General features: G+C 40.5%; 1 protein-coding gene across 2 annotated transcripts; it reads right to left on the minus strand.

Annotated features, from left to right (window-relative positions):
• Nucleotides 1-20118: 20118 nt before the first annotated feature.
• Nucleotides 20119-237013, minus strand: LOC120531752 (activin receptor type-1C). 2 transcript variants are annotated; one of them, XM_039757442.1, is made up of 9 exons: nucleotides 236841-237013; nucleotides 161892-162116; nucleotides 80768-81013; nucleotides 71550-71780; nucleotides 54606-54773; nucleotides 46601-46757; nucleotides 40394-40518; nucleotides 35300-35430; nucleotides 20119-20467 (listed from the first exon to the last, which is right to left on the minus strand). In XM_039757442.1, exons 1-9 carry the CDS (start codon nucleotides 236914-236916, stop codon nucleotides 20321-20323), a joined length of 1506 nt encoding a protein of 501 aa, XP_039613376.1. In that variant the 5' UTR covers nucleotides 236917-237013; the 3' UTR covers nucleotides 20119-20320. The 2 variants fall into 2 exon arrangements, with proteins under 2 accessions (XP_039613376.1, XP_039613377.1); XM_039757443.1 differs by lacking the exon at nucleotides 35300-35430.
• Between the last annotated feature and the right edge of the window lie 11136 nt (nucleotides 237014-248149).

Below are 248149 nucleotides of genomic sequence, written 5' to 3' on the forward strand. Positions count from 1 at the left end.
AGACAGAAAGATATGGAAGAAGATGATCTGCTGTGGCAACATGTAACGGGAGCAGCCGAAAGAAGAAGCTATACAATAATAAACTGTATTGCATTGTATTTTCAAGGCCACTCCCTGCTTCTGACTCTTAGGGCTCACACCATAGAAGTTTGAAAAGAATTCATCTATCAAGCCTTGAGGTGGTGTATGCAAACGCACTGCTTAACTGTTTGCTAAAAACATCCTTAATTCTGCATGTGAACGACGCACACCTAAACTCTGTTGAGCAGAAGGACAGTACATTGAAGGGCACTTCTTTTGAAAATAAGAAAAGTGCAGCTGAGAGATAGACAAATACTTTATTTAAAATATAATTTGAACAAACATTTCATACAATACACATTACATAACAGAAATAGGTGAAGATATCAAAATATACCATAACACTTTTTAAAGTAATAAATATAGATTTCACAGTATAGCAATTTTTTGTTGTCACAGACATAACATAAGATAACATTCTCCAACCCACTTAATCCAACTGAGGGGCGCAGGGGGCCGGTGTCTACTCTTACAGCACTGTCACACTCAAGCTCTGTATATACATAAATGAAGCAGCAGTTATTGGTTTCCATCACAAGATATAAAAAATATATATGCTTTTTAACAATGAAAATTGCGTGGTATAATGTTGGTCACTTTAGGGTTTTTCATTTTTCAGCCAGCATTTTACACTTTCCATGTGAAACGTTTCCATTTTTCACAATGCAGAGCGGACCTTGGTTCAGCAAGTGTTGTACACACACATGGAGTCTTAAAGCTCTAGTAGCACCACAGTTATGTTACAACTAGAAAGAACAAAGGCAACTATGATCACTTAGGAGTGACCAGCTACGAAAAGGTGGAGAAAGTAAATTTCACAACATAATTCTGAATCGCTCAGTTTCACTCGACCCGCTCCCAAGAATCAGCCATTCCCGTCCATGGATTGTCATTTTCAACTGTGTGTTTCGTAGAAATAGACTGAAGTTTGAGACTGAAAAAAGTAGGCATTAGAAAAACCTTACTGGTTAAAACTCCTAAAATTAATACAGTACCTATCAGAATCAAGCAAAATATACTCTTGAGTATAGAACCAGGCGAAAAACAAGCAAACAAAAAAAAAATGTACACTGAGTTTAAAGAGAAAAGTGAAGGAGGATTAGTGTGATACCAAGGAATAAGTTGGAATGAAACAATCCTCCCCAAAAGCAAAGCTGCTGATTGGCTACATGGTCATAACTAAGTTACATATTTGCAACGAAATATTAGGAAACACTTTAAACTTACAACATACAGATTCATGCCTTTGAGATATGCGGGAGCAAACAGAGGAGTCTAACAGTTAAGGAGTGGGACTGTAAGTCAGCATTGTAAGTTTAGCCGCTGTGATCCTAAGCAAGTCACTCACCCGCCTTGTGCAGCCACTGTGAAGGGCACATGTTAAAGATTGTACGAGGCAGATCTCTCTGTGTACAAAAATACTGCATAAAATAAAAGGCATTTGTTTATTTGTTAGCTTACTCATCAACTTTAAACTGGGCCAGTAGTAGCGATGGACTGGAATCTTTTCCAAAGTTGGTTCCTGCCTTGTGCCCACTGGTGCTGTGATAGAATCCATCCAAACTAAGGGCACAGTAAACAGAGGGGTGATTGTGATCTAACATTCAGAAAAGTTCAAGTGGAGACCCCTCCACTCTTCAGTCTATAGAACGAATATCAATGCGATCAAGGCGGACCACACCTCTACTAGATTAAGAAATTGAGTACAATTTGAAACACATCAGGATGAGGACTAAGAAGCAGAGAGAAACAGAGAATACCAGCACTTGTGTGTTTCCTCTTCAGGCCTGTTTATATCATTTTAGTATTTTGCCATATGTAATTTGGGCCCAATGTGCTACAGTGAAAAAAAGTTTAAATTATTGTTTATAGCAACTCCTGGATGAAGTTCATGAAAAACACCATAAATGTATTATGTGCTCTTTGATTGTATTTTGTACAATAAATTTGAACTATAAATATAAATAGAAAAAACATTTCATTTTAACACAGTACTTCCCAGTGCTCAATTAAAAAAAATACATTTGGCATATACTATAAAGGCCATGTCACATTACTTGACCTTTCCAGCAATTTTCAGTCGCAAACTTAATTTATGCAATCTTAGCCGGTTGTGTAATGTGACATGCGCAGTGACTCAGTCAAGTCATTGGTCAAGAGTCCTGTCTTCAATTCAAAAAGTCATTCCCATTAAGCTTTAACATTCCTATTTATGATGTCTACTGAATGTTGTTTAAATTCAATTTAACAATAAATTAGCAAAAAAGCATGCATTTTGTACATTTTGAACATTCGACTGGATAACTGCAACACAAGTAAATTGAGATTTTTTGTCTCCCTATGGATGTTTTCACATCGTTTGTACAGCATTGGTCACTACTGGCTTCTATGATGCCATAAGTGTTCTTCTGTACATTTGTGTGAAACATGAGATTAAAAAGTTGTCTCATCCCTCTTTACAAAATACATGGGGTAAGCAGCATATAAAAAATGTGTGGTGGCTTCCTTTAAGTCAATGTCACATTACATGACTTCAGCTTGCTTAAATGAAATGACTGTAAACCACAGGCCATGTCAAATGACATGACTTTATGATGACTTTTCAGCACAATCATGTTCACCCCTTTTTATGACGTTCAGCAGAGTGCTGTCTGATGGAGCTGGTGCTGTACAAAGGGTCAAAATGTATGACAAGCTCTGACCACAATCTCGGCCCTTTATTTTCATTTTCCATTCTGTTGTTGTATGTAAATCACAAGACATCAGACAGATGAGCTTCTCTTCTGTCTGTGAGGTCCAAAGGCCATGTGTTCCTTGGTCCTTGTTGGTGCATTATATGTATTGTACATCTGGAAGAGCATCTCATGCTCTCACAACCTGTTCCGATGACTAATCAAACCTATTTGATGTTGTTGCAGCGAGTCACTGGGCAGGTCACTTTTCCCAACTGATGTCGACTCTTAAATAAGATTATGTAAATGTAGACTACACTTGAAAATCTCTGGAAAAGTTTATGTAATATGGACTTTAATTTGTAGGGATGGGCACTGTGTTTGCTACCAATGAGCGCTCACCCGGAAGTACAATTCATATAAAGCAGCAGCACTGCAAAATCAATATCACAAACAGAATGGAAGATCTTCTGTCTGGGATCACGTGTTTAACATACCATGATGGAAAGGAAGTAGAGAAAAAAAGGTCTGAGATTGCAGCTGAACTTGCTGTACCTGTAATTCCTTCACACGGACGCTGGGTTGGTCGGACAGCTTGGCTGTCGGAATAAAGGGGAAAACTTGTGATGCTTTTGAAATGTTAAAACAGTGCTAGAAAGTCATCATGGAGTTGTCTAATCTGACATGCCCTGCGATATTTAGTCGTGTAATGTGACATGTTCCAATGTCAAGATCAACAACTCAGTTGCCAAGTTTGACACCCCGACTGAAGTCGTGTAATATGACATCAGCTTAAGTAATAAAAATCAATAACTTCAGTATTGGTAAAAACTGTCCAATATGTTAAGACTGGACAATACGAGCTGTTGTGTGAACGCCAGGGATATTGTAAAAATTCAGGTATGTTCCACTTATAGTTTGGCATCCTTTTTTTTTTGTATAATCGATTGAAGCAAACACAAAGGCTTAAAACATTTTTAGGCTCAGCACCATTAGGAGGATGTCATTATTATAGGATGAGTTTCAGTAAAGCAGCTGTGTAGGTTATGAAAATGTTCACATCTGCATAGTGTTTTTGGTCAGATGAGTTAACAGTTTAAACTCCACGGTTGTAGTAAATGAACAGGGCTTTTTACGTTAATTTATCATTTTAAGAAACACGTACAGTATGTACAATTGCTCAGTATTTAATTTCCCAGCATACTACATAACTGAACACTAAAGTCTGTGTGTCCAGTCCCTGCGAGCAAACTGATTGGTCAGTTTGACTTTGGTGAAACAATAGAAAGTGGAAGTGCCAGTGTGAGGACCACAAGGCACAGGAGGCACACTGAGAGTCATCTTTGAAGATGGGAAGTAAAATAGCAGACAGGAAGTGGACAAGGCGCCTCAAGATGATGGAGTCTGAGAAGAAGCTTTATGGTCCAGAGAGATTCAGACAGACAAAATTACAGAGGAAAGGCTCTGAAGGTACACATAGGGTCTGACATATCAAATAACTGTATGTTTACTCTATTACCTGTTTTTAACAAGTAACTAGTGCTGTTGTAAACCACCTTCCCATGAGCTCCCCATACTTTTGTTTAGTAAATGTTCAGCAAAAGTTTGAACTTCAGTTGTATTCATATATCTTTCATATTCCTAAATCTTTAATACTGTATATGGTAAAGTGAAATACACCTTGTCCAATTTGCACTACGTGATGCCCTATGCAGCCTCAGTGCTCCCACTGACCTTGAATTGAGTACATGAGTTAGAAAATAGATGGAGAAGGAGTGTACTACAACATATTATAACAAATGGATCCATTTTATAAAACTGTTGTTTCTTTTACAGTGTGCTGAGTCCCCATCTATTCAAGCAACATTAGGCACACACTAAGAACCAACCCTGGAAGGGATAAGCGCCCAGTGTAGGGCATGTACCCCCAGTTTAGAACAGCAGACCTCACGTTTTGTCCTGGAAGCCCCCTGTAGCTGCTGGTTTTTGTTCAAACACGTATCACAGTCAGTTTGTCAATCCGCTCTAATTGATCTCATTGTTTAATTAGCCAGTCTTCTCTTATTCTGCTTTCAGAGACACATGGCACTGTGAAATTTTAAAAAACATTACTTAAATTTATATTCATAAGAAATGTAAAAAATCTATTAATTTCTATTATAGCCTTGAACACTTAACACTCTCTTTTGTCATTTTCCTATTGATTAATCTATTTTCGGAGGTGTTTCTTAACCTAATTGTATCCTAACAGTGACAATTACCAACAAGAAGAGCAGACACTTGGACAGACAACAAGGCTGCAGCTACTTGTGTCATACCCCACTATTGCCCTCATTAGTAAATAAAGGCTTAAATAACCTGAACACTGCAAAGGCAGACTGGAAATCATATCATGGTGTGGCATCAAGCCCAGCCGGGACGCCCAGGAGGACCGGAGGAGGGCTTGTACCTCCTCCAGACCGCGAGGGGGCGACCGCCCTGGTTATGTTGGGGGCCACGGGTAAAGGGCTTGGAAGCCCAGCCCTGTAGGGACACGTGGCCACCGCCAGGCGGCGCCCTGGTGCCTGTAGAAGTCTGGAGCCCAGCACTTCCGCCACACCAGGAAGTGCTGGGGGGAAGAAGACAGGGGACACCCGGAGGGCTTCCGGGTGCACAGCCGGCATTTCCGCCACACTGGGGCGTGTCTTCGGAGGAATGCCGGGAAGCAGCTGGAGCCCATCCGGGTTCCTATTTAAGGGGCCGCCTCCCTTCAGTCGAGAGCGGAAGTCGGGTGGAAGAGGACGGAGCTGGAGAGAGGACGGAGGCGGCCAAGAGAGAGGCACAAGGACTGTGAGGCCTGGACATTTGGGGGAACGGTGCTGGAGGCACTGGGACGTGCACTGACTTCATTATTGTAAATATTGTATAATAAATGGTGTGTGGTGGAACTTATGATGTCCGTCTGTGTGTGCCCGGGTCCGAGTCCACAATAGTGAAAATTTTAAAATCCAGTATACATAAATGCTTGCTACATTCCAATAAGAATATTGCAAATCCAGTTTTGTAATTTCTAGATTGACACCAGAAACACGAAGACTGGGAAATAACCATTTGCTTAATTAAGGTAGGAGTTTCATTTAAAAAAAATAAAAATCACTAGCTACCAAACCTTGGAACCACTGAATTTGACTCATAAATCAGCCAACATGCACATGCTTTTGGATGTGAAACAAAAACAGGGTACCAGTGGAAAAGCCCACATGGATGATGGGAAATGTGCAAACTCCATGCAGATAGTCACTGGGTCAATAAATGAACACACATCTCTGGAAATGAGGGACAGCAGTGCTAACAACTGTGTTATCATGCCACTAGAATTATAGGTTGTTGTAAATTTATTTCAATTTACAATGTAACTGCGATAGCAATTTACAGGAATATGTAACTGATGTTCCAAATGTATTGATACTTACAGCACAGACAGCTTAATGATACAAAGACACAGATATGGGCATACGCAACAAAACGTAAGATCAGACTGGAGCTTACTATATTATTTATCTTGACTTTTCGAAAACATTTGATAAGGTGCCACAAGAGAGGTTGGGCATCAAACTAAAAGAAGTTGGAGTTAATTTTGAAGATGGATGCAGAATGGGCTCAGAAATAGGAAGCAGAGGGTGATGGCACGAGGAACCTCATCAGAACTGGCTGTATACAGGCTTGGGCAGATTTGTCAGTCAGTCATTATCCAAGCCACTATATCGTAACACAGGGTCATGGGGGTCCACTGGAGGCAATCCCAGCCAACACAGGGTGCAAGGCAGGAACAAATCCCCAGGCAGGGCGCCAGCTCACTCAAGGGCACACAGAGACACACACAGACACACCCACACACTAAGCACACACTGGGGACAATTTAGGATCGCCAATGCACCTAACCTGCATGTCTTTGGACTGTGGGAGGAAACCCATGCAGACATGGGGAGAACATGCAAACTCCACGCCGGGTGGACTCAGGAAGCAAACCCATCTCTCCTTACTGTGAGGCAGCAGCACTACCACTGCGCCACCGTGCCACACATTGGGCAGATTTGTGACAGGTGAAATTTAATGTACGTAGGAAGTAAAAATGTTAGGTGTGAATATACAATAGGAGGTCTGAAAATTGAAGTACACCGATGAGAAATGCAGCACAGTGATGCAGTGGCTCACAGTAAGAAGACCAGGGTTCATGTCACAGGTACTCCCTAAGTAGAGTTTGCATGTTCTAGTGTGTGTGGTTGTGTGTGTGTGTGTGTGTTCACCCTATGATGGACTGGCTTCCTGTCCAGGATTTGTTACTGCCTTGGATAGCCTCCAGCACCCCCCGTGACCGTGATCTGGATTAAATGAGTTCAAAAATGGCATGATCTTATGAGAAGGATTTAGGAGTCGTAGTGAACACATCACTATGAACTGTCAGACAGTGTTCAGCTGCCATTAAGAAGGTGAACAGAATGTTTGGTTATATAGCGCCCTGATGTGTAGATTACAAGTTCAAGTTTTATAACTCATTGGTGAGGTCTCCCCTGGAGTTCTGTGTGCTGTTTTTGTCTCCAGTCTTGAAAAAATGCTGAGACGATCGACTGGGCTCATTCTAGGACTGCAGGGGATGAATTATGAAGAAAGATTAAAAGAGGTGAGTCTTTTCAGTTTGAGCAAAATAAGATTAAGAGAAGACATGATTGAAGCGTTTAAAATTATGAAGGAACTGGTAGGTAAGACTTGAGGGTCCTTTAAAACTCAACTTGTTGTTATTTTAGAAGAGTTAAATGCATAGGACTAATAAAGTTTTGTTGGGCTGAATGGCCTGTTCTCGTCTAGATTGTTCTAATGTTCTGTTCCAAACTGAATAATATCGAAAATTACTTCAAAGAAAAGGTCAGTTGCTCAAAATGTTGAATTCAGTTCACCATAGCTACAGTAGCCACAAAGGGCATATGCAGTGTTTATCTAAGACGAATGCTTAGGACACTTAGGATGACGCTTTCCTTGATGCAAATATTGTTTGTTTTAATTACAACAGCATCAATTCAGAATTTTTTGTTTTTAATAATTTCATCTTAATGACCATTTTACTAAAAAGTAAATGTAAAATAAAAAATGGCCGCGATTCACTTTGTATAAATGTACAATACGATGCGACTAAAGCCCAGCGTTATGTTAATGTAATGCTGATGTTTATTCAGAAGCATATCACTGAAAATCAAAGAGTGTAATTCTTTCTTTCACAGTATAGCTGCATTAGTGTTTAACTTTCCTTTTGTTCTTTTGCATTTTCAACTATTCAGGTCTCACCACATGGACATTTATGGAGCCAATATGAAGGGGACAGAAACATTCTGAATAGGTAAAAGTCCAATGACTGACAGGCTAATCACGGAGCAAAAAAGTGTATTATGAAAAAATAACAAACTTGCAGAACTTATGGAAAACATAGCAAGTCAATATATACAATATATACATCATATTTTCACAACAGTTCCACCTAATTCAAATTATTATTAATAAGTTCTATTACACAACTAACTCAGCTATACAATGCACTAAGGTTTCATATCAAACAAGTAATTCTTGTTTGTTCATTGCAGAGAACGACCCTAATGCTATTTATATTTATATAACTTGTTCATCGGAGCTCTTTGTTTCTAAGGCAAACTAAGTGCTTGTGCTACAAAATCATTTCACAATCCGATTATTCTTAACCAGATTAAAATAACTCAGAGAGTGATTTGCGGACAAAAATAATACTCAAAACAATTTGTGGTGTTTTAATATTCTGCATTTTTGCTACTCAGTTGCTAATTTTTTTTCCCACACCCAAAAGTAACTAAAGCTTGATTAAACAGTATAGTTCATTACGCTTTCTACCACGTGTAAAAATAACACAGCATTTTCAAACTCACTTAGTCCCATTCAGGCTTGGACTGCATCGGCTGAAAGGAAGGAATAAGTCGTGGATAAGGCAGGGCCCACATACGCTAATCTTTCATGAAACTTTTTATCTGAAATGGGCTGCACATAAATAAAAATCAACAGTGAACATGACAGAGACGGCACATAGCATGGCACTGAAGTTGCACGGTAGGACCCCCAATGCAGCACTATAATTAAAGGTCAGTTTCTAATGATTAACATTGCAAGTGATAGGAGAATGCCTGGTAAAGACCCTATGACCATTAGTCAGACAGACCCCTTCAAATAAGGGACCTAGGCACGTGAAGTGAGGCTTCAGTATGATGCTTTAGAATGGCTTCATTAAGACTCGGTAGAAGTGGCATATTACTCTAAACCAGTGACTCCACTTAACGCCAAAAAATTTCCAAGCACTACGTCATGTTTCAGCCTTTACAGAAAGTCTCTCTTTTTTAAACAATTTTTTTTACAGTTACAGTTAACATTTAACCTCTGCAGTGTAACTATACATTTTTGATCGAGTTTTTAAATTTAAATTGAAGAAATGCTGCTGTCATTGCAGACCCCTGCACTGGCTCATCTTAACTGTCTTTCGGACAAATTGCAGACATGAGAGCTATCAAAGGGTGAGCGTAAAGGATCTGATGGCTACCTACATCTAATATCTGAGAATGTAAGAGGCTCTGAGCAATGTAAAGTGGGATAAATTAAATATTCTTGCACTCATCTGTTGGGACAGCAATCAGCACCTAAGGAGCCCAGTTACACCCTATTGGAGAAGTAGCTGGTCCTAAGATAAAAAAGGTGAAGAAAAAGTAAGATGGAAAGGATTCAGACTTGGCCTGACACCATGTAATGAGAAATGTTCATTAGTTGCTATAAGTTGTATGAACTGTTAAATTTTATGGGGACTCATGGCAAGTTCAGATACTGTGACATTGGGTACTGTGAAAAACTGGCTTACTTACTGGCTCCTATTTCAGATGCTGGACGGGTTTCATCAGACAGAGTGGAAAACGCAGTAGGAGGACCAGAGATTTATGTGAATGAGCAATGGTGGAAAAGGGAGCAGAGTACAATATAAAACTAAAAGTGTGATGCAGACATTGAAATGCAGACTGAATCTGTCCACATTATTACCCCTGGAGATAAGTTACAACATCTGAGCTGAGACAGCAACAGAAATGATTCGCTGTGTACCAATATCTCCGTGATGAATCATTCTGAATGCTGGTGACGTCAAAAAAGGAAAAGGACATCTATCAGTATGTTCCATTCAAGGACACTACAAGCCTGACCTGCTCTGTTTAAATGTTAATGACCTGTGGTACAATCTGAGCAGGTCTGACCTTTTTATTTATATTTACAATAAAAAAAATTGTATTATATATTGTAATGGCGCTGACAAGGGGACGAGTCACCAAAATATGAGCTGGCATTACATTACCAGTCGCAGGGGTGCCTATACTGTATATACAGTATGGCAAGTTTTTTCTAACTAGCGCAGCAAAAAAGGTGAGCAGTCCTTTTAAGGATAGTGAGCCACCTCAAAGGGTCATGTAAAGAGCAGAGAATCTATCCATTGCAGCGATCTGCTCCGGTGCTACAATACGTACAGTATAGATATAAAGTAAATAGAAAGAAAATAAATGTAGATATAAAATGAAACATCAAAACAACATAAAATACAAGGACAATATAAAAAATCCCAAATGCCTCTCTGAACAAATCTTTAAGTTGAACAATTCAATAGATTCTGCTAATCTCACCTACAGCAATGGACTGGAATCCCCATGTGTCTTTAGCCTGGTGTGACTAACAAGAAGGAGATCTAACTGAGCGGATCTCAAAGAACATCCTGGGGTGTAATGCTGAAGGAGGTTCATGATATGCTGGGTGGCTTGACCATGCAGAGCTTACTAAATAACTGGGGAGATGTGAGTCCACTTGAGAGAATGTGCTAAAAGCCTGGCAGCTCAACATTTCTCTATTTTTTTATTTTTCCTTTGGGGACAAATAAAGTATTTATCTATCCATCTGAAATCAGAGATTTTAAAAGACTTAAGGTACCTGGTTGTAGATAGTGAGGCTGATAAAAGAAACAGAGGGCGTCAGCTGAGCAAAGGTGGTTGTGTTTTATGTGTGTCCTCATGTTGATCTTATCTGATCATTTAACGGTGATATTTTTGAAGTAATGTAAGCAAATAGCCTTATCTGTTTCTGGTTTTCCTTCATCATTTAGTTTGAAACTGAAATTAGTGCAAACTGTAGAAGTCATTTTGGCTTTGAAACAATAGCCATCTCCAGTCTTACTTCTTTGCATTATCATACCTAAAGTCACTAACATTGCAGTGTAGGACTGTACAGTATAGTAGGACTGAAGAAGTACCTAAGAAAGTTTTTGTTAAACAGTATGGTACCAGCATTTTGTGAATTTTGGTAGCAGAAGTAAATGGTAGTTTTGAGGCACCTTACACTGTTGTTTATTTGAGCAATCAGAATTCCAAGGGAAAAACATCTAGCTTGAGTCACTAAGGAGGACAATCCCCCCAACCCATTCTTTGAATGTATATCTACTATAGAATAAAATAAAGTGGTTTGTGAGTGTGTCCAGTCTCTCAGGGAAATATGATTGGTCAGTTTGGCTTTATGAAGAAATATGAGTGTGAGCCACACGAGAAGGAGAAAAGGAATAGGAGGCCCACTAAGAGACGGGAAGTAGAAAACTAGGCAGCAAGCGAGAAAGGCGCTCGACAGTAAAGGCAGAATCGGAGAAGGCGGCTTTACGGGAATGCGCTCGAGGGAGACAGCACCAGTGAAGAGAGGTTCAGACACATGCGAATACAGAGGAAAGGAGCTGGAGGTATTATGGCTAGTATTTATATAAATGTGCTAGAGATACCAAGGTTTAAGGTTTGTATAGTATGTTGTAGCAGGGAGGTCCACAACTGCGCCGAAGAGCAGGAAGGTGTGCGTGTTTGTAGGCTCGAGAAACAAAGCAGCTGTGTTGGAGTTATTTGATATTTGCTTTGATATCGGTAATGAGGTCCGAAAGCTGGTATCGATACCGAAGTCAACATTTTAGCACCAGTCCAACACTACTGCAAGAATGTTACCCAAAAAAATTAATTTCTCTGAATTTTTGGAGGCTGTTGCTGCCCTTCTGGGTCAGTGTCACCTTATGGGTTATTTAGTGTTAATCGTTGGTTACACATGTGTTCTTTATACCTCTACTCATTGTTGAAATCAGCTTTTTACTGTCTACTGCTTGATTATATTTTACCAATGCATGGTGGTCTGATTTCAATGTTCAAATAATGCTACCCACAAAAATGGCAGTAACACACAAACACTGGTGGTGCCGTCCCATCTGGTAAACATACTGTAGCATCGTCCCCAACACCATATTGATCATCTGGCTCCTTTAAGACAGAGTGGTGGCTCTGAGGCTAATGATCTGCCGAAAGGGATTCTACTCTTTTGGGGCCTTGCGCAAGGCCCTTAACCTGCGATTGCACTAAGGGCACTGTACAATGGCTGACCCTACACTCTGTCCCCAAGGGGTATGCGAAAAATAACTAATTCCAAATACAAGAAATTGTACAAGGCGAGTAAATAACAAAAATAAGCAGGAATTACTTGTATAGTGATTAAGCAAAAGGATACGTGCTTGACATTGTTTTTATGCTTTCCCTTGCCACGGTTTTATGGCTGTCATTGCTTTTATACAGGGTGAGTCAAAATTATGTTAACAATAATGGATTATTTTAGTCTCGACCACACCTTTCCAGGTTGATGGATAGGTCATGGTGGACCATTGCAATGGCTTTCACATTCCCCTGATTTAACACCCTGTGATTTCTGGTTATGGGGTAAAATAAAGGAGCAAGTGTATAGCAGGAAAGTTTGTGATATTAATGACCTGAAGGACAGAATACGGACTGTGGTATCTATTATTCCCCACGAAATGTGTGTCCAGGCATTAAATGGTACTGTTGCTCGTTGGATTTTGTGTGTTGAAAATGATGGCGAACAGGTTGAGACCTTCCCGTAAATCATCTTGCACATATGAAGTATGTTTTCTGAACACATTGTTTCCGCCATTCAAATGTTAACATAATTTTGACTCACCCTGTAATATTCTATTTTTATTTTTGAGTTGGCACGGTTTTATGGTGTACAAGACTCCCATTTCCTCCTGCATCTTTAATATTCCTGTAAATACCACAATTATGCTGGTTCAAGCGAAGTATAAGGAAGTGTAAACAAGTGCTACTGAGGACCCTGAACTGAAGTTCTGACAAAGAGATTTATAAAAAAAGCAGCAGGGATTGTTAACTGCAAGGAGATCCAAACTTCAGAAACCCACAGAACCGACACTGACAAATTATTTAAACAATAAATGGGGTCTAAACAATGGGATGGTTTCCATAGTGTACAGATCTGCAGTGTACTCAATCAGTTTCACTGCTGTCAACAAATAAAATGTTTAGTCATATTTATGTGATGATCTATTGATTAATCTGAGTTGTTTGTCACCAAATGGCAAACAAATGTATTAAGATAAAAAACCTTAGAGCTATGGCCATTTTAATATACTACTTACGGAGATGTAGTGTTAATATTTTATAGTGCAAAAAATTCTACATTGGTATTACCTACACTATGGAAAACTAAAAACTTGACATGTGAGTACTATTAAATCTGACCGCTTTTTAAATTATTAAATTTATTACAGCAGCTTTGACATCAGCCTGTGGCAATAGTATTTTTTCAACAGTGCTATAACACCAAGCAATTTAAAGTCAGGCATCTCAAGTAAATGCTTTTTTTTGCTCATTTCTTTGACAGCACAAGAAAAAAATTAATGCAATTATCTATCGAAGTATTTTGTATAAATGGACTAAACAATTAGCAGCCTGCAGGCTGGCTGCAAGGCAGACTTGGCTCCTTGGGGTGCACAAGCAGGCATTGCCCCTCAAATAAAATGTGCCACTCACTCAGTTTTGGGTGAAAGGATTTTTGAACATTTGCTTGTACTAGTTTACACAGCATGTATTCAGTGCAGCGCAAGTGTGTCAGAACTTTTCTTTTTTTTTTAATTTTCTTGCTTTATAGTCATTTTAGTGTGTGTTCAGACCACAGACCAAAGTGTATGTGTGTGTGTGTTTATGTATTTATTTATCTCTCTATCTATTTATGTATTTATTTATTTAAACAGCTTCTGTAAAAAGCCAATTTCCTCCTCAGAACAAATAAAGTTCTATCTTTCTATCTATCTATCTATCTGGTTTAACTTTCTATTTTATATAGCACTTTTGTATTTTTTATTTAATGGACGTTATATAGCACTGTTGTATTTTTTATTTAATGTAACATCATCCATATCTGTTTACTGCTGAAGGCCTGTGGGCTGGGGAGTCCTCTACAGCGCATCTTCAACCTGAGCCTGGAACAGGGGAGAGTCCCGAGGCTTTGGAAAACATTTTGTATCACTCCAGTCCCAAAGGTATCTCGTCCTAGTGAGCTGAATGATATCAGGCCTGTCGCTCTGACGTCACATGTGATGAAGACCATGGAGTGGCTGCTGCTTCACCACCTGAGGCCACAGGTCCACCACGCCCTCGACCCTCTGCAGTTCATATACCAGGAGAAGATGGGAGCGGAGGATGCCATCATCTATATGCTACACCAATCCCTCTCCTACTTGGACAGAGGCAGTGGTGCTGTAAGAATTATGTTTCTGAACTTCTCTAGCGCCTTCAACACCATTCAACCTCTGCTCCTTAGGGACAAGCTGACAGAGATGGAAGTAGATTCGTACCTGGTGGCATAGATAGTGGACTATCTTACAGACAGACCTCAGCATGTGCGTCTTGGGAACTGTAGATCTGACATTGTGGTCAGCAACACAGGAGTGCCGCAGGGGACTGTACTTTCTCTGGTCCTGTTCAGCCTATATACATTGGACTTCCAATACAACTCGGAGACCTGCCATGTGCAAAAGTTCGCTGATGACACTGCTATTGTGGGCTGCATCAGGAGTGGGCAGGAGGAGGAGTATAGGAAACTAATCAAGGACTTTGTTAACTGGTGCGACTCAAACCACTTACACCTGAACACCAGCAAAACCAAGGAACTGGTGGTGGATTTTAGGAGGCCCAGGCCCCTCATGGACCCCATGATCATCATAGGTGACTGTGTGCAGAGGGTACAGACCTATAAATACCTGGGAGTGCAGACTGGATGATAAATTGGACTGGTCTGCCAATACTGATGCTCTGTGTAAACAAGGACAGAGCCGACTGTACTTCCTTAGAAGACTGGCGTCCTTCAACATCTGCAATAAGATGCTGCAGATGTTCTATCAGACGGTTGTGGCGAGCACCCTCTTCTATGCGGTGGTGTGCTGGGGAGGCAGCATTAAGAAGAGGGACGCCTCACGCCTGGACAAACTGGTGAGGAAGGCAGGCTCTATTGTAGGCATGGAGCTGGACAGTTTGACATCTGTGGTAGAGCGACGGGCGCTGAGCAGGTTCCTGTCAATCATGGAGAATCCACTGCATCCACTGAACAGGATCATCTCCAGGCAGAGGAGCAGCTTCAGCGACAGACTGCTGTCACCGTCCTGCTCCACCGACAGACTGAGGAGATCGTTCCTCCCCCACACTATGCGACTCTTCAATTCCACCCATGGGGTAAATGTTAACATTATACAAAGTTATTGTCTGTTTTTACCTGCATTTTTATTACTCTTTAATTTAATGTTGTTCTTGTATCAGTATGCTGCTGCTGGAGTATCTGAATTTCCCCTTGGGATGAATAAAGTATCTATCTATCTATCTATCTATCTATCTATCTATCTATCTATCTATCTATCTATCTTCAGTATCTATCTATCAATTCACACAGATTTTGATCCATATTTCAATGCTGCATGATGGAATAAAAATTAAATTTGTTTAGTTTTGGCAAAACTTACATTTATATAGGTCCTACTGGTGTCTTTATATTCATTTTGAGTCTGTATTGTTTGTTCCGTAAGTGAATAATACTTGTAGATAGCCCCCGTATCGCATGTTTATTTTGTACTAATATTTATAAGCACTGACCTGAGAGGACAATGAGGCATAAAAGGAACTGCATTGAGCAGTGCGACTGGAAATGAACGAGAAGACAAACAGCCCAGAAAAGGGAGTGATCGCCCTGAGAAAGTGTTAAGTAGAGCAACGGGAGTCTATGGAGGTTGACATTGGAAGTTAATCTGGGTCCCTTTCTGAAAAGAGCTAATAAATGGCACTTCAAAAGAAGATTAAGCACTGCTTACGTCTGTGTGCCATTCGTTTATCCACCACACCTTGGGTGGTTTCAGTACATTGACTCAGTTATGTTTGGTAAACTTTGGAATATGTCGAAGGTATTGTACACACATTTTGTTGTGTTTGAGCACAGGCTATTAATAGCATAATGAAATATTATTTAAATAAGGAATCTGATTGACTTTATAATATCATACCAAATCAAATTTGAGTATGGTGTATTCATTGTTACTGCATAGTTTATTGTAATTAAAAGTAAAGTTCCCCCTGTGTAGTTATAATGGCTCCATTTCGACCAAAATATCCCCACCATCCTCAGAATTTCTGATACTGTCTGGCAGATGTTTCCACTGGTGCTGGCCCTGTCCCAAGCCATTCTCCAACACATTTTTTTAGTTATATTAAAATTATGTAGAAACATCAAGCATCTTTAAAATAAGGTATGTGCAGAGAGTTTAAAAGGGGCATGCAAGGCATGAAAGATAATTTATATAATGAAATTATATTATTCACTTGCCCCTTCAGTTATAAATCCAGCACGTAGAAATGAGGGAGTGAGAAGGCTCCCCTTTCAAAACAAGAGGTACAAAAGTGGCACTACAGGGGCATGTCCCTCCAGCCACATCCACACCTCCACATGTCTTCTGTAAATTTTGCTCCATCAAAATATCTATCTACTGTATAATAAAACACTAAGGTTTGTGGGTCCAGTCCAGAATAATCTGTTTGGTCTGAGCTAACCTTTGGTGATGTAAGTGTGAGACGTACAAGAAGGAGTAAAGACGCACAATGAGAGAGTCACCTTCAAGGAGGGAAAGTATAAAACTGAACAGGAGACGAAAAATAATGACAGAGTCTGAGAAGCGGGCTTTGCGGGAACACGCTCAACAAAGGGAGCGAGAAGTTCAGGCCCGTGTAACTACAGAGGAAAGGCACTAAAAAGGTACACACAGGGCAAGAGATAGTAAATATTTTTAAATCATTCTATTACCTATCTTCATCAGGCGCCATGGCTAGTTGGACATAAAAGCACAATTGGGTTAAGTCTGTGTTGTCTGATGATTCATTAGTGACTACAGTGATATGATCAGCCTGACTGACAACATCTATCACCTGATTTTTGATATTCTCTGCCAAGACAAGCAACAGTTGTAGCTGACAGACATATCTGTTTTGGGAATTCAAGAACTGTATTCATCAATCTATCATAAGCAAGTTCAAAGAAAATGTGTATAACTCGTTCTTCCATTGTTTCAGCACCAGGGAATGCTTTGTTGTGCTTCACCGGTATCTTAGAGCGGAGTTCTTGTTCGTGTTGAGTTAGTAAATGGCGGTGATTGTAGTTTGATTTCAAGGCCTCTGATTTGTTGCAGTGGTCCTCAGACTGTGCTGGATAATACTCATTGAAGGTGGTATATTTCTAAAGATAGTGGGACCTTACATTGTGCTATTTTCTGATAGTGGCTTCATTTATTACAGATCAGAGAGGTTGGCTGAGCATTTCAGAATGATGGCATTACAAAGGCATATTGTTTGGTCCATTTATCTTTTAAAGAATGTTTCTAGTTGTGGAATTTCCTCCTAAGATATTTTGGTAGATAGTTTTGCTAGCTAACTTGCCTGCTAACTGCTTGATGATTCCTCATTATGAGGAAGTATATATTTCACAAGTTTGAACTGATTTAACATGTTTATGATAAGAATGAGTGGGTGACTGGATGACAGTGCACAGGAGTGAAGAAGGAGTATGGCTGTTGAAGTGTGTAGCTCAGCCAAGCCTAAACAGAATTTGATTGGTGAGTATTTGGTCCCAGGTCAAATCTGTATGATGACCCTTGTTGCATAACCTGATAATTCGCGATGAGCCAGAGCTCATTCTTGTCAGCTATCACAGGTCAGGAAGTCTAAGCAGACAAGGAAAGAACAATCAAAATCTGCCTTTTTGTGGAAATCTCCCTTACAGTACTTATGATAACAGTCCAAAAATGCAGCATTCAATGTCAAGTGTGACATATATAGAATGAGAGAGTCTCTCCTTGGAAAGAATGGCTTGCTTTCTCCACATGAATGGAGAATGGCTGCCCTTAGTGGAGAGGTATCTGAGAAGGACAGTGAGGATCACAGAGGAGAACCAGTTGACTGGTGGAAAAGATTCGGTGTAGCATTCTACACTGATGAAGTAAAAGTTTTTAGGTAAATAAAATTACAATAAATTTGCCACCATTGTAAACAATGCTCCTGAATGGTGGGAAATGGCCAAAACCATAATTAGCAAATACAAGTAATGAAAACCAGGGTGATGGAAACCATGGTTGATTAGTTCTTGGAAGAACTAATGATTGACAGGGGTCTGGTTAAAGGGGTCTCCTGATGTTAATCTGCCTCCAGCCCTGCAAGCAGGTCCTCCAATTTACAGGGAAATCCTAAGGATTGGTGGTAGGATTGGCACTCCAGCCGCTGTTCCAGTGTGGTGTTGAGGTGTCACCTGCTGCACTTGGGTCCCAATCCAGGTGGTTCGTCGTGTGGTGGGTGCATGCTCCCAATCTGCTGTATGTGTTCTGAACACTTCATTTAAGGTAAAGGCTGAGAGAACATAAAACAAGTAGAAGAAGCAAGTATGACAAGATTAGGGGGTTCAAGAAGACCAGTGCATTAAAACCAGTCAAAGTGGTTCTCTTAAGGGTCCCTCTAAGGACTCCCTTCTGCAGGTGTACTGAACATGCCTCACTGTCTATAGAAAAGGGGTTGAGATTATCCCCCAGTACACACAATCTTGTAGACCTCAGAATAAATTGTGCGTCTCTAGAGTTCATCTCTGGGTTTGGGTTTGCTTCTGTTGTCATTGCAGGAAGGATGTTCACTTGCAGGTCATCTTTATGTGCGGCTTATATTTTATATGGACTGCATATTACTTAAACTTTAAGGAAAACCCCTTATAAACCAAGTTTGAGTGTGCCAACTCCTCAGAGAAGCCATGCCTGTCCAAATTAAAGCTCATAACTAACATCTGCCATTATGAGGGTCAATGAAGTGTGCCACTGGCTCACGGGTACAGGCCTTTTTTTTGCACATATAGTACACAGCTTTTGAAATAAGGCACCTTAATGGGACTTTGTGTGCCTGCGCTGGAAAAAGCAAATTCAGCAATGTGAAGGATGGTCGAATGGATAGACCCAGCATGGAGAAGAAAACAAAAATATTCACCCAAATGGAGTTCTCTTATATACCAAGAATTGTTCAAACACTGTAGCCCACAGCCGGAAAGTTTGAATAAAGCATTAAAGTTAATGGTAAGTTGCGTGGTGGTGTTTTAGTGCTCATGCCATGTGCTATTCGAAGGCTGCTACATAAAACAGGGACTAACGGCTGGAGAAGGCTCACAGAGTTATAGGAGTACTGAAGAGCTGCTGACTCCAGGATGAAGGCATGGGGTGGTTCTGTTTGCTCTGAATACCATTATTTCCTGCATTTTCTTTCACATCTTTCATGTATGCTGGTTTTATTTGTTTTTTTATGCTTTTTAGGAAATGTATTACAAAGAAAACAATTGGCAGACACAATGGCAACCAAGATCACAATATTATTTACAACTGAAGCACTGGCAGGTGAAGTGGATTGCTTAGGGTCAAACAGCGAGGCAGATGCAGGGATTGTACCGGTAATTCTTCTTAGCCAACACATCACACTATCTGCCTATTTGTTGAAATATTTCACTTTCAGCATTACTATTAGCATCTTAAGGATTAGTAACACAGAAATAGGATTTGGCTTCTAACAGGAACAAGCAGATGGTTTGACTATGCCTTTAACTCCAGCTTAATTTCTGTTATGTAAACAATTTCTTGAAAATAAGTAATATACACTTTTGGAATAGTATAAATATAAAAAAATGATAAAATGTTAGAAAATGGTTAATTTCAAAGTATGCCTTAGAATGAACTGTGACTTTAAGGCATACGGTATTACAATTGACAACCCATTCTGTTTTGTGTCTTGCAGACAGACAGAACTTTGGTTATAAAATAAAATATCCACAAATTCTATAATAACAAAAAGACAGGCTAAGTCATTTGTCTCCACGTTACCTTTTGAAGAACAATGTTCCGGAATAAAGAAGAAGTTGTGCAGTTTAATACTATTATCCTGTACAATCAGACATGTCGGTGGGTTACCCAGTAACAATAAAATTACAATCCAACAGCTGCGTTGCCTAATAGTTGGGCAATCGCAGTTTTAATAGATTTGAGCTTTGGGCACTTAAATACAGTTGAGGTAGCATAAATAATCAATACTTAAAAGTCATTTTGTTTATCAGACGTGCAGAGCTCCATTCTGCAGTCTGACATCTTTTGTCACACTTAGCTGGGAGGTCGTCTTCTTGATGCGGAGTGCTGTGAGCCTCGCTGCTGCATTTGAATACCAACATTCTCGCATTATTTTTCCCATCACCCGCAATGCCTAGAAAGTAAAAAAAGAAAAATATATTTACTTATCAGAATTTATTTCTGACTTGTGACTGATATATTTCGGAATAAACAATAGATGAATAGATGAAAGACTTAAAACGCTTTAGCTAAAAAAATCTTAAAATATATAATTTGGCTCAATCTATGTGAAGTCAACAGATTCCAACCAACTAACCATTTCCAATTTGCTTCAAACTAATGCACTAAATTTTAGGCTGGTATTTTCTCTAGTTTCTGAGATATGGAGGCATTAAAAAGGGAGCATTTCACTAATTTTACTTCTCAAAACATGACAATGACATGACAATGTTTCTTAAGTAATAACTTTTAAACTACTGTATTAGTAATGCTAGATGCATTAAATTGCTTTAGATGTCTTTAACTTCTTTAACTGGTCCACAGTTGCCAATTTATGCCTTGCTGAAAATTGTATAAAAATTTCTTTTGTGCTTTTAGAGCAACTTTGGCCCTGCATATTTCCATGCTAAACCCCACCAGGGGCCTCATGTATAAACGGTGCGTATGCACAAAAATGTTGCGCAAGCCCACTTCCACGCTCACATCGCAATGCATAAAACCTAAACTTGGGGTAAAGCCGCGCACATTTTCACGCCAGCTAAATGCTTGCTGCATGAAAGTTCTCCGTTCGGTTTTCCAAACTGGCGGCACCCAGCATCAGAGCAGTTATTTTGTTCCAGTGTGGTTTCCCTTTAGTTTTTAGATTCACATCCCTGACACGGCTTTATCAAATACACTGAAATCAACCGCATATTGTTTATTAGTTTATGGCATCTGATTGTAATTAACCTGTAACAATATAATGGCCCACGGACTGGCCAAACTATTCCAAATACCATAGCTGCTTTAGCGTTGTTTCTGTCAATGCACCACTCAGAGTATCCCACTGTATCTGAGTGTGGAATCACAGCTCTATAGCAGCTGAACGGAAAGGGAATTATCGGTAGCATCAAGCATGCGCTGCCTCAGCCATGCTGTCTATTTGAACTTCACCCATACGACAAATGCTTCAGAGCCTTTCCTGTATGGACCTCGCGGTTCAGAAACAGTTTCATCTCAAGAACTATAAACACACTCAATTAGTCCATTCAATGCTCCTTGTGGGACTGTTTGTACTTATTAGTATAATCACCTCACTGTAAACTTGTGAGCCACTTTATAAAGCGCGTATTTACATATGATGACGATATCATTTTTAAGATGAAATGCAATAAAATATGTTTATTACATTATACAGATAACTTCTTTTTTATTTCGGGCACTGTGTGACTTTGTGAACTTGAGCTTTCGAGTTTCTCCGACACTTTATGTAACTCAATCAACTTCCTTTTGTTGTTTATGCAACAGTTAAAACCAACAAATAGTACATTTTTCCTTGACTCCACTTGGCATTTGCTGAAATTCTTCTACTTCCTTGGTGCTTTTGCCATTGCCTTTTCACAGAACGCTGAGCTTAAGGGCTATTTATATTGATTTGCATATTCAAAGATGCGTAATTCTTTGAGGAGTTTGGGAGTGGTGGCAGGCACGTGCATGTGCATTACTTTTCACACTGACCGGGATTTATGTAATGGAAGAATGTGGAAGTTGGGAACGCACAGATTTATGCATCTATGAATTATTATGAATTTTTTTGTGCGTACTCACATTTCCGCTTTTGTCCATACAACATATTTTAGTGTGAATTCTACGCACGGTGTTATGCATGAGGCCCCAGATCTTTCACATTTTGGTACGTGTTACTCGTGTTATAGTTATTCTTTAGCAGCTAGGTGCCCATCTGAAAAGAATTTTTTGATTAATGAAGAAAATTTAATGTCTATATTTCAAATGTATACAGTGGAACCTCGGTTTACGACCAAAAAGTTCGCCAAACTTTTGCATCTGTTCACGACCACAGACTCGGTATACGAACAAGCCAGTTTCCCTTTCGGTTTGTGTGCGCCGATGATTTCCGCAAGTGTTCAGTCTCTCCCTATGCATTCCCTGTGCAGAGAGAGAGAAAGAGACATACACACACAGACAGACGTGTGCACGCGAGAGAGACACACACACAAAGACGCACGCGCTCACGAGAGACACACACACACACACACAATGGCACGCGAGAGAGACACACACACGCGAGAGAGAGACAGACAAACACACACACACACACACACGCATGCGCGAGAGAGAGAGACAGCTGGACGCATAAGGCTTGCTTTTAAAGAGACAGATCCGAGCATTGTTTTAATCTTGTATTTAAAGAAGACTTTTTTCTATTGGATTTTAACCTCCACTTCACTTCTGTTTACAACGATCAGTTCGTAGCGTGCATTGTTGCAATGTTACTTTTCTTGGTTGTTTATTAAATTACGGATTTTTGAAATGTTAATTTTCTTTTCCTGTGCTTAAAACTCATTAAAAAAGTGTTTTTACCAAGTGGTTCGTAGAGCTACAGCACGAATTCTTGCAGTGTTAGTTTTCTCTGTTGTTCAAGGTTTTCTCAGTGTTATTCAGTGTTTTTACATTTAGTTACTATTACATTGTGCATTCTATGGTATAATCTATACTAATAAAAGGCAAAGCCCTCACTGACTGACTGACTCACTCACTCACTCATCACTAATTCTCCAACTTCCCGTGTAGGTAGAAGGCTGAAATTTGGTACTTATTTCGGTGGTATGATGCCACTGTCGGCCGCCATATTGAACTTTTCAACGGTCTTTGTTACTTATGGGCCCATCTTCAAGAAATTTGTGCAGCGGGTTCCCAACGCTAACTGAATCCTACTTACGTACATATATATGTCCATAGCCTGCAGCTCGGTCACGTGTGAGGCGTTGGGTCCCCATCCCAACACCTCCCGTTGTCGGCTGCCTGCCTATATAAGGCCGTCTGTCGCTCCAGTCTCTACATTCCCTTCCTTGCTTCGCTTCCTTGATTCATGGTACCATGCTGATAACTACAGCCTTTTTATTTAATCCACGGCTTCTCCGCTGTTTTATTGTTCATTTATTACCATTATAGTTATTGTGTAGGAATTTTAGACTTAATTTACATTGTTCAGGTACCCATTTCCTTTATCATTCCAACCGTACCCCCATTAACATGTCTATCGAGGTGATCACCATCGATCAAAAAACTGTCACTTACCGAGTGGTTTCCATGCCCAGAGATGACACCTACCTTTTCCATTCTCTGTGTTACATATTGCACGGCCATATCAGGCTCACTCTGGAGGAACATTATGTCTTATGTATTGAATGACTGGGACAGGTCCAACGTGTGCACTGATGACAGTACAGGAGATAATTATTCTACACAGGAGCACTAGAAGAGTGAAATGCTTAAGCCCTTCACCTATGCATCTGCATGTGAGTTGATGGCTGCCGGTGAATTGTTTGGTTGTCGCTTTCAAGTGTACCGAAATGGCCAAATATTTTACACCTTTTGACAACCGCCAATGTCTCTTAAACATCTTAGATTGACAGGTGACGATTTCAGTAGTGGACACTTTGATGTTTATGGGTGTTTAAACTCTCAAAAGCTGGATGTGAAGTTATCGATGAAACCAGTTGTATACTTTCAATGCTTGACAGATGCCGAATGTCTCTTCAACACAAGTCCTACAAATACTGTCGTAATTGAAACAAACCATGAAACTCAAACCGATTATGACAGCAGCAATCCAAGCTGTGAGATTTGAGACAAGATTACTGTTCACATGGCCAACTGTACATTGCATGCTCAAGAGTAAGCTCAGCGCACAGCTTGGTCATATTACAACCGGAGGGCCGAACTTACAATGTGGTATACAAAGAGATCCTTAACAAATAATTATTGGTATATTTTCCCTCAGTTTAAAAAGGTTTAATTTTCTTCTTAATAAAAATTTTAAGGCAGTACTTCGCCGCTGCGAAGCACAGGTATTTTGCTAGTTAACTATATATGTGGTTAAACATCTTTAAAAAAATATATTTACATACAGTTTGTATGGTCTGGAACGGATTAATTGTATTTACATTCAATCCTATGGGGGAAATTAGTTCGGTTCACGACCAAATCGGTTTACGACCAGAGTTTTGGAACGAATTATGGTCATGAACCGAGGTTCCACTGTATTGGTCATGTATGACAAAGTCATGTCATTTTCTAACATTTTCCGCATTCGACTTATACGACCAACGTTATAAAATACCAGAAATTATACAGTAAAATCAAGTCCCGGCTTATCTGTGGGAGAACCTATCCACGAGTATATATACGGTAATTCTATTCTATTCCCTGTCTTCGACAGGTACCATAGCCAGTTGTATTCTAAGTAGTATGTGTTTGTACCTTGGACCACTCATTAGGCTTCCGAGGTGCCACTATGTGAGCGAGAAGGAAGAAGGGATGAGAGCCGATCTCGGACGATCTGGCCGTGATGTCTGGAGGCAGCCAAGATGAAGGTCGGCCGAAAGGAGCATGTGGCTACTGAGTCTCCGCCAGCTACTTGAGCAATTGGTGAGCCAGGGCGCAGGACAATTAGGTGGATAGAGATTGGAACAAGTTAGACTGCATTTTAACCTTGGATTTTAATGTATTTATTTATTGATTATTTTTTATTCTCACTTTTCACTGGATTTTCTGGATTTATTTATGTGCTTTATTTTTCAGCACTGCACCATTGGCACTTTTGTTGGTTTTACTTGTGTTTTGACTTTGCTTTTAATAAAGGCACTTGAGCACTTTTTCCATCATCCTCTGGCATCATCAGTGTATTGTCCTCAAGTCGGCTTATCTTGGTCGTAACTACTGACGGTGTTGGTTCCACAGACTCCCATGTTGGAAGAGGGAGTCTTTGGGGGTCCGGCATTGTCACACAATATGCATTTGAAATAGAAGTGTGAAATGATTGCTTCCATTTTTATTGACTCAGAAATCAAACAATTCGATTTTTTTCAGACGGGCAGCTAGTTGGTAAAGAAGAACGATGATATGAGTAACACCAATCAAAATCTAAAAGATCTGATGTGGTTTAGGGTGGAGATATGGAGGGCCAAATTTTCTCTAAATCATGGAAGAATTTTTGGTAACACATATGTTTAGGTACTGCAAAAATGCATTTGTTGCTCCTTAAGTCTTATGTAATGAGACCTTAACAAAGGCTTCTTCTGGTGCTAATGACACTTACACAGCACCAGTAAAGTGGATATTCATCTGCGCAATGTGCAATGTGCAAACTTCACTTTGGAGCAGTCAGAGGTAGCTTAAATGAGACATGTGTCTCTTGATATTGCATAGTTCTATATAAGACTTGTGAATCCTTTAATTTCATCAGCATATCAAATGCCACACGTCACAAAGATAAATAACCACTTATCTGATGCCTTATAACCATAATGAAGACTAACAGAAGCCTTAGTTAAGGTCTTGTTACATAAGACTAAATGAGGAACAAATGCACTTTGCAGTACCTAAACTAATGTGTTACCACATTTTTGATGCACTTTTTAGCAAGCCATGAATTGGCTAATATGTAACTATGGACCTACCATTTTAGAAGATAAAGACATCTAATATTAAAGAACCTCAGATAATGTCATGCATCTAGCATTAACTGCTTAAAAGATGTGACTTATGGAATAATTTTTAGAAGCACTTATTTTTAAAGTAAAGTAAAGAGCACATCCCCTTTTTAAAGCCTCCATATCTCAGAATTTAAATGAAGATTCAAGCCTAAAATTTTGTACACTAGTTTTTGGGTACAATGAAATTATTTTCAGAAAGTATGATGCCAATCAGAATAAAGAAATTGGTAACAGTGAGTAGGAAGACCAGCAAGTAGATGGATTGATGACATCATAGGACTGATAGGAGAAAGAAAACATCCATCCATCCATCCATTATCCAACCTGCTATGTCCTAACTACAGGGTCACAGGGGTCTGCTGGAACCAATTCAAACCAACACAGGGTGTATGGCAGGAAACAAACCCCGGGCAGGGCGCACACACACACACACACACCCACCCACACACACACACGCGCACACACACAAACTCACCAAGCACACACTAGGGACAATTTAGAATCACCAATGCACCTAACCTGCATGTCTTTGGACTGTGGGAGGAAACCCACGCAGACACGGGGAGAACATGCAAACTCCACGCTGGAAGGACCCTGGGAAGCGATCCAGGGTCTCCTAACTGCGAGGCAGCAGTGCTACCCACTGCGCCACCGTGCCGCCCAAAAGAAAACAGATAGCAATAAAAATGGCTAAAGAAAGAAGATGATTCTTGAAGCCATCTGGAAAAGAATGAAAAGCACCATTGGCCTTCACGGTGCCTAGATGGACTACACAGGATCTCTGGATCTGGATGAAGCAAATCAGGGACAGTCAGTTGGGAACATTTTCTAAGATCTGTTGATCTGATGCAGATTGACTCATTTAGGCACACTCCTTGGCCACATCCATACATTTTAATGCAAGGTCACGGATAGCCAGACTTAAATGTGGTAATTTCAAACATGATACAGAAGCCAGTCATGGATGGCACATCATCTCATTTAAATGTACACACAGTCCCAGACACATTCTCCCCAAGTCAATTCAGATCCACTAGTTAAGCTAGCAGACGTGTCTCTGGGATGTAAGAGTAAACCAAGAGCTCCTGGAGAAAAAAACTCAAGTACATGGGGAGAACACGTGATGCCAACACAAATATCAATAGACGGTGAACCCAAGACTGTTGAGTGGTGAAGCAGCAGCATTAATGTGTTACTGTTGTCCATTATAATAAATAAAAATCCTGTATGCATTGAACGTCAAAGTCATTTAACAGTTATAAGTGCATCCATCAATCCACTTTCAGATCTTACTTGTGCTGTACGCTGTCACAAAAAATTGTAGCAAAGCCCCCAGAGCATCAGGCACAAGACTGCAACCTACCCTGAATGGTCATCCTTAGACACACATCTACACCACTTCACGGCCATCCAATCAGACTTGTTCGAGGTATGCAAATCAGGAGGTATTCTGAGTCAAGAAAGGAAGTCACCATAACCATTGGTACAACCACTGGCACAACATGTAAATTCCAGAAAGTAAACGCCCTAAGCTAGGAGAACAGCCTTGTAAGGCAGCCTGCTATTTCCCAAGTCTCCATGCAACCCACAACTGTATTGACCCACTAAAGCTAATCCGTGTGCTAATTTACTGTACATGAGAAAATCCACATTCAACAATCGCTATTTCACACAGTCTGTGAAGAGTGCCTTTGGCATTATATTGACAACCTCAAGGACCTTCATATTATTGAACAACTGCTCTTGATGTGATGAACAGTCTTAAGGTTGTTTTCTATTACTTAGACACCTACAGCAAAAAAAACAAGTAATTATTTCTAAAGCAATTCCCAAGATAGATCCGCTGATGCAACAGGTCGTTAACCTTCTGCAAATCCCTTCATTCCTTTGTGCATATCCGATTAAATGAGAAGTGAAATGAAAGGTCTTTTTGTAAGTGACTGTGCCGTGTTGGAGGCCACTCATTCATAATTGAGAAGTTACAAAAAAAACTGATTTTGAAAAGTGCTAAGGAATTTCTTCAGAAATGTAAAGATATGCTTGAATAAAGAACAAGTTCAGTCTCCTCAGCAGCACAAAGGAACAAACAAACCAAAGGATGGTGTTAATATTTCTGTGTGGGCTTCACTCTGATCGTAACACATTGCCATTTGTTTTGTTCAGAGAACTGCATCCAGCAAACCACAAAGGAATCCTTGAGGCATTGTGCAATGACAAAAAGAAACTCAATTATTTTCATTGGCTCCATAATTGAGAGCTCTTGCACCTATGACTGTCCCCTCCTTCCACGTTCTTCAACATAACTGATTCAAAGCCAACCGTGTAAGTAAAACTCAGTGTTATTTTCTGTAATGTTTAAAGGATGACAGCTTCATGTAATCTCTTATCATCCATCAATCTATTTACCTTTTATGCTCTTTATGAGTTAATGGAGCAGAAATGAGAAAAAATGGAAGTGGCTTACAGTAAATTCCTGTTTCCTAATGAGTGAAGTTTAAATCTCCAGCTCAGTGTGTTATTTAAGCAGAGTTTAAAAAATGACACAAACATCTGTGGAACACACAACCTGAACCTACTCACTTTTGACTTCAAGCCTTGTAATCCAAGTGCTGTGAAGTAGTGAAGCTGACTTTTTTTGACAATTAAATTGCTTTAGAATTCAACTATTCCATATTTTACTTTATTAAATAAAGTACTTTACAAAGACTGCACAATCTTTTAATTCCAAGGACATGAATTCAAATCCTAGCCCAGTCGCTATCAGGTTAACTCCAATTTCTCCTCATGACCCACAGACGTGCATTGTATCGGTCATCGACTCTTTATTAACTGACCTCATGCAACTGAGTGCATCGAGTGTGCCTCTGATGTGAATGCAATGGTTTCCGGTGTTTCTGGAAAGTGCTCCGTGACCTTGCCTTGGAAAAAGCAAGCTGAGGAAATGAAAGGTTGGATGCTGGTTTTCATGTGAGCTTCAAGATATTGCTAAGTAACATATAGCTTTCATGTCTCCAGCAAGGATAAGCAGAGTATGTAATTATAGTATACATTTTATATACTGTATACACTCACCTAAAGGATTATTAGGAACACCATACTAATACGGTGTTTGACCTCCTTTCGCCTTCAGAACTGCCTTAATTCTACGTGGCATTGATTCAACAAGGTGCTGAAAGCATTCTTTAGAAATGTTGGCCCATATTGATAGGATAGCATCTTGCAGTTGATGGAGATTTGTGGGATGCACATCCAGGGCACGAAGCTCCCGTTCCACCACATCCCAAAGATGCTCTATTGGGTTGAGATCTGGTGACTGTGGGGGCCATTTTAGTACAGTGAACTCATTGCCATGTTCAAGAAACCAATTTGAAATGATTCGAGCTTTGTTACATGGTGCATTATCCTGCTGGAAGTAGCCATCAGAGGATGGGTACATGGTGGTCATGAAGGGATGGACATAGTCAGAAACAATGCTCAGGTAGCCCGTGGCATTTAAACGATGCCCAATTGGCACTAAGGGGCCTAAAGTGTGCCAAGAAAACATCCCCACACCATTACACCACCACCACCAGCCTGCACAGTGGTAACAAGGCATGATGGATCCATGTTCTCATTCTGTTTACACCAAATTCTGACTCTACCATTTGAATGTCTCAACAGAAATCGAGACTCATCAGACCAGGCAACATTTTTCCTGTCTTCAACTGTCCAATTTTGGTGAGCTCGTGCAAATTGTAGCCTCTTTTTCCTATTTGTAGTGGAGATGAGTGGTACCGGTGGGGTCTTCTGCTGTTGTAGCCCATCCGCCTCAAGGTTGTGCGTGTTGTGGCTTCACAAATGCTTTGCTGCATACCTCGGTTGTAACGAGTGGTTATTTCAGTCAAAGTTGCTCTATCAGCTTGAATCAGTCGGCCCATTCTCCTCTGACCTCTAGCATCAACAAGGCATTTTCCCACAGGACTGCCGCATACTGGATGTTTTTCCCTTTTCACACCATTCTTTGTAAACCCTAGAAATGGTTGTGCGTGAAAATCCCAGTAACTAAGCAGATTGTGAAATACTCAGACCGGCCCGTCTGGCACCAACAACCATGCCACGCTCAAAATTGCTTAAATCACCTTTCTTTCCCATTCTGACATTCAGTTTGGAGTTCAGGAGATTGTCTTGACCAGGACCACACTCCTAAATGCATTGTAGTGACTGCAATGTGATTGGTTGATTAGATAATTGCATTATTGATAAATTGTACAGGTGTTCCTAATAATCCTTTAGGTGAGTGTATATACACTGCTCACAAAAATTAAAGGAACACTTTAAAGAAACACATTAGATACATCAGATCTCAATATGAAGTTGGATATCTATACAAATAACGACAGGGCAATGTCTTAGGAACAAAAGGATGCCAAGTCTTTTAATGGAAATAAAAGTTTTCTGCCTACAGAGGGCTCAATTGTGTAGACACCCTAAAATCAGAGTGAAATGAAGATGTGGCAGGCTAGTCCATTTTTTCAAAAACTTAATTTCTGCTACTCAAAATGCTTTTCAGTATCTTGTGTGGCCCCCACGAGCTTGTATGCATGCTTGACAACGTCGGGGCATGCTCCTAATGAGACGACGGATGGTGTCTTGTGGCATTTCCTCCCAGATCTGTATGAGGGCATCCCTGAGCTGTTGTACAGTCTGAGGAGCAACCTGGCGCCTAATGGACCGAAACATAATGTCCCACAGATGTTCTATTGGGTTTAAGTCAGGGGATCGTGAAGGCCATTCAATTGTTTCAATTCCTTCATCCTCCAGGTACTGCCTGCATACTCTTGCCACATGAGGCCGGGCATTGTCGTGCATTAGGAGGAAACCAGGACCTACTGCACCAGCGTAGGGTCTGACAATGGGTTCAAGGATTTCATCTCGATACCTTATGGCAGTCAGAGCACCATTTCCTACGCAGTAGATGTCTGTGCGTCCCTCCATGGATATGCCTCCCCAGACCATCACTGACCCACCACCAAACCTGTCATGTTGAACGACGTTGCAGGCAGCATATCGTTCTCCTTGTCTTCTCCAGACTCTTTCACGCCTATCACAGCTGCTCAGGGTGAACCTGCTCTCATCTGTAAAAGTACAGGGCCAGTGGCGGACTTGCCAATTCTGGTGTTCTTGAGCAAATGCCAGTCGAGCTCCACGGTGCTGGGCAGTGAGCACAGGGCCCACTACAGGATGTCGGGCCCTCAGGCCATCTTCATGAAGTCTGTTCCTGATTGTTTGGGTAGAGACATTCACACCAGTGGCCCTCTGGAGGTCATTCTGTAGGGCACGAGCAGTGCTCAGCCTGTTCCGCCTTGCACAAAGGAGCAGGTATCGGTCCTGCTGATGGGTTGAGGACCTTCTACGGCCCTGTCCAGCTCTCCGAGAATAACAGCCAGTCTCCTGAAATCTCCTCCATGTTCTGGAGATTGTGCTGGGAGACACATTAAACCTTCTTGCTGCAGCACGTGTGGATGTGCCATCCTGGAGAAGTTGGACAACCTGTGCAACTTCTGTAGGGTTAAGGAATCGCCTCATACTGCCAGTAGAGATGATTACTCAAGCCAAATCTAGCACGAGTGGAAAACCAGCCAAAAAAGATCAAGAGGGAGAAACTTGAAATGACCTCCACATGTAAAACCAGTCCTGTTTTGAGGGTTTTCTAATTGTTGCCACTTTAGTGCACCTGTCGTTAAGTCCATGAACACCAATACAGCTGAAAGTGATTAACAATGACCTCAGCTGCTTAACCAACCAGAAAATTATCAGACAGGTTTAATTGATTTGATGCCAGGCCCAATAAAAAAAGTGTTCCTTTAATTTTTTTGAGCAGTACACATTGTGATAGACGGCCAGGGATCTTGCCCTACCAGGAGGCCTGGAGAAGCAGGAGACTGGGAGAGGGGCAATTCTTTCCCTGGAATTCAAGAGAGCAGCCTTCCTGGATTGCATGGAAGCTCAACCCTGTGGGGGCCCGTTGCCATTGCCAGGGGCGCCTGGATGGTTCCAGAGCCATGGAATGCAGCACTTCTGCCACACCAGGAAGTTCTGCCGTAACAGGACCCAGGTACACCTGGAGTGCTCCCAGTTGCCCATGCAGCACTTCAGCCAAGCACCAGGAAGGCCATCAGAGAGCACCTAGAGCACATCTGGATGCAATATAAATGGGGCCACCTCACTCCATTCAGACAGCCAGAGTCAGGTGGCAGAAGAAGAAGAGAAGGAGAAAGAAAAATAAAAGTAAAGTAAAAAGGAACTGAGTTATTGTTGATGTTTGGTGCACTGTGTTATGTGTAGAAGAAAAGGAGAAAGAAAAGTGTGTGCTTTTGGACATTGTGTGTCCTGGTGTCTGTCTGTAATCGGGCTGATCTTCCACAACATATATAATGAAGAATTTGCGTTTAAAGCACTCTTATTCAATGATCAAATGTTTTCTAACATAAATATACAAATAAATAAATGTTAAAAATGGATCATTTGGTAAGTCTTTAGGTGCTGCAAAAAATGCAACTATTACTCATTTATTGTTATGTAGTACTAGGGTGTTGTACTGTGTTAGCCATTATGGATGTAGTGAGAAGTCAAGCAAAATGACACCTTCTATTGGCTAACTAGAAAGATTGCAATATACAAGCTTTCGAGGCAACTCAGGCCCCTTCTTCAGGCAAGATGTAATACAGAAACTGGAGTTATTTGTGCTTTTATAGACACTAGGACAGATACAGCATTGGAAAACCTTTAGGTAAAACATCTTAGATGTAAAAAATGAATACAGTGATCCCTCGCTATATGGCGCTTCGACTTTCGCAGCTTCACTCCATTGCGGATTTTAAATGTAAGCATATCTAAATATATATCACGCATTTTTCACTGGTTCGCGGATTTCTGCGGACAATGGGTCTATTAATTTAAAGTACATGCTTCCTCAGTTTGTTTTCCCAGTTGATTTCATACAAGGGACGCTATTGGAGGATGGCTTAGAAGCTACCCAATCAGAGCATGCATTACGTATTAAATAAAACTCCTCAATGATATACGATGTGCTTCCCGAGCGGTGCTTGATTGTTTGCTTTTCTCTGTCTCTCTCTGACATTCTCTGCGCCTGACGGAGGGAGTGTGAGCAGAGGGGCTGTTTGCCTAGAAGATACGGACGATATTCTAAAAAATGCTGAAAGACTACCTTCACATTGCTCCCTTCTTTGTGGCTGCTTTATCGCGGTGTGCATACTTAAAAGCCCAACAGCACGTATTGATTTTTTGATTGTTTGCTTTTCTGTCACACTCTCTCTCTCTCTCTTTGAAATTCTCTGCTCCTGACGGCGCTCCTTTGAAGAGAAGATATGTTTGCATTCTTTTAATTGTGAGAAAGAACTGTCATCTGTCTTGTCATGGAGCACAGTTTAAACTTGTGACTAAAGGGTGTTATTTCATGTCTAGAGGGCTCTAATAATGTTAACAGTGTGGGAGAGTTTATAAGGGCTTAAAATATATAAAAATAACCATACAAACATATGGTTTCTACTTCGCGGATTTTCACCTATCGCGGGGGGTTCTGGAACGCAACCCCCGCGATCAAGGAGGGATTACTGTAGAGCTCTCCAGGCTAAGATTCATTTAGCAAGAGAGGAGAACAATGTATAGTCAAGATCTTTGGATAAGATAACTGTCCAACAAAGTCTTCTGAAGTTTCTGATGAGTTGTTCAATACAATATGGGCCTGTAGACAGGTTGTCTGGGACAGTCTGAGAGATGAAGTTGCCCATAAGGGTTAGGGGTAGGGTTAGTGCTTATGGGCATCTTCAGAACACAGCAAGAGAGAAAAGAATGGAAGTTAAACTTATGCTAAAATTTAACACATTACATCATGGTTTAAATAGAGATAAGAGTTTTATGGCCAGATATGAGCATTGTTTGCATCTCTCAAACTGACACATACAGCCTGTCTAAAGACCCACACTGTATTGAAAAACTCATCAGAAACTTCAACAGACTTTGTTGGACAGTTATCTTATCCAAAGATCTTTACTATACATTGTTCTCCTCTCTTACTAAATTAATCTTAGCTTGAAGAGATGTATTAATTTTGTACATCTTAAGAAGTCTCACTTAAAGGTTTTCCAATGCTGTATCTGTCCTTGTGTCTAGATAAACACAGGGAACTCCAGTTTCTGTATTACATCTTGCCTGAAGAAGAGGCCTGAACTTCCTCAAAAGCTTACATATTGCAATCTTTTTTTTATTTAGCCAATAAAAGGTGTAATTTTGCTTGACTCGTCACATTCATTTACTGTTATGTAACAGGACCTTAACAAAGGTGTATTTGGTCTTTGTGGCACTTATAAAATATCAGTAGATGGGTTATTCATCTCTGTGCTGTGTGGCATATTGGCATGATGGCAAAATTACTTGTTAAGCTGAAGGATTCAAAGGTCTTATACTAAATATGTAACATCAAGAGAAATGTGTCTCAGTTAAGCCACCTCAGACCACTCCAAAGTGACGTTTTGTTAGCAGGTCACATTGAAGAGATGAACAAACACTTTAAGGATGCTTATGTTATGAAGACCCAAATAACCCTTTATTAATGTCTTGTTACGTTATAGTAAATGAGTAACAGATGCAATTTTGCAGTATCTAAACTAACGTGTTACCAATAGTTTTATTACAATTGTTACCAGCCTCAGGCCAAGGCGAACATGGGCCAGGTAAAAAGCACCATTACTACAGGGTGAAGACGTGACGGTAAGGTGCCAAAAGCATAAAAGAAGCAGTGAGCAGTAAGGAAACTCTGACCATATTTACAGTAATGTCCTTTTTTTAAAAACATTTTAACATTTCTAGCCCATGACACAATAGAGGGTTTTAATTAGCCAGAGTTTATCCTAGTAGTATCAGGAATAAAGCTTACTCCCTGGGCTGGCCATCACAGGGCATAACAGGCTAGCAACACAACCTCCATGTGCTTAAGGTATAGGAGAACAAATACAAACTCCACACAGACAGTAATCAGTCTGGGAACTGAACTCGATTCTCTAAAGCTGTGAGACAGCAGCAGTTACCACTGCACCGCCATATCAACTTTCCAAAATATAAAGTCATTCAATTTACAAGCCCTTTAAACATACATGTGCAAAAAACCTGGTCTGTATGTGTAATACACCAATGAAAAGAATCACAATATGAAAAACCTCATGGGTCTGGTCTGTTCACGACTGACTTACTTCACAACTCTGCCACTGGTTTGGAATGTTTGGCCTCAGTTTCTGATCACAAACCACAACTCTCATGTCTTCAATTGAAGGGTCAGAAGGCACCAGGTCGGAGTAAGGCAGTTGATACTCATTATGGACACCTTGGAGGAGAATCAGAATTGCATCATGAATATGTTATGAACACATGTGAACTCTACACAGCTCCATCAATTTAAATCTGCTTTTTTGTTCTTTCCACAGACATTAAATAAACTAATGAGCCAAAGCCTTCTTCCCAACCAATCATCCTCATTTCCCTATGCAAACCTAATAAGTAAAAATGACTTTGGTTTACAGCACATCACATTCAAACAACATTCAAGAGAATGAAAATAAAAAATGGCTGTTTCTTTTGTACCAAAAAATTTTGTGTTTTGGCATACATTCAACTCACTTTTAAACTTAGCAGCAGTATCATTTTACACAAACAAGTGGTCACCACAAAAGAGGACCAACTATAGCAGTGCCATAATGTAAATCTCCTATTTAATTGTAGATATGAACTAGTAACAAGTTGATGTGCTTCTTCATGCATTCCCTTACATTTCAAAGTGGGATTTTACTGATAAACAAGGAATGACACATAGGTGATTCTGAATGGTCACAGAACACCATTCTTGGGGATTGCCAACTCCAGAGGCCTCATGAATAACACCTTGCATAGAATCCACAGTAAAACATGGAATATGGACAAAACTAGAAATGTGCGTACGCTCAAAAAAATTCTGATTATAAAACTGTGCGTAAGCAAAGTTCTACACACTTTCCCTTTATAAATCACAATCAACATGAATTGTAACGTATGTGGAAGCACCTACAGCCCCACCCCGACGCAAATCAATATAAATAGCCCCTTCCATTCAGTGTTTTGTTAAAAGACCATAGCAAAAAGAATTTTAGTGAATGTGAATTGGAGATCCTGCTGGAGGGAAGGAAAACACATTATTTGGTGGTTTAAGCATTGGTGTAAGCAACAAAAGGAAACTGGAGTGTCACAGCAAGGCAGATGCACTCAAAAGTTCAAGTTCAGAAAGTTGCACAGTGCCCAAAATAAAAAAGAAGTGGTCAGATATCAAAGTCGAAGTGAAAAGATGAGTTGCAGCCCACCATCTAAGTGTTAGCACCACTGGTAGCAGAATTCCAGGGCTCACACCATTTGAGCAGTGAGCTGCTGCAATTATGACACTTAGAGCCAGTGTTTTACCACCACCCAAGCCTGAAAGTGGAGGTCATTATAATGTCGGCCTCAGTCAGTCAGTGGGGTGAGAAGCTACGTGTTCCGCGGATACCCACTGTCACCTAAGTAATTGTGGTATATGGTTACATCTTAAAGATAACTAATAATTAATAAACTAACCATTTTGACCAAAGGGGTAATATTAAATGCCTTATCTTACGAAGAAGCCAACAATCATACACAACACCATTTTCAAGTTTGTTCCTAGCAGTACTGTTTCTGAGAATGAATGAATCAAGAGTTGATGCAGGTCATCCCGCCACAACATTAATGAGACGCATTTTCTCATCACAGATAATTTGCACATTAACAGACTGGAAATGCTTTCAATTTACATAAGCAAATTCTTTCTCTGAAGGCGCCTTTATGGCAATGTGTATACAGTTGACTGCTTCAAATACAGGACATTGCTGTTAATTGTTCTTTGATGTTTGCCCGATCAACGATAGTGTAAGGAAATCTTACATATCTGAATAACAAGTGGATAATACCATCCCATACAGTTGGCATGGCGCCACTCAGCAATGACTGAAAAATATCCGATCGGTCAGCCATTTTACGATGAAAAGCTCCTGTGGAGAGCCCGAGAGTGGACAGAACTAGCAAAGGAGCAGGTAGAGCACAATTCCTCAAAGTCTGCCTTTGTAAAGCTGGCGCCAGTTCAGCACACAGCATCAAGAGGGTAGCTCGTGGAAATCTAAATTGACTTAGAAGCCAGACATCATCATTGGACAAGAAATAAGTATGATCTCTAAATATGCACTTTCTTCTTCCATTTGCAATGTCTTCTAAAACACTAAAGCAGCCATGGTAGTTGGAATAGTTTGGCCATTCTGTGCACCATTATGTTGTTACATTTCAATTACAATCAAGTGCCTTAAATTTGTAAACAATATGCAATTAATTTCTGTGCTTTTGATAAAGCCTACAACTTGGGTGTGAATCCAGAAAAGAAAGGGAAACCACTCAGAAACAGCAGCACTGCTCTGACGCTGAGTGCCGCCCATTTACAAAACCGAGCAGAAACGTGTACATGCATGGTCTGGGGCTGCCAAGTTACGCCAAGTTTAGTTTTTATACATTTGGTGTGAGCACCCAATCTCACTGAGATTGCACAGGTGGTGTACCAGCTGAATGGGGGGAAAGGCTGCAGGGATCTGTGGTATCCAGGGTGAACGTCTCCAGGCTGGTGGTAAGGCTGTCCTCTTGGCATTGTAAGCAATCTTTGCTTCCATTTGGGAGACTGGCATCATCCCAACTGACTGGAAAACAGGATTTGTCATCCCTATCTGGAATGGGAAGAGTGATCCTCTGCATTGTGGCAACTACAGGGGGATAACACTACTCTCAGTGCTGGGTAAGGTCCTTGCTAGGGTCATCCTCAACAGGATCCGTGATCACTTGCTCACCAATCAGCGACCGGAACAGTCTAGTTTTACACCTAAGAAGTCCACCATCGACCGCATCCTGGCACTGAGGGTTCCCATGGAACGTAAACGCGAATATCTGCGTTTTTCCCAGTTGATTCTGGGGTTCGTCAGGGGTGTGTTCTTGCTCCTACTCTGTTCAATGCTTGTATGGACAGGGTGTTGGGCAAGATCGTGGGATCCAGCGGCTGTGGGACATCTGTTGGTGAAGAAAGATTCACGGATCTTGACTTTGCCGACAATGCTGTGATCTTCGCGGAATCAATGGAGGCTCTGATCGGGGTGCTCGAGAGACTCAAGGAGTGAGTGAGTGCCCTGGATAAAAACCAAGATCCAGGCCTTTAATGACCTCTTGGGCACAGCCATCAGCAGTGTGTCTGTTTGTGGACAGAGTGTTGACCTTGTTGAGAGGTTTACTTACCTTGGCAGTGACATTCATGTCTCTAGTGACTCTTCCTATGAAGTCAGTAGATGGATTCCGAGAGCATGGGGGGTCATGAGGTCGCTGGAAGGGGGTGTGTGGCGCTCCTGATATCTATGTAAAAGGACGAAGGTCCAAGTCTTTAGAGTCCTGGTGCTTCCTGTCTTGCTATATGATTGCGAGTCATGGACTCAACCCAGTGACCTAAGACTGGACTCCTTTAGTACTGTGTCTCACAGGAAAATCCTTGGGTACTGTTGGTTTGTCTTTGTGTCGAATGAGCGGTTGCTCATGGTGTCCCAAATGAGGCACATTACCTGCATTGTGAGGGAGCAACAGTTACGGCACTACGGCTATGTGGCGCATTTCCCCAAGGGTGATCCGGCTCGTAGATCCTCATTGTTGGAGACCCGAGTGGCTGGACCAGGCCAAGGGGTCGCCCACATAACACCTGGCTGCGGCGGATAGAGGGTCATTTCCGGAGAGTGGGACTGGACCGTGCGTCTGCCTGGGGGTTGCAAACCGGGATCCTGAGTTGTTTCGTCGTGTAGTAGGTGTGGCAACACACTGTACCAGTGCATGCTCCCCAATTTGACTTGACTTGATGTGAACATGCAACATTTTTGTTGTATCATTTATACATGAGGCCCCAGATGTGTAAAGAATATGGCACTGAAGCCAGAATGCACATCTTTATGCAAAGAGCTGCAAAGAGTTGTGGATATCTTGAACAAACTACTGAACCATGCAACTGAAGCAGAAACGTTGACAATGTTTTAAGAAGAATCTGGATGAAATATTGGGGCAGTTTGGCTATTAGCTAAACAAACATCTTGATCTACTGAATAGTCTCCTCTCATTTGTCTAATTTTTTTTATTCTTATGTATTATATGTTCACATTCTAGAAGATCACAGTATATCTGATCAATAAGAGGCAATGACAAATCTTTGGCAACATGATTTTAGTGAATTAAGATTGTCATGACAGCTATAAGCACAGCAATAGGATACTGTGGATTTTGTCTTAATTAATATCTTCCTTACAAGACCCAGTGTGGTATACAAATGAAACATTTATTGATCTTCTATAATGAAGCCTTATCTTTTATCATGAGGAAAAGTCAACACATTCAAGAAAGGCATGATTTATTTGTTTGACATACAAAGCACCTATATCTGTAGTGTTAATTTCCAGGAATGTGTGCTCCTCTTTTCTTTCTGTAACAGTGTGACTATAAAAAAGAAATTAAAGACAGCTACAATCAAGAATTTCTCATAAAAGAATGAAAGATCTCCATGGATTTCTTGCAGGAACTCTGCTAGTCCCTCTTGGCTAAAAGTATGAAGTTGATCAGTGACGCTAAATGGTGTATGAGAATGTGAAGATGTGTTGTGAGAGAATAATTTAGAGGTAACAATAGTTAAGTTATTTTGGTTTGCAGTATACATTGAAATATGTAGGCATTTGTTTTAGAAATGTCATGAAGAGAACTACTGAAACAGTTAAGTGAAAAAGACAAGGATGTACCAGGAGAAGGTTGATATCATACACAAAATGTATTAATATGATTAAGAGATCAGCAACATAATTTATGTCACTAACTGGGAGGACAGAAATAACCATAAAAGATAATCTAATGTATTTGTACAAGTAGTTTCAGAAAATAGATGGATAAATGAGTGATTATTGCAAACAACAAAGGAAAAACATGTTGTCAACATGAGGCAACAGAAATGAATGCCACCCCAGGTACTGCAGCTTAGCTGTACATCATACTCCGTAAATGAACACTAATACTGTAATATATTTTTCTACATCAGTCCTTGCTCTGTTAATTGTATGCCTTTAGTTTCACAAGAGGTAAACATGATTTACTAACCAAGAGTACACTATTTAATAAATGTAATGCAAATAGGCAAAGCATCTCAGAACAAAATGACTTTTCCTCCTTTATTAAATGATAATGTTCATAAGTACCTCGAATGGAACATCTTTGCGCCAGCTCCCAGTAAACAAGTCCCAGAGAGTAGATGTCAGCACGTTTAAATGATTCAAAGTTGTTCATATTGATTGAATCATCAAGGATTTCTGGGGCCATGTACCTAAAAATCAATAAACCTGTTAGCGTAATAACATTTGCAATGTACGCGATGACACATCCTGCTCTGACATTCTTTGCCCTAGCACAAACTGGCCATGCCACAGATTAATGAGAAATAATATTTTTTTTTTCTTCTTTTTGAAATTTCTGTAAGAGTCAGGATTATAGAATATATTTGTATGAAGAACAGCAAAGATTCTTCAAAACTCTGATTTTGCTGTCTATAAATATCTCTTGTTATATTTTCATATTTTAATTTACTGACATTTTAATCAATAGTGTTGACTTTTACAGTTTATATATTATCAGCACCTGCTTTGTTGTAAATAACAAATTACAAATGGAGGAGAATTAAAAGAATAAACTTGTTTTAGCCAACAGCTACAGCTTTTATGACATTTTCAACAGAACATTTTTTATTCTTTAGATGAGTTGCAGTACCTAAGAGTTTTCTATTAAACCCACACTGAAATAATTATAATCAAGGTTACCAAGACCAGGTTTGCCCTTAGCTTTTCAATTTGTCATCTTCAGGAGTCAAACATTAGCAGCCTCGCCAATGAGTAGACATGCAAGCAGTCTAACTGGCTAAACTAAAGAAGACCCCTGCAGGCTGGGCAGTTAACGACATTATTAACTTTGGAGGAGAACATTCTGTTTCTTACGTTGGTATAACCAAGACCTGGAATTGAACCCTTATCCCCATAGCCCTGCTGAGGACTCAACACTCAAGTAACCCAACAACTAAAGAGCTAAAGAAAGCATCCTGTAACCTGGACAGCAAGCCAGGGTAGCCTGGTCCTTAAAAAAAAATTATAGCCCAAGGACAGCTTAAAAATAGCGAATTGACCCCCAAAAATAGCCCAATGCCTGTGGTAGACAAAATGGCAGACTGGAAAGCAAGGGGAAGGGGGATGTCCAAATGAGGGGGTCAGGTACATGCCATCATAGCCCGAGGTCATCTTAGGGATATTTCAGAGTGATGCAAGGGGTATATATAATCACACAACAGGAGGGAGGAAGGGACCCCACAGTGATTTTGCAACATATACAGCTGTGAATAGCAGGGGATGGGTGCCAGATGGATTATAAACATTGTAAAAATGCATTGTGGGGGTATTTGGGGGTGAACCCGCGCAGTTTTTAAAAAAAGCAGCCCCAAAAACAAAAAATGTAGCCCTAAAAAGCCCATTTTTTCCCATGGATGATAATCAAAAATAAGCAAATTCGTTGAAAAAACAGCGGACCTGGCGACAATGCTGAGCTGGCATCACTGTCATCTGTGAGAGCAGCACCATTACTGCTCTGTAAAATTCACTGTCTGAACTGTTCCACAGCATTCTACCTCACACAACAATGTGAGAGCAATGGGTTTAGACCTTCAAATCAAATCAAATCAAATAAAATAGCCTTTTATTGTCAATTCACTATATGTGCAGGATAATCGAAATGTTTCTCTCTCAACTTCGTAGTACAATAAAATATAAAACGTATAAAGTATAACATATAAGATAAATTACATCAAAACTTGTAAAGTAGACCTGTGTACAATGTGCAATAGTCATTAGTGCAAAAGCCAATTACAGTAAAAAAAAATGAGAAGGTGCACTATAGAGTAGCTTATGAGATGTACAAAAAGACAGACAGCTAGCAGCAGATGTAATATTGATTCCTTATATAATACCAGCTGAGGCAGGGTACTTGGTAGATAGTGACTTATGTTATGGTCCAGGGGCAGGGGGACAAGAGGGTAAGGTAATGGACAGAGTTCAGCCTCCTGACAGCTTGGTGAATGAAGCTGTTAGACAGTCTTGTGAAGCAGGCCCAGAGGCTCCGGTGCCTTTTCCTGAGGGGAGGAGGCTAAAAAGGGACTGAAAGGGGTGGGAGGAGTCACCAGCAATGCTGATGGCTCTACGGGTGTGGAAAATGTCCTTGAGGGAGGGCAGTGGGGCACCAATGATCTTACTGGCCACATCCACTATGCATTGCAGGAACTTCCTACAGGAGGCAGTGTAGCTGCCATACCACACAGAGATGCAGTTAGTGAGGCTGCTCTTGATTGTACCCCGGAAGCTTGATGGGGGGGTGGAACTTGTGCTCTCCTCAGATTATGTAGAAAGTAGAGGCAGGTTTGAACTTTCTTGGCCAGTGATGTGGTGTTATCTGACCAGGAGAGGTCCTCTGAGATGTACATCCCCAGGAACTTGGTGCTACTCAGCCTTTCCACAGCTACACTATCGATGGTCAGTGGAGGGTACTGTGAATGACCTCTCCTGAAATCGACCACAATCTCTTTGGTCTTTCCCACGTTCAGGAAGAGATTGTAGTCTTTACACCACTGGACCAGTTGGCTCACCTCGTTCCTGTAATTGGTTTCGTCATTGTTGGTGATGAGGCCGACCACAGTTTTATCGTCCGCAAACTTGACAATGTGATTGGAACTGTAGATTGATAAGCAGTCGTGGGTCAGCAGGATGAAGAGCAACAGGCTAAGCACACACCCATGTGGGGCCCCTGTGCTCAACATGATGGTCTTAGAGGTGTTATTGCCGACTTGCACATTTTGTGGCCTCCCTGTAAAAAGTCCAACACCCAGTTGCATAGAAATGAGTCCCAAATGGCTGAGTTTTTGTATTAGCTGCTGGGGAATGATTGTTTTGAATGCTGGACTAAAATCTAAGAACAACATTCGCACATAAGAGTTCTTTGAGTTCAGGTGGGTGAGGGCTGGATGGAGGGCAGCAGAAATGGCATCCTCTATGGACCTGTTTGACCTTTATGCAAACTGAAATGGGTCATGGGAGGGGGGAAGAATGGACTTAATGCTCTGCATAACCAGGAAGTCAGTACTACGGGCCGATAGTCATTATAGCTAGATGGGAGGGGCTTCTTAGGGACAGGAATTATGGTTGTGACTTTAAAACATGTGGGAACAACAGCTTGATCCAGGGAGATGTTGAAGATGTCAGCAAGGACATCCTTGATCTCCTCAGCACAATCCTTCAAAGGAATAACAGGTATGTTGTCTTGTCCGGCTGCCTTCCATGAGTTGATCCTAGAAAGGGTTCTCTTCATGCTGGCTGGGGCCAGACGTATGGCCTGCTCGCCTGTGGGGGGGAATGGTTTTCTGTGCTTGTGTGCTCTTTTGTGTCGCAAACCAGCCAAAGAAGTCATTTAGGCAGTTGAGCAGTGTGATGTCACCTTCACACGTCTGTGGTGGGGGTCTGTAATTAGTGAGAGTTTGGATGCCACGCCAGAGAGACTAGACTGTGCACCTCTCAAAAAAGCAGTACAGCAAGAAAATATCTGGACACTTGCTGTACTGCTTTTTTGCTTCCCTAATGCCACATGACAGGTTGACTCTGGCTGTTGCTAGTTGTGCAGTGTCACTGGCCCTAAAGGCTGCCTCACGGATCCTCAGAAGCCTGTGGACCTCTCATGTCAGCCATGGCTTCTGGTTAGCACGAACAGTGATCTTTTTGTAATGGGTGACATCATCAGTACATTTTGCAATGTATGCTGTAACCACCTCAGTGTACTCCTCAATGTCTGTGTGGTCATTGTAAGTGGCTGCTTGTTTGAAAATGTCCCAGTGGATTCTTAACTTGAGAATAAACTCCAGCCTTATCACGGACTAAACCCACCGCCAGGCTAGCTGGAGTGTAAACTGGCTTAGGAATTGAACAATGCTACAACATATCAGGTGATGCGGTTAAAAGACCACCAGGTATTTCATAATAAGCCCTTATTAGTAATATCCCTTGGTTTTGTAACAAAATGCTCCTTTGAAGGAGTGCTACAAAACCACAATACAGATTTATAGGAAAGTATCCAGTAAGAAGGAACCTGATGACAAAACTCTACTCGACCAGAAGAAAACAAAATGCGAACAATTGAATAAAATGTCCAAGCTCTCATTATTTAGCACAACAACTGATCAAACAGTAAGTGAGATAAACCACAGACCGCTTCCATAATGTTCTTAACAGATATTTTGTAACTTTCTTGCTCTGTCTCAACATAAATTGTATAATTATTAATCTTTATAATGAATTTTTAAGTTGTAAATTTTACATTACAGTATCTCATCTCCTTGAAAGCACTACATTTTTTTACACTTCTCTTTATTACGCACAGATCACCATTAATCTGTCAACACTTCCTGATATTAAAATAATTCTAAGTGCTGCTAAAATGTTAAGCCAAACAACATCAAATAAGCTTCTGTTCGGTTTTACTCTTTTTGTTTCACTGCAGGTACAGATTTGTGTGTTTTTAGCCTGACAGGGAAAAATATTAAGTTTCAGGAAGTTATCCACTGTAAACAATGTGTCTGTTTCAGAAATTAAACTCAGGTACCAGGAGCTCAAGGCATTTGTGAGAAAATTATAGACTGGAGAGACCACCATTGCCACTTCAGTGGTGCTTGCCGTTTGTAAGGAAAGCAGTGCCAGCACATTAGCAGCTTTGTAACTGGCTGAAAACATCTGATCTCCTATTGTTGGGTTTCTGTTGTTACTCCCTTTAACCAATCAGCTTTAAAATTAGCTTATGACATCACTGACTCAAAACTCCCAGAAATTCTAGTGATTAAAGTTACTCATAAAAGCACTGTGATTTAGAGTCTGATTTCAAGTGTAGAGGAACCATTCATTAAGTCTGTGTTGGTGTTATCTGGGTGTTCATTTTCCTTGTTTCACTCAAGAGTAATATATTCCTGGTTAATCATTGATGTTCTCATTCATCTTTAGTTTAAGGATATAGACTAGCCTTTCTGATTCTGAAGATGTTAGTTATTTATAATCAAGTGATTGTGGCAATGAATAGACTCATCGTTTCAATCCAAAAAATGTATCCTTTTACAATCTTTTAAGGAAGCCATTCAGAACAGTGGTTCAGTAGTTAGCCCTGACGTTTCATTGATCCAGTCTCCTGGGCTTACATTTGACCATAGTATTTGTGTTGTTTGTACATTCTCCTCATGTCTGCATGGGTCTGTATTTCATTTTCTTCCCTAACCACTCAAGGACATTCTTATTAAGTTTAATGTTTATTCTAATTGGCCTCATGGGAGGCTCAGTGTGATTGTGTGCATAAGTGGGCCTTGGGATTGAATGGCGACCTGGTTTACGTTTAGTGCTGCCAGGGTTAGGTTGTCACATTAGGCTTAATAAGGCATCAAACTTAGTAGCTCTTTTCCAAAAATTGTAACGCCTAATTCAGATCAAGAAAATACAAAGACTACTGGAGTGACAAAATGTCATCACTGACTCATTTCTTGGGAAGTTTTATCCATCCATCCATCCATCCATCCATTATCCAACCCACTATATCCTAACTAAAGGGTCACGGGGGTCTGCTGGAGCCAATTCCAGCCAACACAGGGTGCAAGACTGGAAACAAACCCCGGGCAGGGCGCCAGCCCACCGCATGGGAAGTTTTACAATCAATCAAATCAAAAAATTAAAAAGGTTAACTTCTGTACAAAGTATTCCATGAGTAAGGACTTGTAAACCACTATACCTTCATCCACATCCGGTTAACTGGTAAAACTTGCGAATGAACACCATGAACTCCACAGCCCACGTTCACACAAAAAAATAAAGAAAATGTTTGCTAAGACATGAAAAAAAGGAAAAATGGAAACTTCTTGTCTTTGGTAAGTATCTAGGTTGCATTTGTGAAGGTTTCTATCTGTTATCACAGATGCTAGGACCTGCGTTTGACCTGTGTACATAACGGTAAGAAAAACTATATGTCCTTAATGCGTATCTCCCTAACAGTTCATGTTTCTTTCTAGCTGTCTAACTTCAGTCTAAGAGCTATACTGTTGTCACACAAAGTTAACATTAAGAACATTCAATTACCTTTAACTTAATCTCACATTATCTGTGTTAAGACTGCATTATAGTCAAGTTCAGAACTTTTACTATTAACATGATCTTAAAGGATTTGATTCTCACACTGTGCTTAAATAAACATATTAAAATGATGTGACATGGCCAAGTAGGCCATCTGTCAGAGGAAAACCCAAAAGGTTTGGTTATCAGTGCTTCAAGACAAACTGCAATGCATGAACTTACCTCTTGGTTCCCACTCTTTGATTGGATGGTATATCGATTGTATTTGCAACTGAATCATGTTTAACTGCAAGGCCTAAATCTGCAATTGCACAGGTTCCATTCTTTTTTACCAGGATATTTTTTGACTTTATGTCTCTATGAGCAATAGCTGGCTTTCCTGTTAAATAAAAGAAAAGTCATAAAGTAAACTTCTTTTCAAATGGACAAATACAGCATTTAATGCAGCCAAGTGTTCCTCTATAAATTTGACACTATAAGCAATAAGCAGCAATTTTAGTTATAATTAGATTTTTACTGTAATATCGATATTTATATATGTATACTAGGGAAACACACAAACCTATGGATTTGGCGCTAACGATGGCTCTCAAATTAACGGCGACAGAAGGACCTTAAAGAAGTGGTCAAGGCATAATCTTGTGAACCTAATCATGACACTTGATGCTCAGCAGTTGTTTCCAGTCTTTCTTTTTCCTTCTTCCTATTTTTTGTCACAGTCAATTGTCAATAAATATAATATGTATACACAGAGCTGGCGCCACCTGGTGAATTAGGCATTCACCAACGGCGCAGATCATAAGGGATGGAAAAACCCAGCTGCACAGGCTAGCCACCGAACAGTCAGTTGGCGCACTAATAAGCTTGGTCTAGGGGGCAAAAGAGCTTAGCACCGGCACTGCTGACACATGATTCACAATTCTGAACATGTATGTGTGGTGTCCTGGGGGATTATCAATAGATGGGTGTATGGTGACTGTGCTTGTGTTACAATAAACTTTTCTTCCCACCAGTAAAGTGACCACCAAGTTGTCAAGGCTGTAAAATGTTTTGCATTTTCAGAACATACAGTATCAGGCTATATTCAGGATTATATTCTGCTTGTCTGTGTATGTCAGTGTCCAGTCTGCTTATTCTTTCCTGGTCTTCATCTCTTAACAGCCCACTGCAATGTGCTTGATGTTCAGAAAATGCCATTGCTCTTCTTCTTCTTCTGTATCGGTGTTCTTCATAACATGAGTGCCTTCTGTGATTTGATTGACTCTCAGTAGATTTTGCTTGACTTCTTTTTTTCTTTCCGCTATGTCCTTTTGTTTGCCAATCAATTAACCATAATAAACCCACAAGCACAAAGGTCACTTTCTCAAAGTTGCTGACAACTTAAATGTCTTGAATTTCAAGAATGTATCCAGTCATAAGCTATCGATCAAGACCAAGATCTTGGTTCTAGCCCTGATGTTTCATGAGTAACTGCATGATAGACAAACAAACCTCAGCTTCTTATCTTTATATATAATGCACTACTGTGGCTGTCTGTTTGTCTGTCCAGGAATTTTAAATCACCTGCAGCTCGCAAACCGTTTGACCTATTGACCTGACATTTGGTACACACATACTACGTGACATCTACTATCCACTTTCAGGGTGATGATTGACCTTCAAAGTTATTCCTCTTTTTATTTTTATATTATTTCATTGTAGAATCAACACTCGGCAGCAGCCAGCCGGGTGGCCGTGTGGCGCATCCATACGGGCGCCATTCTCATCCCTACCACCTTTGCCGTCACTTCCCCTACCTCTTCATATCTTAAATCATTCTTGAGGCAGATTGAAGACTTAAATGCCAGCTTAAGTGAAAAATTGAGGAAAATGTACTAAGCAATTGCAACACAAACACTGACTTAATCAGTTTTAATGCGGAAAGATGCCAACAAAAGAAGAGAAGAAGCGGGCCGTTAGGGTGGAGAAAAGGAGAGCTGCTCAGGAAGCAGCAGGTGCATCAACCTCTGAGCAAACAAATGATAAACGTACAAAGAATTAATATGAAAACAATAAATGCTCAAGTCAAGTGTATTGCACCGTTACTGATATATATGGTATTACTGGTATATGTAATTATTAATATATATATATGTAAAATGCATTACTACACATTTTTTCTGATGTGCCATCTGATGAAAAGATAAATACAATGCATATGTCTGTGATATATGCGATTTGGTATGAGATTCACATTTTTGATACGCCATCTATTAGAATGACAAATACAATGCATTTTATTACTACAAATGCTTGTAATGTGCCATCTTTTAGGCACAGGCAGAGGCACAGTAAACCAACAGACACACAGATGCACAGACACTTATCCTTTTATTAAGGTGGATTATACAGATAACCTGCATGGTTACAGTAAATGAAAAACATTTATTGTATGAAGGAGGTTAAAGAGTTGTGGTTCAAAAGAGTAAAGGAAATACTTTACTATTATAATAACATCTACTAAATGAAATTTGATTTAGTGAAACTCATACAAGTGAAACACCAATACAAAAATGCAGCAAAAGGACAACAGTGATTGTAATTCCCAACAGACTGCAAATGACCAATTTAACACAACACCATGATAGAAAAAGCATAAAAATTCAATAAAGGATTAACAGAAAACATTCATTTTTCTCTTGGTTGGAGTTTAAACTGGCAGACAGGAGAGAGCTTTGGATAGGACACCAATTCATTTTAGGACCCTCTAATGCAGACAATTATTTAGGGTCAGTCTCTAATCACACATCAACTCACAAAGACATGGGGAGGACATGTAAGTTCGACAAAGACAATGACCATGTTCAGGATGCAAACCCACCAGGATGGATAAAATTATTTAGTTAACTGTCTTGCCTCACTACACCCTTAATCGCCCCGCCACATGCCGTTTGTCTTACATTTAACTGTTGTCCAGCAATTACCTTGCACTCCTCTGACACTGTTCAGTCTAACTTCAGACTTCTAGTAAGGCCTCAGTCATGTTCAGATATCTAGTCTTATGTTTTTCTTGTGTTTTTGGCCATAAGAACTAGACCAGAATCATGCCACCTGTTTGTAGTGTTTTTCCAAGTGTGCCCTGACACAACTGTGTAAGTATAGTGAGTGGATCTGTCGTTAGCAAACTTGTTTCAGTATTTTGTTTAAACATATTTGTCTTTTTCTGTACTAAATTAAACCAATATTTTCAACACACAACACATTTAAGACTTTTGGCCTTGATCTGTATGACCAAATTATATTGAGACTCCCTGGTATTTAGAGGGTTTCTTGGCAGAAGCCTACTTTTGGTCAGATTGCCTGCTTTTGCAGACACGCTGAGTTAGGGATATAAAAATGGCTTGAAGAATGCCAATTTCAACAAATTAACTAGCAGTTGGTCAGATACATTTAATATAACTTGGCAGTGTTTTTGACATTTTTTCAACATTTATAGCTCCCATCAGACTCTTAACTCTGCTACTAGCTCATTCCCCAGCTCATAATTTACTTTTTTTCCCATATGTGAGTTCTTCTTTTTACTTGGTCTCTCTTGTCTATTTCATCTTTTGTCATCTCTAAAGGGCATGGATGCTTTTTCAGTTTGTACTCTGAACTACCTATGCATACATTTGTCTGCCTCTTCATCATTTTCTTGTAACATTTTTCATTACAGGGTTGTGAAGAATGAGGCCATCCCAGCAGAAACAGGCACAAGGCCAAAACCAACTGTAGATAGAATGGCAATATGCTACATGCACACGGCAGCTAAAGCCCCCATTTTTTCAGCAATATTCAGTCAGGGGCCTCATTTGTACAATCTTAGCAAGGTGGGACAGTTGTGTAGTTTGACAACCCCAGCGACTCAGTAAGAGTAGTCTGCGACTCACATGTACTTATTAAGTCATAGGGGCAGGCGTGTGAGTTAATGCGCAAAAGCTGATAACAAAATGCATTTACCCAGAAGTGCAATGCATACAAGGAATAAAGAACATGTGTGTTCTGGGCTGTGCAAACAGAAGAGAGGCTTGTCTGCCTCATGTCTCATGTTTGACGGCCTATGACAAAATGGAAAAAAAAGCTTAAAAGAGTGCAGAGAGATCACCGCTGAACTCACCAGGCAGTACCTGGAAGTCATTCGTAAAGGCACTTTCAATTAATTGGCTGTCAGTGTGCAGAAACCTCTTGATACTTTGGGAATTTTAAGCTGTGCTAGCTAGAGTCATGCAATTCATCATCCACGGTGATTCCTAGATGTGAAATCTGTCATCCTCGGGATGATGAGATCCAGCAACTGTAGTCATCAAGTTTGATATTCTCTGCAGTGTGTTGACAGCTTAAAAGTGAATCATATGTTTGGCTCATGTCTGTTCAAATAAATTTTGCAAGTGAATCAAATCAAAAATGAGTGTGTACAGGTACTGTATCATTTCTGAACGTGCCCCACAGGCATAAAATGAATAAAAACAAATTGGACAGACAGATTCAATCTATTAGATCACCAGGATCAGTAACAGCATGTGGGCTACTGTGATACTCAATATCATTTTCAGTGCAGGCCATCTGCAAATTTGTCAGCTCATGATGGCAAGGAAGGAGAAAAATCATAACTGTTGCTTTGTGTGCCGAGTCTATATGTAGAAACTTGTGGACAACGGGAGAAGCCAGGATTGGTAGGAGCAAGATATGTAAACGTATGATGCAAAACATTGGCAACTTCAGAATGTAGATGGGAACAGATGGTCTTCCTGCTTCCATAAGAGATGCCCCCTCGGTCTCAGCCTTTAAATCCCGGCTAAAGACTCACTACTTCAGTTTAGCATATCCTGACTAGAGCTGCTGATTAACTGTACATACTGCATCTCTGTTGTTAGTCATTAGCACTATAACATAAGTAACATGATAATTATATTTGAATACTAACCCTCACCTATTCTGTTTCTTTTCTCGGTACCCAAATGTGGCCATTGGTGCCACGGCCCACCTGCCAAGTTGTTTGCCTGCCAAAGGTAAAGTCATCCCTGATGGAGGATCACAGGAATCATGGGAAAGAGGGGTCCTTTCATCGGAGCAATGTTTCAGCCGTGGCATGGCCAAATGGAGATGCAGCTAGATGGATGAGGTCTCCAGGACTCTAAAAATATCCAAACCTAATTATGTCATATCATCTACTGTTAAACCGTAATTCTAAAATTTTTATTATGCTGTCTTAAGGAATTGTTCTGTTGTGTATATTGTATTGTATTGACCCCCTACTTTTGACACCTACTGCACGCCCAACCTACCTGGAAAGGGGTCTCTCTTTGAACTGCCTTTCCCGAGGTTTCTTCCATTTTCCTACAAGGTTTTTATTGGGAGTTTTTCCTTGTCTTCTCAGAGAGTCAAGGCTGGGGGGCTGTCAAAAGGCAGGGCCTGTTAAAGCCAATTGCGGCACTTCCTGTGTGATTTTGGGCTATACAAAAATAAACTGTATTGTATTGTATTGTAACATTAGATACTTATGAAGATATCTGCTTGCAAGACTCTCACAGAGAAAAATATAGGCATTAGGTGGGGCATTTCATTACAAAATACACATCAATTGGACAGTATTGGCTTATTAAGTCAGCCACCTCACTTCTTTCCAGTAGGTATTACAGTTCCTACCATGTTGGTACTCTAATCCATCGCAATTTTCAAATCAGAGATACGTCGACAGTTGCATAAACAGTAGTCTCACTGAAGCCAGGTGAATAATATATAAATCTGGAGACAACCAACAATTAAACGGCTCATGGTGTGTCACATTTCTAAATCAATCCAATGCTTCATAAAGGTGGCACTCAAAGTAGGGGCAGAGATTTTGAACTGTAAAACTAAGACGTGCTCTCATTGACCTGGTCCAACAAACAGCAAGCTTCTGATTACGATTGTCTGCAGTCAAAAAGTCTCCTAAGAAAACCCTATATATGTGTGCAGAGAGCATATTGAACGATTTAAAAAAAAACATAACCTAATTTAAGGGAGTGAGAAGTCAAGTTAAATGACATATTTTATTGGCTAACTAAAAAGATTACAATATGTAAGCTTTTGAGGCAACTCCTCGATGTAATAAGATGTACTTTACATCTTGCCTGAAGAAGGTTACCCGTGTTGCCTCGAAAGCTTGCACACTGTAATCTTTTTAGTTAGCCAATAAAAGGTGTTATTTTGCTTGACTTCTCACTACATTCATAATGTCTAACATACTACAACACCCTAGTACTAATGCAAGGGAGAAACCTTTCTGTAGCATCAGATTATACATTGGAATTTGAAGGCATCAAAGGACGAACAGTAAATGGGAATGATATGTTCTCAAAGGTACTGTGCATGCTTTCTGTTGTTTAGCTACAACAACAATATGGGAGTCGATGTAAGCTTAAAAGAACTGGCAACTTTATTTATGAAAACAGGAACTGCATATATGCATTCAGAGTAAATGTTGTGTCACACTTCATCAAAAGGACTGCTGTTAAGAGAGCATGAAAAGCCACAGGAGATGCAGCTTTCAGTACTCTATACACATAAATCAACAAATATGCCTAACAACACCAGTAGATGCGGCGGTGAGGCTTCACAACATCCTCCGTCTGACTACATGTCTAAATAAATAACTAAAGAAAGTTAACATTACTGTCTAATTGTAAATGCAAACATGCCATGACAAAATAACTGCAGCGTTTTAACACGTTGTATATCCATAGGCACAATGTTTATCTAAACATGACTTAAATGGTTAAAATGGCAAAAAAGATATCATAGCAGACAGAGGCACAAACATATGGAGCCCAGTAGCTGCAGTGGGCTGGTCTATGTTGTGAGTGTGTCTGTCTCCACTGTCTCTGCTCTCATTACTACTTGCAAATTACTTATTAAGCTTCAGTTACCTTGTTCTACTGAGCTCCTGAATGGATAACTGCAGTATCAGCTTTATATTTTCTCTCAGTGTCAAGTCTTTTATTCAGTCTCTTTTGCTCTCTCTCTGAAGCCCCGGCAGCAGTTTAAAACACACAGACTGGAGGAATCAGGTGTAGGTGTTTTAGGAAGAAGCCCTGAGGGTGTAGCCTTTGCAGCGCAAGATTTTTACTACACACTTAATAGGATTTAACAATCATGTCTGGCCCCGCAAGACTAGATAAGCAGGCATGACATTTCTAGACAATTCCAATTTAAGCCCTTAAAAACAGTCACATGCACGCCATGTATGTCTTTACATCTAAATTTGATAAGAAGAGTTCTGATTCCTTGCGTTTTATGCTGATCATCTGTCACATTTGAAAGAAAAAAATTGGATTTGATCTGTGGAGTGAATGTAGCCTTGGAGCCATGCCCATACTCACTCCTACTAAGCATTTGAAAGTCATCATTTAACATAACCTGTGTGTATTTGGGATTTGAGAGCCCAGGGAGGATCTCACTTAGATATTGGGAATTTGTGCAAACTCCACTGTGATTGCTGTGATGTAGCAGTGGTCCCAGCTGTGGGAGCCAGTTGGCCAACTGCATAATTGTTATGCCTTTTTCCTAATTTTAAAGGCTTTTAAAATGGTGAACGGAATGGTATGGTGGTGTAATGTTTGGCATTGCTTGTCTAAAGAAATGGGTTCAGATATTGACTCAGACAACAACTGCGTGTGTGTACTGGGTAACACAAAATTAATCCACATCCCAAACTTGTTCACATTAAGTGGTGACTGGTGTGTGAAGATGAGTTTTGGATCATGTCCGGAGGTTAGTTCCTGCTATGTGACAAATACTGATGACATAGACTGCCTCTTTCTACAATACTTCATTAGGATAAAAACAGTGGAAATCGAGTGGTGAACTAATATGTTAATTATTCTACAACCCCATTGGGACTGTGGTAAGCACACACCTTTCCCAACGCCTACAGTAAATCAAGTTGATTCATTTAAACTTTACATGTCTTGTACTGTCTTCATTTAAATATGGCTAAAAGAGCATTTAGAAATCACTGCTTTCTGTTTGCATTTGTATTTTTCATTCTGCTCCAACTTATTTATGCAAAGCAGAGAACTGCATGTAAGAGTACAACCCCATTTCCAATGTTACAATTCTGTTTCCCATCTCAAGGCAAACCAACAGAAAGTTCCTCGTAAACTCACATTTTACTTTCAATATTCTTTGTGTACATTTCTTATCAGCAAAAAGTGTAACCAAAACTCACCTTGAGTGCCAATAATCTCCATGTGGAGGTGTGAAAGACCACTAGCAATGGACACGGCCAGTGTGATCATCGCTTCCACAGACACAGAATACTGATTTAGGTAGTCAAACAGTGAGCCATGTTCATGGTATTCCGATACAAGCCAAAGCTGTGTCCAGCTTCCATTGTCTGAAATATAATGGGATCAAATTAATACATTATTGTTTTAAAGTTACTTGGGCATAACTAGACCTCAACTCATCTAGGTAATCTTGGATAAAAAAATGTATATTTGAGCTGTAATAAATATGGATTCTTGATGTTGAACACAGTACAAAATATTACTAGGAATTACAACTGTTGTCTTAATAAAGGTAGTGTATTACTAACTTTAGGCTCAGAGTTCTTTAAGATTTTCCACAGCTCATTTAAACTATGTTCATGATAATATACTTTTGGTGAATGAATGAAAAGTTCTTTGTGGAAAGAGTGAGCGAGCAACCAGACTCACTAATAAACATGGATAACAAAATGGATCATTTAACATCTGGGGCCTCATTTATAAAACTTTTATCAGATATGAGTGTTAAAATATGGACATGCCGAAAAAAATGTGAAAATGAACACGCCAAAAAAAATCAGATTTATAAAACCTGACATAAGCACATTTTCACTCAATTTACCAGTTATGAATTACAATCAGCTTGTAATTATGCATAAGTGAATGCACCTAAAACATCTTTTTATGGAGCATGCTAATACATCATACCTCATACATACATAGACTCTATGCCTGGTAAAGCAGCCTCCACTGTGACGCACTGAAACCCTGCCATTTGTGCTCCACAACTGGGAGTGCAGGATCATGCACTGGATTATTGTACCTCTCCTCTGCCCTCTGAGGGTCCAGGAAAGGTATGAGGTGCCATTGTTGAGTGGGTAGTCACTATCAACTGGTGTATCAAGTAATCATGTAATGACATGATTTCTGTTACAATGAATATTGCAGACCAGATGAAGCACTAACTGTTACCTTACCAACAAGTCATTCATCACACACACTACCACTACATCTGCCAAAACTACTTTGCTTCAAAATATATGAATCATGGGTTGACCCAGGCCACAAAGACACAACACTTGCCAACCACATCATGGCATCACCGATGACTTGTAGATTAATGGAATATAGCTACTTACAGATAACAAAAGCAGCTTCGTTCTTGCTAGGTGCCCTTGTTGCCATATGAGTTCAGTCAATTGCTCTGATTACATTAGAAGAACCAGACACAGCTACAAATTGCCTTTTTACGTTGCTAAAAATTATGTGCACACAGACACCGTATGCAAACTGAATGTAGTGCTTCGCCGGTCGGTTAATAGCTTTCTGCACAGTAGACATAATGTAGTGAAGCTTGGCCAGAGAAGTGTCAACAACTAGCCGATATAAACTGGCTAAAAATCAAAAAAGCATTGGCCCTATTAAAATGGAACTGAATTACATGTGTCTGTACATTATATTCATCCTTTTTGAGGTGTAATATGTTTGTCACATCAATGCACATTCTAATAACAGCTAGGTGATAGGAATTATTATGCGCGTGAGTCGTCATTTAGCTGGTCTGGCTACATTTCCCTGCTTAATCAAGGGAGTCATCATTTCCCATTGTTTTGTCTTGGTAGAGACCTATGTGATTCTACTGTTCCCTTTTATATTCTTTATTGTGTAGACTTTATCATAATGCTTCAAATCGCCTAGACTTATCCCTCTTTATAAGGTATTGTACTTTAGCACTTCTCCCCACCTTCCCTTCTACATCTGTAACCTCAGGCAATTAGAGTAAGAGCATGAGCAGGAGTTGTTACAAATTCTAATAATGTATTATTGGCAATATTCATAGAATAGTAATAATGAAGCAAAGTACATGTGAATACTGACAACCATAGAACCTGATACATGCTAGTTGTGTAGTTTCAAGTGTTGTTGAGAATGGACTCGCTCTCTCTTCAAAGTAAACACTTGAGATGGGCAAGCAGAATAGACTTACTTGCAAAACTGCATAAAGCCATCTCAGTTCAATGAAGTGAGCGCCCTTCAATGGGTGAATCTTACATTTATTACAATTCTTATCAGTATCTGTTTTTCATCATAATCTAACTCCAAAAATACAATCCTTCAATCGTAAGATGTATACGTATCACCCATATTTTCTCATGCTTTATCAGAAATAAATGCTTTTCTGCCCTATTACTTTGCCACCATTATTTTTAAAATGTAAACATACTAAATCAATTCTTATGTTCCTCACCTAGGGCTGGTATATAATGGTGACTTTCCATGTATTAAGAAAAATAAAATATACATTCATGAGTCTTTAATGGTTTGACTCTTTCATAACCTAAGGCTAGCTTGTACAATATGTTACATTAATACAAGGTTTTAAATCCTCTATACAGGTGACACACAAACTTGTAATTAATCAAATGTCTCTGCTCAAGTCATCATTTCTGGCCAGTTTTCTTTAGGACAGGTCATATGCCTTTCTCAATATGGCTGCTGGGTTGTACTCCTCATTGCGTTCTCTTCATGGCCATGGTGTGAAAGAGAGAGATAAGAGACAGAGAGAGGGAGGGGTAAAGCGACCGACTTTATATATTCCTGTCCAAATCCTTAGACCAATAAGGCATTGTGGTACAGAATGGCCTCCGATTCAAAGCCAATCCCAAACAGCCATTCTTCCGACCAATGGGTACACACACCGGCTTTTTTGCCCCTACCCTCAGTTAATGAATACCATTTGTTTAACTGAAGTTTCATAGCCTTCTTGTGGGGGATGCCTCATAGAATGTCCTACACAGAAATCCCCCTTGCTAAACCAGTATGAGGCACCCCCCAAAAAACACTGCAATAAAATTTACATCCTGAGTTAGTCCTAAAGTTGGTTGGTCAGGGGTTGGTTAATTAGATATGTGAAAGTACAATAAGAAACACTAATATTACAATTGGCATGCCCAGCTTACAAATAAAGACATACAAAATATTTATCAACTTATATTCAAAATATCACTCCACAACACCTATTTTTTCCTAAATGTAGTGTATCCAGGTGTGGCGGAAGTGCTGCAGACCACGGCTCCTGAACTTACCAGGAGGCCACAGGCCTCCGCAGGGTTGAGCTTCTAAGCTCCAGTCCCGTGGCCCTGATGTAAACCAGGGAGGCTGCCCTCTCGTGTCCCAGGGGAGATATTGTTGGTGATATTCAACCTGGCCGCCAACAGCTATGTTTCAAACAAATGATACCAGCGGATCCATTGGCAAGAAAGAAGCTGGAGGAGGTAAGCCAAACTCTGCCATCCTTGTTGCCAAATTGTTAACGGCAGTTAACACACGTGTAATGCTTACCTGCCTTTTTATTAACATCCACACCAACAACAAATACCTCTGTTTTCCTCCTACAACCCCTCACATTCGTTTCTGCACAGACATCATATCTGCAATGTTAGAAAACTGGAAATCATCTCAAATGATGACAGTTGCCCATCACACACAGAACTAAGCTTCAGTAAATTAAGAAGGATAGTCGCTTTGAAAACTCACAAAAAATGCTCCAGAAATTCATTTCTCCCTGGTGCCATACATCTTTTTAATATGGAACATCAGAGTCAACAATTTAAAAAAAAAAAATTTTATGTATCATGTATCCATTTTAAGGTAAGTAGGTTTTAACAAATACTGTTTTTCTCAGTTGACATACACAATTTTTAGAATATCTGTGTAAGTTTTTAACCTGTTTCCTCTGTTTGTTATAGTTCATTCTTTCTATTATTGGATGTTTTCTTGTGTAAATGTGACAAACAAAAAAACTGTGAGACTTAAACCTTTCTCTATCCTGGTTTGATCCAATTTGTCCTCTTCTCTCAAGACAGTTGCATAAAGCCTTCAGTTTCTTGGCCGTCTGTAACATGGAAAAGCCTTCATTTTGCAAAATATCAATAGACGGATGTGTTCCTTGAGAAAGCAGTTTTATTTTGGCCATTTTCATACCCAGGACTGAACTTTAGGAATGCCAATACCTTGTGACCCAAGAAAAGACAATTTACTTGCATCATTGAACAGAATAAGAGGTTTCTGCTGTGCAAAAACAATCAAAAAGGTTTCCTGTAATAACCAATTAGCATTTAAACATGATTAATTAAGGATGAGTTGAGAGAATTTAACTTTAGGACATTGGACTAATGGCTACTGAAAATGGTGCTTTGCAGCCATACATGAAAAATAAATTATACATCTGTCATTACAAGCACTAATAGCCATTTGCAACATTTAAAATGTCTTGGCTAAAACAGTAATATTTCAGAGTGATTCCAAACATTTGAATTCCAGTAAATATATAACACATATTCATACAGTATAGGCAAGTTATATGATTATTTTTAAACAGTTGGGGCACACAGGGCCATCTCAACAACATCATAGGTCCCTGGGCAAAGAAGTGTCAGAAGCCCCTGTTTTGATAGCAAAACAGAAACATATATACAGCGGTATCAGTGACATCGTGGGCCCCCATACTGCTGGGGCTCGCAGCCGGTGCCCCTTTGTGCCCATACAATAAGACAGCCCTGGGAGCAAATGCAGTTTAAGTGCTGTGCTCAGGACGACTGTTAAATGGGCTTAGTTTAATAAGCAGTCTCACTGTGACTGAACAAACTGTTTCAAACAAATAAAACTGGAACCATCAAAGCTTTGCATAGCTTGTGATTCTCAATGAATTTAACACTAGAAATCCTTAAGCCTACAAAAAAACTTTCATTCCTGGCCCACCTTAAATCCCTTCACACCTCTCCATCAGCATCTTTTGTTTTGTAAATCAGTCGGTCCTGCCTTTGTCCAGTTTGATAGCAGTCATAGGACATCGTATCTTTGATTGCCGGTACAACAAATAGTTCTGAGCAGGTATCTGCCACAGCACTGCTCTTGTGAAAAGAATGGACATTAATGCCACCAACTTAGAGAGGGACAGGCAAGTTTGTTGTACCACGTGAACGTCACTGAGAGAATAAAACTGAATAAAATTCACACTGAGCGTTATAGACTCAGATCAAATGTGTGTTTTTATTATATTTTAGAAATAATAATAATAATAATAATAGCAACTCACTACTCAAAAGATGGACTGCCCGGCCTCGAACCAGGGACCTTTGGGTTATAAGGCAGCAGATCTGCACCTTCCAAGAATGCCTGTAAACTCCCTGTCGATCGACAATTGAGTCTAGGTTTTAACTCATTGACAGCCACATGTAAATCGAATGCTTTTTTTTTTCATTGATTATATTCTTGAATAAAAACACACGTTTATTTGATATTTGGACTAAAGTCTTCACACATTATACACTTCACGTCATTATTACTATAACATGGAAAACGTTTCTGCACTAGGTACGTGTTCAGTATTTCCTGAATCTCTTGCATTTCCATCCATCCTACACTTACCCAGATCTTTGTAGGCATGGAGCACACATGAAATGCATGTATTCCAAATAATGATATACTGTATTATTTTCCTGACAACTCCTGTGTGCCTCACTTCACATGCAGATAAGGTGCATTGGCTTGAGCTGGGAGACCATTTGTCCAAGTTGAGTTCCGTCAGTAAGGGGGATGGGACAGCAGGTTTACTTGCTGCTTGTGCTGATCGACACATTTACAAAACAAAAGATGCTAATGGAGTGGTGTGAAAGGGTTTAAGGTGGGCCGGGATTACGAGTTTTTTCGTAGGCTTCAGGAACTTTAGGCTTCAAGTCCCCCCATTTTCCAGCATTGGTAAATTTTTGTAATTATTTTATTTTCCAAATATTGTGTTCGTAACTGCAGCTTGTAAGCATTTGAGTAAGTTCATGAGGTGATGCTTTGGGAGGCAATGATTTAAGAAGTGCTGTGGGATTTCTGCATTCTACGATGATAACATAATTGCTCTGGCACTTCGGTCTTTGTTTCTTTTTCACGTGCTCTTGTCAGCCTTTTAGAAAAAAAACTGAATGAGATATTGAGGTAGCTTTGCTCTTAGCTAAATAAACTGGCTTGATGGGCTGAATGGTCTCCTCTCATTTGTTAAATTTTTTTATGTTCTGGGTCTCCCCTCCTGGGGTGGTCACTTGAGATTGGGCTTAATCTACAGTCTGTTGCACAGCACAGCAGATTCTGATAAAGAAGCGATGCAGAAGAGATAGGGGGCCGGCAAACAGTATTTTGTTTAGGGCCACAGTATGGCTAGGACTAGCATAGTCTTGGCCACTTTGCCCCACTGCCAAATATTCCAAGTACATACCACTGGACCTTTCTTGTGTGCTTTATCCTCATGTTTTCATTACATTCTTCAGTTCCTTCCATCCCCACTCCTGAAAATATGACCTAAAGTGAGGGAGGTGGGAGGGAGGGATCATGATTCAATGCTCATGCAAACTGGAAAAACAACTTTCTCCCAAAATGTCAACGTTATCTGAGCCTACATCCTCTCACCATACAACGTACACACTCCTTACCAATCCTTCCTTTCAATGTCAATTTCCACCCTCCTTGGTGAAACTTGACAAAATTCACCTTATCATTCCCGTTGCAGCCTTTTCTAATTTTAAAAGCTCTAATATTATGCACATCCTAAACTTCACTAGTCTTGGGTGATAACACAATATCAATAATCATTTAAGGTTAAACTCATCAATAATGACGATTGTTTGGTTAATCATTTTCAGTGAAGTGTTTAGACCATTGTCTCTCTTAATCCCACTTCATGTTGGTTTTGCACAGAACTAACTTGAGTCTCACCTTAGCACAAAAACTGAGTACTTCTTTGAAGCAACTTTGGTAGTGAGTACACACACTTCCACACACAAGCTTCACACTCCTGGATTTGGAAATTTTCTGTCATTCTTCTCTGCAGAGCTACACAAAGACATTCCCAGAGTTGAGCCTAAGCCACTCTTGTGTTGTCTTTGCTTTGTGCTTAGGGTCATTGTCCTGTTGGAAGGTGGACCTTTGGCCCAGTCAGGATGTCTGTGTACGTTGCTCTATTCAGCTTTCCCTTAATCCTGACTAGTCTCCCAGTCCCTGCTGCTGAAAAACAACACCACAGCATGATACCGCCACCATCATGCTGCACTGTTGGAAGAGTATTGCGCAGGTCACAAGCGGGGCCTGGTTTACTCTAGATGTGAAGCTTACTTCAATCTTGGTTTAATCAGATCAGAGAATCTTGATGGATCTGTGTCTTTCCTAATCCTGTTCAATCAACTGAATGGGCCTCCAAACAAGGCGTAGAAACATCTTCAGGGATTCACCTGAACCAAGTTTCAAGTGACATAACAAAGGGCCATAATACTTGTATCAATGTGATATTTCCATTTTGTAATTTTAATTGTTTTCAAAAAATTCCTAAAATCCTATTTTTGCTTTGTCATTTTGGGGTATTGAGAGTTGTTTGATGGGGGAAAAATCAATTTAAAACCAAAAGACCAACGTTTTTTCATCACTGATCACTTCTGGTGTCTGTCCGCCTGGACCTGCCTCTGTGATGGTGCAGGTCGGCCCCACGGTACCGGGTCCTCCCTGGGAGCTTCTTGAACCTGCTACCACTGATAACATACCCAAGGGATGAGGCAAATGAGGACATTCACTCTAAGCAAGGGGAGGGTGCAAAAATGAACATAGTACTTTTATTAAAGTCATCAAATAAATAGTGTTCAAAAACAAAGTGCAGTGCTCACAACTCAATAAATAATCCTTTAAAATGGTAACTCGTCCATGAGTTAAAAATCAAGACTTAAAATAAGAATAAAAACCACCAACACAGTCATCGGGGCAACGTTCCTTTTCCTCTTGGATGAGCCTAGCACATCTCCCTCTCACCCACTGGTCACTAAGCTGGTGGAGACAGTAGCAGCCACAGTCCTCACCAAACCTGCCCAACATCTTGACTGATCTCAAATGGCATTGGTGAGAATGCATGGAGTTGATTGTACTCTTGTTGTCATTATCACTCCCCGGCGTACCTTTGATCTATGCAGCGGACTCGGCCTTGATCACACCCATTTCTCCAGACCATCAGTGGGGAAAAACCAATACTAGAGTGCTGATACTTCACTCTATTCAGGGCCTACAATCATGTTGCCTCTCACACAATAGCTGGCTCATCTGCATCTCCTCCTGATGCTGTTCTCCTGGCTTTGTTCTTTCTTTTCTTTCTCTCCTTTTTTGTTCTCTAATTCTTCCCCTTCCATCCTATGCAGGCTACTTTATCCTCTGCTCCCTACATGGGTACAGGGAGCTACTTCTTCCGCTGCATCACTGAGGTGCTTGACTGATCCACCCACCTAGGCACATGTATGCGGTGTGATCAGCCAGCTCCCCAATTAACCGCAGAGTTGTTATTGCAACTGAGAGGGCATGGCAGATGCTTGCTGACAACCTACCACAAGTGTTACCTGGTAGGTAACCATCCAAATGATCGGATTGTGATTCAGACCTTTGTATATAATACTCTAATTTTCACCCTACTGTTTATATACTGTTTATGACACTTCATAACAAAGTATCACTATAAACTCTATATGACTATCATATTACTTTTCCTTGTTGGAACTTTTTGATTCATTGTGCATTGTCTTACACTATACTTTAATCAAAAATCTTCTTTCTAGCCTACATAAAGCATTATTTACTATGCAAGATACCATAATAACTATTATTATCATTCAAATTATTTATGGACATTATTGTTCAGCCCTTAGGAACACCTCACAGACATTCTTCCTTGCACATCTCATGGTTGCTATCACATTCTAACTGCCAGCTAAAGAGCACAGTTATGGTCTATGTTATTTTATCTGTAACAATTTGGTTTCTAACACTGTACCCAAGTAGACCACATCAGGATTAGAACACCTTTCACGATGTATCTAAAAGAAAAGGTTTTTTTTGGTGTGCAATCAGTAAAAGTATTCAGTCAAAGAAGGATGATCGTAACATGATGGTCATATATAGATAAGAGCAGTTGTAATGCTTTTAAGGCAAAAATAGTAATGCATGTTACCAATTATTACTGTTTCAAGAAGCAACAAAAGTAAAATATTGGTGAGAAGAAGACTTTATTTTTCATGTGCAAGACTGGCTATTGGTGATAAGAAAATGTTATTTTTCATGTACGATACTGGCTGCACTTGACAAGCTTTCTTCTATTGAGAGCTGCTGTTAACTGAGTCATTGTTTAGCCAATGTACGAGATGCTCAGATTCAACTCACTTCTTATTGTAATTCTGCCAATACCATATTACGCTTTGCATTGCTCATTTGGGATAAATGCCTAGTCATTAAAACATGGTAATGGATTGAATATTAAATTTTACAATCACAGAAGCTTACAGATGAGAAACGAGAAACTATTGATAGTGTATCTTCTACAGTTAGCTATGGATGATTAAGGGGTTTGTGTTCCTGTCATGTTAAATGACAAAGATGTCAGTGCTGGTTGTGGAAGAATAATTTTAGGGTAACATAGCATTCATCATAAAGAAATAGTATAAAGGTTTAATACAAGTCAGAAATCAGTTCAGGCATATCAGGAAACTAGATAAAGTTAAAGAGAACAACAGAAAAAAATGTAATACACAAAATGTGCTGAAAGAAGACTAAGAGATCAGATGTCCTGTATTCAACAAGACTGGACAATTGTCATATAGACAGAAATTTTAAGGGTGGTGGCCCAACTCAAAGAATAACAAGAAAAATAAGAAAATAGACTTTTACAATTTTATATAGATCATTTGGGTGTAATGAACCAACCAGAGTAAATGAATGCTTTGATTGACACTGTTACGAAAATTCAATCTTCTCTATATATATAAAATTCAACGTCTGTCTGTCCACTTTTCACTGTTTTTTTTCTATAATTTGCTTGAACATTGCAGTTGATTTTGTAACATCTCTCATTGAGCTAAGTATCATAGATCACTTGCAGCAGTGATTTATAAGCATGAAGCAAAGAGAGAGGCTGCGGGCCAAGGGGAGGGGGAGGCATAAAATTAATCAATTGGTGTTCAAATTATTTGACACTCTGTCTTGGGCATATACTGTTTTAGAACACAACAATTCAGTTTTATCCTACAGAATTTTTAAATTCCATTAATCTTCCTGGCATGCCACCCCACAACTTGAAAGTAGGAGCACCGATTATCCTTTAGAGAAACCTGAGTCCACCCAAACTTTGTAATGGTACCCATCTCCATGTCTGTCAGCTTCAGAACAATATCATAGAGGCAATAATCATCACAGAATGTGGCATTGGCGAGAGGGTTTTAATCCCTCGCATTCCTCTCATCATGACGGATGTGTCCTTTCTATTCAAGAGATTACAGTTCCCAGTGAAGCTTTGCTTTGCAATGTCAATTAACAAGGCACTGAAGTTGGCAGGGGCTGATCATAGCTCACCATGCTTCTCGCATGGTCAGCTTTACTTCACTTTCTCCCAGGTTAGTTCCTCAAGAAACCTATATGTCTTTGCCCTTGATAACTAAGCCAAAAATATTTTATATCAAGAGGCCCTCGGATAGGAAACCTATCAATATACTATTCTACAATAATAGATAGCAATAATAAAAATCCTAGGGTACTTTTTAGAGCAGTGGCTAAATTAACAAATGGGAATTCAGATCAACAGTGCAAAATACCAACAGATATTAGCAGTACAGACTTTATGAACTTCTTCAATGAGAAAATTAAAAATATAAGATCCCAGATCTCAGCATTACAGTACAAACCAAATACTAGCTTAGCAGACCCTGCCGCACATTGCATTCAGGACTTTAATAATTTTAATCCTGTAACTCACCAGGAAGTCTTAACTTTAATTACTAAAATGAAGCCCACTACTTGTTCCCTAGTTCCAGTGCCAACAAAACTAGTAAAAAGTGCAATGGATGTTCTTGCAGCGCCTATTTTAACCATTATCAATAGTTCATTACTGCATGGCACCGTACCTGATGCACTAAAAGTGTCAGTCATTAAACCTTTACTTAAAAAGTCAGACCTAGACCCACACATACTAAATAACTATAGGCCTATTTCAAATTTACCATTTCTCTCTAAAATACTAGAGAAAGTAGTCGCCAGTCAGCTTCAGTCACACCTTACGCGTTACAATTTATTTGAGAAATTCCAGTCTGGCTTTCGCACTGGTCATAGTACAGAAACGGCACTAACACGGGTTGTAAATGACATTCTGATATCCTCTGATGAAGGAAACTCCACTGTAATTATGTTGTTGGACTTAAGTGCAGCATTTGACACCATTGACCATTCTATTTTACTGCACAGGCTAGAAAGCGATGTTGGGCTTACAGGCCCGTGCTCGCTTGGTTCAGTTCTTATTTATCAAATCGATTCCAGTATGTACAGAAATGTGCTGACAGTACTCCATCATTATACACAGAAGTTCAATATGGTGTCCGCAGGGCTCAGTACTGGGACCTTTACTGTTTTCACTTTACATGCTTCCACTGGGATCTCTCATTAGGAAACATAATGTTAATTTTCACTGTATGCAGATGACACCCAGTTATACCTTTCATTTAAATCAAATGAAGTTTCTCCGATGTTGTCTTTAATTAGTTGTGTTAGTGAATTAAAGGAATGGATGAATGAGAACTACTTGTCTTTAAATACAGATAAAACAGAGATGTTAATTGTTGGAGGGAATGACGCTGATCACAGCAATATTTTGTCGCCATTTAACTCAGTTGGAATCCCAATTAATTTTACTGAATCAGCCCGCAATCTAGGAGTTATCTTTGACTCTAGCATGTCATTTAAAGCGCATATTACAAAGTCGTCCAAAACATGTTTTTCCATCTTAAAAATGTTAGGAAATTAAGGGCTTTCTAAATAAACAGGATTGTGAGAAATTAATTCATGCATTTATCTCTAGTAGGATTGACTACTGCAATGCGGTGTTCACTGGCTGTTCAAACTGTTCTCTATACAGCCTCCAGTTAATCCCAAAATGCGCTGCAAGAATTATTACAAGAACAAGAAAATATGAACACATAACCCCAGTTCTTAAATCTTACACTGGCTCCCAGTTAAGTTTAGGGCAGATTTCAAAATCCTCCTTTTAACATATAAAGCATTAAATGGCCAAGGTCCGCTTACTTGTCTGAACTTATCATGACTTACAAACCTGAGCACATTAAGATCTCAAGATGCCGGTCTGCTTAGGATTCCAAGGATTAATAAAATAACAGTGGGAGGTCGAGCTTTTAGTTACAGGGCCCCTAAACTGTGGAATGGTCTTCCTGCTTCCATAAGAGATGCCCCTTCAGTCTCAGCCTTTAAATCCCGGCTGAAGACTCACTACTTCAGTTTAGCATATCCTGACTAGAGCTGCTGATTAACTGTACATACTGCATCTCTGTTGTTAGTCATTAGCACTATAACATAAGTAACATGATAATTATATTTGAATACTAACCCTCACCTATTCTGTTTCTTTTCTCGGTACCCAAATGTGGCAATTGGTGCCACGCCCACCTGCCAAGTTGTTTGCCTGCCTATGGTAAAGTCATCCCTGATGGAGGATCACAGGAATCATGGGAAAGAGGGGTCCTTTCATCGGAGCAACGTTTCAACCGTGGCATGGCCAAATGGGGAGGCAGCTAGATGGATGAGGTCTCCAGGACTCTAAAAATATCCAAACCTAATTATGTCATATCATCTACTGTTAAACCGTACTTCTAAAATTTTTATTATTATGCTGTCTTAAGGAATTGTTCTGTTCTGTGTATTGTATTGTATTGACCCCCTACTTTTGACACCCACTGCACGCCCAACCTACCTGGAAAGGGGTCTCTCTTTGAACTGCCTTTCCCGAGGTTTCTTCCATTTTCCCTACAAGGTTTTTTGGGAGTTTTTCCTTGTCTTCTCAGAGAGTCAAGGCTGGGGGGCTGTCAAAAGGCAGGGCCTGTTAAAGCCCATTGCGGCACTTCCTGTGTGATTTTGGGCTATACAAAAATAAACTGTATTGTATTGTATTGTATTGTATATTTTGCTCTCAATACAAATTACATCTTTTTAATTTTTTTTATTGATTTTTAAACTTTGTCCTGTTTCATCTACTATGCAGGCGGAGCCAAGGGGGCAGCTAGTAGTTTATACAATGAACCTGTATACTTTGTTTCTCTGACCATTCTGATCATGCTGTGAAAGAATTCTCCCTGTTCAAGAATTAGCTGAAGAGTAATAAATGATGCCGATGGACAAGCTTTTCTCCTGCCTAATTACTGACTAAAGGGTATCAGACTTGTCTCGTTAGAGAATAAGTTCCGGGTCCTCCCTGCGTGGAGTTTGCATGTTCTCCCCGTGTCTGCATGGGTTTCCTCCGGGCGCTCCGGTTTCCTCCCACAATCCAAAGACATGCAGGTTAGGTGGATTGCCGATTCTAAATTGGCCCTAGTGTGTGCTTGGTGTGTGGGTGTGTTTGTGTGTGTCCTGCGGTGGGTTGGCACCCTGCCCAGGATTGGTTCCTGCCTTGTGCCCTGTGTTGGCTGGGATTGGCTCCAGCAGACCCCCGTGACCCTGTGTTTGGATTCAGCGGGTTAGAAAATGGATGGATGGATGCAGAATAAGTTTCTTTCTTTAATTAATATGCTTGATTTCTATGGAGGAATATTTCGGACAAAATGAAATAAATAAATGCGTAAATAAATAAAAGTACTGTGAAATGTGAGCATAAATAAATAAATGTGTCATGAAATGAGAGCCTTAATAAATAAATATGTCATGAAATGAGAGCATAAATAAATAAATGTGTCACGAAATATGTTTTTCGTTGCTTATTTATTTTTATTCATTTTGTCCGTAACATTCCTGCAAACCGTCATGAAATACGTCTTGAAATAAAACTGTCACTTTCACTCGTCAAAGTTGAGAGGGTGGGCTCTAACACGCCCTCTAGTTACTGATTGGTGAATCGATAGCACAAGAATTAATTAGAAAAATGCTTACTACTGCCGATGAAATGGATTCTGCCGAAGATATTACGTATTTCAGAGAGAGAATTAAGGATTTATCGGAAGAAATTACAATGTTGGCGGCCCTTTTAGAACTGAGTATTTGACCTTTGTTTTACGAGTATAAAGTCAGTTGCATATTCACAGCTACTTTTTCAAACAACTGTACATCTCTGATCAGTGGTAAAGTTGTTCAGTTCAAAATATTAGTTGGAGCTGCTTTGGGCATTCCAAGTCAAAGTACCTAAACTAATACAGCCGTTGTAGCTTACCGTATATCAAACTGGCTCATTCGCCTTGTGATCGTCTTCTTCGATACACCATATAGATCTGCAATCTGTTGTACTTTTAAACCGCAGAACAGAAGGTGTTCTATTGACTCAGCTGGAATGTCAAAGGATGGACATCCAGAGCAGGGTACTGCATCACCTGAACTGGAGTGTAGTAGAGTCCGTTCCACCTGTTCTTTGATAATTTCAAAAACAGTTTCATCTATATCGGAGTCTAAAAGGGCCGCCAACATTGTAATTTCTTCCGATAAATCCTTAATTCTCTCTCTGAAATACGTAATATCTTCGGCAGAATCCATTTCATCTGCAGTAGTAAGCATTTTTCTAATTGATTCTTGTGCTATCGATTCACCAATCAGTAACTAGAGGGTGTGTTAGAGCCCACCCTCTCAACTTTGACGAGTGAAAGTGACAGTTTTATTTCAAGCCGTATTTCATGACGGTTTGCAGGAATGTTACGGACAAAATGAAATAAATAAATAAGCAACGAAAAACATATTTCGTGACACATTTATTTATTTATGCTCTCATTTCATGACACATTTATTTATTTATACTCACATTTCACAGTACTTTTATTTATTTACGCATTTATTTATTTATTTCATTTTGTCCGAAATATTCCTCCATAGATTTCAACCACATGGTATTTGTCTCTGTACACAATAACTTTAAAAGTGACAAAAAATGTAATTATTTATTAATGTGTAAACATACACTCAAAAATCTCCCATTTAAATTGTTTAATGTACTTTAGTTTCAAGGCTGTGCATAACTTGGCTCTTTTACATTCTGGAATTATTTTTGTGTACTATTATCTGTTTGTGTGTAATTTTTGCTGATGAAATAATATCAATTTAGAGAAATAAACTTCACACAAGCCTGAATTAAGCAATGCAGAGACGTATTGCATTTTTCCTTTTAGCAGAATAAGATACAAACCGTAAACAAATCTACTTTAGATCTCACAGTCCATCCACCGCATGGCTCATTAAAACTTTGTGTGACCAAATACCAGATTACAAGTTTGTGATGGTTGATTAGGCAACACACTGGCCACAAATTTGAACAATTCTTGTGGTTATTTCTTTGCAAAATGTGCATAATCACTTGGTTCATACAGAACTTTTTTCTGAAGACTCTACTTTAACTTCCACAGATTAAATATATGGGTTCTCATTCGTGACGACTGCGGTGCACTAATTTCCACATAGCTTTACACAAATATAAGGATCTGGCTTTGTTTGGTTGTAAATTATGCACAAATTTTACTTTTATCACACAATGTCCTGCAAACAAAAAATATACATTTTTCTCCTGTAGTCATCCCTTTATAATTTACTGCTACTAAGTAATCTATGATAAAGTCAAATACAGATAACTGATTGTGGCCCAATTATGTCCAGTAGTTAGATCTAATATATCTCTATCTGTATGGACTTTGCATGTTCTCCGTTTCTCCATGCCTTTGTCTCCTACATTTGTGGCTTTTCAGCAGGTACTCCGGTTTGTCTTTCACATTCTCAAAGATGGCTGTGCAATTCCTAACTAGCCCTGTGTGAATGTGGATGTCATGCATGAGTGGCCCTTGAGACTGACTAGTATGCAGCCCTTCTGCTACTCCATTTTTTCCCCTACATTCCTAAACACATGCATATTGGCCAGACCTGATATGACAGGAACACTGATAAAATTGTTTATCATTTTGTTTATCATTTAAGAATTATTTCTTTAACACTTAGCACAGTTGGAAACTTGTTGAGGGTAAATTTCACATAAACTTTAGCTTGAGCCTTGAGCCTATGATGTCCTGGGTAATGAATGGTCGGGCAGACCTCAGTTTGTGAGACTTAAAGACTGTGTTTCTGGTGTGGATGTCAGCAACACTGGAGCACCACAAGGAACTGACCTGTCTGTTTTTCTCTGCACTCCTAGAAATACAACACTAGATCATGTCACTTGCAGAAATTCTCCGATAATTCTGTACTTATGGGGTGAACTGATAAAAAGCATGAGACAGAGAAGATGAATCAGGTGGAGAACTTTGTTTCTTGGTGGAAAGAGAACTGTCTGCATCTTAACGTCAGCAAAACCAAGAAACTGGTTACTAGACCTGGAAGTGCTTCCATTGGACAATGGTCCTGGCACCGGAAGTACTCCCGGGTCCTAAAATTAAAGGGACTGCACTCCCTTGGACAAGCAAGTTGGAGCTGGGAGGAAGAGAGGCAACACTCGACTGGAGGAGGGCCGTGTGGTGATAAGATTTGGAAGGAGAGAGACTGAGTGTATTTTGAAGAAAGAAACCTGTGTTTTGTGTTTTTGCAACTGTGAAAAGCATTTATTTGAACCCAGAACTGTGTTTGTGTGTTCGTTTTGGGGTTTGGTCTCACTGACAACCTGGTTTCCATCACAATGGTTACCTTTTCTATATAAAAGAATCTACACTTCACCCAAAGTTCTCACATTATAAAAATTTTCCAAATGTCCACACTATTTTGTTTTGCACTCAATTCTTATTTTAATCTGAAGCTTTCACACATGAACATCTGACCTGCAAGTATGAGAGTGAAGAACAAAATTAAACTTATGAAATGGCAAAAAAGATCACTTTCTAACATACCTTTGTTATCTGCTGCAATGAAGCCAAGGATGTTCTCATGTCTCAGCATGATGGTCTGATAGATTTCAGCTTCCCTAAACCAAGACATTTCATCCCGGGAAGAGAAGATTTTGACAGCCACATCTTCTCCTTGCCATTTCCCCCGCCACACTTCACCAAATCGCCCTTTTCCAATTATTTCATGAAGAACTATTGTTCTGGAAATGGTCCGTTGAACAAGCAATGGCAATCCTAGAAAGGAATATAAAATGCAGCATTTGACACAAATGAATGTATAGATTCAAACACACAAATGTAATATACACATTAATTGTAGAACATCACATTTGGAACAGCTTGATATTTAGTATTTACTGAAGGACGATATGCAAAAGATTGGTTTGTGCCGCAAACTTTCCACTACTGTTTTAATGAAATACACTTCTTTCAAAGAAGACGACTGCAGGTATAAAATCCGGCTAATATCTTTATAGTAAGCTCACAAATAAAACATCAATACAAACATACAACATAAGGACAATCATTATTCATCAACAACCCACAAATAATGGCATAACAGCAGTGCCGCCTCACATGGCTGGTGTTCTGGGGCCTCATGCATAATGTCGTGCGTAGAATTCACATGAAAACATGGTGTACGTGACAAAAGCAGAAATGTGAGTACGCACAAAAAAATCCAGATGCATAAATCTGTGCATTCGCCAAATTCCACGTTCTTCCGCTCCATAAATCACATTTCTAGGGTTTACAAAGAATGGTGTGAAAAGGGAAAAACATCCAGTATACGGCAGTCCTGTGGGCGAAAATGCCTTGTTGATGCTAGAGGTCAGAGGAGAATGGGCCGACTGATTCAAGCTGATAGAAGAGCAACTTTGACTGAAATAGCCACTCGTTACAATCGAGGTATGCAGCAAAGCATTTGTGAAGCCACAACACGCACAACCTTGAGGCGGATGGGCTACAACAGCAGAAGACCCCACCGGGTACCACTCATCTCCACTACAAATAGGAAAAAGAGGCTACAATTTGCACGAGCTCACCAAAATTGGACAGTTGAAGACTGGAAAATGTTGCCTGGTCTGATGAGTCTCGATTTCTGTTGAGACATTCAAATGGTAGAGTCAGAATTTGGCGTAAACAGAATGAGAACATGGATCCATCATGCCTTGTTACCACTGTGCAGGCTGGTGGTGGTGGTGGTGTAATGGTGTGGGGGATGTTTTCTTGGCACACTTTAGGCCCCTTAGTGCCAATTGGGCATCGTTTAAATGCCACGGGCTACCTGAGCATTGTTTCTGACCATGTCCATCCCTTTATGACCACCATGTACCCATCCTCTGATAGCTACTTCCAGCAGGATAATGCACCATGTCACAAAGCTCGAATCATTTCAAATTGGTTTCTTGAACATGACAATGAGTTCACTGTACTAAAATGGCCCCCACAGTCACCAGATCTCAACCCAATAGAGCATCTTTGGGATGTGGTGGAATGGGAGCTTCGTGCCCTGGATGTGCATCCCACAAATCTCCATCAGCTGCAAGATGCTATCCTATCAATATGGGCCAACATTTCTAAAGAATGCTTTCAGCACCTTGTTGAATCAATGCCACGTAGAATTAAGGCAGTTCTGAAGGCGAAAGGTGGTCAAACACCGTATTAGTATGGTGTTCCTAATAATCCTTTAGGTGAGTGTATATATACTGCTCAAAAGAATTAAAGGAACACTTTTTAATCAGAGTATAGCATAAAGTCAATGAAACTTATGGGATATTAATCTGGTCAGTTAAGTAGCAGAGGGGGTTGTTAATCAGTTTCAGCTGCTGTGGTGTTAATGAAATTAACAACAGATGCACTAGAAGGGCAACAATGAGATGACCCCCAAAACAGGAAGGGTTTAACAAGTGGAGGCCACTGACATTTTTCCCTCCTCATCTTTTCTGACTGTTTCTTCACTAGTTTTGCATTTGGCTACAGTCAGTGTCACTACTGGTAGCATGAGGCGATGCCTGGACCTTACAGAGGTTGCACAGGTAGTCCAACTTCTCCAGGATGGCACATATACGTGTCATTGCCAGAAGGTTTGCTGTGTCTCCCTGCACAGTCTCAAGGGCATGGAGGAGATTCTAGGAGACAAGTAGTTACTCTAGGAGAGCTGGAGAGGGCCATAGAAGGTCCATAACCCATCAGCAGGACCAGTATCTGCTCCTTTGGGCAAGGAGGAACAGGATGAGCACTGCCAGAGCCCTACAAAATGACCTCCAGCAGGCCACTGGTGTGAATGTCTCTGACCAAACAATCAGAAACAGACTTCATGAGGGTTGCCTGAGGGCCCAAATGTCTACTGCCCTGTGCTCACTGCACAGCACCGGGGAGCTCAATTGGCATTTGCCATTGAATACCAGAATTGGCAGGTCCGCCACTGGCGTCCTGTGCTTTTCACAGATGAGAGCAGGTTCACCCTGAGTATATGTGAAAGGCGTGAAAGGGTCAGGAGAAGCCGTGGAGAATATTATGCTGCCTGTAACATCATTTAGCATGACTGGTTTGGTGGTGGGTCAGTGATGATCTTGGAGGCATATCCATAGAGCGACTCACAGACCTCTACAGGCTAGACAACGGCATCTTGACTGCCATTAGGTATCAGGATGAAATCCTTGGACCCATTGTCAGACCCTACGCTGGTGCAGTAGGTCCTGGTTTCCTCCTAATGCACAACAATGCCCGGCCTCATGTGGCAAGAGTATGCAGGCAGTACCTGGAGGATGAAGGAATTGAAACAATTGAATGGCCTTCACGATCCCCTGACTTAAACCCAATAGAACATCTGTGGGACATTATGTTTCGGTCCATTAGGCGCCCCAGGTTGCTCCTCAGACTGTACAACAGCTCAGGGATGCCCTCATACAGATCTGGGAGGAAATGCCACAAGACACCATCCGTCATCTCATTAGGAGCATGACCCGACGTTGTCAAGCATGCATACAAGCTCGTGGGGGCCACACAAGATACTGAAAAGCATTTTGAGTAGCAGAAATTAAGTTTTTGAAAAAATGGACTAGCCTGCCACATCTTCATTTCACTCTGATTTTAGGGTGTCTACACAATTGAGCCCTCTGTAGGCAGAAAACTTTTATTTCCATTAAAAGACTTTGCATCCTTTTGTTCCTAAGACATTGCCCTGTCGTTATTTGTATAGATATCCAACTTCATATTGAGATCTGATGTATCTAATGTGTTTCTTTAAAGTGTTCCTTTAATTTTTGTCAGCAGTGTATATACTGTATATAGCAAAATCCCTGCGCTTCGCAGCGACGAAGATCAGCTTTTACATTTTTATTAAGAAGAAAAGAAAACCTTTTTAAACTGAGGGAAAATATACCAATAACTATCTGTTAAGGATCTCTTTGTATACCATGTTGTCAGTTTAGCAGTCCGGTTATAATATGACAAAGCTGTGCACTGAGATTACTTTTGAGAATGCAACGTATAGTTTTGTCCAGGAGGAAAGCAATGCTGCCTCAAATCAATGGCAACCTTTTGTAGGGTGTGTCCCTGAGACTTATTAATTGTCATCGCGAAGCAGAGCCTCACTGGAAATTTGAGGCATTTCAATTGAAATGGGAGATCAGAGGGTATAACGGTGATGCCAGGAATATATTCAGAGTGTGGCGCTCTGCTGTTTTTTTGTGTAGCTGCCTTCACACAGCTTCTCCGCTGCTTTATAAACAAACGCCATATAAGGCCATCGTTTCTCCTTGCTTCGCGGTTCTGTACTGTTTTGTTGTTCATTTATTATGATTCTTATAGTTATTGTGTAGCTATTCGAGACTTACTTTACTGTTCAGTTACCCATTTCCTTTATTTAATACGCGGCTTGTACATTATTTTTTGTTCATTTATTATGAGACTTATTACTTGTCATTGCGCAGCAGAGCCATACTGGAAATTGGAGACATCTGCATTGAAATGGGAGATCAGAGGGTGTAACGGGGATGCGAGGGATACATTGAGTATGGAGAAACTCTAGAGACAGCGTGTGTATTAACTTGTGGATTTTTCTGTGAGTATTTGGTGGCAGCGTGACGAAGTTGCTTCCGCAAGACCGCGTTAGCTGTGGAGCATATTCTTTTCCTACCTTGTCAATTGTGTTATGCGTTTTTTGAACAGGTTTGATGCATGGAAGTGATCGCTCATATTGCGTTCAGTCAGTTCACATGAGCTGCTCTCTTGTGTGATGTTGTGATGTCCACGGCTTTATTTAATGTTAGCTAAGACCCGGCCCTTACAAGTTTCCCACAACAGCAATTTTAACTCCATTACAAAGTGATCCAAAGTCTCGTTTATACCTCGTGTCTTCTCATTAAATTTGTATCTCGCAAATAAAGTATTCAGCGTTTTTCTTCAGTGCTCTTTGGGAGCTCTTCCTTCTTTTCTACGTACTGCGGTCACAGTCAGTTCACGTGATTACCTGGGGGACTTGATGATGTCACACGCAGCTCCGCCCCCCACGGCCATCGAGCTAACGTCCATTACAGTATATGGAGAAAAATAGGTTCCAGTTATGACCATTACGCGTAGAATTTTGAAATGAAACCTGCCCAAATTTTGTAAGTAAGCTGTAAGAAATGAGCCTGCCAAATTTCAGCCTTCTATCTTCACAGGAAGTTGGAGAATTAGTGATGACTGAGTGAGTGAGTGTGTGAGTGAGTCAGAGAGGGCTTTGTCTTTTATTAGTATAGATATATATTATTTAAATGATGTTAACATTTTATCTGTATAATGTAATAAACATATTTTTCTGCATTTCATCTTAAAATGATATCATCATCATATGTAAATACGCGCTAAAGTGCAATATTATAACTATCACAAGTTTACAGTGTGGTGATTGTACTTATAAGTACAAACAGTTCTACAAGGAGCACTTGATGGACTGATTGATTGCGTTTATAGTTCTTGGGATGAAACTGTTTCTGAACCGTGAGGTCTTGTACAGGAAAGGCCCTGAAGCGTTTGCCGTATGGGAGAGTTCAAATAGACAGCATGGCTGAGGCAGCGTGTGCTAGATGCTGTATACCGATAATTCTCTTTCTGATCAGCTACTGTAGAGCTGTGATTCCACACTCAGATACAGTGATACAAATAGTCTGAGTGGTGCAGTGAAAGTAATATGGAAAAAGATGATCCGGGAGCAGCTGAAAGAAGAAGAAGAAGAAGGTGCAGTGAGAGTAACAACGCTAAAGCAGCTATGGTATTTGGAATAGTTTGGCCATTCCATGGACCATTATATTGTTACAGGTTAATTACAATCAGATGCCTTAAACTAATAAACAATATGCGGTTAATTTCAGTATATTTGATAAAGTCGCATCAGGGATGTGAATCTAAAAAAAGAAAGGGAACCACACTGGAACAAAAGCACTGCTTTGACGCTGGGTTCCACCAGTTTGCAAAACCGAGCGGAGAACTTGCATACGCCAAAGATTGAGTTGCCAAGAAAATGTGTGTGGCTTTACGCCAACTTTAGTTGTTATACATCGCGATGTGAGTGTGGAAACGGGTGTACGCAGCATTTTTTGCACGTACGCACCGTTTATACATGAGGCCTCAGGATTTGAATGGCATGGCCAGTCATTGGCTATGTAGACTTTGCATGTTCTCCATAAACTCCAGATTTCTTCTTGATGGAAAGACAGTTATGTACAGAGAATGTCCCAAATATAAAGTAAAATAAAATTGGTATAAGGCTGTGAGGAAGTTGGAGTAAGGTGGCATTATTTATCCAGGTAATACGATATATGCAGCCTAGAAAGGCATTTGTTCCTTTAAATGAAGGGAGAGGCAGGAGCATTTAAATTGAATCTTGGGTTGGGAGATAAGTTACGGCTTGAGCTTTCCATCAGGAAGAAACAAAAAGAAACAAACACTGTGTGGGAGGAGAAAACAAGTGCAGAAACACTTTTTTTATGGCAAGCCGAATTAACATTTAGAGATATCTCAAAAAAATTTGAGTTATCTTAAAATGTAATTTACTTGTTAAGATATCTGAAATTCGCTTTGAGATATCTTAAAATAATTCCCTGCACATTTTAAGATATCTTGAATACATTTTGAGATATCTCAAATACATTTTCAAATATCTCAAAATAATTGTATCTGTATTTCAAGATATCTTAAATGAATTTTCAGATATCTTAAATTGACCTTTCATGCATTTTAAGATATCTGAAATGCATTTCAAGATATCTCAAAATCATTTCCTGTAAAACTGCGTATTATTTCAATGGGACTTCTTGTTTATTATAAGATATCTTAAAATGTATTTGAGATATCTGAAAATGGACAGGAAGCTGTTTTGAGATATCTGGAAATGTATTTCAGATATCTTAAATTGTATTGTAGATATCTGAAAATGGTATTGAGATATCTTGAAATAATTGAGTGTCCTTTTAAAGATATCTTAAAATGCATTTTAGATATCTTGAAATACAATTGGAGATATCTTGAAATACATTGTTAGATATCTGAAATGGAGCAGAGACCCATTTTAAGATATCATGAAATTAATTTAGGATATCTAAAAATGTATTTTAGATATCTCAAACAACAGTGAATTTTAAGTTATCTTAAATGAGATATCTTAAAATGCATTTCAGATATTTCAAAATGTACAGCATATCATTTCAAGATATCTTGAAATCTATTTAAGATATCATAAAATGCTTTTTAGATATCTTAAAATAGATGCATTTTTAGATATCTGTAATTCAATTTGAGATATCTAAAATGCATTTCCAGATATCTTAAAATCCATTTTGAGATATCTCTAAATGTTAATTCGGCTTGCCATACTTTTTTAATGATGGAAATGGGCAAGTGAGGAAGACACCCTGCGCACTCCTTTAGGCATCGGCTCACTGTATGGCCAGGCCCTTAAGGTTTTATTTTGACATGGATTCATTTCATAATGGGTTCAACAGCCCTTTCGTTTTCTTGCATTAGAATGTCTTCTGAATTCTGAACTCATTTTGAATTTTCACTTCATTCTGTAACAATGCCCAGGCAGCGGTTGTCTCACACCACCTGACAAAGCCGTTATTAATAAATACACTGCTTCCATCTGTGGTATAGTGGGTCCACGGCTCAAAGAGTGGCTGTTTTAATTAATAAATAAATAATGAGTTTATTATTGAGAATAATAAAGGGAGTTTCCGGGTTGGTGCGAGGCGATCAGCCGTCCGTGTATTGCCTAGCCTTATTATCACACCTGCAACAGCTCCCAGGCCTATAAAGGGGAGCACAAAGATAAAGAAAAAGAAAACAGGAAGGAAAAGGAAAGAGAAGGGAGGTTGAAGGATGGGAGAAGCAGGCAGAAGAAAAGAGGGAACAGAGTGAAAGCAGATGGATGGGAATAGAGCCCCAAGGAAGAGCAAGTGGTCATCACTCAGGAGGGGGTTGTGGGTCGCTCCTGCTCCTAAAGACACTCAACAGGAATGACCCACAACCCCCTTATGTGTGATTATACTCTGGAGGTGTTCTCACCGGGAGGAGCCTTTGAGACAGCAGTGGTGGGAATACAGAATGCCCGTGTTGGGCGGAGCCTGGATTGGCAGCAGTTTAGGTGGAGCAGGGTTCAGTGGTTGCCCGCGGATGCCATGGGATTGGTGGTGGGGAACACAGGTCGGAACAGATGGGTGCCTGCACCTGCTGGTCGACGTTTATATGGGCTGCGAGGTCTGGATAGGGTAAACCAGAGAGGCACCACGGCTTGTGGTTTTAAAATGAGTTTCCTGCGCTGCTTTGTTTTAACCTCATTTTTGAGGGATTGGTTTTTTTTTTTTACTTTTTTCAGAACTGCAATGTTTGAGCACTATTTGGATTTGTTTTTTTATATAATGAAAGCACTTGCACTTTTCACCATCCCTTTGCTTGGTGTGTTTTGTCCTCACCTGTCACACTCATCCTGGTCATGACTATTGACAGTGTCGGGTTCAAGAGGCTACCAAAAATGAAGAGGCATTCAAGGAGCGGACCTGCACCATCACACCATCATGCAGTTATTCATCTATTTTCTAAAAATATATATTCCACTTCAGGGCTGTGAAGAACTGGGGCCTAACCAAGATGCTCAAAAAATGAAAGCAGCTCTTCACTGGACAAGCACAAACACACGGACATGCACACTTAAACCTTATGCATTGTCACACACGCGCGCATGGGAGGCAGCTAAAGGGCTTGAGGGAAGGCAGTTCGGAGGCATGCCGGGGTGTGGTAGAGTGCACTGACTCTTTTTCTCCCTTGCCTGTAGACCATTCCCGGGGGATTTCACCTGGCTCTCCTGACATCACTTCCGGGACTGAGCCAATGGAAGTCGGCCACACCAGCTCCAGTCCCTCTGATGTCACGTCCGGCTATGAACCAATGGTGGAAGACCACGTGCCGGATCCATATGACCTCACTTCCTGTCTCCCCCTTTAAAACCTGCCCCTTTTCCTTTGTTTCCTCAGTCTTGTTTTGGACTCAGTTGAATGCACTTCAGTGCTGATTATTTGTTAAAACGACTTTTGCAGCAAGGATACCACATTATACGGGTGGCGGCCTCAAACCTTTATCTGTCCATGTCTTGTTCTTGTGACAGCATCTAAAGTAGTTTAGCATCACCAATTAACCTAAAAGTCACCTGTTTGGAGAAAAACTAGTGTGCTAGAAGATAACCCCATGTGGATTTAGGGGAAACATGTGAACTCCACATAGACCATGACTGAGCCAGGATTTGACCCTTGTCTTGTGCAGCTGTCACAATAGTGCTAAAAACCCATCCACTGTTCTTATACTTTTTTCATTATACAAAAATACCTTTAGTCTTAATGTGTTTTTTATATCCTAAAATGATTTATTGAGTACAGAATCATTCTATGTGATTATAACATAACCAAGGCAGAAATAGGACCCCTGGGTGACTTAGGGAGCATCAATGACATGTTTAATAAATGCAGCACATGGACACATGATTGGTGTGAGACTTGATTGCTTCTTCAAGCTTGGCGGTGCCACCCTTCACCATATTAGCCTGTGGATACTCTCCATCATGGCACCCAGGGCACACACCCAGAACACCCTGATGGTAGAAATAGCATTTATGGCTAGCAAACAAAAATAAAGTAAACAAAAAGACACAATACCTAAAAATGAACTCGTATTCTCATTTCACTCACCAGATCCTGAGCCAGATGTGGTCATGTCAAATATCAAGTCTTTCAGAGATTTGGTTGTTTGCATCAAGTTGCGATTGGATGAAGGCTCCTCGATGTCATGCCTCTTTGCTTGGTAGTAAGCGCACCGCTGGCCACGGAGGATGTAAATTACTGTTGTGATGACCAAACACAAAAGGCCCAGTGGCACAATTGTCACAGCAGCAAGTTCCCGCATTCCCCATTCCTTTTTCCTTGGTGGTTTAGCAACTGAAAAAGAAGAAACCAACAATGTTGTTGTCTGGGGCTGAGCAGACTGATTAGGTTTCTTCAAAATTCACACTAAATGTATAATGTGTAAATCATTGCCTTAACATCTTTTATATTAAAGCACAATGCAAAGCACTTTTTAGTCATTCTGCATTGCCAACGACTAGACAGCCTCAGGCTGCAAACAATGGGCACACATTGTAAAGCAGATCCTTTGCGCTTGTACAAAGGTAAACTTTAAGGCAGAACATGAGAGAGTGAGTACTAATTTATGGGGTTAGAAAACATTGCCAAAAGTCTGTTAAAGACGATGAGAAAAGGAAATGTAGTACCTAGCTGGTATAGTAAGAGCTTTCTAATGGAAACAGAATGGGTAACATAAATGAAGGACACAATAGCTGGACAGAATCTCCTTTCCATGTTTGCAGTGGTTTAGGGGGTCAGTGAAGGCTACGGTGGCAAGAAGTTACAGCATTCAAGGTCTTTAAAACTTATGTTTTTCTTGACCTGCCCCTTTAAACTAGGATCCTAAATGAGTGCTCGTCAATCCTTAAGGCCGGGACGAAGGATCAGAGCTTCCCTTCTAGGAAGGCATGTTTGGGTAGGAGAAACATGGAGTCAAAGTAATAGGATCATGTAAAGCACTGTGCTTTGAGAAACCCCGCAGGACTTAACAAGCATGTCATGTATGGTAAGGTGGTCTGTCAGAATTGTTGACCCAGTATATTTCCTTGTCTCTTCTGTTTCCTCTCCTATTGTATTAGCATTTTTGAAATGAAAAATAGAATGTATTTGGATCGTAAATAAATATCTGGTGCCATTTTCTTAGGTTTTCTGATCAGGAATTGGTAACCCCCATTCAGGGTCTTTTTAAGCCTGAACCTTGCATGGCCAAGATCTGGTCAAGCCCTCCATGGCTCTGAATTGGATTAAGTGGGGTCAATTTTTGATAAAAGTAACAACAACAAGAACAACTTTTATTTATATAGCACATCTTCATGCACCAATGTAGCTCAAAGTGCTTTACAAGATAACAAGAGAAAGTTATAAGAAAAGAAAAACAATTAAGATTAGGCAATAATAATAAAGAATATGTAACAACAAAAAAAGATACCTGTAAAGCCAGATGGCTGGTAGGACAGAAAAAACAAAAGGAAAACTCCAGTTAGACTGGAGAAAAAAACAACAAAATCTGCAGGGGTTCCAAGGCCAAAAGACCTCTCAGATCCTAACATAAACCAGTCAGTCATTTTCCAACCCACTATATCCTAACACAGGGGTCTGCTGGAGCCAACACAGGAATAAACCCTGGGCAGGGTGCTAGCCCACCACAGGACACACCAGGCACAATTTAGGATCACCAGTGCACCAAACCTTAATGTCTTTGGAAGGAAACCGGAGGGGTCCCACACAGACACGGGGAGAACATGCAAACTCCACGCAGGGAGGACCTGAGAAGCGAACCCAGGTCTCCTTACTGCAAGGCAACAGCGCTACCACTGCGCCACCGGGCCGCCCTAACAAAAACCAGAAGTTTCTAAATCAGTCCTGTTTGTTTTCATGCATCACATGATAAAGTCGGTCATGTGGACAGCTGAGACACCTGCCTTCATTCCATCATTACAGGGGGCTGCACGGTGCCTTGATCAGGTGGTGGTGACACAAATCACCACCTCAGGAGAACCCGAAAAGACAGCAGAGAATTGTAGAGATTAGTACAGATTACAGATCCCCGAAGAAAATGATAATTCTATGCCCATACTTTATAGTCTATGAGGAATACAAGTATAGCTAATATAGCTACAAAAATGCAAATAAAATATTGCATTTTAGCAGTTTTTTTTAAATTTTCCATAGTATTAGCCTGATGAATTTCTGTCTGTAAAGTATTCCAAATTTTAGGTGCATAACAGCAAAATGCCACCTCTCCACTTCTCTTAAGTTTGGCTGTTGGAATTATAAGCAGACCTCCATTTGAAGATCTAAGGATGAGACCTGAAGTGTAGGGGACAGGTATTCCAAAAGATAGGATAGGGTGAAGTTATTTAAGGCTTTAAAGAACGTTAATAGTATTTTAAAGTCAAATCTGAATGACTCGGGTAACCAGTGTAACCACGCTACAACTGATGAGATGTGTTCAAATTTTAAAAGATTCTGGCTGCTACTTTCTCTACTAATTGCAGTCGATTGATGTCTGTCTTATGTAGACCAGTTAAGATTGCATTACAGTGATCCAGTCACCTAAAAACAAAAGCGTGAACTAATTTTCCAGCATTTTGAAAAGTTATAAGAGGTCTAAGTTGGATTTTGTGACGTAGTTGGAAATTCCGTCCTTCCGTTATCGCTATACCCGTTATATCCTAACTACAGGGTCAGTTGGAACAGAATCCTAAAATTATGCAATAAATGAACAGTAAAGGGGTTTACCATAAGCCAACAAGGCATGGTTTTACTGTGTAACCCTTCACATCATATTGACATTGTGTGAAGCCCTGTTTATTGCCAAGTGCTAATCATACATGATGAATTAAACTTGAAAACAGCATGCAGATACCATAATTAGTTCTGGATATCCAGTTATTATTACTCTTTAGATAGTTGGCATGTTCACCTCGCATGACGTACATAAATGCTCTTAAAATAAGATTTAACGTCACATCATGCCTCTCATTATCTTCTAGTTAAGGCCCACTTTAAAATGTGACTTTAGAGCTCCTGTTGAAGGCAAGAAAAACAGAGGACCCAAAATGTGTGTAGGACAAGGAAATTTACAAAGGCTTATACGAAAAGGCTCCTGATCTATCTCAGTGACATTACACCATCTAGTGGCTACATTGTTCAAAGTTTCCAGCTTCACACTATGAAAATAAAACAACTTGTCAGAATTGATGGCAAGGTAAATGGAAACATGTTAAAAAGATTACTGAGCAGAAATGTGGTGGAAAATCTGAGAAAATGATTTTAAGCAGCATTGTCTTCTTTAGACTCAAAGCTCCCTTCTCCCTTTTTCATATAGGAGTTGTCCAAGTCTTCCATGAGCAAAATTAGTAATGTTGTGCTAGATTACACCATTCCTCTTACACACAGCAAAGGCATTATGCTTACATTTACTTTGCAAAGAGGTATTCAAATAAAGGAGTTTCTTAAATTAAAGCCATCAAACGGGTTTATGTTTTCTTCCATTCACTCCAGTTTTTTTCTCACATCACAAAAGACATATGGATAACCTGGAGATCTGAAATTGACCCATCTGACTGGGGGTATAGCGGACCCCGTGATGAACTGGCACCTTACCCTGAGCTGCTTCCTGCCTTAAACCCAGTCCTGCCAGAAAAGGCCGCCATCACCACCCCCGGCAAGTGAATATTTTAGATTGTGTTTGAGGGCTTTTTTATAATTTAACATGTCATAAGCCCAGCAAATGGCTGGCTGATCTCTTAATGGTCCTCGTTGCTTTGTTTGACAGAGTATCTTCCTTAATCTGATGGTTTCCTAGAGACGTCACCGCTCTTTACAATCAGGTCCTGTGTACTGAGATTTTCCTGGTCTGAAGCTGATTAGGCAATACTAATACTACAATGACATTTATTAATACAGTGGCTTGCAAAAGTATTTGGCCCCCTGGAATTTTTCCACATTTTGTCACATTACAGCCACAAACATGAATCAATTTTATTGGAATTCCACGTGAAAGACCAATACAAAGTGGTGTACACTTGAGAAGTGGAACGAAAATCAAACATGATTCCAAACAATTTTTACAAATAAATAACTGAAAAGTGGGGTGTGCGTAATTATTAAGCCCCCTGAGTCAATAGTTTGTAGAACCACCTTTTGCTGCAATTACAGCTGCCAGTCTTTTAGGGTATGTCTCTACCAGCTTTGCACATCTAGAGACTGAAATCCTTGCCCATTCTTCTTTGCAAAACAGCTCCAGCTCAGTCAGATTAGATGGACAGCGTTTGTGAACAGCAGTTTTCAGATCTTGCCACAGATTCTCGATTGGATTTAGATCTGGACTTTGACTGGGCCATTCTAACACATGGATATGTTTTGTTTTAAACCATTCCATTGTTGCCCTTGCTTTATGTTTAGGGTCGTTGTCCTGCTGGAAGGTGAACCTCCGCCCCAGTCTCAAGTCTTTTGCAGACTCCAAGAGGTTTTCTTCCAAGATTGCCCTGTATTTGGCTCCATCCATCTTCCCATCAACTCTGACCAGCTTCCCTGTCCCTGCTGAAGAGAAGCACCCCCAGAGCATGATGCTGCCACCACCATATTTGACAGTGGGGATGGTGTGTTCAGAGTGATGTGCAGTGTTAGTTTTCTGCCACACATAGCGTTTTGCATTTTGGCTAAAAAGTTCCATTTTGGTCTCATCTGACCAGAGCACCTTCTTCACATGTTTGTTGTGTCCCCCACATGGTTTGTGGCAAACTGCAAACGGGACTTCTTATGGTTTTCTGTTAGAAATGGCTTTCTTCTTGCCACTCTTCCATAAAGGCCAACTTTGTGCAGTGCACGACTAATAGTTGTCCTATGGACAGATTCCCCCACCTGAGCTGTAGATCTCTGCAGCTCGTCCAGAGTCACCATGGGCCTCTTGGCTGCATTTCTGATCAGCGCTCTCCTTGTTCGGCTTGTGAGTTTAGGTGGACGGCCTTGTCTTGGTAGGTTTACAGTTGTGCCATACTCCTTCCATTTCTAAAGTAAGGTCTGAAGGCCAGGGAGGACAGAAAAAACAAAACAAAAAAACTCCAGAGGGCTAGAGAAAAAAATCAAAATCAAAATCTGCAGGGGTTCTGAGGCCACGAGACCAGCCAGACTCCACTGGGCATTCTAACTAACATCAATGATCTAATGGCAAGTTCTTTCTCCTCAGCTGTACTTTGTATTCCCTACCTCATCTCATTCCACCAATGCCTGCGCTCTCACAATTCCTGTTTTGGTTTTCACTGCTTCTGGTAACTCATTTGCTTGTAAGATATCCAGCTCGGTGGTTTAATTGTATGTTATGCATGGTTAGCCATTCTGCCTCATGGATCCTGGGTTCAAATCTCATACTCGGTCTCTGTCTGTTTGTAGCTTGCATGTCATCTCTACATATGCTAGGATTTTTCTCCAGGTACTCCAATTTTCCTTCCACATCCTAAATATGTGAGTGTAGATTTAATGGGTGATTCCAGTTTGTCTCTCTTGTAGCTCTGCACAGTAGTGGAACTTGTGATGAACTGTACTCCTGTTCAGGGTGGTATCATGGTGGTCACGATGATCCAGACTTTGTTTTAATCCATCCATCCATTATCCAACCCGCTATATCCTAACTACAGGGTCACGGGGGTCTGCTGGAGCCAATCCCAGCCAACACAGGGCGCAAGGCAGGAAACAAACCCTGGGCAGGGCACCAGCCCACCGCAGGACTTTGTTTTTATTTTAGATTATTTTTTTCACTGCCTTTTGCTTGATCCCTAAAATAATGGAGGTAATGTGTTTTAAAAGCTCAAGGTCCGTTTTTTTTGGTTTTGATTTAGGATGTTTCTTAAGATGCTAATTTTGAAGTATGTCTTCCTAAGGAGCCATTTTACTTTTAATATTGCCATCACACACTCCTTTACTGTCCAGGTTTGTGACTAATTGAACACTTAAAACTCTAGCATCATTGTTGTTGGGGATCTCTCTGGCGAATTGTTTGCTGTTCTTTGACTTTGATTAATGTCTTGTGTTTTGGCTTAGGCAACATGAAATACTCTGTTTTTTGTTTCTCTTGCTAATTCTCTCTTTGTCTCACATCCTAGCCATTGTTTATTTGAATATCACCTTCTCAATTTCGACCTTGGCTCGTTTGGACTATTATGTTTCCTTTCCTAAGTCCATCCAATTTAAAACTGCTGCCACCTTGTGCAGACATTAAAATGATTTGTTTCTGATGATTCTGGGACAGACTCCAAACTCTTACCCTGTTTTGGACTGAGTGGCTTTAAGACTTCTATGTTATTCTACCGTGGGTGTGGCTGGTGCCTATCCCAGCTACCACAGGACTCAAGGTAGGAACAAAACCTTGACAGGGGGGCCACTCCTTTGCAGGGTAAACACACACACACACACACACACACACTAGAGCCAATTTAGTGTCACCAATTCATCTACACTGCATCATGTGGAATCATCGCAAAATATAAAAACATACTTACAAAGGTGATGAAAAAAAGTATGCGATCCATTATTTTGTTTTCTGTTTCTAATTAAATTACATCACTTTGCAGATATCTGTTTTCACTTTGATATTAAAGGAATACCTCACCCAAAAATGATATATTTTTTATATGTTACTTATGAAATGTTGTTTGTAATAATAGCCAAAACAAATTCTTAATCTCATATTTTCTAGCAGATTGGAAAGAAAAAAAGTTCATTATAATAGAATCAAGTTACAAACAATGTTGTACAATGGCAAATGATATGAAAAATGTCCATGGAAAAGAGTCAGAATCTCGCATTACTCGTGTCGCATGACCCACACGTTCATAATCTGGTCATATGCTCAAAAAGTGAAAAATCGGCATACAACATAAACAGGAATGACATTTCCACAATACTGAAGATCTGCTTCTCTCCCTCATTCATTGGTCAAGAGTCCTGTCCTCAATTGAAAAGCACAGCATTACGGGGATGCCTTTCCTGTTTATGTTGTATGCCGATTTTTCTTTTTCAACTATTAATATTTTAGCAAAAAAATGCATGCATTTGGCACATGTTGAACATATGACTGGTGTGGCCAGCTGAGGACACTCCAGCTCTCCAAACCCGACACAGACTGGCTCTGGACGCAAATCTCAATAAATCAAGAGGACGTTTATTCGTGGAAAACTCTTCTCCAAGTGTTTCCCACAGGACAAGCACAAGTACAGAAAGCATAAGCCACTCTTTGCCTCTTCTTCTTTTCCTGCCTCCTCTGCTCCTCCCAGCAAGCTTTGCCCTCCTATAATACACACCTATAATACTTATAGTATTATAGTACATACAAATACATATATAGGTACATAAATGTATATTGTAAAATATGTATATTTGCCATCCGCATTTAGAACATTTGTATATCTATTTATATATATCTATATATCTATTCCCATCTTCACTGTGCTCTTAACTGTACATATCGTATTTAACTGTATATATCGCATTTAACTGTAAATATCATATTTAACTGTACATAATATGCACATATTATATTTATTGTACTTCTGCTCTTTGCACTTCTGATTAGATGCTAAACTGAATCTCGTTGCCCTGTATTTATACATGTGTAATGACAATAAAGTGAATCTAATCTAATCTAATCTAATAACTAAAATGAACACTGCTAACAATGAAAAAACTCGTGTTCATGATAACTGTAATGCAATTATAATAACAAAAAGAAAATCAGAAATATGGCAGTTAGGCTCCACTGTATCTGATGACAAAGAAGCCCAGCTTTGTCACAAAGCCACAAAGCAGGGGTTGGTCAGAGATCTCTGATGTAAGAAGCAGGAGCTTGTCCATTGTACTCATCACAATATATGCTAACCAGTAAGACAACATATTTCTTTTTGTCCCTGCACTGCATTGCTAGCCTTTTCAACGGTAGTTTCTCATTTTCTTGTATTATTCCTGTCTTTCTTTAGAACTAACTTTTTGTTTGGATTTGATTTCTTCCTTGTGCCTGATGATGTTGGGTTAGGCTCTGGTGGATTTGCAGGATTTGATTATGAACAGATAACTGAAAAATATTTGTTTAAAAAAATAAAACCATTTCTGGCCAACAGTCATTTTTGCAAATTCAGAATGTGACGAGGCTGGCAACTCTAGTTTTAGACATCAAGTCTGTCTTTGAATGATTTTTTATAATCTACAGTACTTGTATGTAATGGTGTAATGTATTACATAAAAAAGGTGCAGGTACACACAATTTTTCAATCCACTAGTCACAAGCAACATGCAGCATACCTGTTCAACTTCATGAATGAAGGAAGCAATTAATTGCTCTATGCTGCGGTCTCCTGGGGAAGCAACTTGAGCTCAAAAGAAGCACAATGTCTGAACAAACGTATCAGGAAAGCCTGCTCCATCACTGGGTGAACCCTAGACACACTGGAAGCTGTTGAGGAAAAGAAGATGGTGGCAAAATTGGATGCCATCTTGAAAAATCCCCTCCAGGAGGCGCTGTCTTGGAAAACTTTTAGCCACAGGCTAATTCCACCTCAGTGTGCTAAGAAATGCTACTGCGGGGTCTTTTCAGTTCATTGTAAAATATCTGCACAATATACATTTATTTTCTTATGGATGATTGATTGATTGATTGATTGATTGGCTATATTATGTGTTCTGTGAGTCAATATCTTTGTTTTTTATGTTTCTGCTTCTGTATGCATTTGAATTTCCCCATGGTATTAATAAAGTGTATCTAATCTAATCATTTAATCTAATCAGCTGCAGGTTTTTCAATATTTTAAATAAACGTGACACTTTCATACATACATTTTCAAGTGTATTGTATAAAAATGATTACATATGAATAGGGAGTGTTATTTTAAAATATAACTAGTGCTTATGAGGTAATGGAATGGAAAAAAATTTGCTAATGCAAATCAAGTCCGTAGAAGGACCATTGGTCAAAGGGGGCAATAGAATACTCTGTCAATCACAGGCACAATGCAGGAACGAGCCCTATACAAGTCCCCCATGGGCCCACCCATGCACACACCCACATGGCCAGTTTGAAATCTCTGTGAGACCATGAAAACGCCATATAAACCCCAGTACATTGGATCTGTGAGGCAGCAGACTGAGCCACTGATATACTGAATTATATATGGTAGGATGGCATACTAGACAACATTCAAATGCTTCAGTTCAATGAAGTATTCTCAGCTAATACAGAATATGTGGTTACTCATCCCCCATATAATAATATCTGATAAAGTGCACATTATGATGGCCCATTTGGGGAAGCTACTCCTAACCATTTTTGTTGTAGGGTGGCAGATGTTATCATAAAAACTAGTAAGGTATGTTGTTGTGATAGGGCTGCTGTAACCACTGCCTTTATCTCCAACCCACACATTGCATAACTGAAATGGAAATAAAGCCCACACTGAAAATGAGTGATGAAAATAGTCATGTCAGTTTGTAACCCGCTGGGGGCCTATCTCAACTATTATAGGGCACAAGGCAGGAACAAACCCTGGACAGAATGCCAGTCCATCGCTGGGTGAACACACACCCACATCAGACCAATTTAGTGTCACCAATTCACCTAACCTGCATGTCATTGAACTGTGGGAGGAAACTGAAGAACCCAGGGGAAACCCACAGACGTGAGAAGAACATGCAAACTCCATGCAAAGAGGACCTGGGACATGAGCCCTGGTGTCTTTACTGCGAGGCAGCAGCATTATCACTGCGTCACCGTGCTGCCCAAAAAAACGTAGCCTCTTAGTCAAAAATTAATTTAATAAAACGTAGCCTCTTAGTCAAAAATTAATTTAATAAAACTATCATTTAACAGCTCCTATTACACTGCATTGGTTTAACTGGGGTTGAGAATGTTATTTTGTAATTTAAGTAGCCATCTTTTTATAATGTACACAAACCCCTGCAAACAACCTGATGTCTCTTTCTCATCTCCTTGATATTTCACATCCTGATATCTGGTGTCACACACGTGCAACTAGGAAGGAGCTGAGTGGACCAAGTGGAGGTAATTACCCGCCAGGCCAGGAGGTGGCGGGGTGCACTAAACCTACCTCTGTTATCTCTGCAGGACAAATATGGGAAAACCTGTCTGATTTAACATCACTTCCGGTTCTGACAGCCAGACTGATATCTCTGCCGGTTCTGGTCAGATGACATCACTTCCGGTTCACAGCTTATAAAACCACGACCTTCCAAAACTTCATCAGTTCAGACTTGGAACTCAACCTAAGCATATCATTCTTGTTTTGTATACCTTTTTGCAGCCAGGGACAATATACAGGTGGCTGCCTCAAACCTTTTTTTGTGTGGTGAGACTACTTCTTTTACAGTGACATCAGTCTGGCCACCGGAAGTGAAGTTAAATCAGGCATGTTTTCCCGTATTTGGCCTGCAGAGATAACAGAGGTAGGTTTAGTGCATCCTGCTACCCCCTGGCCTGGCAGATAATTACCTCCACTTGGTCCACTCAGCTCCTTCCTAGTCGCACATGTGTGGCACTGGTTGCAGTGTGCACATTTCCAAATTCATAAATTATGAGAATAAATATATAAGCATGTCTTGATCTGCAAAATATGGCAAAGGCAGTGTGCATGCATGAAGTCTACAAACACAGGGAATGGTGTTCACAGTTTACAGGACATGGTGGGTAGGGCTATATAAATTTACAAAGTGCGCATATACACGCTGACAGAGTGTGGGCAATCCAACATTCACATGTATTTTCAAGTTCATTTAATTTAATAAGGATTTCCTGAAGCTGTTACCCATAATCCCTGTTGTGGGGCATCCAGTAAATTTAGTCTTGAAACAAACCATAAATTAATTGATAACCAAAAAATAAGGTGTATAATTAGACCAAGGGATAAAACCAGACACTCCACCAGGGGCATCTGTAATAGAAATTTAATTCAAATTAAAACAAAAAATATATCAGCAGTTCAGAAAGAACCATGCAGTTTTAAATGCTGTTTATTGAACATTCGCTCTCTTGGCACTAAAGCTGTTTTGGTAAATGATATAATATTAAGTTCAAAATCTGATCTGTGTCTTCTTACTGAAACCTGGCTTAGTAAATGTGACACTGTTCCCCTAGCTGAGGCGTCACCAGATGGATACTCGTTCCTTCATAAGTCTAGAGATTCTGGTCGAGGAGGAGGCCTTGGAATAATTCATTGTAACAAAATGCAAATCACTCCTAAAAATTTAGGCAACTTTACATCCTTTGAGGCATTCATTTTAAATATTAAAACAGATTCCAACACAATTATAGTGCTAGTCTACAGACCACCAGGGCCATATTCATTGTTCATGACTGAATTTAGCAACCTTCTGTCTGATTTGGCAATAAATTATGATCACGTAGTTCTGATGGGGGATTTTAATGTACACATTGATGTGGAAACTGACACTTTTAGCAAATGTTTTACTTATTTGTTAAATTCAGTAGGATTTTGTCAGATTGTCAAAGGTCCAACTCATAATCATAACCATACATTAGATTTAATTATAACTTACAAAGTTGAAATTCAAAATTTAAATATTACTCCATTAAATGTAGTTATTTCCGATCACTTCTTAATTACGTTTGATTTAGTTCTGCCCATGCCAGCACTCGCAGATTAAAACAAAGACAGTGCGACATCTAGATTGTAATTCTGCTTCAAAATTTATAGATACCTTGAGTAAGTCGAGTGTAATTGTGGAAAACCATTTAGATCAGTTAACATCAAATGTAAACGTGGAAAACAATTTAGATCAGCTAATATCACATTATAATGTGACCTTGAGAGATGCTCTGGACACAGTGGCTCCCCTAAAAACAAAAGTGATCAAAGCACATAGAAACTCTCCCTGGTTTAATGAAAACACTCGAGCTCTTAAATTAGAGTGTCGAAAACTGGAGCGCAGATGGAGAACAACAAAGCTACATGTCTTTCAAATTGCATGGACAGAGAGTGTTAATAAATATAAAAGGCCCTCTTTAAAGCTCGCTCAGAATACTATTCTACATTAATAGATAGCAATAATAAAAATCCTAGGGTACTTTTTAGAGCAGTGGCTAAATTAACAAATGGGAATTCAGATCAACAGTGCAAAATACCAACAGATATTAGCAGTACAGACTTTATGAACTTCTTCAATGAGAAAATTAAAAATATAAGATCCCAGATCTCAGCATCACAGTACAAACCAAATACTAGCTTAGCAGACCCTGTCTCACATTGCATTCAGCACTTTAATAATTTTAATCCTGTAACTGAGCAGGAAGTCTTAACTTTAATTTCTAAAATGAAGCCCACTACTTGTTCCCTAGATCCAGTGCCAACAAAACTAGTAAAAAGTGCAATGGATGTTCTTGTAGCACCATTCTAAACATTATCAATAGTTCATTATTGCATGGCACAGTACCTGATGCACTAAAAGTGTCAGTCATTAAACCTTTACTTAAAAAGTCAGACCTAGACCCACACATACTAAATAACTATAGGCCTATTTCAAATTTACCATTTCTCTCTAAAATACTAGAGAAAGTAGTCGCCAGTCAGCTTCAGTCACACCTTACGCATTACAATTTATTTGAGAAATTCCAGTCTGGCTTTCGACTGGTCATAGTACAGAAACGGCACTAACACGGGTTGTAAATGACATTCTGATATCCTCTGATGAAGGAAATTCCACTGTAATTATGTTGTTGGACTTAAGTGCAGCGCATTTGACACCATTGACCATTCTATTTTACTGCACAGGCTAGAAAACGATGTTGGGCTTACAGGCCCGTGCTCGCTTGGTTCAGTTCTTATTTATCAAATCGATTCCAGTATGTACAGAAATGTGCTGACAGTACTCCATCATTATACACAGAAGTTGAATATGGTGTCCAGGGCTCAGTACTGGGACCTTTACTGTTTTCACTTTACATGCTTCCACTGGGATCTCTCATTAGGAAACATAATGTTAATTTTCACTGTATGCAGATGACACCCAGTTATACCTTTCATTTAAATCAAATGAAGTTTCTCCGATGTTGTCTTTAATTAGTTGTGTTAGTGAATTAAAGGAATGGATGAATGAGAACTACTTGTCTTTAAATACAGATAAAACAGAGATGTTAATTGTTGGAGGGAATGACGCTGATCACAGCAATATTTTGTCGTCATTTAACTCAGTTGGAATCCCAATTAATTTTACTGAATCAGCCCGCAATCTAGGAGTTATCTTTGACTCTAGCATGTCATTTAAAGCATATTACAAAGTCGTCCAAAACATGTTTTTCCATCTTAAAAATATTAGGAAATTAAGGCTTTCTAAATAAACAGGATTGTGAGAAATTAATTCATGCATTTATCTCTAGTAGGATTGACTACTGCAATGCGGTGTTCACTGGCTGTTCAAACTGTTCTCTATACAGCCTCCAGTTAATCCAAAATGGGCTGCAAGAATTATTACAAGAACAAGAAAATATGAACACATAACCCCAGTTCTTAAATCTTTACACTGGCTCCCAGTTAAATTTAGGGCAGATTTCAAAATCCTCCTTTTAACATATAAAGCATTAAATGGCCAAGGTCCGCTTACTTGTCTGAACTTATCATGACTTACAAACCTGAGCACATTAAGATCTCAAGATGCCGGTCTGCTTAGGATTCCAAGGATTAATAAAATAACAGTGGGAGGTCGAGCTTTTAGTTACAGGGCCCCTAAACTGTGGAATGGTCTTCCTGCTTCCATAAGAGATGCCCCTCGGTCTCAGCCTTTAAATCCCGGCTGAAGACTCACTACTTCAGTTTAGCATATCCTGACTAGAGCTGCTGATTAACTGTACATACTGCATCTCTGTTGTTAGTCATTAGCACTATAACATAAGTAACATGATAATTATATTTGAATACTAACCCTCACCTATTCTGTTTCTTTTCTCGGTACCCAAATGTGGCCATTGGTGCCACGGCCCACCTGCCAAGTTGTTTGCCTGCCTATGGTAAAGTCATCCCTGATGGAGGATCACAGGAATCATGGGAAAGAGGGGTCCTTTCATCGGAGCAATGTTTCAGCCGTGGCATGGCCAAATGGAGATGCAGCTAGATGGATGAGGTCTCCAGGACTCTAAAAATATCCAAACCTAATTATGTCATATCATCTACTGTTAAACCGTAATTCTAAAATTTTTATTATGCTGTCTTAAGGAATTGTTCTGTTGTGTATATTGTATTGTATTGACCCCCTACTTTTGACACCTACTGCACGCCCAACCTACCTGGAAAGGGGTCTCTCTTTGAACTGCCTTTCCCGAGGTTTCTTCCATTTTCCCTACAAGGTTTTATTGGGAGTTTTTCCTTGTCTTCTCAGAGAGTCAAGGCTGGGGGGCTGTCAAAAGGCAGGGCCTGTTAAAGCCCATTGCGGCACTTCCTGTGTGATTTTGGGCTATACAAAAATAAACTGTATTGTATTGTATTGTATTTAAAACACAGCTTGCCAGACTAAAAGCCCACACTTGTACTTATATGAACATAAACCAGGCAAAGCCATATTTAATGCAGCTGTCTAATACATACTGTATATATATATAATGCAACAGTGGCATGCATGCCAAGTACTAGACAGGCATCTGTGTGCTGAAATTAGCTTAAAATTGTCATCACATAAGTCACCTAACGTCTGGGTGAAGTCTTCCACTCTCCCTGTCTCTATTCTCCATCCATAATTCAAATAGCCATAAAACATTTTTGTACGTATCTTCCTCTGTAATGAAGGGCTGCCCTGGTGTGGCTGTGGCATGAATGGAATATTCTTATATAGAAACCAAAGAGAGAAAGTCCACCATCATGTCCAGGAGGAAAGACAAAACTGCTGCTTTGCAGTGGTTGCTGATAATACGAATGTTTTGACTGCACATCAATGTGTTTGGTCGTGTCAGTACAAGATTGATTCAAGGTGTTAGCAAAAGGTAGCTGTCTACTAAAGGCAGAATTATTTGGGTTCCTGTATTTGGTTTGGTTCTCTTGGCAGCTATGGGAATGGCAAGAGGATGTATGGTCTTTAATTAACAGCAACACAAATGTTCATGTTTTCCACACCAAGCTTCATTTCCTGTTTCGTATTGGATTTTTGCTCATTTTGGCCATTAGAATGAATAAAATTGATTTCATTTATATAGCTTAAAAATCCTTAATGTCCTTAAAGTGCTGCAGTAAAGTGCCCATGCTGTGGATAAGGAGGAATTAAAACATTCTCATGTTGTCATAAAGAATGGGATAAACCTCAAAAAACCTAATGGTGATGCTTTTGAATACCATTACCAGATCGATAGGCAAGTCTTTTAGCGATGGGATAAACATTATTATTTTCAACAAGTTGCATCAAAGTTCTGTAAGATACATTTTGGCGCGTGTGAGTAGATGTGCCCTGCACCTGAATTGGCATCTCATGGTTCCTGCCCTGTGTTACATGGTACTGGAAAACTCTTCAGCCCCTCACAACTAGATTAAGAGAGTCTGAAAATGGATGGACGGACTCAATCTACATGTGTACTGTATGTTCAGTCTCACAAAGGAAAACATGCATCTAAGGCCATAAAGAATAATAAGAGCTCTGTTACAAGGGGTGGTAATACTAATACTACTACTACTAATAATAATAATAATAATTCTTTACACTTTTATAGCACTTTTCTCACTACTCAAAGTGCTTTGCTGAGTGGGAAGCCACTTCAACCACCACTAAAGTGTAGCACCTGTCTGGCTGATGTGACAGTAACCACTATTGTGCCAGTCTGCTCACCACACATTAGCTATTAGTTGGTGAAGGGGTGAGAGAAATAGCCATTTAGAGACAGGGATGACTAAAGGGCCAGAATGACTAGGCCATGGAGGGCAATTTAGCCAGGACATTGGGATACACCCTACTCTTTACGAAGGATGCCCAAGGATCTTTTATGGCCACAGAGAGTGAGGACCTCAGTTTTACGTCTCATCCATTTTTACAGCACAGTGTCCCCGTCACTGCACTGGGGCACTGGGATCCACATTCAGACCACATGGTAAGAGAATGGTATTCCATAGTTTTCCTCTTTACTAATGCAGTATTTATTTCAATCCAAATGCAGTGGAATGATCTCCTTTGTGTGTTTGATCTGTAGCCAGTTCACTGAAGTATTTCAGAACTGCTCCATTCTCTTCTGTAGAACAGCTATTGCTGTTCTGACAGAGTTGACAATGCTGATTTCAGGTCGTCTAGTTGCAGGTACAGTACTGTATCATATGTTGTAGGACTGTTGACCGCTTGTTCATTTTTTCTCTTTTGTTTTCTGTTGTTTTTCATCTTTGTGTCTTCTCATCATTCTAGATGACATCACTTCCGTTCACAGCTTATAAAACCACGACCTTCCAAAACTTCATCAGTTCAGACTTGGAACTCAACCTAAGCATATCATTCTTGTTTTGTATACCTTTTTGCAGCCAGGGACAATATACAGGTGGCTGCCTCAAACCTTTTTGTGTGGTGAGACTACTTTTACAGTGACATCAGTCTGGCCACCGGAAGTGAAGTTAAATCAGGCATGTTTTCCCGTATTTGGCCTGCAGAGATAACAGAGGTAGGTTTAGTGCATCCTGCTACCCCCTGGCCTGGCAGATAATTACCTCCACTTGGTCCACTCAGCTCCTTCCTAGTCGCACATGTGTGGCACTGGTTGCAGTGTGCACATTTCCAAATTCATAAATTATGAGAATAAATATATAAGCATGTCTTGATCTGCAAAATATGGCAAAGGCAGTGTGCATGCATGAAGTCTACAAACACAGGGGAATGGTGTTCACAGTTTACAGGACATGGTGGGTAGGGCTATATAAATTTACAAAGTGCGCATATACACGCTGACAGAGTGTGGGCAATCCAACATTCACATGTATTTTCAAGTTCATTTAATTTAATAAGGATTTCCTGAAGCTGTTACCCATAATCCCTGTTGTGGGGCATCCAGTAAATTTAGTCTTGAAACAAACCATAAATTAATTGATAACCAAAAAATAAGGTGTATAATTAGACCAAGGGATAAAACCAGACACTCCACCAGGGGCATCTGTAATAGAAATTTAATTCAAATTAAAACAAAAAATATATCAGCAGTTCAGAAAGAACCATGCAGTTTTAAATGCTGTTTATTGAACATTCGCTCTCTTGGCACTAAAGCTGTTTTGGTAAATGATATAATATTAAGTACAAAATCTGATCTGTGTCTTCTTACTGAAACCTGGCTTAGTAAATGTGACACTGTTCCCCTAGCTGAGGCGTCACCAGATGGATACTCGTTCCTTCATAAGTCTAGAGATTCTGGTCGAGGAGGAGGCCTTGGAATAATTCATTGTAACAAAATGCAAATCACTCCTAAAAATTTAGGCAACTTTACATCCTTTGAGGCATTCATTTTAAATATTAAAACAGATTCCAACACAATTATAGTGCTAGTCTACAGACCACCAGGGCCATATTCATTGTTCATGACTGAATTTAGCAACCTTCTGTCTGATTTGGCAATAAATTATGATCACGTAGTTCTGATGGGGGATTTTAATGTACACATTGATGTGGAAACTGACACTTTTAGCAAATGTTTTACTTATTTGTTAAATTCAGTAGGATTTTGTCAGATTGTCAAAGGTCCAACTCATAATCATAACCATACATTAGATTTAATTATAACTTACAAAGTTGAAATTCAAAATTTAAATATTACTCCATTAAATGTAGTTATTTCCGATCACTTCTTAATTACGTTTGATTTAGTTCTGCCCATGCCAGCGCACTCGCAGATTAAAACAAAGACAGTGCGACATCTAGATTGTAATTCTGCTTCAAAATTTATAGATACCTTGAGTAAGTCGAGTGTAATTGTGGAAAACCATTTAGATCAGTTAACATCAAATGTAAACGTGGAAAACAATTTAGATCAGCTAATATCACATTATAATGTGACCTTGAGAGATGCTCTGGACACAGTGGCTCCCCTAAAAACAAAAGTGATCAAAGCACATAGAAACTCTCCCTGGTTTAATGAAAACACTCGAGCTCTTAAATTAGAGTGTCGAAAACTGGAGCGCAGATGGAGAACAACAAAGCTACATGTCTTTCAAATTGCATGGACAGAGAGTGTTAATAAATATAAAAGGCCCTCTTTAAAGCTCGCTCAGAATACTATTCTACATTAATAGATAGCAATAATAAAAATCCTAGGGTACTTTTTAGAGCAGTGGCTAAATTAACAAATGGGAATTCAGATCAACAGTGCAAAATACCAACAGATATTAGCAGTACAGACTTTATGAACTTCTTCAATGAGAAAATTAAAAATATAAGATCCCAGATCTCAGCATCACAGTACAAACCAAATACTAGCTTAGCAGACCCTGTCTCACATTGCATTCAGCACTTTAATAATTTTAATCCTGTAACTGAGCAGGAAGTCTTAACTTTAATTTAAAATGAAGCCCACTACTTGTTCCCTAGATCCAGTGCCAACAAAACTAGTAAAAGTGCAATGGATGTTCTTGTAGCACCATTCTAAACATTATCAATAGTTCATTATTGCATGGCACAGTACCTGATGCACTAAAAGTGTCAGTCATTAAACCTTTACTTAAAAAGTCAGACCTAGACCCACACATACTAAATAACTATAGGCCTATTTCAAATTTACCATTTCTCTCTAAAATACTAGAGAAAGTAGTCGCCAGTCAGCTTCAGTCACACCTTACGCATTACAATTTATTTGAGAAATTCCAGTCTGGCTTTCGACTGGTCATAGTACAGAAACGGCACTAACACGGGTTGTAAATGACATTCTGATATCCTCTGATGAAGGAAATTCCACTGTAATTATGTTGTTGGACTTAAGTGCAGCGTTTGACACCATTGACCATTCTATTTTACTGCACAGGCTAGAAAACGATGTTGGGCTTACAGGCCCGTGCTCGCTTGGTTCAGTTCTTATTTATCAAATCGATTCCAGTATGTACAGAAATGTGCTGACAGTACTCCATCATTATACACAGAAGTTGAATATGGTGTCCGCAGGGCTCAGTACTGGGACCTTTACTGTTTTCACTTTACATGCTTCCACTGGGATCTCTCATTAGGAAACATAATGTTAATTTTCACTCGTATGCAGATGACACCCAGTTATACCTTTCATTTAAATCAAATGAAGTTTCTCCGATGTTGTCTTTAATTAGTTGTGTTAGTGAATTAAAGGAATGGATGAATGAGAACTACTTGTCTTTAAATACAGATAAAACAGAGATGTTAATTGTTGGAGGGAATGACGCTGATCACAGCAATATTTTGTCGTCATTTAACTCAGTTGGAATCCCAATTAATTTTACTGAATCAGCCCGCAATCTAGGAGTTATCTTTGACTCTAGCATGTCATTTAAAGCGCATATTACAAAGTCGTCCAAAACATGTTTTTCCATCTTAAAAATATTAGGAAATTAAGGCTTTCTAAATAAACAGGATTGTGAGAAATTAATTCATGCATTTATCTCTAGTAGGATTGACTACTGCAATGCGGTGTTCACTGGCTGTTCAAACTGTTCTCTATACAGCCTCCAGTTAATCCAAAATGCGCTGCAAGAATTATTACAAGAACAAGAAAATATGAACACATAACCCCAGTTCTTAAATCTTTACACTGGCTCCCAGTTAAATTTAGGGCAGATTTCAAAATCCTCCTTTTAACATATAAAGCATTAAATGGCCAAGGTCCGCTTACTTGTCTGAACTTATCATGACTTACAAACCTGAGCACATTAAGATCTCAAGATGCCGGTCTGCTTAGGATTCCAAGGATTAATAAAATAACAGTGGGAGGTCGAGCTTTTAGTTACAGGGCCCCTAAACTGTGGAATGGTCTTCCTGCTTCCATAAGAGATGCCCCCTCGGTCTCAGCCTTTAAATCCCGGCTGAAGACTCACTACTTCAGTTTAGCATATCCTGACTAGAGCTGCTGATTAACTGTACATACTGCATCTCTGTTGTTAGTCATTAGCACTATAACATAAGTAACATGATAATTATATTTGAATACTAACCCTCACCTATTCTGTTTCTTTTCTCGGTACCCAAATGTGGCCATTGGTGCCACGGCCCACCTGCCAAGTTGTTTGCCTGCCTATGGTAAAGTCATCCCTGATGGAGGATCACAGGAATCATGGGAAAGAGGGGTCCTTTCATCGGAGCAATGTTTCAGCCGTGGCATGGCCAAATGGAGATGCAGCTAGATGGATGAGGTCTCCAGGACTCTAAAAATATCCAAACCTAATTATGTCATATCATCTACTGTTAAACCGTAATTCTAAAATTTTTATTATGCTGTCTTAAGGAATTGTTCTGTTGTGTATATTGTATTGTATTGACCCCCTACTTTTGACACCTACTGCACGCCCAACCTACCTGGAAAGGGGTCTCTCTTTGAACTGCCTTTCCCGAGGTTTCTTCCATTTTTCCCTACAAGGTTTTATTGGAAGTTTTTCCTTGTCTTCTCAGAGAGTCAAGGCTGGGGGGCTGTCAAAAGGCAGGGCCTGTTAAAGCCCATTGCGGCACTTCCTGTGTGATTTTGGGCTATACAAAAATAAACTGTATTGTATTGTATTGTATTTAAAAACACAGCTTGCCAGACTAAAAGCCCACACTTGTACTTATATGAACATAAACCAGGCAAAGCCATATTTAATGCAGCTGTCTAATACATACTGTATATATATATAATGCAACAGTGGCATGCATGCCAAGTACTAGACAGGCATCTGTGTGCTGAAATTAGCTTAAAATTGTCATCACATAAGTCACCTAACGTCTGGGTGAAGTCTTCCACTCTCCCTGTCTCTATTCTCCATCCATAATTCAAATAGCCATAAAACATTTTTGTACGTATCTTCCTCTGTAATGAAGGGCTGCCCTGGTGTGGCTGTGGCATGAATGGAATATTCTTATATAGAAACCAAAAGAGAGAAAGTCCACCATCATGTCCAGGAGGAAAGACAAAAACTGCTGCTTTGCAGTGGTTGCTGATAATACGAATGTTTTGACTGCACATCAATGTGTTTGGTCGTGTCAGTACAAGATTGATTCAAGGTGTTAGCAAAAGGTAGCTGTCTACTAAAGGCAGAATTATTTGGGTTCCTGTATTTGGTTTGGTTCTCTTGGCAGCTATGGGAATGGCAAGAGGATGTATGGTCTTTAATTAACAGCAACACAAATGTTCATGTTTTCCACACCAAGCTTCATTTCCTGTTTCGTATTGGATTTTTGCTCATTTTGGCCATTAGAATGAATAAAATTGATTTCATTTATATAGCTTAAAAATCCTTAATGTCCTTAAAGTGCTGCAGTAAAGTGCCCATGCTGTGGATAAGGAGGAATTAAAACATTCTCATGTTGTCATAAAGAATGGGATAAACCTCAAAAAACCTAATGGTGATGCTTTTGAATACCATTACCAGATCGATAGGCAAGTCTTTTAGCGATGGGATAAACATTATTATTTTCAACAAGTTGCATCAAAGTTCTGTAAGATACATTTTGGCCGCGTGTGTGAGTAGATGTGCCCTGCACCTGAATTGGCATCTCATGGTTCCTGCCCTGTGTTACATGCTACTGGAAAACTCTTCAGCCCCCTCACAACTAGATTAAGAGAGTCTGAAAATGGATGGACGGACTCAATCTACATGTGTACTGTATGTTCAGTCTCACAAAGGAAAACATGCATCTAAGGCCATAAAGAATAATAAGAGCTCTGTTACAAGGGGTGGTAATACTAATACTACTACTACTAATAATAATAATAATAATTCTTTACACTTTTATAGCACTTTTCTCACTACTCAAAGTGCTTTGCTGAGTGGGAAGCCACTTCAACCACCACTAAAGTGTAGCACCTGTCTGGCTGATGTGACAGTAACCACTATTGTGCCAGTCTGCTCACCACACATTAGCTATTAGTTGGTGAAGGGGTGAGAGAAATAGCCATTTAGAGACAGGGGATGACTAAAGGGCCAGAATGACTAGGCCATGGAGGGCAATTTAGCCAGGACATTGGGATACACCCTACTCTTTACGAAGGATGCCCAAGGATCTTTTATGGCCACAGAGAGTGAGGACCTCAGTTTTACGTCTCATCCATTTTTACAGCACAGTGTCCCCGTCACTGCACTGGGGCACTGGGATCCACATTCAGACCACATGGTAAGAGAATGGTATTCCATAGTTTTCCTCTTTACTAATGCAGTATTTATTTCAATCCAAATACAGTGGAATGATCTCCCTTTGTGTGTTTGATCTGTAGCCAGTTCACTGAAGTATTTCAGAACTGCTCCATTCTCTTCTGTAGAACAGCTATTGCTGTTCTGACAGAGTTGACAATGCTGATTTCAGGTCGTCTAGTTGCAGGTACAGTACTGTATCATATGTTGTAGGACTGTTGACCGCTTGTTCATTTTTTCTCTTTTGTTTTCTGTTGTTTTTCATCTTTGTGTCTTCTCATCATTCTTGTATATGCCTTGCTTTGTAAGTTTACTTGTATAAAGGCATCTGCTAAATAAATAATAACAATAATACATTAAAAAGTGTAATTTGTCTAGAGCCCTGCATTGTCTCTTGCTAATAAAATCTAATCTATTATTGTACATGTCAAAGAACATAAATCAAAGTTACAACACTGGGAGTAGCTTCTTGTAACTGTGAATCCAACCCAAATGTGCGCTGATTCAGCCCTAGCTGGACGGCCTCAAAAGTGTAAATTGGGATTACATTCTGTAAATGACTAATATGTGAGCACCATTCTTAAATATTTACACATTTTGGCCCCAAAGAATAAACTCACATTTCATCAGCTTCACAATATCTGCCTTCTTTTATTTGTTTGCTAATCTTTCTAACTCTGTAGTCTATGAGCTGATTCCATTTGCACATAGGAGGTCCATTACTGGGCTGCTCTACATTTTGTCACTGCTCTCTGCACTGACACCAGGACTACATTACTGCAGCGGACAAATGTTCTTGACAACTTTTTACCTCAGAAATCTTCCAACCATTCATCGATTTTATATAACTACAGATTAATTAAGGAACGCAAATGGCCAAGGCATTATTCCAGAATTACTGAGTGCGGGGCAGGAAACAAATCTGGACCCCCCTCAGACAAGCACGTGCAGCACACCACTTGTGTGCAATAATAACATAACATTCTGAAGCTCAGGATTTAGGATTGTGGGGTGGCAGAGCTTGTCTCATCAGCATCTGGCACAAAGCAATTGCCAAAGTTAGACCGCAGTGCCATCCTATATAATAACAGCAGGCCACTACTAATTTCCCAAGTTCTATTACAACAATCAAGGTTTGTTTGCAATGAATTAATTTATAATTGTGATGTTTTTATCTGCATTACAACGCTTGTGAAATCACTCCACCTCTGCAAAATCTATTAGCTATAAAAATTAGTTGCAGTATACTGTACAAGAAAACGACTCCAGGACAAGAACTACCCCATTCCACACATCAGTAATGTAGAAATAATTTCCTTCAGGCATTTCGAAATTTGTTTTGCTTTTCCACTTTAACCCAAATGTATTTTTAAATGCTCTTGGCCAGCTGGAGCAGATGTGCCTCAAATGACTAGTTTGTCGATCCCCTGCATTCACAGGTCAGGGTCATAAATCCCAGAAAGGCTACCCAGGCTGGAATTTGAACATGACATGTAAGTGCCTGCCAGACTGAGGGCTGTGAATGATGATGGCTTTACTCTTACGCAAAGATCAAGGGAAGCCTTTTGTGAAGAAAGCAACATTTTATATCAACAATGCAGTTTAAATCTTGTTTTTTTGTAAGAAAATTATCTTATTCTCAAGTGCACCAACAAAGAAGGTGGTCACAATCACCACTATCTATCTAGTTTGTCAACCACTGCATGGTTGTAGGTAGCTAGCTAGATTGTGACTGTAATTCAATCCATGAGTTAAATTTTATTTCATTTATTTGTTTCTTTTTTTTTGCCACTTTATACTCTCATTTTCTGTCATTTTTTTTTTTATCTCTAGACCCATTGTGTTGCCTGGTTATGAATGCAAGGTATGGGTGACAGATAAATGCTTTGGGCAGCATTTTGTTTGTTTAGCATGCTATCTTGTGACCTGCAATGTACAGATGACCAGGAAATAAGGTAATATTGCAAGAGCAGAGAAACAGAAGGTGAATGAATAATAACTACCACGTGTAGGAGGAGAATGGGCATACTGGCCTGACGGGGGGCCAGCGCGATGACGCAGAACAATAAAATAACTTCATATCTGGCCAATATTAAATAATGGAAGGACCAGCAATTGGTAGGAGTCGGAAGCAATTCCATCCACCATATGCTAGGTGGCAGTGGTCCTCACACGGGAACTCAGTTGGGATGCCAGCAGGGAGTTAAAAAATGCAGCCCTCTCAGAGTCCCTACATGCCATTAGAGGGCGCTATTAGGGGAGGACCTCCCTACTTTCCCTATGGCCTGGAAGCCCTCCCCAGAAGACATGGCATTGCACCGGAAGCATTCCTGGGTCAGGCATAAAAGGAAGGCCGATGTTTTACGTAACTGAGTCAGAGTCAGTAGGCAGTGGGCAACACTCAACTGAAGACGAAAGGAGAAAGAATTGTGTGATTTGTGATTTATTCATTGTATACTTGTGGCTTACATCTGGAGAGGATTGGGGAAAGTGCCTTGGGAGAGAATACAAATCCTGTATTTTATTCATTTAACATCTGGTGTATTACTGTGTCTTGGATTTGGGGCTCTCTGGTGTCCCCTTGGGGTCACAAATATAAATCATAAAGTGTATTTAACCATTTTCTTTTTTGAGGGCAACTATGGTTTACGTCAGGTGACATTGATTATCAAATCTAAAACTTGCCAGGAACAAATGAGTATTAGTGGAAGTGTCATAAACAGTTTGTTCACGCTGAGTAAACTATACCCTCCAAGATCACTATATTTGATGAATGGAGTCTAATATTGAATTTGTTTTTAAAATGTTGACATGGAACACACTAGGACTCGAACTTAAAAGGCAATTCTTAACAAAGTCAGTATGGCTGCTCAAACCACTTTCCTTAACTATATGATACAATCACAGGTGCTAACATTTCACACTTTACGAATATATAACACTATATAAGTGGGGATTTCTAACCACATATAATCAAATGGGAAGACTTCACAGACATGGTACGGATTTCAGCCTGGGTTTTTGAAGATCATTGTAGACTGCCAAAGTAATCTAACATGTGCATGCAATACATTTCCTCACTGAATTCTTCACCTTAATAAATGAAAAATAAATAATGTTATTTAACATTATCAAAATCTGAATTCTTATCTAACAATACCAATGCCAAAAGAACTACAAAACACTGAAACTATTCAGCATTAGTACTGGAACTCTTGTATCGATACCAGCTTTTGGACCTCAATACCAGTACCAAAATTGCAAAATACAGGATAACTCCAAAACCCATCATCTCACTTCATGTTTTCCGGTGTGTTGTGCCACTGCACTGCTTTCTCCTCAATAGCTGTGAAGTTCCAACCGCACTGAAGCAACAAGGGATTGTCCCAATGAACTTCTGGTTGTGTCGAAGTGTGTAGTTTCGCTTCATGAAGTTTACATAGCATACGTTTTTTACACAATTGCAATACCAAGTGTCAAGTCAGGGATGGGGATTCCGGGGATTGAGAGTAAAGCTAATGTTTACTTCGGGTACCTAAAATCCCGAAATGCTTGTACCATATTGTTTTAAAATTTGAGTTTTTCGGTACCCTTTTCAGTACCAGTATACCACGTAACCCAAATCAGGATACTTTCAAACTCTTTAAAGCAATAAAACATTACATTCAGCAACCTGTTTAATCCAATTTCGGGGTCATAAGTTGCCGGAGCAGAAGGACAAATTAGCATGCATCCCTATAACCACACTCTCAAGGGGCCAGTCCAGTGCCACCAATAAACCTAACATGGATTTCTTTGGAAATGTGAGAGGAAAACACAAAACATACACTCATGGGGAGCTGATTGGCTCAGAACTCAGGATTAGGGGTTTAGGATTTTGGGGTAACCGTTGACTGTAATCTGAATTTTAAATCGCATATTCATCAGACCATTAGGACAGCATTTTTTCATTTAAGAAACATAGCTAAAGTTAGACCTCTTATATCATTGAAAGATGCTGAGAAATTAATTCACACTTTTGTTTTCAGTAGACTAGATTACTGTAACGCACTCCTCTCAGGACTACCCAAAAAAGACATAAATCATTTGCAACGAGTGCAGAATGCAGCTGCTAGAATCCTAACTGGGAAAAGAAAATCTGAACACATTTCTCCAGTTTTGATGTCACTACACTGGTTGCCTGTGTCATTCAGGATTGACTTTAAAATACTGCTTATGGTTTATAAAGCCTTAAATAATCTCGCTCCATCTTATATATCGGAATGCCTGACACGTTATATTCCAAATCGTAACCTTAGATCCTCACATGAGTGTCTCCTTATAATTCCAAAAGCTAAACTTAAAAGAAGTGGTGAGGCGGCCTTCTGCTGCTATGCACCTAAAATCTGGAATAGCCTGCCAATAGGAATTCGCCAGGCAAATACAGTAGAGCAGTTTAAAACACTGCTGAAAACATATTACTTTAACATGGCCTTCTCATAACTTCACTTTAACATAATCCTGATACTCTGTATGTTCAATTCTTCATAATAACTATTCATGGTGGCTCTAAAATCCGTACTGACCCCTACTCTCTCTTCTGTTTCTTTTTCCGGTTTCTTTGTGGTGGCGGCCTGCGCCACCACCACCTACTCAAAGCATCATGATGCTCCAACAATGATGGTGACCATCATCATCAGGTCCTTCCATGAAAATATGATGATTTATGTTAGGTAGAATGCCCAGAGGGGACTGGGCGGTCTCTTGGTCTGGAACCCCTACAGATTTTATTTTTTCTCCAGCCTTTGGAGTTTTTTGTTTTTCTGTCCACCCTGGCCATCGGACCTTACTCTTATTCTATGTTAATTAATGTTGACTTATGTTTATCTTTTATTGTGTCTTCTATTTCTCTATTCATTTTGTAAAGCACTTTGAGCTACATTTTTTTTGTATGAATATGTGCTATATAAATAAATGTTGATTGATTGATTGATTGATTGATTTAAAGTTGAGATACTGGACTCTTCAGGCAGCAGATCAAGACTATAAGTACAAGTCAGTCGGTGAAATGTCTTCACATTTGATATTGTGATTTGTTTTTTGGTTTTTTTATTTGTAAATTCAGAGAGCATCAATCAACTCATTAATCATAATTAATGGTAGCTATTTCAGAATATCTGTAAATACTTTTTATTTGTTTTAAGGTTATCTCCAATAACTGTTCAGATATTATTTATGCCTGTGCACTCATCCAGAATTAGTTCTACAACAGAAATATTCCAACTTTATTAAATGTACTCATAACTGAAGACTGCAGTCACTCCCATATTATTCAAATAATTATATTGCTTTTATTGTTTTCATGAGCTGTTCTGCCTTGTCTAAGACGGGTTGAAATCTAAGTATTCAACGTAGACCCCAGTGTTAACATTTGCAGTGCAACATTGTACTGTAGTGCGTATATCTCTGTCACTGTATATGTCATTTGGTATGCGATTTGTAAAAGCAGTCTTAATGTTTGTGAGGAGCCATTAATTGCAATGACAAATGCAAAGCATTTTATTGCTACAAATGCTTGTGATGCACCATCTTTTGCAATAACTGAGACACTGCCACCAGATGGACATACAGACAGACTCACAGGAATTAACCCTTTTATTAGACTGGATTACATTTTGTTGTAGTAACACAAAAGTCCATTGTCTTGCACTTTCAAAAAACATCACAAACACTCCTGGAAAGTTTGCTAATTTGTGTTAATGTGCTTACAGTAGCCAGACTAAGAGCATGTCTGTGTGAGACTGAGCTCTCCCTAGCACTTTACATAGGCAGTAGTATCGTAACAACTTTGATTCTAGCCTAAAATCTTCATTTGGCATTTAATTATGATGTTACCTATTGTCTAAGTCAGGGGTCCCTAACTCGAGTCCTGGAGGGCCGCAATGGCTGCAGGTTTTCATTCTAACCCTTTTCTTAATTACTGACGTGTTTTTGCAGCTAATTAATTTCTTTTGAATTAATTACAGGGCTGTGGCTCTCCAGGCCCAGAGTAGGGGACCCCTGGTCTAAGTCATGGAGAAACCTCCTAAACAATAAAAGAAATTTAGTTTTGTACATGTTTTCTACAAACTATACGCGGCCATTGTTTTTTCCTATCACACATTTCTTTACTCCTTGTTTAAAACACATTTCACTTGCCATCAAGGGACCGGTATTTAAACCACATTCCATTACTAACCCCTCTAGGTATATTCACAAAAAGTTAATTACCCAAGTTAATTACTGACTCCCTCAAGCCCATAGCTATGCATGCAAATGCACGAAACATCACAGCATCATTAGAGAGCTTAGCAGTAGTTTGAAACACTGACTCATGAATTTGCTTTTGGAATGTACCTGGTATATGGAATTGCTCATTTCACCACTGTTGCAGACTAGCCTCCTACACAAATAAAGCCTCTTGGTTAGAAACCTTTCTAGATGTATACTTGCCCCAACTGTAGAACCATAATATTCATAGAATGAATAAGAACATTTTTTTTTCTTTAGCAGGGCTGTTCAAAGTGCTTTTAATTAACCAGTGATCCATATTGCTATCATTTCTAATTCATGTAATCATTCTAACTGTGAAGTGCTGAAAGAACAACAATTAGTACTCACAGGTACACCCGAACTTTAGCAACTACTCAGGAGCCCCAATCTGTATGGGGCCCCAAAAAATGTTTTTCACTGCTAATTTGCTGGCTTTGTGGCAACTTGATTTGATTAATTATTTCCTGAATATTTCTTGAAATTAAGCTTGGGAAAACTTTTTTTTTGTAGTGCCCCACAATCCCTTGTGAAGCTAGCGTTCTAGCATTGACACTTTGCATATTCCTGGGTGGTTCTGAGATAGATTGCCATGGCATCGGCTGATATGATCACTCCAAAATAGCAAACAAATATGGCCCATAAAATTGAAAACACCTATTTGGATATACAGTACAGAATTCGAAAATTGGTAGCACAGTGACGCAGTGGTAGCACTGCTGCTTCACAATAATAGGACCAGGATTAGCATCCCATGTCCTCCCTGTGCTGTGTGGAGTTTGCATGTTCTCCCTGTGTCTGTGGGGGTTTCCTTCAGGTGTTCCAGTTTACTTCCACTGGAAAAGACATGCAGGTTAAGGGAGTTGGCAACGCTAAATTGGCTCTGCTGTATGTGTTCACCCTGTGATGGACTGCCACCCTGTTCGGGTTTGCTTCTTCTGTGATAGGCTCTAGCAACCTGCAACCCTGGTCTGGATTAAGTGGTTTAGAAAATGACACAATTAATTAAAATCCAACAGGAAAATCTACAGAAAATTAGCAGAGAATGCTAACAATAACAACTGCGCTGATCCCTTGCATCACAGGCTGTTAGTGGTGATAGGAACACAGGAGATGCAGAGAGAGATAAAGGACTATTGTGTTCTGCTATTTTGATTTTGTTTTTCATTGTTGTTTGTAAGTGTGTATACATTTTTATCGATCTATGCATTTCTTCCCCACTGTTTGATAGTTTATGGTCATGTGTTGTATTTTGTTTGTGGTTATTGTTCCATCTGAATCTTCTTTTATCTGAGGCGTGTTATTGCAGTTTTTAGTAGATTGTCCAGTTCAGGGAATTCATAAGATGTAAATGTAGTTTCTTAGAGAAAAGAACATTTTTCCCAACATAGGCATTGTGTTCAGGCTTTAACTGACACTGTGTGTCACAAATGCAAGAGGTGAGTGATCTTTTACCAAACTCAAGTTAATGAAGAACAGGTTCAGATACACAATGAGACAGAAAGACTGAATCATTTAATTCTGATATCAGTCGAGGGTTTTTCAGGTTGGGAAACTGAATTTTAGTGATCTTATCACAGAAATCCAGAAAACCCAGCATTTGTCTTTGTTAATATACAGATTGGCTTGTATAGCATTTGATATTCCTGCCTTAGCTGGCATTTGCAATCAGGTTCTACAGTTGACTGTTCACAGTTTGGTTTGTGATGGTTACTTGATTACTTGTCATTTCACACAGCGTACTTAATCTCTCATAATTTCAGAGAGTAAGCCCTAATTTTCAGATTTTTGCCATTCAGTTTAAAGCTGAGACTCTACAGTGGTCGTTTACTTTACTCTGTGTGTCTCTAAGACCTTGAAGTGGACGTGTGTAGCACTCATAGGATGTTGTGTAGGTAGGCCCCACAGCTGTCTCTAGCTTCTGGGCACCCACTGTCCTTAATCTCACAGGTAATCGTTGGTCACATTATCTCATTCCTTAAACAATGTAAAAATGAATAATTTGTATTTCTAATTTTCCACTTTTATATCAGTTTTGTCTTCCAAAGAGAGGCCAGACTTTACTGCTTTTTTAAGTTAAACTACAGGTCAGGTCAGGTCCATTTCAGGAGCATGCACTGGTACAGCACGTTGCCACACCGCCCACACAGCAAAACATCTCGGCAATCCAGTTGGCAACCCTCCAAGGCAGACATGCGGTCCAGTCCCACCCTCTGGAAATGACCGCACATCTGCCGCAGCCAGGTGTTACTTGGGTGTCTCCTTGGCATGGTCCAGCCGCTCGCGTCCTCAACAATGAGGGGAATTGCACCACATGGTCATATTGCCATAACTGATGTTCCCTCACAATGCAGGTACTGTACCTCATTCGTGACTCTGTGAGCAACTGCTTATTCAACTCAAAGTCAAACCAGTGGTTCTCAAGGATTCTCTGAAGAGACACGGTACCGAAGGAGTCCAGTCTTCATTTTCAGGTCTAAAGTCTATGCCTCATAGCCATATAGCAAAACAGGAAGCACCAGGACTCTAAAGACTTGGACCTTCGTCCTTTTGCATTGATATTGCACACCCATTTTCAGTGACCTTGTGACCCCCCATGCTCTCCCAATCTGTCTACTGACTTCATAGGAAGAATCACCAGAGACATGGATGTCACTGCCAAGGTAAGTAAACCTCTCAACAAGGTCGACACTCTTTCCACAGACAGACATACTGCTGATGGCTGTGCCCACGAGGTCATTAAAGGCCTGGATCTTGGTTGTTATCCAGGACACTGGCAAGCCCAGACACTCAGACTCCTCGCTCAGTCTCTCAAGCACCCCGATCAGAGCCTCCATTGACTCTGTGAAGATCACAGCATCGTCAGCAAAGTTAACATCAGTGAATTTTTCTTCAGCAACAGATGCCCCTCAGCTGCTGGACTCTGCCCAACACCCGATCCATACAAGTTAAACTACACAATTTTTAAATTAATACAAGTGATTCTTGAACTGTCACATCAATATTAAAGTCCTGTATCTTGCTTAATCTTTTATATAATTTCAATACTAATCATATAGTAGACACAACAATTACATGGTGAGTCATGTAAGCTAAAAATTAGGTAGCAATCCAGGCCACTTCTTGACCTATTATAAAAACAAATGACAGAATTTTAAATAACCTGCTCATGTCCAGAGTGACTCGTTGATATTTAGTGGATTCTTGCATTTCAAAATACAACAAAAAAGTTCAACTTTCTTAAAAACATAATGAAACAGACAATACAAGAATAACTGCAGCCATGGGAAGGAGTACATTATGTTTGCTATGTCTCTAAGTTGGATTTTGACATTGAAGAGCAAAGGAGTTGACAACAACAACATTTATTTCTATAGCACATTTTCGTACAGACAATGTAGATCAAAGTGCTTTGCAAGACGTCAAGGAAAAAATTAAGGCAGTAATATTAAAGAATAAGTGACAAAAAAGTTAAGGTCAATCATAGGACAGCCCCCACTGGGCATTCTACCTAACATAAATGTTCTTAAAGCAGTCCTGTTGGCTTTCAGGCTACACATGATGGAATTTGATAATGCTGGTCTGGTAGACCGCTGGGACACCCATCTTCAGTTCATCAATGCTGGGGGCTGTATGGTGCCTTGCCTAAAAATGTCTGAAATCATTCACAATTAAGATATTGGCCTAGGTACATTTTGGACATTAAGTCAAGGAAAATGTGTGGTTTGTATCATTTTATGTTGCGTAAGACCACAGGTTTGGACAGATTATGAAGGGATGAATTCCAGTCATTTTCTGAATTTCTAACTGAAAGGTCCTTTTCCCAATGCTGTTCCATATTATCTAAAGGCCCACTTTTTTAAAATATATATTTAAATACACATCATTAAAAGTATATAATAATCTCATCTATTTTCTGTTTAATCTTCATAGGCATGGAAGCCCAGGCCTACCTCACTGGCAATGTCTGCAAAACTGGCTTAAGCACTGGTTGAGACTCTCCTATCAGAGAGTCAAAACCAACATCTGCTCAATCACACTCCGACAAGAATGTCAATTTACCAGGATTTGTTCAGAGTGTTGAACATGTTGAGAATATTGCAATTAACTAAAAACAGATAATCGACTTTAACAGTGCTGCCTATTAATTGAAATTCCATTGTTTCAACAGTCTGGCATCAGGCACCGTACACACCGTATAACATCAAGAAAGACCCTCTCGATCCTTCTCTTTACTTCAAATTAAAATAAGGCATACATTGGGAAACTGCAGCATCTAATCCTTTTATACTGTATGTGGGCCTGTTTCTTCTATTCATATGTACAGTTTCATAGAGCAAAATATCATATCACGGCCATCACTGCAAGCTTAAGGTATCAGTACCACTAGCAACACAGAGAGGTATGCAGTACAATATCACAGCCAAGATGTCCACGTCCTGAAGTCTGGCCTCTGGTGGCTAATCATTCAGGTTTACGTGTCCTGTATTCAGCCCCATCATGAATAAAGGCAACACAACAGGTAATTGTGGCAGGATGCAGAGTGTTCATGGATATGATAATGTGATATAAATGTGTTTCAGGACAGAAATAGCCACTAAGAGCTTTAACATCACAGAATAAAATGTGATTCATCTTCATGTCTTACCTTTACTCGAGAAAACAAGGCTTATTCTTGTTACTTAACAATGTTTTATTGGGTTCACTGTAAGCTAAGCAAGTAAGAACACAGATACACAGAATATCTATTTTTAGTTTTGTAAATGTAATTTTTGCTAAGGAAAAAAAGAATAAATATACACTGAACATCTATTTTTAATTTGTAAATGTAATATTTGCCAAGGAAAATAAGAATAAATGATACACTGAACATCTATTTTAAATTTTGTGATGTATATGGCCTTAAATGATGCTGCTCCTTCTTATATCTTAGAGTTCCTGTCCCCCTACAATTCAAGTCGTAACCCTAGATCAGGGGTGGCGAACTCCAGGCCTGGAGTGCCGCAGTGGCTGCAGGTTTTCATTCTAACCTATTCCCTAATCAGTGACCAGTTTTCACTGCTAATTAACTTTTTCCCCATCACTTTAATAGCCCTGTTAGAAGAGTTCAGCCCTCTGAATTAATTCCTTTCTTCATAAAATGACAGCCAAGCACAAATTAGATGTGAAACGAGCTAACAGATGACCAGCTAAACTGGGACTTCAAACTCCAACCAATTTCACTCTAATCACTTTCTTAATGAGAAGCCAATTCTTGCTATTAATTAAACCCGTTACTTAATTCCATGGCTTGTTGCTGCTCTCATTCTGCCACAGCACACATTTCGAAAACTGTCATTTTTCCGTTCTTTCTAACAGCACCGTCAAAATGTTTTGGTGACCTGAGAGATCAACCTTACCAAGACCATCACCTCTCTTTAACTTCAGATATTGTGTGATGGGCACAGGGGAGCTGGTCATGTGGTGGCTTGTTTTGTGTCTCATTATTGTTTGGCTACTAATTACAGAAAAAGAAACAACTATGGGGCCTGTTAATTAAAAGAAGTAATCAGCAGCAAAAACTGGTCACTAATTAAGAAGATGGTAAGAATGAAAACCTGCAGCCACTGTGGCACTCGAGGCCTAGAGTTTTGCTACCCCTGCCTTAGATCTTCTATTAGCAGCCTGCTCATAATACCAAGAGCTAAGCTTAAAAGATGTGGTGAGGCAGCCTTTAGCTATTATGCACCAAATATATGGAACACTTTACCAACTGAGATACTGTGGAACATTTTAAGAAAGTTCTAAAATCCCACTTTTTTATTTTGCTTTTTCACAGCTTCAGTTTAGTTCAACTCCTAATAATCTAGAGAGGCACAGAACTATCATTCTCCGCCACCACCACCTGATCAAAGTCCTGTGCAGCCGCCTGTGATGTCTGAATGTTTGAGAAAGCGGATACCCCAACCTGACACAAGAACCACTGCATCCAATCCACTAAGATGAAGCCTAAAAAACAATAAAGAACTGCTTGAGAATATTTATGTTAGGTAAAGTGCCCAGTGGGGGCTGAGTGGTCTTTTGGAATGTTGCCCCTGCATATTTTGTTTTTTTCTCCAGCTTAATTGGAGCTTTTTATTTTTACTGTCAACCCTGGCCATCTGACCTTATCATCATATTGTCATTTGGAAATTTTAAAAGCATTTCTATATTTAAGTAATCAACTTCTCTTAATTATATATCTTTCTTATATAAGTGTGCTTTATTTATCTTTTGTATTCTACAGGCATCCAGAAAGTATTCACAGCGCATCACCTTTTCCACATTTTGTTATGTTACAGCCTTATTCCAAAATGGATTAAATTAATTTTTTTCCTCAGAATTCTACACACAACACCCCATCATAATGACAACATGAAAAAAGTTTCAGTAGTGCAAACTAAAATATAAATAAAGGAAATAGCAACTCCTCTTTGTTCAGGCATTTTTGAAGTTTTCCTTTGTGGAAAAAGCAAAACCTCCAAGTAGCTACATGAATAATAATAACATACTAAGTAATTTGGAGATTACAAAGAGAATATGTAATGATTAAAAAGGCTGAAATCTTGCAAATTGCTAGGACCAGATAACATTTAGTTAGAAGTGCTCACAGAAGTTAGTAATTATATAATCTTTTTATTTTTGTTTTTTTTCAGAAATCACTGCATATTGAGGAAATTCCCAAAGATTCACCTCTAGCAGATGCTGGCCCATTACAAATGATGATCAGGCCATATCTTGGGGAAACTAATAGAAGCGTTCATTAAAAAGATGGCATAATTTTATGCATAAGTAACAAAACCATTTGATCGGAGGGGTGCATATGATATTTTGCATATATCGATTTACATATGCTATGATATGCAAGATCAATAATTAAACTTTAACAGTAGCAGAAATTCAGGATGCAGTGTGCAGATGGGTTCAAAATTAGTTCAAACAAAGACAAGCAAAGGGTTCTTGTGCAAACAACTTTTTGTCAAACTGAATAATTTTAAAAGAAGTGTAACTAACAAGCCAGTTAATTTTCAGATGACAGTAAACTAGGTAGAATAGAATACAGAAATAGAAAATACTCTATAGAGCCAGCAAAAGTGTTACAAGACAGACCCAAGAAGATAAGCTGTTGATTAAGTTTAATGAAACACATATACGAGTAACAATATGAACAAAAATTAGATATAATTACACAGTGGGGCCCTGACACTTCAAAGTGCACCATAACAAAAGGACTCAGGAGTCACAGGAGACCCATCATTGTCCACATACAGAAGGTCAGTAGTTGTTGGGTGTCACTGTATGCAGTATTGGTTAAAAGTCAAAGGAGGTTAGTTTTAAAACATCATGGACTTGTGAAGCTCATCTTGAATACTGAGGGCAGTTTTGGTCTTTACATCACAACAAAGATGTAATAGCAGTTGTGAGAGTCGCCATGCTCGGACTGGCATCCCAACCGGAGCTGTACCCACCCCAGGGTACCCGGAGCATGAAAGGACATCGGAAGGGAATTTGTTCCAGGCATTGTCTTCCCCTACACGATAGATGGTAGCCCTCCAGGGAAATGACACCACTATGGATTCCCACAGGGCACATAGTGTGACCCGACATTTATGCGATAGACATATGCGCGCCGACAAAATAGCGCCGATTAAAATGCGCCGTAAAAATCGCCCTGACAAAATCGCAAAAGTTTCATTAAATATGAATTACTTGTTTAAAGCATATATAATAATGTTTATTTTAGAAGTCAACAACCAGTTAGCGGGTTTGTCGGCGCTCATTTGTCGATTGCGGTTTTGTCGGGTGCATACGTCTATCGCGCTTTTGTCGGTAAACCGGCACATAGGGAACTGTAGTTCTTTGGCTCAGTCCTGTTGAGTTTCGTGGATGCCACCAGAGGGCACAGAAGGGACTAACGAACTCTAATTTGTTGATTCCAACCTCACCTGAAACTGTTTCCGAGATACAGATTTAGGACATCAGAATAAAAGGAGCTGCCTGCCTCAATATATGGAGCAAGTGCTGGGAGGAGAAAAACAAGGCTTGCTGGTGGAGTGGAGCAGAGACAACAGTGTGGCCCAGAGAGAGAATTATAGTTGTGGTGTGGGAAACACTTCCTTGTAAGGGTTTCACACAAAAAAAAACCCTTTTTCTTCTCATTGGAACTTGTATCTGAGCCATTGTGTCGGGAGTTTGGGGAGCTGCAGCACCTCAAGGGGGCCACACAGTAGAGAAAGTTTAAAGAAGTTCCACTAGACTGATTTCAGGACTGTAGAGCATGAACAATGAGGAATGTGTGAAAGAGTAAAATCTTTTCAACTTATGTTAAAGGGAGATTACAACATGACATGATAGAAGAGTTTAAAATTTGAAAGAGTCTGAAGGGTGGATGTCAGCTCTTAACTTCTTATTGTCATAAGAATTTTATTGAAGACAGCAGAAGAATAGAAGATAAGCAAGATGAGTGATAAGAATCCGTTTTTGTCTGTAAAATATCATTCTTACTGGTCTTTCAGTACCCAACCACCACTCAACCAAAAAAAAAGTCAGTTCCAAGAGAGAAGCATGACTAACAGAGTAAGCCTTTGAAAAGAACAAATCAAACATTAAACAAGAGACATCAAAAATTAAAACTGGTATTAGGACAGAAAGCTCTGGCTATCGAGGCTGTTGTGTTTGGGGATCTTTTGTAAAGCTTAAAGGTATCGTATAAATACGCTGTGTTATGTGTCCAATGATATTCTTTTGGACTGTACTTAATAAAATAAAGCAGTAGTATACAGTCATTTCATCTGGATGCTATCTGAGTCTTTATTTTTACAACAACAGAGGCCTCAACCTATAAATACAGCGGACTACCACTTCTCTGTTCGGCGCCTGATGACCCTCTGATCTGATTGGCAGAAAGCTTTGCAAAAAACTGGATTCAAGAAAGAGTATTTCCAAGAATTAAAAGGGAGAATCAGAGGATTTCCAATTGATCCCATTATTAATTTAGAAACAATCATACCCAAGAAAAGTAACCTCTGTGAAGTGAAGGAAAGAGCAGACACAACCAGGAGAAGAAATATCTACGACAGGAAAGGAACACAAACAGAAAGAATAGAAGATTGAAAAGCCAGAGATGACGGACAAGAAAGCAGACTCTAAGGGGCAGCCCCAAAACATCTGAAGAAATATACCGAGGTTCTTTAAAGCACAGGAGCGACAACGTGGAGAGTCAGTCTGACCCAAGGCATGGTACTTCTGAGGGGTGAGGCATAGACTGTGTGCAAGTTTAAACTGAAAATGCTGATAAGTCTGTTTTTTGGAGAATGAAGACAAGTTTCTAAGAAGTCTTTCTGTGAGATGGGAGTAAAGAAGGGAGGTTATGGTACCACTCTACCAGTCATGGTCTAAAAGATGTAGATGTGCATACAAGGCCAGCACCAGCTTCATATTTGGAGGTTAACAAACACAAATTATGGAGAGGACTGGTCAGAGAGTGGGCGCCAGTTGCTACTTTAAAATGAATTCTTCAACAAGTCCACAAATTCTCAGAAGGAAGCTGGTAAGCGGTAAATTTCACACCAATGTTAAAAAGGTTTTCTTTCAAAAAGAGAACCATAAATAGATAGATTTCTAAGTATTATAGTATACAGTAGTGCTTCAGGGACCTTCAAATTTCAACCTGATGATATTTTCCAAAAGACAGCTGAAAACAATTAAGTGATCTTATGTTTAAATTGAATATAATAATTATATGACTGTATAATATTTAAGTAAATAAATATGACTTCATATCTGATCTGGCATTTTGAGCACAAGCATATCTGAAATGCGACTGTAATCTGTTCTTTCTTTTAGTGTTGTCCATCTAGAAATGCTTGGGCTGAAGATTCCCCTTCAAACTGTTGAGGTTATAAGTTAATATTTTTTAGCTGGAGTACAGTGCAGCTTTTAAATTGTTAACAACAGGTGGAGAATTTCATCCAACATGTTGATAAAGACGACGTATTACTTCACATCCACTCTTTATGAATGTTTGGTCTTTTAAAGCATTCACTTTACATCATTCACACAAAAAGAGGAAAGAGAATCATGTGGGGCTACAGTAATTCCTTTGATGTTGCCCAAGTGATGATAAGAAATATTTTGTTAATCTGGTTTTCATTTATCTGGTTTATCTGTAATCCATAAACGCTTATGTGACCTACCATACACTGTATTCATCATGGCAGTTGCTATCTTCCAGTTTATGCTATACAATACAACTTATTTTTTGTATAGCGCTCTTCACTGAATGCAGGCACAGAACACTGAATAATTCTCAGTTAAAATACAATTATAGATTATACTAAATACTAAATACGGAACTGGTACGTACATAAATGCATGTTAGTTAAAACACAGAAAGAACAAGGTAGAAACTCATTAAATATAAATAGAAACCAACAATACCTGTCCATTAATTAAACCATGAAAAGTTGACAGTGAAGCAGATTGAAACTGTAAAATAGAAAGTCGAAAGCAAACTTGTTTATAGCAAATATAACTGGTTTCCTCAGCTACCACCTGCATTTCTTGTAGGTTTTTACGCTGTCAATGTGAAATGGGATCATTCAGGACTTCAGGTAATCATGTAATGTCACAGGTAATATAAGATTCTTAACTAGGAGATACAGTAAGTACTATGTATACTTGCATATAAGGTTTTGAAACCCAAAAAATTGATCATAAAATCAGACCCCGACTTATATGCCCTTTCAAAAATACAACACTTAATTTTTATTTTTTTTTTACATCTTCTTGCCTCCTCCGAGATTGGAGACACATCGAATTTTGTTGGAGCAATGCAGTTACCAATTTTCTTTCGCCACTTCAACAACTTTTAACTTAAAATCAGCTTCATATTTCCTTCTGATCGAACACTCCATCGTAGGTAAGGGATGCTCTTACAATAAAGGTGTATGAGGGTGTGAGATATAAAAAACACAAAACAATGAAAACGTCGCTTCGAAATAGTTTCGGGTATTACCTGTGGTCACATGGGCACGATACATAGAAAAAAAAGGCAGTGTGCTCAGTGGCTACTTTCTTAGGTGGGTGTTATAATATCGTAATCTCTTGTACCAATAATGTGAGTTTTATGCATTCGACTTATACGACCGACATTATAAAATACCTGAAATTATACAGTACAGTCAAGTCATAACCTTATCTGCGGGAGAACTTAAACGCGAGTATATACGGTGTATTGTTTTCATGAACGTTATGATAAAATGTAATGACAACTGTTCCATACTCATCCACATCTGATGAGGAATCTCTAATATGATGACATACTAAACCAGCATTATGATAATTTCAGTACCAGAAATTCATGAGGTTGTGTACCAGCACCTCACACCAAACCCAATCCCTTCTCTCTTTGTTATATTATGTGTATATCATCAATCTCAAAAGTCCACGGGGAGGCACCTTCCCCACCCCTACTCCTAATTTTAATATGATGGGGAAAGCTTGAATAAGAACTTGTGAACCTCTGGCAGAATCTGCTTAAACCAGGGGATGGTGTGGTGGATGCCCTGGCAAACAGAATGCAGCAGAGGCGGTCAGTGCGCATGTGTGCAGGTCAGGGGGATAAAGCAACTGAAAGCTGGAGCAGGGAGCTCCATTATTTGCTTCTGTATCATTTTGGTTCCAGAACGGAGGTGAGGATCAGTACCAGAGGCAAACTTTTTGGATCGATCCAACACTGGTGCTCATACAAAATTTCAAAAATAAGTATCACCCTTTTTACTGTCTAGAATAAGACGGATAGATGGAAGATTTATGTAAAGTAATATAGTGTTTAAACACACTGATCACTTTCTACAGCTACCACTTCAGACTCGAGGTGGTGAGAAGTTAAAGTTTATGTAAGCAGCAACGCATTCTGCATGGGACACCAACCCATTACAAAGCACACTCAAGCCAACACCCGTCCTCAAAATCATATCAGGCCAATTTAAAGTCGACTAGTATAGCTTGGCTTTGGACTGTAGAAAATGTGGAAATGCTGTACTCTTTTAAGTGCTTGAGCTTAATGCCAGATGGATAACAGACAGCCAGCTTTCTCACATAGACAGCAACAAATCTTGCCAGCTATGGGGTTTCAGCCCTTCGGGAAATCTCAACAGACTACATAAACTCCTACAACTGTAACTTGGAGGTAAACAGTGCCCCACATATGTCAAGCAGCCCCAGTATGAACAGAATGAAGAAAGACTGATCTCGCAACAGAGTATTTTTTCTTCAAAAACTTCATTTTTCCTGGACTGTCAATAATTACACAAGTGTTTGGCTATCTCTTAATGTATTCTGAAGAAGGGAAAACAGTAAGACAGAGGTGTCAGAGTGCACATAAAGATAATTGGCATGGTACAGATTATGGAGGGTCCCTGGGGGAAAAAAAACATGCTAGTGCTCAGCCAAGAAGTGAAATTTACTACTGGAAAAGAAATCTGTATGTCTGAAGCTGGTTTCATAAAACTGTGTCACAAGCAAAAGAAAGTTTTAAGAGAGAGGTTACTCAGTGCACCCTGGTTTATTTACACATCAAGTTGTATAATATTGAAGTCAAAGGGGAGGAAAGTTGGAAAACGCGTTACTTCTCTAGTCTTTCCTCGAGGTAGAAGAAGGCACAGACACTTTAATCAATAAAACTAAACAGTCTTTTGACATATTTACAACATATTTACAGTCTATCTATTTGACATATTATTTAGGTATTCCGTAATGAATATTCCAGTTTTTCTTTATACTATGAAATTTCACAACTTTATACATTCATATACAGTATGTAATTACATTATATTAAACAAAAACATGCTGATAAATTAGCAAAATATAACATTTGCTGCTCTTTAGACAGTTTTGGTGGCACACTGATTAGTATGGCTCCCTCACAGCTCTAGACTCCTTTGTTTGAATCCTGGCCTGGTCACTCTATGCAGATTACATGCCCTCGCCATGTCTATGTGGGTGTTTCTTCCTTAACTTCAATCTTCCTACTATAGCCTAAAGAATCTTGCTTTAGGCTAGTTGACCTCATGTGAATGAGTGTGCCCTACAATGAAGTAAGCACTCCACTTACAATTTCACACCCGAGACCCAGGGCCACAGTGGCGCAGTGGTAAAGCTGCTGCCTCGCAGTACGGAGACCTGGGTTTGTGTGGGGTTTGCATATTCTCTCCGTGTCTGTAGCCAAGTTTCCATCCAGTTTTTTGCGACGTTTTGTTATCAACAAACAGAATATACGTAAAAAAAATGTGCGAAATTTGCTGTCTCCAGCCTGTTTCCATCCAACTGGCTTTTTATCGATAAAATGGTGTGCGTGATGACGTCATCCCCCCCAAAACGAACTGTCGCATAAGTTTTGTTGTATTGTGAAAAAAATCTGCCCTTGAGCCATTTCCATACATAATTTTGTGTATGTCGCAAATTATCTACCTTTTGTTTTCCACGTTACACCCCCTCCACTAAACAAAGAAACAAAGAAATGGAGAGATTATTCAGACAGTTTTTTTTTATTTGCCAGCTTACTGTTATTTCAGTTTCACAAATAATTGGAATTGTACATAATATCCAAAGACGACAGCAGAATGAAGCAGTTGCTTGTCTGATAGCCCTAAAGAGACGACGGAATAATACCTTCTGGGAGGAGGTGGTGGGGAGATACTTCACAGAAAATCTCTGGCTGCAACATTTTAGAATGACACGGCCGACGTTTGAGATGTTGTGTGGATTCATCAGTCCTGATGTTGCGCCCATCACAGGTTGTCACCGACCACCGGTTCCAACCCAAAAGCGGATTGCCATCGCTCTTTACAAGCTGGCAACCTGCGGTGAGTATAGAGTAGTTGGAGAAACTTTCGGGGTTAGTAAAACTACCGTCCATCGATGTGTATATGCTGTGTGCACCGCTATTAAAGAAAAATTAATGCGGCGTTATATCAGACTGTAGTGGAGGCCAATGAAATTGCATACCGCAATTCCTTGGTGCATCTTGTGCCACAGATTTACGGTGCGCTGGATAGCATGCATGTGCCTATTCTTCCCCCGACGGAAGGCTACCGTGATTACATTAATCGCAAAGGGTGGCCATCTATTGTTCTCCAGGCCCTTGTTGATGACAGGCGCATGAAACGAGACATTTGCGTTGGCACTCCTGCAAGTGCCCATAATGCAGCTGTGTTTGCAGTATCGGATCTGTACAGGTGAGCCTACCTTTCAACATCCCTTCTCAGTGCGATAACAACGGAATTAGTACTGTAACCTGCTTCCCTTAAGGTTTTTAATTAAAACTGCAATTTGAATTAATACAAAATAACGACGTTTAATAAAAAAAAAAACTAAAGTTAATATTAATGAGAGAATTTCTCATATATGCTAAAACATCTGCCATTTAATAATAAGAAAAAAATGTTTAGATAATGAAGCACACGGTTTCTTAAATATTTTGACTGGCACAGTAAATGACCTTTGCGGTTTTTGTATTATTTAGACATTCTGAGAGACACCCCCAGGCTACAGTTGATGTGGAGGGAGTTCAGGTACCCCTTTTAGTAGCAGGAGACCCAGCCTATCCGCTACTGTATTCGCTCATCACGAGAAATAACAAGTCTCTTCATCAGACCATGCGAACCGCTCCGCTATTCTCGTTTTGATTGCACGTGATGAAAATGTATCATGTGACACATTTATTTGCGTTAAAGCCCTTTTTTTCTGACAAAAACTGTTTCCAATGTAGTTTTTGCAACATCTGAAGTATCGATATAGAATTTATGCGCTAAAGTTAAACGGAAAAATATTATGCTGACATGTACAACATTTTATCGATAATTAGCATTTCCATCAGCTAAAATCTGAAGCGCTAAATATTTTTTCGCAAAAACTCCTTGGATGGAAACCTGATTTGTGTTGGTTTCTTCTGGGTGCTTTGGCTTCCTCCCACTGTTCAAAGACATGCAGGTTAGTTTGGTGGATTAGTGACATTAAATTGGTCCTAGTGATCTGTGCCACCACCACCTGATCAAAGCAGTCCCTACATTGATGGATTGAAGGCCACAGGTCCACGTGGCCATCAGCGTCTAATTCTTACATGTGAAGCCTGAAAACCATGAGGACTGATTGAGATCATTGATGTTAAGTAAAATGCCTAGTAGGACTGGGCGGTCTCATGACCTTGGAAACCCTGCAGATTTTATTTTTGAAGTTTTTTTCTTTAGTTTTTTTCTGTCCTCCCTGGCCATCAGACCTTACTTTATTCTTTGTTAATTAGTATTGCCTAATTTTTTTCTTTCTTCATCTTGTAAAGTACTTTAAGTTACATCATTTGTATGAAAATGTGCTATAAAAATAAATGTTGTTGTTGTTATTGTTGTTTGGGGTCTGAGTGTGTGTTCGCCCTATGGTGGACTACCATCCTGTCCAGGGTTTGTTCCTGCCTTGCACCCTATGCTACCTGAGATGGGCCCAAGCACCCCCTGTGACGCTGGACTGAATTAAGTAGGTTAGACGATGACATGACATTTGTAAACATTGTATAGTTAGAATATGTGTAAACATAAATATATACATATAACAGCATTATAATATATAGGTAAATTGCATGACAGTAGTTCCATTTTACAAACAGAATGCCAATTTTAAAAAGTAACAAATAATAATAATAAAAATTAAGAGACTCTGGAGAATAGATGGTGAAGTAGTCCCTATCATCATAGGTGCTACTGCAATAATCGCTAAATCCACCAAGCAACATACTGAAGAGCTCTCGCCCAACATCATCATCTCCGTTTTAAAAAACCAAGCATCAATATGTATAACATCTGTTGTTAACTGAGTCCTCGGTGGGGTTAGCAGTAATTAACACCAAACATTCTCCTCTGAGCTGGCATTGACCAACCGCCCCCAACCATGAATTAACCTAAACCCTGAAATGTACCCAAGACCTTCAGCTAGGCTCTTTCTCAAGGAGTTTGTTAAGCAGGTGTAGTTTTAATACCAGCTGAAGAAGAGCTGTGAAATCCAAAGAAGGGCAACTAATGATAATGTTTAATTAAAAAGTTATTGTCATTATCTAACCCACTTAGAGATAGCGGGAATGCTGGAGCCTATGCCAGCTAGCACAGGTGCAAAGCAGCAGCAAACCCTGGACAGGGTGAAGGTCCATCACAGGGCAACCACACACACACACACACACACACACACACACACACACACACACACACACACACACACACACACACACACTAGTGCCAATTCACCTAACCTGCATGCCTTTAAACAGTGGGAAGAAACAAGAGCACCTTGAGGAAACCTACGCAGACAGGGAGAATATGCAAACTCCACAAAGGGAGGACCCCAGCACAAACCGCGGCCTCCTTACTGCAAGGCAGCAGCGCTACCACTGCACCACCATGACACCCATTTAATTAGTGATTTTATCAATTATGAAAGTTTAAATTACAAATTCAAAACTGCTTTTTTGTCTTTGTATTTTCAAATATAAAAATATCTTTTAAAGCTTAACACTAGTTCACTGTCCACTAATAAGGCTTCTGAGAGTTATTTGAAACACAACAATATATTATATGTTACTGTCAATGTGTGAAATTAGGCATTGTGTAGAATGTGTAGAAAATCTATAGAATGCTGAAAATGGAATGTCAAAGAATGAAACGATTAAAACTTCAAACATTTCCTAGGCATTCTACGTGATGGCAAGAGGCAAACTGGCAAGTCATTCTGTATAATGCCTAGGTATTATACACAATGTCTAGGGAAAGTATATAGCAAATTAAAGCAGCACAGACATTTCATGCTTTGCTTAAAAAATCACACATTCTATGGATGCCCTAGGCATTCTATATAATACCTGCTTATCACACATTGCTGGTAACATATCTCTATATCAATAAAATGCAACATCTGTCTGTCCGCTTTTCACAAGAGAATTACTTAATGGATTTAGATCGGGTTTTTTTCTGTAATTTGCTTGAACATTCTGGTTAATTTTGCAACTTCCGTCATCGTGCTAAGTGTCATATTTCGGTTGTGGCACCGATTTATTCGTGCAAAATCCGAGAGACAGGCTGCGGGCCGAGGGAAGGGGGAGGTGGGACCTCAGGAGTAGGGAGCCGGGCTGGGCCCTCCTCACTCATGGGCCAGCCTCCGTTTGAGTCGCTCTTTCTTTCGCCATGTGTTGGAGTGTACCTTGCCTCCACTTAGCTAGCGATACATACTTGTTTGTTCAGCAGACATTATCATTTAGGGATTGTTAAAGAGTTGTGTTTGACGTTTTTCAGAGAGAGATACAAATTATTACATTTTTGTTTTATTTTTTATTCACTTTTAAAGTTTGTACTGTTTTACTACTATGCGGGCAGAGCCGCGGGGGACAGCTAGTACATTATAAAGGACATGCAAGAGTGCTAAGTTGTAACTTCTACAATTTTCACAAATATCACAAATTATTTACATTAAAGCTAAATCAGAATAATAATAATTATTACAGCAACATAGATCATGCCTAATAAACAGAGCATATTAAATATGCAACTCAAAAATGCCAAGGTCATATTGAGTGTGTGCTGACCAGTTCACCGATTAGGCAGAAATCCAGCCCGTTAGTATTTTTGCTCCTCACAAACGATCCTTCTACAACCACTTGTAATGGTAATGTGCTTTGCTTGCAAAATTAAAAAATAATCAAAAAGAAAAATATATTTATCTATACCGAACCTGCATCAATGTGGAAATTAGGATGTAATATAGAATAAAGAGCAAAATTACTAAAATGGATAAATCGCAAAAACAAAAGTAAAAAGGGGTAGGTAGTGCGGCACAGTGGTTAAGGCGTTTGAACCCTGAGGTTGTGGGTTCAGATCCTGATACTAACACTGTGTGACCCTGAGCAAGTAATTTCACCTGCCTCTGCTCAAAATGGAAAAAACAAAAATAAATGTTATCAACTGTATCTGAAATGTTGTACTGTAAGTCACCTTAAGTAAAAATATGAACCTGCATCTGATGAAAATAAGCACATTCAGCATAAAGAGTGCATCCGTGTTGCCAATAAATTACATCCTTAGATTTGGAAGACCACCTGCAAAGGGCTCATTTGTGCTCAGGTCTGTGCATAACGTCGAGCGAGAATGGACACAGGTGAGAATTTGTAGCTAAAACAAAGTATGCTCGTTTAGAGCCTCATTATTGTGCGTCACCATCACATGCCAAAACTGGGTGTAAAAACGCTGGTGATAAATCACACAGACTCATTTGAAGTTGGTCAGAAACAGATAAGGCTCACATTTAACATGACTGGCAATGCAAATGTGTTTTCTATCCATATACAACAATCCAAGTCAGAGGAAAAGACAAAAGAGTTGTGAAGGGCTCTGCCAGCAGTCGGGTAGGCCGTGACAGGATATCCGGCCCTGACACCTGTGCCGCTTTAAAAAGTAAACTGAGTGGCGGCAGCAGTGGTGTTTTTGACCTAACAACTCCTTTATGAAGCTAGATCATATATTTGGCTACATGCTAAAACAATAATGTTCATGGTAGTGCAGCATGACACGTTTTTACCTTTTCATTACAAGCAGCCAGTTTCTAAGTGCCTTGAGCATGGGAGAGGCACTATATAAATAAAATTTATTATTCTAACTCCAGGTTACTTGCAGCAGTAAGCTGTGCTGCACAGATAAACACAGGCGGACACTAGAGGCGCATTTAAATGGCACATGTAAATGAAAATTATATACGGATAGAAACTGCACGTAAAACTCATGTTAAAGGAGGCTCTTCCAGAAAATTAACGGTCATCGTGGGACGTACAGTATGTAACATATTTTGAATACTAATTTAGAGTATAAAGCTGGAAGCTACTTACTTCGTTATGTCTCCATCCACCCATTTTCTAGCCTGCTTTGAGTGGGCAGGCTATCCAAGAAGCTTTGGGTGCACGGTGGGTGCCAACCAAGCCCATTAGACTCACATATGCACTTCTGCTCCATCTACCTATCCATGCCACAAATGTGTCACACCATCCATGGACTGATAACCTGTATAGCCTGTGTGCCAACAATTATCAGAAAGGGTCTCTGGTCAATCAGTCCACTCTGTTATTAATAATTTATTTGATCATGTGTTTTAATGTCTGCCTTTTGTTGAAGCAGCACTTGGCAAGGGCATTTCTAAGCCACTGCAGTATTTTTTTTACATACAAGTCAAAACAGATTAGATGCTTGCATTCTTTGTCTATTATGATCTACCCAATGTCCTACAATATGCCTCTGAGCATAGCATTCCACTTTTTATATCCTTCAAGTAACTTGTAGAAAACAAAAATATTGGCCCATTGTTAAAAATAAAAGTAATTCACAGAAAAGGAGAGACGCATGAGCAGATGCTTTTAAAACTGAGTTCCCGTGGCAGGCTGTAAAGAATCCAAGAAAAACTCAGATTTGCTTTCCAGGGATTTAGTGCAAGGACTTTTCTTTCTCAGTTTGCGATTATACTATGTTTGTACACCAGAGTCCTACGCTGTCTACGGAGTATCATTTCCAGCTGTAAAAGCAGCCTGTCATGCCAGCTGTCTCAAATCGGGGAAAAAGGCTGCATCCAGAAAAGGATGCTGATAACAACAAAGTGTCAGATTTTCGCAATCTGCCTCGGAAACTCGACAGGGCTTATTCTGCTCTACTGTGGGAACAAATGATTTTGTGTCCAGCAGGTGATCAGAGTGCCTCTTAAAACCAATCGCCGAGCTCACGACAGCGGGACTGAAAGTAGGATCATTCTTAACATATCACTCTGTTTTTAGGTCTCTCCCCTCTGTTCTGCCAAAGGCCGGCATGCTCTTTACCTTTCAGTGGATTTACAAATTGCTGAGACAGAGTGATATTTACTTTTATCAGTTAGCTGTACAGATGTACTTGCCAAAGTAAATATGCTCATTCTCTGGAGTTCCTGAGCTGATCGGTTTAAGCATTTGTGTATGATACTGCCTCAGGTGGATAAGACCGAGTTTATTGATATGGAACGGGAGAGAATTCCATATAGAAAATTATCTGCTTTGAATGACTGAATGTGTTGGGCACGCACGGTGGTTAACTGTGCAGACCCACATTAAAGATAATTAAAGCTTCGGACATCCTTTGAGAGCGGGAATCGGGCAGCAAGGCTACTTTGTCAGTTTCCTTCTTCTTGCATGTGCCATTTCACCACAGATTAACCACAAACCCATCTGTTTGTAGTTCTCACATTTACAGGGTGGTACAGTGACGCAGCTTAGCACTGCTTTCTCACACCTCCAGTGACTAGCGTTCAAATCCAGCCAGCTGCCTGTATATGTTCCCCATGCAGTCTGTGTAAATTTTCCTTTCTCACCCTTAACATAAGCAGGATAGGTTAACAGATGACTCTTTATAAATTTGCTTGGCTTGATTGAAGTTGGGTGTGTGTGTGTGTGCGTGAGTGTGTGTGTGTATGGGTGTGTGCTGCGATAAACTGGTGGACAAGAGCTGTGCCGGTCAAAGTCAAAGAAGCCATTATGAGGCTGAAAAACAAGAATAAAACCATTAGAGACATCAGTAAAACCTTAGGATTACCTAAATCAACTGTCTGGAATATCATTAAGGAGAAATAACACACTGCTGAGCTCAGTAATCACAAAGGGACTGGTAGGCCAAAGGAAGACCTCCACTGCTGATGGCAGAAGAAAAATCCTCACCATGGTAAAGTAAAAGCCCCAAACGCCTGTCTGACAGATAAGAAACAGCTTTCAGGAGGCAGATGTGAATGTGTCAGAGACGACTATCAGCAGCAGACTTCATGAACAGAAATACAGAGGGCACACTGCACTAGTTAGCCACCAAACAGGATGGCCAGATTACAGTTTGTGAAAAAGGAGTTAAAAGAGCCTACAGAATTCTGGTCTTGTGGACAAACGAAACAAAGATGAACCTGCAACAGAATGATGGCAAGATGAAAGGGAACCATCCAAGATCCAAAGCAGACCACCTCATCTGTTAAAACATGCCGGTGGGGGTTTTATGACTTGTGCATGTACGGTTACCACAGGTTCCTGGCACACTTATCTTCATTGATGATGGAACTGCTGATGGCAGCCACACAAAGAATTCTGAGGCGTACAGAAACATCTGATCTGCTCATGTTCTAGTAAATGCCTTCAAACTTATCGGATGGCACTTCATTCTACAAGAAGAGAGTTATCTTAAACATACTGGTAATGCAACGCAGGGGTTTTTCAAAGGTAAAACATGGAAAATTCTTGAATGTCCAAGCCAGTCGCCTGATTTCAATCCAGCTGAGCTTGTCTTTCGTATGCTGAGGAGAAAACATAAAGAGGCAAGCCCCTGAAACAAGCAGGAGGTGAAGATGTCTGCATTAGAGAAGATACTCAGTACCTGGTGATGGCTGTGAATCGCAGACTTCAAGCAGTCGTTGCTTGTAACGAATATGTGACAAAGTATTAAATACAGTATGACGGCTTTAATAAACCTGCCATTGCTTTGTCCCAAACATTATGGAGACCTGAAATAGGGAGACCATTTAGAAAACGTGTTGTCATTTCTACATGATGTGACCAAACTGTATGCAAACACCCTTAAATTAAAGTCTGCAACGTGTACTTTAATGAAGACTCAATTGTTTAATCTGTAATTTTAAACTGGGAAGCAGAGAAATTGTCTTTCTCCCAAACATTTTGGAGGGCACTGTATATAATAATGAACAAATAGCAATCCCCCAAACAAACATAAAAACTTTGGACTGGATAATGAAGAGCTGATCTTGTACCCAGTGTTACTAGTATGGGCATCTGCTCTTTGCAACCCTGAAATGTGTAAGCAACAAGAAAACGAATGGATTTCATAAATTTGACAAATATGCTAAAAAAAACATTAAGCATTTTGCTGGCATCAGCCACCATGTACTTGACAAACTCACCTAATCCAATTCATGGAGTGGCAGAAAAATATCCCAGCAGGACTAAGCATGAGGCAGGAACCCACATTCTCAAAGCTGCTCAGTCTAACTTCAAGGAGGCTGGAGCCTACCCTGGCCTGAACCAGTCCTGAACTGGGTGCCATACCATCCTAAGTCTCACGAATTAATACATACTCAGTGCCCAGTTACATAGCGAGCATGTCTTTGGGATGTGAAAACCGGGAGAAAACTCAGAGCATGAGAGTCCCATAACTAAAAGGGCATGTAAAAGGAATGTAGGAGCAGAAATAACTGGAAAGAAGCTGGGAATCTACAGTACTTAGCCATTTTAAGATTCATAGTCTGCGGTGGGCTGGCACCCTGCCCTGGATTGGTTCCTGCCTTGTGCCCTGTGTTGGCTGGGATTGGCTCCAGCAGACTCCCGTGACCCTGTGTTCGGATTCAGCGGGTTAGTGAATGGATGGATGGATGCAAGATTCATAGTGGAGTAAAACAATTCATATATACAGTATATTTAATCAGGAGGCTGCACTAGTTGCTAAGGAAAAAAAACTTGATGAAAGGCAGGCTCAAAATACAGAGACAGATGTGATGGAGGTGTAGAGAAAAACTCTGGACTTATTTAATAAGAGACTGGGAAATATGGGGGTCAGGGTTTCTGTCCTGTAACGATTTCAGGATATGTGATTCTTTGCCTGCATCTTCTCACCTACATTTCTCACATTCTTTAACAATTTCAGTTCCAGTAGCCTACTGCTTCTAAGCCTTTGCCCTAAAATGTGCATTATTACACACCCTGTCCACTCAGTCCACTATTTGTCAGTTTTAGGAAGTGCGTAATACAGATCAGTGCATAACCACTGCCATTATCTTTGGGTTTGTGTGGGTTCACTTTATGTAGTCCAGATCTCTCCCATATAGCAAAGATGTGCTGACTGTTTTAGGTTGAAACTCTAAAGTAGTTTGCTATGAGGCATTGTGGGTGTGTAATGGACTGACATCTGTTTGGTGTTGATTCCACATGACCCCCAAATGCTCATTAGTTACACTCCAACAGTAAACATCTGTGCAAGCAGAACAAGTGGTTTTAGAAAATGGATGGATTAATACATAGATGTTTAATCAACCTGCGGTGGGCTGGCACCCTGCCCAGGGTTTATTTCCTGTGACCCCTGTGACCCTGTAATTAGGATACAGCAGGTTGGATAATGGATGGATGGATGCTTAATCAACAGTGACACAGTGGTCAATGCACCAGGAACCTTGTTTTGAATTCCAGTTTAATTACTGTTAGAAAAAGTAGACACAACAAAGTGAAAGAGTTGGGGCGCCACCTTGGTGAACCCATATATTTTGAAGGAATGCCTATTTCTTTTTTTAATTTGGTAAAATTCATCTCCGAGGGGAAATTGTCTTTTCACAACAATGCAGCATGCAACAATTTGCAGAGACGTCTTTGCAGACGCAAGTTCAAAACAGAACGGAGGACAAGATAGCCGGTTCCCAGTTGGCAGGAAGTGGGCGGGTCCAGGAGGGCAGACAACTGAAGTGACGTCAGTAGTGGTGTGGCTGTCAGTCTTCTGTTCCGCAGAAGGAAAAAGAGAGAAAGACATTAGACCACAGAGCCAACCCCTGGTTCGGTGGGTAATTGCCATCACTGGAGCCCTTAAGTTGTCTCCCATGTTCATGCACGTGACACTGTCTATGTTGGGTTTCCATATTCTCACATTGATTTCCACTGGATCTCCTAAGTTCTCTTCCCATATACCAAACATATGTAAATTAGTTTAATTTTTGCTTTGATTAATATTAATACTACTACTACTAAATTAGTCCAAGGCTCTTGTTCAAAAAGCGGACGCCACTTGCTTTTAAGATTAAGGCACCCTTACACTATTTTAAGATTAGGTACCGACTCTAAATTTTTAAGATTAGGGACCCTGGTGTACCTGGCCTTACCCCCATGAACCTCAAGTTCAGGGTCTGAAGGAGGGGTAGGCCAGTCTAAAACAAACAACAAGAAGGAGACGACGTCCGCTTTTTGAACAAGACTCTTAGTCCAGAATGATGGTGTGTGGATGTGTGGATGGATCCCCACCTTATCCAAGGTTGGTTTATGGCTCCAATCCTGTGCTGCTGGGTTTGCCACCCTTCAACTCTATAACTAAAAGAATTTTCTCAGAAGGCAGACAAACATTTAAACATGGGTGACACACTAATCACTGCTGCAGTGTCGCAGCTCTTAGAGCATGGTCCAGATATAAAGCTAGCCACTGTCTGTTTGGAGATGTTTACTACATCTGTGAGTCTTTAAAAGTGATGAGGCTCCCTCCAAGGATCACTGAGTAACATCTCAGAAGATCGACTCTATTCGCTGCATTGATTACCATTTCTGCCATTCGCCTCCTGCGGTCAACAACTGCATAAAGCCAGAGTAACCAGGACTGCTGAGGACTGTTGGCTGCCATTTCCACCTTCAGATGTGCAGGTGAGTCTGACTGGTCCTTTGTGAGCAATTGTGAGCCCTGCAATGGTGCGGCTCCTGCCAGAGCAGACTTGAGATCCCACAGGTTTGTGCAATGGATGGATTGATAAAGTACATTCTCTGAAGTAAAATTTTACCAGTGAGGGGAAAGTGTTTTTTTATTATCATCGTTATTAATTCTGGGTAATGTGTTTATTCAAGGTAACTTACAATTCACACAGTGAATCCAAGGTGGGAAATAAACTGGCAGCCTTGTCATTTAACCTCCAGTATCTTAGCCAGTACACCCCTGGTTATGGCTACCAGCTAAACTGTTTAGCCAGTTACCATTTTCAAATAGGACATATTACATGGTCTGTTGGACAGATTTTGGTAACAGCTGGCATTTCTTTAAAGAGCCAAAACAAAAGGATAGTTGTGGTGGTTAGCAAAGGTGAAAACACAACATTTGTTTGAATGTTCAGCAAAGTTTTAAAGACTAAAGCAGTTGAGGTCAAAATTAAGCTATAGATAAAATAAATAAATACAGTACTTGGTACTTTGCTGGAACCCTAGTCACTCTTGAGGTTATTCCTTTAAATCCTTAGATTTTAAATCCTGACAACTTTAATATCAAGGCTACCACAATGGCAAAGGTTGCATGAAATGTGCATCACTGGCCTAGCAACCAAAGGCCCTAAGATGGCGGTACCCATAAAAACAAATACACAAAATGTAAATGACATGACATCATCAAATGTTTAGTAAAAACACAAGTAATCAAAAATAAAAATCAACACCATGTTCTGTATGAGTACAGATGTCAAAAACAATAAATAGCGTATCACTAAAACCGAACCAACATTTGTGTATCACCTTCATCGCCTACCATCAGCACAATCACCGTCAAAGCACAACCCTGAAATGAATAGCAAGTCAAAATTCAATCATCATATACTGCATAAAATAAAAAACAGAAATTCTCAATTATACTATAATGCTATTGTTTCATTTTCTTTGATAAAATCTCATTCACCGTTAGATTACCCATAATGTCTTATCATCTAGATTTTTATATTATTAAGAATCTCTCCATCAATTTATATAAAAATGGGTGATTTGTCAGATTGAGTATTATTTAAATAACTGTATAAATATGTTACATCTACCAGAGGAGGAAACACTGAAGGTCAGAGCTACTCAATGTCACGTAATAATTATGTCTTCTAAATAACATACTATTTAAAAACATAATGCAGCAGCATGAACTCCCAATGCTATCAAATTCTGTCCGCCTCTACTCATTCAAGGCTATTTGTCTGGTCCAAGGCCACTGCTGCCAAGAAGCAAAAAAGCAGCAAAACTCATTATCATGGTTCACAAAAAAATCTCTTTAAAATACTGGCAATTGGTTAACCCTAAAGTATGAAGGCTTTCTAGAGATAAAAAAAACAAATACAGCCATAGTGTAATTAACTAAAAAAGAACTCGGTGCTGATGACTAAATCATGATTCCTTTTCAAAATACACATTGAAAAACGTTAGCCTCAGTTGATCCTGAAGGTAAATTTTTTATGAAGCATTTGATGTTTTATTTACCTAATTCCAGACAATGCTACGCAAGAAATGAGAGGTTCAGCCATACAGAAGCCAGCCACCAGATGTCACTAGAGAATCTGCTTTAAGCATGCTGTAAACTTACAGCACAGCGATCCCACCATACATTTTTTAACTCTACTCATGCAAGTCGTGAACAGCTGCAGATTATTCCAGCAGTGCTTGGCACAAGGCAAGAAGCCATCCTGAACAGGACACCACTCTGGTCAAGTTCACAAATACTGATTTTAAAAGGTAAATGGAGGAAAGGGTATTTTTGTAAATAGGTGGCAGAGGGAAGAGTATTACTGTCTCACAGCTCACGGTGTCACAGTGGTCTATGCAGTTTTTCCATGTTTGGCCTGTATGGATGATCACATCTCCAGTGCAGGTTATGTTAGCTGGTGTCTCTGCACTGGCCCCTTTGTGAATGTCTGTATGAATGGACTGGTGCTTTATCCAACGCTTGCTTCCTTGGGCCAAATTTTGCCAGGATAGACTCCAACCTCATATGATCTTGAATTGAATAATTACTTGTGTATATATATATATATATATATATATATATATATATATATATATATATATATATATATATATATATATATATATATATATATATACTAGCAAAATACCCACGCTTCACAGCGAGAAGTAGTGTGTTTAAAGAAGTAATGAAAAATTAAAGGAAACATTTTGAAAATAACGTAACATGATTGTCAATGTAATTGTTTTGTCACTGTTATGAGTGTTGCTGTCATATATATATATATATATATACACATACATACTGTACATACACACACACGTACATTATATATATATATATCTATATCTATCTATTTATCTATCTGTATATCTATATATCTATATATATATCTATATATATATATATATACATACACACACACACATTATATCTATATATATATACAGCAAAATACCGCGCTTCAGCAGCGGCTAAGTACTGCCTTAAAAGTTTTATTAAGAAGAAAATTAAACCTTTTTAAACTGAGGGAAAATATACCAATAATTATTTGTTAAGGATCTCTTTGTATACCACATTGCGAGTTCGGCCCCCCTGTTGTAATATGACCAAGCTGTGCGCTGAGCTTACTTTTAAGCATGCAATGTACAGTTGGTCATGTGAACAGTAATCTTGTTTCAAATCTCACAGCTTGGATTGCTGCTGTCATAATCGGTTTGAGTTTCATGGTTTGTTTCAATTACGACAGTATTTGCAGGATTTGTTGTGTTGAAGTGACATTTGGCATCTGTCAAGCGTTGTAAGTATACAACCAGTTTCATCGATAACTTCACATCCAGCTTTTGAGAGTTTAAACATTCATAAACATCAAAGTGTCCACTACTGAAATCGTCACTTGTGAATCTAAGATGTTTAAGAGGCATTGGCGGTTGTCCAAAGGTGTAAAATATTTGGCCATTTCGGTACACTTGAAAGCGACAACCGAACAATTCAGAGGCAGCCATCAACTCACATGCAGAACCATAGGTGAAGGGCTTAAGCATTTCACTCTTCTAGTGCTCCTGTGTAGTATAATTATCTCCAGTACCATCATCAGTCCACACCTTGAACCTGTCCCAGTCATTCAATGCATAAGACACAATGTTCCTCCAGATATCAAGAGTGAGCCTAATATGGCCGTGCAATATGTAACACAGAGAATGGAAAACATAGGTGCCATCTCCGGGCATGGAAACCACTCAGTAAGTGACAGTTCTTTGATCGATGGTGATCACCTCGATAGACATGTTAATGGGGGTACGGTTGGAATGATAAAGGAAATGGGTACCTGAACAATGTAAAGTAAGTCTAAAATACCTACACAATAACTATACAGTAATCCCTCCTCGATCGCGGGGGTTGTGTTCCAGAAACCCCCGCGATAGATGAAAATCCGTGAAGTAGAAACCATATGTCTGTATGGTTATTTTTATATATTTTAAGCTCTTAGAAACTCTCCCACACTGTTTATAAATATTCTCCGCACAGTTATACAGTAAACCCTCGTTTATAGCGGTTGATCCGCTCCAGCTAGATAAATGAATTTCCGTGAAGTAGGATTCTTTATTTATAAATCTAATATTTTCGCAGTTAGAGCATTGAAAACCTGTTTACGACCTTCTAAATACGTTTTTTAACATTATTTGAGCCCTCTAGACATGAAGTAACACCCTTTAGTCAAAAGTTTAAACTGTGCTCCATGACAAGACAGAGATGACAGTTCTTTCTCACAATTAAAAGAATGCAAACATCTTCCTCTTCAAGGTGCGCCGTCAGGAGCAGAGAATATCAGAGAGAGAGTAAAGTAAACAATCAAAAATCAATAGGGTTGGTGCGCTTTTAAGTATGCAAGCACCGCGATAAAGCGGCGCAATGAAGGGATCAATGTGAAGGTTGCCTTTCAGAATTTTTTTACATCCGTATCTTCTAAGCAAACAGCCACTGTGCAAACAGGAGCAGATAATGGGGCCAATCATACTTCTCCCTGATGGTATTGCATGATGGATAAGTATCTGCCTGTATTTCTCAGAGAGAGTGAGACACAGAGGAAAGCAAACAATGAAAAATCAATACGGGCTGTTAGAGCTTTTAAGTGTGCGAAGCAGCACGCGGGAAGCATATCGTATATCATTGAGGAGTTTTATTTAATATGTAATACGTGCTCTGATTGGGTAGCTTCTCAGCCATCCGCCAATAGCGTCCCTTGTATGAAATCAACTGGGCAAACAAACTGAGGAAGCATGTACCATAAATTAAAAGACGCATTGTCCGCAGAAATCCACGAACCAGCGAAAAATCTGTGATATATATTTAGATATGCTTACATTTAAAATCCGCGATGGAGTGAAGCCGCGAAAGTCGAAGCGCGATATAGCGAGGGATCACTGTAATCGTAATAAATGAACAATAAAACAGCGGAGAAGCCGTGGATTAATTAAAAAGGCTGTAGTTATCAGCAGGGAGACGTGAAGGGAATAAAGAGTCTGGAGCGACGGACGGCCTTATACAGGCAGGTAGCCAACAACATGGGAGGCGTTGGGATGGGGGACCCAACACCGCCTCACACGGTGACTGAGCTGCAGGCTATGAACATATATATGTACGTAAGTAGGATTCAGTTAGCGTTGGGAACACGTGTACCAAATTTCTTGAAGATAGGCCCATAAGTAACAAAGACTGTTAAAAAGTTCTATATGGCGGCCGACAGTGGCATCATACCACCGAAATAAGTACCAAATTTCAGCCTTCTACCTACACGGGAAGTTGGAGAATTAGTGACGTTGGAAAGTTCAATATGGCGGCTGACAGTGTCGTCATACCACCGAAATAAGTACGTACATCGGTTTCAGTTAGACAAGGGAAGCCACCACCAAATTTCGTGAAAATGGGGCCATAAATAAGAATACCCCCACGCAGCTAGATGGAGCCCTTCTGGCAGCATGGAGGTGCCCCGAATTCCAGCAGGGCATCATGGACATTGGAGTTTTCCTTCACAGCCCTGCTGGATACCATGGGGGCGGCAAGGGGACGCTGCAGGGAGGCTCATAGACTTTTATTTGCCCTATAACCCGGAAGTACGTCCTGGTCAGAGGAAATGACATACTTCCGGGATGAAAAAAATAAGAGTTTTGGCGTCTGATCTGAGGGTTCAAGGGGACGACAGTGCCCCCTATCTGTCACTATATGTATATATTGTCAGGAATGCCAAGGGCAACGACCCTGCCGGGATGCCCTGAATGACCGGAAGAGGGTCTACGCCCGCCCTGGATCACGCGGGGGCCGCCACCCTGGTTGCTTTGGGGGCCACGGGTAGAGGGCTTGGAAGCCCAACCCTGTAGGGGCCCGTGGTCACCACCAGGGGGTGCCCCGATGCCTTAAAAACCCTGGACCTTAGCAGGGACACCCGGAGAGCTTCCGGGAGAACAGCCGGCACTTCCGCCACACTGGGGCGTGTAAGCGGGAGATTGCCGGGGAGCACCTGGAGCACATCCGGGTGCGGATAAAAGGGGCCGCCTCCGGTTTGTTCACGTAAACTTGTGACTTCACATATCCCCATAAAAAGAAGTCACAAGGTGTAAGGTCACATGACCTCAGACACCATTCTTGGTCGCCGCCATGAAGCGAGATCAGGTGCTCAGGGAATTTTTCACGAAGCAAGGTGATTGTTTCCCAGGATGTATGGCAGGTAGCTCCGTCCTGCTGAAACCACATTTCATCAATTCCGTCATCCTCCATTTCTTCCAGAGCAGGCCACAAAAAGTTAATGATCATATCCCGATAACAGTTGCCATTTATAGTAACTGAATTTCCATCATCATCTTCAAAAAAAGAAGGGGCCAATCACGCCTCCTGCCCATAAACAACACCAAACCGTGGCTCGTAGGGGATGCATTTCATACTCTTGGATCACTCTGGGTTTTCGTCACCCCAAATGCAGCGATTTTGTTTGTTGACATACCCCAAGAGATGGAAATGTGCCTTGTCACTGAAGATTATTCTTTTTGAAAAATTGTCGTCCTCTTGTTCCAAAATCTAATCGTCGAATCTTCGCTGTTTTGCATGATCTGCTGGTTTCAGCTCTTATGTCAACTGAATCTTGTAGGGGTGCATACAAAAATCTTTTTTCAGTATTGGATACACCGAAGATGGTGACATACCCAGCTGTTGTGAACAACGGCGAAGCGACTTCACAGGGCTCACATTCACACTGTCTTGCACTACCAAAATGTTTTGTTGCGTTCGAACATTATGGTTTTGACTGGGCGATTTTCTGGTTGCAACTGACTCAGATTCTTCGAATTTCTGCGTTTTGGCGTCCCGCAAGAGACACTTTAATGTCAGAGAAAGACAATTTGACATACCGCGAGAGACACTTTAACTTCACGCAAGACAAGGCAGTGAGACAACATTTAAAACAAGTTCATGAACATCTAATCAAGCAGTTGTTGGAACGCTTTTGGCAGACAGACATCATGTGCTCCCAGCTCTTAAAACAATGACAAGCAGAACATGCAGCTTTCCAGCAGATGATTCGACTTCTCCTTAGTGTGCATTCAGGCCGCCCCACCCCACACCCCCATCACAACGCGCGCGGCAGAGACGCAAACTGGCAAAAAGACAGCTGCTGTACAGGCTTTTAAATGATCGATGTGCAGCGCGACAAAAAAGTGAAAATAATGCATATGTAACAATTCCCTTGAAAATAACATTCTCTTTGAATTGTATATCCAGTAAACCAAACCCGGGGGTGGGAGAGTGAAGTGAGCAGGGGGCAGAGCCCCCTAGTTTGTACATTATGCACAGGCAGTCCCCGGTTACGTATGAGATAGGGACTGTAGGTTTGTACTTAAGTTGAATTTGTATGTAAGTCGGAACAGGTACATAAATTTAATAAATGCTATTGTTGACCAAGTGCTCTGCCAATGAATGAGTTTTACCTCTCTCTGACCTTTTTATTATTTCTACTTTATTTTCCATGGTGATGGTTTTTCTCTTCTTTATTTTATCACCAGCACTTGCATCAGATTTGTGTTTCAGAGACATTCTTGAAGGGTGAAGACAAAAGATTAAGATGAGCTCTTCTGCACAGCACTGTACACGCTATCACAGCAGGAAGGCACCCGTCGTCAACACATCTTATGTACTGACAAAAGACAACTTCCTGTTATGTACATAACAGTACAAGCAGGCTTGCTATTGAGAATGAATGGGGGTATCAAGGGGCGGTTCATCACCAGCCCACCTCACAGCCACCTCCACTACAGCATGCTGCCTGCAGCATCCGCCCACCAAGAACGAACACAGTGTGGCCAAAGTGAATCACCCCCATTCAATAGGCCAGTGTTTCCCAACCTTTTTTGAGCCATGGCACATATTTTACATTAGAAAAATCCCACGGCACACCACCAAACAAAAATGTCACAGCCGAAGCATCACTAATTCTACTGTTTGAATGGCAACAGGTAGATACACAGATTAAGAGTATTTAATTGTTCTGCCTATCACTGTCCCATAGACGAACAAAGACAAATTATTTGCAGTAAATAAATAATCATTTTCATACCAATTAAGTGAAATTGAATAATTTTCCACGGTACACTTGATGATCTCTCACGGCACACTAATGTGCCGCGGCACAGTGGTTGGGAATCACTGCAATAGGCAGCCATCCGATGCACACTACAATGCTACCCCCACCACCCTGTTCACCCTCAATGGCCTCCGTTCAGCCACAACAGGGTCACCGTTTGCAGCATTACCAGCCAGCCACCGAGAACGAACGGGGCAGCTGTGTGTGGTGGGTGGGCAGTGAAACCACTTGCCACCGGGAGCTGCCCAAGGGACACTACACTGCGCGGGCAGCGAAATCGCCCCCCTCCAGCCTCCGTCTAGCCAGCACTTGCAGCGTCCCCAGGCCGAAGATGACGGAGCGGCAGTTACTGAGACGCATGTGTCGCAGCTGCGGCCCGTTTGTAAGTCATAGGTTGGATGTCCGTAACCTGGGGACTACCTGTATATACAGTATATATATATATATATATATATATATATATATATATATATATATATATATATATATATATATATATATATATATATATATATATATATATATATATACAAGTGATTATTCAATCATGCACTCCTGTGTCTCCAGGTGCTTGAGTTTCCTCACATGTTCCAGTGACGTGAAGAATTTAGGAGCACACGCTGATACAGTGCATTGCCACACCCACCACATGACACACCAACTCAGAATCCCAGATTAGGACCCGAGTGCAGCCCATGCCACGGGTGGCACCTCAGCACCACACTAGTTCAGAAGGAATGGAACCAATGGGAGCTTTTTTTATGGTGGCTGGAGTGCCAATTCTGCTACCAACCCCCAGGTTTTCCCTGCAGGTTAAGGGCCTTGCTCAAAGGCCCAACGGAGTAGAGTCACTTTTGGCATTTACGGGATTCTAACTGGCAACCTTCCGATTGCCAGAGCCACCACTCTGCCAGTGACGTGCCATTTAAATCACTTGACCAGTTTAAACTGGTCAGGCACATACATGTAAGTGTAGGTGTGTATATGAGCATGTTGTTCCGACTCAATTTTCTCTTTATGCCCAATGCTGAGTGTGTGTATCTGTGTATGTTTGCGCTACAATGGACTGGCACCCTGTCAAGATGTTGTAAGCCAGCTTGAAGCCAAAGACTGCAGGGATAGGCTCCAGCTGCCCCACAATCTTACCCTGGATAAGCGTGTTAGGAAAATAGCTGGCTGGATGGATGGATGGATGGATTGCACTTATTATATATTAGATAATTATAATCTCCTTACTTAAAAATTTCTGATAACACAAATTTATATAATACACTACTAAGGTATTTAATCAATTATCTACCCATCTGTTCAATTCATTAAATTTGGCTCCTTCCTTTGATCCCTTGGCAACACCTTAAACCAAGGGACTCACAACACACAGAGGTGGGTCTCTATTCTCTGCATCTATTATAATGTCCACCATTCATCTCCCAACGTCACTGAATGCTTTTGCACTGGCTCAGGCTAGGGTAACTGGGACCACTGCGGACAATCATAACACAACACAACATTTTCATACCTGTTTAATCCAGTTCAGACAAGGTATACACAAGCGCTTGGTCATTGTCAGTAATAAGTCCCACATCTCTTTTGGATCTAAAGCCTATTGTCATGCACGTGCACATAGAGGACAGTTTGAGGTCTTTGGTGGTGGTAATTCTCCACTGCTCCAGGAGATGGCGTTGTGTGCAAGACTGATGACATTTCTACCACCGACACTACTTCCAGTGTCCATCTGCCTGGTCCCACCTCTTCCAGCCAGAAGTCCACATAACTGGAAGTTCTTCTGATCAGTCAGAACCAGACTCCCATCTGAAAAGATGTTTTTATAAATGCAGTTACTTGCGTTTTGTTTTTCTTTTGAAAATAGGTTATATGGGGATTGCCCACAGGTGCCCCAACACTCCTTACTGTGTCATCTGTTTTCTTACGCTATCATAATCAAAAACGTAGAGGGCATGGAAAAGATGAAGATCAATTCAGTTTAATTTATTGGTATATTGAAAGCTCACACAGATCTACAAATACAAAACATACAAATATACATACTCAAAACATCAAGTGCAAAGTAGAAAACAACCTGGTATTCAGGCATGACATGCACCCAGTTTAGAACTCGAGTCTCAGGGGATGTGACAAGAAAATCCTACATACACATGAGGAGGACCTGAAGACATAAGACAGACAATGACTGGACATGGGATATAAACCCAGAAAGATGGATCCATGAGGATGAGGCAGCAGCACCTAACAACTAGACCACCATGAGCCCAACAAATACAAAACAGTAATGGAAAATTACATTACCAAATACTTAACATCCATACAAAACACACATCCATTTAAGTGAACTGCCATTGAGTAATTCAGAAAACATTTTTGAAAGGTACACAATCAAAACATAAGATGTCCTTGTGTGTTTCACCATTGAATACAATGGCTGATCACTTCAGGTGCTTTATAGGGTCAGTGTGATATTTGTATACAGTATAATGAGGAGACCCAATCACTCATTATGGGAACTTTTGTTCAGCTACATGAATGTCGCATCCCAGGAACATATCTGACACATTACACCTTTTCTGGTCTTCCAATGTAAGATAGGTGGGACATTCTGGGACACGAGCCATAGTGTGCTCCAAACCTTGGTTAACGGTGGGCTCCTGGGTGAACGGCTGTGCTTGGATGTGCCAAATGACACCGCTAAGCACCTACAGTACAATATATGACTGGGTGAGGCGGAAGAGCTGCTCTGTAGGGCTGAGCAGCAGCTACAGCATCCCCTGGTGGCGCCCACGGATCCCAACATGGCTGCACCAAACTCCAACTGCCATGAAGCCCTGTGGGAGTCCTAGGCACTGCTGCAACCCAAGATCGCTTCCATCTATCATTCCGGGGGAGGTACTGTCCTGGCCCCCCAGTCCATACAGTGAAAGAGGCCTCCCGGCCGCCTGTGACAATATCCATCCATCTTATGAACGTGTTTCCATCAAGTGGAGAGTCTCACATGCAGGGCAAAATAATAAGTAAAAATATTTTTTATATTGTAATATTATACTAAAAATGATTAATCTTCTCTAAGGGAAAGGAAACATAAATTTGCACAATAGCTGGTTGCTGCTGTCTCACAGAGACCAGGGGCCTCATGTATAAATGGTGTGTACGCACAAAAATGTTGCGTAAGCCTGTTTCCACATTCAAATCGCGATGTATAAAACATAAACTTGGCATAAAGTCACACACATTTCCACCGTAGCTCATACCCTGGCATACGCAAGTTCTGTGCTCGATTTTGCAGACTGGCGGCACCCAGCGTCAAAGCAGTGCTACTGTTCCTGTGTGGTTACCCTTTCTTTTTTAGATCCACATCCCTGACGCGGCTTATAAAGGAATGAAGTTAACTACATATTGTTTTTTAGTTTAATGCATCTGATTGTAATTAACCTGTAACAATATAATGGTCCACGGAATGGCCAAACTGTTCCAAATACCAGAGCTGCTTTAGTGTTACTCTCACTGTACCTTCTTTTTCTTCTTTCAGCTGCTCCCGTTAGGGGTTGCCACAGCAGGTCATCTTTTTCCATATTATTTTTCACTGCACCACTTGAAACAGCTGATCGGAAAGAGAATTATCAGTATACAGCATCAAGCACATGCTGCCTCAGCCATGCTGCCTATTTGAACTGCTCTCACACGGCAAACACTTCAAAACCTTTCCTGTATGGAACTCGCAGTTCAGAAAGAGTTTCATCCCAAGAACTATAAATGCACTCAATCAGTCCATTGAGTGCTCCTTGTAGAACTGTTAGTACTTATTAGTACAGTTACCTCACTGTAAACTTGCACTACAGTTATAATATTGCACAACCTGAGCCACTTTATAAAGTGCATATTTAAATATGATGACAATATCATTTTTAAGATGAAATGCAGCAAAATATGTTTATTATATTATACAGATAAAACTTTAACTTCATTTATATAACCTATATTGTTAATAATTAAACATGTGAGGACACGGTGTCGCTGCGCTAGCAAGGATCTGGCGCTCCATTCACGGATTGTTCCTGCCTCATGCTGTATGCTTGCTGGGACTGCTGTGACACTGGAAGGGTAGAAAAATTAAACACGAAGATATTTCAATGTTCCTTAAATGTTTTGAAGAATCGGCATTCTAAGCTTACAGATAGCTTAACGTCTATTACTGAGCTGATTGTGCGACGATTGGGTATTTGGAGAAAGAAAAGTAAGGACAGGAATTGGGGGTTAGTACGTTTGAAAGAGACAGTACTGCTGCAATAAATTATTTCATCGAAGGTAGCACACAATCACTGCACCACTGTGTTCCCATGTTTAATAACATGCTTTAACTACTATCATCATGAAAATGATATCAAGTATACATCTCAGTATTTTAAGTATTCAGAGAGCTGTAATATTATGAATATAATGGATTCTGTGTCCTGACGGAGGAAGAGAAAGCCCAGAAGCACATAGTGTTTCACACACATAGAGCACATAGAAGATCAAATACAAAACAAACCATTTAACGTGCTACTATAGTTACGATGGGATTTGAGAAACTAGTAAATTAAATGATTTTAAGATGAAGTTTATGATGTTCTACTTTAATGACAAAATAAACTATGTGATTAATGTGGAAATTTTTCCCACTGTGTGCCTATTTTTTTTTGTCTGTATCCTAATAAGCTTTCATATGAAAACGACTTATCTTTTCACGGCGACTTTGATATCTGACAACTTCTTTTTTATTTCAGGCACTGTGCGACTTTGTGAACTTGAGCTTTCGAATTTCTCCAACACTCTATGCCACTCGATCAACTTCCTTTGGTTGTTACTCCACTGTTTAAACCAACAAATAGTATGTTTTTCCTTGCCTCCACTCTTTATTTGCTGAACTTCTATTTCTCCCCATGCTTTTGCCATTGCCTTTTCACAGAACGCTCAGCTTAAGGGCTATTTATATTGATCTGCATATTCAAAGAGGCGTAATTCTGGGAGGAGGCAGGGCGGGGCAGCAGGTGCGTGCACATGCGTTATTTTTCACACTGACTGGGATTTATGTAGCGGAAGAACGTGGAAGTTGCCGTTCGCACAAATTTATGCATCTGGATTTTTTTATGCGTAAACACATTTCTGCTTTTGTGCTTACGCCATGTTACAGTGTGAATTCTACGCACAGCGTTATGCATGAGAATTTCACCACATTCTCCATGTTCACCCCTGTGTCTGTGTGCGTTTTCCTGGTACCTTCAGCAATGCTTCTCGTAGTGTGGTCTATCCTGCCAGAATAGGCTGTGCCCCTCCACCACGACCCACAGTTAGATTAAACAAGCTGCATAACCTTAAGTTGTCCCAAAGGCATATTCTTTAGGTTAATTTGGCAACGACAAGTTGACCTTGCGTGAGTGAGCCAAGCCCTGATGAAACACCATGGATTTATTTTTGCCTTGTGTCACAGAGTTTTGTTTGGATTGAGCAATGCTCCGGTCACAAGCCTTTAACAGTGGGCTCCCAGGAGGCCAACTGAGCTCTTCACCCAAGCAGAGCACACAACACACCCGTACTCCCCAGTCGAGCAAAAAGAAAACTCTTGTCAGCTCAAGTCACTAATCAGGCTTCTGACTGCAAGGATGTCGTTTCTTCACAGCAGGCCCCTTCTGTCTGAGCGATGCTACATTTGCACCCAATGTTCCCAGCACAAACTGTGGCTCCTGGTGGTCTTTGTTTATTGAAGCAAAATGCAAATGGATTCCACGTCAGATAGCTGTATGCAACATTTTTGTAATATAGGCGGAAACACAAGATATATTTCTTCTTTTCATTCCTATCTATTATGGCAACAAAAATGGCTTGCTGATACTGTATTTGAGTGAATAAACTGTTCAAGCAGCTTTCTGTGGCAGACAGGAATAATAAAAAGGTGTTTTCCTGGTGAATGCAAAGTGCTTCATTAGTTTCCATTCTATTTTCAGTGCAGGCTATTGATGTGATTATAATAGTTTTTAAGACAAGTGTGAGAATTAGTCATGCATTAGAAACATCTTGTTAATTCATGCTAAGATTAATTTGAAGCACAACTTAATGCATGAAAGAAAAAAATGGAGTGTTTTTCACCATCTTGGAGGGTTAAATGGATGGAATGGATGAATAAATGCCGCTAGCCATAGAAATGCAGTAATTACACAAAATTATAATTGCAAAAAATTAAGCTTTGCACATTATCTCCAGATTTGCACTAATTTTCCTCTGGATACTCTGCTTTGCCTCCCACATCCCCAAACACATGCCATGTTCAGCTAATCTGTCAACCTAAACTAGCCCTGTATCGGGGTGAGTGTGGACCCCACAATGGACTGATGTCCTGTCCAAGGATGTTTTCTGCCTTAAACCCAGTACAGCTGGGATGGACTCCAGACTCTCATGACGCTGAATTATATTAGGTGGGTTTCAGAGTATTATTTTACAACATTAGAACAATCTAGATAAGAACAGGTCATTCAACCCAACAAAGCTCTCCAGTCCTATCCACCTAATTCTTCTAAAATAACATCAAGTCGGGGTTTGAAAGTCTCTAAACTCTTACTGTCTACCACATTACTTGGTCACTTATTCCATGCATCTATGGTTCTCTGTTTGCTACGTTTTTGTGAAATTTAACAATAACAAGTTTCCAATTATGTTCCCTTATTCATGTTGAGCTCATTTTAAAGTCATATTCTTGATCCACTGTACTAATTCCCTTAATAACTTCATAATTTTAAACACTTCAATCAGGTCTCCTCTTAGTCTTGTTTTGCTTAAATTGAAAAGGCTCAGCTCTTTTAATCTTTCCTCATAACTCATCCCCTGTAGCCCTGGAATCAGCCTAGTCGCTCTTCTCTGGACCTTTTCTAGCGCTGCTATGTCCTTTTTGTAGCCTGGAGACCAAAACTGCACACAGGACTCCAGATGAGGCCTCACCAGTGTGTTATAAAGGTTGAGCAGAACCTCCTTGGACTTGTACTTCACATATCAGGGCGCTATATTAACATGACATTCTGTTAGCCTTCTTAACGGCTTCTGAACACTGTCTGGAAGTTGATAGTGTCGAGACCACTGCAACTATTAAATCCTTCTCATAAGGTGTACTCTCGAATTTTCAGTGCTCTCATTGTATGTTCAAACCTAACATTTTTACTTCCTATGTGTAATACTTTACATTTACTGGCATTAAATGTCATCTGACATAAATCTGCCCAAACATGTATGCTGTCCAAGTCCCTTTATAATGATTCAATGGATTTCAGATTAACTGCCAATCCATCTAGTTTGATATCATTTGCAAACTTAACCATCCTGTTAAAATCATTGTATATAGATACATACATAAACACACTAGGGGTGTGCCCCCCCTGACCACCTATAGTAACACAATTCCTCGCTTCACTTGCTATTAGTGCACAGTGGAATTTTTTGTTAAAAAAAAAAAAAAACATTTTTACAATACTTCACACAGTGAGGGCCTGGGATGTGAACTCACAACCTCCCTCCTTACTACAAGACAGCTGCACTACCATTGTGCCACATGCATGGCTTGATGAATGCTAAGACACAACTCAAACACTACTGTTCTTAGCAGAGAATGTAATGTGTCTGTAATGTGTTTTTTTTTTGACGTATTCACGTTAAATTGGTTGTATTGCTATGACAGTATCATTGTTGTATTCTCCTAATGAAGATGAAAAAAAAATATATATATAGATGTATGGTATATGACATCCTGTTCTGAAGAAAAATGAGCATTGCATGATAATAATTTAGCTACATATACAGTATATATATATTATACTGTATATATATATATTTTTGTATTTATATAAGTAGATATAAATAAAGAGTATAAATAGAGAGTAGATGTATATATATATATATATATATAGTGGTAAGACAGCCCACGACACAGACAGACACTGAATGTCCCAAAAACACACATGTTTATTGCCTTCTATATAATATACAGCACCACAATACTTAAATCAGCCAATCTCAGTCCTTTCTTTCTTTCAGTCTCTCAGTACTTCTACCGCCTTTACTCCTCTACTCTCCTCTCCTCCCAAGCTCTGTCTTCTTCCTCCCGACTCCGGATTGTCTACTGGAGTGAGGTGGCCCCTTTTATAATAACCCGGATGTGCTCCAGGTGCTCTGTGACGATCTCAAGGTGGCACTTCCCGGTGGAGCGGAAGTGCCGCATGAGCACCCGGCCTGGAATTCCTTTCGGTATCACTTCCAAGTGTGATGGAAGTGCTGCCATCCAAGGTTCCATAATCGTCCAGGCACCCCCTGGTGGATGCCCTATACATACAGTATATATATTATACTGTAGATACACTATATATAATTTAATAACAGTAAACGTGTATGTATGTGTGTGCTCCTAGACACTAAGGAGAGGTTAGGCAGTGTACTGGACTCTAAGTTTGCCAGTTCCATCTTCATCTTCCATTCACTATGTGACCCTGAGCAAAGCACTTAACTACCTGAGCTCCAGTTCTAGAAAAAACTATAAACAGTTATATGTTATCTCTGTGAAAAGTGCCTTGGGATGATGCGCTATATAAAACAAAGTTTATTTAGATCTCCCAGAGATCTTATACATAATTCATATCAAATTTCAGTCTACCCAGTTTTAATAAGGTAGTTAAGAAAGCAAAGCAAAGATTTATCACCTTCAGGAAAAGTGCAAGCTTGCAAGCATTTTTAAAACGATACAGCCAGCATAATATTGTCAAATCTGGTGCTTAATCCAGTTCAAGAACATGGGGGACCATTGCTTATCCTGGCAGCATTAGGCACCATGTAGGAAACAGCTTTGGACAAGCTACCAGTCCATGATAAGGCCCACTCACACTCACACCCACACCGGGCCAATCTAGAGCTGCAGATAGTCCAGTAATACATTTGTAGGCCATGCTGACTTTACAATGTGGAAACCTGTACTTCGCTCAATTACCAGTTCTTCCAGTGATGAAAACATCTAAACCATTTCACTAATGCTAGCTACTTCTTACAGTGGATCCAGAAAGTATTCAGACCCCTTCACTTTTGGCACACTTTACTATGTAGCAGATTTATTTTTAAATGGATAAATTTGCCATTTTTCCTCATTGACCTACACTCAATAGTCCAAAATGGCTAAAGTGAAAACATCTTCTTAAAGGTTTGCTAATTTATAATACATCAAAAACAGAAATCTCTAATTCACCTAAGTATTCAGATCCTTTGCTGTGTCACTCCATATGGTGCTCAGGTACATCCCGTTTGCTTTAATAACCCCTAACATGCCTGCAGAATGTGATTGGAGTCCACCTGTAGCAAAATGAATTGACTGAACTGAATTTAGAAAGGCACACACCTCTGTACCTAAGTTCCCATGATTCACCCTGCATGTCAGGACACAAGCCAAGCCACAAAGTCCAAGGAACTCTCGACATACCTGTGCAATCAAACTGTGGTGAGGCATAGATCATGGGAAGGGGATAAAACCATTTCTAAAGCTTTGAGTGTTTTGAGGAGACAGTGGTCTTGATAATTCTAAACAAATCCAAATCATATTATGTGACATCATCCATCCATCCATTATCCAACCCGCTATATCCTAACTACAGGGTAACGGGGGTCTGCTGGAGCCAATCCCAGCCAACACAGGAAGCAAGGCAGGAAACAAACTCCGGGCAGGGCGCCAGCCCACCACGGGGCGCGCACACACACACACACACACACACACCAAGTACAACTGTTAAATTCTGCTCCATACTTGTAAATTTATATTGTATTAAGGATTTGTTCTGCTCTGTGTATTGTATTGTATCGCCCCCCGCCACACCTTCTTTTTGAACTGCCTTTCCTGAGGTTTCTTCCATTTTTTCCCTACTAGGGTTATTTTGGGAGTTTCTCCTTGTCTTCTGAGAGAGTCAAGGCTGGGGGGCTGTCAAGAGGCAGGGCCTGTTAAAGCCCATTTTGGCACTTCTTGTGTGATTTTGGGCTATACAAAAATAAATTGTATTGTATTGTATTGTGTTGTATAATTGTCACATGACAGAATTTTTGATCCACCAGGACTATTCCTAGAGTTGTCCATCTGACAAAGCTGAGTAACCGGGCAAGAATGGCTTTAAGTCAAGGAGGTGATCAAGAACTCATTGGTCACTCTAACACAGCTTCAGAAGTCCTCTTCTGAAATGGGAGAACCTGTCAGAAGGACAACCATCTTGGCAGCATTCAGTCAATTAGGAATTTATAGTGGAGGAGCTAAATGGAAGCCACTCTTCACATGGAGTGAAATTCATATGACAGTTTATAGCACTCAGAGAGCATGAGGGGAAAGATTCCCTGCTCTAAAGAGACAAAAATGGAACTGTCTGAGCAGAACATATCTGGTGAACACCAGGCACTGCTCATCATCTGCCTAATAACATCCCTACAGTGAAACATGGTAGTGGGAGCAACATGCCATTGGAGTGCTTTTCAGCAGAACGGACAGGGAGACTGGTTAGAATTGAGGGAAGGATGAAGGGAGCCAAATACTGAGAGGTCCTTGAAGAAAACCGGCTCCATAGAACACATGCAACCTCAGACTTAGGCAATGGTTCATGTTGATCTTCTGGGTTCAGCTCCTTAGAATGGTTGGTACGTGTCCCACAGTATGCTATTCATTTATTTAATGTCTTCCTGCACTTTGTATTACTTTCTGGTGCTAACTCAAAAACTTTTATGTTCATGTAAGTATTTTTTATTTGTCATTGCTGTGATACTTGTTTCTATTCAGTGTTATTTAGCTTTTCCCGTGCTTGTGTACCTGTTGTACCCTTATGAGTATTTGTAAAGTGCTTTGAAAATTGGAAAGGTATTGATAAAATTAAAATATGTTATTATTACCTGAGAGGAAAGCTACAGAAAAACCCACACAGACACGGGGAGGGCAGGCGAACTGGACTGTGACAGTGAGAGGGCATGGCACGCAAAACCAGGAGACAGGATCTTTTTAGTAGATTTTGTTTTTTATTTTACTCAATAGAAAAAACTTATTTGCAACCTTAAGAAAGTCAAGGACAGTGCACATGTAATTGCATGTCAAAATTAAAAAGCGCTTCTTTTGAAACCTACCGAGTGGTATGCAGTAAAGAGTTATTATTACATTTTTTAACAATGAATATTTCCAGGTAATTGATGTTATTTTCACTGCACTCAGGTCAAATACTGTTTGGCTTCTCTGGAGCTCAGCTATATGGTGCTGCCTCTTATTATTCCCTTGTGCTTGCCATACAGTTTCTGAAGCTTAGTAGGGTATAAAATCGGACGAGAAAAAAGTCTACCTTTTCCATGTGGCTTAATGTGTAGAAGGAGTCCTTATTAAGGCCATGTCACATTAGATAACTTTTCCAGTGACTTTCATTTATATGATCTTGGCGAGGCAATTGGTTGAGTGCTCCTGTGAAGACAGTCACGTTAAGTGACATACCCGGCAACTCACTTCAAGTAGTCCACAAAGAGGTTGGATTTTGGGCTCTGTGTGCATGACAACCAATGAATGCTCATCTGGAAGTACAACGCATATCATGCAGCAGTGAGGAATAATAGACACAAGTGTTTTGGACCACACAAACAGAAGAAAAGCTTGTCTGTCTGATGTCTTGTGTTTTATGTACCGTGACAGAAAAGAAAAAACAAAATAAGGGCCAAATCTGTAACTGACCTTCGAACAGAGCCAACACTGTAGAGCAGCATGTTATTGGCTGTCAAAAAGGGGCAAGGACAACTGTGCTTGAAGGCAAGACCTCAGTCAGTAAATGTGACATGGACCAGCAACAAGATCAGCAATCTCAGTGTGCAAGTCTTGAAATGTGACATCAGCTTTAGACACCCAGATTACATTTAGGGAACTTGCACATAGACAGGAATGAAGCAATGCACAACCACGGCTAATTTCTTTCAGTTCATTGTTTGAGAGCTGATGGCATACTAATCCTAAATGAAAATGAAGATTTTCTGCAATAAAGAGTGAATTTCTTGATAAAACAAACACAAAGCCAGTTTGATCTCTAAATGCCTTTTGCCAACATATATATACAGCTGTGCTCATACGTTTACATACTCTGGCAGTATTTGTGGAATATTGGCCATTGTTTGAAAAATATAAGTAATCATGCAGAAAGCTTTCCTTTTAATTATAATAATCCATTATCACATCATTGTTTTTAAATCATAATGATAACCAAAATTTCCGAAATGGGCTTGTTCGTAAGTTTACATACACGCAGAGCTGCACTGACTTTGCTGGATACCAAGCTATGGGGAAAGCAAAAGAACTGTCTAAGGACCTGCGAGAAAAGGTTGTTGATTTATATAAAGTATTAAAAGGATATAAAAAGATATCCAGAGATCTGAAAATCCCTGTCAGTAGTGTTCAGACTCTGATAAAAAAGTGAAAAGTTAGGAGTTCTGTTGTTACCAGGCCACAGTCAGGTAGACCAACCAAGATTTTAGCCCCACGTGCCAGGTTCATTTGTCAAGGTGCCAAGAAACACCAACAAGCCATTTCAGCTGAGACACGGGCTTCTCTCTAAACAAGTGGTGCTGCTGTTTCAGGTTCACAATAAGGAGGTACATGAACAAAAATGAGCTGCACAGTCAAGTTGCAAGAAATAAAAGCCTTTACTGTGCCAACGCCACAAAACAGCCCACTTACAATGTGCCAAACAGCATTAAGACGAGACTCAAAACTTCTGGGAGAAAGTCCTTTGGAGTGATGAGACCAAAATTGAACTTTATGGTCACAACAGTGTTTGGAGAGGGCACAACATGGCCCATGACGTAAAGTACACCATCAGTCCCTACTGTGAAGCATGGAGCTGGATCTCTAATGTTCTCAGGGTCTGTGTGCTACAGCTGCACAGGTAACTTAGAGAAAATTGATGGCGAGATAAATGAAGCATGTTACTGGAAAATACTGGAGGACAACTGGCATGCATCAGTCTGGAAGCTGTGCATTGGACGCAATTGGATCTTCCAACATAGCAATGACCCAAAGCAGAAGGCTAAGTTGACTGTTTGCTGGCTACAGCAGAAAAAAGTGAATGTGCTGGAGTGGCCATCACAGTCTCCTGACCTCAATTTCTTTGAGCCACTTTGGGGAGATCTCAAACGTTCAGGTCATGCAAGACAACCCAAGAATTTACGGGACCTGGAGGCTTTTCGCCAAGAAGAATGGGCAGTTCTACAGCCTGAGAAAATCAAGGACCTCATCCACAGCTGTCACAAAAGACTGCATGTCATCATTGATGTTAAAGGGGGCAATAAACAGTATTAAGAACTAAGGGTATGCAAACGTTTGAACAGGGACATCTCATTATTTTCCTTATTACTATGTTTTGTTTAATGGTTGTGCTATTCCTTGATGTCTTATAGTTTAATTTGGATTCCATTAAAAGTAATCAAAATGACTTTGGCCTAATCAAACATCTTTTCTTTGAAGTATGGTACACATCTTACAAATTCTGGTAAGGTATGTAAATGTATCACCACAACTGTACACGGATTTAACTACATCTTTTAAAGTAGTATTTTTAGAGATAGATAGATAGATAGATAGATAGATAGATAGATAGATAGATAGATAGATAGATAGATAGATAGATAGATAGATAGATAGATAGAAAATTAAATTAAAGAGTAATAAAAATGCATGTAAAAGCAGACAATAACTTTCAATAATGTTAGCATTTACTCCCCCAGGTGGAATTGAAGAGTCACATAGTGTGGAGGAGGAACGATCTCCTCAGTCTGTCAGTGGAGCAGGACGGTGACAGCAGTCTGTCGCTGAAGCTGCTCCTCTGTCTGGAGATGATCCTGTTCAGTGGATGCAATGGATTCTCCATGATTGACAGGAGCCTGCTCAGCGCCCGTCACTCTGCCACGGATGTCAAACAGTCCAGCTCCATGCCTACAATAGAGCCTGCCTTCCTCTCAAGCTTGTCCAGGTGTGAGGGGTCCTTCTTCTTTATGCTGCCTCCCCAGCACACCACCGCGTAGAAGACGGTGCTCGTCACAACCGCCTGGTAGAACATCTGCAGCATCTTATTGCAGATGTTGAAGGACGCCAACCTTCTAAGAAAGTATAGTCGGCTCTGACCTTTCTTACACAGAGCATCAGTATTGGCAGACCAGTCCAATTTGTCATCCAGCTGCACTCCCAGGTATTTATAGGTCTGTACCCTCTGCTTTACTTCAAAGCAATAATACAAAGGGTACTTTTTAGGCAGCAGTTAATTCCACTTGTAGAGGAAGATGCAATATCAAGTAAACACCATGGAAACGGTAGCAGAGAAAGCTTTTAAATTCTTAAAAAAAAAAAAAATTAACCCTATGTGTTGGGCAGGATACAGGATTATTGCTTGTCTCTTTCACTGTGAGTTCCAGATCATAAATTAACTTTCTCCTTTGAAAAGACTGAAGTGACAGCATTTTGTTGTGCCTTTCAGAGTAAATGCTGTACAGTTAGAACTATAAAGAGATATAGGGACAGATAAAAGAACTGGATAAAGATTGGGCCGGTTACATCGCTGAATCCTCTGCCAAGCCAAAACATTTTAACATTTGGACTAATGACACGAACAGTTGACTCAGTGAATAACATAAATGTTTGCCCAGTGATGATTACTTCAATTGGTGAACAAAAGTCCAAAGAGTGGGCTTCAGTTGTCAATTCAGCGTCAGGTTTTTCATCTCTGCAGCCAACTTTTGTGAGTTGTTGGACTTTCCACCATTTCTTCCACCATCGCCAAGATAAGCAGATTAGGTTAACTGGTGACTATGTGTTGGATTGGCCTTCCATCTAGATTTGATTCTGTGACCTTTGCTGGCTAGTAAATTCAGATAATGTGATTTATTAATGTAAAGTGTAATAATCAAAATATTCATTATGTGACCTTTCATACTTAATCCAATGAAAACTTACAGTAGTTTGCAAATGAAAGGCATGAAATGCTATTCTGTCAGTTTGTTCTTCTATGTGGGTTTGATGTGCTTGGTCAACCTTCTCCAAACAACTTGGTCCTGCACATCTTTGCCAGTCAAGCACTTTTAACTCCACACATCCATCTCAACATTCTCATTTCTGCCACATCTAACCTGCACTCCCTTAACTGCCCAAGTCTCAGGTACATACTGTACATCACTAGTCTTACCACTGTCTTAAAAACCTTACCTTTAACCTTCACCTTAAGTCTTAAATCACACAACATACCTGATACCTTCTTCTCTGCATCTACTTTTCCATCTTGGGCTACCACTGATCCTAGATATTTAAACATCTCCACTCTTTTCAATGTTTCTCCCTGCAGGCTAACCTCTGAATTCTGATGATCAGTAACCCTCATACATTTTGTCTTCTTCCTATTGAACTTCAACCCTCTATCTTCCAAAGCCCTTCTTCATTATTCCAACTTCCTCTCCACTTCCTCTTTTCTGGTGCTACACAACACAATGTCATCAGCAGGTCTTTTATCCCGTTGGACTCAACACATCCATAACCAAATCCAAGAGGTAAAGACTTTAAGAAGATCTCTGGAGCTTATCTACTCTACCTGGAATCTTTTCTGTTATCCCAACAATGTTTTTAACCCGAGTCCTCACTCCCTCATACATATCCTGGACAATCCTCACATCCTTCTTTCTTTCTCATGCACCTCCAGACCTCATGATGTTGCACTCTATCTTAAGCCTTCTCCAAATCAATAAACACCATAAGCATTCCCTTCTGTTTTTCTCGATGCTTCTCTATCAGCCGTCTCAATGAAAAGACTGCTTAAAATGCAATGACTGGCATAAAAACAAACTGCTCCTCCCCTATGGTGGTCTCTTCCCTAAGACTTTTCTATGTAACACTTTCCCAAATTTGTATTGTGTGTGACATCAGCTTTATCCCTCTATAGTTTCCACAATCCTGAATATCACCCTTCTCCTTAAAATGGGTACAATCACACTGTTTGTCCACTCCTCTGGTATTCTCTACTGTTCACAGATCTTCTGTATCAGATCCCACAACACATCTACTCTACTTCTTCTAATGAACTCTTCCGCACTTCTTCTGATATTTCATCCTGTCCTGTTGCCTTTCCATTTTGAATTCTTTTCAATGCCTCCATTACTTCTTCCCTCCTTATTCTTGCCTTCAATGTCTTTATCCATCCATCATCCAACCCGCTATATCCTAACACAGGGTCACAGGAGTCTGCTGGAGCCAATCCCAGCCAACACAGGGCGAAAGGCAGAAAACAAACCCCGGGCAGGGCGCCAGCCCACCGCATGGCACACACACACCCACTAGGGACAATTTAGAATCGCCAATGTACCTAACCTGCATGTCTTTGGACTGTGGGAGGAAACCCACGAAGACACGGGGTGAACATGCAAACTCCACGCAGGGAGGACCCGGGAAGCGAACCCAGGTCTCCTAACTGCGAGGCAGCAGCGCTACCACTATGCCACCGTGCCTCCCTCAGTGTCTTTATATAAATACAAATAATACTAATGAGTGTATAATGCAGTGTATGTGAGCTTGTGTGTTATTTATAATATATGATACCTACTCTCACCCTATGTTGTGTAATAAATCTCAGTAATTAGCTATATAAGCCATAATGCTTTCAGATAGTCATGGCTAAATAGAGTTGGATGGGCTGGATGACATTTGGAAGATTTGATGGCGAAGGGCAAATGGAGCAGTAGCAGCATCATTGGAGAGAAAACAGTGCCAGAGTTTGTCAAAATGTGTCTAAAGGCAGTCCACCAAGTCACAGATGCAGTAAGAACATGGGTTAATAAAGAGGAAAATAGAAAGCAAAGGTCATTCTGATACCAAAAAATACATTTCTTTTAGTGAGTAAGGAGCTTCATAAAGAGGGCGAGGTGTGTGCGTGTTCATTTTATTTGTCTGCCTACACATGAACAAGGTACGTTTTATTTCACTAAATGCTTTTATGCCAGTAAAAGAGGCAACAGTCGCTAAATTGCACTTTTTGATCACTCAGATAGAAAGTGAAATAATTTGCTTTTATTAGGTTGTTTTGAAAAGGTTTGACAATTGCGTCAACTCAAGAATAATACCTACAGTTAAAGTAAAAGAAAAAAAAATAGCATACAGTCCTAATTGAATAGCACAGAGTCATGCAGTGCTGCCTCACAGCTCTAGAACCCTGGGTTTGAATCTCATCCTGGACATGGTCTGATTGGAATTGATATGTTTGCCCCTGTGTCTGTGTGTGGTATTCTCCCACATCCATCTGGATCCATGGGTCCAGAACAAGGCTACATAAACATCGTGGTCTTTATTCTTAGGTTACATCGCAATGGTAGATGATATAGGCATGGCTTGGAGTCATGCAGGTGCCTAATTGTGTCTCATAGTACAGTGGTTCTTAAACTTGTCTTTTCCCACAACCCACTTTTGCCTTATTTGTGTATTTGTGACCCACATTCGTCACAGAGCGTCATCCAGGGGATTCATCCCCCCTGTAGAATCATTGCTGACTGTCGTCCCATCCTCCTTGGAGAATCGCCACTGATTGTCGTCTTGGGAGTGGCAGGTTTTCTTGCTTAGAGTAGCGCCACCGATCACTATCATGAGTCCCCCTTGGAGATCATCATCCTTTAAGTTTCCCCTTGCCTGATGTGACCCAACACAAGGCATTCCTCCAACCATTCGCAACCCTTTCATATTCAGTACTATTGTGATTCACGACTGAGCACAAACCTAGTCCAGACATCATAATTTAAGAAACATTGTCATAGTATATTAAACTAAACATTCTCTAGATCTGGAAGGAAAACATTGAGAACCTTCTGAAATTATCTGGATGTCTGCATTATTCACTCACAACACTGTGGTCACAATAATAGACCAACGCAACCTGCATAAACTAATACCACAAAAACAATTGTGAATGCTGAATACATTATTTAAATATGGAAATACGTCTGTCAACCTCTAAGGCTAATTATTGGCCAAAAGTTACTTGGAGGCAGGTGTTCCAATCAATGAGATGAGATTGGAGGTATGGGTTAGAGGCAATATTATTATCTTAAAACGAAAAGTAAAAGAGTAAACTAGTAATAAAAAAAACTGGTATGCCTGCAAGGCTTTGTGATTTGTCACCTTTCAGAAAATGTACTACTTCTCTCAAGCTCCAATTTAACATGCTGCGTGCTACATGATTAAATGTTATGGTGGGAATGCAGACAAATAAATTGTGCAATGGAGAAAGACACATTCCACTCCTCTGCATTTTTGCAGTATTAGGCTACTTCAGCCATTTGTGGTTTGTTTTATTCCTATTAAATATGGATTGATGATTTGTATACAAAAGTGCAGTTTCTTGGGAAAAATAATAAAAAAAAATTACAAGCAACTTATAACAATGTTCATATTCAACATCTGATTTTGTTTTTGCTTGTTTTAACAGAACATACCTATTGGCTTCTACTAAGATTAAACAAGTATTACAGTATGTCTAAACCTGTTGTTAAGTCTACAGTTGAGTCTACTGTTGAGCATTCATGCTAGGCAGCACCTCACCAGGTGTCCTTATTGTGCGCACATTTAAAGCAGTGTTGGAGGAGACTCTAGACCAGAGCGGTGCAGGCGGTCACAGTGGCACATATAAGCACAGAGAAGCAGGTACACATTGTCCAGGGCATCAACCCCAGAGTTGGAGGTGTCCAACCATTTTCAGGACTTTGCAGAACTATAAGGTGAATTTGATCATTCAGAAGTAGTAGGCAGAGATGAACAAACCAAACAGGTCACCTTAATTCCAGTCCCCAGAAACAGGAAGGAAGTGAAAGTGTGGAACACAATTATTATGTGACTGACACTACATGTCTGCTCCAGAGATAGTGTATTGTACACTATGGGTGGATAGGCATGTTTGAATAAATTATATAAGAAAGGGAAGGCTATCAGTCCCTGCAATCCAAATTTAAAGAGTTAGGTTCCAAGCTGGGGAGAAGAACCGAAAAGACAATCTTCTCAGATGTTCTGCCTGCACCAGCAGAGTTGGAGGTGTCCAACCATTTTCAGGACTTTGCCTGAACTATATGGTGATTTTGATCATTCATAAGTGGTAGACAGAGATGAACAAACCAAACAGGTCACCTTAATTGCAGTCCCCAGAAACAGGGAGGAAGTCAAAGTGTGGAACACAATTATTACGCGACTGACACTACATGTCTGCTTCAGAGACAGGGCTTTGTGCACTAGGGGTGGATAGGCATGTTTGAATAAATTATATAAGAAAGGGCAGGCTATCAGTTCTGCAATCCAAATTTAAAGAGTTAGGTTCCAAGCTGGTGAGAAGAACTGAAAAGCCAATCTTCTCAGAGGTTCTGCCTGCACCAGTACAGGTAACACTGAGTAGATTAGAATGTTTAATGTGTACCTCAGGTCTTGGGGCATAGGTTTATGGGGCGCTGGGACTCCTTCTGGAACATGATGGGTTACATTAGAACAGAAAGGAAACCCTAGTATAGCCTGAAACTCAAAAGGCAGAGATATAGCCTGCACAGGCCCAAAAATACAGGAAAGGCTATAAAGGTTTAAAATACTAAATGGTAACAAAAGACAGAAGAGCCAAACCGTAATATTCAGTGCTTCTTCCATCCTGTGATTGAAGCTTAATTACGTTTGCATAGCAACAGACATTGATATTAAGGACCAGAAGCAAAATGCGGGCTAAAGGAGAGGTTAAGAGCAGAAACCAAGCCCACTCCTGACAAAGGAGTTTGATGAAAGGATGCGCATCTCCGAAGATTCTAGTGAGCAATGTCGACCTGGCGGGTACAATTTGATGATATAATCTCAAACATGAAATTCATTTAAGAGGACATGCACCCAGAAACTCTCTTGTTTTCCCTGTGATAATTCATCATCACCACCACTGAAGGAAGCATGAATTGCAACAGGGCTTGTGTGCATCCGCTGATCCCCATACGGAGTACCATGGCATCAGGAACGCACAACTGTACTACTGCCTGCCATCCGTAAAAGCTTGGTAATAAGCATTGTCTCAAGGGCCATGCAGTGGCCACCACTTGTTCACAGTCAATAAAATGGAGCATTGCCTTACCAGTGCTATTTCCTATAAAAGCACTCAGGCCCTTAAACTACCTTCTACCAACTTAGTGCAGGTGACACTTGACACACCAGCAATCAGTCACAATGATGCAAATTAAATATGAATACCAAATTCAAAATCAAATTTGAATGACAAATAATATTAAATGTAAAACCAAAACAACTCAGCAGAGCTTTTTTGCAATACTGTAGCTCTCTTAACGTAACTGGAAGTATGATTTACCTCTTGGTAAGTGGAGTGTGACATTGTTGCAGAAGTCTGTGAAGCAGCATTCTCTTTTTGACACGTTGCTAGAACTGTGACAGAATACATGTCCCTTCATTTCATAGGAAGATACACAAGACTTTAGAACTTCTTCTTTTCCATTGCTCAACATGACTGAGTTCCAGCAGGCTCCTTCTGTTTCACAGGTATAGTTTGGGCACAGTTGACAGACACACTTTAGTGCTGAAAAATAAATGAGAAAAAGTACAGAAATAAATAAATATTACATATCTGACTTCCTTCCACTTTGCACAAGAGCCGTTGGTATCCATTAAATAGCGAACCCCACAAGCCTGCAATATTCAGGAATACTAAATTACCACTGATGTGCTTTTATTTTTAATGGTGCAATTCAATTCAGAGAAAGAAATGAGTCAAAGAGAGGTCACAAAAGATAAATGGAATTTAGGCAGCTGTAAAAAAAATACAAAGAGAACAAAAAGCACCTCCAGTACGCTCAGTATTCAACTGCTAAAAACAATCTCCCAATCATTCTGTTTGTTTAGGACAAGGAGAGAGTAATTCTAGGGAAAGCAGGGTGGCACAGTGCAGTTGTCGATATCCCATGCCTGTTCATTGCATGCATGCAGTTCTTCCAAGTCTGCATGACTTTTCCTCTGGATACTCCAGTTTTCCTCCCACAAGACCAAAGGCTGCGATAGACTGAAACCCTGTTCAGGTTTGGTTCCTGCTTTACACGCATTACTGTTGGGACACGCTTTCATTTAAAAAAAAACATTATTTAAAGCAATACTCTACCCAGAAAATTATATCTTTTAATATGTGATTTACCTCATGTGATTTGTAGTGATAGCTGAAAAATATTTTTAATCTCATGTTTTCATGGAAAACCTAGATAATACAGTTTCTAACAGAACAGACGTCTATGAAGACTAGGGATGTCACAATATCAGAATTTATGTATCCGATGCCAATACCAGTAAAACTGTAGGTTACTTAGTACCTATTCAATCCCACGGTAAAAACAGAAATCCCATTTAATATTTTTAATTAATTATTATTATAAGTACCTGCATTATTTAATTAAACAATATTTAGCTTTTTTCTGCAATCTATCTACTATATAATAAAAAACTAAAGTCCATGTGTTCAGTCCTTCTGAGCAATCTGATTGGTCAGCTTGGCTTTAATGTGAATGGTCAGCTTCACTTTGGTGACACGATGAAAGAGGAAGTACAAGTGTGAAACACAGAAGGAGCCAAAACAGCACGAGAGGCATGAGGAGAGTCTTCTTCAAAAATGGCAAGTGTAAAAGTGGACAGGAGGTAAGCAAGGCACCTGAAGAATAATGACAGAGACAGGAAGTAAGCAAGGCACCTGAAGAATAATGACAGAGTCTGAGAAGCAAGCTCTATAGGAACGTGCTTGAGAGAGGGAGTGACAGTGAAGAAACCTTCACACAAAAGTGCACGTAGGGCAAGAGATAGAATCCTTTAAAAATATTTGCTATTACCTCTCTTTGATTGGGTTTCCTCTGAGTGCTCCAGTTTCCTTCCACAGTCCAAAGACATGCAGGTTAGGTGTATTGGCGATCCAAAATTGTCCCTAATGTGTGCTTGGTGCTGTGGGCTGGCGCCCTGATCGGGGTTTGTAGTTAGGATATACAGTAGCAGGTTGGATAATGGATTGATGGATGTCTTTGATAGCTAGTAGAATATTAAATATACAAACTGCAAACTGTAACAGCTTTAACATACTAGTATATCCACCAAATAGTTACTTGATTGTCAATTACATAAACAAATCTTGGCATTCATAAATAAAAAATGCAGGGCTTGAATTTTAATGTGTGCTATATACGGAGATTTTCTCAGTGTAACAACAATGGAGGAATTGTTAGAATCTTGGGGGGATTTCAGCATAAGGTTTACAAAGAATGATATCATCGTGGACTACCTTACTATCTTACTATGTGCACATTCTAAATTTATAATCTGACATTTTGTCTTTAGTACATGAAAAGTACTGTTTAAAATCAATAACAAGAATACAAATGTAAACATTATTGTATCTGTACAGCTGAAGTAGGGAATTCCAAGATAGTTCAGGATATTTCCTTTAAACAAACTATTTAAGGCTCTCTTTTTTAACAACACGGTTTTAAAATTGGGTTTGTCAGTGAATCACTGTTAGGTTTGTAACATGTGCTGTTGTAAGATTTATGTTTGTATCATTAGACGGTTAAGAAACTTACTAAGGAGTAACATTTAACAGATGAGTCGAATTATTATTTTTTTTAATTTCAAGTCCCGATGCTTTAATTGTCCAAATCTTCCCCTCTGTTTTTTACATTTGTCCAAACTTTAAGGCGTTCTGTGTGAAACTGATCTTGTCACTTTCACATTAATTCATAATTGCAGCCTTTTTTGTGCTGCTTTCAATGGGTCTTACATGAGTGATCATACTCTGTTCTTGGTTTATCTGTGCACAAATCCGGAATTAGAAAATGAACTGGTTTGTAGCCAATTAATTTTAATCATTCCAATATGTGACATACAGTATATGCTTTCACTAAGTTCATCACATGTTAGAGGTTATACTCATAAACTTTAGTTTGCCTTCAAAAAGCAAGCAAATAAGCATTTGCGTAGGCATATTGAGCACTGAGATACAGTGGGGAAATAATTATTTGATCCCCTGAAGAATTTGTAAGTTTGCTCACTTAAAAAGACAAAAACCGTCTCTAATTTTATGGTAGTTTCATTTTAATGGAAAGAGACAAAATATCAACCAAAAATCCAGAAAAAAACACATTGCATAAAAGTCATAAATTGATTTGCATGTCATTCAGAACAATAAGTATTTGATCCCCTACAACCCAAGTACAGGCTTGGACGTTCACTGGCACTTCACTTGAGCAGGGGGACCTTCTGGGCACTGCAAGACTTCAATCCGTTACGGCATAGTGTGTTACCAATGGTGTTCTTGGTGACTGTGGTCACAGCTGCCTTCACATCTTTAACAAGCTCCTCCCGTGTAGTTTTGGGCTGATCCCTCACCTTTTCTCACCCCATGAGGCAAGATCTTCCATGGAGCTCCAGACCGAGGGCAATTGATGGTCATTTTATATTTCTTCAGTTTCCGAATAATCGCACCAATAGTTGTCACCTTCTCACCAAGCTTCTTGTTGATGGTCTTGTAGCCCATTCCAGCCTTGTGCAGGTCTACAATCTTGTCCCTGTTGTCCTTTGACAGCTCTTTGGTCTTGCCCATGGTGGTGGAGAGAATGGAATGGGAGAAACTGATTCTGTGGACAGGTGCTTTATACACATAATGTGTTAAGATTAGGAGTATCTGGGATTGATTGATTGATTGATTGATTGATTGATTGATTGATTGATTGATTGATTGATCAATCTGTGGGAGCCAGAATTCTGGCTGGGTTGTAGGGGATCAAATACTTGTTTCACTCAATGACATGCAAATCAATTTATAAATTTTATGTAAATGTGTTTTTTCTGGATTTTTGGTTGATATTCTGTCTCTCTCCATTAAAATGAAACTACCATAAAAATTAGAGACAAGTGAACCAACTTACAAATTCAGCAGGGGATCAAATACTTATTTCTCCCACTGTATGCTGTTTTGTATGTGAGTGTATTTTAGCTTTTTTTTGCAGTAATATTTACATTTCTTACAACGGTGCATTGAAATTCCCCTGCCTCGAGAACAAAATATAGAGGAGTGTGCTTTTGTTATATTTTATATTCTTTAAATCATAAAAAGCATCAAGGACATTTTTTATGCATGATAAAACTGAAATTGCACTTTTTACAGTGGCAAGTTGACCTTCTGATCTCAGTAAAGCAGCTTGTCAAACCACACAGAACAGGAAGTGCTAGTACAGACAGAGGGCACTTTTGCAGCGAGGGGACTTCTCTGCAGTCAAAACAGTAGACAGACACCTGTGACAGACACATCTAGCAAGATGAAAAAGTCAGGACTTTAAATGGTAGAACAGGCATTTTCTGAACTCTCCTCGTGTATAAAAGCAAAACTCTCGAACCACTGGTTATCATTTGTGTACAACAAGCCTTGTACACTTGTGCTGATAGGGTCTGTCAAAATGAGACTGGTCAGAGAGGGGTTTGTAAGCCCTGACAAACGAACATACTTATCCAGAGCAGAGTCATGAGGCAGCTGGGGCCCATCCCAACAGTCATTTGGCACAAGGCAGTGTCACACACGTGCGCATAGGATGCAGCCAAAGGGCTTAACTGAGGTTAAGATGTAGGGTTGGAGTCGATTAAGTGCACTAACCTCTTTTCTCACTCTTCTACAGATCATCACAAAGGAAACCCAGCTAAAAAGGAATCAACTTCTGCATTCCTGTCCAGACCCCGCCCTCCTACTGACCTCACTTCTGCCACTCCCCTGATGGATCCGCCTCTTTCTGCACACCACCTATAAAAGCCAAACACCTCTCCTCCCCAGCTAGTTCTATTTGGACTCCGTCCTTTGTGGTTACTCTGCAATTTGTTTTTTGCTGCATTTACCTGTTGCAATATACAGGGTGGATCCCCAAATCTTTTCCTCTTTGTTCTCTCCTTATTACAGCAGGTACATATCAACATAAGAACAGTCCACTACAGGATGAACACACACACACACACTCACTAGAGTCAGTGTAGCAACACCAGTTCACCAAACCTGCATGTCATCAGAATGTGGGAGGAAACTGAAGAACCAAAGGAAATGCACACAGACATGAGGAGAACATGCAGACTCCACACAAAAAGTGCCTAAGATGCAAGGCCAGACTACTTATCACTGTGCCACCATACTGTCCCATGTTTTACAATGTGTTATCAAAGTGTAATAATAATAATAATTCTTTGCATTTATAGTTTTTACATAATTTATAACATGACTAAAAGAGCTGGTCAAAGCCCATTTGGAGCTCTAGACAGGGTTGACAGACATCACCTTTCACTGTCCATAGCGGGTATTCAGTATTATCAGACTTCAGACAACTAATTTTTTTTTCCTCCCTTGGTGTCCACAGAACGCAGTCCTTCAATTTCACAAACAAACGGCACCCTTGTGCATAGGTGCATAAACCACAGACTTAAAGGAGCCCACACCCCTTGGCATACTAAGCAGGCACACTTTTACTTTCATACTTGGCATCAAGCGAATAACAGAGCCCACTCATTATTATCATACTTCTACAACCCTCAGTGTCCGGAGCGTGTGCCCCTTAATTTTCATAAATGGCACTCCTCAGATGACAGTTGACTACCTATGCTGCCTAAATGATTTAACCATCTCTGATGATAACAGATTAATGTAGCCAGTGTATGTTGGTGGGGGGCATATATTTTGTATCACAAGTCATACGTGTCTTCTAATGGGCATCTTAAAACATCACGCACACTAGCCACCTCATAATTCCAGCTCACTGTCACAGAGGTAAGACTAACTATTACTATTATATTGTATTGAGGATTACTTCTGTTCTGCTCTGTGTATTGTATTGTATTGACCCCCTTCTTTTTGACACCCACTGCACGCCCAACCAACCTGGAAAGGGGTGTCTCTTTGAACTGCCTTTCCCAAGGTTTCTTCCATTTTTTTTCCTACAATTTTTTTTTTTTGGGAGTTTTTCCTTGTCATCTTAGAGAGTCAAGGCTGGTGGGGCTGTCAATAGGCAGGGCCTGTTAAAGCCCACTGCAGCACTTCTTGTGTGATTTTGGGCTATACAAAAATAAATTGTATTGTATTGTATTGTACTAACTATGACATTTCTAAGGCTAAATGTCTTATGCCCCCCAAAACCAATATTAGCATCTGGAAGGAAGCAATCGAAATCTGGGATCAGTGCCTGTCTGATTCTTTGCCACTGGCTATACATGTATTTCCTTCCTCTTCTACTTGTAAACAAAAGGCCCTCTGTTCCTTATGTCTCCCCTTCCATGCCTTTATTACACCTAAATGTAAATTTATCACAAATGTCTTGACGAGTTCAAAGGGCCAAGCATGTGTGGATGTTTTGAGAGTAGAACTGTAATAAAAGTAAAGACAGGAATTCACATACTGTATGCGAGGTAGGATAGCCGTATACATATACAGTAACATTGAGAGGGGAGTTTATAATCCCATGTTGGTTTATTACTACACTGAAAAAAGGGAACTGACAGGTTGTTACATTTACAAAAATGTATTTACTTTACTTATTGATTTATTTTACTTTATTTAAATGTATTTACTGTGGGACATCTGTTGGTGAAGAAGGATTCACTGATCTTGACTTTGTTGACGATGCTGTGATCTTCGCGGAGTCAATGGAGGCTCTAATCGGGGCGCTTGAGAGACTGAGCGAGGAGTCTGAGTGTCTGGGCTTGCAAGTGTCCTGGGAAAAACCAAGATCTAGGCCTTTAATGACCTCTTGGGTAAAGCCATCAGCAGTGTGTCTGTTTGCGGAGAGAGTGTCGACCTTGCTGAGAGGTTTACTTACCTTGGCAGTGACATTTATGTCTCCGGTGACTCTTCCTATGAAGTCAGTAGACGGATTGGGAGAGCATGGGGGGTCATGAGATTGATGAAAAGGGGTGTGTGGCGCTGTCGATATCTATGCAAAAGGATGAAGGTCCAAGTCTTTAGAGTCCTGGTGCTTCCTGTCTTGCTATATGGTTGCAAGACATGGACGCTATCCAGTGATCTGAGACTGGACTCCTTTGATACTGTGTCTCTCCAGAAAATCCTTGGGTACTGCTGGTTTGACTTTGTGTCGAATGAGTGGTTGCTCATGGAGTCCCGAATGAGGCACATTACCTTCATTGTGAAGGAGCATCAGTTACGGCACTAGAGCCATGTGGCACGTTTCCCCGAGGGAAATCCAGCTTGTAAGATCCTCATTGTTGGGGACCAGAGTGGCTGGATCAGGCCAAGGGTCGCCCACGGAACACCTGGCTGCAGCAGATAGAGGGTCATTTCCAGATGGTGGGACTGGACCGTGCATCTGCCTGGGGGGATCCCAAGTTGTTTCGTCGTGTAATGGGTGCAGCAACGCACTGTACCAGTGCATGCTCCCAACTTGACTTGACTTGTATTTACTTTATATTACATGTATTCTTTATGTTCCACTTTGAATTTCAAAAGCATCAGGGGCACGGTGGTGCGCAAACATAAAGAATGCTGTTTTTTGTGTCTCCCGTCGAGTTACATGACAGGTTGGTAAGGACAGGACCTGCACAAACAGGACATTCTCTCACTGGCTTCACATTGAATGCAGTGGCAGTGGATTGTCCGTTCCGTTCCTGATTCCATCACCAAAATCCAGGACATGAAAATGACCAAAGGAAGGGTGCGTTTTCAGCCCTAGTCTGCAAGAGCCATAGGGACACAGAACTGCCATATTTAGATATGGAAAAAAATAGTCATAATAATACAAAATCCAGTGTTTACCTGAAGATAAAGTAAATATATTTTGATAGCAGTATTTAGACTTAAAAAATAATACAGATTCGGAGTTTCCCTGAAAATAAGCATTGAAAACAGATCAGCACCCCTGGGTGCGTGCCAAGAAATAGGTCAGAAAAATAAATGGATGACTGGACAAACTCGGGGATGACAGCAGAAATAAAACAATGCTGACAGATTTTCAAGCAAACGACTACTGGATCATTTCTGTAAGTAAAACAGCCATGGGCTCAAATTCGTGCATGTGCTTGTAGGCTCTATTAAATTACATTGATGACCGTTTTAAAATAATTGCATTTTTGAAAACACATAAAGTAAACTGAAGATTTAATAAGGTTACAACCTTGGGAAATTAAAATTAGGAAGGCAGCTAAATTGCCCAGCAATGATACAAATGTCTTTGAAGATAAGCAAATAGAGAAGATGATGTCTTTCCTAAAAAATTAGGAGAGAGAGAAAAAAAAATACAAGGTGGAACAAAGCAAAGACGTAACTACTGACTTAGCAAGGGCCAGGGCAGGGTATGTGAGGGGGTCTGAAAAACTATTTGCACATCAAGCACAGTCAAGCTTTGCATTTGTACCCCCAACACTGTAAAAATGGCCCAGTAAAGGACTCATCCTTCCTTCATTTATATTTTCCTCAGCACCTGCTTTATTGGGAGTCACTTGTGGAAGGATGCCAGTCCGTTGAAAGAACAAGCCCAGCACAGCAGGTCGCCATTACTTAAAAGTTACCTAGGTAACTCCCAATATATAGCAGAGACCATGGAATCATGCAGAGGACACCCCTGGCTCCCATCCTAACACCCCTTTACAGTGGCAATTTGTTAGATGAGGAGAGTGTTGTCAGGAAACTGGAGCAGGGCTGTGAATGGAGGGCACACTCACTTACCACGAATCAATGCAGAGGCCTCCCTAACATGCAGAAAATCAAGCACACCGCACACAAAATGTTCCTTTGCCAAGTCCTGAGCTGCTGTCAGATGTCTACACGTAATGCTCAGTCACCATTCCACCACATTACACTTCATCCATTTACAGTATTTTTATTTTTTTTTCCTGGCTTAATCCACTATTGTGTCACTGCAAGTCACAGTCTACCTGAGCAGAAAGCAAGAAATAATCCTGGGTTATCTACTCAGCATTAACAATACATCAATCCATCCATTTACTAAACCTACATAATCTCTTAATCTGTTCTTTTTAGTACCACTAGGTGAAAAGCAACAGCCAGCCCAGGAACTAACATTAGTCACATACTGGGCAGCAGAAGACATGTTGCTAAATGTTAAAGAAGAAAATGACACACAAAGTATCGTGTAGTGAAGTAAATGCAAAAAAACCTTTGTGAGGGAATTTTAAAAAGGGGCCGTTAGTGTGTTGTAATTGCTAAGGCACTGCACTTCAAACCACAAGGCTGCTGGTTTGGTTTCCACCTCTGTCTCACTGTGTGATCCTGAACAAGTTGCTCATTCCACATGTGCTGCAACTCTAAAAATAAAAATGATACATAAAACAATTGTAATGAGTGCAGATCACTCAAGTAGCCAAATGCACAACCAAAATATACAGACCAGGGCTCCCCGGGACTAAAGCAGTCAACTACAAATCTTCTTTTCTATTTCATACACAGCTAAACAGTTAAGATTGTGACTGCTTATCCCTTTAAATAAGAACAATCCCTGCTCTATAAGAACATTTTCTAGTAAGCTCCTGGGAAAGGCAAACATTAAAGAGCCAAACAGTGACACCATGTAGAGAATGCAGCTCCTATCCTCAAATTAATGGAACCTCCTGTTGATTTTCCCCTCCCAGCGACGTGACAGTTTTCACTAATGCCCCTTAAAGGTGCTCCTCATCTGCATCATCAAGTGCCTCATCTCAAAAAGCTCTCTGCTGGGTAATCTAATGTTGTCTTGTCTCGCAAAATCAGCAGGTGGATTTCAAATTAGTAAGGGAAAAGGAAAAGTTTGTTTTTACATTACTGGCAGGGTTCAAAGAACACGAATCACTTCTCCACCTCAGGTACAAAGTGCTGCATTTCTGTAAAAAGCTGAACTCCATGACTGTTGGGGAAGAAAGCTGCTTTTAACATATGCCAGTCTCAAGAGTCGTTTACAATTGTCAATGAAGAGCGGCACGTAGCACAGCCATACAACGACACAGCTATGTCTAGTTTTATTGCTTTCACGCATCGCTTGGGTTTTCCTCGGAGGACTGAAGATTCTTCTGACAAAACGTCAGGTTGACCCGTCATGTGTGAGTGCACACTGTAGTGGAACAACATGATAGTTACTGCTTCCTGCCTCACTCGAGCTGCTGATGGGATGTTTCAAATCCCAAATTGAAGCAAAACGGTACAAGAAATAGCACTGAGTACAGAAGGTGGCAGGATTTGTAAAATATTTATAGAAACAGCAACAGTTATTTAAATGATATTTATTGAAACATGAAAAATGAATGGGCAGCATGTGGCACAGTGGTAGTGCTGCTGCCTCGCAGTAAGGAGACATGGGTTCGCTTCCCGGGTCCTCCCTGTGTGGAGTTTGTATGTTCTCCCTGTGTCTGCATGGTTTCCTCCCACTGTTCAAAGACATGCAGGACAGGTTCATTGGCGATCCTAAATTGTCCCTAGTGTGTGCTTGGTGTGTGTGTGCGCGCACCCTGTGATGGGTTGGCACCCTGCCCGGGATTTGTTCCTGCCTTGCACCCTGGGATTGGCTCCAGCAGACCCCCGTGACCTTGTGTTAGGATATAGAGGGTTGGACAATGACTGACTGACAAATGTTTGTTTTAATGAAGTTTGCTTCCTGGTTATCCTTATATTATTTTGCTTGTGTCCATCTGTGCTCGATATAAACAATGGTTGCCACAACTACTACAGTATATCGCTCCAAAACAAAATCAAGAGTTTTGGTCTTGGGCTTTACTTCAAGTCTTCAATTCTATAATGTGACCGACTGTGGTATTTGACTGATTATTCAGTGCATACTTTGTTACTGCATTATGACACGACCATTTTACACCTCCTTTTTCCTTCACTTCAATGTAAGCCTCCCAATAAAATGAAAAGGCACATATAGAATAGCTGCGACCAACAGAAACACTCTCGCCGGCCTACATACTCACTCCAACGTACAAAAGCAGAAACATCTACATCACATCAGACCAACCAGCACAGGCAAGATGCCTTAGAACAACAAAGACAACGTATGACAAACCACAGAGCGACATTATCCGAAGATCAGCGGCAGCAAGTCTTACACCTAGACAGTGAATGAAAAACAAATTACACACACAACCTTTCTGAAGAGCAGCAGGAAACTGCCAGACAACAAGAAACATTATGACGGAAAAACTACAGGGAGTCCATAACACTGACAACTCAAAACAAGATATTCTCTTATATATATACTGTATATTACGGCGTAGGTAATTCCCCATTCATTTGCCATATTGTATGACTATCGGCAAGTCACAACGATAAATGTTTAATAATGTTGGAGTTTGTTTGCTAGGCCCTGTTTTTACCCATGGCCAGTTGTACACTACATTTTCCAGAGATACATCAAAACCCGGTTGTAGTGTGCCGCCAGAGCCCTTTCATGAACGGGACACCTTCACACTGGGACGACCAGGGAACAAGCGTGGCCAGAGCATTACCTCCCCCGGAACGCTAGATGGCAACCCCTCCCAAGGTTGCAGCGGTGCCTCGGACTCGCACAGGGCTTCATGGGAGGTAGAGTTTGGTGCAGCCCTGTTGGGATCCACAGGCGCCGCCAGGAGGTGCTGCAGCAGGAGCTTATGGGCAGTCCTTCCACCACAGCCAGTAGTGCTGCTGGAAATGACTAATCAAGCACCTGGAGCACTTTCGGGTGCCTTATTATAAAAGGAGGCAGCAGCCACTACTTGGGAAGCCAGAGTCGGGAGGAGGAAGACGAAGCTTGACCAGAGGAGTGGAGAAGAAAGGAGAGAAAGAGACGGAAGAAAATTGGTTGTGTGATGTGCTTGTGCTGAGACTGTGTTGTACTTGTGGGAAACAGGGGAAGGCGTTTCCCACAAGTTAAAAAGAAAATAAAATTCAGTTTGTGCCTTGAACTTGTGCCTCACGCTTGTCTGAATCGGGTTCAGGTGGCAGTGCCTGCCTGGGTGGTCCACACGAGTTAAACGTACAGGTACTTGCAGGTTACACACACGGGAATATTTTCACTGAAAATAACATTTATGCAACAAATTGCGTTTTCTGACAGTGATTATAGACGTCGGTATACTACATTACCCGACGGCCACACTTCACACATACTGATTTACATGTGCCCTGCCTTTCCCTTCTTATCCAATATGTTCTGTTAACCTGTTCATGTTACACTTTGTATTGTAAATATTCATGCTGTTGTAAGTGACTATAATAACATCCCATACTAATCATGTGACTATTGTAATACTGAGTCCTCTCATAAGTCACTACTTATTAAAATAATCTCCTTTAAGTGTTCTTCTCTCTCATCATCATTTCATTAACGCTTTTATTCTTGCGATCTTTTCGCAAGCACGATTTGCTCGTATAATAAACTAGCCGAAGTATGTGGCATTGCCCAGGTATATTTTTGGAACGAGGTGAGGAAAGAAAGCAAATATTTTGTGTTTTTAAAATGGTGACCCTATTGTTAGTTGCCCTTCTGTTACTCACAGTGACTCACCATCAACGTCTCTGCTCTCCTGAGCCAAAAATTTATTTTTTTCAGGTCTGATAAGATTCCAGAATCGTGGGATCTCCTTGCTAGGTTGTAACCATTAATAATTGTAACTGTCACGTGTGACTCATCCTCTTTGATCAAGGCTGACAGTAGAAAAGCCAACAAAGAAGGAGTTCCCTTTGGTTCTTCTTTGTGTGGTTCTGCACTTCCATTCTCATTCAACTCTCACCCAACAACCACCTGCAAAAAACACACAATGTTCCTTTTCATATTATAGCAGATAGAAGTAGCACATGGCATTGCCTGGTTAAGTGAAGTTAAGCTCTGGTCATTTTATCTGCTAGTCTGAATTCAGTCTCTCCAGATGGTTGACTTGCTCTGAGCCAGTAGGTGGCACTGGTGTACAAACTGGAGTGTTCAGGAAAAAATATTATGTTCTTTCCATTTTGTCCTAGAGAGCAACTATGCAAATTTTGATCCAAATCGGTCAATGGGTGTAGGATTGTTTTATAGATAAGTGAAACTTTATAACGTTAACACCTATTTCGGCGCAGATTTAAACTATCTGTCTCACTGACTGGACAAGCAACAACGTACTTAGTATTTCTAAGGGAGCAAAAAAAAAAAAATCTTCTAATTGACTAAAGTAAAATAAAAAAAACAGAGATCAGGGTCCTATTTATAAAACTTGCGTAAAAATGACTGAAATGTGCATACACGACTTTTCACACAAAAGTCGGGATTAAAAAAAAAACCTTGATGGGAGAACTTATGCATATTTAGCAGCTCTGACAAATGAATATGAAACATTTCAGAGAAACTGGGAAATGACGACACCCTTGATCAAGTAGGGAACTGCAGTCAAACCAGTTAAATGTCGACTCACTCATAAAATTATTCATATCAGCAAGTCGTCATAATGTGCCAAATGTTATCATAAAATGACAAATATTTCAAATCTTAAAAGTAATGAGTATGATGTATAGACTGTACTTTTAGTTCACTTTTAAGTGCCAATGCTGCGTATTGGCACTTAAGAACTTTTTTGGTTTTTCTTTCACTCACTTATATCAGCTACCTGTTGTCATTCCTCAGGGAACTGTCCAACAGATCTGGAATATCTCAACCAAGCTTCACTCCATCATTCTTGCTGTGCTGGAAGCCACCAATCGACCAACAAGTTGCTACATTCAGTTTTTGTATGGTGTGGGTGTACATCCATAAAACATAACATATTTTTGTCAAGATAAAAATGAAATTTGCAGCAGTGTCCAGTTCTCCTAACCTTATCAAGGCAATTGACAGCACTCATTATTGTAATAAAGACACCTAGCAACAGACGCTGCTTTTGTTAAGCGTTAGCAGTCATATTCTATTAATTCACAGGTCATTTGTGATGCCAAGATATGACTGACAAATACTGTGGCTCGGAGGCCTGGGTCAGACCGTGATTCATTTATTTTGAGGCAAAGTAGCTTTTGCAGACAACTTGTTTATGGTGCTTGCTTGTTAGTAAGGTAATTGGCCAAATCCTCAGTTTTTCCTATGGCCTATACTACAGTAAAACAGGAATAATTTAATGTGCTGGCCCCCTAGAACATATAGAAGAGATGCTATAAAGCCACATATGCTCTTGAGCGCTCAGTTGGAAAGCAGCATTAGACTCCTCACATGCAGGTGGTGGTGTCTGGATACGTCATTTGGGAGGCTGCTCTACCAGCCAATGGAGGTCTACAGCATAATGGCAGCATATGTACAGTATGAGACTGATGGTCAAGGTGGCAAACAAGCAGGGTTCAAGTTGTATTCACGTACACACATTTACAAGGTGATTGTGATATATAAAGAGCAAATTGCAAAGAAATGAGCGTACAAAAAGTTTTATAAATCTGATTTTTTAGGGGTGTATGCATTTTCCTATGTATGTTTTTTGGCGTACACATACATTCATGCTGGAATCCACGCAAATATTTATAAACAAGACCCCTGGGGAGAAGACTCAGTCATCTAGCTTTACAGATAAAGCCCAATGTAAGTGCTATCACTGAATCTATACTAAATTTCAATTGCCACAATAACCAGATTACAAATACTGTGTTGTCAATATTTCATTATTGATAATTCTCTAATCTCTTCTTCCTCCCAGGTTAAGATCTTAGGTGTTATTCTCAAAAGTGCCTTAAAATTTGAGGCACATAATAATGTTACTCTGTCTGCATATTTCCATCCACATAATATCAGCCGTTAACGCCCATCTCTTTCAGCTTCTTGTTCATGCTCTGGTTCCATCTCGTATTGATTAATGTAATTCTATCCTTTCTGGCCTTCCTTACAAACTCCTTTACAAACTCCAATTGGTTCAGAACGCTGCAGCTCATATTATTACCAGAACCCCAGAACCAGAACACATTACTCCTGTCCTTCAACAGCTTCACTGGCTCCCTATTAAATATTGCATTGATTTTAAGATTCTGCTTATTACTCCCTCCCACAGTCCAAAGACATGCAGGTTAGGTGGATTGGCGATTCTAAATTGGCCCTAGTGTGTGCTTGGTGTGTGGGTGTGTTTGTGTGTGTCCTGCGGTGGGTTGGCACCCTGCCCAGGATTGGTTCCTGCCTTGTGCCCTGTGTTGGCTGGGATTGGCTCCAGCAGACCCCCGTGACCCTGTATTTGGATTCAGCGGGTTAGAAAATGGATGGATGGATGGATGGATGGATGGATGGATGCTTATTACTCACAAGACCCTTCCTAATCTGGAACCTCCTTATCTTTCTGATCTTCTTCACATCTCCATTCCTTCTCATATCCTTAGAACTTCTTCCTCTATCAATCTTATTATACCTCCTCCTCGCTTGACTACCATGGGGTTTAGAGCTTTCAGCCAAGTGCACAAGACATACATAATACTCTTCCTACCTTTAAATCTCATCTTAAAACATATCTTTCTAAAATGGCTTATTCTGTCTGATAATTTTAGCTGATCAATTTAAATTCAATTTTATTACTGTATTTATCCTGGTTTTACTGTACTGTAATATTTTATTAATTTTATGTTACGACTGCTGTTTGCCCTGCGGTGGCTGGCGCCCTGCCCCAGGGTTTGTTCCTGCCTTGCGTCCTGTGTTGGCTAGGATTGGCTCCAGCAGACCCCAGTGACCCTGTAATTAGGATATAGCTGGTTGGTTAATGGATGGATGGATGGACTGTTGTTATTAATCTGTGCTCTGTAAGGTGTCTTTGTATGCCTTGAAAGGCGCCTATAAATAAAATAAATTATTATTATTATGAAGTAAGATGGCGGCGCCCATGCAGGCTGCGGCTTACAGAGCTCCCGAGTCCGCGGTGTTAACTGTTAATCTTTGTTTGTCTTTGTCAACTAGTATAAGATAAGAAGTAGATTTAAGTGATAGTAGTACGCAGACATACATTTACGAGCGGCAAATCCTGCTCGATTTCCAAAGAAACAGCGGCAAAATATCCAGTGAAGAGACAGAGACACTCCGCAGCCTTTGCTTACTTCGGCAGCCTGAGAAGCTGAGCTGGTGAAAACGCAAGCACAGCGATCGGAAGCAGAAATGAAGGAAACGTGGCGGTGTTAGCACAAGGCTAAAAACTAACCCCACCAGACCTGCGATACCGTCTATTCTGCTCGCGAACGTCCAATCGCTGGACAACAAGCTGGATTATATAAAGCGACAGTAGGCCAAGCAGTGAGAAATGAGAGACTATTGCATCTTTATTTTCACTGAGATATGGCTCAAAGAAAACATTGCAGACTCGGCCATCCAGCTAGACTGAATGACCATCTTGCGAGCAGACAGAGATGCCTCTTTGTCTGGTAAGACCCACCGGGGGGACTGTGTGTTTATGCGAACAGAGAGTTGTGTACAAACGCTGCCACAGTTGCACGACTCTGCTCTCTGCTGATATAGGCTTTATCGGTAAGGTGTCGGCCTTTCTACCTGCCGAGGGAATACAGTTGTGTGCTGGTAGTTGCCGTCTACCTCCTGCCTAGGGCAAATGCTAACCAGGCCCTAGCGGAACTCTACAAGATAATCAGCAAACTGCAAACGACACACCCCGAGGCATTTTTCATTATTGCTGGAGACTACAATCATGCCAACTTGAAGTCAGTTCTCCCAAAATTCTTCCAGAATGTGAACTTTGCTACTAGAGGGGGAAGCTGTCTGGACAATGTTTACACGAGCGCTCCTGACGCCTACAAGGCCCTAGCCCGCCCCCACCTCGGCTACTCAGACCATATCAGCATTTTTATGGTTCCTGCATACAAGTCCCTGCTGAAGCATACTAAACCAGCCCGCAAGAACATCAGAGTGTGGCAGGTTGGTGCTGTTTCAGCTCTCCAAGACTGCTCCGAATTGACAGGCTGGGACATTTTCAGGGAGACTGCCATGGATGGTGACTCCATCAATCTGGAGGAGTACACAGACTCTGTGACTGGCTACATCTCCAAATGGATAGAGGATGTTACTGTTTCCAAGGATGTTAACACAAGAGCCAACCAAAAGCCTTGGATGACATGAGAAGTGCACAAGCTGCTCAAGATCAGAAATGCAGCCTTCAGATCAGGAGACAAGGCCACATTCAAGGTGACCAGAGCCAACCTGTCTCTCACTATAAGGAGAGCTAAGTGGGCATACACGCAGAGGTTAACAAACAATTCAGAAGCACCAGAGACACATGTCATATGTGGCAGGGCGTTCAGACAATTACAAACTACAAGTCCCACCCACACAGCAGAGATGGTGATGCCTCCCTTCCGGATGAACTGAACAACTTCTTTGCACGGTCTGAGGCACAGAACAAAGAGCCTACGAGAAAAGAAACACCTCCCTCCACTGACCAAGCACTCTGTCTCTCCATAACAGATGTGAGGAGGAGTCTATCCATAGTCAATCCACACAAGGCTGCAGGACCTGACAACATACCTGGTCGTGTGCTCAAAGAATGCCAGTCAACTGGCTGGTGTCCTCACAGACATCTTCAACACATCTCTGAGCCAGTCGTCAGTCCCAGCATGCTTCAAGTTGACCACCATCATACCAGTGTCGAAGAAGTCATCAGTGACATACTTGAATGACTACCGACCAGTTGCACTCATGCCAATCATAATGAAGTGCTTCGAAAAGATAGTCATGTCACACATAAAGACTAATCTTCCTGCCTCCCTTGACCTTCTTCAGTTTGTATACCGCTCAAACAGGTCAACTGAGGATGCCATACGTTCTGTCCTTCACCTCTCCCTGACACATCTGGATAAAAAAAGACATATGTCAGGATGCTATTCATAGACTTTAGCTTTGCCTTCAACACAATCATCCCTCAAAAGCTGGTTGTAAAACTGAGCAGGTTGGTCCTGAACACCCCCCTTTGCAATTGGATCCTGGACTTCTTGACAGAGAGGCCCCAGTCAGTTCAAATGGGCTGCAACACACTGAGCACTGGACCGCCACAGGGCTGCATGCTTAGTCCACTGCTGTTCACCCTGCTGACTCACGACTGCACAGCCATGCACAACACCAACCACATCATCAAGTTTGTGGATGATACGACGGTGCTGGGACTGATAAGCAGGGATGATGAAACAGCATACAGAGATGAGGTGGAATGGCTGTCTGCATGGTGTGAAGACAACAATCTATCTCAAAAGAGATAATCGTGGACTTCAGAAAATCACACCCTGCCCCACATCCCACTCAGCATCAACGGTTTAGATGTGGAAACTATTAGGAATACCAAGTTCCTCGGTGTGCACATAACTTACGTGGACACATAACACCTCATCACTAATCAAGAAAGCCCAGCAGAGACTACACTTCCTAAGGCGGCTGAAGCGAGCAAGTCTTCTCATTATGTTCTACAGAGGCACCATTGAGAGTGTCCTGACCAGCTGCATCACTGTCTGGTATGGCAACTGCAACATATCCGACTGCAAGCCACTGCAAAGGATAGTAAAGACAGCAGAGAACATTATTGGGGTGCCTCTCCCATCACTACAGGACATATTTCACAAACACAGTGTCCGCAAGGTTTGCAGCATTGTGCAGGACTCCTTACACCCCTCACATGGACTTTTCACACTTCTGCCATCCAAGAGAAGATACTGCAGCATCAAAGCCAGATCTGCCAGGCTGCAGGAGAGTTTCTACCCCAAGTTGTCAGACTCCTTAACACCATGCTGCCCCCTGGCATCTTCCACACTGCTTCAACCACCTCTAAAAACAGAACTTTTATACATGCAAGCCCCTTTCCTGCAAAGACGAGTGTGCATGTAGAAAAAGAACTGAAAATTTCATACTGATCTTTAAGTATTTTGACACTCTTGATATCCTTCTGCTGTGAAACATTCTGACCTGTCATTGTTTACACATGTCTTAAACAACTATTATCATGCACTGATAATTTCTGTATTATCTATATCTATTATTTATTTATTATATTACATATCTATTGAATTTATGTATCTTAGATTGCAAATACCATACATTGCTACATGTTCATATTGCTAACTACACGTCAATATTGCTGCTACTTCTTTCTCTTGTCTTTGCACAATGTCTTGTTTGTGTTTTAATTTAAAATTTTAATTTTAACTCTATTTTTAATTTATTTGCATGTCATGTTGTTACACTGTGGACCCTGAGCTTCACAATTTCATCTATCTGTATACTTGTATATGGTTGAGATGACAATAAAGTTCACTTTGACTTGACTTTGATTATCATTATTCTCCAATTTAACAAACACTGCACTAGTTTGAAGTTTTGGGTCATGGCATGATACCAAGATGTTGACACACGCTTTTATTTTTAGCTTATCTAGGTTATTTTAAAAGACTTTAATGATCTACGGTTCTTAATTTTGTGCCATCACACAGTGTTTTTCCGAATGCCTGTCTCTACATGACCCAAATCGTTTTCTCCAATCTTCATGTGCTGGTCTTCTCAACATACAACTTGGAGATACAGGAGGTTGTGCAGTGGTGCAGAGATCATAATTTGATTTTAAATGTTAATAATCTTTGATCCAAAGTCCATTGGTGATCATAGTTCAGTTTTTATTAATGGAGAGAGAGTTGAGCAGGTAACAAGATACAGGAATTTGGGTATTTACTTGGATAGTCAGCTGCATTGGGTCCATCATGTGGAGTATGTTTATTCTAGGGTAGGTCAACCCTGCACTTCTTGTGAAGGCTTAGTATCCATAGAGCGCACAAAAATATTATGCTGTTATTTTACAGAGCAGCTATTGAATCACTTATTTGTTATGGTATTATAATATGGTTTGGTAATTTGATTGTGAAACTTGGATCACAACTCCAAAATTTGATCAGAAGAGCAGGTAAAATAATTAGCATACAGGCCCTATCCTCTCCACTAGGGATTTTTGAGGAGACAGTGAGGAGACAGGGCCTTAAAATAATTGGTGACCCAACTCATATTCTTTATAAGGAATATGAGCTAACGCGTTCAGGAAAGAGATACAGGATACCAGCCAATAAGTGGAGCAGGCATACATTTTCAATAGTTCTGCTATCAATAAAATTATTAAATAATAAAAGATGATTTTTTTTTTGAAAGGCAAGGTGTAATCTTTTTGGTTTAGGGTAGTTGTATAATGTACAGTATTTAGTGTAAGTGCATATGTATGTGACTGCGACGCATGTGCTCTATTGAATGTCCAGGGCACACTTCTCTTAAGAAAGACAATAAAGGCTAACAACCTAACCTAACCCCTAACCTAACCAGCTAACCCTAATCTAATCTAACCTAACCCAACCCTAACCTAATTTACTTAGAATGAAGGATAAAAGGACTGGAGAGGAAACATTTGGTTATTAAGCACCAAATAATCTGGAATGTTTTACCAGTGGAGATAAATCAAGCAAGTACAGTAAGACACTCAGTATTAGCTCAGTAAATTCATTATTATTAGCTCTTGTTTTAAAAAATATAACTAATACACTTAGTTTAGTTTGGGTTCAGTTTCTCGTCATATAATAAAACATGTAATAAAACTGGTGGCAGGATTATCATTCCTTATTAACTCCTTCTCTTCAATTGGGCAGAGAGGGTGGTGGCTCTGAGGTAGCGCTCTGCACTGGTAATCAGAAGGTTGCCAGTTCAAATCCCGAAAACGCCAAAAGTGACTACTTTGTTGGGCCCTTGAGCAAGGCCCTTAACCTGCAATTGCTCCGTCCTGGAAAGGAAAACTTGGGGGTTGGTGGCAGAATCGGCACTCCAGCCACCATATAAAAAACCTCACACTCTTCCATTCCATCTGAACAAGTGTGGTGCTCAGGTGTCACCTGTTACTCTGCACTCTGGGATCCGGAGTTGATTTGTCATGCGGTGTGTGCAGCAATGTGATGTATCAGCGCATGCTCCTAACATCTTTCTTGGGCTCGAGCTGTGGCATTATGTACCACTGCACCGGTGTCGAGGTCTCTCAGAAGTTCTGTGAAACATGTCATCAGCTTGAAAGAGAACTCTTCTACAGTGACTCTGGCATCATTAGACCTCCATGACTTTATGATAGACTAAGGATAATACATACACTATGTAGATGTGGATATTGTGATGTACAATACCCAGAAGAGTCTGGACAGCCCTTTAGCTTAAGTCAACAAAATGTTTTATTTTAGAAATATTGAAGACCCCTGTTTATGGCTACTAGAAATAGCTAATGAACATCAGTGGAATTACAATTTTAAAGAAACTATTCAGGAAAAGAAGAGCAAAAGGATCAGATAATTTGTTGGCTTAGAAAGGGTCAGGCTCATGGCACCAAAGGAGCAAAATAAAAAGCCAAAATGCTAAACAAAAGTCAGAGGTAAAATATTCAGTACAAAATATTCTCACACTAACTTGTTTTTAATTTTTTTACTCATAATACTCACTAACGTCTGACATATGATATGGTTACATGCTGCTGGATGGCACCCTCTTTTTTTAGGTAGATTGCAACATGGAATGGCACATAATCGCCAGCTCTTGTGACCAGCAATGGGCACAGCAAACACAAACAACATGTTCACTATCTGAAAACTCCACAAAAGACAAACACATCCAAAATGGCACTGAGGGGACATTTTCAAAAACAAACTAAACCGATACTAAATGTCTTGAGAGGATTTCCTTTTGTCTGTTGCCACCTGTATAGAACTATTAATAAATAGTAAACTAAACTAATGAATCGACCACCTCATCATTTGCAAGATAAATAGGTAAATGCCTTAACAACTTTTTATTTTAATGTTTTCTTTACCCTTATATTCTTATTCTTATTCCAGTAGCTTAATTACTAGCATCTGTATTTAACTTTATAAAGAGTTTTATAATTATGGTCAAAGAGCAGGATTATAAATAACATCTGTTATGGTCAAGGAAGCCCCCCAGAGGCTGCTCTTTCCAGGACAATGAAACAAGGTTAGTGGGTCACAGGACACACTGATGTTTTTCTGCAGGCCTCTTATTTTTAAGAACTTTGACCTCCTCCATCAACTTGTGATGGGGCAGGCTTTTTGCCAAGGATAAGAACCAGCCAGAGGGTGTTGGGTAACAGGCTTCTAAAAATCTCAGGATTCCATCTTCCCACTTTGCACTTCCACCATTAAAAGTTAATAATCTTTCAATGTTTTCCCTGACTGTCTATCTCTCCAGAATTTAAACATTTTTACAAAACCAGGATTCCCAATTGTTCTTACCCTCAAACTGTGAGGGGCAGTGCATGGAAGACTGTCTCAGGTATTGTTAAGTTGGAGGTTTTGGGGGCTAATGGGGGATGATTACTGGACTCTTCGCGTTGTAAATTTTAAGCATTTTTTGCCATTTTTCAAGCTCCTAAATGTTTTATCTAGCATTTTAAGTGTTTTTCTGGCTTTTTGGAGTGCTTTTCAGCCAGTTCCCAAAAATGTCCAAGCACCTTTCCAGCACCTTTAAAGACATCATTTCCATTTTGTAGGCTGTTTGGTGCTGTCATGTTGTGAGGTAATTGTTGTATTTCCAGAATGTCTTCTATGACTTTAGTGCTTTTAATCCTGCCGATTGCAGAACTGAAGAGGAGTTGTTGTCAGCATCATAAGTGCACATATTGGAACCACTCTGTTCTGCAGCAGTAGGAGTCAAGAGGATATTTCTGTGGACTGTCAATGAAGAACACAGGCAGTATCCTGAAGAATTCCAGGATTGCACACATTAGCATGTAATTTGCGCTACTTTACAAAAACAAAAAATTGCCTGCTGCTGTCTGTGCAACGTCATGCAAGTGTGCAATCCAGTCCTATCATGACAAACTGGTGAGGAAGAGGTTAAACATGAACATGCACAGGATGTCATCAAGTCAAAAGACTTGTATTCATGTACATTTAATCCTAAACATGTGGCCCAGTTTAGGGTCTCTGTGGGTTTGTGTGTAAAGCAAGAAGAAAATGTGGTGGACAGTGTGCCACTCCTTTGCAGGGCTTAGTCACAGAGTGTGCCACTTGAAATCCAGTTACAGAAATGTATTAATAAAGTACTTGTGTAGTTTTAATTCAGTTGTTTTATAAAGATATTTTGAAACTATAGTCTGGTAGCACAGTTCACCCGGTGGCTTGGGGTTGGGGTTGCCACAGGATGAGGGTGCAGCAGAGCAAGTGGTCAGGAAGTGGCCTTGGGTGTAGCAAGTGGACAGTGCTCATGGGGCAATGGTGCTACTGCTCCTTGGGCAGTCAGCAGGAGTGATCCTGTCCCATGAGAACCATCCATTCACTCCACCTGGGGCCACTTTCTGACCACTTGCCTTCATTCTGCTCCACCTGCTCTGTCTTATTTCTTTCTTGATCCCTTTCTCTGAACTGCCTGATCTCTCTAAGACTCCCTTTATACTCGAATGGATGTAGGTGTATTATTTACAAACCCCTGAGCGCTGATGAGGAAACCGGCTGAACTGTCTGCACATGAAAGACCTCTCCAAGCAACTCCTGTTGAATGCCAAGGGATGGCTTTGAAAGAAGAGGGCAAAGCTTGTGGGTTCCCTCACTGAATGCAGAGGGATGATGGAGGGGATGTAAGCCAGACTGAAGGATGACTGTGCTTGCCAGTGGATGTCTCCCCTTGCTGAGGAGACCTTAAAGGGCTAGCTGAGGAGACATCAGTTTGAACACACAAATTCTAATGTTCCTGTAAAATTCTACTTCATTCTGTGCTAATAATTGCTTTTTAAAGCAGTAGACAGGACTTACTATCCTGTACTTGCTTATTCCAAAATAAAGTTGCATTGTGTACAAATCAGCATCCAGCAATGGAATCTTTCACTGACTTTTGCAAATCTCAAGTCCATAATCTTGGTGTCATTTTTGACAGTAACCTCTCTTTTGAGAAACAGATTAACTCTGTAGTCAAGAGTTGCTTTATCCAGCTTCGTCTTTTAGCTAAGGTCAAACCTTTTTTTTATCTCCTAGGGATCTTGAGAAAGCTACTCATGCTTTTATCTTTTCTCGGCTTGATTACTGCAAATCATTGCATTCTGGGATTAGCAAATTCCTGATATGCAGGTTGCAGTTCGTTCAGAATTTTGCTGCCCGTTTTTTCAGTTGGGGCAAGAAAATTTGATTCTGTTTTTTCCAATATTTGCTTATTTACATTGGATACCTGTTAGTTAGAATTGACTTTAAAATTTTGTTGCTAGTTTTTAAATCATTACATGGATCTGCTCCTGCCTATTTACCTGAATTGTGTGTTTTAAAACAGCCACCCAGAGAGCTTAGATCTACTGGTCAGTTGTCTTTTATGGTCCTTCGCACCAAGTGTAAAACTAAGGGGGACAGGGCTTTTGCAACTGCTGTACCTCGTCTGTGGAACTCTTTACCTCATTACATTAAGGAGTCACCTTCAGATCCAAGCAAATTGATTTTTATTTAGAGACAAATGCATCCTGAGAGGTTTCTGTAGGAATACTCTGAAGGCATTTTTAAGAGGCCACATTTAGATTTCATATCTCTCCCACAAAAATAAATCAGAAATAAAAGAGGCCTCAGAGTTAATCAATGAAATTACCAGAATAGATCAAGAACATACCAGATCTCTACATGAAGCACTTTTTACGAAAAGACAGGCTTTGCAATCAGAACTCAACCTTTTGACAACAAAAGAAACAGAATTAGTCATTCTTAAATTGCAACATCATTACTATGAACAAGGAGAGAAGACTAATAAGACGTTAGCTCAACAAATACACAAGTAGGAAGTTCGCAATCACAGAAAGAGATAATAAGTCCTTATATTCTACTCAGTTTAAAGAATACAAGACACAATCTAATGCATTTTTTGATACATTATGAATACCACAGCTAGATACTCTCATTGCAGAGGAATTGGATAAACCTCTGACACTATAAACTCACTTCAGAGTGGGAATGCATCAGGTCCTGATGGCTACTTGCTGAATTTTAAAAAATATTTCAATTAAGCTAGCTCCACTTTTATTATTAACATTTTTAGAAGCCAGAGACAATAAAATTCGACCTCAAACCTTTTGCCAAGCATTAATTACCACTTTTCATAAGAAAAATAAGGACTTGTTACAATGAACATCATACAAACCAATCTCACTTCTGAATAATGATGTCAAGATACTCTCCAAAGTCCTGGCCAGAAGGATTGAGAAAGTGCTTCCTTCTGTAATATCACAAGACCAAACCAGATTTATTAAAGGTAGACATTTAGCTTCCAATCTTTGATGCCTATTTAAGGTAATATATTCACCTATAAATTCCAACACTCTAGAGAATTTATTATCTTTATTTGCAGAAAAAGCATTCGATATGGTTGAATGGAACTACCTATTCACCACATTGTATAAATATGTGTCATTTCAAAACATCCCCATGTAAATTAACAAATCATTTTTTTAAGAAATTAGATACAATCATAACTTCATTTATTTGGAAATCGAAATATCCACACATTCAAAGGGCGGCCCTCCAACGACCTAAATCAGAAGGCAGCATGGCTCTACCTGTTTTTAAATTTTATTACTGGGCAGCAAATATACAACCTATAAAAACCTGGACACTGACACAAATAGATGAACACACACTAGCTTGGTCTGCAATAGAAATGAAATCTTGCCATACCTCTTTATATTCCTTACTTTGTAAACCAGAAAATACTGTACAAGGTATCGACAATTTACTAACAACACAACTGTCCTTCATTCACTCAGTATGTACGACCAATGTAGGAAAGACTTCAAGTTAAAGAATATTTTATCTGTGGCATCTCTACATGATAACCACCTTTTTCCACCCTCTCAAACTTACAGAGTTTTAATGTTTGGAAAACATATGGGATTAAATCATTTAGAGATTTGTATATAAATAACATCTTTCCATCCTATGAACAATTACACTCCAAATTTAGTTTCCCATCAACACAATTTTTCCACTACTCTCCAAATTAGAAATTTTGCGAAACAAAACCTGCCTAATTTTTCTCACCTCCCACCTATTTCTATTCCAGAGGAGATACTGGTCAGTCTTGGAGACTCAGACAGCATTTCTATAATATATAAAACCATTTTAAAGTCCCCCTTCTTTCAAAGATCCCAGAGTACAGTGGGAAAAGGATCTCTTACTCAACATTTCAGAAAAGGAGTGGAAGGCAGCCATGTACAGAATTCACTTGAGCTCCATGTGTGCAAAGCATTCAATTATTCAACTGAAAATCTACAGTATCTCGTTTAAAATTGTCCAAAATGTTTCCAGAGCAAGATCCAACCTGCAAACGTTGCAATCAAGTTCCAGCCTCACGGGGCCACATTTTTGGCCGTGTACCAAACTAACATCATTCTGGACCAAAATCTTTAAATGCCTTTCAGACAGCCTTGGTGTCACAGTCCCTCCTAATCCACTAACAGCTGTGTTTGGTGGGCTCACAGAGGGGCTTAAAGCGGAGAAGGACAAACAAACTGTAATTGCCTTTACTACACAATTGGCACGTAGACTTATCTTAACTGGAAGAATCCTAAACCACCTCTGTTAAGTCAGTAGGTAATTGATGTTATACACTATACTATTTGAAACTGAAAAAAATCTCAATTCTCACTTAGAGGATCTGTTCGAAACTTTTAAAAAATCTGGCAGGATCTGATCAATAATGTTTTAGAATAAGCTTTTATATTGGAGGAAAGGATTCTCTTCCCTCTTTTCTACTCTTAAAACTTTTACTCTGGCTGTTGGGCTTCCTCTTTTTCTCTGGTTGAATTGAATTTAGTTTTGTTAAGTTTGACTTGATTATATGGAATGTTACATGCTTTAAATAAATTCAATAAAAGTAAAAAAAAAAAAAAAAATTAATTAGATTGAAGACCCATTTCTATTCTCTAGCTTTCACTGACCCTCACTGATACTGATGGTTGGGTTGCCCTACTCTTAGTCATCTTTCTTTTTCTTTAACTCACTGCTGGCTGTATCTTGTTTTATTGTACTTTATTTCTATTTATTTTATTTATGTGCATTGAATGTTTTAATGTAAAGCACTTTGGCTACAGCATTACTGATGTTGTTTTAAATGTGCTCTAAATAAATTGACATTGACTTACTGATGCAGGGCTAATTAAGAGTCACTAAACTGCATGGCTTTGCAATTTGAGAAGAAAGAACATGGTGAGAAGATCCCATGGACATGGAGAAACATATAAAAATCCACACAGTTGGCTAATTAATAAGTGCTATGTAAAATAAAGTCTCCTTACTTTATAATGCAATATAAAGTGAACACTGATGCAAGAGGAGGTCAGCTCTTAATGCCATAGCTCTTTGTTTTACTTGCCTGAACCTCCAAATCATTCCAACTTTTGACTGATTTTGAGAAACAGCTTTTTCACTGGGGGACAATTTTCCTTTAATTAAAAAAAAAAGTACAGCAAAAAAATGACAGCGGGCCAAGACCCATTGCTTCTCTCTCAAGTATATATAATTAATTGTGACGTACAAAAAGCTTTGACAAGAAATTGGCAGAAGCGTGGGCATCATTTAAGCTCCCTCTGGCAGAGATATAGCTGAGCCCTCAAACATCACTGCCACAAAGAGAAATCTAACCGCAACATACTGAAAAACACCTGGGCCGGGCTGCTGAAGAAATTCTTATGTTGAGTATGAGAGCAGAAGCTGTCTGGGGGAAAGAAAGCCTCCCTGCCTGACTGCAGATGTCCTCTCAGGGCCAGGATGACAGAGCGCAATCAGTGTTACACTCTAAACATAATAGAGTGTAGGGATGCTAAGTTAGGAGGTGATGGTGAACAGCAGGCCTTCTCTACTTACTTTGCTACAATGTACCCAAAATGAGAGATAACTTATAACAAATACAGTTTCTCTAACAATGTTTCTCAAATTTATGAAGCATCTCAGAATTGTACTCTAGCCCAGAGCAGGACATGAAAATTATTAACGAAGTGTTAATGAATTGCGAATGGCGTCACAATTGTACAGCACCCTGAGATGCAAAATACCATTTTGTAGTGTCACAATGACACTTTGTAGTTTTCTAATACTAATGGTAAAAGATTCAATACAAAAATAATACAATACAAAGATAATAATAAAAACTGTGACCATAATAATACTCAAAGGAACGTGATGACATTCAAATAAAAGATTTATTCCACCCTCATGTAGTACTATATAGAGTTGCACATTGAACCAAACCATTCGCAGCCACACCAAGAAAAATACAGTAATGAGCTTCGAGATGGAAAATCTGAGACACACACACACATTGAGTAACAGTAAAGCCCAGTAACCGACACGTTTATATAACAATGAATAATCCATAGCAGTACAATCAGAAGAATCAGCTTCCTGCTGTTATAGCCACGGGAAACACTTTGTCAAGTAAAAATTACACTGAAACGAGCTACAGCTATTCTTACACTGTTAATGAAGTAGCATTCACCCTTCCAGTGATCCCGGTCATCTTCCAGAGCTGTCTGCCAGGTCCCTTTCTCCCTGATCTCCCGTTATCTTCTGTAAGGCTGTTTATCCAGTACTCCGGGTGTCTGTGTCTGCCTTTTGAACCTTCCTACTTCCTGTAAAGTATAACATAAAAGTTCGGGAGGTTTGTGGAATGGAGAGCTCTGTGTAGCTGTGTGACATTTTGCTGTCAGTCACCCATCCAGCCCCTCCTATTTCCAGAGTAATGCAGTCAGCATGCATGTCCACCTATCAGTTGGGATCACTTGTTTGTCACATATGCAAGCTCAATCACACTTGGGGTAATATTCTTTATGTCCTTGCTGTCAACCATACCAACTCCAAAAAAATAGCAATATGTACGGATGCAGCCTGCTTTAACACTACCTCAGGTGGGGTGGTGTGGAAAATGTATGAATCTGTATTTTATCTCGCATGTTACAAGGGCATGTAAACTTTGGTGCAAAATTTGAGAAATGGTCAGTTGCGACATAATAAAATCATCGGCATTGCAAAGCTGCATTTCACCTGTGGCCAAAAAATATAACATTACCAACATTTTCATTTTGGCTGACCGCGTGGCTTCCTCGCACAGATGAAGTGACATACGAGATTTGTTACAAGTATCATTACATCTCTGTCAAATCAATACCTTTTTATGAGTTATTTCTTGGTGATCATTTTCAAAACATTCCACTTTGCCCACAATATGTGTACTGATCTCTACCTGAATGGCATCTTCTGGCAGCTCCTACTAGACTATTTTGGAAGAATTAAGGGGATAGGAGTGGCAGGCTTTGCTGGGCTGAGTGGCCCATTCTCTTCCAGATTGTTCTAATGTCCTAATGTTAGGACAGCTCACAAGTTCACCTAAATCATATTGAAGTTAGGAGTAGTTTCCTAAAATAGGAAAACTGATCAATTTTTTCACTCCTACTCCTAAGAGTAGCATCTCATGTGCACCTCACAGCGACCTTTGAGCCACCTAGGACTGTTTTCCAACCCCGAGGTGCTTGATAAATAAGGGCACTGGGCCTGAAAAGTAGCAGACAGACAGACAGACAGACAGACAGACAGACAGACAGATAGATAGATAGATAGATAGATAGATAGATAGATACCTTATTGATGTGATATTGATATTACATTTGATATTAATTTCCTCTCACATCCAAAATCTGTGCTTCTCATTATAACCGGCATCTCTAAATTGGTCCTGTATGGCTGAGTAGACTTTGTGATGGACTGGCACCTTGCGAAAGATAAGAAGTTGTTGATACTGTCGTAAATATCTTCTTCTTGCACTTTGATGGCTTATAAGAGTGTTCCACTTTGGCAACACAGTGTTTTGATTTCCAACTTGGAAACAACTCAGGGCTGCTCTGTCAAGTCTATGTTTGTCTGATTTCAGATCATGACGTCCACAATGGCGACATACACCACAAACCTCAGTGAAAGCTGTAAAATTATCCTGTTTTTCAGAACTTCTGTCTATTTGTGTCACTTTGCCCCCCTCTACCTCATTCAACCCCTAGCTCCATATACTCATCATCGCTCTCTCAGCTCCTCAAGCAGTAATCGCCTTACTGTCCCAGGCAGGTCCTTCAGTTTTATGGCCCCTCAACTCTCTTCCTCTGTCTCTCTGAAATTGCTCCTCTTTCTCCACCTTTAAATCTCAGCTCAAAACTTTCCTCTTCTAGGAACTTTTGTCTTCTTTGTAATTTTTTTTACTCTATATGTAAAGCAACCTTGGATTTGTGAAAGACACTCTATAAATGCAGCTTATTATTATTACTAGCAAAATACCCGCGCTTCACAGGGGAGAAGTTGTGTAGTAAAGAAGTTATGAAAAAGAAAAGGAAACATGATTGTCAATGTAATTGTTTTGTCACTATTATGAGTGTTGCTGTCATCAAGGATTTCATTATCATTACTTCTTTCAATCAGGTTTGTATATGGAGGATCTGTTGTGTTCAAGTTATATTCCCGGGTTTGTCAACCATTGTAAAGATAACAGGTTTTATTCATCAAAGTGTTCACTACCCAAATCGGTACTCGTGAATTTAAGATGTTGTGGGACACCCAGGAGGAACGGAGGAGGGCTTGTACTTCCTCCAGACCACGAGGGGGCGACCGCCCTGGTTATGTTGGGGGCCACAGGTAAAGGGCTTGGAAGGAAGTGCTGGGGGGAAGAAGACAGGGGACACCCGAAGGGCTTCCGGGTGCGCAGCCAGAATGCCGGGAAGCAGCTGGAGCCCATCCGGGTTCCTATTTAAGGGGCCGCCTCCCTTCAGTCGAGAGCGGAAGTCGGGTGGAAGAGAGACGGAGCTGGAGAGAGGACTGGAGGCAGCCAGGAGAAAGGCGATTTGACTGTGTGCCCTGGACATTGGAGGAACGGTGCTGGAGGCACTGGGAAGTGCACTGAAGTAAATATTGTAAATAGTACTGTAAAAAAACGTGTGTTGAGTGAACATACAATGTCCGTCTGTGTGTGTCCGGGCCAGCTTCCACAATGTTTAACAGGCATTCCCAGTATTAAGTTGTGGATTTGCCTACGAATATTTAGCGGCAGCATGTCTATGAACGTAATTTAAACTTAAGCTTTACACCTTGCTTTCCTATTGATATGTCTACAAAGGCTTGTTCAGATTCAGAGGGTTGTTCCCTTCTTACTGCATCAATAAGCAGCTCGTCTTCCTCTTTATCCTCTTTTAACTCCGTTACATAGTGATGAAAAGTCTTGTTTATACCCTGCATCCTCTCATTATACTTGTATCTTGCGAATATCGTATTCGTCTTAGGCATGACAAACGCCAGCGGCATCGTGTCTATACAACCTGGCTTTACACCCTGCTTTCCTATTCGTTTGCATAAGCACAGTCCTTCACCAGAAGTTTTAACTACAGCAATTTCAACTCCGTTACAAAGTGATCGATCAAAAGTCTCGTTTATAGCCTGCGTCTACTCATTAAACTTGTATCTCGCGAATATCGTATTCGTCGTAAGCATGACAAACGCCAGCGGCAGCCTGTCTATGAACTTAATTTAAACTTAAGGTTTGCAGCGTGCTTTGTTTCCGCAGTAGCTGCACTTATGAATATGCTTGTATGCGTCACTCGCTTCATATTCTTTTGCTGCCTTCTCAATTGTGTAATGCGTTTTTTGAACAGGTTTCAATCATCGAAGTGATCACTACCCAAATCGGTACTCGTGAATCTAGTTTAACAGGCATTCCCGGTATTAAGTTGTGGATTTGTCTGTGAATATTTAGCGGCACCGTGTCTATGAACGTAATTTAAACTTAAGCTTTACACCTTGCTTTCCTATTGATATGTCTACAAAGGCTTGTTCAGTGTCAGAGGGTTGTTCCTTTCCTACTGCATCAATAAGCAGCTCATCTTCCTTTTTATCTGAGACATCACACACTGCATGCACAGGCTTACCTTTCCCAGTCCTGCAAAGTCAGTTCACATGAGCCGCTCGGAGTACATGCATCGAAGCTTCTCAGCTGTGCTTGTGCTATGTCGTGTGATCTTGTGATGTCCACGGCTTTATTTAATGTTAGCTAAGACCCGCACTTTCGCTGAGTTTGTGCCAAACACTAGTCTATCCCTGACCATGTCATCTTCGTTTGCATAAGCACAGTCCTTCACCCGCGAATATTTCACGGCAGCGTGTCTATTGGATAGCTGCTGACGGACGGCCTTAAATGGGCAGGCACTCAATTACGTGGAAGGCATGACGATGAGGGATGCAACTCCACCTCATACAGTGACCGAGCTACAGGCTATGGCCGTATATATGTACGTAAGAAGGTTCCAGTTATGACCGTTACATGTAGAATTTCGAAATGAAACCTGCTTAATGTTTGTAAGTAAACTGTAAGGAATGAGCCTGCCACATTTAATCCTTCTACCTACTCGGGAAGTTGGAGAATTAGTGGAGTCAGTGAGTCAGTTAGTCAGTCAGTTAGTGAGGGCTTTGCCTTTTATTAGTATAGATTATTATTCATTAAATCAGTCGTACGCACAATATTGTATAACCTTTGTCAGTTATCATGTTGCTACCGTGTGTGGATATGCGAAATACCAAGTAATAAGTTGTTTGTCTATCTTTTCATAAGAAGCAAGTACAACAGAGGTTTTCCTGGATGTGTCCATATTGTTTTTCTGAATGTTTTCTAGAAAACGGTCAATTCAGGTGTGACGTCATTCTCAGCTCTGATTTCTGAGGTAAATGGAACATGGCATTAGGTATAGGTGGCTTGTACTGACCCACCAAGAAAAAAAGAAAAGACGGTGACATTCCACACTGTCAAAAAGAACTTTAGTGTTTTAGCTTAATGGCAAAAATGTGACAGTCTCATGAAGGAGATGGCAGCTGACTTCACGCACAAGCCACTGCTGCCATGGCACTCACGTTCTAAAGCTGTACAGGTGTCAAGACTTGCCACCCTTCCACGGCTTACCTGACTCGTGCCACCACACTACTCGATGCTGTTGTCTCTTCCGCTGACCTGGTCGTTGTATATCGAGAGAAAATGCTTTTGTATTTGTACTCGTGTTAAAAGTGACCATTGCTGATGGAAATGCTCCTGTGCTGAATCCAGAAAATAACGAAATAGCTTCTATGATTAAATTATTGAAAAACATTCACCAGCAATCAGTTCTGAATTTTAAATAATACATTTGATTTGATTATTTTCAGAAATATATCATCATTTTAAACTTAAAAAGGAATATGTAACCCTAGCAACTAGTGAGCAGCTTTTGCTGTTATGGAAAATAGCTGCAGTGACAAACTGTGTACTTTGGTAATTACTGGTTATTATTTATCCCTACAAATGTCTACTCATTTTATGATATGATTAAGAAAGTCAGGCATTACCAAAAATAAACTGTATTTAATAGAAGCATATAGGCTGTTTTTGAAATGACCTAATAATTGTAATACTCTGCTTTAAAAAGTACAGGCAGTGTAACTGCACTATCAGCAAATATGATTCTGTTAATAAATGTAAAGTCATAAACAAGCGCCTTTGTTAGGACTGCAGCAAAAGCATAAGAAGGTAAATGTGGCCTGGGTATGGGGGTTCTCAGATATTCTTGTAACACACTAGCTGACTTTAAAAGACTAGCGGTTAAGAACCACTGCCTGAGACCACCTAGGCCCAGCTCATGAGTGTCTTATACTCGCACTTTTTAAAAATGTGTATTTACAGCCACTCTGTTGGCTGGCTTTCCTTTTCTGCCTCAGTTAATTTACTGGCATTTTCTGATGTGGCTCTCTTAATTGTTTCTGGAAAGCTTATTTGAGTTGCAAATTAACATCACTCAGACACAGGTGCAAACAACAAGCCATTCCACAACTGATGCTCATTTACTGTTATTTTCGCAGTGAACTGATTTTTCATCAGAACAATTAGTAAGCAGTAAGAATCAAATTGTTACCGTTTAAGAGTGAATATTCTTTTAGGAAAAAATGAAACACACACTGTGTGGTCTTTCTGAGAGGAATACTATAAAGGCAAAATATTCAAAATATAAAATATCATACGGGCGGTGCAGTGGGTAGCGCTGCTGCCTCGCAGTAAGGAGACCTGGGTTTGCTTCCCGGGTCCTCCCTGCGTGGAGTTTGCATGTTCTCCCCGTGTCTGTGTGGGTTTCCTCCGGGTACTCCAGTTTCTTCCCACAGTCTAAAGACATGCAAGTTAGGTGCATTGGCGATCTTAAATTGTCCCTGTGTGTGCCCTGCGGTGGGTTGGCTCCATGCCCGGGGTTTGTTCCTGCCTTGCACCCTGTGTTGGCTGGGATTGGCTCCAGCAGACCCCTGTGACCCTGTGTTAGGATATAGCGGGTTGGAAAATAACTGACTGACTGACTAAAATACCATAACATTTTCAACCCCCCTTAATTCAATTCAGGGGCCTAAAGAGGCTGAAGCCTATTTTGGCAGCATTGCTTGGAAGGCATGAACCATTGCTGGATGAAGCTTTTGTCCACCACAGAATCCCCTCACATTGTGTCTGTTAACCTAACACACACACACACCACGTGGGCATGTTAGCTCCCATGAGTTAATCTATTGTAACAAAGGTGCTATATAGGCGCCTGACCCGACACAGATAGACAAGAAGGCACGTATAAAAACACAAAGACTTTTATTGTTTCTTCAGCTGTGGGACAAGTCTTCCCCATGCCACACAGCCCAAACACAGTCTCAAAGCACAATAAACACAACCAACAATCCTTCTTCTCTTCCACCACTCCTCCTCAAGCTTAGTCCTCCTCCTCCCTACCCTGGCTCCTCGAGTGGTGGTGGCTGAGCCCTTTTATAGCCCACCCGGAAGCGTTCTAGGTGATTAACCACCTGGTCCTAATTGCACTTCCGGGTGGGGCTGACTCGTCCAGCCGGGCTGTAGGAAGCAGACATAATGCAGCCACCCCGGGCCCCAAAAAAAGCTGTGGAGGACTCCATCACCCATGGAGCCCTGCGGGTGGTTGGGGAATCACCGTCGGCCAGGGAGGCTGCCACCAAGCGTCCCGGGGAGGTATTGAACTGCCCATGGCGGCTCCCCCAGAGCATAAGCAGCAGGGGAATCCCTGCCAGGCATGGGACCCGGCTGTCCTTCACACTATGTAATACACATTCGCATCTACAGACTTTGAATGGAAGACCCCCTCTCTGGCCTCAGATTTACTTGTCATTGATGAGATAAAGTACAACGTGTTATGTTAGAACTATATTGTCTGCCTATGTCTAAAACAAAAAAATACATTGTGACATGTGGGTCACAGACTTGCACAAGATTTTCCGAGAAAATCGGCTTTATTGTTGTGAAGGCAGGAACATTCTGAAAGCATTGATTCAAACGGAGCTATCACTTAAGCACACAAGTAGTGACAATGACGTTGTTCTGCATTTGCTCCCTTCTCGTATTAAAAGAACAGATAACCTTCCTGCATAAGAGAGAAGACAGAGAGCAGCCGGTTTTAACGTTTCCCCACATCAATCAATGGGCAAAAGACACGTTACCCGGTGAGCTAGTGAACATGTAGTTGAGGTAGCAGTGGACAACCAATTCCTGCCTGTTTCAATGCAAAGTGCAGTTTTAAGGGTTATTGAGTGCAGTTGGGGGGTGTCTGGGTCTCAAAATCTCAATATATATTGTGACAGTCAATGGTTGTTTGTCTGCCTGTGAGGCCCTGGAAGGTTCACCACGCCACCAAGGTAGCTACAAGTTCGTAGTGCTTTAATCTAGCTACTGACCTGGCATGCTTTTTCTTTTCTGTCTCCTCCCTACCAGGATGACCCGATTCCAGCCACTGATCCACAGCCACAGGACTGACATGACAAGGAGGACTATCTGTTCCTGAACTGAAGAAGGGAACCAAGACAGGACGACTGCTAATGTCACTGCTTGTTTGCGGTGTCTGTGTGAAGTGGTAGCTCCCGTTGCTGTTCCTGTCTTGAAAAGAATAAAGCTGGTTTTCCTGAAGCCCATGGATTCAGCCTTATCTTTTGGGTGCAAGACAGCAACTCATGCATCTACATATTGTGACGCGTGAGTCACTGTCTTACACCCCAAAAACACGAGGCTGAGTCTCAATCTTCAGAATGATCAGCTTTATTAACAACTTCAAACAGGAATATCAAGCATATTTATTGAAGCGGGAGTTGCCACTCTATAACACATGCACACAGCAAGCAAGCAGTGACTTTATTAGTCATTCTACCTCAGCTCCCTCCCATATCAATGATTGGTCCCTGGCCAATGGCCGCTCTGCATATGGAGAGATGTGAGCAAACTCGTTGTCGTGATGATGAGTTTTCTGTGGCCGATGGACACTCTACTGTGTTACTGTGTCACTCTACTGTGTGACACTCACTGTTGTATCAAGATGTGTAGTACACGTCACATCACTTCTCCCGGCTATGGACACATCAGCGTGAATGAAGCGACCCGCCCGATCAGGTTCGGCTAGGCACGAGAAGACATCCACGTTCATGTGTGCAAAGCCAGGCCGATAGCACACATCAAAGTTGAAAGGCTGCAAACTAAAACTATTCGTGTCCTTCTGTCGATAAAGCCACTGGAGTGGGGCATGGTCAGTTACCAGGGTGAACTGTTGACCCCAGAGATAGTAGCACAGGGCCACTACAGCCCACTTAATTAGCAAACTCTCTTTCTCAATGGTTAAGTAATTACGTTCCCTGGGTAACAGTTTCCTGGTGAGAAACGTGATGGGTGTTCCTCCTCCTCGAAACACTGCATGAGCACCGCCCCCAAACCAAAAGCACTTGCATCCATTTGTAAAAGAAGAAGCCTTCAGGTCCAAGAAGGCACTCTCACAAGCATCGGTCCAAACAACATTGTGATTTTTTCTGCTCTCTGTTAGGTCAGTGAAGGGGGCAGCGTGATGTGCAAAATTGGGAATGAACTGTCTATAGTAGCTGCAAGCCCAAGAAAAGCACAAACCTGACATTGTGTGGTAGGATGGGGTACACAAGCAGCTCCCCCACCTTGTCTATCTATGGTTTAATTAGGCCCAATGGAGTAACCAAGATAATCAGTCTCTGACATGCCCAACTTGTACTTCTTCAGGTTGGCAGTCAGCCCCGCAAATCACAAGGACAAGCCCATAAGCGATCAAGGTGAGACTTCTAACTGTTAGTGAAAATGACCACATCATCAAGATACACTAAATGAGGACGCAGAATCTGGTAGATCCTCCTCTGACATGTCAGCATCACCCCATGGAGACCAAAGGGGAGTCTGGAAAATTTAAAAACCAAAAGCGCTAGCATCCATTTGCAGAATAACTTCCTTTAAAAAGTCACGACTGCTCAGAACCGGGAATGATGATAAAGCAGCTTTTAGGTCCATGAAAGCTCTTTCACAGATGTCGGTCCAGACAGCACTACAATTCTTTCTGCCCTTTGTCAAGTCAGTGAGGGGGGGCGGCCCGTAGTGCAAAATTGGGAATGAACCGCCTGTAATACCCTGCAAGCCCAAGGAAGGCACAAACCTTTCTCTATGTTTCAGGACGGGGAAATGCAAGCACCTCCCCACCTTGTCCATTTGAGACTTACGCAAACCCTTCCCCACTTCTGGTACCATGTGAGTCCCTGTCTTGCACCCTAAAACGTGAGGCTGAGGCTCAGTACTTTAGCAAAACCAACTTTATTCAGCTTAAAAACAGGAACAGCATGGTTATCTATTATAGCGAGATCTACCACTCTCATATACACAAACACAGCAGTCATGCAGGGTTGTGGCCAAGTAATACGGTTCCCAGCATTTATAATGTTCCTTGCATCACCCATGGACGACAGGCGCTTATAGCGCGAACGCAATCGACTCGGATTTGCTTTTGCTGTGAGCCACTACAGTGCTGGGAGTCTGCGGTTGCCCCGGCAACTGATAGGCGGACTTCCACAGATGCGGCGATCGCACTTTGGGACGCACTTCGACATGTCGTCCCATTGGGGGACTCCCAAAAGATTTTAGGAAACCTTACAACATTCTGCTCTATACTAAACAAGTATAACATTCCATATCATTGCTGCGCTGATGATACCCAAATTTACTTCCCATTGCAATCGGGTGATTTGTAGTCTGTGACAAAGCTTTTTAACTGCTTAGATGATATAAAACAGGATGGCACTAAGCTTCCTGCAATTAAAGGAGTCAAAAACTGAAGTCATTCTGTTTGTCAACCCACTGTTACCCAAAATATTGCTAGCACACTGGGTCCACTTGCCTGGTACTTAAAGCCATATGCTAAAAATCTCAAGAGTTATCTTGGATTCAGGTTTTAAAATTTTACAAACAGATCAATGCTGTGGTAAAGACCTCAGGGCAATCAATAAAGTCAAGCCTATTTTGTCATTTAATGACCTAGAAAAGCTCATTCATGCTTTTGTCATGTCTCGTTTGGATTACTGCAATGCCCTGTATGTTGGGGTATCCCATACAACACTATCTCGCCTGTAAATTGTGCAGAATGCAGCTGCTAGGGCCTTGACCAACAGCAAAAAAACGGATCACAACACTCCGGTGTTGGCCTCTCTAGTTAAAAGGTGAATTTTTAGATTTTGATGTTTGTTTTTAAAGCCCTACATGGGTCAGCTCCACCTTATTCAGCTGATCTTCTTGTTCCATATTCGTCAGCCAGGCAGCTGAGGTCTGCTGATCAGCTACTGCTTACTGTCCCAGCTGAGGGGCGATCAGGCCTTTGTGGTGGCTGGTCCTAAGTTGTGAAATGGTTTGCCCCTTGAAGTAAGGTCTGCTCCCACACTTTATAGTTTTAAGTTTCTGATAAACAAGCTCTTTTATTCACTTACTTTTTAGCTTATGAGATTGAGTGTTTAAATCTTTCTATTTATATTCTTTATACTGTGTTCATCGTATGTATTTTATTTTACATATTATATAAGCTATTTATGTTTGTGTGTTGGTATATGTGTGTTCATGTATAATGTTTTCTTCGTGCCAGCAAAGCAGTGGGTCCAGATGGAGTATCGCCACGACTGCTGAAGGCCTGTGCCCTGGAGCTGGGGAGTCCTCTACAGCGCATCTTCAACCTGAGCCTGGAACAGAGGAGAGTCCCGAGGCTTTGGAAGACGTCTTGTATCACCCCAGTCCCAAAGGAATCACGTCCCAGTGAGCTGAATGACTTCCAGCCTGTCGCTCTGATGTCCCATGTGATGAAGACCATGGAGCAGCTGCTGATTCACCACCTGAGGCCACAGGTCTGCCACACCCTCGACCCTCTGCAGTTCATATACCAGGAGAAGATGGGAGCAGAGGATGCCATCATCTATATGCTACACCGATCCTTCTCCCACTTGGACAGAGGCAGTGGTGTTGTAAGAATTATGTTTCTGGACTTCTCTAGTGCCTTCAACACCATCCAACCTCTGCTGCTTAGGGACAAGCTGACAGAGATGGGAGCAGATTCATACCTGGTGGCATGGATCGTGGACTATCTTACAGACAGACCTTAGTATGTGCGTCTCAGGAACTGCAGGTCTGACATTGTGGTCAGCAACACAGGAGCACCGTAAGGAACTGTACTTTCTCCGGTCCTGTTCAGACTATATACATCGGACTTCCAATATGACTCAGAGTCCTGCCACGTGCAAAAGTTCGCTGACAACACTGCTATCGTGGGCTGCATCAGGAGTGGGCAGGAAGAGGAGTATAGGAACCTAAACAAGGACTTTGTTAAATGGTGTGACTCAAACCACCTACAACTGAACACCAGCAAAACCAAAGAGCTGGTGATGGATTTTAGGAGATCCAGGCCCCTCCTGGACCCAGTCATCATCAGAGGTGACTATTTGCAGAGGGTACAGACCTATAAATACCTGGGAGTGCAGCTGGATGATAAGTTGAACTGGTCTGCCAATACTGATGCTCTGTGCAAGAGAGGACAGAGCAGACTATACTTCTTTAGAAGACTGGCGTCCTTCAACATCTGCAATAAGATTCTGCAGATGTTCTATCAGACGGTTGTGGTGAGTACCGTCTTCTACGAGGTGGTGTGCTGGGGAGGCAGCATGAAGAAGAAGGACGCCTCATGCCTGGACAAACTGGCGAGGAAGGCAGGCTCTATTGTAGGCATGGAGCTGGACTGTTTGACATCCGTGGCAGAGCGACGGGCGCTGAGCAGGCTCCTGTCAGTCATGGAGAATCCATTGCATCCACTGAACAGGATCATCTCCAGACAGAGGAGCAGCTTCAGCGACAGACTGCTGTCACTGTCCTGCTCCACTGACAGACTGAGGAGATCGTTCCTCGTCCACACTATGTGACTCTTCAGTTCCACCCATGGGGGTAAACATTAACATTATACAAAGTTATTGCCTGTTTTACCTGCATTGTTATCACTCTTTAATTTAATACTGTTCTTTATCAGTATGCTGCTGCTGGAGTATGTGAATTTCCCCTTGGGATTAATAAAGTATCTATCTATCTATCTTCTTTTTTGTTTTTCTTTTTAATAATTCCTTATGTGGCTTTTATTTCCTACTGTTACCTTCTATTATAGTAAAGCACTTTGGCCAAGTTGTAGTTGTTTTAAATGTGCTACATAAAGAAATAAAACTAAAACTAAGTCACCTGTGTCACCAACAACTAAAAGCATCAAATGTAAGAGAGGACTCATGGTAGTCAGACCGACAAGATGGACGTGGTAGTAGCTAGTGTAAGCATCGCATTTTGCTCTGCAGGACAGCAAACAGTTAAGTCAGCTGTACATGATGAGGTCGAGAAAGTAAAGGAGAGCCAGACGGCAAGCTTTTACCATTTTCACGGCTATTGCTGGCACTGCTGTACCAAGAGATGTGTGGGTATGAGAAAGGAGCCTGCAATGGTAGAACAGTGACTGTTGTCACGGCTATAGCTCTGCTCCATTGTTTTTTGCTGCGCTGCTGGTGTTGGCAGATGATGATGACAATGCTCAGGTCATGTGTATAGGCAAAAAAAACAAAAAAACACATGAATTCTGATCTGACCATTCTCATTTATGTCGCATGGCCACAAATACATATCCAATCTAAAACCACATATGAAAGTGACACAAATCTGAATTTGAAATTATCAAATTTATGAGTCCCAACCGTCCAGAAAATATCAGACTTGTGTCACATTCAGACAAAAAAAAAAAAATGTGAGTCACTTCAGCCTGGTAATGTGAACGTAGCCCAAGACTCTTGAAATGTGCTACTGTCCTTTTCATTGTTTCATGTCATGTTGAAAAGGCTTATAATATCTTTTTATAACACACAGAGTGTTAATAGCGGTTTCTAATAGATCCCTAAACTAAAGTGCCATCGAATTAGGCTAGTATTTTGGTGTCATAGCAAACGTTGCACCTTATAATGGACAGTGGGATCATTGTAAGACAAACAAGGGAAACCACTCAGTCATGAGAGGCTCAAGTTAATGCCTGCGTTGCACCCCAGCGAGTCGAGATTTGCTGCTAGTCCACTGCCTATAGATGATCTCACAAGACCCGATTTCACCTAATTAGCCCTTCAGAGGCTGAAATTAGATAACTGACTAAGTAAGATCTATCTGTCAGTTTCCAGCAAAGAAAAAGAATGATATGATATCCAAAATGAATAAATACTAAAAACAAGGCAAAGGCAGGCAACCAGGACACAATGGCACATTAAACCAGTGGCCCGGTAAATGGGTGAAAGCCAACTTTACAGCCTTTCTTTACTGAATTGCAGCAGTCTTGACATTTCTCCTTGCGGTAACGTCCCATTTATTCAGAACCCACGCTCTATGGCGAGCACATGGAGGAGGATATGCTCACCAAACTGAGATCTTTGAAACTGTGGAAGAGCTCCATGAGTGACTCGATTGTGTGACCACGGTGAAGGATAAAAGAAAAGGCATGAATACCACAACAAAAATGCCGCCATCTTCTCAACCTGACATCTGGGAGTTGAAAAGTTCAGTCGGCTGCTTCACAATGATGACTTCACCTTGAATGCGATACCAAATTGTCTTCCGTGTGATTACCTGTAGCACCGCATGATTCACTCTTCTGGATAGCAGTGAATGATGCAAGGTGGTAGGACTGTTATACGAGTCAACGTTCCCAAGAAATGTGGTCCGGATGGAACTCAAGTAACAGCCATTTAGCTGCCATTTTCAATGATACCTGAGAGAATCCACAGTCCTCACGGGCTTCAAGAGGCCAATTCAAAAGTGTGACCCTGTGTGAAAGAGCTTTCTGTTTTTGGGCTACTAGTATATTTTAGCAAAAAATACATGCATTTTTGCCCCGGTGAGCATACAAGTGAATGACTTGATGTATAGATTATGTGACATGACTAGCATTGAGATGTTTGCTGTTGTCCAAAGTGGCCATCATAGACTCCCATTCCATCAGAAACTTTATTTCCATTCTCCGCAAAAATATGAGATTAAAAACTTTTCTTGGCCATCACTAAAAAGTACATGGCATAAGTAGCATATAAAAATATAATTTTTGAGTGAAGTGTTTAAGGCCATTAAAAGTTCCTTTGAGAAATGAAGTTGTAGTGAGAAATGTTAAGTTTTGCTGAGGTTTGGCCCTGCTTACAGTAAATGGCAGTCCATTCCATGTCAGTAATTCAATGAAAATGATGGCGGGCGTTTGGTGTAATGGGGACCAACATAAAAATCTCACTATATCTACTTTCACACAAAGTTTGTATTTATATCATTGTGTATGCAGTTTCAAATAAAAGCTTCATGGAGTTTCAAGAATTTCATTGGGGAGTCATAAGGGGAAAACCACAAAAACCACTCATTACTCAGAAACAGCTGAGTGCATGTTTATGACATTTTTCCATATAGTACAGCCAGCCCAACTTAATCAACGGAGGTTATGGAGTTTCAAACGTTTCATCACGAATAGGGTTTTGGTCGAGGGGACAACAAAAAAAAGGCACATCAGTGATCCATCCATCCAGTTCATTAATGAACAGCCAACACAGGGCACAAGGCAGGAACCAATCCAGGGCAGGGTGCCAACCCACCGCAGGACACACACAAACACACACTAGGGCCAATTTAGAATCGTCAGTCCACCTAACCTGCATGTCTTTGGACTGTGGGAGGAAACCGGAGCGCCCGGAGGAAACCCACGCAGACACGGGAGAACATGCAAACTCCACGCAGGGAGGACCCGGGAAGCGAACCCGGGTCTCCTAACTGCGAGGCAGCAGCGCTACCACTGCACCACCGTGCTGCCCGGGATTAACCATCTCTTTGTGAAATTACAATAAACCAGGAAATACAAAGATGCAGCATTCCTCACCCAACGAGGAATTGCTACAATTAAGGAACCTAATCGGACACAAACAGAACAAATACTCAACTCTTAAGACCAGAGCAATGGATTGAGGAGGAGTAATGTAGATGACAGAAGGGACACTTGCATTTCAGCTAGCAATGATAAAAGGGTCAACATTAAAAATACACATAAATATTTGTTTTCTTACCTTACTCCATTATACAATTTTATACATTATATAACATCATACAACTCCATTATACATTATACACTAGCTGTGCTACCCATCTAAGAAAGAATTAAATCGATGTACCTCAACCTTAACGTCTGCAGTGCACCATCTGTTGGAATGAATTTTGAAATGCATATTTTGTAATTTATTACTAACAATGTTTGTGCTATGCCAGCTTTTTAAAATGACAGAGACATAGCAACCGGACAGACACAGAGACACTTATTCTTTTATTTAGGTGGATTTCCAGGTAACTTGAGGTGCTTTTAATAGTTCTTTTTACAGAAAACCATTGCTGTATCATTTGTGGTCTGATCTGATGTTCAGAATACTGGCTGTTAACGAAGTTTGAACAATGCATGGGTAGACTAAAAGGAATCAAATAAACCTTCAGAACTCGCATGTATCACAGCACAAGATGACACAATGTCACGTACGTACATGATACCAGACACAGCAGTGCCAACCAAAGCCCATTGGGAGCCCTAGGTGGGGTGGACAGAAGTCACCCCTCATTGTCCATAGAGGGTATTCATTATTATTAAACTTTGATGTCCTGTGGGTGGGTGGGTGTACCCCTTCATGTCCTGAGTGTGTGCCCATTCAGTAGCGTACTGCATATATCATGGACTTTAAGGAGGGTGCACCCCTTAGCATACTGAGCGTGTGCACTTTCACTTTCATAGACGGCAGCCAGCGGGCAACAGCACCCACTCAGTACTGGCAGAGTTCGACGACCCACACTTAACTTTCAGAAATGGTGCCCCTCAGATGGTGAAGCCCTTGTCACCTAATGAATTGACGACTCTGTTGAACAGCAAATAGAGACCAGGATAAGGAAAAAGCAACAAAATCAAGTAGCAGATTCAGCAGTAGACTGTCAAGTTCAAAACAGATTTGCTTTCAGAGTTTAAAGATAAACTGCAGCCTTCTCTCTCTCTCTCTCACTCACTCTCGCTCTGCCGCTCCCTCTGAATCACAAGTAATCTGGTTACACTCCCAAATCCTGCATCAAGTTGTTTTGAGTTGAAAGCCACGGGCTTGAAAGCAGCTCAGCTTTAAGCACTCTATTTCTGGTTTGTTACGCAACAAGTTGAGTGATTAAAAGACAAAGTGAACACGGTTTAAATGTGATCAGCCTCTGAAAGGATGCCAAGCCCCTCATCCCCAGCCCTGTCTGATCACACAAGGCAAACGGCACAAGAAAATCAAACAATCCACTTGCCTTATATAGCAGCTTTCACATCCAGCCCCATCCTGTAATGTGCTTATACACATGACATGACACGCTTGCAGAACTGTGCTGGACTAAGACAAGTGAGCCGACGGTGGGCACTGAGCCCTCTCCAGCACTCCAACTCCCCCTCGTGGTTATAAAACCTTCAAGTCAGCCATGCCGAATGGCTCTAATTTCTCAAAGTTTAAGAACTTCCCTAAATTGCCTCAGGGTAAAAAATCTGCTCCAAATTACCTGCAAAGTTGGAGTACGACTTCAGCTTTGAAATATAAAAATAAAAGCTGCTGAATGTTGAGTGCCTCCTCAATGTCGAACATACTTATTCTGACTTGTCTATGCTTTCTGGGAGCTCTTATCACTGCCTAGCCTCATCAACCCTTTTATGTTCTGCTTTATGGTAGGAAATTTCTCCATAGTGCTCTTGTGTGAAGTTTCATAGCAAAGAGCTTCAAGAGAACAATCTGTGCACCAGGCACTACAGGAAATAAAGACTGACGGACTCAGAATGGTATGAGGTGGGTGTCTGACTGTGCACCACAAGGCTTGGCCCCTGTTCTGTGCCAGCCCGGTGGTCCTCAGAGAGGCTCTGCATCCCTCCAATTATGTAATGACACAATCTTGCAAAATGCATGGCTGGAAAGATACAGGGAGCTCAGCCTGACTTTCGGCCAAGAACATTCAGCCTGTACATTCTCCATGGTGTCCATATGAGTTATGTCAATCTGTAGTGGGGCAGCACGGGTGCACAGTGGTAGCGCTGCTGCCTCACAGTAAGGAGACCAGGGTTTGCTTCCCGGGTCCTCCCTGCATGGAGTTTGCATGTTCTCCCCGTATCTGCGTGGGGTTCCTCCGGGTGCTCCCACAGTCCAAAGACGTGCAGGTTATGTGCATTGGTGATCCTAAATTGTCCCGTGTTTGTGCGCCTTGTGGGGGGCTAGCACCCTGCCTGGGATTTGTTCCTGCCTTGCACCCTGTGCTGGCTGGGATTGGCTCCAGCAGAACCCCGTGGCTCTGTGTTAGGATATAGCGGGTTGGAAAATGACTGAGACTGACTGAAAATCTGTAGCGGTCGTGGAGATGTTAAAGGTGTTCTCACACTAGCAATTTTGTTCCATGCTTGAGCACATTTGTCCACATGTAACCCCCAACAAAGTCTAGTTCATTTGCAGTGGCCCGCTTGGAAGAGGTGGGTCCAGGTACGGTTCAGAAGGACTGGGGAACAGTGTGATCGCTAAACGGGAACGCTTATTAACACTGGGCTGCCACTCAATAAATCTATGAGGGTAGAAGATCGTTACCCTGCTCTACATGACTCCGCAAAAAAACACAAAATAAGAAAAATCATTTTGACATGCATGTTGTCACTCCGTGTTCGAATCTTGTTTTGGCTTTACACAAAGTCGCATGGTCATGACGAAAGTGGGCCTGGGCCCAGAATGTTAAAGTGCGGTGTGAGTGCAGGCCAACAAGGAGTAGGGAGGGGTGACAATTGTGAAGATGGTGATTTGTTTATTTTATTGTGGGGACTCCGGGAACACACCCAGCCTTGACCCGGCATGCACACACTCATATACAGAGACACTGATAAATCATAATGAATATATTAATCAAATATGAAAAAAGAACACACAACATATCAAAAACCATGTACGCAAAGGCTCTCCTCAGCTCCCCGATGGTGATGGTAAATTAAAGAACTAACAACAAACACTAACAGCAAGGTCCAAAACAGTTCAGGATAGCGGATCCAAATGATGATGGATGTGTGAATGACAAACCCCATGAACAACTTTCTGAAAGCAACATCAAGTTTTGTCCTACCAGGCTCCTGATGAGGTGTGAGGATTTGAAGCGATTGGAAGTGCTCCCTAGACAAAGACGTATCCAATCAGTACAAACTCCAACGGTCAATCAGGGATGGGATACCACTAGGGGTGTGCGATATTGGCAACAAATGAAATCTTGATATTTTCTGGGCCTTTGACAATAACAGAAATTAGATATTTTGCATCATTCAAAAACATGTTTGTAAAAGTCTTATTGATCTAGCTTGGTCTTGTTAATAGGATATTAACTGTAGCTTACCGATGAGATTAATGGAAACAACAGTGAAGGAAAACGGGTCTTGTTTATTTACTTAAAACTAAAATAAAATAACACAAAAACATTAAAATCGCTAGTCAAAATATTACTGAAAACAAACAGTGCAAGTATGAATAAACCATTTCAAAATGGCCTACAGCAGTGGTTCCCAAACTCGGTCCTTGGGACCCCCTGTGGCTGCAGGTTTTTGTTCCAACCAACCCTCTGCTTTTCATTGGACTCTTAGCCTAATTAAGTGAGTTATTATTCTCCGGTTTCTGTGTTTTAGAGTCAATGTATAAATTACAAACTATGTTTGGTAGATTTTGATTAAAGTGTACTAAGCAGTTAAATGGAGAATATGTAGGGTTTTTTTAATTTGTTAACAGTATTTTCAACCTAATTTTCGTTTTGTTTTTCCAGGTGTTCTGGTAATTTAATTGATTATTTACTAATTAGCGGCTCTGACACTGAAGTCATTGCTGCTTTCATCATCCCGGGTGTCTGCTATGCTGGCTGTTAATTGTCACTATTAGAGATAAATGAAGGGATAAAACTACACAGGAAAAGGGGAAAATAATAGAAAACAACAAAAGAGAGTTAAGCATTTATAGCTTTAGAAAAAAATAGAAATAATGTCTTATAAATGTAAAAACCATACTGTTGTGTTTTCCTGAATGCAGAATAAGAGAGGAGTAAAAAAGACCAGCTAATTAAATGAGATCAGTTGTTATCTGGTAATATCACTGATTGTGAATCTGTGATTTGTGATTTGTAACAGACGGGTATCAGCAAGAGTGAAAGGGAAGGTCTACAGGACGGTAGTGAGACCAGCTATGTTATATGGGCTGGAGACGGTGGCACTGGCCAGAAAGCAGGAGACAGAGCTGGAGGTGGCAGAGTTAAAGATGCTAAGATTTGCATTGCGTGTGATAAGGATGGACAGGATTAGAAATGAGGACATTAGAGGGTCAGCTCAGGTTGGACGGTTTGGGAGACAAAGTCAGGAAGGCAAGATTGCATTGGTTTGGATATGTGCAGAGGAGAGATGCTGGGTATATTGGGAGAAGGATGCTAAGGATAGAGCTGCTAGCCAAGAGGAAAAGAGAAAGTTTATGGATGTGGTGAGAGAAGACATGCAAGTGATGGGTGTAACAGAACAAAATACAGAGGACAGAAAGATATGGAAGAAGATGATTCGCTGTGGCGACCCCTAACAGGAGCAGCTGAAAGAAGAAGATCACCGATTGTGAATCTGGTTGGAACAAAAACCTGCAGCCACAGTGGGTCCCCAGGACGGAGTTTGAGTAGCACTGACCTACAGGGTTTACACAAAAAAGTGTAATAAGAGCAACAAAACAATTTTAATGAGAGCATTTCTAATGGACACTTACCTTTAATTTAAACAAGATATGAATCCAAAGGGAATAAGGTATTTATCATAATTTAACTACAGGGCTGCGGTGGGCTGGCCCCCTGCCCGGGGTTTGTTCCTGCCTTGTGCCCTGTGTTGGCTGGGATTGGCTCCAGCAGACACCCGTGACCCTGTAGTTAGCATATAGCGGGTTGGATAAAGGATGGATGGAACTACAGGGCATGAACATCACAGTCTGGATAAACTTCAACTGTTGTGCTTTAAGGTACTGTATATTGTACAGCACACAAACAACAACAAAAATCTAACATACTGTAGTGTAAAAATCCAAAGAACTATAGCATTCGTAAACAAATTATGCCGTATATTTCACAAACATGCAAAAAAGCCCAAACCTATAACACTTTTAAACAAATTACTAACTTCACGTTCTGTCCAATATTGCACAAAGATATCTGAAAAAAAATAAATAGTTGTAAAATTCTACTGAGGAAAGTTCAAGGTGTGTGACAAACACTAGTCTGTCCACAGCATCTTGCTTCAGAGCAGCACAGTTACATGTTGAAACATTTCCTCCAGAAGGGCTGCTTGAGTTGAGGCAGGGATGCACAGGTACTTTTTTTTCCAAGTTTCCCCAATCTGGAGAGATGTACTTCTTGTGTTTTCCACCCGTCAAATGCATTTACATCAAGTCCGCCTCAGGTATCATCAAGTAGCTCTTGATCTCTTTCTCAGTGGCAGTGTGCAGAGACTCACCTTCTCTAAATTCCTGTGTTTCGTTTTTAATTGTGGCCAAAAGGCTTTTTTATTTTTTATTTTTTTGCTCCCTCCTTTGTGTCGTCACAGTGGGGCGAGGAGGCAGGGATCTGTATGAGTGTTTTTAATAATGAAAGGAAAAACAAAATGTGCTTTGGAATCGAGGGCCGTCCAGATCACCCGATAAGCATTTGCTTCTTATTGATGTAAAAATATCTGGTTTGAATGAATTACGTAATTTGTTTGAATGGATTAATAATTCATCTGAACATTTTTTTTTTTTTTTGCAAAACAGGGCTCCGTATTTGATCAATTTCACTTCCCAGATGGTAAAGCAAGTTAGTTGTCAAGCTTTCATTAACAATAAATGATTTCTGACATAGTTTGCAGATTGCCATCTTTTAAGCAATATCAGTCTTATCAAAACCAAACCACCTCCACGCGAGCAAGGATGATCCACGTCTTGCAGTTAAACTCATTCTCAGTCTGGGATCACACATTTCTCCAGGGCATGAACTGAAACAGGTGGCATGGTGGGGCTGTGGTGGCACTGCTGCCTCACAAGGAGAAAGCCAGGGTTCACATGCTGGGTCCTCCCTGCATGGAGTTTGCATGTTCTTCACGTGTCCGTGTGGGTTTCCTCTGAGTGCTCCAGTTTCCTTCCACAGTCCAAAAACACGCAGGTTAGACAAACTGGCAATGCTAAAACAACACCATTTAGTGTGTGCGTGTGTGTGTGCTCACCCTGGCATGGGCTGGCCACCCTCTCCAGAGACTGCTGCTGCCTTTGCACCCTATGCTTGCTGGGATAGGCTCCAGCTTACCTGTGGCCCTGCCCAGGATAAGGTGGGTTTGGAAGATGGCTGGATGGATGAAACTAAAACACTAAATACACACATAATACATTTATCTTGCAGGGAATAAAGTCAACTTTTTCCACACATTTGCTGAAAAAAGTGACCGGAATTCTGCTCTATAGTTAAAATCGACTAAAAAGTTGTAAAGTTTGGGTGATGGAAAACGTAACTTTTATTTTTTGACATTATAGGCATGTCATCTATTGCCACAGCCTATTGAGTTTGAGGCAAGTGCTGGGTCTCCACAACTTCATTAGAAATTAAATGGATATTTCTGGTGTTTTGGTGGGTTCATACAGCGCTTCATAAAGGCCCCTGTCATTTTACTCAAACAATTACCTACTGTATAAATGAGAAAAAATTCATAGTACTTGTAGTAGTAGCAGAATTTGTACTAATATCTGTGTGGAGTACATACAGAGTACAGGAAAATTCTTAGTTGCAACCAACATGCAGCCTGTTTTTCACTCTCCAGCACCAAGAATACAAGAACATATTAAATGACGTAACTTCATTGTAGTTACCAGAAAGCACAAGTCAGTTTACCCGATGTGCTCTTTACGCCTGAAACCTTATCACCTCGTAATATGGCAGCCCTTCTCTTAACTAGTTTGTCTGCTCGAGTGTCAGATGTCTGCTCAGAGTGCCATGGACGTCTTGTAAAGAAGCATCTCTTCAATCCAGTGCTTGACTGACCAGTGTGTGGGCATCACTGCCATTCATTTAACTGAAATTCATTTGTAATCAAAGCTTAATTAAAATAGTTATCAGAACCAAATTTATACTGTGAAATAGCACCACTCATTTAGTGCCTATCCAAAAAATGCAAGTGTCCGGTCTGTAATATATCTTAGAGGTAAGTTGATTAATGGTTCTCTCTGACAAATGGTAATCTGTTTCAAACTCAAAATAAAAAAATAAATCATATTATTTAGAAAAAAAAATCAATACACATTTTAAACTATTCTGTGAATGTGCACTATTTTGTAGAGAACAGTTTTTGAAGTTACTTTTACTAAATACCAAATACTGAAAACTTCTGAACTCCTTTTATTAAAACTCTAGGTATGCTACTGATCTAAGATGGGTTGAAATCTAAGCAATTGTGGTAGACTTCATGGTTAACATTTGCAATGCACCATCTGTTGGAAAGAATTTTGTAAAGCACCAATAAAATGTACTTCATTTGTCATTCCAAGAGATGGCGTGTCACAAACATTTGTAATAATTGCATTACTACAAATGTTTGCCATGTACCATCTGTTGAAATGACACATTTAATACATGTGTCTCCGATATACTTGGTAAGGAAGTGAATGCAGTGTTGTTTGTGATGCATCATCTGTTGGCATGACAAGTGCAATGCATTTTATAACTATAAATGTTTGTGATGCACCATCTGTTGGAATGATACATGCAATGCATATGTCACTAATATATGCCATTTCATATGGGATTCGTAAAAGCAATGATATTGCTTGTGATGTGCCATCTGTTGGAAAGACACATGTCATGTATATGTCTCAAGTATATTCCATTTGGAATGGAATTTGTAAAGGCAGTGTTATTGTTTGTGACGTGTCACCTGTTGGAATAACAAATGCAATGCATTTTGTTAGTACAAATTTTTGTGATGCACCATTTGTTGGAATGACACATGTAATGCATATGTCTCTGATATGCGCCATTTGGCATGGGATTTGTAAAAGCAGTGTTATTGTTTGTGGTATGTCACCTGTTGGAATGATAAGTGCAATGCATTTTATTACTACAAATGTTTGTGATGTGTCATCTGTTGGAATGATACATGCAATGCATGTATGTCTCTTATATATGCCATTTGGTATGGGATTCGTAAATGCAGTGCTATTGTTTGTGATGTGTCACCTGTTGGAATGACAGAGACAGAGCAACTGGATGCACGCAAAGATACACACACTTGTTCTTTTATTAAGGTAGATAACATTTTTTTTTAACTTCCAGATATTGGTGACTTTAGTTTTTGAACATTCAGGCACATACCATGTCCTACATACAGAAAATATTCAGCAAGAGCCCTGGCTTAATGACTTAATGACATAATGTCCTCATGTCTCACAGCCGCTACAGCCTTTGTGTTGACTGGGCCAAAAACTTGAAGGTGTTCTGCCTTTTATATTGAAGTCTCAGGCCTGCTTTACTAAAGCTTGCCCTGCCCATGCCCACTGGGTATCAACATTCAGATTAGTCAAACACAGAGAAACACGTTTTTTCCCCACAACCATCATTTAATATGTCCATTCTGAACAGAAAATGTTGAAGCAGACCACATCCAGCTTTACTGTTTTCGCCCTGAAATCTCTCACAACAACTCAAAATGATGGTGGGGCACATGAACAATTCATTTACTATTGATCTTGGAAAGCAGATTAAAAATACACATTGGACACATCCCAAATGATAAACACTCGACTAATGCTGCTTTTCCATTAGCAGAAGATCGAGTAATCAGGAAAATGGAGTCAACGTTGTGAAACTGAAAGCACGACACTTAAATCTCAGTGGAAGTGCCTTTTAGTGTACTCTTCACTAGAAGACATCAGGAAAGGAAATCGGATGACAAAAGATTAAGAAGAAGAGGAAGAGTGCAGCAGTAGGCAAGAAACGAGAGGAGACCACTCAGTCTATCAAACTGGTTTGTTAAAAGACAGATTTGGTATTTTTCAAGTCAAAGTTATTTCTGCACAATCATTCTATATATTCCTCTCTACCACATCAAATTGTGTTCTAAAGTGAAGTGTTTTCTTATAAATTTTAAAAATACTTTTTCTGTTCCTGCATCTCACAATAGGGTTAAAGGTAATTTGAGTCCAAAAAACAAGGCTGTACCCTTTACCCCTTCACTCTGGACACTTCCAACTATAAATATAACACTTGCTGAAATTCTCAGATGATTCTGCACTTATGGGGGGTATTTTATAAGGTGGATGAGACATAGGAGACGAGTCAGGTGGAGAACTTTAGGTGCAAACAGAATTGTCTGCCGCTTAACATCACCAAAACCAAGGAACTGGTTATTGACTTACGCCGCACCAAACAGCCTCTATGTCCGGTCACTACTCAAGGAGTGGATGTAGAGGTGGTCCACTCCTACTGTACAAGTACTTGGGGGTGCACAGGTTGGACTGGCCTCAGTACACATAGGAACTGTATAAGGAAGGGCAGAGCAGACACTTTTTCCTTAGGAGACTGAGTTCCTTTAATGTGTAGGGTGACATCCTTCACATCTTCTATAACTCTGTAATGGCCAGTGTAATTGTGGTGTGCTGGGCAGGTCACATCACGTCAAGAGAGGCCCACCGAATCAACAAGCTAATTAAAAGTGCAGGCTCAGTTATTGAACACACTCTGGACCCCCTGTATGTCATAGTGAAGAAAAGAATTAACACAAAACTGAGTGCCATTATGAACAAGCTGCACATCCTCTCTCTGACTGAAATATGCCTGCATAATGCTTCACTGGGACTGGGTCTATCCAGTCACAAGTTTTCTTTCTTTTAAATTTTCTTTATTCTTAGTCATTCTGGTATGTGTATATTTATCCATGCATTTTATTTATTTAAAGAGCTTCTGTAAAAAGCCAAATTTCCCCCAGGGGACAAGTAAAGTTCTCTCCATCAATTGCATGTTTCATTCCAACAGATGGTGCATCACAAACATTAATACACCTTTGTACGAGTCCCATACCAAACAGCATATAACTGAGGAAAGTGAACTGCATGGTGCACTGCAAACTTTAACACTGAGTATGACGTGGATTACTTGGATTTCAACCCGACTTAGATGGGGAGTACAGTTAGTTAACCTTCCGCCTGGCGCAACTGATCTGACAGGCACACAAATGACAAAATTTTGTATATCTTAGGTTCTGATTGGTGGAGTTGGACCCACCTCTGAACCAACCTCACACATCACGTGCCTGTGAACAGCATGATGAGTAATCGCAAATTCAACATCATGGAAGGCAGATATGGTGTCAGAGATCCCTGCAGGCAAATTGTGCCCAAATACGTCATGAGTGACAAAATGGGATTTTTTTATTTTTTACTTTTGCTATACTTGTCTGAGACTCTCTATTACCATATGTCTCAATAATGCATCGACATATACAGTATTACTTTATATTTTGTCACTGTTCCTATTAGGCACATTGCAATTTCACTCCATATGTACGTGAGAGCATGAAGATGCTCTCCAAAGAACTTGCAGGAGATCTAACCAGACGGAGTGTAAAAACAGTGGGAATGCCAAGGCATCTTCAAGCAAGATTGCCAAAATGTCACCCGCCCAGAGAAGAGGCAGAAAGTGAAGATGAAGGAAACACTTCAGGACCATCAGCAAAAGGAAGAAGGTGCTCTCCATGTACCAGAGACTGCGGTCACAGAAGGCTTTCAAGATACAAATGCAAAAAATGCCACCCTGCACTTTGTTTGGAGAATGCCATGCAGCCATCTTGGTCTGCAAGACATGCTTAGAAAATGAACCTACAGAGTAAATAAGGGGAGTTTTGTTCAGTTACCTGACGATAACATACTTCTTACATAAACATTTGCTTCAAAGACCACCCTCTGCTTCATGTACAGTACATAATATTTGCACAATGTACTCAGATATTTTGTCTTTTGTTAAACTAGGGGGCTTCGCTCGCCAACCCCCATTTTTGTTTTTCTGGATATACACTTTTAAGATTTTTTTTTCTGTAAAAACAATATTTTGAATCTTTCGACTCCAAACATGCTGAATCTTTTAAATGAGGTCCGTGAGACATGTGCTTAATGACTTTGTACCATAATTCAGGATAGGTTTCTCTGTTTGGAATTTCAGCACAGACAAAATGATCATCAGCAGTTAATAACTTTTTTTGCAAAGTAACCAATAAATGCACGTGAGTTAAACTCGGTTTTTGAAATTCTCTTGATTTAAACTTCAAAGCCTTACAATATTTATATACTTCTGACATATCTATCACCTACAGTTGTGCTTGACAGTTTGTGAACCCTTTAGAATTTTCTATATTTCTGCATAAATATGACCTAAAACATCATCAGATTTTCACTCAAGTCTTAAAAGTAGATAAAGAGAAAGCAGTTTAACAAATGAGACAAAAAATATCATACTTGGTCATTTATTTATTGAGGAAAATGATTTAATATTACATATTTATGAGTGGAAAAGTATGTGTACCTCTAGGATTAGCAGTTAATTTGAAGGTGTAATTCGACTCCGGTGTTTTCAATCAGTGGGATGACAATCAGGTGTGAGGGGGCACCCTGTGTTATTTAAAGAACAGGATCTATCAAAGTCTGTTGTTGATACTCCTCAGGCTGGAAAAGGTTACAAAACCATCTCTAAAGAGTTTGGACTCCACCAATCCACAGTCAGACAGATTGTGTACAAATGGAGGGAATTCAAGACCATTGTTACCCTCTCCAGGAGTGGTCGACCAACAAAGATCACTCAAAGAGCAAGGCGTGTAATAGTCGGCGAGGTCACAAAGGACCCCAGGGTAACTTCTAAGCAATTGAAGGCCTCTCTCACATTGGCTAATGTTCATGTTCATGTTCATGAGCCCACCATCAGGAGAACACTGATCAACAATGGTGCGCATGACAGGGTTGCAAGGAGAAAGCCACTGCTCTCCAAAAAAACATTGCTGCTCGTCTGCAGTTTGCTAAAGATCACGTGGACAAACCAGAAGGCTATTGGAAGAATGTTTTGTGGACAGATGAGACCAAAATAGAACTTTTTGGTTTAAATGAAAAGCGTTATGTTTGGAGAAAGGAAAACACTGCATTCCAGCATAAGAACCTTATCCCATCTGTGAAACATGGTGGTGGTAGTATCATGGTTTGGGCCTGTTTTGCTGCATCTGGGCCAGGACGGCTTGCCTTCATTGATGGAACAATGAATTCTGAATTATATCAGAGAATTCTAAAGGAAAATGACAGGACATCTGTCCATGAACTGAATCTCAAGAGAAAGTGGGTCATGCAGCAAGACAACGACCCTAAGCACACAAGTTGTTCTACCAAAGAATGGTTAAAGAAGAATAAAGTTAATGTTTTGGAATGGCCAAGTCAAAGTCCTGACCTTAATCCAATCGAAATGTTGTGGAAGGGCCTGAAGCGAGCAGTTAATGTAAGGAAACCCACCAACATCCCAGAGTTGAAGCTGTTCTGTACGGAGGAATGGGCTCAAATTCCTCCAAGCCAGTGTGTAGGTATGATCAAAAGTTACTGGAAACGTTTAGTTACAGGTATTGCTGCAAAGGGGGGTCACACCAGATGTCAATGTCAATTTATTTATATAGCACATTTAAAACAACATAGTAATGCTGCGGCCAAAGTGCTTTACAATAATAGAATAAAAGAAAAAACAAAAACAATAAACAATAAAACATAAATAGTAATACAATATATGAACATAAAATAAGATAGATAATAAATAGAAATAAATATAACATTATTTCTATTTATTATCTATAATCACAAAGAGGAAACCATCAGTATTACTGAAGGTCACTGAATGCAAGTGACTAGAAGTGAGTTTTTAATCTCGTTTTGAACTGTTCAATTGTAGACGACTCCTTAATATGATGAGGTAGAGAGTTCCACAGGCGAGGGGTAGCAGCTGCAATGGCCCTGTCCCCCTTGGTTTTACTTTTGGTATGAGGGACAACAAGAGACAACTGACCAAAAGATCTAAGCACTCTGGATGGCTGGTGTAAAACACACAATTCAGACAAATAGGCAGGAGCAAGCCCATGTAAAGATTTAAAAACTAGCAGCAAGATTTTAAAATCAATTTGAAAACTGACAGGCAGCCAGTGTAAAGAAGCTAAAATAGGAGAAACAGATTCATACCTCCTTGCCCCAACCAGAAAGCGAGCGGCAGCATTTTGGACCAGCTGTAACCTGAGTATCAGAGATTTGTTAATCTCAGAATAGAGCGAATTGCAATAATCGAGGCAAGAAAAAATAAAGGCATGAGTAGCTTTCTCAAGATCTTGAGAAGATAAAAAAGTCTTTATCTTACCTAACAGACGAAGTTGGAAAAAGCAACTCTTGACTACAGAATTTACTTGTTTCTCAAAAGAGAGGTTACTATCAAAGGTAACACCAAGATTGCGAACTTGAGGTTTGGAAAAGACAGAGAAAGAGCCGAGAAGTCCAAGACCAATTTGGGCTTTAGCTGGTGGACCCACTATAAGCACCTCCGTTTTATTTTGATTCAGATCAAGAAAATTAGTAGCCATCCAGGATCTTAGTTCAGACAGACAGTTGTGGAGTTGATTTGTTGCAGAGTTGCAGACGGGAATATAAACCTGAGTATCATCAGCATAGCAGTGAAAAGAAATGTTAAATTTCCTAAAAATCGCTCCAATAGGGTGAATGCATATAGAGAATAAAATAGGACCCAAAATGGATCCCTGAGGAACACCACGTGTAAGAGGAGCAGTAGATGAAAAAGAGGAATTTAAAGTCACTGAAAAGTGCTACCAGTTAGATATGACCTGAACCAGTTAAGAGCAGCCCCTTTAATCCCAACAAGATGTTCGAGCCACATCAGCAATATTTCATGGTCAATGGTGTCAAAGGCAGCAGACAGGTCAAGGAGGACAAGGACTGCCGCATCACCTGAGTCAGTAATAAGAGAGATGTCGTTGAACACTTTCAGGAGTGCCGTTTCAACACCATGATAACGCCTAAAACCAGATTGGTAGGTCTCAAATAAATTATTGGAGTTAAGATGATTGACCAATTGATTATAAATAATTTTTTCTAGAATTTTAGCCAGAAATGGCAGCTGGGAAATTGGACAAAAGTTGGTTAAAACTCCAGGATCTAATCCTGTTTTTTTTTTAGATGGGGACGGACTGCAGCATGTTTAAAAAAATACTGATACTGAAAGCAAAGGTTCACATACTTTTGCCACTCACAGATATGTAATATTCGATCATTTTCCTCAATAAATAAATGACCAAGAATAATATTTTTGTCTCATTTGTTAAACTGGTTTCTCTTTATCTACTTTTAGGACTTGAGTGAAAATCTGATGATGTTTTAGGTCATATTTATGCAGAAATATAGAAAATTCTAAAGGGTTCACAAACTGTCAAGCACAACTCTATATCCATATATTCTATCTCTATTTGCCTTTTCGTTATTTCTCAGACTAAATTTCTCTTTCTTTGCGCTAATGTGATATTTACTTTCTTTTTTTTGACGCTGTCATTTTTTTCTGCTTTCATATTCTGTATGTTACTCTGCATGTGTTTTGCACCTGTTTTTTTTTGAGTCTTTTGAATTCCAGTTTTTATCATCTCTAACCTGCTCTGCATGTGTTTGGCCCCCTGTTTTTAACCTTTTTATGACGTTTTACTTTGTTTTCTACTTTGTTTCTGTCTTTTATTTCTGACCTCGCTTTATCCTGCTTTTTTTTACCAATGACACCTGGTCCATGGTGATTATTTTCCCTTTTTCCAGTAATAATTTCCGTTTGTTTGCGCTACTGTGATCTTTACTCTCTTTTGTTTATACTTTCCTACTTTCATATTCTTTAACTTTCTCCACATGTGTATCGCACCAACTATTTTTTTTTGAGCCTTTCGAATTGCACTGTTTTCATAATCTCTAGCCTGCTCTGCATGTGTATAGCGCCAACGTCCGGATTGCACGTGCTTTTATTTCAATTCCACTTGTTCCGGGTTGATAATTAGTTTCCTTATTTTCTGAATTTGCACCTCGATTATTCTTTTTCTTTTTTGTCTCTCCAACGCTTTTGAGTCTCTTTTCTCCACACTGTTTTCTTCTTTGCTATGTAGTCTGCATTTCATTTATAACATGTTGTCTTTATACGCTTTATATGCACAGGGAGCCCTGGAGCTGTGTGTGCTCAAAGCCAAAATACGACTGAGTGTGTTGCTGCCCGTGCTCTTATTTATTTGTAAGTAGGGCATGTCTTGCAAGAATCTCATGTTCTACATCATCACGAGACGGTCCTGGGTCCTTCTCTTGGTACAAAGTCTCATGTTTAAGGTCCCTGCGAGATGCTCCGTGGCCAATCTCTCTAGTCTCGCGGGTCTTTTAAGTGTCTTCCATGATCTTAACTTGAAGATCACATCTCGTATCCCTAGTGTTTCTCTCCAGGATTTTTTTTATAATAGAAAGATGTGGAATAAACAGATAAAATGATTGCAAATGAAATCATGTATAGTATGTACAGGTTGTATTTTTAAAGCTTTACACCAAACTGTTGATATATGTAGGCACTCGCGTTTTGAATTCCTTTTTTGCAATAGTATTTCTGACATGTGCCTGACAGACACCTTGCGCTCAAACGTGTGACAAATTACACTGGGCCTGACGGAGGGTTAATATATGAAATGACTGCGAAGAAACCACTTTGACTTGGAAATATCAAAGTTATCCTTTAGGGTAGACTCAGGGGCAAATAGACAAGAGTCAGGAGCCAATAAAAAAGCAGAAAAACTTAAGAATCAAAGTCTAAACGTAGAATCAGAATTCTTGTCAAAATAAACCTTGCAAGAAGGGTAACACTACTGACTGTTTCTGCTCCCAGCTAACATTTTGTGTTCATAAGAACTTCTGAACACTTTGAAATCCCATCAGTCTCTGTTGTGTGGTGCCTCCTGGCTCAGCAGAACGAGAAAACCTGCGTATATGTTATACCATTTGACATGTGTTGATGTCTAGTTATGCAATTATTTTTTGGCCTTCTAGACCTGAAAATCTCTCATTTGTAGGACATTTGTGGGTCATAATTTGCAAATGAAATGATAAGGAGACAGGACAGTACAGGACTTTATGGACATTTGGGCTACTTTGTGGACTTTGGTGAAGCTTGGCGACCGTGTGTATCCTGTGGTATCTTGCTAGAGTTGCTTCAAGAGATATAATTGGCAATATAATTTGAGAGCCATCTGCCAATGGTGTACCTTGTCTCCTCTCCTGTTCTTCATTTTCATTGACATGATGCTGCATCAAGGCGCAGTTTCGAGTGTATCCAGAACCTGATGTTTGCCTCTCCACTGTTTACAAGTGCTATTGTCTTCCTGGCCTCATCAGACTGTAACCTCTGGTACACACCAGAACAGTTTGCTGCTCAGTGTGATGCGGTTATGAGGAGAATCAGAACCATTCAAATCTGAGGTTATGGGCTTCTCATGGAAAAGAAGGACCTGATTGTTCTCTTCAGGTTTGAAGTGAGCACCTGCCCCAAGTGGAGGACTTTCAGCACCTGGACGTCTTGTTCCCAAATGAAAGTAGAGGTGACCATGAGCAGCTTTATGAATGCTGCACTGGCCCATAGTGGTGAGGTAAGTGCCAACTTCATGGATGATGCTATTAATCTATTAGTTTTTCTACATCCCATCACCACTTATGGTCACAAGTGCTACAGTACTGACAGAAAGAAAGACTTTGTGAGCACTAGCAGCCAAAATGAGGTTCTTTCACAAGGTTGCTGGACTTGATCTCTGTGACAAATTGAGCACCTCAGCAGTAGAGGAGGACTCCAAAGTGGCACAAGAGTCAAGCCGGCGGACATGTAGTTAGGACGTTCACACAGAAAATGTACAGGGCATGGTCAATTGGGAGAAGACCGAGGACCACACTCAGAACATGTTGGAGGGGTCATTTTGACGGATTGTATCGAGAGTGTTTGCATAATCTTGAGGAAAGTTCTGAAGATAGATGTTTGGGAACAGAAGAGTTCTGATCAACCCAGGTCTGTATGTTGCTACTATCACCTTCAGAAGAACAAAAGGAAAATTTGAATAGAATGGAAGCATTTAGCAAGAAATAGGGCGTAACTTAGGAGTCCCCAAAAGACTAGACAAGCAAGGACCTGCGAGCATGTCACAAAATACACAGAAACTATGGAGATATGGGAGGACTGTAGAAAGAATACATGACATCTGGGAGGGACCACAGTGATAAAGAGGGAGAAGACCCAAAGTAACCCCTACAATGTATGGTCCTAAGAAGCAACAGTAACCTATAAAAGACTCCCCAACCCAAAACAGTCCCTGCTGACCCTTGCTGCTATTGCATAATGAGAAATTCAGTTATTTTTTCCATAAATTTTGTGACCACAAGGGGTGCGCCAGCTCCCCAAACACCCGGCACAGGAAACACAGACACAAGTGCAGCACAACAAAATACTTTTATTCAGTGGGAAACATTTTCCATTCGTTTCCCACCAGCATGAAACACAGTATAAGCACAATAAGCACACTTTTCTTACTTCCTTGTCTTCTCGTTTCTTCTTCTGCCTCCACTCCTCCTCTTGCAAGCTTTGTCCTCCTCCTCCCCACTCTGGCTGTCTGAATGGAGTGAGGCAGCTCCTTTTACAGAGCACCCGGAAGTGCTCCAGGTGTCCCATGATCTTCCGGGTGTGATGGCCTTCCTGTCATGAAGGGACCTGCCGTTCTTCATGTACTCCCTGACGTTGACTACGGGCCCCAATAGTGCTGAGCTTCCAAGGTCCAAACCCATGGCACTGTTCTCCGCCAGGGGGACTGCCCTCTGCCATCCCAAGGGAAGTAATTCTTCGTGTAAGCTCTCTTCCCCCCAGTCCTTACTTCATGCAGGTGTCCCAGCCGGGTAGAAGCCCCGGCTGTCTGATACAATGTCTAAACAGGAAAGTCATCGTCATAGCTGTCCACACAGGTGCATTCCAGGCACACTGTTCACACCTCGAGCAGTGAAAAACCGGCGCCCCAATTACACAAACCGATTGACACGTACGTTTCTCATCACCACATCTTTCCAGTGGTGCACCACACCTGGTCATCTGCATTACATGTGCTGTCCAAGCCAAAGGTGGAGTAGCAGACTGACACATGCATGCCATTGCCTGCCAATCAGGTGGCATCAGCGGGACATGTGCCTTTATACCAAAAGCTAAAACGCAGTTGGCCCTGGGATCTCACCAGCTGCCACTCCAAATACATGAGGTGCTAATCCTGCGCCAAATCCATGAATCGTCTGCAGAGGATCGTCATGGTGAAAGGTGCTATATAGAAAGGACTGGAGGAACACAGACCTTCTTGAATTCTTTTTCTCATGTGCTAGCAGAGTAAGGTGATTTGTTTTGTCAACAGTTCATCAAGGTACAGGAGCTAAACCTAAAAAAGCCCAGACACTGAATGTCAGCACTAATAAATTAAATTATAAGTAAGCTTTTAAATTAATTGGACAAATGTAGCTGAAAATGGTGAAAGGAAAGGCCACAGCCTCAAGGAACAGGCCTGTAATTAAGTGCACTAAACTCGACCTCATGTGATAAACTCTAATTGTGCTCCTGTGGCAGCCATGGCCTTGACAGAGAGGTGCTGAATTTGTTGGTCACCGCTCGTATTTCAAAGTGCCATATTACTGTACTACAAACATCTTGATGTTAAATTAAATTAAATGTGCTCCTAAAATTGGACTAAGCTTTCTCAGAAAATAGATGGATGTGTGGTCTCCAAATGGGCAGAACAAAGACATACTGATTTGCGCTGCTGCTTCAAAATTACCAGTTCAGTCACTGGGTCTGGAATTGCAGATTCTAGCTATGTCCATGTTGCTTTTCTTCCACTTTTAACTGTATGAATGAATTTAGGTGTGTGCATGAGTGTCAAATGAGGACCAAACACCACTGCTTCAGACATTTTCTTTCATTGATTGTGTAATAAAAGGATCACACAAGCCAGGCTGGTGGGTGCTTTTCTCATCTCTCAGCAGATACTGAGGGGGCCATGGCGACTAGAACTGCTATTTTAAATAAGATTTGCTTCTTCTTCTTTCACATAGTGACATTTAGTCACCCTAAAACTTAAAATCTAACTTGGTGTGTTGAACCTCTCATTATGATCCTTGACTGTCATAGAGACAAGAGCTAAGGTGACAGTTGGTGACCGCGCTTACACCAATTCTTCACTGTAAGAGTCTAACAGGTAATGTAATCTCACACACAATGCAAATTACAGAATACACGTGGACCAGAATCACAAAGCAGGGCATGGAATATCAGAACACTCGGGACGAGAACAGGCCATTCAGCCCAACAAAGCTCACCAGTCCTGTCCATTTACTTCTTCCAAAAAATCATCAAGTTGAGTTATAAGGACCCTAAAGTCTTACCGTCTACCACATGGTAACTTATCCCATGTGTCTATGGCTCTCTATTTGAAGAAAAACTTCCTAATGTTTGTGCAAAATTTACCCTTAAGTTTCCAACTGTATCCCCGTGTTCTTGTTGAACTCATTTTAACATAACAGTCTCGATCCACTGTACTAATTCCCTTCATAATTGTAAACACCTCAATCATGTCACCTCTTAATCTTCTTTTAAGCTGTAAAGGCTCAGCTCTTTAAATCTTACTTCATAACTCATCTCCTGTAGCCCTGGAATCAGCCTAGTTGCCCTTCTCTGGACCTTTTCTAGCGCTGCTACAGTGGTGCTTGAAAGTTTGTGAACCCTTTAGAATTTTCTATATTTCTGCATAAATATGACCTAAAACATCATCAGATTTTCACTCAAGTCCTAAAAAGTAGATAAAGAGAAACTAGTTAAATGAGACAAAAATATTGTACTTGGTCATTTATTTATTGAGGAAAATGATTGAATATTACATATTTGTGAGTGGCAAAAGTATGTGAACCTCTAGAATGATCAGTTAGTTTGAAGGTGTAATTCGAGTCCGGTGTTCTCAATCAGTGGGATGACAATCAGGTGTGAGGGGGCACCCTGTGTTATTTAAAGAACAGGATCTATCAAAGTCTGCTCTTCACAAAACATGTTTGTGGAAGTGTATCATGGCATGGACAAAGGAGATTTCTGAGGACCACAGAAAAAAGAGTTGTTGAAGTTCACCAGGCTAGAAAAGGTTACAAAACCATCTCTAAAGAGTTTGGACTCCACCAATCCACAGTCAGACAGATTGTGTACAAATGGAGGGAATTCAAGACCATTGTTACCCTCCCCAGGAGTGGTCGACCAACAAAGATCACTCAAAGAGCAAGGTGTGTAATAGTCGGCGAGGTCACAAAGGACCCCAGCGTAACTTCTAAGCAATTGAAGGCCTCTCTCACATTGGCTAATGTTCATTTTCATGAGCCCACCATCAGGAGAACACTGAACAACAATGGTGTGCATGGCTGGGCTGCAAGGAGAAAGCCACTGCTCTCCAAAAAAACATTGCTGCTCGTCTGCAGTTTGCTAAAGATCACATGGACAAACCAGAAGGCTATTGGAAGAATGTTTTGTGGATGGATAAGACCAAAATAGAACTTTTTGGTTTAAATGAAAAGCGTTATGTTTGGAGAAAGGAAAACACTGCATTCCAGCATAAGAACCTTATCCCATCTGTGAAACATGGTGGTGGCAGTATCATGGTTTGGGCCTGTTTTGCTGCATCTGGGACAGGACAGCTTGCCTTCATTGATGGAACAATGAATTCTGAATTATATCACAGAATTCTAAAGGAAAATGTCAGGACATCTGTCCATGAACTGAATCTCAAGAGAAGGTGGGTCATGCAGCAAGACAACGACCCTAAGCACACAAGTTGTTCTACCAAAGAATGGTTCAAGAAGAATAAAGTTAATGTTTTGGAATGGCCAAGTCAAAGTCCTGACCTTAATCCAATCGAAATGTTGTGGAAGGACCTGAAGCGAGCAGTTAATGTAAGGAAACCCATCAACATCCCAGAGTTGAAGCTTTTCTGTACGGAGGAATGGGCTAAAATTCCTTCAAGCTGGTGTGCAGGAATGATCAAAAGTTACCAAAAATGTTTAGTTGCAGTTATTGCTGCAAAGGGGGGTCACACCAGATACTGAAAGCAAAGGTTCACATACTTTTGCCACTCACAAATAGGTAATATTCAATCATTTTACTTAATAAATAAATGACCAAGTATAATATTTTTGTCTCATTTGTTTAACGGGTTTCTCTTAATCTACTTTTAGGACTTGAGTGATGTTTTAGGTCATATTTATGCAGAAATATAGAAAATTCTAAAGGGTTCACAAACTTTCAAGCACCACTGTATGGTGTTTTTGTAGCCCTGAGACCAAAACTGCACACAGAACTCCAGATGAGGCCTCCCACCAGTGTGTTATAAATCTTGAACAGAATTGAGAAAGAAGTCTATCACAGGACCAAAGCAGCTTCTGACTGAGACGGCTCTGGTGAAAACCAGCAAAGTGTCCTCCTCGCCATCCAGGCATTCGCCAACCTCCCCTTTTTATTACATAATTTTATTTAACTTTCCCTCTCTGTTTCTCTTGGTCAAATTTTGCAATCCATTTTTTATCGAATCAATTTCCTGCAGACTTTACATGCATGCTGCTCTCCAGTGGCAATGCAGTATTTCATCAGTTTTGACCCTGGATCTGTACGTCAATTACGTCAAAGTTAAATTTCTCATTTCCTTATATTACACTTTCAGCAATCACACATAGACATGAAAAATTAGTGGTCAAGTGGTTAGCGCATTGGACGTTCAATCAAATGGTCGAAGGCTCAATACCAATGTAGACAAATTAATTTAAAAACCAAATCATTTTGATTAATTTATATTGAAGTTTTGCCAAATTACTTCAAAATGTCAGTTAAGCAGCATTGGTCAAGTTATTAGCATGTTGGATGTTCGATCAAACGGTCAAAGGTCGAGACCAATGTACACAAAGTTTTTTTTTAATTTAATCAATTTTTCATCGTGCCCTGTGGTGGGCTGGCAACCTGCCCGGGGTTTGTTTCCTGCCTTGCGCCCTGTGTTGGCTGGGATTGGCTCCAGCAGACCCCCGTGACCCTGTAGTTAGGATATAGCCGGTTGGATAATGGATGGGTGCATGGATGGATTTTTCATCATTAACATTCATCAACTTTGGTTGGAATACACTTTTCAGTGAGTTGGCGATATTGGCTCAGTCGATAAAGTGTTGGGCTTTTCTAAGACAGGTGCACATTTCCAGTACATCACATGTGGAAAGTTCTGAAATAAGAAATGAACAGAAATGAATGTCATGTTTCACTTTCAGATCGTAGGTTCGAGTCCACTCTGTCACTAATGTCATTTCTGGCCAATCACCTTCCCACCCCAGTCAAGGTTTTTGTAACGTGCTGAGGATTGTGTGGCATTAGAGTGGCTAAAAAATATATAAAAAAAGATTTTTAAGTGACACGATTTTATTGAAAATGCACTAAAAATAAAACAAGATTTTGTTGGCATATGTGACTAAATATAAAATCAATGGGCACACATAAGAGAACTAATTTAATTCAATTAAAATGCATAGATTCATTAGATGATTCGAAAATAAGTAATTTGAAAACGTCTCTAATTATAACCATTATCCTACATACTTTAATCAACTTTTATATGATGTGTCAATTTCTTTCCATAGTTAAGATGGATACAGATTTCACTTTAATGAATCTAAGCATTTTAATTGAATTAAATTCATTCTTTTATGGGCGCACCACAATTTTAATTTTTTGTCACATATGATCAACAAAACCTAAGTATAAGAAAAAATATATATTTTTTACATTTTAGTGCATTTTTGTTTTTGTTTGAGACACAGGGCACACTCATCTTCATTGCACCTCATACCAGGACAACATTATAACATTATAATACATTAAAAACATGAACCACACACTCTGAGTGAGAAGTGCTCCATATTAAAATATACTCTATGAATATACAAAGAAAATGGATGAACTCAGGATGGTATGGTCAAACGTGTTCTTAGTAGCCATCAAAAATGAACCATTGTCACGCACGTGTGTCTCAGGGACACCTTCAGGGCTCGTCAAGCTATGCAATACCCCACTGGGGTGAGAGGGGGAGCTACCGCTAACCACAGCAGCGAGGAGACGCCCCTAGAGGGCGCCTAACTCCACCCCTTCCACCCAGACACCTATAAGCTGAAGAGGCTCATTTGGACCCCCAAACTAATCTATAGGATGGACCTCCGAGATCCCTGCTTGGGCACAAGAACTGAGAGGCAATTTATGTTCTGTTACTGTGTCGTCCATGAGCGTCTGTTTCGTTATTTGTTTCCACAAATTAAAAGGACCAACCCTGTTGGCACCCCCAACACTTTATACAAGTTCCCATACTTCTTCCACCCGTCCACACCATTTAGCCATAATTAACTCTTTCAGGGCTGATGTTGACTTTTGTCAAAATTCAGGAGTAGAGGATGGTAATCAGCTGTAAACTGCAACAACACTCGCCGTTACGTCTAAAATGGCACCAACATCTGGCGAGAGACCAAAGCAAATGTGCAAAGCAAAATACTCCATGGACGTTTTATATAATTTCGTTGAACATGACTGACACGTCGGACTCTAAATTTGAAGCAAGTGATCTGGAGATGGATATCAAAAATGAAAGTGAGGTACCAGCATCATCTGAGTGGTCCTGAGCTGATCGTGGTGCTGAACACTTTCGTGTAGCTGATGCGCCTACAGCAGCGTTTGTCTGGGAGGACAGACACTTACGATGATAGGAGGTACAAACCATATTGCGTCACACTACGACCACCAACGCCACCCACCTGCTGTGTGAAGATAGCCAGACAGCTGGCCCACCGTGCATTCCTGCTGACCATCGAGGTGCCCCCACGCAGTCACTGCCACCAGAGATGCCAAACATGCGCCAACAGGAGCCACAGCACTTACAGTAGCACATAGCAACAGACGTTTTATGTTGACATATGTGTAAAACTATCGCTTCAGATCCACATAATGACTGGCGGGATCTGTGATGCTCCCGTGTAATCTATGTATGTGCTTTTTGGAAAAAATATTCAGCCCTCAAAGAGTTCATCAAAAGTGTTAATCAGGATTCGCTTGCCAAAAGTTAAAAAGGGCCCCCCATACTGTAGATGTGACTGATTGCCATTCACCTTCCCACAAAGGAACTAGAACAGAAATCCAGAGATATTCCATAGCGACACAATGTTTTAGCTATGTAGCTTCATCAGGCTGGAGAAAGCGATATGGCTGTAATTTTGGTGATGAAGCCCAGAAAATGAAGTTCTGTATTTTAATATTTTCTTGGTGATCATGGCACCAGAGACTGGCAGCGTGTTGCCTATTGGCCTATTGAAAGTAAGAATTCCACTGTCCTTTGTATACCTGACAATTACAATTATGTGTAATTTGGGTTGAATTCAGGTCTAGTGTTGTGATCCTATAGAACACCTTTAATACTTAAAAATGGATTTACTGAAACCAGGTTGCAGGGAGCTAGTGCCAATCCCAGCAGCATTCAGTTCAAGGTAGGAATCCACCAGTGTGATGCCTGGCTTGCTAACAGCTGGCATACTCCCCCGTAAACCCAGGACATCGATAAAGTCACAGACCGAGATGGACTAAAACAGAAAGAGCTGGTAAAAAAAAAAGATCTTAGTGCTTTTATTTACAAGATGTCCAACATCAAGGTGCAGTGCAGTTTCTTTTAAATAAGTACTCCAATTAAACAGAACTCAAGTGAGGACGTTAAAATCATCAATAAATAATCCATAAAACCAAATCGTCTTTTAAATCTTTAACCAGTGCTCCTTCTCACTCTCGCCTAGCTCACCTTTCTTCCAGGCCTGCTGAGCAGAACCGAGACCCTGGCCCAGCCGCTATCCCCCAGCATTTACCCAAGATACACTGAGCCCCCGACTCCGTCTTCCAGACGTCTTGTCGTCTACTGGATACCTAAGAGCCCGTCAGTGACTCCCATCTTCGTGTCTACTAGGATACTCCGAGTCTGCCTCCGTCTTCCTCATCACCTTCATCAGCATCAGTGGGACCTCCCTCCTGCTCTCCACAGCGCAGACAGAGTGATCTGCCCACCCATGAAGCGCCCCTTACAGAGCTCCACCAAGGGGACTGTTTCACTGCCATCTCCCCACACGGGACTCCAGAGCGAGTCTACTTTTTCCCCTCTCTGTTTCTTGCTCCCTCAATTTCTTTTTGGACTTTACTTTTTCGTTCCTTTTCTAACCTAACCATATAGGACTACATTTTTTCACTTAACGAATTTAGCTAAAGTTAGACCTCTTAAAACTTTACAAGACGCTGATAAAGATCACTGTAATGCACTCCTAACACGACTACCTAAGACAGGCGTCAATCGACTTCAATTAGTGCAGAATGCAGCAGCAAGAATCTTAACTAGAAAATGAAAATTTGAGCACATCTCATCAGTTTTAGCATTGCTACATTGGTTACCCGTGTCATTTAGACTTAAATTAAAATATTACGAATGGTTTATAAAGCCTTAAATGATCTCAATCTATCCTATTTTTTGGAAGTCATAACCTCAGGTCTTCAAATGGAGGTTTGCTTATAATTCCAAGATCCAACCTGAAAAGAAGTGGTGAGGCTGCCTTTCCCTGTTATTTAAAATACTTTACCAATAGAAATTTGCCAAGCTAATAATGTAGAACAATTTAAAAAAACTGCTAAAAACGTATTATTTTAAAATGGCCTTTTCATAGCTACATTTTAGTTGTATCCCTATTTCTATACATGAATTGAATTATCATTTTCCTCTGGGTTCTGCAGGTCCATACTTTTCTCTGCTGTCTTTTCCGCTTTTTCTGTGGTACTGATCGGCTCCACCACCACCTGATCAAGGTACCATGCTGCCCCCTGCGTTTATGCATTGAATGGTGGTTGTCCCAGATGTCCACATGACCATTATCATCAAATTCTTCCATGTGAAACCTGAAAACCATGAGGACCGATTTAGAACATTTATGTTAGGTTGACTGCCCATTGGGGGCTGGATGGTCTTCTGACCTTGGGACCCCTGCAGATTTTGTTTTGTTCTCCAGCCTCACTGGGAGTTTTTTTTTCTGCCCCCCTTGCCTTTTGTTTGTTACATATTGTATAACATTATCGCCTCATCTTATTTGTTTGTTTTATATTCATTTTCCTTTTATTACATCTTGTAAAACACTTTGAGCCTCATTATTTGTATGAAAATGTGCTATAAAAATAAATGTGGCTGATGTGCTAATTACGACCAGCAGAAAGTCAAGCGCATTGAGCATGGGAAAGGTGCTATATAAATAAAATGTATTAGCATTATTAATAACAATTATTAAAGAGGACACTGGAAACTATTGAGCATTCACAACCAAGCACGATTATCCCAATCTCTCCATTAACTCCCCAGAGCTGCATGACCACACTCATCCCACAGAGCCCAGGCACACTGCTTTTATTGTTAAAACTTCGTACACGGCCACAGACCCCTAACATGCATCACCACAACCAGCCCATTGTACGGCCTGGCCTCCTTTCTCACTTATGCTGGGTGCATTTACAGAGTCAACCAACCTAACATGAATGTCTCTGATTGGTTTAAACAAAATATAAATATGCAAAGCCAAAGATGTTACAATTTAAAGTAACAGAAATATAAAGACAGGGATACACAGAACAAAACCAAACCCAGATTATGACGGTTTTGATTTTTCTGTTTCAGCAGATATTTACATCAATCGATACCCCAAGTTGATTTGTCAGATATCTCGACACTTTGCTCTTACACCGGCATGGCACACTTCTGAGACCCTCACAATAAGTCAGACAGGGTCAGCCTGTTCTCAGACTTGCTTGATCCAACTCAGGGTCATGGAGGCCCACAGCCTATCATGGCAGCAGAGGACACAAGGCACACAAGGACAGAGCTACGAGCCTGCACAGGCCACAAGTCCATCCCAGGACACACTTCAGCTGGACTTTGACTTTACAATTTTAAACCTGATTTGCAGCCAACGACTGATTTTTTGAGTTATCCTGAATTTCAGCTTCACAAGTCGTCATTTCTTGCACAGTACGGGAGCCCAATTGACTCTGTCAGGTCAGAAAATTCAATTGGCTGTCTTGTACTGTGAGCAGCCCATCGACCCAATCTTCTGATGTCACCATTAAATTACCTGAAATTCATTTTACAGCAATTGCAGCAATGATAATAATAACAACCCCATGCACAAACCCTTCCATTCATCCTTCTGTATTACAAAATGAAAAGAAACAAACACCATGATTACAAATGAGAATTACTTCAACAGGCGGGCCAGAAGATATGCTGACTCTGACCTGTGAACTTAATAAAGGGGGCTCAAAAATGATCTAAACACGTAAGAACTTGATAAAAAAAACAAGTATATGTCAACCTGGAGTTTGACTGCCATCCCATTTAGTGATGTCATGTCATTGTCTAACCAACTGTGGGTCTAACCATCCCACCTAGCAAAGGTGCAAGACAGAAACAAGCCTTGGACCGGGTGCCAGTCCATCACAGGACAAACACACACAGACCAGGGGCAATTTAGAGCTGTCACATCACCTAGCCTGCATGGCTTTGGTGGTTGGGAGGAAACTGGAGCACCTGGAGAAACCTCACAGACATGAGGAGAACACGCAAACTCCACACATAGTGGACCAGGGTTTGTACTTACTGCAAGGCAGCAGCGCCATCACTGCACCACTGTGACACCCCCTCTATTTAGGGATGGCTTCTGCCACCTAGCTTTTACTGCCAAATATGCACCAGCTCATAGAGAACCAGTATAAAATGGCCACGTGGATGGCAAGAATCCTCATACTGCACTCTTGTCTATTTCCTAACGTTTTTTACAATACCACAGGATTCTAATGGTAATGTACAGAGTGTAATGATCTCTGATCTGTGAAGGTCTTTCCCCAGGTACTCAGGGTTTTCTCCACAGATCTACAAATACGTGAATGTTAGGTTAACTGGTGACTCTAAACTGGCCACACTATGGCTGTGTGTATGAATGGGCCATGTAATGGACTGGTGCCCTGCCCAGGACTGTTGGGGTAGGCACATTGAATTGGACTCCGTCAGAATCAGTTTGAAGATGTTATGATGTATGACATACATATACATATAAATATACATACACACACGCATGCACATTCTGTATATTCAGGGCTTTTTACAGCCTTTGTGGGGCCATACGCATACTCCATGATCTGAGTACCCAGCCCCCTTCACCCCGTTTTGTCAATAGCCTGATATAATACATACATATATACACACACATCTGGATACATACACACATTGTATACATACAGTGCATCCAGAAAGTATTCACAGCGCATCACTTTTTCCACATTTTGTTATGTTACAGCCTTATTCCAAAATGGATTAAATTCATTTTTTTCCTCAGAATTCTACACACAACACCCCATAATGACAACGTGAAAAAAGTTTACTTGAGGTTTTTGCAAATTTATTAAAAATAAAACTGAGAAATCACATGTACATAAGTATTCACAGTCTTTGCTCAATACTTTGTCGATGCACCTTTGGCAGCAATTACAGCCTCAAGTCTTTTTGAATATGATGCCACAAGCTTGGCACACCTATCCTTGGCCAGTTTCGCCCATTCCTCTTTGCAGCAACTCTCAAGCTCCATCAGGTTGGATGGGAAGCGTCGGTGTACAGCCATTTTAAGATCTCACCAGAGATGTTCAATCAGATTCAAGTCTGGGCTCTGGCTGGGCCACTCAAGGACATTCACAGAGTTGTCCTGAGGTCACTCCTTTGATATCTTGGCTGTGTGCTTAGGGTCGTTGTCCTGCTAAAAGATGAACCGTCGCCCCAGTCTGAGGTCAAGAGCGCTCTGGAGCAGGTTTTCATTCAGGATGTCTCTGTACATTGCTGCAGTCATCTTTCCCTTTATCCTGACTAGTCTCCCAGTTCCTGCCACTGAAAAACATCCCCACAGCATGATGCTGCCACCACCATGCTTCACGGCAGGGATGGTATTGGCCTGGTGATGAGCAGTGCCTGGTTTCCTCCAAACATGATGCCTGGCATTCACACCAAAGAGTTCAATCTTTGTCTCATCAGACCAGAGAATTTTGTTTCTCATGGTCTGAGAGTCCTTCAGGTGCCTTTTGGCAAACTCCAGGCCGGCTGCCATGTGCCTTTTACTAAGGAGTGGCTTCTGTCTAGCCACTCTACCATACAGGCCTGATTGGAGGATTGCTGCAGAGATGGTTGTCCTTCAGGAAGGTTCTCCCCTCTCCAAAGAGGACCTCTGGACCTCTGACAGAGTGACCATCGGGTTCTTGGTCACCTCCCTGACTAAGGCCCTTCTCCCCCGATCGCTCAGCTTAGATGGCCGGCCAGCTCTAGGAAGAATTCTGGTGATTTCGAACTTCTTCCACTTACGGATGATGGAGGCCACTGTGCTCATTGGGACCTTCAAAGCAGCAGAAATTTTTGTGTAACCTTCCCCAGATTTGTGCTTCGAGACAATCCTGTCTCGGAGGTCTACAGACAATTCCTTTGACTTCATGCTTGGTTTGTGCTCTGACATGAACTGTCAACTGTGGGACCTTCTATAAACAAGTGTGTGCCTTTCCAAATCATGTCCAATCAACTGAATTTACCACAGGTGGACTCCAATGAAGCTACAGAAACATCTCAAGGATGATCAGGGGAAACAGGATTCACCTGAGGCACGGATGTCTGAGGTTTGATCCCCATAAGGAGAAGCAAAGGTGTGTACACCTGATGAGCCCCAATTAAGGCAAAACATGTGTTGTGTACTCATTGTATTATTTGGCAGGTACTATTACATAGACAGACAGACAGACAGACAGTAACAGAAGCGAAGGATGAGGTGACTTACAACCAACTCCTCTGAAAGAAAACCTGCCAACCCTTTTTAAATAACATGCAACTGTGCACCTTTTCTTTTTACCACAATCTCAAAAAGGCAAGACGTACAATTGGGGTGTGGAAAATACAAGAGCAATCCCCATTCACCACTGAAAGAGCTACAGTCTGACCTGCTGCCCAAAACCCACTTATATCCACCTTAATAAAAAGGATTAGAGTCTGCATGTCTACAAAAAGACAAACATTAGCACTGTTTTTACGAATCCCATGCCAAATGGCATATAACAGAGATGTATGCACTGCGTTTGTCATTCCAACAGATGGTGCATCACAAACATTTGATGTAAATCATTTTATTACTACAATTTTTTTTGATGCACAATCTTTTGGAATGAAAAATTGAATACATTTTATCACAACATGCATTACAAAACACACACTAACAGATTGTGTACTGCAAAACTGAATGCCAAAGTCTATATATATATATATATATATATATATATATATATATATATATATATATATATATATATATATATATATATATATATATATATATATATATATTATACACAAACATACATACATACATACATACATACATAGAGAGAGAGGGAGGAAATAGATAGCCTTGAGCGAGAGACACTTCCCCTTCACAAAAGGTTTATTAAACTAGTTATTTGAATGATCCTATTAATATTTCTGACACTTTTTTCTTCTTATTGAAGTTTCTTATGGAAACGCTTCAGATCCACATAATGACTGGCAGGATCTGTGATGCTTCCGTGTAATCTATGTATGTGATGACTTTGGGAATTCATGAATTTTAGTGATACACATGTGAATTATCGTATTTTTTCCCTGCCTGTGTAAATTAGTGTTCAGTTTTTCTTTAACTGCAGCTAATCCTGTTTATATTCCATGACATAACTTGCTCTTGTCCAAATACTGATCTGTTTGTACTTGCCTTTTCAAGTTCAGTAATCACGTTTTCCCTACTTGACTTTAATTCTATGTTATTTGTGCTCAAAGAAATGATTTTTTCGTGTTTTTTAAAGATGTACACAAAAACACCTAAAAGTACATTTGTATTCAGCCGCGCTCCGTCTTGCTCACGCAATAGATTCACTTTGCATGCCCACGCTGGCTGTAGGTTCAAATTCTACTCCCAGTAAGGCAGGGGCTCTATACTCGCAGTAAGGGGGTGAGCATCTCCGGATGTGTCGTTGGACTGGTGTTCACCCCGTAAGGTACTACAGAACAAAAGTTAAACACATCGATGTATGCAAAGCCGGGCATCAAACTGCGCAGCCTCGAAGCTGGGCGCACAGGCTGGCACCTCGTGTCGAATTTTACAGGATCTGTCCGACAATATCAAGAATGGTTCAGCTCAACTACCAGGGAGACCTTATTTCGGCAATGATCTGATTGTAACCTCTGAAGAGCTTGACTAAAATAGTTTCGTGTGTCCGGTATGGAGCTGCAGGTGGAGGAGCGGCTTACTCGGCTACCTTATGTATCGCCTAAATCCGCGCTGAAGTTGATTAGGACAGCGGGGTGCCTGTCAAAAGTACTTAGCGCGAAGCGCTCGCGTAACGGACTAGCAATAAATAACAGCACTCACACTCCACGCGTGAGATTCACTGGCTTCACTTCCACTCTGGCTGTACAAGCGAAAAACCCAAATTTGCGTTGTACTTTTAATTTCAGAAATCCATACCTCTGGCGGAGTGCATGGCATACAGAACCAGTAGCAGCAGTTGTGAACCGACGTGAGGATACCAGTGATGAGCCATGGCCACCTTCACCCGCTCGATTTGGTGCAACACTGCAGAGATCTTCCTGTCCGAGGCATTTGCTGGCGTTTGTCACCGCAGACTGCCCTTAGCACCGTGCTCAGCATTGCTCCAGATCTAATAACCGCTCACATAACAGAGCACGCAATAGCCGCGCTGCCCCGCCCCCCGGACTGATTGGCGATCAAGACATTAACCGTTCGCAGCCCGCTCCAGAGAGAGAGAAAGAGCGGACGGGGCGGCTGGCCGGACAGGCGGGCGCTTAAGAGTCCCATCCACCCAGCAGTGGACTCAGTGTGCTCAGGAACTCAGCTTTGATGTGTGCCTCCACAACTGATATGACAATCAAATTACTGAGAATGATTGGCAGCTGAGAAAATCCATCCATGTAACGATCCTGGACTCCTTTTAGTGTATGTGTCATAATTGAACAAGTTATTTGAAAGACCCAGCCTGCGTGTTTGAGTGTAATGGAAGAAGGCTTTGGTAACTCACACTGAGCCAGTGAATATGGGCTCTGTCATTGGCTGGCGCTCCTGCCTTGCACCCAGTGCCGCAGGGATGGGCTCTGTAGGTTGGATGAAGTTGATTTACCAACCTCCTGTTAGATGCACTTTGTGTTCTTATAGTTTTGAAAAGATGCAGGTTAGGGGGATTGGTGATGCTAAACTGACCCATATGTGTTTACCCTCTGCAATGGACTGGCGCCCTATGTAGGGATTGTTCCTGCCTTGTGTCCTATGCATGCTGGAATAGGCTCCAGCCTCTCCTCGATCCTGTTCAGGATAAAGTGGGAATGGAAAATGGATGGATGGATGGATTAAACCAGTTAAATGAAAAAATCTAAAAGCGGGAATAATACCATGGCATATATGAGAATGATACCGGTGAAGGAGAATGGTGACTCAAAACTGACCCAGTGTGAGTGCGAGTGTGGTGTATGTAAAAGATGCACTGGTGCCACTTCCGGTGTTGGCACATGTTTTGCACTAATGCTGCAGAGAATAGACTGGACTCTCTGCAACTTTAAGTTGGGCTGGGTGGGTTTAAGAATGTTATGTAATGTGGGCTTTGTGTTCTCATGGTTTTGCACATGCTGCTTAATTTATCAAATCGCTCCAGAACAAAGACCAGCTGCAGAGGAGAACAAAGAGCAACATGACTAGACATCCTTTCCAGTTCAGGAGCAGACTGACCAGCATACAACATCCAGACAGTGTATAGAAGCCATTAAGATGACTAACAGAATGTTATCAGATAAGGGGGGCTGAGACATGATATTAACACTCTTCTCTCCTTTTCTCGACAAACCCACCGATCTCCACATCCATCAGCACAATGAAGAAACGCGCTGTTCCGGCTTCTTGGAATCACCTCATTCCCGGTCCCATCCTGATGACTTCAGTTCTGTCCCTTACCCTCTAACATCATCCCCGGCTCCTTCATTCTTCGTCACATCTGTTAATTTTATTTGTCCCTTTATAAAAGCTTTGTGACTCCATTGAAATCTTGTCAAATGTATCTGATTTTTTACCCTATTTTCTGTTACTGGAACTTATGACCAGTATACGGGGAGGCTCCCCAACTCTTAATCTGTCTCATCTGCTTATTTTACCTGAGATCAAGAGAGGATTGAACAGCAGGTTTTAAAACAAGGAGAAGTCAAAATCAAAGCAAGGGCCTACTTATGATTTCACAGCTACAGACTTCAAAAAGGCCTGAATACCCCAAAGAAGGCCTGATGCTTACACACTCAAAAAGGCTTGAAGCTTAAAATATCATCAAAAGGGAGAGGGAAACCATAAAAACCCCAGGCCCAAAAGCCTTGAAAAATCACAAGTTCCAGTGAATTAAAAAAAGTCAAAACTCCAAAGACATTTTTACACTCTGTTTTTTTTTAACAGAATCAAGAGATGATTTGTTACTTTGTTTCAGTCTTTCCAGTTAGTTTGGATGCGTTTCACACATTAAACTTTCAAGCAAAATGGAAGGAAAAATAAGCGCCTTGTAGATGTGTCGTTGACAGTTTTTTTCCAAGGAAAAATCGTCATAACGATTCAACAAGAGCTGAGCTTGTGCACTGGCACATTTGCAATGATTATTGGGTTTGTTCACCAAACAGCTCTGTGAGCAGAATGTCTTTTATGTGACAGCCAGAAAAGAACGTGAATATAGATAGATAGATAGATAGATAGATAGATAGATAGATAGATAGATAGATAGATAGATAGATAGATAGATAGATACATAGATAGATAGATAGATAGATAGATACTTTATTAATCCCAAGGGGAAATTCGCATAATCCAGCAGCAGTATACTGATACAAAAAAAAAATATATATTAAATTAAATAAAAATGCATGTAAATGCATTACGTCTGAATGGACATGTAAATATGCATTACTTTGCATGTTACAGAAAGGCCACATTATATCTGCATGGTGACACTGGGGCAAGATCAGCTGTGGTCATGCAGTGATGTGCCTCAGACGTACAGGATCGGGTGAATTTCGCTGTGTGATGTTGCCTATTTAACTCTGCAACAGCCTGAACATCACCTCTATTTAGATTATCTTAAATCGGATGTCTTAACGCCTGTAAATAATTGTTAATAATGCCCCTATAGTCCTTATTGTGCCAGACGTGAACTGTATTGAGAGGACGCCCCACCTGTGCACATCACTGTTGGAATGGTGAGCTCAGTATTTGATAAAGGGACTGGTAGGCCAAGGAAGACCTTCACTGCTGATGACAGAAGAATCCTCACTAAGGTGAAGAAAAAGCCCCAAACGCCTGTCTGACAGATGTGAAACTACCTTCAGGACACACATGTGGATGTGTCAAAGACGGCTATCAGCAGAAGACTTCATGAACAGAAATACAGAGGGCACACTGCAAGATGCAAACCACTAGTTAGCCACCAAAACAGGATGGCCACAACAGTCTGTGAAAAAGGAGTTAAAAGAGCCTGCAGAATTCTGGATAAAAGTGTTCTGGACAAACGAGACCAAGATGAACCTCATCAAAGCAGAGTGTGGAGATAAAAAGGAACTGCCCAAGATCCAAAGCAGACCACCTCATCTGTTAAACATGGTAGTGGGGGCGTTATGGCTTGGGCATGTATGGCTGCCACAGGTCCTGGCACACTTCTCTTCATTGATGACAGAACTGCTGACGGCAGTCACACAAAGAATTCCTGAGTTGTATAGAAACATCTGATTTGCTCAAGATCCAGTAAATGCCTCCAAACTCATTGGCCGGCTCTTCATTCTACAACAAGAGAATGATCTCAGTCATACTGCTAAACCAACTCAGGAATTTTCCAAAGCTAAAAAATTAAAAATTCAAGAATGGCCAAACCAGTCTCCCAATTTAAATTCAACTGAGCTTGTCTTTCATATGCTGAACAGAAGACATAAGGGGACAAGCCCCCAAACCAAGCAGGAGCTGAAGATGACTGCATTAGAGGCTTGGCAGAGCATCAACAGAGAAAGATCTTCAGCACTTGGTGATGTCTATGAATCAAGCAGTCATTGCATGCAAGGGATATGTGACAAAGCACTAAATATGATGGCTTTAATCGACCTGCCATTGCTGTGTCTCAAACATTATGGTGCCCTGAAATGTGGGGACCATGTTATAATAGTGTGGTAATTCCTACAAGGTGTGACCAACATGTATGCAGACAACCTTAAATGAAAGTCTGCAATGTGAACTTAAATCACGTCTGAAGTGTTGTGGAGCAGAAGCAAAAATGTAAGAAACGTGTCTTTGTCTCAAAAATTATGGAGGGCACTGTAAGCCAAGAAAGCCACCGACTGTGCCACAGCTCTAGCCTGAGACATACTGGGCCATTAAATAAGGCCCTGGGGTGGCTGCATAGTTGCAGCGTCAGAAGCCCCTGCTTGCTTGTTTGCTTTCTTTTGAGCTCAACAAATAAAATGAATACAAGAATAAACACGTAATACAATGTACAATTCCATAGGGTCCCACTGCTCTGTGAAAGTCCTTGTGCAGTGCCACTTTTCCACTTCTGGGCTGCAATTTCATTCCTGGCAGATCTTGTGCTGCCTCCCGTATTATGTGCAGTATGTCTGGAGCTGGTATATGCCAGTCAGGAGTTCCTTCCTATTTGTGAAAAGAACAAAGTGTGACTGACTGACTGACTAATACGCCTCCAAGTACAGACAACCTAATGTCCAATCTGAATGAACATAACAACATATCCTTATTTTCTTGAATGGCCAATGGTAAACTACCCAAGTTCAGTTGCTTCTGTAGTCTGCAGAGCAAGCAAGCTAACTTTTGCGATAAAGCAGCTGTTGTGTGGTGGGGAATCATGTGGAAGTTGAGCCAACATTTGTCTTGTGCTCCTCACATGCGAGAGTTGCCTTCTTTTCAGTGCTCTCCTCTATGTGCTTTTATGTTTGCTGAATATAATCTCTTGTCTGTCTTCTCTATGTTAGGATCAGAATTCCTTTTTAATTTCTTCTTTTTCGGGGAAATTCACATACTCTAGCAACAACATACTAATAAAAAACAATATTAAATTAAAGAGTGATAAAAATGCAGGTAAAACAGACAATAACTTTGCATAATAATGTTAACGTTTAGGTGGAATTGAAGAGTCGCATAGTGTGGGGGAGGAACGATCTCCTTAGTCTGTCACTGAAGCTGCTCCTCTGTCTGGAGATGACATCGTTCAGTGGATGCAGTGGATTGTCCATGATTGACAGGAGCCTGCTCAACGCCCATCGTGTAGAATTCAATTTTGATACTTAAAAAATAATTGGAAGTACATTTAAGAATACAAAAATGTGTATACATTTTTGTGGACCGTTTTGTTTACTGTTGCTATGGTGTTCTTACCCAAGATGCACTGGGAGAACATGTCCAGTTTGAAGTTTGACACAGTGCACGTCCATGGATTATACCCTGAGAGTTAGCCAGTGTGTTTCTTTAGTTTGACTTTAGCGCCGATCTGAGGCAATGACTTTTCATCTCTGATTTCTTGTTATTGTTTTGGCTTAGATCAAAGATAGGACTGAAATTCCGGAAACTAACTTTGGCTAGGATAAAGGTAAAATCATATCTTCTGTTTACTTCCATTAAAAATTCTGCCCCTGCTGACTAAGGCATAATACCCAACCTGAGAGTGAAGCTCTTCCACCGTCTGTTGGTGTAAGCAGTGGGATCACAAACCTCTGGTCCAGAAGAATCCCCAGGACACTGCCGAGGATGGAGTCTCTCCTTTACCTATTGCAGGGGTCTCCAACACTAGTTCCAGAGCGATACTGCAGCTTTCATTCTAACCTTTTTCTTAATTAGTGACCAGGTTTTGCTGCTAAATGACTTCTTTTGCCTTCATTTTAATTGATTTGCTATTTAAGATTCAGACCCCTTAATTATTTGTTTTTTCCTTAATTTGCAGCCAAGCAATAATGAGATAGAAAACGAGCCAACACATGACCAGCTAACCAACATCCATCAAACAATATTTGAAAAATAAAGAAATATGATGGTCTCAGTAAAGTTGATCAGTTCAGGTCCACAGGTTTTTGGTAAAAAGAAATAATTTTATAATTAATAATATCTGCTGTGGTTTAGCACCAACAAACTATGGAATTAAATAACGGGATTGATTAGCAACAAGAAATAGGAAATGAGTTGGGGTGGAATTGGTTGGAGTTTGAGGTGGCAACTTAGTCACCTGTTGGCTCAATTCACACCTCATTTCTGTTTAAAACTAGAATTACCAAAGCCTATGAAAAAACTCGTAAAAAATCCATCCCACCTTAAATTCCTTTGCACCTCTCCACCAGAGTCTTTTGTCTTGTAAATATGGCGATAAAGACAAGCAGCCTACTATTCCATCCCCCACCACCACAGAACAGGCACAAAGTTCTCCCAGCTCATGCATGCCTCGATTATCTGGGAGTCAGGTACCTAGAGATGTATGGGGAAATAATAGATCAGTATTTGGAACACATGCATTTTATGTGTGTTCTGTTTCTACAATAAACACATCGTTAAAACAGAGATTTTTTCATATTTTAGTAATAAACTAGCAAAATACCCTGCCTTAAAATTTTTATTAAGAAGAAAAGTAAACCTTTTTAAACTGAGGGAAAAATAACCAATAATTATTTGTTAAGGATCTCTTTGTATGCCATGTTGTCAGTTCGGCCCTCCGGTTGTAATATGACCAAGCTGTGCGCTGAGCTTAATCTTGAGCATGCAACATACAGTTGGCAATGTGAAAAGCAATCTTACTTCAGATCTCACAGCTTGGATTGCTGCTGTCATAATCGGTTTGAGTTTCATGGTTTGTTTCAATTACGTTAGTATTTGCAGGACTTGTTGTGTTGAAGTGACATTCGGCAGCTGTCAAGCGTTGTAAGTATACAACCTGTTTCATTGATAACTTCACATCTAGCTTTTGAGAGTTTAAACATTCATAAACATCAAAGTGTTCACTACTGAAATCGTCACCTGTGAATCTCAGATGTTTAAGAGGCATTGGCGGTTGTCCAAAGGTGTAAAATATTTGGCCATTTCGGTACACTTGAAAGCGACAACCGAACAATTCAGCGGCAGCCATCAACTCACATGCAGATCCATAGGTGAAGGGCTTAAGCATTTCACTCTTATAGTGCTCCTGTGTAGTATAATTATCTCCTGTACCGTCATCAGTCCACACCTTGAACCAGTCCCAGTCATTCAATACATAAGACACAATGTTCCTCCGGATATCAAGAGTGAGCCAATATGTAACAAAGAGAATAGGAAAGGCAGGTGCCATCTCCGGGCATGGAAACCACTCAGTAAGTGACAGTTCTTTGATCAATGGTGATCACCTCGATAGACATTTTAATAGGGGTACGGTTGGAACGATAAAGGAAATGGGTACCTGAAGAATGTAAACTAAGTCTAAAATACCTATACAATAACTATAATCATAATAAACGAACAATAAAACAGCGGAGAAGCCATGGATTAAATGAAAAGGCTGCAGTTTTCAGCAGGGAGACATGAATACGGTGGCGAAACAAGGTAGGGAATGAAGAGACCGGAGCAACAGACGGCCTTATATAGGCAGGCAGCCAACAACGTCGATAGTGACGTCATACCATCGAAATAAGTATGTACATCGGTTTCGGTTAGCACAGGGAAGCCGCCTACCAAATTTCATGAAGATGGGGCCATAAATAAGAAAGTTTAACATGGCGGACGTTGTCGACCATTATGACCGTTACGCGTAGAATTTCAAAATGAAACCTGCTTAATTTTTGTAAGTAAGTTGTAAGGAATGACCCTGCCAAATTTCAGCCTTCTACCTACACGGGAAGTTGAAGAATTAGTGACGTTGGAAAGTTCAATATGGTGGTCGACATTGGCGTCATTCCACCGAAATAAGTATGTACATCAGTTTCAGTTAGCGCAGGGAAGCCGCCTACCAAATTTCATGAAGATGGGGCCATAAATAAGAAAGTTTAACATGGCGGACGTTGTTGACCATTATGACCGTTACACGTAGAATTTCGAAATGAAACCTGCCTAACTTTTTTAAGTAAGCTGTAAGGAATGAGCCTGCCAAATTTCAGCCTTCTACCTACACGGGAAGTTGGAGAATTAGTGATGAGTGAGTCAGTCAGTGAGGGCTTTGCCTTTTATTAGTATAGATGACAAAATGTAGACATAAACTATATAATGTGTGAAGCCTGAAGTCCAAAGATCAAATAAACACTTTCACAAAAGGTACAAGGATGATACAACAGTTTCTGTGGCGTAGCGGTAAGAAGTGCTGACTTATAATCAAGAGTCCCCTGGTTCGATCCTGACTGCTTCGTATATTTATGTTTTGAGTAGTGAGCTGCTCTTATTGTTAATTTCTATATATATATAAAAGTCAATGTGTGTATGTATGTTCCAGCATCACGTCCGAACGGCTGGAGCAATTTTCATGAAACTTGGTACACATGTTCCTCATTGGTTGACTAAAAATACTGTAGAATATGTTAAGTTTGAATACACAATGGGAGGTCTGTACTGTACTGTGAAATCAACCCTAACCCACCCCCTTCTTGGTAGGGTGGGGGGTGATCTTACGGTCTTGTATGCATGTTATCATTCAGTTGACAATCGGAACGACCACCAGAGGGCGAACTGGAGGTGACTGCCAGCATTCTTTATATTTGAGCGCCACCGCACCCCTGTTGCTTTTGAAATTAAATAGAGTTCTACACGTGCAAGTGTGTGTGTCTGTCCAGCCTGGAAGTGAGACGTAGAGTCGGGTGAGGGCTCCAGCTCCGAGGATACGCAAGCGAGGCCAGCACACCAGCAAAAGGAAACCTCCTAAGAAAGACAGTCGCTTAACAGCTAATGCACAAATGATGCAAGCACGTCTGCAACACGAATCCTCATAGCAGAGAGATGCCCAGAGTAGTTCTGATGATTTCAATACTTTCTAGGACCCGTGTGGCTTACACAGTTAGTATACAGCAGGCGACTGCCAGCATTCTTTATGTTTGAGTGCCACCACGCCCCTGTTGCTTTTGAAATTGAGTTGGCCAGTTCCGAGCGCCAACTGGATAACATGCATACAAGACCGCAAGACAAGGATATTAGTGAGTCTTTATTTTTTGTTAATTTATTTTTATTTTTAAAGTTGTTTTTTTAAATTGTTTTTCTCAAACAATTAAAAAAAACAACTTTACTTTCGTTATACAATAAAAACATACATTTGATTTGCGTCTGTAACAACCGCTGTACATTTATAGTACTTTTAAATGTTTTTTTTTTCACTTTTATTCTCTGAGTCATAATCACGACACATGCTACCGCCCCCCAGCCAGGGATCTGATGCTTTCATTTTTTATTTGAAACTGGGAATAACTGTAGATGTGAGTAGTGTTTTGAGACAATGGAACTAGAAATTCTCTGATCTGGATGGATAAAAGCTGACACACAAACTTCTTGATATTTCATTGTCACTTGAATTTTTTTTATTCAGTTTTATTGAGTGTTCCTGCTTATGAACCATATGGTCCATGATGTCAAAGCCGTACTTGCAAAAAACAGAGACATAGGTACAGAGAGAGTTGACAGATATAGCAGAGTTGAACTCAGATGATGACGAGGGTTCTACATCAGAGAAAGAATGCACATCACACTTTTTTCGTCACTGTACTTTGTACACAGGCATGTTCAAAAAATACATGTGTAATGCCACGAAAAGTGCATGCTGACATTTAATTTCGCAAGCAATGGCACGAGAATGCAATCAGACTTCTTTTTTGGTCATATACACCGCCCAGATCTAAATACTAGCATGGAAAGTCGTTAGCATACTGAAGAGTCTGTAGCTGCAGTTGGAACTGCTGTCGCTGTACTTTTTATATAAGAGCCAGATCGAGTGTTACTTATCTTGATTTATTAGTTTCTACAGCGTAAAGTCACAAGTAGACTGTAGAGCTTCCCATGTACTTATACAAAGTACAGCGATGGCAAAAATGTGACGTGCATTCTTTCTCCGATGTAGAACTCGTCTTCATCCTCTGTTATAGCGCATCTTTATGTGAAAATAGCAGTGTCGCATCGGGGGGAGCGTGAACATGACTGGGTGAAAAAAACTGGATAAAAAAAAAAAAAACAAAGCCAACCTTTACAAGTACCATACATTTATGTCAGTTGTTACAGACTCAAATCAAATTTATGTTTTTATTTTAAAATAGTAAGAATAAGAGCAGCAACTCACAACCTTTTGATTACCAGTCACAATTCTTACTGTTGCACCACCATAGCGGTCTGATTAAAGATGTGTCAATGTTGCACCCTATCGTGGGTTCTTTTTCAGCAGTTATATTTTTGAATAAAAGTGTACTTGTTTTGTTATACTTGTACCTTTTGTGAAAGTGTTTATTTGATATTTGGACTTCAGACTTCACACATTATACGCTTCATGTCTACATTTTGTCAATTTTTACTAAAACATGAAAAACGTTTCTGTTTTAACGATGTGTTTACATAGATCGTTGTAGATACGGAACACACATGAAATGCATATGTTCCAAATAAAGATATAGTATTTATAAAAGGTGTCATTCTGCTTGACTTCTAACTCTATACAACTCTAAGCAACTGACACACAGGTAAACAGACTTGAGCTGAGAAAACTGTGCGGGGTGGGGTTGTGATAGCAGGCTGCTTGCTGCTTATTGACATATTTAAAAGACAAAAGACGCTAGCGGAGAGGTGCAAAGTGATTAAAGGTGGGACAGATTTACGAGTTTTTTCATAGGCTTTGGTAATTCTAGTGTTAAGGAGAAAAAAACAAATTCAAAGGACTCACTCTGGAAAAAACAAGTCAATTAAAATGAAAGGAAAAGAAGTTAATTAGCAGCAGAACAGGGTTAGAATGAAAACCTGCAGCCACTGTGGCCCTCCAGAGTCGAAGACCCCTGGCCTACTGTTTGGAGCTTTCCATTTCACAGAGTGAGCGATTACTTGAAGACAGAGTCTGACTTGTATTTTTGTTTTTTTTTAAGGCTACATGTGGAGGAGCGATTTCTTTTATTAGTATGAGAACTTAAGAAATACTGCATGAAAAAGATTTGCAAAGGGATGATTAGGAGATGATTAAAATGTGAAGAGTCATAGTCAAAAACAGGGAAAACAAGGGTCAAAAATACCAGAAGGACAAAACAGACCCATAGTTAAAAATTGCCGTGGTCAAAAATCAAGAAGGCAAACCTAACACATTAGAACAATCTAGACGAGAACAGGCCATTCAGCCCAACAAAAATCGCCAGTCCTATCCAATTAATTCTTCTAAAAAAAACATCAAGTCGAATTTTGAAAGTCCCTAAAGTTTTATTGTCTACCTCACGACTTGATAGTTTATTCCAAGAGTCTAGGGTTCTCTGTGTAAAGAAAAACTTCCTAATGTTTGTGTGAAATTTACCCTTAACAAGTTTCCAACAGTCTTGATCCACTGGACTAATTCCATTCATAATTTTGAACATTTCAATCACGTCACCGAAAAGGCTCTTTTAGTCTTTCTTCATAATTCAACCTCTCTAGCCCTGGAATCAGCCTAGTCGCTCTTCTCTGGACCTTTTCTAGCGCTGCCAGGTCTTTTATGTAGCCTAGAGATGAAAACTGCACACAGGACTCCAGATGAGGCCAATGTGTTATAAAGCTGGAGCATAACCTCCTGTGACTTGTACTCC

This window comes from Polypterus senegalus, chromosome 6 (assembly GCF_016835505.1).
Source record: "Polypterus senegalus isolate Bchr_013 chromosome 6, ASM1683550v1, whole genome shotgun sequence".
In the NCBI taxonomy this organism is placed as follows: Eukaryota; Metazoa; Chordata; class Cladistia; order Polypteriformes; family Polypteridae; genus Polypterus; species Polypterus senegalus.

What these genes read in the sequence shown, in the direction of transcription:
- LOC120531752 (XM_039757442.1), bottom strand. Translation starts at nt 236,916, where the DNA reads ATGGCTCATCACTGGTATCCTCACGTCGGTTCACAACTGCTGCTACTG. An exon ending in TGCCATGCACTCCGCCAGAG is followed by an intron (nt 162,117 to 236,840) that starts GTATGGATTTCT and finishes TTTATTTTTCAG; the next exon opens with CACTAAAGTGTGTCTGTCAA. An exon ending in CAAAGAGTGGGAACCAAGAG is followed by an intron (nt 40,519 to 46,600) that starts GTAAGTTCATGC and finishes ATTGATTTTTAG; the next exon opens with GTACATGGCCCCAGAAATCC.